Source organism: Globicephala melas, chromosome 4, assembly GCF_963455315.2.
Source record: "Globicephala melas chromosome 4, mGloMel1.2, whole genome shotgun sequence".
In the NCBI taxonomy this organism is placed as follows: domain Eukaryota; kingdom Metazoa; phylum Chordata; class Mammalia; order Artiodactyla; family Delphinidae; genus Globicephala; species Globicephala melas.
Genome location: NC_083317.1, coordinates 93,228,866 through 93,512,160, shown reverse-complemented (window position 1 = coordinate 93,512,160; position 283,295 = coordinate 93,228,866). Strand labels below are relative to the sequence as shown.

General features: G+C 38.5%; 1 protein-coding gene across 1 annotated transcript; it reads right to left on the bottom strand.

Moving 5' to 3' along the window:
• Window positions 1-54,623: 54,623 nt before the first annotated feature.
• On the bottom strand, window positions 54,624-282,741 carry SPATA16 (spermatogenesis associated 16). The gene is made up of 10 exons (XM_030863342.2): window positions 282,127-282,741; window positions 224,020-224,165; window positions 181,383-181,472; window positions 142,581-142,665; window positions 121,376-121,523; window positions 102,351-102,497; window positions 101,211-101,323; window positions 89,192-89,356; window positions 86,473-86,556; window positions 54,624-54,815 (listed from the first exon to the last, which is right to left on the bottom strand). The coding sequence occupies exons 1-10, from the start codon at window positions 282,739-282,741 to the stop codon at window positions 54,624-54,626; spliced, it is 1,785 nt and encodes a 594-aa protein (XP_030719202.1).
• Window positions 282,742-283,295: the final 554 nt, after the last annotated feature.

Here is a 283,295-nt window from a genome sequence, read left to right as displayed (position 1 = left end):
CAGAGTGTCTGGTGTATTGTTAGAAGAGCACCACACGTTTTATTCAGGATGCTCGAACGGCTGAACAAAAACCAGTTCCACTGCCAGCAGGACTAGTTCCTTGATTTCTGGTGAGCATAATACAAACACTTCGCTGCGGAGGACAGCTACTGCTGGAACGGGGCTGGGGCAAATTACTTCCTGTGGGCTGTGGTTAAGAAGTTATGCTTGGCGTAGAGTGTGATGTTCTCCATAACTTCTTCACGGTAACGGTAGCAGTATGACACATATGGGAGCTTTAGTAAATACGACAAATGGAATTCAATAGGGTACAATTATAAGCAACTTTATTCTCCCGCTCCCACACTACCATCATTTAATACCTGTTGATTTCCCCCACTCTGTGTGAAATTTAGGACATGTCCCTCAGGTTTTCTTAGCATTCTCAAAAGATGAAATGTTTCCGCTCACTTCTGGTCACCAGAATAGTCTCCATTTCGTTTTTATTATGTTCAGGCCATGAAAATAATGAAAACTCTGAATTTCATTTGAAGTTGAACTTTTCTTCTCCTTCCAGGCTGGGCTGGAAGTCTGTGGTGATAAAGGAGGGCAAGGTCTTACTTCTTACTTCCTTCTAGGTTTTGAAATGTTCTCTCTCTCTTTCCTTACTACGCCCTCTCTTCCTACCACTGTGACTAATTTGTCCCGGATTCCTCTGCTTTGGGGAAGAGTGGGGAAGTCGGCATCGGGAAGCATCTTATCAATACTTAGCAGGTTGTGCTGTACCCTCACTAGGAGGACAAGAGTACCCAGAGCCCCCTGCCGCCTGGGCTTTTTCCAGGCTCTTCTCCCCCAGGTGGTGGATCCTTTAGGGGGTGCCAGACACCAGTCTCCTGTGCCCTCCACATTCCAGAAAACACATATCAAGTTCTTGAAATGTTCTCCTTAAAGCCCCTTTCTCCAAGCTGAGGTAAAGCTGAAGGAAATATCCTTCTTCCTCCCAAGGGAGGGGCGAGTGAAAAATGTCACAGCACTGCAAGTTTTCTTTCCCTCCTCTTCTACAAAACCTTCTTATACCCATGACATATGGGGTTCAACTAAAGGTTGAAACACTGCTTTCTGACACCTCCTTTGTCATCTATTGTTTGGCTCTCAGCTTCTTGGTGGCCTCTGCTGAAACTGATTCAAAACAGAGTCCCATTTTAATATCTTGCTACATTTTTAGTAAAGCTTGGAAGGAAAAATGGATGGGAAATATTGTTAAAGTGCTTTTCTGCTTAGAGGACCAAAACAGTGTGTTTCAGATGTGAGGTGCTCTGCTAGTCCAGGTAGATGACATTTTATTCTATTATCTACTTTCCCCATTTAAAATTGGTAGATATTTATTTTCAATAGATTAGAAGCATTGATAAACAAAAATTGTTAAAATTACTCTGTCCCATCTTTCAGGGATAGTTACTATTAACCTTGGTTACTATCCTTTTATAGTTTTCTTATAATGGATAATCCTTGCCATCTGAATCTCACTATACAAATCATTGTTTAAATGACTTGTAACATTTTTTCCCAAAATTCACCATCTGAAAGGAAGACTTGTTATAACAAATCCACATTATTACAGCAGCAAAACTGTTTGATTTGTGCACAAATTCAGGAGAGAAAATAGAATGTTGCAGTAGATTCTCAGCTCTTCTTTTGGCAATACTGAATCTTGTCTTACACAGTTTAAACATGTTGTGCCTTATCTCATCAGACTCCCCACATTATTACATGAAAATATTTTCTAAGAATGCTGGAAAGCCTATGAAGAAAGTAAATGAGCCCACGAATTGGAGGAAACTATTGACAAAGGTGATTGAACTGCAAAGCAAATTTTTAATGTTGATGAAATTGGGCTATTTTGAAAACAAATGCTATCTTGTACGTTCATTTCAGAAAAAGGAGACAAAAGTCCTAGAACATAAACCATCCCCAAAAGGCTAACACTGCTTTAAAGTGAATTTATTTCTAAGCTAAAACCTCCGTTGGCGTATCACATAAAAAACCCCAGTACCTTTTAGGCACTATTGAGTAAATTGTCTGTTATGTGATGATCAACTCGTAAAGCTTGGGTGACCAAGGCAGTATTCAGTCATTACATGAGGATCTAACTGTCTCTATTCATCAAAGGGTGCACAAAGATGGAAAACTTGCAAACAATGCTTTTTTGATAATAGACAATGCTCCCAGATGTCCTTCTAGTGTGGACAGTTACAGAGATAATATCACAGTGGTCTTTATGCTTCCCAGCATTATGTCTCATTGTAGCCTCTGAGAGTCCTGCAGCCTTCAAGGCATATTGTTTACAGATGGTGATGCACTATGTGGCACTTATGTGCTGATATATAGTCTGGTGATGCAGGCAACACTGCTTCGATTAAGGATTTATGGAAGAGTTTTGACATTCAGAAGGTCTTCAAATTTATCAACTGGGTTTGGCATGTATCGTAACAAACGATGAATGGAGTATGGAAAAAAACTGGTCCCGCAATTGTTGCTGACTTCCAAGGTTTCAAGGAAGTGATTAACACAAAGCAAAAATCCTAAATCTTGTGCGGGAGGCTAGATTTAGTGAAGTGGATGGTACAAAGAACTTACAACCAAGAAACTTGTTCAACCTGATGTTCATTCTAGGTCAAAGGAAGAGAAAGAAGGGGAGCCATAAATACCTGTTGCTGGATCTTTAGAAAACTTGGAATTATGCAGATAAAATATTTGTTTTTGCAAGTTTTTGTTTGCTAGTTTTGGTTCTTGGCTATCTGCTATTTCAGATAATGGTTTATAGCCACCCACTTCTAGAGACTCAAGTGCCAAAAAGAGATGGCTGTCCACAAGATCCTTGGATTTGAACATAGGTGCACCTCAGGTGTGTGCTGTTTCACCTGCTCTCTGCTAGCTCACTCCCTCACCACACCCACCCCTGAGTAGCATCACTGTCTACCTAACTGAGGCTCCGTCTTCCTCTCCATAAATCCCTCCTTATTTGGTAAGTAATCATTTTTAAAATGTTTCATGTTTGCTTATTTAAGTTCTATCTATATTCATTTCATAACTTTAAATATATAGTAGTTTTTAGTTTACATTATAGTATATGCTTGTTGTACAGAAGAAAAGCTAATTTCTACTGTATTGTTGCCTATTACATGAAAATATATCCACTAAAAAGCCCATTAAATAATTATGTGTTTGACATTTTACCTAATAGATTTATGCAGAAATCCTTGGGGTTATTATTATATAGGTGTTTATATCATGAGTGTGCCCCTCCTACCGTCGCGTTGGATTTCTTCTTTATGTCTTTGGATGTAGAATATCTTTTTTGGTAGGTGCCAGTCTTTTCTTGTCAATGGTTGTTCAGCAGTTAGTTGTGATTTTGGTGTTCTCACAAAAGGAATTGAACTCAAGGTCTTTCTACTCCACCATCTTGTCTCCCTATATAGGTGTTTAAGAATATCTAGTTAAATTTTGGAAAATTGGTTGGGGTTTTGGGATGGTCTTGAAACAGATATAAGGCCCATTCACCACTCCGTCCAAATTTGATATCCAACGTATCAAACCAAGAAAAGGATTAGATTCAAATCACAAGCAATGCCTGTATATAAATTTGTTATGAAAAATGGGTTACTCTCTTACTGATTTAAACCTGCTTTTTCACAATATATTGTGACCATATCTCTAGGTAATTTAATGGTATATGTTGAAATTTATAAAAATAGATGACTTTCCCTGTTGATGTAATGGATAAGCCAAGCCCCAGAATGTCTGCCACACCCATACCTCCCTTCTGAAGGTTTTCTATATCCATGGCCCCTGCTGAGGGAGCAGAACCATATCGTTTCTTACAAACAGGGAGCTGTTTCTTGTCACCTGACTCCACCTCTCTGGTCACAAATGATTGGAGCAGAGGAGGGTACTTCCTCAAGGATTGCAAACTCAAAAGCCAACAGAGGCCAGGCAAGTGAGCAGGCAGATGCGTGAGACAATAGGGAGAGTTCACTGGAGACAGCAAAGAACTGGGGACGGCATGTCCTATCTTCAGGGAGAGGATGATACTCAGCTCTTGCCAACCGTTGTCATCCAGGAATAAAGACTAAGGATAGTCCAGATCTTTAGATTTACAAGAAAAGCTAAAAATTCCTATTTTAGATAAAATTCCCTGAAGCGAAAAATGATTTTAATTTGTGTTTCTTTAATTTCTGGTTAGGCTAAACTTCTTTTGGTATGTATGTTTTTCTTTTTTTAGTAAATAAACTGAGCTCTTGATAATTATCGAAGGGCAAAGAGATTGAGATTTTAATCTTCTAACAGGTACTTAGAGCCATTCTGTGTTTCTAGTGAAATGTGGAGACCTGTGCTTTCATAGTCCCTGAGAAGGGTCACTGCCGATGGTTGTGGAGATTATGTTCCAGTTGGCCATGAGAGGCGAGTCAAGACTGAAGAACAGCCTTATACTTATCAAGGCACATGCCCTGGCATGGAGCTCCATCAGGCTGGAGGAAGGGGAACTTGCTTGTAACTTTTTAGGCTGTATTTCTAATAATTTGCTTAAAAGCGTGTTTTGTTCTAATGACTTAATTTATTTAGGGATGGGAATACTGTTCTCCCTACCTCTCCCACCTCCCATAGCTGAGTCATCTGAGAAAGGGGACTTTTCCAGATTTCTGCAGGGGCCTCACCCCAGACAGGGTGTGAATTGGTGGAGCAGAGAACGAAACCACTATTACTGATGACAGTGTATTGCATCCCATAGGGATGTTGGGACAAAATACAAGATGAAAACTAATGCCATAGTGTATGGCAGTAATAATCTCAGCCTTGAACATTGTTCTTTTGTCAGATATTTTATAAATACCCATAAAACCTCCTTCCCTAGACATACCAGGTCATAGAGCAATCATGGAGCATCCTTTAGAGAGCCCCTATGTGTTGCGAACTCCCCAGGGATGCCTCTTCCAGAGAGGGATGCCATTTATCCATCTTCTACTTATAACAGTTGAGTTTGTTCCCGTTTTGTGCAGAAGCCCAGTATTTCCAAAATAACGAATACAGATACATTGTCCATTTTGTGAATTACATAATTTAAAATATTGGAATAATTCATATTAATATGAAACATATCATTGATGGCAAACATTCCATGTATTGGAATGAACATGTTTTTAAAAATCAAAAGACCAGAATTCAAATCTCAGCTCTACCACCTACTGCCTATGTTATCCTGAGTAAGTTTCTTTTGTAATTTTATCTGTATTCCCATTTAATTTGAAAAATGAGGATAATAATGTTTTCTTATTTTGGCTGTTGTCAGGAATAATTAAAATTATGCATGCAAAGACAATAGCCCCCAAACGTTAATTAATTCCATTCCCTCATATGTGTAATAAACATATCAATACCTTCAAATGGTGACCAACTTATGAAAGCTTCATTGGTTAAGATCATAACCATGATCCACCAGAAATAAATATTGGGAGTCACAAGGGAGTAACAGGTACTTGTATAATATATTTTCATTTTTATTAATATTCTCACTCAGATCATCGTGTGTCACAAAGTCCTCGTTTCTCTTAAAGTCATGAGGCATTCGTCCTGTAATAATTTGCCTGACTAGACATATGTAATTTTGTTTTTCCTAAGGGGTAAGGAACTTTTCAGATCTTTCATCCTCACCAAGTACCTAGGGCACAAGGCATGGGTTAGGCCAGAGGCCTCATTTTACAGATGAGGAGATTCAGTGATTTATTCCTAACTGAGACCCATCTCATAAATCCTCATAATGTGGGCAAGGGAATAGGACTTTCAGCAGCTTGACCAGAAGAGAATCTGATAGGCTTGTGTATTATGTGAAAAATGTGACTAACATTTTTGCTACAGTGCTCTAAAGCCTTTATCACATTAAACTATGAATTAACACTAATGATGCTCATTAGGCAGTGTTCACCTCTTCTTCTCAGTATACATTTAAGGGATTAAAACAAATAAAATTTACATGATTACTCCACAAATTTCCTAGGACAGCTTTTTTTTTTTTTTTTTTAACTTCACAGATTTGAATTACTAAATTTTTTGTTCTCTCTGAACCTCAATAGTCTCTCCTGGGAGTAAAAGAGCTAATATAACCCATGTTTCCCCACTTTGCTTTCTCTAACGGAATAGGTGAATGATTAAAGAGATAATGAATGTGAGAAGAGCTTCCTGGAGGAAAGACATTTCATAAGCATGAAGTGAAGACTTGGCTGACTCATGAATTCTATCAGCTCAGAGATATGGATAAATCTTTTGGTATGAACCCTCGCTACTTAGTCTACCCACCTCACAAACACCTTAAAAGTGGATTCTGGAAAGTTTCCAAAATGTCAAACTGATCCTACTTACAGCAAAATTCATCATACAGTTTGTAATTAACACCAAGTATTTATGAAATTCAATGATTCATCTCTCAATGTTTTTGCTAATTGGGAAGCAGATTAGTACTCAGGTCTAGCATGGAGTTGGAAGGCCTATGTAAGGTAGCCAAACCTGCTTACTTGGCTTTTTATGGTCTTTTAGAATAAAAAGTGCTGTCGCAGAACCACTCCCTTTAAAACAAATTGATGTTTTTATTTTCTGAAGCTTTTCTAGGAGAATGGAAGTGAATTGGTAAAATTTTTAAAAGCCAAAAGCAAAAGATAAAAACTCACAGCTGGAAGAATTGAATGACTACTATATCCAGCTGTTTTCCAAGGACCTAGAGTATGCTGGGGATGTCAAGATGTTATTGTAGATGTGGCTGGAAGCTCCTCATTATGCTTCTGGCTCTGTGGGGTGAAATGGAAAACAATTTGAGAAGAACAAATAAAGAAATGATTTTCCAACCCAACTTTTGTGTTAAATGAGAGCCATAGCATTTTGTTAGATTAGAAAATCAGTCAAGAGACACAGTACAGTTACGTACATTTAAGATTGTTACGTATTCTTGATGAACTGACTTTTAAAAAATCATTATAAAATGTCCTTCCCCCGTATGAACTTCCTTAGCTTGGCTTCCTCTGTCAGTGCTCTTCTATCTGCTTTTTGTAACAAATAATTTTTTGAAATATCTTGTCTGTTGCTGGTTTTCATAACCTCTTCATTGTTGCAGATTTAGAAATTATCAGATGGCATCTCCAATCATTGGGATAAAGCTGGACTTTTTAATGGTGCTGGACAACTGGGTAATCATTTGGAAGAAGTTAAAATTAGATCCACGTCTCACATTATACCCAAGAAGAAGCTCCAAAGGAGTGAGGGATCTAAATGTAAAAAATACAAACATACAAGTATGTGAAGAAAACATGGATAAATTCCTCTTTAACATTATTAAAGACACAGGGGCTGTAACTGTGACTCAAAATCCAGGGTCAATAAAAGCAAAGATTAAGAAATCTGACTACATAAAAGTTTAATAAAAAAAGATTTGTGACCAAAAAAAAAAAAAAACCAACCACATATCATAAACAAAACCAAAGGAAAAACTAGGAGAAAATACCTGTAACATATACCACAGACAAAGATTATATATATATATAAAAATACATATATATATATAATCTTTGTCTGTGGTACATGTATATATGAGAGAGGAAGAGAGAACTTGTAGAAATTGAGAAACAAAGGACCAAAACCTATTAGAAAAATGGGAAAAAATCATGAGTAGACACAAAAATATATAAGGAGCATTCGAACATATGGAAAGATGTTCAGATTCACTTATAATTAGAGAAATGTACATTCAAACAATACTGAAGTATAATTTCTCACTATCAAACTGGCAAAAATAAAAAACTATGTCAACATGTTTTGTTGGTGACGCTGTGAGGACACAGACACTCCCTAGTAAGTACCTGGTGAGAATGTGCACCAGTACAGCTCTTCTAGAGGGAAAGTTGGTAATACTTAAAAGAACTACGTATGCACTTGGTCTTTGACCCAGAAAATCCCACTTCTAGGGCTCTACCCTGAAGATGTACTTCCAATATGTACAAAATACATATGCCAAGGTTATTTAAGACAGCATTGTTTGTAATTAGAAAATACTGACAAGAAGTAAATTCCAACACATTGGGGAGTGATTGGATAAATTATAGTACACCTAGACAATGGAGTACTCTGCTACTGTAAAAAAAGAATGAGAAAGATCTCTGTGAACTGACATGCAGTGATTTACAGGACATATTTACTAGTAAGTGAAAAGGAAAAGTACAAAAGAATATATATAGCATGATACCCTTTATGTGAGAAGGAAGGGAAATAAAAAAATACACATGTATCTGCACATGTATACAAAAGAGATACAGGAAATATAAATGAGAAACTAAAGAGATTGGTTACCTACAGAGATTGGTAGGAAAGGTGCAGGAAGAAGGAATGGATGGGGACAGGTTAGTAGGGATGAAAAGGAAGAGATACTTTTCTGAGTATTTTTTTTTATAGGTTTGACTTTTAGAACCATAGTGATGTTTCACATACATACCTTCTCCCCATTTAATAATTAAAATCAACCAGGAACTGGGAGAAAATCCAAAATGGAATGTAATCAGTAACAAATGAACCTAACTGTATTACAAATGGATGAAATTATTGCACTGAGGTTGAACGGACAAAAAAGCACAAACCTAAATAGCTTTGGAAAATAATATTTTGGCTGGATGCTGTGAGGCTAAAGATAAAAAGAACTGTATGCAAATACTGTTATCTAGTTAGTACATCTGTTTCTCATAGGGGTATAGATGAGCAATTGTGTAACTACTTTATGTGTATACTAGTATTGAACAAACAAATGAATATATTGTAGAAAATGAGAGCTGGATCTGTCACTGTTGGGGAAAGAAGTTAGAGATAAATCAAGGGAAAAAGGTGGAATGAGCCTCATGGTGTTGGATTGGAATCATAAGTATGATTCATGAATATGAATTTACAGATTTTATATATGTATAGACACAGATCGATATATGTAGAAATAAATGTAGATGTGTGTATGTGTGGGTTAGTATTCATATGTATATTTCCCATCTTTGTCCATTGAGAGAGCCCAGGAGTAATGATACTCTAGTAGCCATGAGTACTCCTAGTGGCAAAATCTCGGTTTATAAATTCGCTTGTCCTATGAAAGAAACCAGAACTCTTTGGAAAAGCTGGGGGGGAAAAAAATAAAAGATGCGACTGGAACATCTTGTGATGTCAGAATAAAGACGTATTCAAGAAAAGGATGACAGTGTGTCATAAGGACACAGGAGCTAAGGTGGAACTCCCAATGGCCAAGAATGGAATGATTCAAACAATAAAAATATATAACAGTAACATTGGATTATGACCAGTAGAGTAAAATAAGTATCCTTGAGTCAATACGGATATAAATACATAATGAAATAAATAAATTTCATTTATTTATGAAAGGAAAACTCTTTATATAAGGAGAAGGGACAACTCTTCCCTATAGAAAAATTTCAATTAAAAAATGTTGAAGGAATGAAGGAAATATAAAATCATTACTGGGCAAACCCAATAGAAAGAGCCACTAAGTAAGATAGATGCTAAAATCATTGGGCAAAAGTTTGAGGAGAAACAGGGTTTTAGCACAGTCTCAAACCATCTCCATTAATTACAAAGGGAATAATAGTAACTTCAGAGAGGAAAAACTTCACAGATACCACCTTGATCAAGGTTAATATGACCAGTAATAAGGCATGACCCTCTGATATGCGCTGAGAAGGACAAAACTTTACTTCATGTAGTATTCTTGCCCAAAAGGCTTAAGGTCAATCTAATTATGAGAAAACAACCAAATTGAACACCTGTGAAATGTATCATGTATTCAAAGAGTACATTATATATATACACAGACACACATATGAAGCACAGATTAAAGAATAATAAAACAAATATTCACTTCTTACCATTAAGCTTAAATAGTACCAACACCTCAGAAGTTCCTATGATCCCTTCCTCAATTTTATCCTCCATATTCTACTACCAAAGGTAACCGCTTCTCTCAATAGTGTGTTAATAATTTCCCTCTTCTTTTTTTATGGTTTTACCACATGTATATATATATTTCCTAAATAATGCACTGTTTAGTAAAAAATGAATTCATATGGTATATGGTATATTAGCTGGATCCAGCTCTGCAAAGTTACAATCAAGGTGTTTGGAGCTGAGCCGTCTCAAGGCTCAACTTGGGGAGGATCTGCTAACAAGCTCAGTCACATGGCTGTTGGCAGGACTCTGGTACTCCTTGGTTGGTGACATCAGTTCTTTATCATGTGAGCTTCTCTGTAGGCCAGCACATAACATGGTGGCTGGCTTCCCTCTGAGTGAATAAGGAAGAGAGGAAGAGAGAGGAAGCAAGAAGGAAGTCACTATCTTTTTTTGCCACCTAATCTTGGAAGTACTTTTTGCCATATTCCATTTGTTAGAAGCAAGTCACTAGCCCACACTCAAGGCAAGGGGATGACACTAGGGCCTGAACAGGAAGTGGAAGTCATTGGGGCCCATGGTTGGGGCTGCCTCTCCCACAAACAACGAATAGCAACATGGAGGGCAAGAAGAAGAGCAGGATTGGAAGCTGGAAGGATAAGCAGTTCCATTTTGGACACATTGAGTATAAAGTGCTGGTGAATATTTAGGTGAAGAGGTCCATCTGGAAATGAGATGTTGTGCCTGAGGCTCATGTATAGAATCAGAACAAGAGGTAAAGATTTAGGTATCTTCAGCCTGCCAGTGGCAATTAAAACCAGAGGCTAGAAGCAAGTAACACTCAGGGAAAACGTGCAGGCTGAAGTGGGGAGCACCAATATTTAAGACACATGCAGATAAAGAGAAGCTCACAAAAGAGATAGAAACAGGATGATCAGAGAGGCAGAAGGAGAATCAAGATCTAGGCACCACAGAAGCCAAGGATGAGAGCTTTTGAAGAAGAGGGGAGAAGTCATCAGTGGCAACAGCCACAGGGCCGTCTGTTAAGATGAGTACCAGGAAGTATTCACTGAATTGGAAATTAAGAGGTCACTGGAGGCCTTGGTAAGGCTAGTTTTGATGGAATGGTGGTAATGGAAGACAGATTCTTTGGTTGAGAACTGAATATGAGCTGAGGAAGTAGGGAAACTGAATGAGTTTAGACTACTCTCTTTAAAAGGCTAGAAGGAAGTTATATACTACCTGTTACTGAACCAAACTTGGGTCCCCTTGCCCACTGTGCAGCAAAGCCAATCTACTGACACTGGGCTGTGGTGAAGGAAAGTATAGCATTTATTGCAGGGTGCCAAGCAAGGAGATTGGGCAGCTGGTGCTCAAAACACCTGAACTCCCTGATGGCTTTCTGGAAAGAGTTTTTAAAAGGCAAGATTTGGGGTGAGGGTTGCAGCTCGTGGACTTTCTTCTGATTGGTTGGTGGTGACGTAACAGAGTGATGTTTTAGAAATCTTGATCATCAACATTCTGGTTCCAACCAATCTGGGGTCTACCTGCTTGTGGTCAGCAAGTAGTCACCTGGGTATGGGTGGGGGGCGGGTCTCAGTTTCTGCAGAATAACTCAAAGTTATGCATCAAATTGTTGTGTATATCCCTTGAGGATGAACTAGGACTCTGTTTTATACCTGAGCTCTTATTTAAGCTATCATTACTTTTCTTGCTTGACTGCTTTACCTTTGTTTCTGTGTTCCCTCACTTCCCTAATTAGTAACCTCTTCAGTCCACTCTTTGGAAATCGGGGAAGGCCTAGGAGACTAAAGCCTTTTTCTACCAAAAAAAAAAAAAAAAGACTAAAGCCTTTTTCTAGTGTCATCCCCTTGCCTTGAGTGTGGGTGGGAGACATAGAGGGGTTTTTATAGCTGGGAGGTCCCTGCAGCATCCTGCTCGGTATTGATCCCCCTTTTCTTTGATCCTCTTCAGTCCTGAGGGGGACAGGAGTGGGACAAGAAAGGGAATAAAATTTTGGATAAAGAGGCTTCCATAAACTCAGCAGGGGAACTCAGTTTTAGAGGGCCTTGGTTTTGGGGGGGGACTCAGTTTCACTCTTGTGTGAGTGTGTTATTTGAGATAGATGAGAAATTCTCATTCTGCCAATTACCATCCAATAAAAAGGCTAGATTTTAAAACATTTTCTGTTAACTCCTTATATGTAAAAGATGACTCTGGGGTTTCCCTGGTGGCGCAGTGGTTTAGAGTCCGCCTGCCGATGCGGGGGACACGGGTTCGTGCCCTGGTCCGGGAAAATCCCACATGCCACGGAGCGGCTGGGCCCGTGAGCCATGGCTGCTGAGTCTGCGCGTCCGGAGCCTGTGCTCCACAATGGGAGAGGCCACAACAGTGAGAGGCCCGCGTACAGCAAAAAAAAAAAAAAAAAAAAAAGATGACTCTATATTTCTTGAACAGGTACTTGTTCCTATACTCTATAAATGGTAGAATATTTCCACAATTGCTGACTATATGAAATGCATTTCCCATCATCAATCTCATAAATATTCAGCTATTGTACTTTTCCCCAAACAGCCAGAGTTTTATTCATTATATTGAATTGTAATCTCACCCTTCCTTTCTGCTCCTTTGTAAAGAGAAAGATAATATTTCGGCAGTTTTTGCAACGCCTCAGCATTGAGTGAATATAAATATAAGCATGATTGATTTTCTGAACTTGCTTTTTTTCCATGTTCCAGTGTTTTATGCATTATAGGTGGGATGACTGACAAATCAGGTCTGATTGCTAATTGGAAAGCAAAACATATTAAAAGCATAGCACATATATCCAGTTTGCTCTCAGTGCAAACCCTGAAAATGTGATGCTTCTAGTGTTCTAGTGCATGCTATCTAATTACCTGCTCTTTCGCTTTGATTCAGCCATTCAGGAATTACACTAGCAGTGTCTGGCAGGTCAGGGGTGATTGCTAATTAAATGGTGGAATTCACTTTGCCTCACCTTGACTCGTCTTTCTTCCCCCTCCCCACTCTGCAGTGACACTCTTCCTCAAAAAGCATTAGTCTCGGGCTTCCCTGGTGGCGCAGTGGTTGAGAGTCCGCCTCCCGATACAGGCGGACGCGGGTTCCTGCCCCGGTCCGGGAGGATCCTGCGTGCTGCGGAGCGGCTGGGCCCGTGAGCCATGGCCGCTGAGCCTGCGCGTCCGGAGCCTGTGCTCCGCAATGGGAGAGGCCACAGCAGTGAGAGGCCCGCGTACCGCAAAAAAAAAAAAAAAAAAAGCATTACGTCTCTTCACGTGTAGGCCAGAAAATGAAGGGTGGTGCTCTTATCCCTGTTTGAAGCCCAAATTCTCAAGGTAATTTTACTTCAAGGATTGGTGAAATAGGAATTCTGTTCTCTCCTCTAAGTCCTGGTATAAAGATGTCTTTTTGTGTCAGTGCCCTTAATGGCAAGGCAAGACCCCTGTGGTTTCTATTCTTCCAGCATCACCTCAGCAATCAACTAGTGGCCCTGAAAGGAGAGGCCATCTTTGCCTTTGTGTTTGAAATGAGAGTTCACGATTCACACCAGGAAATCAGTGGGCACGTGCAGGCTGAAAAGGAAGAATTGATTTCCTTTTATCCTCCCACTAATCTGAATGTCACCTCAGAAATGCCCAGGATTTAATTGATCTGTGACAACTTCATCGCAACCACAGCCCCTTATTGAATGATGAAGCATATTAAGGAGTTTGGAGGCACTAGCAACACTGAGAGGTAAGGATCTGCTTCTCCTCCTGGGACCTCATCACTAAGCATTTGAATAGAATTTGATTCTTATAAGTGCTTTAAAATAGTTTCTCTCTGTTTATCTGAAGGTGGCTTAGAAGCATCATGGGAGACTGAACCATATAAAATTGCCAAAACCTGTGTGTTTTTCCACTTTGAAGACGGCATTTTCATATGGTTCAGCTTAATATTAGCTTCTGTCGGAGAAATGCAAGATTGAAGCCCGGATAGATGAAATGAATTCTGAGTTCCCATCCAGAACTTTTGCCCTTATACCTAATGGATTAGTAAAGTCACTGGTCTATTCATGAACAAAACATCTGTGGCCTATCTTTTCTTGTCTTGAGCATTGAGACAAGGATGCCAAGGGTTGGGTACGTACTAGCTCTGCTTAATTACACAGTAGGCAAATTAGTCACGCCTGTAAGGCCCTGCAAAACAGGATGTTATATAGTTTGTAATTTAGTTTAAAAATATTCAACATAGAAAGTGTAATACATATGTGTGTGTTTAGTTAGTTTAACCTACCTCTACGGGCAGATTGCTGATGTTTGAAGTACCTTAATCCAAAATACACACTCCAAGGGAGGTTAGTTAAGCATCTGAAAGACTCTACTCAGGTAGCTACTGTAAATGTTTGACTCTCTGCCATTTCAACTAGCACTAGAGGGTTTATTAGGTAGCCTGAGGGATGCTAGCAATAATTTTAAAGGAGTGAAATAAGTACTATTCAAGATAAATATATTGGCTAGGAATGTGGCACAGGCACCGCTGCCCTTGCGTGAAGGAAGCAAAGGAATCTAGGGTGCTCTTGACCTAGGGCTCTGATTCCTATTAGAGAAGGTTGGCTGAATCCTGTTACGGGGTATGGTTGCATTTGCCTTGAGTGAATCTTTCATGAAAGGTGCCTGTTGCAGTGCTTTTAAGGACAGAGAAAAGGGAAATTCGTGGACTTTTGATACTGGATATATAACTGTACGTGATTGGGTTTGTTTTCAGAAAAAAAACATTCTGACAGCAGTGTAGAGGCCGCATTGGGGTGATCTGGGACTGGAGAGAGAGCGAGAGAGGGAGGCCATGGTAGTTGTAGAAGGATGAAGGCCTCAACTAAGGTTACGGCCGTGTAAGTGGAATAGAGAAGATAGACTTGAACGATTTATAAGAGAAAAATAAATGGATTTAATGAATAATTCGGTATGGGGGGAGGGCACGTAGGTGAAGAGGTGGTCATAAAGACAACCTCCAGTGTGTCTGATTGGCATGGTGCCATTTACTAAAACAGAGAATCAAAGGTAAGGAGGAGGCTGGGGGCCAGTAGAGAATAGCTATTTTTGAAAAAGATAAATGTGAGATGCTTGTAAGACATTCAGGTGGAGCAGTCCAATAGGTAGGTATATAATATGTATGCCCACATATACATATATACATATTTATTGTCTGGGGCTCAGGAGGAAGACCTGGGCTGGAGATGGGTATTTAATGCATTCAACAAACACCTATTAATTTTTTTCTTTTGCGGTACGCGGGCCTCTCACTGTTGTGGCCTCTCCCGTTGCGGAGCACAGGCTCCAGACGCGCAGGCTCAGCGGCCATGGCTACGGGCCCAGCCGCTCTGCGGCATGTGGGATCTTCCCGGACCGGGGCACGAACACGTGTCCCCTGCCTCGGCAGGCAGACTCTCAACCACTGCGCCACCAGGGAAGCCCAAACATCTATTAATTATTTTCTGTACTTCAGGCCAAGATTAGTGGGATCCTTGCTTTCATTATGAGTATTTGGTAGACACAGTATAATGGACCTATTTGAAGTCTTGGGTATGAGGTTACCTGGGAAGAGTGTGGTTAAAAGTGAAGAACAGAATCCCAGGAATGATTAATATTTAAGATGCAGGAGAAAGAAGGATGAATGATATGAAAGATTTTATATGAATAAAAATGAGGAGGATTGGCCAAACAGGAGGAAAATGAGAAGAGAAGAAAATTATATCAAGGAAGTCAAGGGATATAAAAGTTTCAAGGAGGGAATGGTGAACAGAGTCCCATACTGCAGAAATCTAACAAATAAGGAATGGAAATATCCATGCTACGTGACTCTTTGGAGGTGCAAGTGTGAGATCATTTTCCTGTAGTAAGGGGAATAGTGGATTGAAGGCTGAGTACTGAAGAAAGAATGAGAAGTGATAGAGCAGAAAAGAATCTTTAAAAAGCTTGGCCAGAGAGGGGTACTAGAAATTTTGGAGCAGGGGGTTTTGGAGAGAGAAAGTGTCCAGAGCTCTGCTTCCTGCTCTGTCTGATATAGGACAGAAGTCTATAAAAATGACTTACACAAATGGCAATTCCCTGGTGGTCCAGTGGTTAAGTTTCTGCACTTTCACTGCTGAGGGCCTGGGTTCGACCCCTGGTGGGGGAACTAAGATCCCACAAGTGGCATGGTAAAACAAAACGAAACAAAACAAAACAGAAACTTGCACATCAATGAAGTAGGGCAAAATAACCCCAAAAATGAAATGCTAAAAATAGTAAAGGAGACAAAATAAATTATTAAAAATGAGCAAACTTTGTTCATTTTGAAGAAAACAAATGCCCTGGTAGCTACATAGTTTAGGATACAACCTGAGGAGTGCTGGGTTCTCTAACACAAACCTGTCACGTGAGCATCAAGCAGACAGAAGGTGTCCCATGAACACTCTGGCTGGAGTGAAGGGGAAGAGGTGCCATGATCACAGAGGCCTCTTGCGTCTGCTAGAGCTCTGAGAGGCCACTTTATATGGGACATGGTTCCAGGAATGATGTTCCATTACAAGTGAGTCAGCATTTCTGGGACTGTCCCAGTTTTACTGGAAGTAAGTACCACCTTATCTTTCTGAGCAATTACTTTCAAGAAATATGATGGGAAAAAATTTCAAAGCTCTGACCTCTTCAAAGTTCCTCTTCATTTTTTCAAATTCTCTGTAGAGTTGTTCAGAGTTGAGAATTGTTTTCATTAGAAAGTGCATGTAGAGTCTACTGGCAATTAAAAGCAGCCAAATCTAGCCCCGGGACCAAAGATGAGATGCTACCTACTAGTCTGGAGCCAAAAACAGGGCTTTGAGGTCAGATAGACTTGGGCATAAGTTCCAACTCTAAAATTCATTAGCTGTGTGACCTAGGGCAAGTCACTTAGCCTCTCTGAGTCTCAGTTTCCTCAGCTGTGTAATCAGGGATAATAAAAGCAAGTTTTACAGGAATGTTGTAAAATAATATGTGTTAAGTGTTTTGGAAGAAGTAGTTTGCTCAGTAGCCTATATGTGTGTGTGTGTGTGTGTGTGTGTGTGTGTGCATGTATAAATCCACTTGACCTGATTGGTTAAATTTGAACAACATTTGTTCAGCATCTATGATAAGCAAAGTACTCTGTCCACATACACTGCAAAAAGGTAAGGCAGGGCCAGTATAAAAGATGGTAAATGACTCTTTGTTTCTATTTACACCAATAGGTCAAGAAAGAATGGAGTGAAATTGATGCAGGAGGGATTTAGATTAAAGTGCAGCAGAATACAATTTCAAACCACAGTGAAATGCCATTATAAAGAGAGTCAATAAGAAACCTTTAGTGAAGATTTGAAAGGAAAGAGTAGTTACTTTGAGATGATTTAAGGGCTAGAAAACAATGATGTCATTTTGGTTTCATGCTATCTTTATTATTTTATACTCTGAGACGCCTGAGCTACTTCCACACTTTGAGGTAGCCAGTATGTTTACAAATGGAGAAATGTTAAAATAGGGCTAAAAACCATAGAGTATTAAAAATATGTGTATACCTATTTATCTATGATCAATTAATTCTGTTAAGACAAAAATACAGTGCAATATAAATAGGGTTTTCACAAGATAGTCACAAGATTTATAAAAACTTGTTTCAAAGTCCATTACAGGTACTATGAAGAACATCTTTCAATCTTGCCAGTGTATCCTTGGGAAGATACCACAGCCCACATTTGTCTGGACTACATTGGCCTTAGTGCATATGAGTTTTGGGCCATAAACTCTTAGTAATGGACTCTGTCCAGCACCTCTGAAAGCTTAATCCCTGACATAACATAGATGCTCAAGAAAAGTCTGTTGAACTAATCAGTGAATTCTTTTGCACTGATTACCACCAAGGAAGCTTGCTGAAGATCTTTAAAACTGGTTGCTGCTAGATGGGTTAAAAGCTTGAGATATCATTCATTGTGCAAAGGGAAAGAACACATTACCTGTGCTGGGCTTCTGCATTCTTTTTTTTTTTTTTTTTTTGCGGTACGCGGGCCTCTTACTGTTCTGGCCTCTTACTGTTCTGGCCTCTCCCGTTGCGGAGCACAAGCTCCGGACGCGCAGGCTCAGTGGCCATGGCTCACGGGCCCAGCCGCTCCACGGCATGTGGGATCTTCCGGGACCGAGGCACGAACCTGTGTCCCCTGCATCGGCAGGCGGACTCTCAACCACTGCGCCACCAGGGAAGCCCTCTGCATTCTTTTTATAGGTGACTGCCTTTTAATCAGAGAGTGCTCGGTGCAGAGCAGAAGAGGGGAAGTGGAAGATGGTGATGTGGACAAAGGAGCTCCTTCAGCTCCAGTTTACTTAGGCTGTCACTGATCAGAGCACTTAAGGATTTTGGATTTTTATAAAGCACAAATGACACAGCATCAACCTGCAGTACGCGAATAGAAGTCAATTCTATCAGCAGCGGCATCTGGGCACTCCTAACTTTCCTAGAAATTAAGAGAAACCCACCTGTTTTTAAATGAAAGGCTTCTTTCTAATCCCTGTTCCTAATAACTCAAAGGTGCACTGACTGCAGAGACCCAGTTGCCATCTTCACATTTCAAGTATCTAGGATAGACTATGCCAACAGACCTCAAGCCAGGGCTTGCTGTCATTGCTAGGCTTCCTTCTCATGGCAATGTTATTTATTCATTTCTGACAGAGAGAAAGCTGGGTAGAGCATTTAAATCTTCCTTAAGTTGATGCAGCTTAGCAGACTCAGCTTTGGAGCCCTCTGAATCCTGAGGCCCTGGTTTTCCCGTTCTAGATTGGATAATGCTTCTGTTAATTCCCCCCAGGTAGGTAATTAATTCTTGCTGGTGTGCTAGAGAGAAGGTGAAGGCTGATGCTTTAGTTTTGAGTCTTTAAAAGACTCCAGTCTCCTTTACCCATGGGAATGTTTAAATACTCCTGGGCACAAGAGATAGGAAGAGCAGCAGTAGTAACAGTAACAGTAGTAACAGTAATGCTGCTGCACTTCCCACTACTGAACCCGTTATAATTTTGAATTTAGCAGTTACCTATCTACAAAAATCTGTGGATTTTAAAAATTATGGCTAGCCTACCCGTCACCCTCCCTAAAATGAAAGAAAAAAGCAGACTCACTGCACTGAGGAAATTTAATTTAGTGAAGCTTTATTGTGTTTGATCCCATATTAGGCATTTGGCTGGAAGAGTATATAGAGGATTCTAGATTACGATCTTTGCTCTTAAGCTCAAAATCTAGAGTGGAGGCAAACTTGCACCCAAGTAACAGAGCCTGGCAGGTCTTAGTGCCAAAGTTCTGCTGCCCCCTTCTCCCTCCCTTTTCTCCTTCCCTCCATCCCTGCCTTCAGCCACCATTTGTTGAGCACCTATTTGTGTCAGGCCCAAGGCCAGGTGCTGGGGTGTTGCTTTGCGACCTTGGGAACTTCGCCGGGTGAAGTCTGAAACTGGCCCCAGTACAAGGAGGGCAAGGAAAGACTGAAGAAGGAAGCAGCCGCCCACTGCAGACTGGTAGGTGGCAGGTTTAATAAGCAGGCTTGGGCTGCCTCTGGACGAGCAGATCTCCACACCCACTCGCCAGAATCTTAAAAGTTTACACAGTGGCTTTACCTGGGTTCAGTCACGTACACTGTCCAGGTGGTTTCAACACTACATTGCTCTCTCCAGGCTGCATCCCTGAAAATGGCTCTGGTTGTGAAAAAGGGGGACAGAACATACATCCCAAGGACAGGGGAGGGCGTGAGGAGCCTTTGATCGCCTGGGTTCAGCTTACAGGTCAACTGGTGGTCAGGTCCTCTCGATGCCCTCTTTCAACACTCCTCCTCTTGTGCCCAGCTCTTACAATCTCACATGCTGTCCTCTTCTGTGAGGCGCCCTGAGCGATCAGCAAGGGGTTTCACTAGCATGGAGGTGGCTCATTTGGCGGCCGTTTGGCTGCACTGGAGGCAGACACCACAGTGACAATACAGGCACATGCAAGAGAAAACACAGATTAAGATAATAATTCCCCAGTAACAGTCCTTTCCACCTAGAGCCCCATGACGGGAACCACTGATTGACTGAGTCCCTTAGGCTGGGGGTCAGATCACTCTGGGCCTTCACTTGTGTCCTCATATTTAATAAAGATGATACCTGAGCAGACTCATCGGGTATGAACACGCAACATTCTGCTTGGACAACGGCACAGGTGCCTCCTTGCAACGAAGTAATAATGTTCAAGGCCCTTCTGTTTTGGAGGACAGCCTTTCTCATTAGAGACATTTCAGTGTTCAGTAAGGACCAGCTTTGCTGTCTATTAATGAAGTGTTACTGGGTGAATTAATAAGGGCTTCTATGTGTGCTATAATGTCCTCCAGGCCAATGGAAGGAAAAAAGGTGGTGGGCAAATGATTGTACCAGTGGAAAACAGAACATGCCCATCTGGCCCTGAGGAGAGGTAGGTGGGCGGTTTCTGTTACCATGGGGTGGAGTCTCCCCTGTGCCCAGGGAAAACCCAGGGTGCAACGGTCCAACCAGCCAGGTGGAAGCCATGGCCAAAGATTTGTGCCACACACCCATTGGGCCCCATCTGGGGCTACCTAATAAATACCTGGGTAGCATGACCAGTCAGTGCCAAACCAGTCATCAGGTGCCCATTCCATTACCCAACACCACAGGAGAAGCAGAAGTCTAAGGTCAAAAAGACAGATAGTTAGGGACTTCCCTGTGGTTAACAATCCGCCTGCCAATGCAGGGGACACGGGTTCGAGCCCTGGTCCGGGAAGATCCCACATGCTGTGGAGCAATTAAGCCCGTACGCCACAACTACTGAGCCTGTGCTCTAGAGCCCATGAGCCACAATTACTGAAGCCTGTGTGCCACAACTACTGAAGCCCCTGTGCCTAGAGCCCATGCTCTGCAACAAGAGAAGCCACTGCAATAAGCCTGTGCACTGCAACGAAGAGTAGCCCCCACTCGCCGCAACTAGAGAAAGCCTGCACGGGGCAATGAAGGCTGAATGCAGCCAAAAATAAACAAAAAAATAAATAATGTGATTAATTAATTATAAATAAAAACTCTTCCCTGAAAACCAAAAAAAAAGATAGTTAGTAGGAACTTGGATGGGAGCCTCTTTCCTTTCTATACACTATGGCCTGATCCTTGGATGTAAATGTGGCTGCAGCTTTAGGAGTTTGACCTGGTTGTGCACACCATACATAACGGCCAGGGGAAGCAACACTGTCAGGCTTGAGGAGAATGATGGGGATGCGATATGCCAGACCAGGACCCCCAATAGTATGTGTTCAATTCTAGATGTAGTGCATTTCGACAGGTCTGGCCTGCACCAGGACAACGGGATCCCAGCAGTCTGAGTAGGTCTCTCACCCAGTGGTGCCTGAGAAGTCACCCCATCCCATTGCAAATCCCAGTAGACAGCGCCTTTCCCAGTCATGATGGGACTTGGTATTCTCAGCAGCATAGCACATCCAAGGTGAGAATCAGGGCAATGGCTGTTTCCAGCAACTTCCATACCTTTACAGTGTTGAGTGCCTCGGCAGGGGTCCCCAGTCTGGTGTATGAGGCAGCAGGTCCTCCTGGTTGATCATTCAAATGTATTAAAGCGTGAGATAGTGCTTTAGTCCAGCTGGCCAAAGTGGTTTCACCTGTAATTTAATCTGCTGCTTTAATATTCTGTTCTTCCTCTCTACTAACCCTGCTGCTTGTAGGTTACAGAGGGGATGAAAGCTCCCTCTAATGTTATGTTCTTTGCCCTTTGCCCTTTGCATATCATGGCCTTTGAAACGTGACCCCCAATTGTTGTTGATTCGCTAATGGTATCCATACATGGTACTCAGTTTCTCTAAACCCCTTATAGTGGCAGCCTGGTTTGTGCAGCGGCAGGGGAAAACTTGGGTCAGGCTAGACACAGTGTCCACACAGATCCAGGCATATTTAGAACCCTCACCCAGAGGGAGGGAGCCAATATAATCAACTGGCCAATCCCTCACCAGTTGGGAACTCCAGTGGACGGCCCTAGACTCCTTTGGCAGTGGCCTTGGGCCTTGTTTAGAACACATAGGACATGCCATTACTGCATTAATCAAGCCAGTGTATTTCAAAGGCAACACAGCATCCTTGGCAGTATGCCATCCCACCCAATCTGCTGTATCTACCGAAGGGTCAGTTGCTAGGGCTTGTACCCAAGCTAGGACATCAGCTTCCTGATTGCCAGTGGGTGTCAGTACTTTATGAACGGGGACGTGGAAGACAGTGAGGACAGTTTAGGCCCTTGGAGGCGAACCCAAATGTCTTCCCACATATCCCAACCCCCAAGGGCTTCTTCATGGTTATCCACCCCTCATTTTCCCATTGTGCAAACCATAGGGTTAATCTCTTTAGAACAGCCCAGCCAGCAGTGAAAAGAGTTAACAGTCAGGGCTCACAAGTGATCACCAGTTTATTCCTGTTTCAGCCAGATGGCGTCAGTGTTGGGCTGAATAGCGACTGCAGTCCATCTGCAGAAGCTGTTTGCCCTACTAGACCCATCTGTATACCAGGCATCAGTGGGAATTTCCCCCAGTCCCTCCCTAACAGGCCGCAGGGGCTGCCACCGGAATAGGGGTGGAGGCATTTGGAGGATCTACATACTCTACAGGGCCAAGTAGCCCCCGTATGTCTAGAGACAGTGGGCTGGCAGACAGGATGTTCCTCTGTTGCAAATAGGCATGCCTCTTAGACTGGGAGTTTGAGCCATGGCAGAGGTGGGTCATTGGAAGATATTCTCAACTTTCCCCTTGCTAGGAAGGGACATCCTTACACATGATACGCTGTTCCTCTGGGAGAGGCTCTACTTGAAAGAGCACTGTGTACCCTGTCAGGAGCTGTGCCCTATGGTGGTTTATCAGGTTCCTGCCCCCTTCCAGAGCTGGGACCCTCTCTTTTGTGGTCTCTGCCATAGTGCCCACCCCATACCTTCCAGATTCACAGACACATCTACCTCAAATGGTGGCCCTGCCTGGGAGATGATGCCCAGGTCTGTTTCACAAGTCTTTCTCTCTTCTCAATGGCAGCTTGCTGCCCTGATCCTCAGTCTCTCCCATGCCCTTTCTTTACTAGGCAGTAGAAGGGATAGAGGCACTGTGCCCGGTGGGAAATAAAAGTCCTCCCAAACCCCTAAACTCCTACAAAAGCTTGTACTTCCTGTGTTCTTAGGGGCCATTTAGGCTTGCACCTAATCAATCACAGCTTCTGGGACAAGACACATCTTATCTGACACAAATGACTCCCAAAAACTTTGCAGTGGTGTCTGTGCCTTGAATATTCTGTGGGTTCACTGCCTATCCTCTCCCTCACAGATGTGCCAGTGAAGTCTGCAGAGTGTTCTGCAGTACAGGCAAATCTTCATGTTAACAGTTTAGCATCAATGTAATGGGCTCATTTTACTGATGTGGGGAAAGAGAACAGGGACAGATCTCAAGCTACCGTCCCATGCCATTTGGTGGGGCTGTGTTGGTAATCTTGGGGAAGTTCCTTAAAGTCCCTTGCTGCCCCTCCCGTGTGAAGGCAAATTGATCTGGTGACTCAGCGGCCAGGGGCACACCGAGAAAAGCATTTGCTAAGTCTAGTGCAGCATGGTCCACTCCTAAGGTGGCGGCCAGGTATCTAAGATGGTGCAGTGCTGGGTACAGCCACATGGATGACTTCTTCAATTCTTGGGGGGCTTGCTGAATTTGGTAGTCCATGGTCATCCTCCATGAGCCATCTGGCTTTTTTACTGGCCATACTGGGCTGTTGAAAGCACTAGGGGCAGGGCGCACATTACCCACTCAGTGCAGTTCTTGGATAGTTTCTCCTATTTCCTTATGCTGTGTCCTCGGCACTTTATATCGTTTGACAATTATTACTCTTCAAGGGGGCAGTAGACTAACTGGTTCTCAGCTGGCATTTCCCCTCAACACTGGTTTGATTACTTTAACCTGGATGTGGAATTCACTGATAGAGGTTTGCAAAATTCGACCTTGTAGGATATCAATGCCCAATACGTTCTCTAGTACTGAAGAGAAAAAACCCTCGTATTCTAGTGCAAGAGAACACCTGATTTCCAGTGCCAAAGGGACCTTTCTGACCATAACCATTTGCCCTCCATAACCATCAATGGCTGCTTCTGAGGGTTATCATGATATTAGAGTACATTTGGTTCCAATGTCAACCAGAGCCATCACCTTTTGCTTATTTCTGGGGAACGGTGAATGTGAGCTCAACGTGAGGCCTCCAAGGGCCCTCACCTGGAGGCAATCTTGGCTTGTATCATGTATCCAGAGCGTGAATCCCCGAAGCCTCTGCGGGAGCAGGCAGGGCGTCAGGGATAGCAGGGGCAGGTGAGGCAGGTCTGAATTGTTGTTCACGTTTTAAAGCTTTCCATAGGCTGACCAAACAATGTTGTGTTGCCTCTATCTTTTCAGGTGGGGCCCCTGCAGCAGTGAGGTCAAACCACTTTTGCTTCTGGGTTACTTTTACCCAACCCTTTACAGGTGACTGGGATAGCCTTTTGGCTTTTTGAGTTCCCTGCATCTTGGGTCTTGCCCACAGCCCGGACCTGTTCCGGGGATTTGTCAGTCCCCCCCCCCCCCCCACCCAGACCAGCGATGAATTGCCCAACACCATAAATGTCTTCTCCCACGACTGGGCTCGGCATGGATGTCGGCATCCCAAGCAGGTACTGGGGTTGGATTGGAGTATCTTGACTTAAATTCCTGTAGTGAATGTGGCCAATTCAGGACCTTCAAAGACAGGGGTGCAGATAGCCTGTCTCATTCCCAAATCCCTAAGAATTTGTTGTACCTCCTCTATAGATTTCCAGGGTTGCACAGGCCCAGGGAGGTTCCCCCCACCCCCTCAATCATCGGGCCAAGCCTCCCTGTAGGCTAGAATAATCCAATCTATGAGCGAGTGAGTTCCTAGAACACTCTCCTCCCCCAACCTTAACACCAGGCAGGCACTGCTGGAAGACAGGGTGTGCGGTGATGTTGGTCATTTCTTCTGCCTGCTGCCCAATGACATTAGAGAAATGTCACTGTCCCCTATATAGCACAGCCCCACGAACCATGTCTGGATAGTTTCCCTGGCCTTTGGCTGGAACTTGGTAGCTAGATCAATAAGCTCAGTGGGAGAACATTCTCTCATCATGAACGTTTCCTGAACTGGGGGATGCTGGCTGGCGTTGTTGTTGCTGTGCTTTTGGTTTCCTTTGTTTTAGGGGTTATACCGCTCGAGGCGTTTTGTGCGTTTCACTGTCAATCACCGCAACATCCTTGTTTTGCTCTCCTCACTTTTCCAGGGATTCTACCTCTTACCGTCCCAATCCGCTTTGTTACAAACACTCTGACCTTAATTCCCGGCAGCTTGCGCCCTCCTCACTTTACAGAACCCTCACCGCTAAGGCCTCCAAATTACTACCTGGCTCTCCCACCTCGCCTGCCTGCACTGAAGCTAGCAGAGCCGTGGACACTGCACGTCCTTCTCTATCCTCAGCTCTTCTTCCAATTTTCTAACCTGAGCCTCAGCCTCCAGTTGGGCGTCGGGGTCCAGCCCGTCTGCCCACAGTTAGAGGCCTGCCCACTGGGGCAGCCGTTTCTTTCCCTTCTCTGCGGCGGTTCGCCCTGCGCAGTTCCTCAAACAAACACATTACAGCAGCCAGCGTTTTGGGGTTTCTCCCCTGACTCACTCGATGGCCCACAAGCATCTAACATACGGGCCACCCTTCCCCACATAGAAGTCAATGGCCAAGTCGGCTTCCCTGCCCCTAGGATGTCTCCTTCCCAAGGCCCATTTCTTCGGTCCCCTGGCTGCCTCAACAATTGTTGGTTCACAACCTTGAAATTTCCCCGGTGAAATCTGAAACTGGCCCCGTACACGGAGGGCAAGGAGAGACTAAAGAAAGAGGAGACCACTCCAGTTGGTAGGTAGCAGGTTTAACGAGCAAGGAAACTTGCGTAGGAGACTTGTCTCCCGCAGCTGCGGGTAGATCACCCCACCTGCCTGCCAGATTTTTTTTTGCGTTACGCGGGCCTCTCACTGTTGCGGCCTCTCCCGTTGCGGAGCACAGGCTCCGGACGCGCAGGCTCACCGGCCACGGCTCACGTGCCCAGCCGCTCAGCGGCATGTGGAATCTTCGCGGACCAAGGCTCAAATCCGTGTCCGCTGCATTGGCAGGTGGACTCTCAACCACTGCGCCACCAGGGAAGCCCGCCTGCCAGATTTTAAAAGTTTCTGTAGAGGCCTTAACTGGGTTCAGTCACTTACACCGTCAAGATGGTCTCAACACCACAGCGTTCTCTCAAGCCTGTGCCTCTGAAACCGGCTCCAGCTGTGGGAACCTTGGGCAGAACGTACAATCCAAGGACAGGGAGGGGCTGCGGAGCCTCCGGGCGCTCAGGTTCAGCTCCAGGTCAACCGGCAGTCGCATTCTTCCCGTGACCTCCGCCCACAGCAGGGCACAGGCCTGAATAAGGAGCTGGGCGTGTTCTGCAGAGATTCGCAGCCTCTGAGGGGAGCAAGAGGCAGAGGTGCAAATGCTGGTGAAGGAGACGTGAGGTGTGTACGTGTCTGTGCTCTGGAACCTCACAAACTTCGGCTTCCACACTCTTCCTCTGATTCCTCTTCCCGAATACCTTCTAAAGGTTCTTGGTAAGTCACCTCCATGTTTTAGCTTCTCTTTCTTTCGCTCAATAACTGTTACGGACTGTATATGGAGTACTGTCATAGACCACACTGCATATAGGAGTACGAGCAGAATTGAGAAGAGCAGATGTTTCTGCTTAATCTTTCTGAGGAAATTCTGAGATTGAAAGCTAAGGCAGTTAAAGGCTGGACATGGTTTAGTTTTCCAGAGATCAGGAAGAGTTCTGGGATCTTGGACGACCTGGTTGCTGGAGGAATTGCAAAAGTGTTAATGCCAGGAATTAGGCACCTTAAAAGTCAGCACAGCTGGGCTTCCCTGGTGGCAGGGGACACGGGTTCGTGCCCCGGTCCGGGAAGATCCCACATGCCGCGGCGCGGTGGGCCCGTGACCCATGGCCGCTGACCCTGCGCGTCTGGAGCCTGTGCTCCGCAACGGGAGAGGCCCGTGTAGCGCAAAAAAAAAAAAAAAAAAAAAAAAAAGTCAGCACAGCTGATAAAAGTTTATTTAGAGATTTGGAGAATGAAAGGGTCTGAGTAAATTAATTGTGGATGAGGTGAAAGATGCTTATCAGTGTGGTAGTGATTCACCACTTACTACTAACAATAAATCAAGTTCAAGTTCTTTTGGGGGGGCAGTTTTTACATAAAAATTTTTTCCAGCTTTATTGAGGTATAATTGCCAGTTTAAAAATGTGTATATTTAAGGTGTACAACTTGATGATGTGATATACATATACATTGTGAAAGAATCACCACAATCAATTTAATTAACATAGCCATCATCTTGAATAGTTACTAGTTTCTTTTTCTGGTGAGAGCATTTAAGATCTACCCTCTTAACAAATTTCAAGTATTCAATACAGAATTATTAACTATAGTCACATTGTTGTACATGAGATCTCCAGAAGAAATTCATCGCGCAAAACTGAAACTTTGTATCCTCTGACCAACCTTTCCCCATCTCCCTCTCTCCTCAGCCCCTAGTAACCACCATTTACACTCTCTGCTTCTGTGAGTTTGATGAGTATTTTATATTCCACATATAAGCAAGATCATACTGTATTTGTCTTTCTGTGTCTGGCTTATTTCACTTAACATTGTGTCCCCCAGGTTCATCCATGTTGCTGCAAGTGGCAGGATTTCCTTCTTTTATCTGGCTGAATAATATTCCATTGTATGGAATGTAGGCCACATTTTTTTATCCACTCATCTGTTCATGGACACTTAGGTTGTTTCCACATTTTGGCTATTATGAATAATGTTGTAATGAACATGAAAGTGCAGGTATTTTTTCAAGATACTGATTTCATTTATTTGGGTATATACCCAGTAGTGGGCTTGCTGCATCCTGTGATAGTTCTATTTTTAATTTTTTGAGTAACCTCCATACCGTTTTCTATAATGGATGTATCAATTTATATTCCCACCAACAGTGCAAGTGTTTTTTTTCCATATGCTCACCAACTCCTGTTATATTTTATCTTTCTGATAATAACCATTCTAACAGGTTTGAGGTGGTATCTCATTGTGGTTTTGATTTGCATTTCTCTGGTTATTAGTGAAGTTGAGCACCTTTTCATGTATCTTTTGGTCATATGTATGTCTTCTTTTGAGAAATGTCTATTCTGATCCTTCATTTTTTAAAAAATTGAAGTATAGTTGCTGTACAATATTATATAAGTTACAGGTATACAGTATAGTGATTCACAATTTTTAAAGGTTATACTCCATGTATACTTATTATAAAATATTGACAATATCCCCCATGTTGTACAATATATCCTTGTAGCTTATTTTATATCTAATAGTTTGTTCATCTTTTAAATTGGGTTGTTTGGGGTTCTTTTTGCTACTGAGTTTTATGAGTTCCTAATATATTATGGATATTAACCCCTTATCAGATATATGGTTTATAAATATTTCCTTCTGTTCTGTAAGTTTGCTTTTCATTCTGTTGATGGTTTCCTTTGCTGTGCGAAGCTTTTTAGCTTGATGAAATTCCATTTATCTATTTTTGTTTTTGTTGTTTGTGTTTTTGGTGTCATATCCAAAAAATTGTTGCCCTGACCAATGTCAAACTTTTTTTCCCTGTTTTCTTCTATGAGTTTTATGGTTTCATGTCTTACCTTTAAGTCTTTAATCCATTTTAAGTTGATTTGTTTATGTTGTGTAAGATAAAGGTCTAATTTCATTCTTTTGCATGTAGCTATCCAGTTTTTCCAGCACTGTGTATTGAAGAGACTATCCTTTCCCCATTGTGTGTTCTTGCCACGCTTGTCAACAATCAGTTGACTATAGGTTTATTTCTGAGCTCTCTATTCTATTGCTCTTCACGTGTGTTTTTCTGCCAGAACCATAATCTTTCAGTTACTGTAGCTTTGCAATATATTTTGAAATGGCTCCAACTTTGTTTTCTTGCTCAAGATGCTTTGGCTATTTGGGGTCTTTTATGGTTCCATGTGAATTTTAGGATTGTTATTTTCAATTTCTGTAGAGAATGAGATTGGTGTTTTGATAGGGATTGCATTGACTCTGTGGATCGCTTTGGGTAATGGACAATTTTAACAATATTACTTTTTCCAATCCAGTAACAGAGGATGTCTTTCCACTTATCTGTGTCTCTTTTAATTCCCTTCATCAATGTTGTATCAAGTTCAAATTCTTTAACCTAGATTTTAAGATCCTCTGTGGTTTGGTCTTTGATGCCTCTCTAACTTGATTTCCTACTATTTTCTAATTGGCTGTCCATGCTTTGGCTGAACTGAACTGCCCCCTGAATACATTTTCTCAATTCAATGCTTTTTCTTATGCTAGAGGAACGCCTCTATGAGGAAGCCTTTCTCTACCCTCTTCCACGTCTTACTGTTTATCTAAGTCCACACCTTCCTATCTATCCTTCATGCTCCATCCCTCTGCCTCCATGAAATGCTAATTTATCATCAGCAAGAAGCCATCTCCCTTTTTTTTGAAAATTTATTGCACCTAATTTGAATCTCTTTCAAGCTTGAGTGACAATTTCCTTTTTATGTCCTCATCCATAATGGACCATAGGCACATAAAGACAGGGACCATATCCTAACCATTTTTGTATCCCTTATAGTCCGTGTCTTGCATAAAAACTCAAGAAATATTTGGTCAATGAATACATACTCTAAGGATTTTAAATTGGGGAGTTTGGATATTTTTGGCCATTATCTTAAACTCTCAATTGTTCATTTCATTTCCTAAAACTCCTAAAACCGATTCTCATCTTCTGGTGTCTTTTTCCCATCAGTTCCTTCCCACCTAGGCTCCTTGGAGCTAACTCTGACCATTTCTTTCCTTTTTTTTTTTTTTTTAATTTTTTTTTTTGCGGTATGCGGGCCTCTCACTGTTGTGGCCTCTCCCATTGCGGAGCACAGACTCCAGACGGGCAGGCTCAGCGGCCATGGCTCATGGGCCCAGCCGCTCCGCGGCATGTGGGATCTTCCCGGACCGGGGCACGAAGCCGTGTCCCCTGCATCGGCAGGCGGACTCTCAACCACTTCGCCACCAGGGAAGCCCATGACCATTTCTTCTTATCACCTCCATATCTAGTCAGTTTCTATATCTTGTTAATTTTTCATTTATTGGGATCTGTCTTTGTCTGATGTTTTCCAACGGGCTGCTTAATGAACCTCTTGACTGTAGTCTTTCACTTTCTAGTCTCCCTTCCTACCACCCCACAAAGCCATTCTTACTCCTCTAATGAGTAATGGTAATAATAGCTAATATTTATTGAGCACTTGAGAAGCACTAGGCGTGGCATTTACATACTGTGTCTCATTCTATTTTCCTATGAGAGAGTGTTATGGATTGAATGTTTATGTCCTCTCAAAATTCATATGTCCTATCCCCAATGTGACTTTATTTGGAGATAGAGCCTTTAAAGAGGTAATTAAGGTTAAATGAAGTCTTAAGGGTGGGACTTTGATCTGGTAGCATTAGTGTCTGTATAAGAAGAGGCATTAGAGAGCTTGCTTGCTGTCCCTCCATGCCCACACACCGAGGAAAGGTGATGTGGAGATGCAGTGAGAACATGGCCATCTGCAAGCCAGATAAAGAGCCCTCCCCGGAAACTGACTATACTAGCAACTTGATCTTGGACTTCTAACCTCCAGAACTGTCAGAAAACTGTTGTTTAAGCCACCTAGTCTACGTTTATAATGGCAACCTGAGCAGATGAACATACGTAGATTACAGTATTAATCCATTTTCCTCATTTATGAATGAGGATAATGAGGCTTAGAGTAGCTAAATGACTTACAGCTTGTAGATTGTACAGTTAGGATTTTAATCCATCTCTCCCCAATTCCAAATCCCTGTTCTTAACCACTACGCTGTGTTTTTCATGCTTTCATATTTTTCAATGGTGTGCTACAAAATGGGCTTTCGGGGTGGGGGGAAAGAAAGGCTGATTTATAGTGCTTGGCAATTTCTGAGGTGCAAATACTCCCATATTTCAACTACCAATGGTTTAGCAACTAGTTCTGAATATTTTATTAATTGGCTCTTGCAAGCCAACACACACTGCCTCTGGCACACCATTGGTTGCTCCCTTGCTCAAAAACCTCTTGAGGGGAAAAAAAACCCTATAAAAAGTAAAACTCCCTGAAGACAGGAACAATGCTTCTCTTTTTAATGAGTGCAGTACGTTTCCCATAAGCATTTGTTGAATATTAGCTACTTAAAAGATTTCATGTTTATTATTTCAACCAGCAAATGGTCCGTGGGGTAGGTATTATTATTATTATCATTTTAAAGATTAGACAAATGAGGTTTAGTAGAGTAAGTACCTCGACATCTTTCCATTCTTATCCTGCGGCAAGGATTTTGTCTACCCTGTGGTTTCAACAAAAGCAGAGTTTTAGGTAAGAGCACTTAAATACTAGATGGTTGATGGCTTGCATCATCCTGAGAATTCTGGCTCCCAAGTCTGTGAAATGACAGCCATTCCTGTTAAAATGGTTAAATCTGTTTTACCTTGATGATCTAAATGTGTGTGTGTGTGTGCACACGTACTCATACCGAGAGCAAAATAATAGTGGTTTTCTTAAATCCACCTGGAAATATTAAATCTAGAAACAGAGCAAGAGATGTTTTTCTTGGCTCTACTCGAAGGGTTAAAAACATACTCTTCAGTATCCCAAAGGAGCCAGATCCAGGGGGCCATCTCCTTTTAAGGAGAAAATAAAAGATACTGTTAATTGGAACAACACTTAAGGCTACTCCAGGGATTTGCCCGCATTCTCTCACCCAACCTGAGAAAGATTTCTGTGCCAGACATGGGGAATCTGGAGTGAAGACATTCACACCTGATTAATTTATAGACCTGCATTAAAGTATGTATCTTAGGGACCCAGAACCAGGTCTAGAAGAGGAAGTGCTGGGCCTCAAAAATGAACTCCAAGAGGAACAGCTCAGCTCAAAGGGCTGTATGCAGTGAGTGGGAAGTCTGATGCAGGAGGTAACTACTACATGTGTATTATATTTGAAAATACCATTGAACTCTCTTGAATCTACCTAATAAATGGAATTTTACTAAAAGGCTCAAGGATAAAGCTGGGAAAGACATAGTAGTGATGTCTCAAATCCAGTCATAATGTCTTCTTTTTTTTTTTAACATGGATTTTTTTTTCTTTAGTTAATTAATTTTTGGCTGTGTTGGGTCTTTGTTGCTGTGCGTGGGCTTTCTCTAACTGTGGCGAGCAGGGGCTACTCTTCGTTGCGGTGCGTGGGCTTCTCATTGCAGTGGCTTCTCTTGTTGCGGAGCTTGGGCTCTAGGCGCACAGGCTTGAGTAGTTGTGGCACGTGGCTCAGTAGTTGTGGCTCGCAGGCTCTAGAGCGCAGGCTCAGTAGCTGTGACACACCGGCTTGGTTGCTCCGCGGCATGTGGGATCTTCCCGGACTAGGGCTCGAACCCGTGTCCCCTCCCTGCATTGGCAGGCGGATTCTTAACCACTGTGCCTACCAGGGAAGTCCCCATAATGTCTTCTTAATATCTTTGTGTGAAGTAGAAAAAGGTACCCTTTCCCCAAGACAGTTTACTGACATTTTGTCTGGAAATTTTCACAGTGCATGGACATATGTATGATAAACAGGATATGAATGTCACCCCCTAGAGTAGTACGGTGCATAATCTATACACCCACACATTGTGGTAATAAAGGGATTATCCAAAGTGTATAAAAATATGATGGTGTGGAGGACAAGGAATCGATCAGTGAGGGATACAAATTTAGTCAAATGAAGAAAGGATTCTTATCTAGACTCTATAGTAAGATGTAATATTTATATAATCTCCTTCATATTCTGAGTGGCATGAAAAAGTTAAAATCTAATTAACCTTTAATGTACTGATCTGAAGGTTATTCTATCAATTGTAAATGGATCAGGGTGAAGCAGGGAGGGCAAGTGCCTGGCCCAGGCTGTTGAGTGGGTGGCACAGGTACAATTTAAATGGAACTTTCTCCAGTTCTCTGTTGGAAGGATGAGTTTTTTTCTTTTTTCCCTAGCCATCTAGGTTAAAATTTAAATTTTAAAGCAAAGCTTTAATACAAGTGGAAAGTGGCAAAGACTAAACATACAAATAGATTTGAAGAAGATTTAGATAAATACATAGATGACAGACCCATAATGGTAACCAAGGGAGATAAGGATGCCTGAGGAGCATCCCTAACTATTGCACAGGGTATCACCAAGAATGGCTCCTAAGGGGGCCACTGTCAGAGTTGGTAAACTGGGTCGGGGTGGGGCGGATACCTGTTTCCTATCCCATGGGTCACCCTAAATTTCTTATTAATGTTTGCCCGCTGCCTTCCTTCTTTCCTTCCTTCCTTCTTTTCATTATCCATTTTAAAATCTCCTACAGACAGAGGCTATTACAGCAAAAGAACAGAACTGGGGCTGTATTTCCAACTGCCTCAGAACTACAGAATGTTCAATGGAAAAGCTCTTTCCCTATCTGTTTCTTGGAACTTCTATGATAATCCTTGCTCCTGCAGTTGGGGTCTCCTTATTGGATGGTAAAAGTAGAAAGGGAAGGCCTACTGAAATCCCAGTTTCAATTTCAGCTTCCGGAATTTTCTTCCTTCATTAATTGATTACTTTATTGAGTCATTCTTTCACCAGAAGTAGCAAATAGTTTTGTGTGCAAAATATTTGACTAGGGTCCATAAAGACGAACAAATCATGGTTCCCAGTCTAAAAGTGTTAATACTGATAATAATGATGATGATGACAGGCTAATAAAAATAACAACCACAGCATGTCAGACACTAAACTAATTTCATTACATATGGATGTTAATCCTACTCACAATGATTATGTGAAATGGTTGTTATTATCTCCTTTTTGTAGATCCAGAAACTGGAGCATAGAGAGGGGATGTGACTTTTCTCATTACAAAGCTAGTGAGGAAAGGGATACAACATAAAAACCTATGAAAGAAGGAAGAAAGTAAGGAGGACTGAAAGAGAGGAGCACATTCTGAACTGGAAGCTCACAACGAAAGAGATGGGCTCTGGCTTCAAAATGATATCTCAGCTGGGTCTTGAAGAATGGGCAGAGAATGGTAGGTAGAAAATGAATATTCCAGGTGGAGATAATGTGTCATAGGTATTTGTTGCTTTTGGTTGCCGGGCCTCTATTATTTGTTCTTCTGGCACTAACGCTCTGACTTACTTTTTTTTTTTTTTTTGCGGTACGTGGGCCTCTCACTGTTGTGGCCTCTCCCGTTGCGGAGCATGGGCTCCGGACGCACAGGCTCAGTAGCCATGGCTCACGGGCCCAGCTGCTCCGTGGCATGTGGGATCTTCTCAGACCGGGGCACGAACCCGTGTCCCCTGCATCGGCAGGTGGACACTCAACCACTGCGCCACCAGGGAAGCCCATGCTCTGACTTACTTTTGAAGAATTCTCTTCTCCCATTGAATAGTGTTTGTAAAATGATCTATCAAGGTGCTCTGATTGCCTCCAGCCAAAGCCAGTTCCATTCGATGCTCTCTGGAGTTGGAATGTGAGTAGAGCGGCAAAAAACAAAACAAAACAAAAAACTCAAAAATCTGGGGCTCACTTATTCACTTTGTCTGTGCCTCGAAGAGATTGTCCAACAGCTCCCACTACTGAGCAACCCCCTGAACAACTCTGGTTCCTGTCCTTTCTGTGCTTTGCTCTTCAGAGTCTGTGAACTTCCACACATCCTTCCAGCCCATCCCCTTGCTCCCAAGGTAGCCAAAGTCAGTTTCTGTGGCTTGCAACAAAGAACTCAAAGTGGCAAGAATAAAGGCATGTGTGGGGTACCTTGCAGGGTGCCGGACCATCCAGATTGTCAGCAGTGCAGAATGCATGAAAGAGCGTAGTGAGAGCTACACCTGGAAAGGGAATTCGGAGCCTGGTTGTATGAGGTTGAATGCCAGGTTGAGAAGACCGAACTTCACCTGGTGAAAAATGGAGAACTATTGGAGCATCTAAGCTGGGGCAATACGATTGTATCTCTCCTTCAAGAGTAATGTGATGACAGTGTGCTTATTCAAATTGTCGAATGCGGATAATGGAGGCAGGGTGATTAGGTAGGAAACTCTTGCAGTGGTCCAGGTGGGGGGTCATGAAGGCCTGGAGTCATGATGTAGAGGTGGCAATGCAAAGGTGTGCATGTAAGAAAGAGCTTCTTGTTCTTCTAGACAAGAACCAAGATGAGAGAATGCGGATTTGTAACCGAGTCAGTGGGGAGCGCATCCTATAGGCATATAGAACTGATGAATGCTGTTGCATTGTACCTTAAGCATCCCAGAGAAGGAGGTTGGGCTCATAAAGAGGGATGCAGAAACTCAGTCTGGAGAGTAAGTCAGTTGGATTTGGACCAAATGAATATCTTGAGTTGTTATGTTGAAGCTTCAGTCCCTTGACAAATAATTTTTGATTGAGGCAGCAGACAAGAAAAGTTCCCATTTGGAAGATTTGGTATTTCTGTGGTTTCTTCTGTAAAAAAATTGAAATACAATCCCCATTTTTTTTTTAGTGTTTCATAAAAAGTTGCAAAAGTGAAAGCATTATTGAGCAATAAAAGGTACGTTTGTGTGTATTCATAAGACGTGGGCTAGAGGCCAAGTCCCGTAAATGTGTTCGACTTGAACCTCAGTACTGAACAATTACAAGAACACTGGAGGTTCCTGTTTCACTCAGAGGATATAATAGAGGCAGCCTTTGCAGCCCTTCCAGGCTAAGCAACTTTTGAAGACCGAATTGGGGAGCCTGCCCCTTTAAGTGTTGAAAGTAAGCAAAATTGTGATATTAGCAAATATCGCCTTGGAGCCCAATTCTATTTTCCTCCCTGGCTTAGAAAATACCTGTGTCTCCATGCATCCCCTTGTGTTTCCAGCCAGTACCATTGGCTCTGAGCCTATCTCAGTTGGCAACATCCGGTGCTTATCAGGTTTGGAGACACCACTTTCAAGTGACATTTTGTTGTGCAGGCACTACAGCAAGTGGTTTTCCATTGTGAAAACTAGACCCTTGATATCCGTAGATATAAGATTTCCTTATAGAAAGCAAGGAATGGTACCCTGTTCAACTGGCTGCGATACTACTTTCCCTGTTCTCAGGGCCCAGTGAGGAAGGAGGAGGGACATTTTTGGGGAAGTAGGTTGGGAAACCTTATCCTTCCCCATGAAATAACACTACAGAGGCAACTGTTCATTTCATATGAGAGCAGGGCTAGCTCTGCCTTCCACAGTAGGTATTACCTGAAACATGCAAGGGCCTTGGAGGCCAAAGATTTTGCCGTATAGTCACTTGACTCCTTCTTAGTCCCTATCACTTAGAAACTTTATGGCCAAACAGGACTGAAGGCCCTCTTCAAGGCAGAAACTCTCAGGAAGAAAATGCCTCAATATTAAACCTTCCTCCCTTTTGTATAAGTCAAGGGTAGTTGAATCTGTTTTTTTATGGCTTCTGCAACAATTTTTCATAAATTTGGTGGCTTAAAAACAACACAAACTTATGATTGTTCAGAACTAAGCGAAAAGCAAGGAGTCAGCAGGGCTGCATGTCTTTCTGGAGGCCCTGGAGAATTTTTCTTGCCTTTTCTAGCCTCTACAGGCATCCCACATTGCTTGGTTTGTGTCTCCTTCCGTCTCCTAAGCCAGCAATGGCTAGCAGAGTCTTTCTCACATAGCATCACTCTGACACTAAGTCTTCTGCTTCCTGCTTCCACTTTCAAGGACCTTTGTGATTATGTTGGGTCCACATAGATAATCCAGGAAAAATCTCCCTCTTTTAAGGTCAGCTGATTAGCAACCTTAATTCCATCGGCAACTTTAATTCCCCCTTGCCATGTAGCATAACACATTCACTTGGTTATCTTTGGGAGTAATATCATTCTGCCTATCCCAGTAAGGAAGTATTTTAAAATCTTCCCCCTTCTCTTCTGTGTTCTGGTTACTCTTAAAAGTTTTTAAAGTTCTTAAAATGCATTCGAACTAGTTCACAGGCTTCAGAAGTAGCACAGCAAAAAATTTTTTTCAAATGACTTCAGGGTGGAACGCCCTGTGCTAGGAGCTATTGGAGGTCCAAAGGAGAGTATGTGGGATTAGACTGCCTTTAAGGAATTTTTACACTCTCCTTGAGTGGATGAGGTAGACACACACAGAGAACAGCAGAACAGGATTTGAGAACTGCCAATGACTGGTTTAGCCAATTGGCTGAACCGTGGGGCCACCGGAGTCCAGAAGAGGGAGCGTCACTCTGAATCCCATTGGCCGAATGTTTCCCCTCCTGACCTACAGTCGCTCCTTCCAATGGAAAATTTCAATAAGACTTCACGGGAGCAAGTTTTCTCTACTGTTTTTTATTACAGCAAGTATCCTCCATTACAGGGGGCAGAGATGGGGAGAAGAAGGAAAGAACAAATGCTAAGTATCTGCACAAGCTGACCCCAGACAGCTATAACTTACATGATCCTCTCCTTATACTACATAATGCTGGAGAGATTTCTTCCCTTTCCTCCTAAAGCAGCCAGTTCCTTCAGACTGATAACAAGAGTTGGCAGAAATCTGAAAGAGTGCAGCTCACTTGCACAGCTGCTGCGGTAAATGAGGAGAGAGAGAATCATTTCATGAAGAAACAGGAGGGAAAGTTGGAGGATTTACTAGAAACCTGTAAATGTGACCACTAGAAAGTAAACAGCTGTAAATAATTTCCACCAGAAATATTTGGGGTCTTTTCAGCTGCCCTCATCTTTGAGTCTTGATATAGTTGGTGAGGAGATCATTGAAGAGGGGATGGTAAGTGTCTTTGGGGATAGCCCGTGTAACCACTTTAAAATTGGGGGTTTTTAGGACTTGCTCCTGTCCCTCCTTTATTTGTAGAACAGTATACCTGGTAATGCAGGAAATGTGCTGAGATGACAGCTGAGCTTGACTGATGTGGTGATGGGAGCACCTTGCCCCCGGACCTGCCTTCCTTGGCCAGTTTCCTGCAGCAACACCTTCTCCAGAATAACAGGATGCAGGAGTGCCTTTTCTCCTCCTGACGCAGCAGCTCCTTCCTTAATCTACCCAAAGGTACATCCTCTATAACTGAAAATATGGAAGCATGCAGACATTTCAACCCTCCTAAGGAACACCAAATGAATGTACACACGTGGCTTTACTTCAACATTAAAAACATTTCGTGGTGTGGCATTGTAATATGTGAAAATGAAATGATTTCTGAAAAGGAATTCTTCTTCATCCAGAGTGCTTCTGTTTGAGAATTTTTCATTCCAAGTAAATAACCCTGCTAAAGGATGAAAAAGCAGCTTTGGAGACTTGACCTCCAATGATGTTGAGGAGAGTCAATAGAATAAAGCAAGCAGAAGAGGTAATCTCGTAGGTGGCTCCCTTTCCTTTCCACTGTGACCACATAGCCTCATAAAGAACATTAAAGACTGAAGGGCTGCCCCCTGATTAATACCTGTGGTCCAGAGGGAGAGCCTCATTTTAAGTCTCTTTAAGTCCTTGGCTTCCTTTGAATCTTTCCTGACTTCTTCTTATGATAGCTTCCTGGTGATGCTTGAAGCCAAAAACATATTTCCTTCATTATTCAGCGTGTAAACTGTATTTAGGAAGTCGGGTGCATTACCTAAACCATGGCTGTATATGTGATGATTTCCTCTTCTATAACTAGTATTACTGAGCTAAGGTTTGGCTGTTCGCTGCTTGAAAGCCAATACTCAAGAGACAAGTGTTAGCTGGAAAGGAAAGGTTACTTAATTCAGGAGGCTGGCAACCTGGGGAGAAGGCAGACTTGTGTCCAGGAACCAACTCCAAAGATTCTGCTTGCCCATGAAAGTTTTTAAAGGCGGATCGTTTGGGGAGGGGGTCAGAGTCTTCATTATCTTCCACTGTGTGCAGACTTTCTTCTGATTGATTGGTGGTGAGGTAACAGGGTGGTGTTCCAGGAATCTTGTGCTCAGCCTGAAGTTGCCATCCTCTACTTGGGTGGGACACTGAAAGGATTTGAACCCGGGGTGGGGAGGGTGGAGGGTACAGGTCTGTTCCATTTCACTAGCAATACTGCCCATTATAGAACTGTCAGTCAAAGACAAATTAAAGTATGATGCGCTTTTGTCATAGAAAAGTAGGCCTATAATCACAGACCTGCCCAGAGGGGAGGACATTTAAAGGTAACCATTCTCTCTTTTAAAGACCGTATTCCTTCCACATCCTGGACAGACCCAGCCTCTACTTGAGTATTTCCTGCAATGGAAATCTCACAACCTCATGTCTAGACTAGGGGCCACCAGATAGTAAATATTTTAGGCTTTGCAGGCCCTAGGGTTTTTTCTTTTTTTCTTTTTTTTTGGCTGCCCCACGAGGCTTGTGGGATCTTGACCAGGGATGGAACCTGTGCCCTTGGAAGTGAAAGCATGGAGTCCTAAGCACCGGACCACCAGGGAATTCCTCGTCCTTGGGTTTTGTTGCAACTGTTCAACTCTGCCTTTGCCTGTGAAAGCAGCTATGGACAATATGTAAACAAATGGGTGTGGATGTGTTACAATAAAACTTTATTTATAAAAACAGATGGTGGCCTGAATTTGGCCCAAAGACATAATTTGCCTACCCCCAGAGGGAGCATTCTTTTGTGGGACAACCCTAGGTGTTAGAAAGTTCTACCTTGAGGCAAAATCTGTCTCCCTTTAAATTAGTCACAACTCTTTATCTCCTTTACCATGCATTACTCTGTTTAAAAAAAATTTGATTGATTTGCCATAACTCTGCCTTCTGTGTTTAAGTTATTTATAACATATAACTTTTCCAACCTGAATCCTTTTGTTCTAAAGACAGTATGGTTTATTGATTTTTTTCATTCGTCTATTTATCAATCACTTATTGAATAGGGGTGGGGGATATAGAAGTTAAACAAACAAACAAAAAACTTTGTCCACTAGGAGTTAACAGTCTTGTGGCAGAAGATAACAAGCAAATGGCCAAAAAAACAATGGTAGAGATATTCACTGGGGTCTATGGGAGCACATCAGAGTAGCACCCACCCAGATAGAGAGTCGGGACGATGGGGAGGCTTCCTCAAGGAAGTTGTGCTTTGAGCTGAGTTTTAAGCAGTCAGGTAGAAATTAGTGCATTCTGGGAGTCATATGTGCAAAGGTCTGCAATTGAGAGTGACTGCAGCTCTGTGTTTCAGAAACCATAGGTCATTTCCTATGACTGGAGTGCAGTGGATTGAGTGAGTGTCAGGTTGGGGATGAAGGTGGCAATATAGGCAAGCGAGGGACCTTGTCTGTTGTCTTAAAGGGACTCAACCCAGGGAAATGTAATCCTGCTACTGTTGCTGAAAGTATTTTAGCAAAGAGTTCTCTGAATTGGTAAAACAAACTTTTTTATAAGCAGGACATCCTGACCTTAAGTGCCTAGCCTATGCTCTGAAAATATTGTAAATTTGAATAACTGTGACAGAACCTTACATTCATATATAGCATATATATTTATAGCATAATTTGTTGGATTTTTAGTTTGGTTCTGGAATGTTGAAAACAGACATCTACTGGCCCTGTCTAAAAACAAGTTGCAGGGAGTTACCTGGAACTTATCAGAAGACTCCAAACTAGGTGTTGGATGCTTGCAGGTTCTCTGGTTCCATGCCGTGCCAAACTATGTTGGGGTGTATGCAACACAGACACACAAGCTTTCCTGACACATTCTCTGACATCCCTGGAACCTCCTTATTACAGATTATACTTTTGACTTCTGTGGAATGGTGCCTTAGGTCTTTGCACCTGTTCCCTTTCTCTTCCAAGGAATCTTTTTCCTTTCACTTTACAACTGTGCAGTAAACTTGCACTAGTCTTGCAGTGCTCTGAATGGTTCCTCAGCTCTCCTGTCTTCCTTGTTCATTCCCTGACTTGCCGCTGGGTTCCCAAGGCTCCCTGTGCACACACTGGAAAAGAATTCAAGGCACTGCACCATTATTGTTTTACTTGTTTCTTCTCAACTAGACTCTCAAAAGCAGAGACCTCTTATTTCATTTTGTGTTTCCACAAGAAGCACTTAACTTGGCACACAATAACAGTTGCTGAACCAATGTTTATTAAGTGAATAAATGAATGAATGAATAAAAGAACCAAGGATAGTTACTATATGTCCTCAGCCAGAGTCTTGATTAACCCTAGCTAATGCTTTGGTTATTTGGGTATTACTATCAATACAGAGTGTGCAGGGAAGGGAGGACCACAGACAGCTAGCTCCTTTGGTGTAGAGCTGTGCTGTCCAGCACCATAGCTGCTAAGACACTCATGGCTATTGGGCACTTGCAGTGTGGCTAGTCTGAAGTGAGATGGGCTGTCAGTGGAAAATACATACTGGATGTCAAAGACTTAGTATGAACAAAAAAAGTAAAATATCCTAATACTTTAAAAATACTGTTAACATTTTAGAATTATAATATTTTGGACAGATTAGGTTAAATAAAATATATTATTAAAATGATTTTTACCTTTTTTTAGTTTTTTTAATGCAACTATAAGAAAGTTGAAAATTACATGTGGTTCATGTTGTGACTTATATTGTTATTGGACAGAAATGGTATAAAGAGCAACTCCTCAGAGAAATGGTTGCTGCACCCTTCCGTCTTGGCAGTTTTTCAAGATGGTCTTGCCTTCAGATACTAGGTGCTGTTACCAGACCATATCTTTTCATTTTATCTTCAGAATATATATACAGCCCCGCTGCAGCCCTGAGAAGGCAGGAACCATGTGCTTAGCTAGTCCCTGCAGTACAGCTGCATAGCTGAGGACACTGTGGTTTGAAATCTTGACTGACCCCCTTGAAAACTTCTCATGCCCTGGTGCAAACATTTATTCCCAATTCCAAGTAGGCCTTAGTCAGCCGGCGATTCTCAGTAAGCCTGGTCTGATTATTTCCTAAGACCCATGAAATCAAGGGAGACAGTGATGTGAAAGAGCACGGGACCCAATTTAGTTGCTGTCTTTGTGATTGTTAGTAACAAAATCTTATCTTTGTTCATGACAATGGAGAAGAACAGAAGCAGAGTCCCAAATTATTTGTATTGGAATTTGCCTGTGTCATGTGATTTGGGGAAGGGGCAGCAAAGGAAAGTGGATTGCCCCTACTTAATTAATTTTAACTTAATTAATTTTAATTTTACTTAATTTTGCTGAGGCCAGAACTAACGCTGCATTCTATTTATTTATTTATTTTTGGCTGCGTTGGGTCTGTTGCTGTGCGTGGGCTTTTCTCTAGTTGCGGCGAGCGGAGGCTACTGTTAGTTGCGTTGCGTGGGCTTCTCATTGTGGTGTCTTCTCTTGTGCAGAGCATAGGCTCTAGGCGCATGGGCTTCAGTGGTTGTGGCATGTGGGCTCAGTAGTTGTGACTCATGGGCTCTAGAGTGCAGGCTCAGTAGTTGTGGCTCACGGGCCTAGCTGCTCTGTGGCATGTGGGATCCTCCCGGACCAGGGTTGGAACCCATGTCCCCTGCATTGGCAGGCGAATTCTTAACCACTGCGCCACCAGGGATGTCCCCCCTGAATTCTCTTGGCACACATTTTTTCTATGCCTCTGTTCTTTCCTCTATCAAGTATGTCCTTTGTGCTGTCTCCATTTGGAAATGTCCTACTTATTCCTCAAAATCCAACTTATCTCTGTTAAACCTGACTGCTTGGGTCTCCTGATACAGAATTTTATTTGTACCCAAATTCCACCACTTAACAAACAATGCTTGTAATTTATCTACTTCTCTCCCCACTAGACATATGCTCTTTGTGGGGAGGGACTATCTCTTTATCATTTTTGTATATCCCATACCTGTTGCCCTCTCACACTGTCTAGTGCATAGTAGAGTAAATGTTTGTGGAATAAATGAATGGATGAATGAATGAGTGAACTTATTAACTACAGAAGAGTAGTGATTGGTAAAAGAAGTGGGTGCCAAGACTTTTTTTCAAATACTGCTTGCCAAATTTACATGCAAATGAAGAGCAGAGTGTACATTTCATTTACATTTATATAATGACCACAATTAGAATAACAAACAAGAGGCTGTTTATATATCCAACTGGAATTCCTAAGGCTTCATATCCATCATAAAGCACTGTGTAGAAATGCTTTCATGAGCTCCTAGAAAAGCCACATGTGACATAATATACCCCAAGCTTTGCAGCCTCCCAGGGGAAAATCCCCACAGATCCCAACTGTCACCTGTGTACAAAGCCACCTAGGTGAAGTTGGAGTATGATATATGTAATAGGGATAGGGGTGCAATTCCATAAGTTTAGGTCAGCTGGGGCATGCTACCAATTTCTAATGCTCCATAGATTTTCTATGCTATAAAAGGCTAGGCAATCTAGCTGGATCAAGAGTGAAAAAAGTAATCAACACAGAGAAGAAAAATGAATGTTTCCTTTTTAATTTAGAAATTACTGCATTTTTATGTCCTGCATTTACCCAACTGGGGGATTTGAGTAACATCTGAAAAATTGTAATCCATGTCTTTCTTTTTTTCATTTTTTTTGCATTGGCGCAGCTATAGTTTTCCAGATGGTCACACATATAACACGATAATACAGGTAGGTGTGCACTGTGATGGCCCTACTATAGGCCATAATACTTAATAGCCAGGCTAGAGCCCAGACGCACTGATTTTAAAACTTTTGCATTTGTTTCTTTGCATATGAGCTTCAGCATCTTCACACTGTATTTCATGAATTTCTAGAAAAATAGAGAATTTGGTTTCTATAGAGGTTCTTATCAATTTTACAGAAGTGTCTATAATACAAAGGAAAACAGACTGAGCTGAAAAAAAGTCCCTCCTGAGGAGTAAAGGCCATTCTGTTGTAGGAGAGTTTTATAGGGAAGGGAGGGTAGACATTTCCGCCAGGCTTACTGACATATAAACTACATAGGGCCAGAAAGCATTAAAAGAAGAATGTCATTTTAAAACAATTCGGGGGCTTCCCTGGTGGCGCAGTCGTTGAGAGTCCGCCTGCCGATGCAGGGGACAGGGGTTCGTGCCCCGGTCTGAGAAGATCCCACATGCCGCGGAGCGGCTGGGCCCGTGAGCCATGGCCGCTGAGCCTGCGCGTCCGGAGCCTGTGCTCCGCAACGGGAGAGGCCACAGCAGTGAGAGGCCTGAGTACCGCAAAAAAACAAAAACAAAAAACCAAAAAAACCCAAACAATTCGGGAAGAGCCTTGCTTTGTGCCATTTCTTATGAAACAGTCTGGGACCCTGGAACAAGATATCAGAATTTAATATCCCAGCTAGTTTATGAAAAGCACTGAGTAGCAGGCTTTTTGCTTTAACCTTTAAGAATTTCCAGAAGCTCATTGTCCAGACCATCTCACCCTCCTAGGTTAATGAGGTAGCTAACAGGCCACAGTAGAAAACAGCTGCCCAATCAAGTTATGACAAACAAGCAAAAAGAAAAAAAGAGGCCTGAAGTTACACAGGCTTTTATTGTCTTTCAAAGAATGTAAGAATGTACAGTGGCATCATCATTCTGTTTCTCCTTGTGATGGATTGCAAAATGAATCAGAAAAGGCACAACACGAATCTGCTCTCAGGACAATGCTTGTAATCAAAATAGGAAATGGTACAAATGTAAGCCATTCTCCTTGCAGTTTAAAGATTATAAATCCCTATTCACCTGTTATGATCCGGAGCCTACTTGTGATTTTTATAGTTCTTTATACGCACAGAATTTTGAAACCGCAATGTAAAGGGGCTACAGCTGTTCTTTTTCCGATTTGGATGTTTAATCTGCGCTTGGCGCGTGGCACCCTGGTCTCCGCTGCCTCTGCCCATCTGCAGCCTGAGCCTGCTGCTGACGCCTCGCACAGTTTAGCCCACCAGTCTCTTCCCCTCCCAGGGATTAAAACACAGCACTGACTCCTCCAAGGGGCTCTGAAAAAATTTAGGAGCACTTGTCAAAGGTTTTGTTCTTTCTCAGAGAACTGAACCATCCTCATGTTCGTTATTTAGTTTAAAATGGAAGTGGGAGGTACAGTAGGTTTGGACCCAGAAGACTTGGATTTTTATCTTCAGTGTGCCTCTTTTTAGGAGTTTGACCTTCTTTCTCTGAGACTTTGTTTTCTCATCCAGCAAGTAACTGCACTACCTATTGCATGGGGCTGTGTTGAAGATCAAAGGAGCTAACCAGCTTTTATTTGAAAATTTAATATTTGTTAAAGTGGTGTTCTGAGACCCGTTTCGACATGTATGGAGGGGAGAGTTCCCCACAGCAACAAACAGTGCTCCAGACGCCAGCTGGGTGTCCTCCAATTTAACTGAATTCTGACACTATGTACCTGGAGATGGAATCAGACTCCACAGGTGAAGCGTTCGGTCCTATGAGACTGCCCCCTACCCACCATATCTTCAGATGCCAGTCACAAGCCCGAGACTGATACCTTTACTTCTGACCAACTGGTTATGAATCAGAGTTTCTCAAGATTCCCTCCTTGGGTTTGATTAATTTGCTAGGGTGGCTTACAGAATTTACTAGGTTATGGGTTTATTATCAAAGGCTGTAACTCAGGAGGAGCCAGAAGGAAGAGATGCTTAGGGCAAGGTACGGGGAAAGGGTGTGGAGCTTCCATGCTCTCTCCAGGCTCACCACTCTCCCTGACCTTCACGTGTACATCAACCCCATAGCTCTTCTAATAACATCCATGTTGGGTTTTTCTGGAAGTTTCATTTCATAGGCATGATTGATATAATCATTGGCCATTGAGTCAGCCTCCAGTCCCTTCCCCCTCCCAGAAAGTCAGGGGATGGTGCTAAAAGTTCCAACCCTCTAATCACATAGTCGGTTCCATTGGCAACCAGCCCCCATCCTTTGGTGCTTTCCCTAAGTCACCTCATTAATATACCAAGAGACACTTCTATCACTCTCCACACTTAGGAAATTCCAAGCGTTTTGGGAGCTGTTAGACAGGAAATGTGGATGCAGACCAAATATATATTTCTTATGAATCACAATATCACAAATGTAAAATGTTGTTAGTATTGATATTGGCAGTGCTGCGGTGGAAAAGCCACATGGGAGATAATAGTCATAGTGATTTGTGACCGTGTAGATTTCTTAAATACACTGAATACTTTGAGCTAGATGTTTCTTGTTTATAAAAGACTCTTAGCAGTGAATGAAGTCCCTTGGGAGACCCAGTTCTTCTAGTGCACTTGGGTGCCCTTGGGTGTAAGAAAAGATATTTCCTTAGCTGTGTCCTAGGGGACAACAGAGGTGATACACTCTCCAAGGTGCTCAGCTTATATCCTGGAAGAATCTTTGTTGGATATTTTGTTGTCACATACATTTTTCATTGTTTTTTCAAATTGAAGTTCTCCAGGGATGACCAAGATAAATATTCACATCCCCCAAATATTTACAGATACAGTGTATGAAGTGTTATGCTTATCATCTCAACACTTCTCCATTTGAAGTGCTTTCTATTCATCACTGTAGTCGTATCTTGAAAAAGACATCGAGGCTTTCCTATTAATACAAATTTATCAAAAGGATTCTTTTCCTATGCTTTGAGGAGCCCATTTCCCTCTGAAGTGACTGTCCTCTCAAAGTTATTGTATTTTTTGTCTACTGTGACTCTTTGTCAAGGCAGATACCTTGTTGGCAAGTAATTCAAGTTTTTGACTGTGCTGTGATGTCACAATTCCTGTTTTCTAGTCACTTTGTCTCTCCCTTGCAGTTGTGCCTTCTGCATAACCCATGGGGTCTTTCCACTCCAGCAGAACTTCTCATTCCCATGGTTACTGCTGACCAACAGTCCAATACTCTTAACTGTGGGCATCTTTGAGTTGGATATCCTGACACTTCCACATTTGGGGCAGTGAAAGGCCCACGTACCTCAAAAAAAAAAAAATCCCATTTTTATGTAATATCATTTTAACAGAAATGTTCATTTTATGGAGGGAAAATGATAAAAATTTGAATGATTTTTAGGAGCCCCTTATACCCTTTTTATTGCATTTTGATGTGGCTTAATTCATTAACAAAGGGGGATGAGTTGGAACTGTGGCATGTTTTTATCTCCTATCATTATTCAACAAAAGGGAATATTTTTTCAATAAAAATTTGAGAGCAAATTTCCAATTTTCCTTTTCTGAAAAATACATTTTTAAAAACGGAGTAACCTTGGACTCAGTTCAAAATTGGAATTTTACAGGCACTCTTTCAACTTATTTGTTCCTGGAGCAGTACCAGGGAGGTAAGATCTACTATTAGTATTTCTGTTTCTATTTCACAGATTAGGTGAGTGATAGAGAAACAATGTGAGTTGTCTTTGGTCACAGCATAGCTGCTTCATCTGTAGGAACTAGGCTAAAAACCAGTTGTGTTGAATTCTAAACTCAGTTGCTAAACATCCCCCTTCTCTTTCATCACCCCTATTTTTCTTCTCTATATAAGATTTTTGGAGAATTCACTCTCCTAGACAATTTTTTTTTTTTTTTTTTTTTTTGCGGTACGTAGGCCTCTCACTGCTGTGGCCTCTCCCGTTGCGGAGCACAGGCTCCGGACGCGCAGGCTCAGCGGCCATGGCTCACGGGCCCAGCCGCTCCTCGGCATGTGGGATCTTCCCGGACCGGGGCACGAACCCGTGTCCCCTGCATCGGCAGGCGGACTCTCAACCACTGCGCCACCAGGAAGCCCCGAGAAAGTTTGAAATATGTCAGGAATTAGTGAAATGTGACACAGAGACGTGAAGTGAGCAAATGCTTTAGAAAAATGGCGCTGATAGACTTGCTTGACACAAGGTTGCCACAAGCCTTCAAGTACAAAGTCAAGTCCCAACTCTGGAGTAAAGCTGCCTGGGTTTGAATTGGAGCTTTGATACTTTCTAGCTCTAAGGAAGTACTTCGCCTCCTGCTCCTCAGGTTACTTATCTGTAAAAGGAGATAATATTTCCTGTCTTAGCACTGTAGTGAGGACTAGAGGGCAATGCCTAGCTTATTGTGAGTTGTCAATAAAGGCATTATTGCTTCAGTGTTTAAAAATCATTTCATATTTCATTATCTTATTTGCTCCTTACTGAGACCTCATTAGGTAGGGAAAAAAATTATTATCCCTCATTACAACACAGCTAGGACTGAAACCCAGGTCATCAAAATCAAAGCGCGTTTTGCTTTCCATGTCATGATTACCACCATCGTCAGCTAACTTGAACTGAGCAGTACCTCTGAGAGGTACTCTTCTTAGGGCTTTACATTTAATAGCTGTACTACACCAACTTCCCCTTCTGGTTTTAGGGAATTGCCTGACATAGCTATTCATATCTGTAAACCTACTGAACAAGGCTTAGAGAAAGACTGGTTTGTTATCAATATCAGGGATTTAGTCTTCCCATTTCTCAATGAATATTTACCTTTGTACTTCCCCAAACACTTATTTAAAAAGAAAGTTAAAGTCTTGACTATTAATGCATACTAGTTCTGCACATTGCCTTTGATCAATAAAGGATCACAACAAAAGAGCATATCCAGTATTTAATTTTCAAGTTCCCATACCATTTATTAAATAATGTACATAGAGAGTAATTTTAATCTCTATTTCATGGAGCCTGAGTGTTTCTGGCTTCTTTTTATTGAGGCACAAGCAGGATATGCTTACATTTATAACTTTTGTTATGCTCTTTGGGTCTGTTTTCTGATTTTCCCTCCCTTTGATGACTTGTCAAAGATAGGTGCCTGCCCCAGGTGTGTCATTACATTCTATTACATCTTGACAATCTGCTGCTTGTCAAGGCTGCACGGTAGTCCTTTGTATCCATGTCCCGAGAGCCCAGGGAACTGCTGAGTGGATCAGGCAACTTGTGAAATATCTGATTGAACTTGGACTCCATCACCCCATCTCAGTGAATCAAGCCACTATAAATCAAAGCTTTGCTCTGCCAGTGGTCTCTGAACTTTCAATACATTTTGTTTTAAAGGACTTTGGTCTGTGATCGTCTCATATTTTATAGGGTGATATCCTGTGAGTACAGGGAAAGAATGAAACAAAACAATCAGGAAAAAGTTATGAGGAACACAAGCAAGGGAGATAGGGACAACTCACATGTGGTATCAGTTATTAATTAATTAATTAATTTTTGGTTGTGTTGGGTCTTCGTTGCTGCGCACAGGCTTTCTTTAGTTGCGGCGAGCGGGGGCTACTCTTCGTTGCCGCGCCAGACTTCTCATTGCGGTGGCTTCTCTTGTTGCGGAGCACGGGTTCTAGGCGCGTGGGCTTCAGTAGTTGCAGCACGTGGGCTCAGTAGTTGTGGCTTGCAGGCTCTAGAGCGCAGGCTCGGTAGTTGTGGCGCCCGGGCTTGGTTGTTCCGCTGCATGTGGGATCTTCCCAGACCAGGGATCAAATCCGTGTCCCCTGCATTGGCAGGTGGATTCTTAACCACTGTGCCACCAGGGAAGTTCCAGTTTTGTTACTTTTATGGTTATGGTTATGGTTAACACCATAATTGGTGCTCTGTGTTATAGTTACTTCAGTGACCTTCTGGACTGTGTATCCCATGGATGTTTGGTGGAGGTAGTCATAAAAATTTTTATGCCACCTAGAGTTCTGCAAATAAAATGTTTCCACTGGCTTCTGTCTATGCAACAGCAATTATCTGAGATGCAAGTTTTCAGAATATATAATTTTTTTCCTGTAAACAGGCAAAGAAAAGCTGATATGAATTGGTCTTTCTCTGCAGAGTGATACTAAATAATAATATTTTAAAGTTTTTTCTTATTATCAAGGAACATATACTTATTGTATATTAAGGAAAAGATAATAAAATCACCCAGAACTGTCTCCACTAAAGATAACCATTTTTAATATCTTATTGTATGTCTTTCCAGTCTTTTATATGCACATATTTTATAACCTAGTTATAATTGTGCTTATATAGTTTTATATCTTACTTTTTTCTTTTAACATGATAAATTTTTTACATTGTGATTAGGTTAAGCATTGGATAGACTATCATTAATCATTTAGTCTATTACCTATGTTGGAAAATTTTGGTTGAGTTCATTTTATTTTTCTATTTAAAATAACCCTGTGATGAATATAAACTTTTATAACATGTATTTGATTATTCCTCTAGTATAGTCTCCTAAAAGAAATTTTGGGACAAAGGCTATAAACATCTTTAGCGCTCACGATACACACTGACAAATTGCTTTCTAGAGAGGTTTTAAAATTTATCCAATTTTCTGTTCCATCAGAAGCAAATAGAAACAAACATACTATCAATAGTGTGTAGATACCAAGGTAAACCTGGTTCTCTTCAGAGAAGTCACTTGGAAAGCTCTTCTTATTTCAGTGCAGTTGCCTTTGTGCCTGCCATTACTTCAGAGAGGCACACAGTCTTGGACACAGAGTAACATTACTCAGTTGACCATCTACTGTAGTCACTGATCTGGGTTCTGAGTAAAATTTTGCTGTTTTCAAAAATTGCAACATCTGTGCTCAAAAAGATTGGCCATTCTTGAAGATACAAAAAAGTATGAATTACCAGTTCTGAGGTGGTACCTTGCTAGCAAGTAACAAACAGCATTTGTTACTTACTTTTCCTTCTTCAAGAACCCTGCCCCTGCTGAATGCTGTTGTGATCATTAAAGCAATGCTCCAGAAAGGCCGGCAGGGAGGAGGAAGACAGAGACAGTGTGGTGCGTGCTGTCCATAGCCACTTGCCCCAGCAGTTTATAAGTAGCTGTGCTCACTTGTCTGATTTGATGCAGAGAACAAATGTAGACCTGCAAATGGGGGATTAACATAGTGTATTCATGATAAGGTAATTCTACTAAAAGAAACAATTTGGTTTTTTATGGAATGTGTTTTACTTGATGACAGAGAGAGAGAGAGAGGGAGAGAGAAGGGGAGAAGGTGAGAGAGAGACAAGGAGCAGAGAGAACGCAAATGCACGTGAGACAGAATGTTAATAATTGGGGAAATCCACGCCAGGGGTATATCAGTTATATTGTACTATTCTTGCCACTTTTCCAGAGGTTTGAAAAATTTGAAACTGAAAAGCTGAGAAAAACATCTGTAGGGGAGGAAAAATAATTTTCCTTTTACTCTTCTAGGTTATTGGTTCAGATCCACCGGTAATAAAAAGACAGATTAGCAGGAGAAAAACGTATTTAATTTACGTATGTATGTGCAGGAGCCTCACCAAGATATGAGACTCAAAGAAGTGACCAAAGCAGGAAGCTTTTGTACCTTTTAGACAAAGAAACAATAAATTTGTTTATAATTACCAAGACAGAGGTGTTTGGGCTGGGGTTAGTAAACAGTGAAGAAATAACGAGGTTTGTTTAATATAGCCTTTTATGGCCCCGATTTCCCTGTCTCTGGCAGTAAGGATGTCTTTTACCTCCTTTTACAGAGAAGCATACCTTTCATATGGGAGATTTATTTCCTGCTTTCGGGGGACAAAGGAAGTTCAGAATGTTCTTCTTGCATTGGCAGTTTCTCAAATACCTTTAATTCAAAATAATAAGTATGCCAATGTAGCATATTTTAGGATGACATATTCTGAACCCCTACACATACAAACAATACCAAAGTGCCTTGAAGAATGATGAAGGAATGACTGAGAATGATCAAGTACCTGACATTAAGGAAGACATGGATCAGAACACACAGGATTTTCATGTGATCATAGGTGGCCTCCTTTGGGATTCCTCCTCTGGGGGTGGGACTCCTGAACTTGAACTATTTCTTACAGAATAATACCCAGTGGCAGTCTCCTCAAATACATTTTATGGACAGAATTAATCACCCTGATGTAGACAAGTTGGAAAGAATCTGTTTAGATAGTTTGAAAGATAAGTTGCCCCTAGCTCTAGAGATCAGCAGAGCTCTGCTTCCCATCTGACATATTTACTGATATGTCAGTAAATGATGGAGGGACATAGGAGAAATGATAGGGGAAGACAGAGGAAACGATTGAAGCATTTAGGTCATGGACTAGCTATACAATTAATAATATTTAAATTGGTCTGATCATCAAGCGTATACCACTTCTTTTTGGCCCATATGTCTTTCTTTTGTTTTGCTTCATGTTTTTGAACTGTTACAGAATAAAATCCTATCTATCTTAGAATAAAATGGCAGAGGAAAAACACATTTTCTGTAATTACTGAGCTTTTAATTTTTCGTTCTTTTCGTGCATAAACCTTTGCAGAAATGATCATATTAGGAAATATTTTTGGACCAAAACCTAAGAGTAGCATATCATCAGGCCCTGTGTCATGTTAACTTTAAACAGACAGGAAAATATTTTCCAATATGATAAAAGAGCAATTCTCAAACTTTAATGGGCATATATAAATTACCTAGGGAGCTTGTTAAAAGTACAGACTTTGAGGTAGTAGGTTTGGGGAGGAGTTTAAGATTCTGCATTCCTCATGAATTCCCTGGTGATGCTGGTGCTCCTGCTTCATGGATCACATTTCAAACAGCAAGTATGGGACACAACAAGCCTTTAGAGTCAAGCAAGGCATTAACCTCTTTGGGTGTTGGTTTCTTCAATTGTAAAGGGAGAAAATGCATACATGAAGAAATTCTTATGAAGTGGATATAAAATAAGCATTCTGAAAGTACTTTGTAAACTTTGCTTCCTCTGGTATTATTTTTTTTAAATTAATATATTGCTTTACAAATCCTTCATCTGCATTATTGCTATTCAAGGCTCTTGACACTAATGTTGAAACAATGAGCGGAATTCATTCCTATGGACATTGCTATTATACCTATTAAGAATTCTAATTATTTGATACCTTGTTGAAGAACTATGAGTGTTGATTAATTTTTTTCTGAAAAAAAGTTTCTTTTGAATTTCCATTTTATATCATCCTTCCTAAGACCAACTGGAACTGCCTTCCTTTCCCTACCCAAGCCCCAGCCAAAAACAACCAATGGATATTTAGTATTGGATTTGGGGGAAGTGGTCAAACAGTGAAACCATAATCTAATAATTGTAACTATATTATTTTCAAATATAATCTTTTAGCACTGTGGAATGAGAGAACACTAATATTTGAAGAACAAAGATAAAGCAATTGAACAGCTACTGAATATCAACAGGGCTTTCAGAAAACAGGCAGTGCTAAGATTCCATCCCAATTAAACAATTAATTAAAGTATTACAGAACATAGAAATTCTTTTGGAAATAAAATTTTAACACTGAAGTTAAATTCAAAGCTCAACAAGTTCTGTTTCCTAGAGATGTTATAAGGATATATATATATATATAAAATGTTATAAGGATATAAATATATATATATATATTTATTAATAGGAAGTTCCTGGACAGTGGTCAAAAGGGATAACAGCAGAGCTGGCTGGATGGGAGGCTGAGCCATTTTTCTTAGACTCCCACATTTGGTTACAGACTCAAGTGTCCATAGAAAGAAATTATTTTCCAGTACTTATGAGAACAGAACTGAGATGCCTTGCTGGTGTGAGTCTAGAAACAAAAAGGAGTTTCTTAAACGCCCCTGTCTTTAACTGACTACCATTATATTAATAACTAACCTGAGGGAACATGATGGCAATGATGATGATCTCTGGGTGGAGTGGGGTAAAAGAGGAAACTATTTGATAAAGGTGAGAATTAAGCAAATGGTCCACAGGGAAATCAAGGTCGTAATTTATTTAAAAGTTTCAAAATATTTATAACTTGCATAATTACGACTACACAGATCTAACATACGTAAGGCTAAATTATTGATTCCTTTACAATCTCACCGTATAATGAAAAATTCAGCACTAAATATTTTATTCCCTTTTTTCCTTTTCATGTTATTAATGTACTCTGAGATCTTATTTTTTCCATTATTTTTAAAATGTACATTTTCTTGTTTATTTTACTCTGTATATGGGTCCCATCTTCTTACTCTGTCTTCAAACCTCCTTGTTGTTAACTGAGGTCTTGAGTAATGGCTCTTGACTCATTATCTTGTCAAATATATGCATTTGTGTTGAGTCATTTAAGGGGAGGGGATATGAAAGATCCAGAGGAAAGAATACAGATGTTAGTGAAATAACTGATGATATCAGCCATACTACATAGGGCTAACTCTATAAGGATTGAGAAAGTATATTATCCATTTTATAATTTAAAAAATCTGCATTTATATTATCCATATCTGTATATGGTATGTGACTAATCCTTAATGAATACACATGAATATGCACATATACTGTAAGTGGACTTGGGTAGACCTGGTGTACTTCAGTCAATGTTGAAAGAGCAAGACAGGTGAAAGAGGCAGCAATGGTTGTTTTATAAGCTGTTTAACTAAGAAAGACGAATTTGAGCAACAGTCAGGCCAAACTTGCTGAGAACATTTATTGCTGCCAGTTGAGATTAATGAAGTGTAGACCCTCTTTGCCAAGAGGGGCACCACCTCATTCTTTTGGCGTAGGCCTTTGTTGCTGGGCTGTCACAGTCAGGCTGGCGGGATGCCATTGGCCCTTTTTCTGGAACGTCTCGGTGGTGTTGCCTGCTCTCCAGTGACTAGCTTTTGCTGCACAGTTTGAAGCCGCTTCATTTTTGTTTTTTGCCTTCGAGCAGTTCTCTGTTTTTTAGTTTTTAAGAAACTATCCTCTAATTGGTATAGAAAGTCTTCAATTCGTCCAACCTAGAAGAAATAAACAGATACAACAAGATTCGTTGTTGTTTCCCCAGGTTTTGTGTACTTAGGAAAATGGTGAGGAATTTAAAAGTAAACGGCACATACAGGTCCATGTTGGAACAGAACTGGCGGAGACAGACACAATTAAATGTAAAAGCCCCCTTTTTGTTTTAATTTCAGGGTCCTTTGTTTTACGAACGTGAAGCAGACATGCAGGAATTTGCTTTACCACTCAGTCCTATATATTGGGGATGGGACTGGGGCTTATCATCACCTGCTGTCTTTACTGATCAGTAAAACCAGGGATTTCGAAAAGGAATAAATGGTGAAAAATTATTCAATTTTCTAAAAGAATAATGAAACAAAATCTACTCCCCTCAAAACCAGAGATTCTAGCACTGGTATACCCCAGGCCAACTTGGGAAAAAATGAATATTCCACATTGTCTTAGCAAGAGCCATTTCTCTTTTAAATCAAAAGTTGAAATAAAATAAGATAAAGTAACGATATACAAAACAGTAGTTCTTAGAAATAAATTATTTGTCTTTCTCCAAAGAAAACTTATCATTATTCAGTGACAGTTGGTTGAATGTATTATACTATTTATCAGAGTAAAACAGTTTACATATCTGCTGAGTTGGGCTTTCATGATGAATAACAATTCATACTTAACCCTGATTCCCAAGACCTGCATATTGTATTAGTCTAAAATCACTGTTGTCGTAAAGTTAGCTCAAAGCTAGAGCACTTACTCTTCAAGGTATATTAACATATTGTCTACTTAAGATAAAAGCACTTACAAGTTCAATTTTCCAATTTTGAGCTCTACTTTTAAATCACTTGATTTATCATTCAGAGTAATATCCAAAAGATAATTCAGATTGTCAAAAAGAGAGTAATAAATGGTAACTATAACATTTATATGTTATAGTTAGGTCTTGTATCACACAAGGTGATGAAAACTGTCCATTGGTTTCCTTAAGAAAATAAGATAATTTATTTATGTGAAAACAATTCTTTTTGAAAACCTAAAATTACTTCAGGTAAATTTTTCCAAAAGTACATATTTATAATATATGCTTATTGCAGCAATCATCAAAATGATTTGACAGAATATTTTTGGATCCTTTCATGAAGTCAGTGCATTATTCTGTGTATTCCATCCATTTTTACTATCCAACCTACACCAAAACCATAAGTGAAAAATTAACACAGAGCACAATCAAAATAAACACGATGGATAGCACTTTACTGTTACTTCGATAGAGTTGATTACTCACTCATGTTATTTGCGCTGACAATGTGTGGTTTAAGTCAAAGCTCTTTACAGTGATAATGTTTGCAGTCAGTCCAAGTACAGTTACAATTACAACCCTAATGCAACAAGAAAAACTTCCTTCAATGATGCAGAAAAATAATTGTTTTAAAATATCCATTAGGTGGCTGCTATCTTTTTTAAAGATTGTGTTTATTAAGAGCAGTGTTGACTAACTGGTTTGCCTTTCATTAAAAAAGACAAAGAAGAAACACAAGCTATGTCATTGGAATAGAGAGTACTGCTGAATTAAACTGGGAGGTCTAGAGTACAGACTATGTACATGTCTCACCTGGCCTAGGTGTTCACCTCCTGCCTGGTCTGTCTACATGCTATCCTTTTAACCCATTCTCCTAATAATACTCATTCTCCTAATAAATAATACCCATTCTCCTAATAAAAAGAATGATCTTTTAAAAATGTATATCTGATCACATTTCCCCCTGCTTAAAATGCCTAAGGGATTCCCAAGCCCTTAACATGATCTACACAGCTCTGGGTGATCTGGTTACACTTCTGTCTCTAATTCTGTCTCCTGTCACTACATTTGCCTTAGCCCTGTGGTACATCTCTCAGTTTTCTAAACACAACCGTGCAGCATTCTCTGCACCCTTGATCTTCCTAATTCTATGCCCTCTGATGGAATACTCCCATTGGAACCCTTACATATCCTCTGGATTTCAGGTTCAACATCAGTGCCTCAGGGACATACTTCTTGATAACCCAGACCAGGTTGGGGCTCTCAGTAACATATTCCCACAGCAGCCGATTCATCTCTTTGCATATTGTAAGTTTTTACTTAATTGTTTATAATGATTTATATAATATCTATCTTCCCGTCTGGGCTTGCTCCATAAGGCAGACAGCTAGGTCCATGGTGTTCACTATTCCCAATAACTAGGATATGGTAGACCCTCAACAATCCTACTCTCTGATAATAGAGCTGAAGACATCAGTGTGTTCAGAAACCCATGTGTTTTTCCGTACTCAAAGTGATGACTGGTATGAAGCATATCAGAAGGCTTTCTTTTCTCTTAAAGATTAATCACTTTCATATCCCATCATTCTATTACCATTGTTTAGCTTTGAGTCTAGGCAAGGTGATAACAAGGTGTGGTCTCCGTACTTGAAACAACCAAAAGTAGAAAGGGCACTGGGAAAGGAGTCAGGAGTGTTGAGTTCTGTTCTTGGCCTGGCTTATAATCTTGATCTGTGACACCAGAAAAGTCACTGGCCTTTCTGAGCTTCAGTTTTCACCAGCCTTTAGTAAAGAAAGGGCTAGCCTGGATAATTTCCAAGGACACACCAAGCCAAAAAATTCCATGACTTGTACTCACATCAGATTTAAGTTTGTCCAGTCTTAAGATGTGCCCTTACAATTTTCAAACCAGAGGTTATTCTCTTAGATTATACCATTAGATGAATGACAGAACATGCAGTAAAGTAAGTCAGTTTTAGCTTCTGTACTTACTGAAGTGTAGGAGAGCTGCAACATGTTTTCAGTAAAGCTGGTTCTTTATTTTCTTTTTTTAAGTCAAGGAAAGAAAAATGATGGTTGAAGAGAAAATAGATTCATATAACTAAGAAGAACAGATTGCAAATGATAGAAATTTCTATAAAGCCCTTAGGGAAATAAAACACAAAGAAATATGTAAGGAAGGAAATGAGCCAGTTTTTGGAGCAGAGGCCTTATTAGACCTTCTTTTTACTATAGGGTCTACTTGCTTTACTATATCAGATAGTCTCCTTGGTCATTCTGGGTCTAATTTTCCCATTTGCAAAATGGGCAGATAACATTTTCTTGTCTATCTGTGCGCCAGTGCTGACTTGGCATTACTGAGATGTGAATATCAGACCAAATGAGTTTGTAGAGAATTTGGGGATTCCGGATGATTGAGGGGAACTGAAGTTCTTAGTAAAAGGGCAGATTCTCACCTATCATGTGGTTGTCAATCATAATCCTCATCAAAGAGTTAGGAAATTGTTATCGACTAGTTTCTGAGGATTTTTAAATTCTTATGCACAAAAGTCTGTCAGTCATGACTTACTGTGGAGTCAAAAGTTCAGAACAAAGATGACTTTGAAACCATAAAAGAGAAGACAGCCTGAGAAGTACAGGAGATTTCAAAGTTGAAATTCTAACAGTACAAAAACAAATAATACCAATTAGGAAGAAATGTGGAGGTAACTAAACAGACCAATATATATTACAGGAAAATTTCTAGTCAGCTCAGATCTCAAAGGAAGTACTTTCATTCTTTCATGAAAATATTTATTAAACATCTACTGTGTACAGTATTTGGCACTGTACTAAGGTGATAAGCAAAAATATCGAGATGGTTGTTTATGAGGAACTCATTCATGTAGGAGAGGCCGTTAATGAAAACATGATTGCAACAAAGCATGAATGTTTATATAAGAATTATGTACAAAAAGTTGTGTTAGCAAAAACGTCAGAACAGTGAATTCTGTCTGAAGGAATGTGGAGGCGTATTGGAGGTGATAGGAGCTGAGTCTTTGCCAGGACAAGAAACTAATTCCAGACAGAGGAAATGGCATCCAAAAAAGCAAGGTTGTGAAAGAACATGGGCTGTTTGATAGGGGTGGGTCACATAGCATAGATGTGGGCATGGGGGAACAGAGAGTAGAGATATACACAGCAGGAAATATAGATTGGGGTCAGCTTATTAAAAGTTGAAAAATACTTAGCTATGTGGTTAGGAAGATAAATCTGGTGCATTGTGTGGGGTGGAATGCAGCCAGGGAGACTAGAAGCAGGTGGATCAATTAGGGCCCAGTGCAATATGATGTGAAAAATACTATTGGGGCCTGCATCAAGGATTTAAGAGATGTTTGGGAAGTAAGAGCTATAGTCTTGATGAAAAATTCTGTGTTGGGGTTAGAAGGCAAGCAGAATTAGTAATGACTCTGAAGTTTCTCATTTGAGACATTTGATGGTATCTTAATGAGGTAAGGAATAAAATTCAATGAACAGTTTTAGGGAAAAAAGATGAGATTGATTAGTGAGAAATGTAAGAGGTAGAAAAAGGTCCCATAATCAGGAATGTGTTAAAAAAAATGGACCTATAATAATAGCCTAGTACTAGGCTAAAAGTCAGAATGATGAAAACTCCTAATAGAAAAGAAAAAACAACCCACTGTTTTGTAGTTTACCATGTGAAAAGCATTTTGGCAGTTAAACAGTCCTAAGACAAACAAAAAATGACGCTTTCATTATTCAGAACAAAAAGGTGGTCATGGCAGAGGGACAGCCTGCTGGGTCAAAGTCAGATATATCTGGGTTGGAATCCCAGCTCCAGCATGTTCTTGGTGACTTTTGGGCAAACTTATTTAATTTCTTGGAACGAAAGTTTCTTCATCGTCAATTGCTTCACAGGGTCCTAATGAGATTAAATTAAACAATTTACGTGAAGTATTTGCATAGGTTTGAATTGCTATTATTTAGTGGTAGTACTAATACTTGAATCTGGAAGTGTATGCCCAGTAAATAGAAAAAAATACAAATAAATAAAACATACCTATAAAAGTGAAATAAAATTAAAAGCTAAACAACTTTATCTAATAGTTCTTGTGTTTTTGACCTCTACTCTGGAGGTTGCTGCCTCAGTAACTGTGCTAAGTGTAGGTGTTTGACATACTTTAAAGTCTTGTGATTAGATCTCAAAATTCCACTATATAACAGACAAAATTAAGAGGGGGCAGAGAAAGGAATGGGAAGATATGAGTTTCTGATAGTACATATTAGCTACAAATTCAATGTAAATCAACAGTATTCCCTGGTTACCCAAAACTGATCTGATTATAGACTACAATATTTAAAATGTGTCTCAAAGGGGGCAATAGTTTTTTCCCTTTTCTGGTCAGGTCCTGTTTCATATGGGCTATCATGCTCGGTTCTGGGTATGTCCAGGGTCTTAACTCCAAATTGTATGATGAAACGTTGGAGGATCTGGAGGTGTTTACTGGGGAGAAGAGAATACATAACAGGAATCTGTGATATCTTTAGGTATATCAGCATCGTTATGTGAAGGGGTGATGAATTTGTGTTAGTTTATACATTTGAAAGAGTACTATCTAGAATTACGAGTTTGATTCTCAGTTCTTTCACTGGTGATGTGACTTAAATTCTGAACTTTAATTTTCTCATCTCTAGTGGAAATAACAAATTAATAACCAGAGTCTATTTACAGGGTTTTTGTGAGGATTAAATGGCTTGATGTTTGTGGAAAGCTCTTCATAAATGTCTAAGTCTTCTACAAGGATTATAATAGCACATTGTGTAGTGCCTGGTGGTTTCATAATAGGTTCTCAATAAATATTTGTTGAAGTGATAAACAGCTGAATGAGTAGTTAAATGAATAAAAAAGTAGATATTATATTTTCACAACTGTATAAAAAATGGAAGGGGTTTTAGGGTAAGGTATAGTGACCCTCATCACCAGAGATTGGAAATCAAACATTAGATGACTTTTTGGGCAGGTATGAATTATTTGGGTCATGTGTGAGCTGGGGGTTGGATTAAAGAAGCTTTTAACATCCATTCCAACTTTAAGGTACTACTTTAATGATGTTTAGTTTGGCCTGGATTCACTCTACAGAAATGTGCTCAGTGGAAGAAGGACACGTTGCAGTTTGCCTTGTACCACATTGGAGAAGCACTATGGAAATGAGAGGGATCCAACCACTTCTGTTGTTGTAGTTTTGTATATAAAGAAAGGTATCAAACTGGTTGATATAAACACCCATGGATACTAGGGTTCTCAGTACTTCGTTATATTTTACTTATAAAATGATCATATCTATAAGACCTATATCTTTTTCTCCAGATGTATCAATATTTTATCTTGCATCCAAAGGACCCCTATTATGGATTAGCTTAACACTAGAACGTAGTTTATAGCACACTTTCTTTCTTACCCTATTAACTGCTTCAGATTATTCAATCATCAGATTATTCGTTTTCTCAGTTAATGATTTTTTTAGCATATTGAAACTTAAGATTTTTCTACTAGATTCCAGGATAAAATGCAACGTTTTTACAGATTAAAATGTTTTCCCACATAAAACCACTTCATAGTCACTTTCAGTATAGGCGTGATAAAATGTACTTGAATATTTTCTCCAATAATCTTTTACTATAAAATTGGTTTGTATCCTTTGTGTAGGTGGGAAGTATGGGGATGCCCTGAGGTCAGGAGACCCTCTGTTCACTTGAGAGCTTTCTTGTGAAGGAGGATTGCTACTGACTCACTCTCATTTTGTGGGGCTGACTGTGGCTTCATTTGCACATTGATCCAACCTATTTTCATTTGGTAATTGAAGGCTTGTGAGCCAGAGGTGAAAGCAATAGTACCAGTTTCCATTTCTTATGCAAAGGCTGGCCATGAGACCAAGGGCCTTGCTGGGGGAGAAACTGAGTTTTAGAACGTAGAGAGTTAGAAATGGGGACAAACTAAGGAAAAAAATGACAAGAAGCTCAACACAAGCAAAGCTAATAAGAAATAACAGAAAGGGACACACAGCCATGGCCTAATAGAGCTTTGGAAGGGGAGTCATTCAGATGTGGTGAGAGGGAGGAGAGTCACTGTGAATATCTGGGTGGCCCTTTCCCTCCCAGAGTCATTTAAAATGAAACACTACTGGGATGAGTTGAATTTCGTTCCCTCGAAATTCCTGTGTTGAGGTCTTAACCCCCAGTACTTCAGGATGTACCCTTATTTGGAGATAGGGTTTTTATAGAGGCCAGCAAGTTAAAATGAGGTCTTTAGGGTGGGCCTTAACCCCAAATGACTGGACAACGGGATGTTTGGACCCAGTCACTCACACAGGGAGACTAACTTATGAAGATGAAGGCAGTGGTTGAGGTGATGCTCCTACAGCCAAGGTACGATAAAGATTGCCAGCAAACCACCAGAAACGAGGGGAGAGGCATGGAACTGATTCTTCCTCACAGCCCTCAGAAGGTACCAACCCTGCTGACACTTTGAATTTGGACTCTCAACCTCCAGAACTGTGATGATAAACTTCTGTTGTTCAAGCCACGCAGTTTGTGGTACTTTGTTACAGCAGTCTTAGCAAATTAATACAGCTATAGGCAGTCCCTGACTTATGATGGTTCGACTCAGAATTTTTCGACTTTATGATGATGCAAAAACAATATGCATTTAGTAGAGACCGGATTTTGAATTTTGGTCTTTTCCTGGGCTAGCAGTATGGGGTCTGATACTCCTGTGATACTGGACAGCTGCAGTGAGCTGCAGCTCCCTGTCAGCCCCGTGACCCGAGGGTAAACAACCCATACACTTAAAACCATCCTGTCCCCATACGACCATCCTAGTTTTCACTTTCAGTACAGTATTCAGTACCGTAAATTACATGAGCTACTCAATACTTATTATAAAATAGGCTTTGTGTTAGATGATCTTGCCCAACTGTAGGCTAATTTAAGTGTTCTGAGCACATTTAAGGTAGGCTAGGCTAAGCTATGATGTTCAGAAGGTTAGATGTATTAAGTAATTTCCAACTCACAGTATTTTTAATTTATGATGGGTTTATTGAAATGTAACCCCAGTGTAAGTTGAGGAGATCTGTGCTAAGCCATATAGCTCAATTAAGTTCTCATTTCCCCCTCATACATAACTTTGATGATTTCTACCTTTCACTTTTCCTGTCGGTTGATGCTCCCTACTTTGTTGGTGCCCCCTGCACAGGCTTAGTATATACCTTGGGAAACAGTGTAGTTTCTTTCCAATAATGGCAATTAGAGGAGGTTGATCTCAAACATAAACGCATGGGTAAATTACACAGAGAAGGAAAGACACTGGGCTTGAAATGGGACTTCCTATTGGATTTCATGTCGTCTGGATTTAGGAGAGAAGATTAGGTATGTTTGTACATGTTCATGTATCAGGAATTGGGTGCACAAAGGATTTTTTTTTAAAATAAAGCTTTTAAAGATGTCTTCTAAGAAGACAAAAGATAGATGAAATAAGAATTGGATCCTCAGGAATAAATATCATGTTTCTATGACTGTAGTGGTGGTTACAGAACGAGGATGTTTTTCCAGCGGTTAGCAGTGTGGACCACAGTGGATTTGATAACATTAGTTTCCTTGCTCTGTTCCAGTTTAGTTTCCAGACCAAATGCTTTTAAATATTTATCATCCAAAATGGTTTGAATTTTAATTCTTATTAGAATGACAATTGTTTTCAAACAGGCTTGAAATTAATTTCTAAAATAAACTTAGTTTCTGAAACAGAGTTGTTTCTGCTATTCATAGTATAGCAGTTTCCTTTAGCTTTTGGCTAGCATTCAAACAGGCAAACAAGCCTCATATTTCTCCATTTAAATTTAGTGAATTTTGTATGTTAGTTGGTATTTTAGTCATAAAAAAGTACAATGTGGAAATCTAGGTCATCTACCTGTGATATGTTACAAAATGTGCAAAAAACTTCCAGCTAAACTGTATTACCAAGTCCTAATTGAAAATTCCCATAATGATAGCACTTTAAAGAAATTATGTTTAGCATACAGTTAAAGCGCAATTATGAAACCTTGCTATCACTTCGTTCACGAAACAATGTATCATGGCTTTTTAAAATTTTAGTTTTGGGGATTTCCCTGATGTTCCAGTGGTAAAGAATCTGCCTTCCAATGCAGGGGATGCAGGTTCGATCCCTGGTGGGGGAACTAAGATCCCACATGCCGTGGGGCAACTAAGCCTGCACGCCACAACTACTGAGCTCTTGAGCCTCAACTAGAGAGCCCGTGTGCCACAAAGTACAGAGACCACGTGCCCTGGAGCCCGCGCCACAACTAGAGAAGAGAAAACCCGCATGCCATAACTAGAGAAAAGCCCGCGCACTGCAGTGAAGAGCCTGTGTCCCCCAACGAGCGCCGCAACGAAAAATCCCATGTGCTGCAAGGAAGATCTTGTGTGCTGCAACGAAGAACCAACACAGCCAAATAAATAAATATTCTAAAAAATAAAATAAAATTTTATTTTTCCACATTGAATGGCATAATTTATTTGGAGGTTTGAGTATATATTTTTTAAACTTTTTATTTTGAGATAATTGCAGATTCACATGCATCAGTAAGAAGTAATGCAGAAAGAATCTGTGTATTCTTTATCAGTTTGCCCTAATGGTAACATCTTGCAAAACTTTGGTAGAATATTACAGCCAGGATATTAACACTGATACAGTCAAGATATAGAACAGTTCCATCACCACAAGATCTCTTGTGTTGCCCTTTTATAACCACACCCACTTTCCTCCTGGCTCCACCTCCTTAACCCCTGGCAACCACTAATCTGTTGTCCATTTCTGTAATTTTTTCATTTTAAGAAGGTTATATAAATGGAATCATATAGTATATAACTCCATTATTCTCTGGGGATTTATTCAGTTTGTTGTGTGTATCAACAGTTTGTTCCTTTTTATTGCTGAGTAGTATTCCATGGTACGGCTGCACCACAGTTTAATGATTCACTCTTTGAAGGATATCTAGATTACTTCCAATTTTGGGCTATTATAAATTAAGTTGCTATGAACATTTGTATACAGGTTTTTGTGTGAACATTAGACTTCATTTCCCTGAGATAAATAAATGCTCAGGAGTATAATTGCATAATTAGTTTTTTTTTTTTAACATCTTTATTGTGGTATAATTGCTTTACAATGGTGTGTTAGTTTCTGCTTTATAACAAAGTGAATCAGTCATACATAAACATATGTTCCCATATGTCTTCCCTCTTGCGTCTCCCTCCCTCCCACCCTCCCTATCCCACCCCTCCAGGCTGTCACAAAGCACCAAGCCAATATCCCTGTGCCATGCGGCTGCTTCCCATTAGCTATCTACCTTACTACGTTTGTTAGTGTGTATATGTCCATGACTCTGTCTCGCCCTGTCACAGCTCACCCTTCCCCCTCCCCATAACCTCAAGTCCGTTCTCTAGGAGGTCTGCGTCTTTATTCCTGCCTTACCCCTAGGTTCTTCATGACATTTTTTTTTCCTTAAATTCCATATATATGTGTTAGCATACGGTATTTGTCTTTTTCTTTCTGGCATAATTAGTTTTTTAAAGAAACTGTTATATTGTTTCCCTCAGTGGCTGTATTGTTTTACATTCCCACTGGCAATGTGTGAGTGACCCAATTTCTCTGCATTCACACCAGCATTTAGTGCTGCTACTAATTTTTATTTTAGCCATTTTGATAGGTGTGGAGTGATTTATCGCTCTGAGGTTTTAATTTGCATTTCCCTAATAGCTAATGATATTGAATATGTTTTAATGTGCTTATTTGACATTCTCTTTTTTGAAATGTCTGTTCATGTCTTTTCCCCACTTTGAAATTGAATTAACTTTTTAAATTTTTACTGTTGAATTTTGAGAGTTCTTTATAAATTGAAATACTTGTCTTTTTTTGGGCATGTGGTTTGCAAATATTTTCTGTCATTCTGTAACTTGTCTTTTCATCCTTTTAAACAGAATCTTTCACAGAGCAAAAGTTCTCAATTTTGATGAAGTCTAATTTATCAGTTAGATTTTTAGGGATCATACTTTTGGTGTCACGTCCAAGAATGCTTTGCATAGACTAAGATTCCAAAGATTTTCTCCTATGTTTTTTTCTAAAAGTTTTATATTTTGAGTCAAATTTTGTATCAAGTGTCAGACTTAGGTCAAGTGTTTTGTTTGTTTTTTGGTTTGTTTTCACCTATGGATGTACAAATACTCTTGCACCATTTATTGAAAAGCCTATCTTTGCTTTATTGAATTGCTTTTGTGCCTTTATAGTAAAATCAATTGAGCATATTTATGTGAATTTACTTACGGTTTTCAATTTTGTTTCATTGATCTTTGTGTCTACATTCCACTAATACCACAAAGTCTTGATTACTGTAGCTATATAAAAAGTTTTGAAATCTAGTAGACTGATTCCTTTCAGTTCACTCTTTTTCTAAAGTGTCTTAGCTATTCTGTTTACTGTGGCTTTCCATAAATTTTAAAATAGTCTTGTCTTTATGAAAATTCTTACAGAGATTTTAATAGGAATTGCATTAAACCATCAATTTTGAGAGATTGATGTCTATACTATGTTGAGTCTTCCAATCCATGAATACAGCATGGCTCTCCATTTATTTAGATCTTTGCTTTCTTTCGTTACAGTTTCGTAGTTTTCAGTGTACAAGTCCTGTGTATGTTTTCTTAGAATTACACCAAAACATTTCACTTTTTCTGAAATTTGTAAATGGTACTATATTTAACATTTTACTGTCCCTGATTATTGCTAGTATATTGAAATACAATTGAGTTTTGTATGTTTACCTTGTAACCTTAATGAACTCACTTATTTTAAGTTTTTTTTTTTTTGGTTTACTTTTTTTTGTTTTTCTGTGTTGACAATAATACTTATATTATTGACGAAGTTTTATTTTTTCCTTCCTGATATATATGCCTTTTCTTCCTTTCTCTTGCCTTTCTGCAATAGGTGGAATTTCTAACACAGTGTTGAATAAGAGTGTTGAGAGCAGACATCCTTGTCTTGTTCCTGATTTTAGGGAGAAAGCATTCAGTCTTTCACAATTAAGTATGTTCTAGGATTTTTGTAGATGCTATTTAACAATTTGAGGAGATCCTCTTCTATTTGTAGTTGAGAGTTTTTCTCATGAATGGATGTTAAGTTTTGTCAATTTTTTAATGCCTCAATTTATATGATTATGTGACTTTTTCTGTATTTTGTTGATATGGTAGATTACATTGAATTTTAAATATTCAGATAGCCTTGTTTGCATCTCTGGAATGAACCTCACTTGGTTATGGCATATAATTCTAATATATTGCTGAATTCTATTTGCTAACATTTAAAAAATTTTTAAAAAGATTTTTACAGGTATATTCATAAGAGATATTAGTTTGCAGGGTTTAGGGGTATTTTTTTTTCTTTGGGTTTGGTTTTTTTTTTTTGGTACTGTTTTTGTCTGTTTGGTATCAGGTAATACTAACTTTATAGCATGAATTGGAGAGTGCTTCCTTCTCCTATACTTTTTGAAAGAGATTGTGTGGAACTGGTGTCAAACCAGCTGGGCTTAAAGATTTCTCTTGGGGGAGTTTAAAAATTATGAATTAAATGTCATTAATAGTTACAGAGTGATTCAACTTATTTCATATTGGGTGAGTTATGGTACTTTGTGTTTCTTGAGAAATCGGTACATTTCATCTACATTGTTAAATTTTTATGCGTAGAGTTAGTTGTAGTAGTCCCTTATTATAATTTTGATTTCTGCAGGGTCTATAGTGATATCCTATTTCATTCCTGATATGGATGATTTTGTCTTCTCTATTTCATTCCTGATATGGATGATTTTGTCTTCTCTCTTTCTTTCTTCATTAGTTTTACAAGAGGTTTGTAAATTTTATTGATATGTTTAAAGAACCAGCTCTTTGTTTCATTGATTTTCTCTATTTTTCTGTTTTCCATTTCATTGGTTTCTAGCCTTACCTTTATTATTTCCCTTTATATTTCTGTTTTGAGTTTATTTTGCTCTTCCTTTACTAGGTTTTTGAGTCAGGGCTTCAATTATTTTATTTTTATTTTTATTTTTTGTGGTACGTGGGCCTCTCACTGTTGTGGCCTCTCCCATTGTGGAGCACAGGCCCCAGACGCGCAGGCTCAGCGGCCATGGCTCACGGGCCTAGCCGCTCCACAGCATGTGGGATCTTCCCGGACCGGGGCACGAACCCGTGTCCCCTGCATCGGCAGGCAGACTCTCAACCACTGCGCCACCAGGGAAGCCCTATATGTTATATTTTAATTTTCATTCAATTCAGTGTATTTTTTCACTTTCCTTGATACTTCTTTTTTTGTTCCATGGACTATTCAAGTATTTAGAACATTTACTGTTATCTTTTTATTATTGATCTCTAGTTTGATTCTGCTGTAGTTGAAGAAAACCTTCCTTAATATTTCAGTTTTTAAAAATCTGTCAAAGTTTATTTATGGCCCAGGATATGGTCTATTTTGGTATATGTTCTATGGACACTTGAAAAGATGTGTATTCTGCTGTTAGTGGATGGATTATTTTATAAATGTTGGTTAGATCCCATTGGTTGATGGTGTTACTGAGTTCTGATTTTTCTGTTTACTTGTTCTATCAACTGTTGAGAGAGAGGGTTTGAAATCTCCAACTATAATTGTGGACATGTTTATTTTTCCTTTTAGTCCCTTGAGTTTTTGTTTCATATATTTTGCAGCCCTATTGTTTGGTGCATACACATTTAGGATTGCTATGTCTTCTTGGTGGACTGATCCTTTTATTATTACATAATGTTTCTCTCTATAATGTCCTCTCTGTCCACTTTCTTTTCCCTGAAGTCTACTTTGTCTGATATTGATACAGTCGCTACTGTTTTCCTTATATTAATATTTGTATAGTATATCTTTTTACCTTTGATTTTTAGCCTGCCTATGTCATTATATTTGAAGTGAATTTGTAGACAGTATATAGTTGGATTATAATTTTAAATCAATTTTGCCAGTTTGTGTTTTAATTCTTGTATTTAGACCATTTACATTTAATATAATTGTTGGTATGTTAGGACTTAGTTTGTCATTTTATTTTTTGCTTTCTTTTTGTTCTCTTTGGTTTTTGCTTCTTTTTTTTCTTACCTTCCTATGGATACTTGAACATTTTTTATAATTTCATTTTAATATGTTTAGAGTGTTTTACATATTATATATGTACATATATATGTATTATATAAATACACATGCCTAAAACATATACATAAGCATATGTAATTGAATATATTGTTGCTATTATTATTACACATCTTTTCTTGCATGCTGTCTACTTTATCCATTAGAGTCCTCAGTGTATTAATCATTGTTGTGTTAAATTTCTAGTCTGATAATTACAACATCTCTGCCATATCTGCTTCTGATGATTGCTTTGTCTCTTCAAATTGTGTTTTTGGCCTTTTGGTATGTATGCATTGTAATTTTTTTTTGTTAGCTGGACATGATGTACTGGGTAAAAGGAACTGCTATAAATAGACCTTTAGTAATGTGGTCCTCAGCTGTGAGGGGATATTCTATAGTCCTATGATTATGTTTTAGTCTTTTTTCTTTTTGTGGTACGCGGGCCTCTCACTGTTGTGGCCTCTCCCGTTGCGGAGCACAGGCTCCGGACACGCAGGCTCAGCGGCCATGGTTCACGGGCCCAGCTGCTCCGCGGCATGTGGGATCTTCCCAGACCGGGGCACAAACCCGCGTCCCCTGCATCGGCAGGCGGACTCTCAACCACTGCGCCGCCAGGGAAGCCCCCCCCCCCGCCAGAGATTTTAATACTCAGAGTTGTTGGCACAGCAATTGTCAGTTATAATTCCGGCTTTCCAACCGCAACACTGGTTCCATGGCAGGTTCTGCTCATGAGTCTCTGCTCCAGAAAGCCACACCTCCCTACATTCACCTCTTAGTCTCTCCCTTCTTGGGAGCAGTGATTTGTCCTGTGTTGTCCAGTCTCTTGTTTGCCCAAGAAGAGTTATTGATTTTTTCAGTCTGTTCAGCTTTTTACTTGTTTTTAGGTTGGAGTGGTGAATTCCAAGCTCCTTATATGTGGAAGTGAAAAACAGAACTCCATGTATATTTAGAATCACATTACACAGTGTTATTATTTTTGCTTGCACCGTTAAACATAATGAAGAGGACAGTCTATTGTTTTTACTCATACTTCTGCTTGCTGTGTTCTTTCAGTTTTCTTGATATTTTACAATTCTTTCTTTTATTGTTTCCTTTCTATTTAGAGAACTTCCTTCAGGCATTTTTTAGGGTAAGTTATCTGATGACAAATTCTCTTAGTTTTCCTTCATCTAAGAATGTCTTGATTTTCTCTTCATTCCTGAAAGATACTTTTGTTCAGTATAGCATTCTGTGTTGACAGTTCTTTTCTTTCAGTATTTGAAAAATGTGCCACTTATTTTTGGCCCCCATATATTTTAACTGAAAAATCCACTGTCATTCAAATTGTTTTTCCCCTATAGTTAGTGAATCGTTTCTTTTTTTGCTTCTTTCAAGATCTTTCTTTGTCTTTCAGGTTTAGAAGTTAGACTATGCTGCCTCCTGGTGTGAATTTGAGTTTATCCTGTTTGGGATTCACTCACATTCTTTTTTTTAAAAAAAATTAATTCATTCATTCATTTTTGGCTGTGTTGAGTCTTCCTTGCTGTTCATGGGCTTTCTCTAGTTGTGGTGAGCAGGGGCTTCTCTTTGTTGCAGTGTGTGGGCTTCTTATTGTGGTGGCTTCTCTTGTTGCAGAGCATGGGCTCTAGGCACGCGGGCTTCAGTAGTTGTGGCTCGTGGGCTCTAGAGCGCAGGCTCAGTAGTTGTGGTGCACGGGCTTAGTTGCTCTGTGGCATGTGGGATCTTCCCGGACCATGGCTCGAACCCGTGTCCCCTGCATTGGCAGGCGGATTCTTAACCACTGTGCCACCAGGGAAGCCCCTCAAATTCTTGAATCTATAGTTTTCTGTCTTTTGCCAAATTATGGAGGTTTTCAGCTATTATTTCTTTGGGTACTTTTTCATTCCTGTCCATTTTCTCCTGTCCTTCTGGGATTCTGTTAACATGAATATTAGATTTTTTGTTTTAGACTCACAGCTCCTTGAGGATCTTTTCTTTTTTTTTTTTTCAGTCGATTTTCTCTGTTGTTCCAATTGGATAATTTATACTGTCTTATCGTCAATTCATTGATTCTTTCCTCTTTCCCCTTCATTCTGATGTTGAGCCCCTCCATTGAGTTTCTTATTTTGGTTATTGTATTTTGCAGTTCTAAAATTTCTATTTGGTTCTTCTTAAGTCTTCTGTTTCTTTGCTGAGATTCTCTATTTTTTTTATTGAGGTATAGTTGATTTACAATATTCTATTAGTCTCAGGTATACAATATAGTGATTTGAAATTATGGATTATACTTCATTTATACTATAAACTATTAGCTATATTCCCTGTGCTGTACAATATATCATTGTAGCTTATTTTATACATAGTAGTTTGTACCTCTTAATCCCCTACCTCTATCTGCCCCTCCCCCCTTCCCTCTAGTATGTTTTCTATGAGTTTCTTTTTTGTTATATTCATTTGTTTTGTGTTTTAGATTCCACATATAAATGATATCAGACTATTTGTCTTTCTATGACATTTCACTAAGCATAATACTCTCTAGGTCCATCCACGTTATTGTAAATGGCAAAATTTCATTCTTTTTGATGGCTGAGTGGTATTCCATTGTTTGTGTATATATTTATACACACACGCGCGCGCGCGCGCACACACACACACACACACCATATCTTTCTTATCCATTCATCTGTTGATGGGCACTTAGGTTGCTTCCATATCTTGGCTATTGTAAATAATGCTGCTATGAACATTGGGATGCATGTATCTTTTCAAATTAGTGTTTTTGTTTTTTGGGATCTATACGCAGAAGAATGGAATTGCTGTATCATATAGCAGTTCTACTTTTAGTTTTTTGAGGAACTTCCATACTGTTTTCCATAGTGGTTGCACCAGTTTACATTCCCACCAACTGTGTACAAGGGTCCCCTTTTCTCCACACCTCATCAACACTGAACACATATTTGTGTTCAAAAAGAACACAAATAACATTCTGACAGGTGTGAAGTGATATCTCATTGTGGTTTTGATTTGCATTTCCCTGATGATTAGTGATGTTGAGCATCTTTCCATGTGCTTGTTGGCCATCTGTATGTCTTCTTTGGAAAATGTCTATTCATGTCTTCTGCCCACTTCTTAATCAGGTATTTTTTTATATTACGTTGTATGATCTGTTTATATATTTTGGATATTAACCTGTTATCAGTTATATTATTTGCAAATATGTTTCACTTATTCAGTAGGTTGCCTTTTTGTTTTGTTGATGGTTTCCTTTGCTGTGCAAAAGCTTTTAAGTTTAACTAGGTCCCATTTGTTTAGTTTTGCTTTTGCTTCCTTTGGCTTAGGAGACAGATCCAAAAAAATATTGCTACAATTTATGTCAGAGAATATTCTGCCTATGTTTTCTTCTAGAAGATTTGTGCTTTCCAGTCTTATATTTAGGTCTTTAATCTGTTTTGAGTTTATTTTTGTATATTGTGTGAGAAAATGTTCTAATTACATTGTTTCACATGTAGCTGTTCCAGTTTTCCCAGAACCACTTTTTAAAAATTATTTTTTAAATTTTTATTGAAATATAGTTGATTTACAATGTTGTGTTAGTTTCAGATGTAAAGCAAAGTGATTCAGTTGTACATATATATGTATAACTTTCAGATTCTTTTCCATTATAGCTTATTACAAGATACTGAGTATAGTTCTTTGTGCTATACAGTAGGTTGTTATTGGTTATCTATTTTATATATAGTAGTGTGTATATTTTATTTTATTTTTTTTATGGTATGTGGGCCTCTCACTGTTGTGGCCTCTCCTGTTGCGGAGCACAGGCTCTGGACGCGCAGGCTCAGCGGCCATGGCTCACGGGCCTAGCCGCTCCATGGCATGTGGGATCTTCCCAGACTGGGGCATGAACCTGTGTCCCCTGCATTGGCAGGCGGACTCTCAACCACTGCACCCCCAGGGAAGCCCAGTAGTGTGTACATTTTAATCCCAAACTCCTAATTTATCCCTCCCCTCTCCTTTCTATTTAGTAAACATACATTTGTTTTCTGTCTATTTAGTAAACATACATTTGTTTTCTGTTTTTTGTCTTGTAAATAAGTTCATTGGTATCATTGTTTTAGAGTCCATATGTAAGTGATATCATATGATATTTGACTTTCTCCATCTGACTTACTTCACTTATTATGATAATTGCTAGGTCCATCCATGCTGCTGAAAGTGGCACTATTTCTTTTTTATGGCTGAGTAATATTCCATTGTGGATATATATATATATATATATATGTCCGCCACATCTTTATCCATTCATCTATTGATGGACGCTTAGGTCACTACCATGTCTTGGCTATTGATAATAGTACTGCAGTGAACATTGGGGCGCATGCGTCTCTTTGAAGTATGCTTTTCTCCAGATATATGCTCAGGAGTAGGATTGCTGGATCATATGTTAATTCTGTTTTTAGTTTCTTAAGGAACCTCCATACTGTTCTCCCTAGTGGCTGCACCAATTTACATTCCCACCAGCAGTGTAGGAGGGTTCCCACTTCTCCACACCCTCTCCAGCATTTATTATTTCTAGACTGTTTGATGATGGCCATTCTGACCGGTGTGACGTGGTACATCATTGCAGTTTTCATTTGCATTTTCTAATAATTAGTGATGTTGAGCATCATTTCATGTGCCTATTGGCCATCTGCATGTCTTCTTTGGAGAAATGTCTATTTAGATTTTCTGCCCAATTTTGGATTGGGTTGTTTGTTTTTTTGATATTGAGCTGTATGAGCTGTCTGTATATTTTGGAAATTAACCACTTGTTGGTTCCATTGTTTGCAAATATTTTCTCCCATTCTGTAGGTTCTTTCTTTGTTTGTGGATGATTTCCTTTGCTTGTTATTTATTAAGTCCCGATTTTTTCTGGCTGTGTTCTTGTTTCTTTCTGACTCTTTAGAAGAGTGCTCTGCAAGTTCCTTCTCTTATTAGCCTCTTGCTCTCAAAGGAAGATTAATAAAAGGAAGTCATCTTTAGAACAGTGGCTGGCTCTCTGTGCCAAACACATTGAGGAACATGTGAGTCAAGGGTGAGGGTAGTCTTGACTCCAAATCCAGATAGTAGTTCCTTAGACATCGTACCAGGGATGTGGAATGGGTGTCTCCTTGGGTGTCAACCTCAGTCTCTCAGGGGTGGCTGATAGGCCGGAGGACTTGGGAGCTTAAAGCTCAAATCAAATCAGCTGGGTCCAAGCCCAGATCCCATTTCTAGGGCAAGTGGTGGTGGTTATTTAGGAGACTGGAGAGATGCAGGAAGCAGAGGACAGCTGAGATGGGGGAGCTGACAAGCCTGAATGGCAGTGTGCATATCCTTCACTTGCTGAAGCCTCTGTGGACTGCGACCCATGGAGATGTTGCCGCCATGAGGTCCCAGAGGTGGGGATGTGGGGAGGGGTTCACCGCTGCCTCAAGGCCTGGGCCCAGCTGGTGGGTGGCCGTGGTGAGGGCTCTGGGACTCCATGGGACACAGCCCTCAGCCTGTCCCCAGACACCCAGCTCACCTGCTGGCCCCAAGGCCAGGGGGCCTGGAGGGCCTGGGGTGAAGGCCACGGTTGACCTCTCACCCTGCTCTCTGCCACGGGCACCCCCAGCACCACTTACTGAAGAGACTTTCTATTCCCCATTGTATATTCTTGCCTCCTTTGTCATAGATTAATTGATCATAAGTGTGTGGGTTTATTTATGGGCTCTCTTTTCTGTTCCATTGATCTATGTGTCTATTTTTGTTCCAGTACCATACCATTTTGATTACTATAGCTTTGTAGTATAGTCTGATGTCATATTTTAAAATTTGTTTTAAGATGTCTCTAATTGCTCATTAGAACATTTTTATGGTGGCTGCTTTAAAATCTTTGTCAGATAATTATAATAGCTCTAACATCTTTGTGTTAGCATCGATTGATTGTCTTTTATTATTCAGTTTGAGATCTTCCTGTTTCTTGGTATGATGCGTGACCTTTGATTGAAATCTGGACATTTGGGGTATTAATGTTATGAGAGTCTGGATCTTATTTAAGCCTTCTGCTTTAGCTGGATTTTCTGACACTGCTATGGCAAGAGGTGGGAGGGACGTTGCCTCATTACTGCCAGGTGGGGATAGAAGTTCAGGTTCAACACTCAGCCTCCATTGACACTTGAGGGAGGGGTTCCTCATTACTTCTGGCTTGGCATGAGCATTCAAGCTCCTCACTAGGTTTCCACTGATACCTCTCCAGCAGTACCTCATCACTGCTCCCCCTGTGACCTCCCCTGACATCACATCGAGGAGGCAGGCTCATGATTGTTGGTGGGTGGTGAAAATCCTGACCGTCTACTAGGCCTCCCCTGACACCACACCCAGTGGGGACGAATATCTGGGCTCCCTATTTAGTTTCTTTGACACCACCCTTTTCAGGTGGGAAGGTTGAGACACATTATAGCCCAGTGAGGGAAGAAGTCTAACTCCTCACTTGGGCTTTGCTGACATGGCTGGGGTTGGATCACCATCTTTTTTCTGTGGTGTTTGGCTGGAGTAGGATGATTATTGCCTAAGAGCTTTCTATCTTGCTAGGCTGGCTTTTTCCTTGTCCTTTGGCTGGAGGGAGCTGGATTTTGTTGGTTTTGTGTGTGTGTGTGTCTGCACACGTTAGTGTTTCTGGGTTGCCGGGTTTCGTCATCAAGAAGTGTGGAATGTATGAGGCAAAATAAATAAATAAATAAATAAAAATCCAACGAACTCATCACCATGTTATTGCTCAGGTCCCCATGTCTCTCGGTCATTTCCCTTTTCATTCCACCTTTCCGAGTCTTATATTTGTATATAATGTCCAAGGTTTCACTTAATGTGAGGAATAGGGAAAAGCATGTCTCCTCCACATTCCTGAAAGTGGAAGCCCTCTGTCACGGCTTTCAAAAAATGATTTCTGACCTCTGTTCCTCAGGGAGATGTACTTTTATTTCTTGTATCTGTTTTCCCAGTTGCTTCTGAAAATCATCATCAGTATGATGAAGTGAATCAATGAAGCTGAAGGGGGTCTCCTCTCCATAAGAGGTATTGGGAAGTTTAAAGCTTCTCGAATTCCTTTCAATTCAGTAAGAAAGAAGCCTAACTTTATCCTATCTCTGGGTTAGGATCTCTAACATTGGTCCATATGCATCTTTTCACCAGCCACCTCATGTTCTTCTCCAGAATCTCTTCTCCAGCAGAAAGCCATATTAGCAGAGTACACATATGTTTTACACATCCAGGTTTTTTTTTTTTTTTTTTTTTTTGTGGTACGCGGGCCTCTCACTGTTGTGGCCTCTCCCGTTGCGGAGCACAGGCTCCGGACGCGCAAGCTCAGTGGCCATGGCTCACGGGCCCAGCCGCTCCGCGGCATGTGGGATCTTCCCGGACCGGGGCACGAACCCGTGTGCCCTGCATCGGCAGGGGGACTCTCAACCACTGCGCCACCAGGGAAGCCCTACACATCCAGTTTTAATGATGCTAAGAGATATGGGCGTGTTGGTGCTTATGGCATTTGTATGTGTTTTTGATTACAGTCTTGTTCCCTTCTCCCCATGCACCATTTTAAGAAAGTCATAATCGGAATAATAAATGACCCCATACCTTCCTTTAGGGTTGCATGTAAAGGTACTTTTATTTTTACCCTTCTCCAAAAGATGAAAGATATAATGAGTACACTATAAATGACTGAAAGAGTGACAAGCCAATTGCTCTGAACTCTGTATTAATCTCACTTTCAATACAGAATGAGAAGATATCCTATTGTTCATTTAGCTACCAAGTGGTATAAGCTGATATTTTGTTATTCTCTAGAATTATAAAGGATTGCAAAACTTAATGTGTAAAATACATGCAGTAAGTGCTGGGCTGCCAAGCAAAAGAGATATTAGGTAATTTAGAGAAAGTCACTTTTAGAATGAACAGCAAACTCTTCAGTTCAAAATGAAATTGAGATATATGCTCCCCTCCCTTGCCCCAGAATATTTCACTGAACTTCTGAAAGATTCATTTTGAAAAGCCTTTACAGAGAGACAAACACTGATAGGTTTGGAGTCATCTGAGCATTTCCAATTTCTGTTTTAGTCACCTCCCTATATTATTAGCTCCCTAGTAGGACAGGCAGGGAGGGGTTCCTGGAAGTGGAGGAGTAAACAGTGTGCTGTCCAGTCCTGGCCACAAGGCCTCTGTGCTGTGAGGTAAGGTGTGGAGGGGTTACAGCTTCTGAAATTATGTTTTCATTGAGATCCTGGTGCATTTCAAAATACTTATTCAGATAGCTCACCAGAAAGTGACCCTTGGAGCAACAGTAAATATATTACAGGAAAAACGAGACTTGCAAGCTGTTTTCTTGGGGTGCTGATGTTGCAGGAAGAAGGAAAATGGTGACCTATCAAAGCACCCTAAACAGATACGTCTATAAAGGGAGAGGTGGTGAAGGAGGACAGTAAGAGTAGCATGATCCAGGGGATAGCGGGTGCCAGGGTTCAGATTTGGTCAGGCAGCTGCTGTAAAACAGTCTGGGTAAGTCGCCAGCTGGGTCTGTGAGCTGTGATCTAGAGAAGAACAGATGCCTGCAATGCTCCTATCCCACTCACTGCTGAAAAGCTGACTCAAAGATCCTCTCTTTGGTTGTCTTACAGAAACTGAGCTTGGGTCAGGCAATGTTCTTTGTGCCATTGACTTTTAGTAGCTGCATTTGCTTTACTGTAAGTGTTCTAGCTAATGACTAGGAACAGAGACTTTGACCCAAACAAACCTGATTCAAAACCAAATACTGTCCCTAACAAATGTAGGCTTGTTTCCTTGTTAATTCTATGAAGCTCTTTTCCTCATCTTTCAAAGGAGAGATAATGACATATCTCTCATAGGATTGTTGCAGTCATTAAATGTGATAATTAAAAAAAATTTTTTTGAAATTAATTTTTGGCTGCATTGGGTACTCATTGCTGCGCACGGGCTCCCTCTAGTTGTGGCGAGCAGGGGCTATTCGGTGTGGTGCACAGACTTCTCATTGCAGGGGGGCCCCTCCTGTTGCAGAGCACGGGGCTCTAGGTGCGTGGGCTTCAGTAGTTGTGGCACACGGGCTCAGTAGTTGTGACTCGTGGACTCTAGAGCACAGGCTCAGCAGCTGTGGCGCACAGGCTCAGTTGCTCTGCGGCATGTGGGATCCTCCCGGACCAGGGCTCGAACCCGTGTCCCCTGCATTGGCAGGTGGACTCTCAGCCACTGCGCCACCAGGGAAGTCTCTGTGATAACTTCTTGAAGTGCTTGGCATACACTAAGAGATCAGTAGTCATCACTGATGATATTTGTCATCACATTATTAATTGTTTATCACATTAACTTAATTATTTACCTGAAATAAATTTTTCTATAGCATGTTTCCATTGTGATAGTTATTCAAAAGCAAACTTCAGACTAACAGAGTTTGATAATTTGTTGGATATCACAGTATTTTATTAAGTATATGAGCACCTAATAAATGGCTGATTAGTTTTGTCTGCCCCTTGATAGCTCCTGGTAAAAAGACACAGCTCCTGGATTCATGCTCCCTAGTTGAGGGCCATGCTAGATCCGACTCCTGCACAGAAATGCTTCTGCTGCAGAAATTTCCTGCCAAATCATCAAAGTTTTAGAATAATTTCAGCCAACAAAGTATATAAAAGAGGTACTCCCAGTTTTGGAGGAGAGGCCCAGTACAGGTGGAAAGTGAGTAATTAGCAAACGCAGCTGTTGAAAATGGTTAACAAATTAACCACATATTTTTTTCCTTTAAGTCAGAGGAGAAAGATATTGTTTGGTTTAAATGGTGATTGAAATTCAGCATCTGTTTGGAGTGTTGCACAGTGGCCATGGCCAAAACCAAGGCTCTTGGCTTTCTCCGCTCGCCAGGCTAGACGTGGCTTTGCTGTCCATGTGAGGATGAGGTCCTCCCTCCGGGTCTGACAGCCCCAGGGCTCAGCCTCTGACCTCAGTCAGGAGGATCTGCCAGGGCTTTGGCCGGTGGCTCCTCCACTACGATTGCCGACTTAGAAGCCTACTGGCACAGACTCATTCGTCCCTGGAACCTCAGTGGTTTATCCCGGCACCTGTCCTCTTAGCCCCTTGGGCCTTGCTTCCCTGCCCCTTCCCCTCAGCCTGGTCAGCAACAAGAGCACTTTGGTTTCTGTGCACGATGATCTGCACTATGCCACGGACGGAACTGCTTAGCAGTGCTCGGAGCACACGCTCTAAAGGAATTTGGGGATATGCTAACGAGGAAACCCATAACCAGAAGCTGAGAAGATTCACAATCAAATTGCAATAAATCTGTGGAGACTCCTTAAAGAACAAGACACACAGGAAAAGCCTGATTGCTGGACAAACTGCTTTGCAGATGAGTGGTGCGGTTGCTGAATCTTTGAAAAGACAGCAGCACTGTCAGAGACACAACTGCAGTCCCCAACCGCATATTAGTCAGCCCAGATGACTGGCTGATGAATGATAGTGCCACATGGGCAATCTCTCTCAGCGGAGCTCCTGGAAGGACTCAGGTTTGAATGCTGATGTGGAAAGTAAATAAAATGTTCCAATTTGTTCTTTCGTCTTCAACCAACTGCCCCAGCCCATCTCTGAATTTGCACTCTCCGCTTCTTGCTCTGCCTATGTCAACAGCCTTGCACAGAACAGAGTTGTTAAGTGACATACAATTCTATCCCATTTTTATCTTAAAAGACCAAATTACTATATCAATGAATGTCATTCCTGTATGACAGTGAAGATGAGTATGATTTATAAGTTAAGATTTCAAGAGATAAAGGAACCCCCAAAGCTAAATCATTTTGAATAAGTTCATATGGATGGTTTAAAGATCTCTACCTTAACTCCATTCACTGGACTCATTAAGGATTATGATGTACTGTGTTATATTTTAATATTTGAAGAAATTGTAAGGTAGCGTTTCTTCTCATGAAAATTCATAGGATAATGATTAGATGCTGAAGTATTTCTCTCACTACTTGTAAAGTAACAAAGTTTTATTTCTCTTTATTTAGTCTCAAATCAGAGATCTAGAGGCGGATCAGAATAAGACAATATTTTATGTCATCCCAGATTAAATTCTGATCTTTGCAGTGTGAAATTTAGACTTTGTAAATTAAGAGCCAGCAGCTTTGTCTTCTGAGTTGTAGACAGTGTTGCTTAAATGTTTCTCTAAACTGAGTCTCTGGTGAGAAGAAATAAGAATGTTCCAACTTAACAGTTGGCACGTTTTTTTAAAAGACTCCTTTTTCTAAAGATTCCTTTTTCTATTTCTCTTCAGGCTTAGTTCATAATGGGCCTTAGGATTCAATGCTAAGTAACACAGAATCATAGGCTCTGTAGGTGGTAAGGGTACGAACACACTGTATTTCTCAGTAGGCTGTGACTTGCCCAAGGTCCCACAAGTGGGAGCTGAATTCATGGTCAAGATTTTGTAGATGGAGGCTCTGCATTCTTTCTGGTTAGAGATGGAAAACTAAGGTACAGAGGAGGAGGATCCTATATGGGCAGATCATAGACTAAATCGAAAATTCCTTAGTGACTTCTTTGGCTCAGATTGAAAGAACTTTATTTTGGGAATTGAAGACAGACACACTGGGCTAGTTTATGGCCAGATTCCACTTTGATTGGAGGCCATCATAATTCCCCATCTGGCTTCACTCCTGAACGCTCAGCCATATATAAAAATGGTGGTCAGTTGGGCTTTTTCAGGTTGCACAAAGCTTGGGCTTCTATCAAGAAAGAGATTAGGCTCTAAGGCCAGATCAAGTCCTGGTTCTACCACTTACTGGCTGTGTGACTTTAGGAAAACTGGTAAACTTCTCTGTTTAATAAATTATACCTTTTACCTTATGTGAGGGTTAGTGAGTTGCTGTATGTAAAGTGAATAGGAGAGTGTTGACCCATATTAAGAGCTCAGTAAACATGAACTCTTCTTGCATTTTGATGATCTGGCTTTCAAAAGACCCATTTATTCAGAGCTGGGAGGGGATTTTGAATCTTCTAGCTCAATATCTTTATTTTTACAGATGAAAAAACTGAGGCCTAGAGAAAGGATGTGGCTTCTGAGCTAATTTGTGACAGACCCAGTCTTTGAATAGCTAGTTCAGAGTGCTTTTCACTGTACTAGCCTCCCTGTAAATAAGTCTTTGTTCTTCTTATGGATAGAAGACAGAATCAGACCACTTCTCATATCCACTGCCACTATCTAGGTTCAAGGTTCAAGCCACGCAACCTTGGGTTCCAGCCATCGTTATTACTCTCTGGTATCATTGCAGTAACCTCCTAACTGGTTTTCCTGATTCCACCATTGCCCCCTTCCATGTCTTCTCACCTCAGCAGCTTAGAGTGTTTTTTGTTTTTCTGTTTGACAAAACATTACCTCCTCTGCTCTCTCACTTCATCTCGTATTACTCGTGTCATTCTACTCCAGTCACCTTGCCCTCCTTGCAGATCCTTGTATGTACCAGGCACCCTCCAGTCTCAAGGTTTTGAGTTTGCTGTTTCCTTTACTTGGAGTGCTTCTCACCAGATATTTGCATGGTTTGCATTTCTTTCAGATATTTGTTCAGTTATCACCTTGGTGAATCCTGCCCTGAGTATTCTATTGCAGTTGCAGTCATCTTGTACTTTCCATTTTCCTTTCCAGCTTTCTCCAGCCATGGCATTTATTACTTATATTCCATATTTCTTGAGGTAGTTTATTGCCTACTTTTCTCTAGCAGAATGCACACATCATGAGGGCACTGCTTTTTCATTGCTGTATCTCCAGCATCTAGGACAGTGTCTGCCCCAATCACTGAATGCAGGAATGAGCAGTGTGCCTACAGGACCTGTGGGATATTCAGAGGGGTGTGTTTTCTCAGGTATTTTTGTTACAGACTAAAACTAAGCAAAGTGTGATTTATTTAAAGAGTCCTGTCATGGCATGGGACTTTCCAACACAAGAAAATTTACCCTTTTTTTTGGACACCATCTGCTTATTTTTGTATTTGCACAGCTAAACCAACATACATATATCTTTCTGGAATTAATTACTGGAAAGCCAATACTCTGTAAAGCCATACAAAAACAAGAGCCACTTTCCTAAAACTCTATAAAGAATACACAGTATTTTAGTTCTGGTGAATCAGGAAAAAAGCCCAGAATTTTCTCATTCTTTCTCTTTCCGGGTTCTTAGAGAAACCTCAAAGATAACAAAATATAGACAGGAGGTCAGCCCTCACGAATCAGGCTTCATCTTGACAGTCTTTTTATAGACCTGTAACGAAGTGGAGCCCTGAAAATTGTGTTAGGTAATGGGGATTCTGACAGACCCTTTAACTCCGTGGAACTAGGAGGTGCTGCTGTAATTCTGCTTCAGATGAAAATTTCAAGTGTTTTCATTAGGTAAACAGCTGTTTCTATTACAGATAACAGATCTCAGAGGTGGTGATGCTGATATCAACTTCTAGTGGGCTCAGAACACAGTGTAGCTTGTACAATTAGCTTTTTTAAAAATTATTATTTTTTTTTCCTGCACACGCAGATGAACTCCTCTGTAGTAAAAGGAAATTACTTACTTGCTACCGGAATCGTCTGAAAGTGATAGGATCATGCTCTGTAGAGTCACACGGACCAAATTAAAAGCGCTGGGGAAAAATTTGGCACCGCGTTCCTTCCCATTCACATCTTCCTAAAGACCTCTCAGGAGCTTCCATTTAGAAAGCTAAGGGCTTTTAATTTGGAAAGATTGGCTGCTCACCAGTAAGTCTTTCTAGATACCCAGTGGTTGGGTTGAGTGGCTCTGATGTGTTCCAGTCTCAGAGGCCTTGACTTGACTATTCTCCTGACTCCTGCTTGCTTGCAGGTATGTTTTCCAGCCCGGGGCCCTGACCCATGGCTCTACTGCTAAAGCTTATCTCCAAGATGGATGCTATCATTTCATTCTTTCCACAAATGCACATATCACTCCTCCTTGCAGAATTGGAATCTGTTTCTCCAATCCCCTGATTCTGGGCTGGCCTGTGACTGCTTTGACGGATAGAATAGGGTGGCAGTTGCTATGCCAGTTCTGGGCCTAGCCTTTTAGAGACTGGTGGTTTTTAAATACTTCCCTTTCTCTCGAGATACTTCCTCTTGGAACCCAGCTATTGTGCTGTTTAAAGCCTAATTCACGTGGAGAAGCCACATTTAGGCACTCCACTCAGTGTATCAGGTGACTAGTATCAGCTGTCACCACATGTGTGAGCCATCTTGGAGTCCAGTCCATTTTAGCCTTCAGGTGACTCCTCCAGTCCCAGGCACAGAAGCCACGAGATTGAACTGCATGAGAGACACTGAGCAAGAACCACCTGGCTAAGTCTAGTCAACACATAGAACTGTGAGAGAGAACGTTGTCGTTCTAAACCACTATATTTGGAATGATTTTTAACACAGCCATAGATAACTGCAGTAAGGGCAAAGCGGGAAGCTGTGGGCTAAATGCTCCTATGAATGTGGGCATCAGAACACTAGTGTAGGGTGAGGTGAAACTGGTGGTTGTCTACAAGATGCAGACAGGTATAGACGCATGTCAATCACTTTTCCACCTGTTTGGCTAGTCCTTGGAATTTCATAATTGGACTATTCTGTTCTCTCTTGGATTTGCAACTATAAATATTTACTGTACAAATGCAAATATTTCTGGGAGGGATAATGCTTTAAAGCAGGGTATAAGGGTACAGCAGACTTTTTGTGTAGGGTCAGATAGTAGATATTTTAGGCTTCGTGAGTTATATGGTCTTTGTGGCAACTACTCAACTTGGACAAGGTGACATAGATGATACTTAAGTGAATGGCATGGCTGTGTGCAGTAAACTCTATTTACAAAAATAAGTGGTTGGTTGGTTTTGACCTGTGAACTGTAGTTTGCTACCCCCTGTGCTAAACAATTATTTCTATAGTCAGCAGAAATATTTAATTATATCACTTGACTCTCATGAGCATTGGATTTCGTTTAGCTCTAGCTCCAGTTCGTCTTCCCATTCCTTCTTAGTCTCCTCCTAAATTTGAAATGTGCTCCCCAAACCTCTCTTCTTCTTATACGCTCTTTCTCTGCCATGTCATCCACTCAAATGATTTCAGTTACCACCAATTTGCCAATGACTTAGAAAACTCTATCTCTATTCAATTTTCTATTCAGATCTCCAGACTCCTGTACTTCACCTTGGATATCTTGCCGGCACCCTAAGTTCAGTGCACTTTTGGCCTAGTTATTAGCCTATTGTCTCTTAACTCCAAACCCACCCTTCTGTAATTAGCTCCTTGATGCTGGGACTGGAACTCTGGAAACCCCATTTCTGTTTTGCCAGCTCTTTGTCTCCATCAGTAGGGGTCGATAGAGGGACACTGTAAAACCCAAGGAGAAAGGAGGGACTTGCTGCTTCCTGGTTATTTGCTGCAGACTTACTGTCTGCTTGGAGTTCCCATGAGCATCTATTCAGCAAAGTTTCTTTGCTCCAGAAACATACATTCTTTTCTGTAGTAGCAGTGGAATTTGGTTTTTCCAAAAGTTGCCAGATTACCCCCATTAAAACTGCCTTCTTTCACTCCCCATCAGCACTAGTGAGTTAGTGCCCATTCCTCAGAAGTCTTAAGTCTCAGCCCTTCACGACCCCTCCTCCAAGTTCAGGGACACTAGCACCAGCTAAATAGCACCTCCTAGTAGGAGATCTGAGTTTTGGCCCAGCCAGGTCCCTGCTCCAAGTTTCTAAGTTTTAGTAATTGCAACCTCTTCTCTTTGATTCTCCAGCCCTAGGGGGTGGTAGCTGTTTCCTTTTATTGCTTCCTTGGTAATGAATTATTGTTTTCCTTTTCAGTTACCTATTTCATACACAGTTAACCATTCTGTATATGAAGTTCCCTTTCAAATACCTGGTGTGGTTTCTGTGGACTCTGAAAGAGTTTATGTTCTCGGCCCAAAGCTGCTTCATTGAAGTATTTCCTTCCTTTGCACCAGCGAACCTCTTCCTATTCCCTGCCTAGTGGCTCAAGCCCAATGTCTGGGCATCATTCTAACCTTTTCTTTTTTCTAAACTCCCATATGCAATCAGTGAATAAGGCCTGTATATTTGCTTCCTGAATATTTCTTACATCTGTCTGCTTCTCTCCATCTCTGTGCCCACCACTGTACATCAAGTCGCCTCCTTATAACTGACCTCCCCAAATTTCTATAGCCCCGATCTGTTTTCCCACAACAGCCCTAGCGATGTCTCAAAAATATTTATCAGATAAATATTAATACTTCCCCAAACATAGTTTTTAGGACCAAATCCTTAAAAAACCCTTAACGTAATTTTTAAGACCTTCTGTGATTTGACTTCTTCTGCCTCTGCACTTCATTTTGAAATAGGTTCCTCGTTCCTTTGTCAGTTTTTGAATTTGCCATGCTTTCTTAGCATTCTTGGTACAAACTTATTCCTCTGTGTAGAAATCTCCCTTTTCATCTGGATAACTACTACTGTCCTTTAAATGTTTTATAAGTATCACTTTCTCAGAGATGGATTCTCTGATCTCTCACACCAGATTATATTCCTGTCTTTGTTCCCACAGATCATTGAACATCCACTTTTTAAATATAATAGTTAGTAAACTTATAAGTAGCTGTTTAATAACTGTCTTCTTTCCTAGATGGGTAGGTCCATATAGGCAGGGGCTGTGTTTGTCTTGTCTAGCACAATATCCTTAACATACAGTGTTCTTTCAGGCACAGTAGATATCCAACCAATATTTGCTGAGCTCAGTTGATTTCTGTTCTATGCATTTATCATAGGGCCTCTGAATTGATTACAGAAGACACACATTTCTGCAGATGCATTGGAATCCCTCATGGCTGACTTCACCTCTTAAACTGAAGGCTTCTTTGGTTTGCTCTTCTCACATCTCCTGGCACCAGTTCTCCCTTTGTGGGTTCTTACCGTGATTGGAGGAGACTGAGTGGGGAGTAGATTGACCAGAATTTATCACCTTTAGCTGGACTGGAGACCCAACACTACTTACTCCTTCCTGCATTGCCAGAGGGGCCCGTGGTATCACACAAGTCTCCCGAGTAGCTGGGGCCAGGTGCATCTCAGTGCTTGTTTTGTATAACTCAGGTAACCAATGAAGGGATGTTCTACTTCTAACAACCCGTCTGTTACTCCTTCACCCCAAACATCAATGTGCTAGTTCATTTGTAGTTCCCTGAAAGGTAGCCATTATTCCTCAAGTGGCCATTATGGGAGAAAGGGTTGGGGAGCAAACTAAAACATTGATGAAAGGGCTTTAAAAATATCTATAATAACCAGTAATGAAGGAGCAGATAACGAAAATACAATATGAAAATGAGCGTGATAAGAGACCCATAAAAGCATATGACCACAGTCAGAAAAGCAGCAGACCTTAGGAAACAGATTAAATAAATCCATTTTTGATTTTGGCTACACTTCCAGGGAGAGAGCTGCATTTATTTTAAAAAGAAAACAACCAATAAAGCAACCCCAGGAGTTTCCTTTTCTTTTTATCTTTTAAACAGATTTGACCCAAGATGGACATTTTCTTTGAGAATAATATGTCTTTTTCCTTCAGCTGAAAGTTTTACCTTTTGAATTGTATTCCACACACGTTCTTTATCGTTTCTTCTTCCTTCAAGGGTGTCCATAGCATCTGCCATTAGTGACTGCAGCTGTGGCACCAAGATAAAAATTATCAGGGTGGAATTCACACAGAAATAACTTCTCTAAATACACAGATTAAAACCTAATTAAAAAATCATTTGTACGCTGATGATTTTATTACTCAACTTTCCGACAATGAACACTGCCACCTCATCTCTGCTTCAGTCATTACCAAGTATTATTGCAGATATAAAATACTGAAACAATGGAAAGATTCTTGAAAATTTGTAGAAAACATATAGATTTTAATGTAGTAAGTGTTGATGTTTTGTAAAAACGGATTTGGGTTGTAAAGAATGAAGGCGGTAGTTAATTCTCTCAGGGAATGGCATGTAGTACATGAACACATTTTAATATTTTCTCCTGAGGCTAATGTATCATAATTCTAGGCGTCATGCAAAAGCTCACCAGAGGACCATACTAAAATTGTGTTGTTTTATTGCCTCTTAAAGGATCTATCTCATTTATGTTCTTTTACTATGCTTTTCTTTTCTAAAATTTCAAAATAACCAGGATTACTTTTTAAGGTTCCATTTCAAAGGCAAGTTTAAAACATTCTCTCCTTTGCCCCGAACTGCCATATTCCATTTTAAAATAATCCTATACACACACTTTATATGTGGCTGCAAAGTAATGAGGCCACATGAAGCCATGTGATATTCAAAGCTAAAAAAGAAAGTTCTCTGAAAATGAACATATACCAGCTCAGTTCACCATGGCGTCAAACATTATGAACCCTTAGATAATCTTTCTGTTCTTTAGATATTGCAGAGCTTAAGCAGGAGGGTAGAGAGTTGAGTCACTCAGAACTCTTCTACTGAGTAGTCACTGTTTATATAGCATCATAAAAGGTGTTTCGAGGATTTGTATCTAGGTTAACCTATGCTTGGAAGCTGGAAAGTAAAATCTGTTACTTAAGGGGATGAACCCTTGCAAGAGACATGATTTTTAAATATTTGGCTTGCACATATACATCCTATACATTTACTTTTTTTCTAGTAGGTATATAAATTATGAAAATATCCCATGAAATCCTGTTTTCCAAGGTTTCGGGTAGTGGAATGTTGCACTAACACATTAGTTAGTGGTGTTAATAATGCTAGTTTTGTGCTCTTTGTGTATATTTAGAAATATAAGTATTTCCAGGAAAAAGAAGACTGCAGATGTGTGGTTAAGAAGACCTAAGTGCAGAAAACTCCCTTGTATTTTTCATTTAAATCTTGAATGTGCTTTTCAGGAAGACAGGATCAACATTGTGCCAGCTTCTTAAATTAACATTTTCTTCGCTTTCTTTTATCTCAGAGGAGCATTAATCATCTAAAATTGGCTATAATATGCACTTTGAAAGCTCCACACTTACTGCACTCCTGAATGCCTTACGAATGGTAGGATAAACACTTAGCCTTTTAGAAGGTGTTCTGTGCACATAACCATACAGGTTTAGAAAGTATTATTGCCAGTTTTGACTTAGTAAATTCTTGACTAATAGACTTTTTTTCTCATAGTTTTAATGTTTAGTATGTGGAGTTTTATTATTTTATTATATAAAATATTTTATTATTTATTATATAAAATATTTATTAGATAAAACTACTCGGTTTTATATGCTTACTTTGAATATCAGTATTTATTTAATATACTTTTAACAGGTTCAGATGAACATTATAAATGTTGTCGGTTCATTTCTTGATTAATTTGTAACAATTTTAAAAGCTCAAAGAGGGAGGGTTCCTTTAGTTATCTGAAAATTACAGGTGATAAGTTTGGGTTGTTCTCATCCTTGCTATGTGAATTCAATTCAGGTCTATAATTAGTTTTCGCTACATTCAATTAGAGCCTCAAAGAGCCCTTCCCAGCAACACATTAGGAGCTTTATATGGAGTGAATATTACCTTTCCTTGAATGGCCATCGTACTGATTAATAATTGTTTTTCAAACGAGGTGCTATTGTTTCTAATATAAATTATGGTTATAATATACACACCTGTTTGGAGATTTGTTCTATAAGATATTTCTTGAACTAGTTTTTGACAGGCTCTGTGTTTTCTGAGTTAACTGGTCAATTCAGTTAAAAAAAGAAAAAACACCCCACCATTTGACTACATTTTCTCCTCAAGACACCTCTCTTAACTAAATGGACATATGTGTGTGAGTGTTGGCACTGCCAGCATATATGTGACGTTAGAAGTAAATAAGAAAATTCTATGGATGATTTTGTAGGGTCAGTTTTCTATCCAGCAATTACTGTTTTTTCCTCTTCCTTTTCCATTGAAGAGAATCCTGTATTAACATATCTTGGAGTTAAGAAACAATGTATTAAAATTTCACTTTACTTGAAACAAAAAAGCCTGACTCAAAATATGAATAATCAGCCCTCTTCCATATTTTCATACATTACAAAGGTCTTGCTATTAAAAAAAAAAAGCTAGTTAGGGTGGGCAAATAAAACACACACACACACACACACACACACACACACACACACTTTTCTACATTTTCCAGTTTCTTCATTAGAATGCTTCATGAGGGTTGGGGAGTTTGCCCTCGGACTGCATTTATTGTCACATTCTTTTTCAGACCATATCACTCTTTTATTGGCTCAGGGCTTGTGAAAGCCTTAAACAAAGAAAAACAAATGCGTACCAATTCCGCCTCCTGTTGACTGATGTCCTGTAGGTAGGGAATGGTTGCTAGCTCGGCCATTGCTTGATTGATCACCTGGGACTGCTCCTTTACTCTCTGCAGCCGGCTGAGGAGGCTGGCATATTGCAACTTCTCCATCACACCTGAGCACGCACGAAGACTCCCCTAGTCTCCCAGTAGAAGGAAATGTTTTAGAACAAAACCACAGAAATAACCTCTCCCCGGGGACTGAAGTCAGGTCAGCTAAATAATAACATATTTAGCTCCCCTGAAGTAATGGTATCTAGTGCAAATAAATGTTTTCTTCTATTATTTTAGAGAATTGTCTGTACCCTTCCTTCAAACAGATGAATGTGTTGATATATAAAAGGGAACGCTTGGCAGGACTGTTGAGAAGGATTTGCGGGTGGCCCTGCCTAAGGAATCTGGGATGAGGGGAAAAGAAGGACTGAAGTTGAACCTGAGCTCCACTCTCCCAGTGGGGATCCCACAGAGCTGTGTCCATTGAGCGGGGGTGATTTTATCTATGTCACCAAGGCATCATAAGACTTAAGAGTTGCCCACTGTCTTGTTTATACAAAGGAAGACTTCTTATGCAAGTTGAATCCTGAAAAATGTTATGCAAGTGGATTTCTGTCTAGCCCAGTGGCTTACATTAAACCTCCAGCTGTGCTTTTATCTTTAGCTCTCATTGGATGGCCATGGACTCTGGCTCCTCTCCTTGTGGCATTTTAGTGATTTATTCTGGGTCCTAGGACCATTCCAGCAACTGACATGATCCATCTTGAAATAGACTGTTGTGCACTTGTAAGGAACACCAACCTCCATGAATCTACTGGTATTTTGGGCTTTCTTAAAATGGGGCACACTTATAATTAAGGTGGCCTACCTCTGTGTTTGCTACTGCCAGCCATAGAGAGGACATGTTACCTTCTCTAAAAAGTTTAATACAAATTGTACTGCTTGATAGGTGACACAAAGTTCATCATAAAATTCTCACGTTTCTGTTTCGGAAAAAGTACGTCTGACATAAGGGGGCATCTAAGGGTTCCTGTCATGTTTGGAGGGTGATGAGAAATGGGAAGTCACAGGAGGATTTAGCTTGGTGATGACATTCTGAATCTTGGTGCTTAGAAATGGAAACCTGGATGGGCGGCAGGGGAGTGGAGGTTTCCTCTTTGACCACCTGCACCTGAATTACTAGGCTTGTTGGTTAACTAGGAAGAGTCCTGGACCTTACTCAGTGAATCACAATCTCTTGATATGTGGCCCTAGAAATATGAATTTTAGCTATACAAAAATTCAGATATTCAAATATCTCAAACAGAAGTTGGAGAATAAACTACTACCTTAAAGCTTAGTATCTGAACAAGGACTATTTGAGTTTGTGCATACTTATAAAACAGATTTTCTCCCAGAAACTAGAGAAGGCAGACGTGACTTTTCCTTCTTAAAATATTCTCTTCTAAGGAGAAAAATTATTAGAAACTAGCATTACTAAAGAGCATCGAAATTTTAACTTGAATTTAGAAGGCAGTCCTTTCTGAAATGTCATACACATACCTTGACTGACACCAACCTCTAGAATTTGGCGCTTTCCTGGAATCTTGGTAATAAAGAAAGGTTGAGCACTGTTGCATTGTATTTGCTGTATTTCTTCCTAACATCTCTTTCTGCCATTTGACTAATGTCTCTTTATCCCTGCTAATTTGTTCTTTCCAATTAATCATTTATCTGAAAACCTATAAACCTATAGGAGCAATGACTGCAAATTGTGGATTTGAGATCCCTTCTCTGAATTGAAGAAATAGCCAACCTACCCACAGAGTTTAAACATGTAGCTAAACAATGGATACTGTCAAATAGAGGAAAGCAAGTTGCAGGAGAAACAGTTTTCTTTCCCAAGAAAAATTACTTTCTTTGTCCTTCTTTAAAATAAACAGTGGGGCTGGTTGTAGGAAAGTGGTATAGTGACTCAACTCCAAAGTGCAGAAACAACTGCGGCCTGCTTGGAAACATAATCTATCAGTGTAATTTTCCAAAACATCAGGACAATAAAAATAGTGGAAGGCAGTGGTGCTTTGTTAGCTGGATTGTTGGATGCATAGCAAAACAGGAAGTGCTCCTTATGGATAGGACACTAGGGAAAGGATACAGTTGACTGCTAATGGTCCTCCCCCTACCCCCCCCCCCCCCACAAGCCAAATGCAGTTTTGGTCATCAGGAAACTCCAGATTAATATTTTACCTATGCAAGGTTGGGGCTTCTGAGAGATAAAGTGAAAAAGAAATAAAAATTAATAAATGCCAGCAGGAATGCTTTAATGCTGTTGCTTTAAGAAAATCAAGGAAATAATGAAAAATGAAGGAATTAACTCACATTTAATGCTAACAAGGGCTAAATCTAAAAGGAAGTAGCCCTCTCAATGAGACTTCAGAAGTGACCAGAGAGCTCCTTAGCTGCTGGAGAGAGTGTAATGAAGTGGCCACACAGGTACAGTGAAGGTTAGGTAAATAGCAAGTTCAGATGAAAGCTTCAGCCAGACAATTGTCTAGATTTAATAGCAGGTGTGGATGAATGTTTGGAACGTAAGTGGCACAGCATAATATTGCTGAAAAGCAGAGCCCAAGTATTGGGAATGTACTTCCATTTGCCATAACATATAGAAACATTAAATGCAAAGAAAAGGGGTAGGAAACACATATTATTGTTCATTTCCAATGTGCACATATAAACAATTTTTGTGCTTCACTTGGAGGAAATTACAAGTAAAATTAACAAGGTATTCAAAACCTGGTTAGTTAGGTCATTTTTTGGCAAGTCAGCCTGTGAAGGAAGCTTCATGCCTGGCAAGAGATTTTATTATTTTAACTCTTCAACATCCCAGGAAGCACAGTACATAAGGTGCAAACTGACAGCAGCCTGTAAAGTTAATACATGGAAAAGCACAGCAGCATTCAGTGGCACGTGAAATAATTAGTACAAAGAACCATAGAAGAAAAAATACCATTAGAGCAGAGCTACTGGTTGAATGGGGTTGATGTTCAGTGAGATTAAAAGACACCAGATAGGAAGGTGGGAGAATATTTTAGACAATAACTCTGAAAATGCCAGAATCATTCTTGTCACACAGCCATGGGCTGTGTGCCTAACAAAGGAATCTATAAAGGTGAGGAAACTGGTGTCAGAGTGTAAGGAGAATTATTTTCTGAGAGAAGCATTATACCAGGAATGTCTTTGTCTCCTTCACCAACTCTTTCTACCACCTCATAGCAAGAGGTGAAAATTCATGTTCCCTGACAAGCCCTACTGTGGGCAGTAGATCTACTCCATGGCTAGAGATGACACCTCTAATCCTGCCTTTGTGAGGAGATCTGAGTGCATCAGTGATCTAAGGAAAAGAATTCAAGATCCACAGGACACTTGCACAGTCTTCATTTTAGAAGAGTATGTAATTTCAAAGTATACAGCATTTATAAAGAAAAAGAAGGGTCTATAAAACAGTCCTTTTGTCATAGCAAATGAAAACCAATACAATTAGTTAAAACTCTAAAAATTCTTAATACTTTACAAAGTGCTTCAATGTGGATTATATACTTTTGGTCTCACAACTCTGGGAGGTGAGCATGGCAGATAACAGCTTATTTTATAAATGAGAAAAAAACAGCTCAGAGGTTAAGTGATATCCTAGGGTTACACAGCCAGAGCACAGCCTTGGACGAAAGTCTTCATCCACAGGTGTCACAAGCTAGGGTCACAGCTAATAAGGACAATGCAATGCTTACTCAAGTGGATGGCATTTGACATCTGACAAAAAAAAAAAAAAAAAAAAACCACCTCAGGGGATCCTAAAAACACTGTTGAGGGATTCTTGGGTTACAATTAATTGTACCATGTAGGAATAATTTCTGCTCACCAACTCATTTCTTGCTTCATTAGCTAGGTTACCTTTGCAGCCAATTTTATTCAGTCCTGCTTTATGAAGCTGTGGTTGGACATATAATGAGAAACCTACAGGCCAATATTTGGATATTCTTGTGGTCTCTGGGTACCTGTGGGCTCACTTGCTTCAATTTCATTCAAGCTCTTTGAGACAGTCTTCCAAAAACTATTTCCCATAGATGCAAACATAAGAAAGTTGATGAAATCCCTCACACTTAACAAAGTGGTGCTGACTCATTCTAAAGAAGACTGAGTCATTCATTAGATGCTAAGAATCTTATTCATTATGGTTTTCAAGTCTGCTTTATGGACACATAGAGATTCATGCATATACACATTTCTAAGTGGCCACAATGCCCTTTGAAACGTGAGAAGAAAATGTGTTAGAAGCATTTAAAAAGTGCATGATGCCTAGATTGGCCTAACCTGCATTCACAGCACACTGGGAGATCTGAGCTGGCAACAGATGATGATGTGGCGGGTATCTGACAAGTAGCAAGGCACGGCGGGCATCGCCCCAAAGAGCCGGGGCACAGACAGATTACCTCCCCAACATCCAGCACGCTGGCACTGCAAGGCTAACCATGTGCAGATGAGGTGAAGTAATACTATATGGTGATGGTTCTTGCTAGCAAGGCTTCCACTGCTTGCAAGAGCCTGATGATGACAGGGATGAGGGGGGTGTGTGTGTATGTGTCTCTAATTAGGATGGGGTGGTTGGTGAGGGTGTGTGTGTGTGTCTGGAAGAGGTTGTGAATTGGAGAACAGGACCCAAAATTTGCAGTAGATCCAATGAGATCACTATAAACTGAGTGTTTGTGTCCACCCAAAATTCCTATGTTGAAGCCCTAGTGACCAATGTGATGTATTTGGAGATGGGGCCTTTGGGAGGTAATTATGGTTAGATGAGGTCATGAGAGTAGGGCCTCATTTTGGGATTAGTGCTCTTACAAGAATTGACAACAGAGAGCTTGCTCTCTGCCATGTTAGGACACAGAAAGTAGCCAACTGCAAGCAAGGAAGAGGGTCTTTAGCCGACTGCAAACCAGGAAGAGGGTGTTTGGCAGAACCTGACCATGTTGGCACCCTGATCTCAGACTTCTAGCCTCTAGAATGCTATTTTGTTATGACAGCGCAAGATGACTAAGATAGATATGGATTTCTTAGTAGTAGTAGTACTATAGGGGAGATAGTTGAGTGGAACACAGTTGTGAGGAAGGGGAAGGAAGCTATGTGGTAGGAAAATCAGTAAAAATGTGCTTTTGGATTTGTAATGCATAGAATTACAAATCATGCAAATAAATTAGGGGTTTTATAGCTTTTGTAAAATGCTGAATAATGTTACTGAGCAGGTAAACTGCTGAACAGATGTTAAGTAGCTGTTTGTGATAACCCCCTTGGTTCCCCTTGTAAGGTAAGAACATCAAATCAACGATGTAATACTAAAACCACAAAAAAAGAATTCTTAAAAATTTCCAGCTTAAAGGCCTTTTGAAAAATATTTTAAAAGGGGAAATCTGCAACCTTTAGAGCCCATTAACGAGGAGTTCCCTTTATGTACTTTCTTTTTTTTTTTTTTTTTGCGGTACGCGGGCCTCTCACTGTTGCGGCCTGTCCTGTTGCAGAGCACAGGCTCCGGACGCGCAGGCTCAGTGGCCATGGCTCACGGGCCCAGCTGCTCCGTGGCATGTGGGATCTTCCTGGACTGGGGCACGAACCCGTGTCCGCTGCGTTGGCAGGCGGACTCTCAACCACTGTGCCGCCAGGGAAGCCCTCTTTATGTACTTTCAATACAATAACTTAAATTTTGTAAAATAGCACAGCATAACTCAGGTCTTATTTTGGGCTTTTTTTAAGACTGAAAGTAGAAAGGGCATATTTTCCCTGGGTCACAGAAAGCGATTAGATAATTTACCTTAGGGGTATATAAAGATCAATTGTCAGGTGGAGGGTGGAGTCAAGATGGCAGACTAGGATTCGTGTCTACATACAATTAGGGCACCTACCAGGCACTGGTGGGGGACCACAGACAGCTAAGGGGATGGGATGAACCTCCAGCGACTGGCTTGCAGGATCTTGGTTCCCAAGCTGGAGGTCAGGGCTGAGCTCCTGTGGTGGGAGCTCTGAGTCCAAATTGCTGGACTAACAGAGAACCTCAGACCCCAGGGAATACCAATTAGAGTGAGGCCTCCCAGAGGTCCTCATCTCAGCACCAAGACCCGGCTCTATCCAACTGCCTGCAAACTCCAGTGCTGGACCCCTCAGGCCAAACAACCAGTAAGACAGGAATACAGCCCCACCCATCAAAAGAAACGACAAAAAATATGTCACAGATGAAGGAGCAAGGTAAAAACCTACAAGACCAATAAATGAAGATGCAATAGGCAACCTACCTGAAAAAGAATTCAGAGTAATGATAGTAAAGATGATCCAAAATCTCGGAAACACAATGGAGAAAATACAAGAAACATTTAACAAGGATCTAGAAGAACGAAAGAGCAAACCAACAGTGATGAACAACACAAAAACTGAAATTAAAGATACTCTAGAAGGAATCAATAGCAGAATAACTAAGGCAGAAGAACGGATAAGTGACGTGGAAGATAAAATGGTGGAAATAACTGTCAGGGAGCAGAATAAAGAAAAAAGAATGAAAAGAATTGAGGACAGTCTCAGAGACCTCTGGGACAACACTGAACACACCAACATTTGAATTATAGGGGTCTCAGAAGAAGAAGAGAAAGAGAAAGCGTCTGAGAAAATATTTGAAGAGATTATAGTCAAAGACTTCCCTAACATGAGAAAGGAAATAGTCAAGTCCCGGAAGCACAGAGAGTCCCATACAGGATAAACCCAAAGAGAAACATGCTGAGACACATATTAATCAAACTCTCAAAAATTAAATACAAAAAAGAGATACTAAAAGCAGCAAGGGAAAAGCAATAAATAACATACAAGGAAATCCCCATAAGGTTAACAGAAACTCTGCAAGCCAGAAGGGAGTGGCAGGACATATTTAAAGTGATGAAAGGGAAAACCCTACAACCAAGATTACTCTACCCAGCAAGGATCTCATTCAGATTCAATGGAGAAATTAAAACCTTTACAGACAAGCAAAAGCTAAGAGAATTCATCCCCACCAAACCAGCTTTACAACAAATGCTAAAGGAACTTCTTTAGGCAGGAAACACAAGAGAAGAAAACGACCTACAAAAATAAACCCCAAACAATTAAGAAAATGGTAATAGGAACATACATATCAATAGTTACCTTAAATGTAAATGGATTAAATGCTCCAACCAAAAGGCTTAGACTGGCTGAATGGATACAGAAAGAAGACCCGTACATATGCTGTCTACAAGAGACCCACTTCAGACCTAGGGACACATACAGAATGAAAGTAAGGGGATGGAAAAAGATATTCCATGCACATGGAAATCAAAAGAAAGCTGGAATAGCAATTCTCATATCAGGCAAAATAGACTTTAAAATAAAGACTATTACAAGAGACAAGAAGGACACTACATAATGATCAAGGGATCAATCCAAGAAGAAGATATAACAATTGTAAATATTTATGCACCCAACATAGGAGCGCCTCAATACATAAGGCAAATACTAACAGCCATAAAAGGGGAAATCAACAGTAACACATTCATAGTAGGGGACTTTAACACCCCACTTTCACCAATGGACAGATCATCCAAAATGAAAATAAATAAGGAGACACAAGCTTTAAATGATACACTAAACAAGATGGACTTAATTGATATTTATAGGACATTCCATCCAAAAACAACAGAATACACTTTCAACTGCTCATGGAACATTCTCCAGGATAGACCATATCTTGGGTCACAAATCAAGCCTTGGTAAATTCAAGAAAATTGAAATCATATCAAGTATTTTCTCCAACCACAACACTATGAGACTAGATATCAATTACAGGAAAAACTGTAAAAAAATACAAACATATGGAGGCTAAACAATGCGCTACTAAATAACCAGGAGATCACTGAAGAAATCAATGAGGAAATCAGAAATACCTAGAAACAAATGACAATGAAAACATGATGACCCCAAACCTATGGGATGTAGCAAAAGCAGTTCTAAGAGGGAACTTTATAGCAGTACAGTTCTACCTCAAGGAACAAGAAACATCTCAAATAAACAACCTAACCTTACACCTAAAGCAATTGGAGAAAGAAGAACAAAAAAACCCCAAAGTTAGCAGAAGGAAAGAAATCATAAAGATCAGATCAGAAATAAATGAAAAAGTAATGAAGAAGGCAATAGCAAAGATCAATAAAACTAAAAGCTGATTCTTTGAGAAGATAAACAAAATTGATAAACCATTAGCCAGACTCATCAAGAAAAAAAGGGAGAAGACTCAATAGAATTAGAAATGAAAAAGGAGAAGTAACAACTAACACTGCAGAAATACAAAGGATCATGACAGAATACTACAAGCAACTATATGCCAATAAAATGGACAACCTGGAAGAAATGGACAAATTCTTAGAAAAGCACAACCTTCTGAGACTGAACCAGGAAGAAATATAAACAGACCAAGCACAAGCACTGAATTTGAGACTGTGATTAAAAACCTTCCAACAAACAAAAGCCCGGGACCAGGTGGCTTCACAGGACAATTCTATCAAAGATTCAGAGAAGAGCTAACACCTGTCCTTCTCAAACTCTTCCAAAATATAGCAGAGGAAGGAACGCTCCCAAACTCATTCTACAAGGCCACCATCACCCTGATACCAAAACCAGAAAAAGATCTCACAAAAAAAGAAAACTACAGGCCAATATCACTGATGAACATAGATGCAAAAATCCTCAACAAAATACTAGCAAATGGGGCTTCCCTGCTGGTGCAGTGGTTGAGAGTCCGCCTGCCGAAGCAGGGGACACGGGTTCGTGCCCTGGTCCGGGAAGATCCCACATGCCGCGGAGCGGTTGGGCCCGTGAGCATGGCTGCTGAGCCTGTGCGTCCGGAGCCTGTGCTCCGCAACGGGAGAGGCCACAACAGTGAGAGGCCCGCGTACCGCAAAAAAAAAAAAAATTACTAGCAAACGGAATCCAACAGCACATTAAAAGGCTCATACACCACGATCAAGTGGAGTTTATCCCAGGAATGCAAGGATTCTTCAATATATGCAAATCGATCAATGTGATAAACCGTATTAATGAACTGAAGGAGAAAAAACATATGATCATCTCAATAGATGCAGAAAAAGCATTTGACAAAATTCAACACACATTTAATGATAAAAACTCTTCAGAAAGTAGGCATAGAGGGAACCTACCTCAACATAATAAAAGCCATATATGACAAACCCACAGCCAACATTTTTGACAATGGTGAAAAACTGAAACCATTACCTCTAAGATCAGGAATAAGACAAGGTTGTCCACTCTCACCACTGTTATTCAACATAGTTTTGGAAGTTTCAGGCACAGCAATCAGAGAAGAAAAAGAAATAAAAGGAATACAAATTGGAAAAGCAGAAGTAAAACTGTCACTATTTGCAGATGACATGATACTGTACATAGAGGATCCTAAAGATGCTACCAGGAAACTACTAGAGCTAATCAGTGAATTTGGTAGAGTAGCAGGATACAAAATTAATGCAGAGAAATGTCTTGCATTCCTATACACTAATGATGAAAAATCTGAAAGAGAAATTATGGAAACACTCCCATTTACCATTGCAACAAAAAGAATAAAATACCTAGGAATAAACCTACCTAAGGAGACAGAAGACCTGTATGCAGAATACTATAAGACACTGATGAAAGAAATTAAAGATGATACAAACAGATGGAGAGATATACCATGTTCTTGGATTGGAAGAATCAACATTGTGAAAATGACCGTACTACCCAAAGCTATCTACAGATTCAGTGCAATCCCTATCAAACTACCAATGGCATTTTTCATAGAACTAGAACCAAAAATTTCACAATTTGTATGGAAACACAAAATACCCCGAATAGCCAAAGCAATCTTGAGAAAGAAAAACAGAGCTGGAGGAATCAGGCTCCCTGACTTCAGACTATACTACAAAGCTACAGTAATCAAGACAGTATGGTACTGGCACAAAAATAGAAATATAGATCATTGGAATAGGATAGAAAGCCCAGAGATAAACCCTTGCACATATGGTCACCTTATGTTTGATAAAGGAGACAAGAGTATACAATGGAGAAAAGACAGCCTCTTCAGTAAGTGGTGCTGGGAAAACTGGACAGCTACCTGGAAAAGAATGAAATTAGAACACTTCCTAACACCATACACAGAAATAAACTCAAAATGGATTAAAGACCTAAATGTAAGGCCAGGCACTATCAACCTCTTAGAGGAAAGTATAGGCCGAACAGTCTATGACATAAATCACAGCAAGATCCTTTTTGACCCACCTCCTAGAGAAATGGAAATAAAAACAAAAATAAAAAAATGGGACCTAATTAAACTTAAAAGCTTTTGTACAGCAAAGGAAACCATAAACAAGACAAAAGACAACTCTCAGAATGGGATAAAGTATTGGCAAATGAAGCAACTGACAAAGGATTAATCTCCAAAATATACAAGCAGCTCATGCAGCTCAATAGGAAGAAAACAAACAACCCAATCCAAAAATGGGCAGAAGACCTAAACAGATATTACTCCAAAGAAGGTATACAGATGGCCAACAAACACATGAAAGAATGCTCAACATCACTAATTATTAGAGAAATGCAAAACAAAAGTACAGTGAGGTATCACCTCACACCAGTCAGAATGGCCATCATGAAAACTCTACAAACACTAAATGCTGGAGAGGGTGTGGAGAAAAGGGAACCCTCTTGCACTGTTGTTGGGAATGTAAATTGATACAGCCACCTTGGAGAACAGTATGGAACTTCCTTAAAAAAGTAAAAATAGAAGTACCATATTACCCAGCCATCACACTACTGGGCATATACCCTGAGAAAATGATAATTCAAAGAGTCATGTACCACAATGTTCATTGCAGCACTGTTTACAATAGCCAGGACATGGAAGCAACCTAAGTGTCCATCAGCAGATCAGTGGTTAAAGAAGATGTGGCACATACATACAATGGAATATTACTCAGCCATAAAAAGAAATGAAATTTAGTTATTTGTAGTGAGGATGGACCTAGAGTCTGTCATACAGAGGGAAGTATGTCAGAAAGAGAAAAACAAATACCCTATGCTAACACATATATATGGAATCTAAAAAAAAAATAGGTTTTGATGAACCTAGGGGCAGGACAGGAATAAAGATGCAGACGTAGAGAATGGACTTGAGGACACGGGGAGGGGGAAGGGTAAGCTGGGATGAAGTGAGAGAGTGGCATTGACATATACACACTACCAAATGTAAAATAGATAGCTAGTGGGGAGCAGCTGCATAGCAACAGGGAGATCAGCTTGGTGCTTTGTGATCAACTAAAGGGGTGGGATAGGGAGGGTGGGAGGGAGACGCAAGAGGGAGGGGATATGGGGATATATGTATGCATATAGCTGGTTCACTTTTTTGTACAACAGAAACTAACACAACATTATAAAGCAGTTATACTGCAGTAAAGATGTTAACAACAACAAAAAAGATGAATTGCCAATGTTTAGAGTAGCATCCAGTGTATCAGTTAATGTGGAGGAGCTAGCTTTCAGTGTTCTGAATTCTTATGTAGGCAACAAAATGGTTATATGCAGTAGCCAAATGTATGAAATAGGGAAAGCACTGTGTTCACTAAAATTTTGTTACTGATTTGAAGCAAGAGATTCAATTCAGCCTTCAATTAGATATCAGGAAGCCACAAAGAAAAGGCTCTAGCCTGAGAAATGCTGGAAATTGCGAAGTGTAGCTTTATGATTAATATATTTTAAAATATAAAAGGAATAAAATCATTAGCTAAACTTTGCTTGGTTTTGCAAATAAGGTTGACTGTGAAAGTTTCTAAAATCCTCCGACACTTGCAATATTTACACCATAAACTTTCCATACTTCTAGAATTGTCTGATATTTATATGTTGAAAAAATATAAAAGACTTATATACCTACATTCGATTGGGTGCTTCTAATAAAATCCAGTATTGGCAAGATTTGCTTCCCCATTCTCTGCATGTGTCTCACTGTGTCTTCTCTTGTCAGCAGACCGAAGGGAGTTTTATGTTCTAAAAATTGTAACAATAAACTTTTATACTTTTTCCCCCCAGACTTCCATTTCAAAATGCTTTCCTTAGCAAGCTATAAACAGATACCTCAATATTAATAGATATGAGATCTTTAGTATAGAAACGAGTCCCATCTCAAAGACCAGAAGTATAACAGTGAAAGATCTATGAGGAGACATTGCCCTTTAGAGACTATCATTTATTCCTTTTGTTGTGTTTCTTGATTGAGAGATCCACGGGACAGCCTATGACAATTCACCTCTCTCTGCAGAATATGCTTTTCCTGAGTTGTGAAAAAAATGTCATCATAAATGTGTCTGATTCTTGTCTTGTTCCTCCCAGGTATTATTCAAGTGTGCAGATTGCACTGACTTTGAATGTAGCTCGAAGCTGAGATAAGCCTCAGAGGACAGAGTGCCAGACAAAACACAAATCCTTAATTATGTGGGTAGAGCTGAAGGGATAAATTCAACCTGGTCATGAATTCAGCCCATAAGTATGAGACTTCACCTGAATGCTTACTTGATTTTTGAAAGTTTCAACTAGAATTGCTGAGCACCATTTAACTATAATACTCTTCAGGAGATCTGAGATCTTGGTTAATTACATAAGAAAAGAGTAGAACAGATATTAATACAATGGCAGATAATCCAAGTGATTTAAGGTGGTCATTGGCTATATGTTTGATTTCATACAGTAGTTTTGCTGCACGATTTTCTTCTGTGTTTGCTGATGGGTGATGACAAAAGCTTGTAATCTTTGAGTGCCCCACGATCAGGCATGGGTGGTGATGTGGTTGCGGTGAGATGGTTAGAGTGAGGGAGGTGGGCACTCCTGGGGGAACCAGAATTCCAGGTATTGTTAACTAACCCACAAAGAAGATCGGAAGGAGTTAAGTATGACCCAACAAACATTTTGGTGCCCAGGCCTTACTATATGCTAGGCTTGTGATGAATAAAGCTTAATGAACAATGCACAATTCCTAATTTAAAACAGTATTGAAAGATAACAAGTCCAGGTGACTTACCTGTAAATGTTGGTAACTTCCTACATGATACTTTTTCCAAAAACTTCCCGTCTTCTTTGTTTTTGAACCCAAGAGTCAAGAGATACTGTTGAGGAGGAAAAGATGACCAGTCAGCTGTCTGAGGCAACACGTGGAGTCCTTGAAGGTCTGAAATATGACAGAAAAAGAACTAAAGAATTTATCGTTTTATTGTTTTCAGGGTGTTTTCCCCCCAGATTTCAAGAATTATACTTGGAAAAAATTAAAGATACAAAGTAAGAGTATGTGCATCAAAAGGTCAAATAGATGGTATATCAAAATCATACTTTATCCTTCATATTTTTATTAAAATATAAACATACACAAAGTATAGCAATAGAATATGGCTAGGTTATGTGTTCCTCTTTCCCCATATTCAAAATAATACAAAATTCAGGACCAGGTTGCAGGCTTAATATTTTTCTGTGTGACACCTTTCAAGAGAATTTGATTTTTCTGTCCACAGTTTGTTTAAGAAAATAATGTTATATGAAAGGAAAGAGAAAAATTACCAAGTAAGAATTAAAACATAAGGCTAATTAATTTAGTTGCTCTCCCTCCTATAGTTGAAGGAAATTTAAAATGATAAATGTACTAACTTTTGTAATTAGACTTGGAAATAACTCATGCGTCAAGAAAATGGTTCTAAAAGAAACTGTTCTTAATGACTAGAAGAGCTAATATTTACTTAGTACTTATTTTCTACCTTCCCTTGTTCTAAACATTTTGTGTGCATTCTGTTAAAATTTTTTTTATTGACATATAGTTGATTTACAATATTGTGTTTCAGGTGTACAAAAAGTGGTTCAATTATATATATATATATATTTTTTTTTTTTCAGATTATTTTCCATCATAGGTTATCACAAGATACTGAAAATAGTTTCCTGTGCTATACAGTAAATCTTTGTTGCTTATCTATTTTATGTATAATAGTTTATATCTGTTAATCCCATGCTCCTAATTTATCCCTCCCTCCCTTCCTTCCCTTTCCCCTTTGGTAATCATGTTTGTTTTGTGTGCATTCTCTTTAAATCCTCACGATACATTCACATAATTGGTGCTTTGTCCTCATTTTACAAATAACCAGGAGGTTGAGGTACACAGATGGGCAGTGACTTGTCTGGAAACACGCATATAAGTGGACAAGGCAGGATTCACACCTGGGCAGTCTGACTCCAGAGACCGTGGGCGTAACCACTGCACTCTGCTTTAGGCTTGCTTGACTTTGGATTACTTTTGGGACAGGGACACATGTCAGCCTTGGGGTCTTGGAGGCCAGATTTACTTCATTCATTTTCATTCTGGGTAATAATGCTTTGGTTTATTACAATAGACTTCTCAAATGAAGGATGATGAGCAGAGGGTTTAATGAGCCCTCCCTATTTAACACTGCCAGAAAGGGAAAAAGATGAAATTCCAAATATTCTTGAATCATGATTTAAATGCCAATTTTTAATCTAGAGTCAGAACTCAAATGGCAGTGTTTCAAATACAGTCTTTGCTATCTGTATTATTTCTTTAGGAAATAATAGACACAGTAAACCATGAGTGTTTTTATCCACCCTCTCTGACTTCCCCCCTCTGATTTTTAGCTGCAGAACCCTTTGTTCAAACTACAATTTACTGAGAAGCCCAATATTCAAAATTGGTAAAGGTAGAGCTGTTCCATTTGAAGCCTGGATCACTGACCACTCAACTCTCATCACTGTACCCCATTCTATATACCCCCCACACAGTAGCCACCTTGAACCCCTCCACAGAATCCCAGTTTTTCAAAGCGCAGTTTGGAAAACACTGCAGTAAGCTATTTGGCACATTTTGGTTAAGTAAATAGCATACGGCTGTCAAACAGAGAGTTAACATGTATGCTGATAATTAAAAGAAAATATTACAAAATATCTTTTAAACACAAGCACCGAACAAAAATATATTAAACATGATTTAGTCTTTGGTGACAGGATCTGGTAACCACTAAATATTATTGAGGGTTAACATGTATGTGACACTTCTTCTGTGCCATACACATTATCAGGATTATCTTTCTCATTCAACAACAGTGTAGAGCAGGACACATTATTATGACCACCTTACGGATGACCAAACTGGAGCTTCAAGAAATTACAGACTTGCCCGACACAGCAAATGGAGGGACCAGAATTGAGAGTCAGGCTGCTGAACGTTGAAGCACAGGGCTTAACTCTCAAAACGATCCTACGACAGTGATGATCACTCTGACAGTTAGTGGGAAGCATGTTACAGAAGCAGGGCAATGTCAATACATAGATGGTTTTAACAGACACAATTCTAGATAGAACACTTCCTTACTCTATCTAGAAAAGTACAGCAAAGGCTCAAGGGTTCTTAGAATTAATAGTGTAACTTTTAGGCACTTTAAAAGCAGATTGTAGTATTAGATGCTTCTTTAGTTGGTGTTTGCCTCTTTTTAAACGGATGGCTCATTTCTATAAACAAGGTAAAATGTGATTTCTGCATCTCCATCTCAAGAGTGCAGAAAGTTTCTTTGCTTTTGAAATCTACAGATACAGACACACCCAACCCAGAGTTTACCAGTTTTACTGAAGTGGCCAATAACTGGATCATGTGAAAAGGCAATTAAGTAAAAGTAAAATGGACACTAGCTCATTCTCCTGATAAATGGTCATAACATTTTTTTTTTTGATTGCGGTTATTCTTTAGCACTCTCTAAGATGCTGACATGTCTGAATTGTCAGTATTTTCAGGAATTAGCATACTCTGGAGTTGGAGGGCAGGAGAAGGTATGTGTTTCCTGGCTATGGTTTGCTCTTTAATCTGGTTTTGCTCCCTGACCTAGAAGGCCTCAGCACTCCTGGCCATGCTGGTGGTGAAGTCTGGGGCCATCCTCTGGGGAGAGCCTTGGCTTTCTGGGTAACTCTGGATGCCCAGAGGCCCCCTGAATGGATGTGGGTAGGCTTTATGGACGCTCTGACTTCCCCACAGACCCAGAGTATATGTAGCTTGTTGACATAGAAGCCGCTGGATCCCAGGTACCCTGAAGCCTCCTGCCAGCACCTGCTTCCAGCTCAGAGAGGGTTCCCTGCAGGACACCTCTAGGACTTTAAGGTGTACATTAAAGTGCTCTTGGAGGCCCCGGAGTCCTGAGGTTCAGAATAGTTTACGGTGTGCTGTGCATGGGCTGGTGTTTGTGGTGAGTTGCAGGAGGCATCTTGAGATCTGGCATTTTCTGACGCCCCTCTATTGCCAGAAGCAGCCGATGTTTGAGGGCTCTGTTATATAAATAGCACAAAGACTTTGAGAGGTTGACCTCTTCCTGCTCTTAAATATTTGATGGATAAAGAGGAGACCTGTATTAATAGTGACAGTGGTTAGATGAACTAGAAAAACTAATATTAGCACTATAGCTAATTTGTTATAAAATATACTTGCAAAAATGTGTTTTCTGTTCCTTTTGATGCTGTACGTTTCATCCTGTTGAATCCATTGTTCAATTCTAGTCAAAGTTTTGAAATGAGAGAGGTCCCTACATACATACTGTTAAGTTAAAAAATATTTTTAAAGTATCATTTTTATTCCATTTGTATGCAGAGTAAATTGCAGTTGTATGAACATTTAGCCTAGCAAGTGGTCTGTGACCCAAAATGACGACACACTTACCAGATGTTGAATCTCATGTAACATTAATTTGAGTGCTAATTGTTCTCAATTTTATGCTCATAAACCTTTACCTACATCCGAAAAGCCCTGTGCCTCTGATGGATATGAAAGTTAACCAGAATATATTGTCCTTTGGTAGGAAGGTTGAGTTGATTAAAAATGTCTTCTTTGCTCCTGTCACGTGAGAAGAGAACTTGAGAGAAATAAATCCCTTAATGCATTCCTTTACAATTTATCACAATTGCAGATGAAATTTAGATGACTAGGACCAAATTTATTATTAAAAAATCAATTTGCAGGTATGATGCAGTTCCAAATTTGTACCATTAGGGAAGCAGGTGTTTTAAAAAAGAATATCAAAGATAGATTATGCAGATTAAGTTTCTTGTAGAAACATGATCTTTCAATTCTTTATCTTCCAAATGAAAGATGTCCAACTCTCAACAAAAGAGGGTAATGTTTGCCCTTTATCAAGAACCTTTTATTGTACCTCAGGAGGCTGGAGCTGACCAGCTTTCAGGTACTCAAGACATTCATGCTCTTTGACCTTCCTCCCTCCCTGAAGTCACCTCCCTGGAGTTCAGTGACAGTCTCTTCTCTTTCTCTCTCTGTTTCCCTCTCTTTGTCTTTCTCTCTGCCTCTTTCTCTGTCTGCGTCTCCCCATCTCTCCTACACATAAACATGCTGCTTCTTCTTCCTCCCTTTTTCTCCTGCATTTCATTCAGTGCACCTCCTAGCTGTCTGTGGCTCACTGACATGTTCTTCATATTAACACTCGCGGTGGAATTTTCCTATTCTTTCTTTTGTTAATTAATTCATTAATTATTTTGGGCTGAGTTGGGTCTTTGTTGCTGCACGAGGGCTTTCTCTAGTTGCGGCGAGCGGGGGCTACACTTCGTTGCGGTGCGCGGGTTTCTCATTGTGGTGGCTTCTCTTGTTGAGGAGCATGGGCTCTAGGTGCGCGGGCTTCAGTAGTTGTGGCTCACGGGCTCTGGAGCACAGGCTCAGTAGTTGTGGCGCGCGGGCTTAGTTGCTTCGCAGCATGTGGGATCTTCCCGGACCAGAGCCCCCTGTGCCACCAGGGAAGTCCAATTTCTCTATTCTTGTGGCATTCGCTATTACTTCTAATCCAGCAGTCCCATCCTTTTTGGCACCAGGGACCGGTTTCAGGGAAGACAATTTTTCCATGGATGGAGCGGAGGATGGTTCAGGCAGTAATGAGACCGATGGGGAGTGGCAGATGAAGCTTCGCTCACTCTCCCTGCCGCTCACCTCCTACTGTGCGGCCCGGTTCTTAATAGGCCGTGGACCGGTACCAGTTGGGGATTGGAGACCCTTGTTCTAAATCAAAAGACTAGGGGTCCAAAGCCATAGTCTCATCTGCAAAATTTCACCAATTTCAAACAGCATTTCCAAATGCCTACTGGGACATTGCTATTTGCTCACCATTAAAAACGTTACCTCAAATACAGCAAATATATTCCTTGAAAGTGATTTTTTAAATGTCCACAACATCTCTCGTCCCTACTTTTCACCAGCATATTGAAGGGATGGCCATTATTCACCCAATTACTCTGGCTTAAAATTTGGAAGTCATTGTTAACTTTTCTTTCCTCATATTCCCTGACATTTAGTGAATCTCAAAAACTCATTAAATCTGCCCACTGTAACACAACTCATATTAACGCCACTCTTTGCATTATCATTGCTACCACCCTGGTCAAATTTCTGATCACATAGCATCTGGATTACAGAAAACTTTTCCCAACAAGCCTCGCTGCCACCAGTATGATTTCACACCAATATATCTCCACACCACCACCCAGTGAATATTTCTGAAATATCACCTTTGTTATGGTTACATCACTCCTCAGGAATTTCAGTGCTTCTTTCCTGGTATTCAGGGCTCTCAATTGTGTGGATGTGTTTCACAGTCTATTCTTCATTCCTGTGTTTTCTCCAGTATAAACCTTTCTCATCAGGTCTGCTGATTTCACTAATTTGTACTAGCCTGTGCTCATCCTGCCTCTGAATTTTTCTTTGTGCTTTTCCACCCAGAAACATCTACCTAATCTCTCAATATTTCTTTTACTCAGTCGATTACTGTACTTCCAGATGTGCCTAATTTAAGTCCCACCTAGTCCATAAAGGGCTACCTGAGTATTTCAGTACCCCCCCCCCACCCAAACTCTTAAAGAACACCCAAACTAAAAATAGAACTACCATATGACCCAGCAATCCCGCTACTGGGCATATACCCTGAGAAAACAATAACTCAAAAAGAGTCATGTGGGGCTTCCCTGCTGGCACAGTGGTTAAGAATCCACCTACCAATGCAGGGGACACAGGTTCGAGCCCTGGTCCAGGAAGATCCCATATGCCACGGAGCAACTAAGCTAGTGTGCCACAACTACTGAGCCTGTGCTCTAGAGCCCGCGCTCTAGAGCCCGCGAGCCACTACTGAAGCCTGTGCGCCTGGAGCCCATGCTCCGCAACAAGAGAAGCCACTTCAGTGAGAAGCCCGTGCACAGCAACAAAGAGTAGCCCCCGCTCACCACAACTAGACAAACCCTGCACACAGCAATGAAGACCCAACGCAGCCAAAAATGAAAAACAAAAAAACCCCCAAAAGAGACATGTACCACAATGTTCACTGCAGCACTATTTACAGTAGCCAGGACATGGAAGCAACCTAAGTGTCCATCGACAGATGAATGGATAAAGAAGATGTGGCACATATATACAGTGGAATATTATTCAGCCATAAAAAGAAACGAAACTGAGTTATTTGTAGTGAGGTGGACCTTCCTCCCTCCCTGAAGTCACCTCCCTGGAGTTCAGTGACAGTCTGGAGTTCAGAGAGTCTGTCATACAGGGTGAAGTAAGTCAGAAAGAGAAAAACAAATACCGTATGCTAACACAGATATATGGAATCTAAAAAAAAAAAAAGAAGTTTCTGAAGAACCTAGGGGCAGGACAGGAATAAAGAGGCAGACATAGATAATGGACTTGAGGCTATGGGGAGGGAGAAGGGTAAGCTGGGACAAAGTGAGAGAGTGGCATGGACATATACACACTACCAAATGTAAAATAGATAGCTAGTGGGAAGCAGCTGCATAGCACAGGGAGATCAGCTCAGTGCTTTGTGACCACCTAGAGGAATGGGATAGGGAGAGTGGGAGGGAGACGCAAGAGGGAGGGGATATGGGAATATATATATATATATAGCCGATTCACTTTGTTATACAGCAGCAACTAACACGACATTGTAAAGCAATTATACTCCAATAAAGATGTTAAAAAAAAAAAAGAACACCCATACCACTCACTCTAGAGTGAATCTCCTAATGTTTCATGGGGGTATGTCTCATCTCTCCAATAAGTTTTAATCCTCTTCAAGATCACATCTTCACGTTATCTTCATGCCCCAAGCACCTAGTAGGTGCTCAATCAATACTTGAGTTGAATATAAAAACAAAGTTTTCTCAATCCTGAATTTTTAATCGTCCAAATAAGAATAGAACTTAAAAAAATTCAAAGCTAATGAAATGTTCAGAGCTTCTGAGGTAGGATTTATTTCTCTGTCACTAAACTTAGAAAAGAATATCACACAATCTTTGTTTATTTATTTTACCTAAACTTTAAGTGGTTTCTGTTTAATTTACGAAGGGGGAGTGAGGTAAAATACTATGTATTAGGTAACTCAGTGGAGTTGATGCTCAAATGAACAGAGCAGCTCTGCCTAGATTGAAAACTTAGTTTCACGCTCAGGTTGGGCCCTTGCTGCAGCTTGTTCTCTGGGAAATATGGACCCTTAGTCACAAAGAAGATTGGAGTAACAGAGAAGCTGGCTTAATGAAACTGTCAGCAGCACCAGAAAAGCATCTGCAAAAATGTGAACTGTTGATCGTAGGTCAGCAGACTCATCTCTATATATGAGGGACTGCTTATTTTTTATGAAGTTAAATATCTGTAAAATAAAATATGAGCTCTCTGGACATAAAGTAGAAAACATAGATACCGCCATCATCAGTATTTTCTGTTGGACACCTCATTGTAACCACAGTCAACAGATTGTGGATAAACTTCTCAAAGCAATTTTGAAAAAAGAAAAATCATAGAGGTTTTAAAAGTCTTTTAGAAATATGCAGATTTGTTAGGGTTCTGTCATCTCCTTTCTCTGTTTCATTTCCTTCTCTATTTTCCAGTGTCTATGTCATTTCTCTGCCCTTTGTCCATAACAAAATGTTCTGACATTTTAGGCTAGAGCAAAATCTCATTTCTAAAGGTCCCAGTTGTTCAGTGTGAGATGGGACCATGTCAGTTTTATATGACTTCATCTTAGTGATCAGTTTCAGAGTTTAGCTTCTCCAGTCCCTTCATAATGCCAGCACTTTGTCATTACTGCTTTCCCACCCAGTCATTTTCTGAGTTTTATCTTGTTCACTTTTTAATGCCAGTACTTCTATATCGGAAGTTATCCACAAATACACATCAGCAAGAAAATAGCAAAAGGCAGCAACTTTGCGGCTAACATCATTATTGCTCCCATAAATAATAAAACAGTTTCCACTTTAAAAACATAGATAGTGTATTTTGGTTTTTGCAGTTGATGTGTGAGAAAGCTATTTGTATAATGAATCTTTGTGTAATAAATTGTATTTTCCCTTTGACCTTCATTATAATTTCAGAGTTATAGATGCAAGTGGAAAACATTGGTTTTCATTCCTAAGATTCCTAATTTTCCCTTCAGATTTCTGCTCTACTTCTCCAAAACTGATCTTTGTATATGTAAGTTGCCCCTCATAACCCATTTATAAGCTTTGAAAAACAAATAATTACACAAGATTTTTATACATAGTTCATTTTTATTTCACCTGGAATTCTTATTGATTCCAAAGTTTTATGTTTAATCAGCTGTATTGTATTTATTCTGGGGAAGTTCCTTAATTCCATCCCCAACAAAGTAGGTTTGAGACAAACAAACATGAAAGATACTGCTTTTCCCTTCAATATTTATTAAATTCACAGTTAGTGAAATAATATATTGTTGCTCTAATGCCCTTAAGTGGCTGTATTTCTGCAGCCATTGGAATGGACATTGGTTGGTTGGATACCTAACATGCATTCCCACCTTCCCTCTTTTGTTACCCTTGGAGAATTCTCTCCTTCCCTACCTACTCTAAAAGTGAGACCTATTTGACTTTAGACGAATCAATCCATGGCATTACCTTGACCTGTTTTGGTTCAAGTATAAGCATATAATGTAATTTGGGCCAATGAGGAAGAGTGAGTCCCAGGAATTGGGTGCAAGAGATATTCACTGCTTCTTGGGACAGTGTGATTTGAAGTTTGTAATGACATTTGGGAATTTTGCTGTGACTCAAGATACTAGCGCTTGAGGTACCTTGAGATGCAGATACCCCCTTGAGGTACAGGTGATGGAATACCAGGTAGAACTTGAGAAGAAAGCTGACTGTAGAAAATAGAGCAGTGAGTGAACTATTGGATCAAGCTGTGCTTAAAGGTAGTCCCCCTGTAGTTGTATTATAAATCAATGTATTTCATGCCTCCTCCTACCCCTTTAAAACTTAAATATACTGAAAGCAGTTTAAGCTGTGATTCCTATTATTTAAAACAAAAGATTTCTGATAGAGGGATTTAGCTAGTAGTTCAGTATATCTACAAATACTATGGAATCCTTAAAATATCGTAGCTGAGATGTAAGACATATTATAAATTCTTCAAGTTGACTATCTGAGAAGAATAATTGCCTTATTTAAGAAACATAGTAGTTTGAGGATTAAGAATAATTAATTTTTACATGACTTAGTGATGCTATTATTATAACATTATTGTAATACTATTACTAATAACTAGACTTAAGTATATGAGATAATAAAAAATAAATGTTTACATTTGTATGGAAATATATTAATATAAATGTTTCAGACATTACATGAAATTTCTAAAAATCTTATGTTCTTGTATAATGTTATGTCATAATTCTAGTTATTACTTTAAAATGTATATCTCAGAAATAACTAAAAAAAATGTTTAGCATCATTTTTCTTGATCTACATCATAATTATGATTTTTTTCACTTTCGATTAGATTCTACATTTTGCAAAAAGTGACCCTTGGGTAGTTAACTAATACTGCATAATAAAAGTCTTACATAATCTGAAAGCCTTAGTTTTCCTTACTATCTGGACTGGTAATCTACTTATTTGTTTATATCTCACTCTGGAAGTGTAATGACTTTCCTTAAATAAATACATACAGCATAAAAAAATGTGTAAAAGAGTTCTTGAAGAAAACAGATCAGAAGGAAAAGTAAGAGATCGGTGATGAAGCCATAGGTGAGATTAATACACAGAATGTATTTTATAAGCTCCTGTATACTTTCTAGAAGTAAAGAAGATCAACTGTCTCATTCACAGTGTTCCTAAGATAAAACAACAACAACAAACTACCATCCCAGAGAAGCACAGCAATTTCTTTTCCTGAGACCAGAAATTTTCTTTTGTTTTCTGTTGAAATTGGTTTTGGAGTTCTACAGCTTTTTATTTAATAAGTGCAATTGTTGAAGACAATTAAAAAACAAAGAATTATCATGATTATCATGTACAAGAACTATTATTACTCATGAATTATCATGGCTCATAAGCAAATGATCTTATGGTAATGACTCAGTGGTTTCCTGTACTTAATATATAAAATTTGAAAGTCAGCAAGGCTTTGGTTTTGTATTTGATAAGTTATTGCTTCCATATGGAAATCTAAAAGAGGAGGTTATCTTGATTATTAGGTATTACTCTTTACTATTCACTATTAGTAGTCAGTTTAGTTGTGGTGAAACTCCTTTTAGTCTGTTTTATTCCTGTTAAACTCAGAAACAAAATGACTGCCTTTGACTACTATTATTCTCTATAGCTTTGGAATTTCAGGCCAAAGGAATAAGACCTGAAATAAAAATGAGAGATATAAAATTTGGAAGTGAAGGGGCCAAATGGTCATAACTTAAGAATAGATGGTTATTTATATAGAAAATCCAAGAGGATAAACTGAAAATCTATTAGTATAGACAAGAGTTCAGTAAGGGATCAAAAAAGGAAATATACAGACCCCCAAATAAACAGATATAAGATTTAAAAAGGTCAATCAAAATATATAGGTATAATAAAATATACAGTATAATGAAAATAATGGTTTACTCCATAATAGCAACAAAATGATGAAATATTAGAAATAATCTTAATAAGGTATATAGCTTAGATGAAGAATTGATTACCTGATTTACCTAAAAAATATTTATAGGCTTCCCTTACCAGAGTCTATATGAATGTCAGGCATTATGATAAAATGGTAAGATAATGAATGCCATGGTGTTGCTTACCATTTGTTGCATGCAGTAGACAAATACACAGTCAATTATAATATAACATGGTGCATTCTTAAACAAAGGTGAGACTGGGGTACCAGTGAATGATGGAGATAAAAAAAAAAATCCAACCATTGATGAAGTTAACAAAATAAACTTGTCTGATTTATCTGGGGTCTGGAGTAGGATTCTTTTTCCCCTCTGGGAATTTTAAGTCTAGGCATAAGGTTTGAATTTATACTACCTAGATGGCCCAGGAAATCTCAGCTCTAGAAATAGAGGCTCTCTGGTTGGTAGTACTCCATGTGGTTTGGAAAAATCAAAAGAAAATCTCTGGAAGGATACAAAATCAACCCAGACTGTACTGGATTCTCACAGATAAAGCCATGCTGAATAGTGGTGTGCACCCAAGAGTAAAAAACACAAGGATATTATCTCCGATGTGTGAGAGATGGTGTGGTATCATAGAAAAATAGTTGGTCTTTCTTCCCAGTTCCTGGCACAGAGCTTCTATAACACTTGGAATTTCCTAAGTGATAGAGGATGGTAGGAGTGTCTTTTGTTCTAATGAGGTGACTCTTGGCAGGCCCCTAGATAGCTTCTGTCAGGATGGGGGCTGGTCTCAAGAAAAACCAAGGCTTAATTAGAAACCTGGAACTTTCAACCCCATTCCCCAAGCTCTGGGGAGGAGAGGCAGGCTGGAGATTGAGTTAATCACCAGTGGCCAGTGATTTAGTCAATCATAATGAAACTGCCATAAACCCCCCGAGATGATGGGGTTTGGAGAGTTTCTGGGTTAGTGAAGTACAGTGAGGTGCTGGGAGAGTCATGCAACCAGTGAGAGCACACACCCACACCCCACCTTATTTTGCCCTATGTATCTCTTCCATTTGGCTGTACTTGAGTTGTATCCTTTATAATAAACCACTAATAGTAAGTAAAGCACTTCCTGAGTTCTATGAGTCATCCTAGAAAATTATAGAACCTAAATTGGGGGTCATTAGAAACCCCCAACTTATGGCTGGTTGGTCAGAAGTACAGGAGGCCTGGGACCTGTGACTGACATCTGAAGTGGTGGTGGGGCAGTCTGGTAGGATCGAGCCCTTAATCTGTGACGTCTGTGCTAACTCTGGATAGTGAGTACCAAAGGTGAACTGAATTGTTAAAACAGCAGTTGATGGCTGAGAGCTGGAGAAGTGGTGTGGAAAACCCACAAATTTGGTGTCAGCAGTGTTGTGAGGAAAAGAAAATCCCAGAATCAGAGTCAGAAGTGAGATTTGCTAGAATGGTCCTGGCTCATGGAAACATGTGGTTTGGGAAGAGAAAGGATAACAGGGTGGAGGGTGAGGAATCTTTGATTCCTGGGTGGCCACCCATGGTGTGGAGCTGCAGCTGTACTGTGATGAGTTACTAAAGGTACAAGTTACCGATCGTAGAGATGAATCCAACTCCTGGGAAGTTGGTTCACTGGATGCATTAAGAAGTACAGACTAACAAGAAGAAAGTAAAATAGTACAGTCCCTTGGTTATTGTTACCTGTTATAGCTAAAATGAAATTAAAGGAGAGTTATGCAATTAAAAGGAAGAATGCAATCATAGATGGTAAGAGACAGTAGATGAGGGAGACCAGAGGCAAATGGTGTTATAACCTGCTACTGCAAAGGACAAGTGAGCTGCTCACTGAGACGTCTTACTTTGATTAGATAGAACAGTGCCAGAACACCACAGTTCCCATTGGGAAGACCAACGTTTTAATATTTTAAGAACAGAGAATTTAGCCCCATATATGAGGAATTTCTTTTCTTTGGGAATGATTCTCTGTTTCTAAAAAGAATTCTGTGGTACAAACATGAGATGATTTGTCATCTTTATAACCAACCTGGCCGTAACACTTTCATAATGATATTGGGGATGTAGGCTCTTTAATTCTATAAACTTTTCCATTTGATAAAGTGAGTTAGAAAGAGGAAAATAGTCTAATCTTGGAAACTCTTGATCATGGTAAAATTATAACATTTTAAAGAAGAAAGAATAAAATGAGAAATTTTAACTTTATATTTTAGAGAGCATAGAATGTATTATCCTTACTGGTAAATGATGACTGAACAAGAACAAGGTTATAAATTTCAGTGAAAAGCAATTTTTTTTTTTTTGCGGTACGCGGGCCTCTCACTGTTGTGGCCTCTCCCATTGCGGAGCGCAGGCTCAGCGGCCATGGCTCACGGGCCCAGCCGCTCCGCGGCATGTGGGATCCTCCCGGGCCGGGGCACGAACCCGTGTCCCCTGCATCGGCAGGCGGACTCTCAACCACTGTGCCACCAGGGAAGCCCGTGAAAAGCAATTTTTAAAGGTCTGTTTTAAAACAGTATATTATTATTCTGAACATACATATTTACTCTTGGGAGTTAAATTGCACTGGAGAGACAAAATATGACTCTATCTACCTAAGTGTTAAAGTAATTGATATCTGATCCAGAGAACTTTTCTATTAAACATTACTAAGCACAGATCCATTACTGAATATTTATTTTATTTAGCAAATAAATCTTGATATTTTCGTCAAGTGGAGACAGGATATGCTTATTGTATTACTTTATTATTAAAATACAATCATGCAAGAATAAGAACTGTACAAGAATTGTGTTATTTCATTGGAATATATGAATTAAAATCTCAGGCAAAATCTTTATAAATGAAAACATAATAATTCTGGGGCTGGTGAATTATTATTTGTTTTATATACCCTGACTACTCTGCATGAATCAAACTGGATTTTTCCTTAAATAAGAAAAATGGATAGCTACACTGCTACAACTTCAGTAATTTTTTCCTCTGTGAAACATAATACAGTATAGCTCTATTATAATATGGCTTTAAGATTTTGGTGGGTCTTACCACATCCCCAAAATAGCAAAGAATGCACAGTGAGTTCCTGAGGCCTGCTTGTCCTACAAGGTAGATTTGAATTTTAACCCTCCCTCATCAGTCTTGTAGAAGTTATAAAGGCAGTATAGTCCTAGTGCCTGCCACTGAGGGTGAAGTGGGTTTTTCTCATAATAAATCACTAATTTAGTTGGTCCATTCAGTAAAAATATTAAAAATACTTAGATCTCTATACATTTCAAAATGAATTCATTTTTATAGTTTTTTCCCTTTACATCTATTTTTCATGTGGAAATCCATGATAAGGATGACTCTGAATTAGGGGCTAGCTAGAAAGAATACACTGCCTGGGGGATCTCTATCATGAATATTCTTCCTGCTCATCACCACCACCTCTGCCAGCTATTACTGGGCTCATGGCACTGTCACATGACCAAGGAGTAATGAACTCAATACTATCTAGGCTTGATGAAGGTGACCTGGAGTTGGGCAGAGTTTCTGTGTTGGAGGGTTGTCTGCCAGCCTCTGCTGGGAGAACTAAATGTATTAGTCTCCAGGTTTTAATGATAATACCTACTTATCCAGCAGAACTTTGATAGGTAGGCTTTTCATCCAAGATCTTCAAGGTACAGATTTTCTGACCTTCATCTGTTGATTGTTTATTTAGATGATTTCTGTAATTCTTATTTATGGCCTCAATTTCTCTAGCTGCAATGAAAACTACGTAATTGTGTTCTGTCTCCCATGGGGAATCTGTGTCTCTCCTCAAATGTTCCTTTTCTGTGAGTGGGTACAAACACATATGTATGAGAACATTTACCTGTAGTTGTCCAAGGAAGGATGAGTGAACGGGAGGTAGAAGGGAACGTACACAAACTCCGAGTGTTTCTGAGGATGAATTTGACTGCACATGGAGGAATGTTTATCCATCCTCCCCTGAGTTCACATGAATTTTATTGTGTACACTGCAGATGGAGTAGGAAGCCGCCTACTTCACTGATGTAAGGCAGTATATTAGTTAGAGTAAAGCTACCTGATTTAACAAAGAGCCTCCAAATCTGAGGGATCTAAAGCAAGAGAATTTTGGTTTTCGTTTGTGTGGGTATTCAGTGGGTTGCCTTCCACATGGTCATTCAGGGATCCAAGCTTCTTTTGCCTCGTAGCTTCTTTAGTTCCACAGTCCTAGTTACTGAGTCAGTGGCTAGTGAAAGCGAGTTCTGCATGGCAGAGGTTTATGGGCCAGGCCTGGGAGTGTCATACTCCCAGTTTATTTCTGTCCACATTACATTGGCTGTTACTGAGTCACAAGCCCACTGAACTGTAAAGGAGGCTGGAAATGTATTCTAGTTACATGCATGGGTGGTGGTGGGGAAAGAGAATAGTTTGGTAAACAACTAGCCAGTCTTTGCCACTTTCGGTGGCAAGGACTTCTATTCCCAAACTGCTCCTTCATCTGTTTTCTCCTCTATCATTCTTTTAATTAGACTCAGCCTTCCACTCCACAATTAGAGCTTAGGTTTTAAGTGAAGTATTCTCTAGAAGAGAGGAAAAATATAGTCCAATTTTCACCCTGAAGTATAAATTACTAGAGTCATATTCTTTCTTAGAAGCAGGTGTATTCTAGCACTACCTAGTATAGTGCCTGCTCAATAAATGTTTGATGACTAAATGAATAACTGAATATACCACCCATCTCCATTGTAGATCCTCTTCTTGTCCTGAGGATATTGGGATTCTGAAGCATGGAGAAAGGGAGAAGAGAAATGGCAGAATAACATAGCAAGTTGGAGAGAGGACTAAAATGACTTCCAGTCTCCAGTGGAGTAGAAGGGATTTCTAGAGTAAGATCTAGAACTCCACATTCTGGCAGGGAGAGGGAATCTTAGAATCTAGTCTGGTCCAACTTGTGAGGTAGGGGTGGTTAGTGTACATGTAAAGAAGCATTTACACCAGGAGGTAGCATGGGAAACTCATATAGTGCCCTTGGGTGACCTAATGTGTCACATAAATGAGCCCGTCAAGTCCTGCTCAAGCCAACAGAGCTGTCTCAAGTTGCACTAGCCATATAATCAGCAGCTGTGCCAGCCTGCACAAGACTTCCAAGAGGACTCTTTCCTCACATGCCCATGGGCTTCTTTGGACCCTTGGGTAGGCTCGAGCTCTGAGAAAGTTGAAACCAGACTAGTAGGAGAAGAAAGTCCCGTGGAAAGGGGAAAAAAGCTGGTGAATTTGATTAGATAGTTACTGAAGACAGACTAAATTTTAGAAATGATTGGGTGGGATTGAGTCCTTTGGGGTGGGATAGAATATACTTTTGGCTCTGGACAGACCAAAGATGAATATGTGTAGGTTAAAAAAAAAGCCTCGTGTTTGCACACGTTTGCTGTGTGATTGTCCAGTCACGCCTGCTGCATGACTCTTTGTTGAAATAAATAACTGAATACATTTTTGGCAACACAGAAGCTTCTTAAATAGAAGGCAGATAAAAGGAGTATCCTGGTATTTGGGACGTGCCAACAAAACAAGGGCACTACCCTCCTAGGCCCTATCTCTCTTTGTGTAACTCACTTTCTAGCTGCTGCCTTTGGCTACTGATGCCTGCCCAAATCACCACTCTGCACCTCCTGTGAGAAATATCCAGAAGCTAAAGATCACACTTGACCCGCCCCCTTCCTCACCTTGGAATTACCTGGGGGGAAAAGAAGAGATGCCTCTAAGACTTGCACATATAGTTCGTAATAGTGGTTTCACTGTCGTTCCAGCAATGGCTTTGGAGTGACCCTTTAATCATTTGCAACAGAGGCAAATAATGTCATCAGTGTAATAGCCTGTTAGTTCAAAGTACCCATTCTGTAGAGCGAAGGACCTCACCACTCCTAATGAAATTTAAAATTCGAGATTGCCTTCACTACCTCCCCTTCTCCTCCAGAAACTGTCTTCTCTCTGTTCTCATATAGCACTGTCACACTCCAGCAATTAGTAATTATATAATGATAGAAACAATCATCAGTAACTTATAATTATCTTCTCTTCCAAAGTATAAGATCCTTTAGCATGAATCATCTTGCCAACAGATCATAATTCGTCTTGATAACAGGTTTGATGGAGTTACATGAGATGTGAATCTGGCTCATTAATGTTATTGTTGTTTTTAAACCCTCAGTGGCAACAGTGCTTCCTAAGTCTTAATTAATCTTCATGACTTCTCTGGGAAGTAGGTTAAATATAACTAAATTTATTCTACCAGTAGAGAAATTGGCAAACTGGTAGTCTCTTCAATGAATCTCTCTTTATTACCAGTGGATCTGAGAGTAGATATGGAAATAGCTGAATTGGATTAATTTTCCATGATACTAGATTGACATAACTTTTGTGTGGTATTGATTCCCCTCTCTGCCCCCCCCCCGCAAAACCCTTGAAGATATCCATAACAAAATGATTTATAACAATTAGTAAAAATTGTGAGTTCTGAAACATTTTTATCTACTTCCTTATAAAATGCTGGAACTAAGTAAATCAGCATCAGTGTTCATTATAGCACGCATGTGATTTCTTTTCTTCCCTTTCTCTGCCTTTAAATTTTCATTGTTCCTTAGGGATTCACTATTTAATCATCCCTAGTTATATTTTTAAAATATATTTCTTCTGAAGAGCTTGAAGCATTGTGGAAGAAATAAGGATTCCATAGGACCTAAATTTAATGCTTCCGTCACACCTCGGCTTCTATCAGATGGAAATAGTGTGGTTCAATGCGAGGATATGGGTTCAGATCCAAGGCCTGCAGCCACTGATTTTCTGATTTGCTGTGTATCTTTGGAAAAACTGTTTTCTCTGGTAGCTGTTTTCTCATTTCTAAATGAGAATCATCTTACTCACTTCTTAAGTTATGGGAGTAACAAGAGATAATGAATGTAGAGTGCCTGGTACCTTAAACGTGATCACTAGTGGAGTATATTATTAATCATATAAATCAGTGACTTGGCCCCAAAAGCCTGACAAAAGGAATGCAGGGGCCTTAACAGGAGGATGTGATACTAGATGTGTGTATTTAGAGGTTTTGCTTAATATGGTAGTCATTGCTGATTGTTAATTTATTTATTTTGAAAATAACAAAATACTCTTTGTTTTTTTTGTTTTTTTTTTTTTTGCGGTACGCGGGTCTCTCACTGCTGTGGCCTCTCCCGTTGCAGAGCACAGGCTCCGGACGTGCAGGTTCAGTGGCCACGGCTCACGGGCCCAGCCGCTCCACGGCATGTGGGATCCTCCCAGACCGGGGCAGAAACCCATGTCCCCTGCATCGGCAGGCGGACTCCCAACCACTGCGCCACCAGGGAAGCCCCAAAATACTCTTTAATATTGTTTTGACTCAGTGATTTAAAGACAGTAAAACAGAAACAACAAAAGCTTTTGACAACTCTTAGTATCTTAGATAACTGGAAATCTCCATCTCCATTAGAGATTGGCTCAATTTAGTACAAGAAAATTCTTGTCTTAATTCAGAATAACACTTGGAACATGGTAGATAGTAAAAAGTATTTGGAATGAATGAATGAAAGCAAGTGGCTTCCAAAGACAAAAAGAGGAAAAAAGGACACCAATAGTGTTGTGTTCTCTGTGTACACTTGGCTGGCTATCCAGATCTCACTTGGATACCAGTGGCCCGAGAACATAAAAAAAGAGGGACGTTTGAGGTGTGAGATAGTTGGAGGAAGGAAAGTAAAAATAGCAGGGATTGGAGAAAAAATCCACATTCAGGAAAATACTATAATCACCTAGTTTACTGATGAAGTATATGGGGAAAGGGGACATTTTACTACAGGTTGTTCTTTCATTTTTTATTATCTTAGAGTTTCTCGGTTTTACCTCTCGTCTTAAAAAAAGAAACATGATGGCACAAGGAATATTATGCTAGACCTATAGGGCTAGCTCTACTTAAAACCTTAAAATAACTTTCCATTTCAGCTCATCAGATTAAAAAAAATCGCTAAAACTGAAATAATCAACAAAAAAGCAGAAACATGCCTGTATTTGTTTTTTAAGGAAATAAGTTGTTAGCTGATACTTTGAAGATATTGAATCTTACCTGTGTAGATATATTCCACATATGCAGGATGAGTTTTTATGAAAACCTCTTTTACTTCTTCTATTTTATCAGCTCTGATTTTTGTTGCAAATGGTGTGTACATAACTGAGAAAGAGTCCGCCCTGGTGATGGCTTCTTCAATCATGGCCTGAGAGGAAGCAAACAACCCATTTGGTCTCAATAACAATACATGACTTTAAGAATATAAAAAAATATGATTACCTTTATGGATGATTTAAAAATCTATATACTGTACTGCAAAGATAACATATTTTGGTCTTGAATATTCATTAGAATGAACTTTTTAATTAGTTCTGGGAATCCTATTTCATATTAAGAAAACCAATTAAGTGAAGAAAGTTTGTAAACAGACACCTCTAAACTGAGCTTGCTTTAAGATGAAAATAAAAATCCTGTTTTCTGAGCTGTCATTTTAAACTTGATCTTAAAAATCAAATTCTTAAGTCTAATGTAGTTATCTTATGAACAGACACTGATGAGCAATTTTACTTTAAAAAATTAATTAAAATATCTAGATTTAAGTATTGTCTATAAATAACATGACAAACTAGACAAACTGTATATTTTTCTTCTTCCAATAAATGGCAAAGCCTTTTGGAATTGAAAAAAAAAAAAAAGAAAACTTTCTCAACTTCCTCCTAGCAAAGCTTTCCTTCCCTCCAGATCACAAGAGCCATTTGAGATGGATTCAGCTATTTAAGAATTTCTTTAAATTTTCTTTGTTCATGCAAGATACCATTCTTCATAAAGCCTGCCATCACCCTGAACTTCCTGCTTTAACTAGGTCTATTACTATTTGAAACAGACCAAAAGGAAAGTTATGTGAAGTTTTAAAAGGAATTTATTCCTTTCCTACAACTTTTCCTTCTAACAAGGCTTGAACATTGAATAAAAAGTAGAAGTGTCTATAGTTATATCATTTTTCTGAAAATAGCATAAAAGAATATTATAAAAATCCAAATTTAGTTATAGGAATGATTTTTTCCCTGACAACTAAAAGTTGTCAACAACCAATAAGGAAAAATAATAGATTTGAAGTTTCCAACAAAGAAAAATCATTTAACAAACAGCAATTTATATTATTACTGGTAGAGTATATTGTAAACAAGTTTTAGACGAATATTAACAGCAATAAGGAGTTGATTTGAAACCGAGAAACTGAATTTCAATTGTTGATTGCTTGCTTCATTCCTCAGTGACTTCAAATGGCCCCTATGATCAATTTTTTAATTTACAATTTTAAAAAAAATTTTTCTTCTAGAAACATTTTAATAAAAATTGGCCATTTCCAAGAAATGCCCACTGCATGCCCACCAATGAAAGGGAGCCATAACAAAACAGAAAATTTACCATATGGCTATGATTTAAAGAAAGATAACTAGTGCACACTCAAGTACACCAGCAAAGTCCAATATTAAAGTCACATTCTTTCTTATGGGCTATGATTAGGATTCTGAATAGACAGTGGAGTAAAACAATACAAATGCTGAACTATTCAGGTCAAAGGACCTCTAAAGAAGCATCTGTCCTCAAAGGCATTCCAGTTTTAATTTACAATTTAAATTTGGTGTGGGACAAATTTCTGAATGGCTGAGGGAAAGAACTTATATTGTCCACAACGCTGTCCTTCCCAGGTCTGAGGAACTAGAAGGGAAAGAATATGATTGTGATGCCAAACCCGGAGCCAGCACTTAGATGGAAGTAGCCATGGATTATGTAGCAGTGGATTCTGAGGGTGCAGCAGGTCTGGGTGCTGAGGCCTGGATGCTACTGTGAAAGGCCAACAGTGGCAATGCAGGCAGCAGGTCTGGAATTCAGAGACGTGGATTAAGAACTCAAGCTGTTTAGGTACCAGGTTCTGGTCCTCCAAAAGAAAGTAAAGATCCTTTATATTGAGTAGAAGAATGTTTTCTCCAGCTTGGTCCTTGCTTCATTGTTCATTGCTGGAACGTGGAATATGCTAGAATACGTTTATTGCTGGAACCAATCCTGGGATGGCCTGTCCAGACCAAAAAAGTAAGTAGCTGTACCTGGATTTGTGTGGAGTGAGGTGCCGAAGAAGGGAGCTGTTCTAGACCTCAGATCTAAGGTCTTGATCTGACTTTACTGCCTTTTGTAAGCTGTTAGTTCCTGTATGAGTTTGCTAGGGCTGTCCTAACAAAGTTTCACAGACTGGGTGGCTTAAATAACAGAAATTTATTTTCTCCTAGTTCCAGAGCCTAGAAGTCTGAGATCCAGGTGTCTGCAGGGTTGAGTTCTTCTTAGGCCTCTCTCCTTGGCTTGTAGATGGCCAGGTACCTTCTTCTGTGTCTTCACATGGGTTTCCCTCTGGGTGTGTCTGTATTCTAATCTCCTCTTCTTATAAGAACACCAGTCATATTGGATTAAATCCCACTTAAAGACCTAATTTAACTTAATTACCTCTTTAAAGACCCTATGTGCAAATACAGTCACAATCTACAGCCTGGGGTTAGGACTTGAGCATGTGAATTTTGCGGGGGGACGTGATTCAGCCCATAACACTTCCTAACATCCAAATAGCTTTCCTTGTGGTGTCTCTGAATATCTTGTTGAAGATATATTGCTTTAAATTCTGGATCAAAAAATTTAGTGAAGGTATTTAATCCTCTAGTTTGCTTCCAGAAAGGTATTAACAGTATGCCAGTAAGGCCAGGACAGAAGAAAACTCTCTCTCCATCCCATTTCTTTTTCAACTGCTGGCAGCTTAAGTAACTGCTGGCAGGGTAGCTTTGCTAAGCCATCACACAGCAGGACAGGAAAACTCGTGCCCAAGAGCCTACACTAGTCTTTGTTTTTTAGCAAGTGGCTGAAGTGTGTGGCAGCTTGATCTGCTTGTTTAAGGCATTGTGCTCTTGGCTTGATGTTCAGGGCATGGCATTCAGGCTTTCACAGGGCTCTCTACTCAGGAGGGTGTGTGCTAGAGCATGGCCTCCCTCTAGAGCTCCCCACTCAGAGCCAGTAGAAATGGGGTTCTTTTGTGGCTTCTGCCCTCCATCTTGAAGATGAGTAAGGAAGTGGGTGAGTGAGCAGAGTGTGTATGCAAGGATAAGAATTGAACTTTCAACGGAGATACTTTCTCAGAGGAAATTATTAGAGCCCCAAGAAGAAATGTTGTGATATAATTTTAAATATACATATTTAAACTTTTAAATTATATTTTAAATATAAATATACAGATATATAACATTTCTGGTACATTATTGAATGACTCATTTGTGAAGCAATCTAGAAAAAATTTAGCTTTAAAATATTATAACTAATTATAAATATTATAATTATTATTATTTAAAATAGTGGGAATTTTTGACTGTTTTTGGTTGGACACCAAAATATCAGGTTTTCATTTTGTGATGGTAATAATTTGATAATTTAGAATTGGACTTGTCTTTCATGAGCAATCTATGTCCATTTTTTAAAAAATGTATTTTATTGAAGTATAGTTGATTTACAATGTTGTGTTAATTTCTGCTGTACAGCAAAGTGATTCAGTTATACATATATATATATATATGTATATATATACACACATTTTTTTCATACTCTTTTCCGCTGTGGTTTATCACAGGATATTGAATATAGTTCCCTGTGCTGTACAGTAGGACCTTGCTGTTTATCCATTCTATATATAATAGTTTGTGCCTATCGCTTCTCGGCCTTTTGGCTAAGATCAAGTGTAATAGTTTGTGCCTGCTAATTCCAAACTCCCAGTCCATCTCTCCCCACAACCCCCTCGTCCTGGCAACCACTAGTGTGTTCTCTATGTCTGTGAGTTTGTTTCTGTTTTGTAGATAAGTTCATTTGTGTCATATTTTAGATTTCACATATAAGTGATATCATATGGTATTTGTCTTTCTCTTTCTGACTTACTTCACTTAGTATGATAATCTCTAGGACCCTCCATGTTGCTGCAAATGGCATTATTTCATTCTTTTTTATGGCTGAGTAGTATTCCATTGTATGTATGTACCACATCTTCTTTATCCATTCATCTGTTGGTGGACATTTAGGTTGTTTCCATGTCTTGGCTATTGTGAATAGTGCTGCTGTGAACATAGGGGTGCATGTGTCTTTTTGAATTATAGTTTTGTGTGGATGTATGCCCAGGAGTGGGATTGCTGGATCATATGGCAACTTTATTTTTCGTTTTTTGAGGAACCTCCATACTGTTTTCCACCAATTTATGTTTCCACCAACAGTGTAGGAGGATTCCCTTTCCTCCACACCCCCTCCAGTATTTGTTGTTTGTAGATTTTAAATGATGCATGAACAGTCTAATATGTGCAAATTGAAGATTTTAAATTTAAAGATTTTTAAAAACTGAGATATTTTGTAAGAATGATAGATATTAAAATATAAGTTTTAATTTACTTTTTACTATCAGTCAAAGATTTTCTTTTGGAAATCTTTGAAAATAAAGAGAACAGATGAGAAATTGCAGCTTGTAAAAAAGTAAGCTTCACTGAAAATGAAGGCAGATTTCAAATGATAGTTTTTAACTTGACAAAAATTTTCTGCAACTGAGTCATTCTTTCCCAATGTGTGAGTTTCTCCGGTGTCAATAAATGTTGCACATGTGCAGAGAATGGGGAAAACAATCAGTCCAGGTGTCCTGTTGTTAAGTGTACATTGCTATTAATTATGCTTTCTTTGCTGCTACACAAAAAAGAGCTTTGAAATTAGGTGTTTACATTTGCAAGTCCTACTAACTCTCTGTTATCCTCCTGTTAGCAAGTTTTAAAGCTTATAGTTACATAAACCAAGAGTGTCTGTGGGCAGCTCATTTCCTCTACAAACAGTAACATAATAATTTCTCCTTATACTTCAGCTAAGCAAAAAAGAGCCCTTTGCTACCTCAGAAATCAACTTGCCTAGGATAATTGTAAACCAGGAAAGACTGGGAGAGACAGGCCATTAAGAGTAAAGGAAAAGCAAAGTAGAGGGAAAAGATGACTAGCAAAAGAGAAAAGAAACAAAATTTGTCTCCTTCTAAACCAAGGGGCTTGATTCTTCCTGGTGAATTTTTAAGAGCACCCAAAGTTCTCAGGATAAATCTTGCAGTAACCATAAACCTCAAACATTTCCAGGATGACAGGATCATGATATTTTTTCCCCTATCTTTTTGCTGGAGGATTTGGATAAATTGTAACTTTTAACAATGTGTCCAATGATGGTGAATCAGTAAGTAGAATTCCTGTTATTACTAATTAGAAAATGTGATAAAATTATTATATATTATTATCAAATTATTCCTTTAATGCTCCCAGTATCTGGGTTGACCATAATTGCAGTAAATTGCTTTACTTACAAGATTAGATCTGGAAGCAACCTTGGGAATTTTCCAGCTCGATTCACTGAATTGCAGATGACTTAAGTGACTTGGAGAGGCATAAGTGACTTTTCTGAGGATTAACAGCTTTTTAATTTTATGGAATTTAGAATTAGGGTCTCGAATATTATATTTCACTTTCTCTTTGGAAAATTATCTTTTTACCTCCTGGGCTTTACCCTCCTGTTTAAAAACAGTCATAATAAATACAATTTTAAATTCTGAAGTATTTAATTTAGTTTTGCAGTATATGCGAGTACTACAGAATTTTAGAACAATTTTATAATATATATATGTGTGTGTGTGTGTGTATATGTATATATACACACACACACACACACACTCTCACACATATATATCCTGTACACGTGGTTAGGCAGTTTCCCTTGCAGTTAGGTGTGGCCATGTGGCTGAGTGAAGGCCAATTTGTAGGCAGGAATGTTACTCTTTCCAGGCTTAGTCCATAAAACCCTGCTTAGAATAGAAACCTCTTCTATTTTCTTTCCTTATCAACTGCCTAGAGAGGAAGACTCCCAGGATGTGGAGGAAGATTGAGCTGCAGGATGGAAGGAGTATGGGTTCTCCTGTTGCTGACTGGAGGAGAACCAACCAGGAACACCCACACTGGACTATACTGTGAGTGAGAAATCAACGTTTATTGTTTTAAATTACTGAAATTTTGGAGTTGTTTGTTGTAGTAATTAGTCTACTCTAATATACAATAATAAAGGAAAATTGGAATCTCTCATAATCCATTGTTTTTTCTACTAAGCCTTATGTGTTATAAAAAAAAATAAAGAAAGAAAAGCTACTTTGAGATAAAATAACTTTTCATTTAGCAGTGTGATAAATTTTTTTATATCTCCTACCCTTTAATCCTCCTGAAGTCCATCTAAGTAAGTATTCCTAGTGGACGAATATGACTGTGTTGTTTTATCTTCAGAATTGACATTATTAGATTCAAAGGAAGCAGTGCTATACTTGAAAGCTATAAATGATTGAATGGGAACCTTTAGCCCTTAGTGTTTAATATGGCTCTTTGTTATTATATTAATAATGATGAAAATTTGAATGATACCTAGAATTTTCTAGAAAATGGAAAAATAAAATTTTTGAGCAATATTTTTCAAACCTAATCCCTTTGAATATATGTGGATTTAATTAGAAAGATTTCGATTTTCTTGAAATTTAGATTTAACCTAAAGAGCAGATTTTCCTAAGGAACGGAGTATCTTACTTTGAGACTTACCTGTAAACATCTTCATAGTATCATTTATGAAATAGCCTGGATTGACACTGTTATGATAATTTTATTAATATAGTGATATTTTGGAATAAAATACGTAATAATTGTTTGTCCCTGCCGTGATAATCAACATTTTAATGCTGAAATATTTCCTTGGGTTTATGAGCGCTCTTTTATTAAACAACCTTGACTGTAAGTTCCATATTTTTCTAATATAAAGGAATATTTGGCAGCTTTTCCATTGCATTTATTAGCCCAGTGATATGAAAGTTATAAATATTGTCATGCAGTGTAAATCAAGGTATTTAAAATTTTATTTGCTTTTTATGAAAATTACCAAATATTCTATGGACAGGTTACTTGTACGAAGGTAAGCAAATTTTTATATAGCTGTTTTGAATTCTCTACTTTGCAACCTGTCCTGTTTAAAAGTCACAATATATACCATTTTAATTTCTAAAGTATTTAATTTATCTTAGTTTTGCAGTGTATAGAGTATTATAGAATTTTAGAACATATATATATACCACATATTGTGTGTGTGTGTGTGTGTGTGTGTGTGTGTGTGTGTGTGTACGTACTCCACTGTTCACTCGCCAGTCGGGTTAGGGCTAATAAGGTTTTGATTATATATGATGCTTCCATTAGCTGAATAACTTCAGCATTTAATGCCCAAAATTTACCCTGTATTAATTTTTAATAATTTAGATTTTGTAGCAGGATTTTATTTCCATGCCCCTTCAGCATGGAACTAAAGAGATAGAAGGGACCTAAGGTATTATTTTAAAATCACTCAACTTTATAATCAAGGAAACTGAGGCTTGTTAGTTCTGGTGACTCACTTGAGGTCACAAAATTAGAGATGGAAGCAAGACAAGAACACAAGTCTCTTGAACCAATGCTTTCTCTTACACTGAGAGAATTTTCATGTCTTTGTAATTAGATTGTTTCCTAGAAGTATAAGATCAAGTATTAGTTTCCATTTTCTTTTTTCATGACTGTCTAATTCCTGTCTTCAGAGACAAGGAGAATTTGACTCTAATGCTAACAAAGAAACAAATGGACCACATCAAACTAAACCAGGTCAAGATCCTCTTCACAACAACAGTCCTAACACAAAAGAGAATATTGATCCTTCACTCCTACTGGCCATAATGAGACTGTTTTGTCCACCAGCCACTCGTAAGATTTAGGATATGCTATCAATTAGCATGCCTCTCTCAAAGAGAAACATTTACAGAAATTAAATGAAAGGCTTCTTGATGTGGGAAGTTAATAATGTGCTTGGGTTGGTCTAACTTATTTAATGGCAAAGCACATATAATTTGGAAATAGAATATAAAATATGTTCTTGTTCTAAAGACCCTGAATAATTTTCTGCTTGCACATTGGAGAAACACTAGCTGATAGAAACTCAGAGCTACAAGTATGGGTTTCAGCAGCCTCCAGACTCTTTAGGATGCCACAGAGCTTTTATTCTTGATGACTTAAAATGAATCACCAAAAGGTATCAGGAATACATAGCTGTATAACCAGTAATTATTTCATAAGCACAACTGGGTATTACTAACAAGCTTTAGCCCGTGTTCAGTGGTAAATGCCAACACAGTTTAGGACCCTTTTTGTTGTGGTTGTTGCGTGTTTCATCTCTATACTTTGTTTAGTTATCTGAAAGTAGGTATTCCTTTTGCTAACTGTATGTATGTTGTTTTCTGATTGTATTTCTTTTTCCTTTATATTTTACTTATTTATTTTTTATTTTTATTTTTTGGCTGCATCGGGTCTTAACTGCTGCATGCAGGATCTTCGTTGAGGCATGCGGGATCTTTCCTTGTGGCGCACGGGGTTCTCTCTAGTTGTGGCGTGCGGGTTGTCTCTTCTCTAGTTGTGGCGTGCAGGCTCCAGGGTGCATGGGCTCTGTAGTTTTCAGCATGCGGGCTCTCTCATTGAGGCGCACGAGGTCAGTAGTTGTGGCGTGCAGGCTTAGCTGCCCTGTGGCATGTGGGAACCTAGTTCCCTGACCAGGGATGGAACCCATGTCACCTGCATTGGAAGGTGGATTCTTTACCACTGGACCACCAGGGAAGTCCTTGATTGTATTTCTTGACTGCTGGTCTTAGGGTATGGATGGCTGGCACCCACAGCATGGTAAGATTGGGACAAGAACTGGGTTCCCAGGCTTGTACTGCTTTTTCTACCAAGAATTTGTTTTATCTCTCGGGCTGCTATGCAAGACAACTTTGAGTGGAAAAGTCAAGGTTGCCCTTGAAAAAAATGTATATTGTAGAAGAAGTTGAAAGAATCCTAGGATGTTTAATATGAAGACAAGACATAGGTTGTATGAACTGACTCTCACCAGAGAGCAACCTGCTCTTGCACTCTACCTATGTAGATTTTGTTTAATTCATTGATAAATCTGGAAAACTCATTTATTAATAGTGTGTTCACTGGACATTGGCTAAGTGCTGTAAATAAATTCTGTTTATTTGTTAAGGCAACACTGGAAAACAAGCATTATTATCTCACGTTACAGATGAGAAAACCTCAGTGAGAATCACCTCACACTGGTCAGAATGGCCATTATCAAAAAATCTAGAAACAATAAATGCTGGAAAGGGTGTGGTGAAAAAGGAACCCTCCTGCACTGTTGGTAGGAATGTAAATTGATACAGCCACTATGGAGAACAGTATGGAGGTTCCTTAAAAAACTAAAAATAGAACTACCATATGACCCAGCGATCCCACTACTGGGCATATACCCTGAGAAAACCATAATTCAAAAAGAGACATGTACCCCAATATTCATTGCAGCACTATTTACAATAGCCAGGATGTGGACGCAACCTAAATGTCCATCAACAGATGAATGGATAAAGAAGATGTGGCACATATATACAATGGAATATTACTCAGCCATACAAAGAAACGAAACTGAGTTATTTGTAGTGAGGTGGATGGACCTAGAGTCTGTCATACAGAGTGAAGTAAGTCAGAAAGAGAAAAATAAATACCATATGCTCACACATATATATGGAATCTAAAAAAAAAAAAAAAAGGTACTGATGAACCTAGTGGCAGGGCAGGAATAAAGACATAGACATAGAGAATGGACTTGAGGACACGGTGGGGAAGGGGGAAGCTGGGGTGAAGTGAGAGTAGCATTGACATATATACACTACCAAATGTAAAATAGATAGCTAGTGGGAAGCAGCTGCGTAGCACAGGGAGATCAGCTTGGTGCTCTGTGACCACCTAGAGGGGTGGGATAGGGAGGGTGGGAGGGAGGCTCAAGAGGGATGGGATATAGGGATATATGTATACATATAACTGATTCACTTTGTTGTACCACAGAAACTAACACAGTATTGTGAAGCAATTATACTCCAATAAAGATCTATTAGAAAAAAAATCAGTGAGGAAAATACAATCATATGACTTCAAGAAAAGAGGAGAATTTACTTTTAATTGGTGTGCAGTACCATCAAAAAGATGGCTGAATATAAATAAAAACGTTAAAAGCTTTGAGCTTCACAGATTATCTTATACCTGGGTGAACACAGCTTAAAAAATTTAATAATTTCATGGAATAGTTATTCCACATCTCCAACTGCTAAAAAAATGTGACCTCAATTTATCAGCAAGCTTGTAAGTCAATAAGCCATAAGTATCTGTGGGAAATATGAAAGATAACCACAAACCCCTCTAAATTTGGTTTTGCTCATAACAATTTTTGATTTTCGGATGCAAACAAAAACAAAGAAGGAGTCAACATGTTCACAAATTTGAACTGGAAGGCACAGCCTCTATGTATCAATAAATAAAATAACCTCATGGCAACTGAGCAGAATAGCCACAGGGCTTCGGGGAATCAAATAGTTATACCTAAATTTGTTCAGGTAAAAGAAGGCCCAAATTGCCTTAGATTTCTGAAACCCACATCATTCTCAAATGAAGGAAAATGAAAAGAAATTTAGAGGTTACTTTTTTTTTTCTCCAATAAGAACTTTCGGAAACCCAAAAAACTTTTTAGGAGGGAAAAAAAAGGAAAAGCTGACTCTGTTTAATCACCTATGGATATTACTGTAAAAGCAAACCAGCACCATGAAAAAGACACACACACACACACACACACACACACACACACACACACACACATTTCTGAAGAAGAGTACTAAGTAAATATTTCTTCGGGAGTGGCTGAGGATTAATTTTCTTGCTTGGTATGATGTCACTCTTTTCGAAGGAGCTTGAATTACCAACTTGCAGATAGATAGGGCTGATGTACAGGTGAAGTGTGCTGCCCCCTGCAGGGCACATTCCGAGGCTCTGTCTCCACTCCACATTCGCGGGCCTCTCACTGTTGTGACCTCTCCCGTTGTGGAGCACAGACTCCGGACGCGCAGGCTCAGCGTCCATGTCCCACGGGCCCAGCCGCTCCGCGGCATGTGGGATCTTCCCGGACCGGGGCACGAACCCCTGTCCCCTGCATCGGCAGGCGGACTCTCAACCACTGCGCCACCAGGGAAGCCCCTGTCTCCACATTCTTGTATGATCAGGATGCCTGACTTGTTTTAGCAGGACACAAAGCCTTTTTTTTCTCAGTGAGAATTAGGGTTTTAAAGGCAGACCACCTCCGAAAAGGTGGCACTTTGACTAGAATTCACACTGAGGTAAAGTATTTGAGTGTTTGACTCATTTTTCAAAGAAGGCTTTGCCTCTTCACATGTACATGTGGGACTGAGGAGGAGGGACAGTGTGGGGAGAAGGGGGGGATGGAGCAGGTATAAAGCAACCTTACCTACTTGACAGTCTGGTCAAATCAATGCCATCAAATATATAGTACTGATATGTAGGCATGAGTTTAATATGTGTATGGTTGAGGCTCCTTCCTCCATCCCTCCCTCCCTGTCTTCCTCCTTCCTTTCTTTCCTTACTTCCTTTCTTCCTTCCTAGTCCCTGGGACACTCACAGAACATCAACAGAAAAACTATGCAAAACTATACAAACAGAAAATAATGTCACGGTCACTATCTCCTTCACGGGAACACGCAACCTTGGATCAAATACATGCCTCAATTACATCTTTCATTTAAAAGTGAACCTCTTTTACTGGCATACTACCTCAAATAGCATCAAAGCAAAATGAAACACAGGCAGCATTTAACAACGCTGGTAACCATAGAAACATATCATTAAAGAATATATAAACAGGAATGAATAATTAGATGAGAAATTCATTTCTACATTTATCTAAGACCTAGGAAAAGAAGCTCTCTTTTACCTCTCATCTCAATTTGGACACTTCCTCTTTAGCCTGTCTTCTAACTAAAAAGTAGGAGAATTCATAAAATGAGAACTTTAATATTGCCTAGCTTAATGGACAAATCTCTTTGTAGGCAAGTGACTAAAAAATATTGCAGTACCCATTGTTGTCCAGATGTAACATTGAATGTGGGAAAGGATCCTGATGCAGCCAAGGAGTCTGCTTTCAGGATGGGACGTGGGCAAGAAAACCTGACTGACATCATGGTGAGAGGGAGAGAGCAGTTGTTGATCTTTAGAAATGGGAAGCACAGTTTGCCTCATTTACTGGAGGCATCTATATATAGTAGAAAGACTGAGGGAGGGAAGAATCGGGGGCTTATGGATTATATCAGTTACATTGTCGGGTAGGCAGCATCACCTGTGCAGGTCATCTGCCATTCTACCTTTGCACCTAGGGAAGCCCTACATAAACTCTATGGTAGGCTAAGCTGGTTATTAATTTTAAAATAATTATAAATGGTCTTAGAGACCATCTAGCACATGACTATGCAGTGGAGTCACCTAGTAGGGGGTCAGTAGGCAAATATGATTTTCAGGACCGTACCCAACTCTAAGGATCTAATACTTCAAATGTTTTCCCAAGTGCCTCTGATGCAGCTGGACCAGTGTTTGAGAACCATTTACCTAAGCCAGCTTCCTCCTCATATAGCAGCAGAAACTAAAGTCTAGAGCAGTTGTGGTAGATTGCATTGCTGGTCTCAATTTCCCCCCTCCCTATAGCAATATCATATCAATAGCTTTGTCATGGCTTTGCAGTAAGCGGAAGAATTTATGTCCTTGGGCTTGACCACATGCTTTTCTTTGGCTAATGGAATGTTTCAGGCATGGTATGAGCAGAGGCTTGAAATGTGCTTCTGTGGTTTTTCTTTCTCTCTTAGAATCCTGCATTTTGCCATAAGAAGAACAGACATCAGGTAGCCATTGGTCTAAGGAGGATGAGAGACATGTGGATCACACTTGGGCCTCTTTGCAGCTTAGAGCTAAGCCTAACCACGCCCAGCCAAGACCAACCTAGATCAGTCAAACCCAAGTTAACCTGATGATTATTATAAGTCACTGAGTTTTAGAGTGATTTGTTATACAGCATTATTGTATCAGTAGCTGACTAATACAGAAATGAAGTGATTTACCCACAATTGAATCCTAGCATTGGAACTAGAAGTTATATCTTGTGGATCTGAGGTTTGACTTCATTCTACTGCTCTATATTGCCTGTTTCCTTTTGCTTCCTTTCCTTCATAGAGTGAAGCACAGATATCCATTGCTTCCATAAGATCCCTCTGCTCAGTCTACATTCCCTATATTCCAGAACGTTGTCACCTTTCCTCATCAGAGCTTACCTTTCCTTCCGCATTTTTTCCTTCAGGATTCTGTTTTCATGTTTCCAAAGAAATGAGGAAAGTCTCAAACTAATTCCCACAACTGTGTCTAGGGGTCACCCATTAATGAGTTAAGCACTTCTAGATAAAATTTCTTTTTCATATTACTTGGGGATGACTAGACACTTAATGCCAAATGGTGGGAATTTAAGCATAATATATGGCAATTGATAGGGAAAATATTTTTAGGTTAGTAGCTTTGGTGTTTCTCAAATTATATCTACTCCAAATACTGTAAGCCCTAGGGACTTCCCTGGTGGTCCAATGGTTAAGACTTTGCCTTCCAGTGCTGGGGGTGCTGGTTTGATCCCTGGTCGGGGAGCTAAGATCCCACATGCCTTGCAGCCCAAAATACCAAAACATAAAACAGAAGCAATATTGTAACAAATTCAATAAAGGCTTTATTGAATATATTTATCTATCTATCTATATATAAATATATATATATAAAACAACAAAAATCAAATACTATAAGCCCTAGATTGTACTCAGGCACGCCTTGTCCAAATATTTTATAAACTCTGTGTCTGACAGGCTAAATAAATAAATAAACTGTAAGTACAGGCCATTTAAGAGAAATGCTCATATGGTATTTCTATTTTGTTCCTTCTGTGGAAAAAATTTTCACAAGAAGAAAATCTTTAGAGAGAACACATTTTTTCTTCTCCAGAATATGTAGGTGTTTTGTTAAAGGTAATAAACATTTTGTGGTTCCTGGACCTTACTTTGCCTGTAATTTCATATTAAAGATTTTATTTTTATTCTAAGGTTGAGATATCATAACTTTTTACCAGGTAAATGACTAATATTGGGATGATTTTGCAATATCAAGAAGAAAAACAAAGAACTGGATAGTAAAGTTAAGTCTAAGAGGTCAACTTCTGTTCAGTGTTAAGGTAGCCTACATCATTCTCTGGTTAGTGCAGAGAAAGCCTTTAGCTTGCTGCTACCTTGATCACCACTTCTGAAAGAAGAAGCTAATAGCTAAGACCTTAGAATTTGCATGAAGACACCTGTGAGCACAGAGACCAGTGAGACAAAAGACTCTTGGAAAACTGTAACCTTCTCCAAATATTCCTATGAATCCCCAACTCAACTAAAGCACAAAGGTTGTCTGCATTTCTGAACTTAAAACACACACACACACACACACACACAAATACTTGTTGAATTAACATAAGCACTGAATTTTTAAATTGCAAACAAAACAACTATACCAAAATATTCTCAATTTTATTGGTTTGAGTTTCATGTCAAACCATGATGGTTTTTGGTACTTTGACGGTATTGTGGAAGAAAAACAGATTAAGAAGTGATGTCTCCTTTAAGTCCCAGTTGTTTTTCTTGGTAAGTATTTTGCACTAGAATATGTGCTTTTGAAGACAGGGTGATGTCTCTTTCTTTCACTGCTGTATATCCAACACATAGCACCGTGCTTAACACGTGGTCACTAATAAGTACTTGATAAATATGTGCTGAATGAGTATGAATGACAAATACAATCTGAAAGTCAAGAAGAAGGCTATCCACTAACTTAAGAGGAGTCTGGAGACACTGGATTGGAAAGGTTTCAAGCTTGAATGTCTACAGTGCAGTCTGAGGAGGCACTATATGACACTAACATTCTGGGTGCTATTTTTTGCTTTGAGTGCTGGAAGCAGTAAATGTCTCCTGTTAGGCCCAATACCAAAGTGAAAAAGGGCTGTTGGAAAGAGAAGGAGTAGTGCAAGTGTCTTATCCTATGGTCTGTGAACCCCCGAAAGCCATGGAAGTGCTTTAGGGGACCACAAACTGTGCACCATCTTCCTCAAGCATGTGCCTGGGGAAAATCTTTTGTCTCTCAGGGCAGCCAACTCCTGATTTTGTCCCTTGAAAGTAGACTGATTACACCAAAAAATATTTCTTTTTGGTGAGCCCACCTTGGAAACCATTTAGGCCATTGATATCTTTAAGATGGTGCACAATTTCAATGCCAAGTACAACTTGAATTGGATGGGAAGTCTTGGTATTCTCTGCACAGATGGAGGACCCGAGAAGTTGGCACTTCCTCAGCCTCTGCTGCTTCACTAAGGAAAGATGCTCCACATGTCAGGCTTTTTACATGGGCCCGTGTTAGAGTCAACAGCCCTTCCAACAATCCCCGAAGAGGTCCTTCTACTGCTGTGAAAGTCTTCAACTTCCTCAGAGCCAAGAACTCAAATCATTGCCTTTTCAGTAAATCTTTGTCAAGATATAAGAGCACACCATGAGGTTCTTTCCTGCTAGAGAAGTGTGTTGGCAATCCAGGGAAGAGATTTAGGAGATATTTGGTTTGGTTACTCCTTTTAACTTTTTTTTTTAAGAGAAAAGAAACCCCTTCTTAGAACAAATTGGATGTGAGAAGTTCATTCCAGGACTAGCTTTATAACGGCTCATATCTTAGTTACATAAATGAGGGAAATCTTTTGATCAAAATGCTGAATTTACTATTAGAGATACTGCTGAAGAATGATGAGTTTTTTTGGTCGAGCTGCTATTCTGAATGAGGTTGCTGGAGTCAGACAGAAATCTGGATTTTCTAATATTGGAGGTGAGACTGATAAAGTCTGGAGAGTTTCTAGAGACAAAAATCTACAGACACTCTGCAAATGGCTTATGTCGTATGAAGGTCATTTTTTGTCCAGATGACTTTAGAATGGAAACAAATTGCTGACATAGATAGCCTTGATAATATGAAGTTAACAAAGATAAGCTCATTGACTTGAGGACAAAGGAAATGATGTAATATGAATTTTGGTATTTCTTGACACATGGCCCATGTGAGATATTGTGAGCTACAGGAGCTCTGACTCCATTTGCTATCAGACTTTGTGAATCAGAATTTTACCTCTTATTGCTATTAAATGAAACATTGACATTGATGCAATGTCAAATATGTTATTTCAGTTTCTTATTCCTGAAAAAGTGTACAACCTTCTCACAAGTGTGAGAAAGCCATAATTCCTTGTCAATGCTGTTTTGTTAACTATGTTTAGATCAATTTCCAATGCAATGAGATAAATAATAGCACATTTTTTTCTGTGTATGTGTTTATGAGTATTGTTTTTAAGTGGATGCTTATCAGTTGAATCAGATTCTCAGAGGGGTTTATGACTCGAAAGAAAGAAAGAGAGAGAGAGGAAGGAAGGAAAGGAAGGAAGGAAGAAAGAAAGGAAGGAAGGAAGAAAGAAAGAAAGAAAGAAAGAAAATTTAAAATGAACAGTCAAGATGGGGAATGAACTGATCAGGCAGCTTGCCCCTGTTTAGTGGGGTTCCTCTGTACTCGTTTCATGGGAGTACTGAAACAAAAGTAGCTGTTATCACCTTTTCTCACTCCGCTTTGCTGAGTGATGCAGACCAGAGTTGGCTCTGTTCCTCACTTTGCAGGAGATAAAGCTGCACAGCAGATAACTCACGTGTCTGAGAGCGTGGCTGAAAACGAAGGCAAGAAAACAGGAGTGGAAGAGGAAGGCTTGTTTGTTTTTACATTTCCTGATGCTATTAAATCTAGCTCAGTTCCCGATGCTATTAAATCTATCCTTGGATCTAAGGGTCAGGGGGCTTGGGAGGTAGACTAGAGTTTACTCTGAAGTTCTTCTTGGAATAATTTTATTACTTTAGGAACAATATATAAATACACAAGAGTCGCTGCTTCAAAATGGCTAATTCCCAGCCTGACTAGGGACTTCCCATTTTGCTAATTAGTTCAGAATTGTGATGAGGTCTGGGGGTGTTTGAGAAGAGAAGGCTGGCTGATAACAGAGGATGAGTATCAGGTTGTAGAAGTATGAATGCAGGTACGGTGTGACAAGGTATTTCCAACTCTCTCTAGCTCTGAAGAGGTGATACTATTATAGAATAACGGGTGCAAACACTTTTAATGAAAGTGATACATCCCAGTATGAGCTGTCATATAGTGTAGAGCTTTATGCCTTTTTTCCTTGCTGAGTTGCTGACATGAAAAGTATTCCTAATGCAATTAAAAGGTGTTCTTGAGCTCACCAAGGCAAAGGTCTGTTCTTCTGCATCTAACAGATTGTAAGTCAACGATCTGTGAAAGTAGGTGTAGACTTGTTCTTAAATTTTTACATTCTGAAAATTTCCATTTCCTGTTTAACATCTCTAAGAGAATAACTGACCAGGGTGGTAGGGATTTTATGTGGTTGAAAGGCAGATATATAGTAACTTCTCCACTTACAAAAGTAGGGAAAATAGCCCCTATCTCTTCAGCCTTAATGGATGTCTACAAATGTACATGCAGACATAATTCCTAATCTGTGATGTGTGGGGCGTTCTTACATTCAACAGTGTAATTGCCATGGTGGTTTGGGTAGTGGAACAGCCCTGTCTTTAAAGTTGGCATGGACTGCATACTCTCTGGCACTGTTCCAAAAACCCCTTTTGACTTAGAGCAAGGTTTGGGGGAAGATGTATGCATTTGAATTAAGATCAGGGAGAGGGTGGCTAGCAGAAGGAAGTATATAACTATTGAGATACTGGTGTGGTGTGCCGATGTTGAGGCAGGCAGGTTAGAAGGGTTTTGTTTACGGAACTTATCTGCAGGATGTGTTTTGTAATTATGTTACTTTTTTCCATAACATAATTACATTTGTAATTATGTTACAAATTTCCTTAAATTTGTGACATCATATTTGTTTTTTTATTGAAGTATAGTTGATGTACAATATTATATAAATTACAGTTGCATGATATAGTGATTCAAAAATTTTAAAGCTTGTACTCCATTTATAGTTATTATAAAGTATTGGCTATATTCCCTGTGTCATACAATATATCCTTGTAGCTTATTTTATACATAATAGTTTGTATCTTTTAATCTCCTACCCCTATATTTCTCCTCCCCTCTTCCCTCTCCCCACTGATAATCACTGAGTCTGCTTCTTTTTTGTTATCTTCACCAGTTTATTGTATTTTTAAGATTCCACATATAAGTGACATCATACAATATTTGTCTTTCTCTGTCTGGCTTATTTCACTTAGCATAATGCCTTCCAAGTCCATCCATGTCGCAAATGGCAAAATTTCATTCTTATTTATGGCTGAGTAGTATTCCATTTTGTGTGTGTGTGTGTGTGTGTGTGTATACATCACATATGTATTTATACATATATATGTATACATGTATGTATGTGTGTATATATATATATATGTATATATACACCACATCTTCTTTATCCATTCATCTGTTGATGGACACTTAGGTTGCTTCCATATCTTGGCAATTGTGAGTAATGCTTCTGTGAACATTGGGGTGCATGTATCTTTTCAAATTAGTGTTTTTATTTTTTTCAGATATATACTCAGGAGTGGGATTCCTGGGTCATATGGTAATTCTATTTTTGGTTTTTTGAGAAACCCCCATACTGCTTTCCATAGTGGCTGCACCAATTTACATTCCCACCAACAGTGTCAGAGAGTTCCCTTTTCTCCACATCCTCGCCAACATTTGCTATTTGTGGTCTTTTTGATGATGGCTGTTCTGACAGGTTCGAGGTGATATCTCATTGTGGTTTTGATTTGCATTTCCCTGATAGTTAGCAATGTTGAGCATCTTTTCAGGTGCCTGTTTGCCATCTGCAGGTCCTCTTTGGAAAAATGTCTATTCAGGTCTTCTGCCCATTTTTTAATCAGTTTGTTTGATTTTTGATGTTGAGTTGTATGAGTTGTTTATGTGTTTTGGATATTAACCCCTCATAAGTCATATCATTTGCAAATATTTTCTCCCATTCAGTAGGTGTATGACATCATATTTGGATATACCTGAAAACATGAGGTTTTAGAGCTAAGATGGGCTTTAAACATAGACCTTCTCAAATGTCTTATGCCAGTTACCTCTTATTTTCTACTTGAAGCGCCTCTAGAGACTAGCCTGTTTTAGGTTAGATGTTGGTGTTAGAACTTGGACTGAGTCAGATCTGACTTCCAGATGAGGACCGTTTTTCAATATACCACGTTGCTTCAAATTAAAGGAGAAAACGAGAATACAAGGACAAATAGGTTTTTGTTACTTTTATTAATGCAGAATAGTAAAATAATAGTATTCTTTTTATTCCTTTTTTGTGTAGCAAACATGCACGTATTGGTAAGTGGAGATATTTTTTAGTAAAAAATTTTTATTTTAGGTAAATAAAATAGGGATATTAATGCTCTTTGAAAGCTAAAGAAAACAGACAAAAATTTATTTACAAAAATTTCAAGCTCTTAACCTATCTTAGGTTGCACCAACATTGAATCTATTTTTTCCTACTTCAATGTAGATAAAACAGTAGGTACTCAATATATGTTTGTTTAATGAATGAATAAATTGAAACAAACATTCGTTTGCGAACTAGTAAATGCCAGGCCTGCTGAATATCATCTAACCCTCAAGATTCAACTCCTTTCCCACCTTTCTTCAAAAGCCTCTGAAATACTTTAATAAAAAGCCCTTTTCTTTTTACTGTATCTATGCAATAGACATTATTTGCTTATTTTTCATATCTAGCAATTTTTTTACAACTATTTACTTACATACATAAGCAACTGCTACTATTTTGCATGTTCCAGACTCCCCTAGGAAAGTCTTGCACTTATTAGCAAATTAATAATTTTTTGAAATAATAATTTTATCTACTTTAAGGTCAATTTACAGGTGTCAAGTATATTAGGACTAATTTAAATCTTTATTTTTAGGTAAATTGAGCTCCAAATATTTAGACAGAACCATACAAATTAATGAGAATTTTATATGATAAACCTAATACTTTATTGTTTACTGAAGACAGCATGTGATATAGAAACAGAAAACTAGGGGCCAAGACACAATAGTGAAAATGTGGGAAAAATCAGGAAGTATCAGACGACTGTTGACAATTATTTCTCACTTTCATATTAGTGTTTTAGCAGATCTTATTCTAGTTGGTTGAAAAGGTTCATGTTCAATAACATTAAACCATCTTTAAATACAAAGAAAAAAAAGGCCACACACAGTTTGGAGACGAGAAGATTTGGAGGAGGGAGTTAGCGTCTGTACTGGATTTTCAAATATTTGAAAATATTTTGTTTGGAAGTGGGTTTCCATTGGGTCCATGTGGCCTCACTGGGAACTACTTGATGGAAGTTTTAAGGGAGTAGAAATCTATTTTAATGAGGAAAACAGTTTAATAATTAGCAAATTAGATGTTGTTTTTTGGGGGATAAGTGAGCTCTTCACTTTGAATATATTTCGTCAGAAAGTCATTGACAATTTGTGGGGAGAGGATAGGTTAAGAACAGATTTGTATGTTGCGAAGGAGACTGAACTAGTAAATTCTAAATTTTAAAAATTCTAAGAAATTCTGACTCTCCTCTTGACATCTAATTGACCTTTGGTATGACTTCTTGCTGCCATTTTGAATAACAAATAAAAAAGATGATATGCAGTTTAGTACTGGTTAAGTGTTTCAAATACTACGTTACCCCACAAATACAATGGATCTTTGTATTTTCCTTTGTTATGTAATTGGTAGTACTTCTAGCATCTGCTTTTACAAGTCATAGATTAAGAAGAATCTATGAAAATACAGTGTTCATTTTTTAAAGGATCATGTCATTATAGTAGCATGCCTGGGAAAGTAGTTCCTGGGATGTCTAAAATTTATATTGGGTTGTAAAACTGAAGTATGGGCCAAGGGTTAACAACCTTGAATTTTGCCCTTAAAATTAGTCTCAGAAAATCTACTTCATTATAAATACATTACTACTGAGTAGTGTCCTTCTGATTGATATGCCCAGAGCTACTTTTTCAGCAGTCTTTTAAGCACCAATCCTTCATTTTGGTTCTAAAAATGAAATGGGCTCCTCCTCCCTAGTTGGGACATCAATTTTTACCTGCCAGTATAGTTTGATGAGCTTGCTTATAGACTGTTCACTTCCTCCACAGAGCCAGAACATGTAGTCAGCAATCATGGCACTCCTAAGAACAAGGACAGATTTTTTAAAAAACAAATTTATAGGACAGAAGGAAAACTATAACAGGCAGTATATATAAATACTGAAGAAGAAGATTTTGTAATGTATAAATGTGACTAGACTAATATTAAGCAAAGCATAAGGCACAGTTTAGAATGTAGAAAGTAGGTCTTTTTTTTTGGTACCAAAACTAAAACTGTAAAAGAAGCAACACACCATTTGTCTTCTACATTGCTTTTCTGTTTGTACAGTATAAGAATATTTAAAGACTATGAGAGAATGCTTTGTTTTGGTTACCTCTTATTAAGCTTCAAAGCATTTATAGAGTAACATATATTTTATAGACTCTAGAACACCTTCAAACCTCGCGTAGCATATATAGCTAACTATTATACTGGTACTAAAGCATATCTCAGACTTTACCTAAATTGAAGATTATTCACCTCTGATTAAAGTAGTCTCCTTAAAATTGAAAATAAAAAATTTTCCAATTCAACTAACACCCCCCTCCCCCGGCCTTTGTGTTTAATTGAATTAGTTTTGGAATCTAGTGTGTACGACCACTGCATTAGTCTTACTAAGCTGAGGGCATATTAAAAACTATTGTGCAATGGATATTAATTCATTGCTTAGCACCCTTTGGAAAAACAGTTTACTTTTATGGCTGTTTCTCTGCTAGGCCTTTCTTTTCTCCAGAGGTTCCAAATCCAATTAAATGTGACTGGAAGTAATTCCAAATTGTCACGTTGGCCAATTAGACATATAATAATCCTGTGTACCTAATCACTAGTACCAAAAGTTTATTTATTTAAGCAGACCTAGCACTGTGTACCCTGAATGTTTTTCTTATCTTTGCCTGCAAGATACGTGTTGTTTCCTGACATAATTGTAAATTGAATTAGAAATTTTCCTTCCGTAAATATATATGTTGTCTAAGGCAGAGCAGCTATAAACTTACTATGGTACTCTGCTGAAGAATTAGAATGTTTAGATTCTCGCTCAGGACAGACAAAAATGAGGACTCTAAAGGTTAACAATGGGAAAAAATACCGCCATTTGAAGGATTACGCAGCTCAGCATTTCTCTTTTTACACATGTGGTATTGGAAAGAAGCTATCCATTGACATTTCAAAATAACTGGCAATAATTTAAGAATAACTTGTCTTTCAGAAATCCTTTTATATTTTTCAAAGCCCTAGTTTAATGATAAGATAAAGCGAGCTAGGAGGTTTTCATATTGCATGAACATGTACAGGGTAGAAAACAAGTTATAAAAATCAGACTAGAGAGGGGCAAAGTAAATTTCAAATATTTGCATTTTGATTGAAACACTTGTAAAAATTTTCTTCCCCTGACAACCTAAAAAGGAAGTCTACTTGACATGTAGATGCCCGTCACCTAATAGAAATCTATTTTATAAATTGGATTTATAAGAAATCAAGGAAGAATGTAAAGTCTCACTGCCAAGGACAGCGCACACTGTATTCATACAAGTTGGCTCCTCTGACGTGATGACTTGATTCTGCACTCTGATTCCTCCTTCCCTCAGCATTTGGATATGTAAATATGGCTCAAGCAAACATTGCTTAATGAGGACACCAGCTATTAGTTAAACCAGGGGTGAGCAACCTCTTTCTGTAAAGGGCCAGACAGTAAATATTTCAGGCTTTGTGGGCCATGACTACTCACCTTTGCCTTTCAGAAGCAGCTGTAGACAATAAGTTAAAAAATAAGGGCGATTGTGTTCTATTAAAACTTTATTTACTAAACATATGTGCTGGGTCAGATTTGGCATGGTTTGCCGAACTCTAAGATAAACAAAGTATTAGGTTGAGCAACAGGTGGCAAGCATTGATGTAATTGTCAATCAATAGTCAGAGGCCAGCTTCTATACGTTCTGGTCACAGGCCTCCTTAAATATTTCAGGGACAACATACATATTGTACTAAAATTACTGAGCAGAGTTCAGGAAAGAAACTTTACAATTTTGAAACATGCAAAAACTGTTAAAGATAATCCTGGATCATAGACACAGTATCTTGAGTTAAGCAAAATCTGAATCGATTGTTTCTATTATATTAGTTATTGCCATCCTTGGAGTGGAACAATTGTGAGAGATGAGGAGGTAGGTCACGACAGTGGGCTTCTAGGGCTTTCCTGCATTTGTAAAGCTTTTGGTGAGTTGGTTTTGAGTTCACCATTGTAAAATTAGGAGTTTTATTAATGTTTTCCAAAAGTTGCTTTTTCTATTATAATGTGTTGTCAAATTGCTACTTTCTTTTTCTTTAAATTTTATTTATTTGCATGATTTAAAAAAAATTTATTTATTTATTGGCTGCGTTGGGTCTTCGTTGCAGCTTTCTCTAGTTGCGGGGAGCGAGGGCTACTCTTCTCGTTGCGGTGCGCGGGCTTCTCATTGCGGTGGCTTCTCTTGTTGCGGAGCACGGGCTCTAGGGGTGTGGGCTTCAGTAGCTGTAGCTTGCAGGCTCTAGAGCGCAGGCTCAGTAGTTGGGGTGCACAGGCTTAGTTGCTCCGCGGCATGTGGGATCTTCCTGGACCAGGGATTGAACTTGTGTCCCCTGCATTGGCAGATGGGTTCTTAATCACTGCGCCATCAGGGAAGTCCACCAAACTGCTACTTTCTGAAGTATGATTTTATGCCACCTGGGGGCTCAAGTCTTTTTCCCAAGGAACACATCTCCAAATTTATATTGAAATAAGTGAGGAATTAAGATTCATTGAAATTTGCTACCTGCCCTCAGTGAAGCACAATTATTATAATCATAAAAAGATACCTGTGTTTAATAACAAAATATGGTTTCATAGAGCTGCATGTCTGCTGGGATCTTTTTCATAAGTATAGTGTATTTCTTCCAGTACCTGGCACAGAGCTGTGTTCATATTAGGAACACAATTTAGGTTGTAGTTGCTCCAACCCCATTTTATTCCCAGTGGAAATGGCAGTTATACTTTTACCACCCACCTTCCTTTGTCTGGTTCCCTACCATGGTTCTGTCCTACAGCTTAGCATTTATGTATCAGTGTTAAAATTAGTGGAAGAACAGGAAAAGGGCATGGAAATAACATTACATATACCATGCAATATCTGTGAGGCAAGAGTAGCGGTTTTTCATCATGCTGAGTTTTGAAAGGGCAAAGATAATTAATCAACCCGGAGTATCTACAAGGAGTCAAGTACCTGTGGGATCCTGGTTTTGGCTAACTCACCTCATGAGTCAAAAGGAAACAGTAACTCATCACTCTTCTTACTTTTCTTCAGGTATCTTTGTTTACCTTTAGACCAACATCCTAGATGCTAGTCAGTGTGATTCACTGTTGCTTCTGAATGTCCTCCTGTCATCATCTTTATTCTATTCAACTTATTTTCATTAATCTACTGAATGTTGTAGCTGCACTGGAATGGTAAGATCACATTAGGCAACGCTTTTTTTTTTTTTAACATCTTTATTGGAGAAAAATTGCTTTACAATGCTGTGTTAGTTTCTGCTGTACAACAAAGTGAATCAGCTATACATTTACATTTATCCCCATATCCCCTCCCTCTTGAGCCTCCCTCCCACCCTCCCTATCCCACCCCTCTAGGTGGTCACAGAGCACGGAGCTGATCTCCCTGTGCTATGCGGCTGCTTCCCACTAGCTATCTATTTTACATTTGATAGTGTATATATGTCCATGCCACTCTCTCACTTTGTCCCAGCTTACCCTTCCCCCTCCCCGTGTCCTCAAGTCCATTCCCTGTGTCTGCATCTTTATTCCTGTCCTGCCCCTAGGTTCTTCAGAACCAATTTTTTTTCTTTAGATTCCATATATATGTGTGAGCATATGGTATTTGTTTTTCTCTTTCTGACTTACTTCACTCTGTATGACAGACGCTAGTAGTTTAATATCTGTGGGTTTTGAGATTTACTAAGTGCTGAGTGAGTGCCATGATAAGCCCTTTACATGCAGAATGTGAATCCAGCCCACCCACAGTTCTGCACCAGATCGCATCCTGTCTTGCCCACCCATGGAAACTGCTCCAGCAATTCTCTTTCTCTTTCTCTCTTTCCCTCTTGCTCTGTCTTCAAATTTCTCCTTTTTTCCTGGGGCTTTTCTACTAACACACAAAAATGCTGTTCTTTCTACCACCTTAAAACAAAACAAGATAGCCCTCAAACCTCTCTTGATTCACTTCCCTTCCAGTTAACTTAATTCTTTCTCTTAAAGAAAACCCAATCAAACAAAAGAACAAAAACTCCTCTCAAAAAAACTCACTCCAACAAGGCTCTTATGCCTCCCACTTACTGAAACTGCTCTTGTCAATGCTACTGATGGTCTCCACACTCCTAAACACAGTGGCTCAATTCTCAGTCTTCATTTTACACATACTCTCAGGTGTAACTGATGCGATTGTTCTCTCTTCCAGTACCTACTTCCCACTGGGCTTCCACAACTCTGCTCTTTATGATTTCCCTCCAGTCTTACTGGTTGCTCTTTTCAGTCTCCTTTGCTGTTGTCTCCTTTTCTCTCTGGACTCCTAAACTTGGAGCTCCCCAGGGCCCAATGCTTGGGCCCATTCTCTTTCTTTCTGTACTTAATCACTTGGTGATCTCACCAGTTTCATGGTTTTAGACACCACCCATTGGTTGACAACTCACACATTTATACCCTGAGTTTAATCCTCTTCTTGGATCTGCAGACTCTTACAAAAGCTGCTTTTCAACATCTCTACTTGGATACGTAATAGGTATTTCCATACCTGAGACCCTGATCTTCCTTTTTTCCTCTTCCCCAAGCTCTAGTAGTCTTCTCCATCTATCCAGTTTCTCAGGCAAAAAATTTGGAGTCATCATTGATTCCCTTCTTTCTCTCACATTTCCCATCCAATCCAAGACAAAATTCTGGTCAGGTTATCTTTGACCTATTTCAGAATCCTGCCTCTTCTCACCACCTCCAGCATTACCATCTGGTCCATCATGTCTTACCGGGATTATTGCAACAGACTCCAAACTGGACTCCCTGCTTCTCCCTCCGTCTATTCTCAACACAGCAGACAGAACAATCCCATTAAAATTAGTGCACCAGAGTAGGTCACTGCTGTGCTTAAAACTGCAAAGGCTTCTCTCTCACTCAGAGTGAAAACCAGTCTTTAAAACGGCAGTTGAGCCTCATGCCATCTGGTCACATATTACTTCTCTGATCTTATTTCCTACTTGCTCCAAACTGTCCACCTGCTTTCCTCAAAAAGAATAGGTACTCTATTGCCTCTGGGATCTTGCACCTAACAGTCCCTGTCTAGAATGTTCTTTCCCTAGACACCCCCTGACTCTCTTGCTCACCTCCTTCAGGTCTTTATCAGGTGTTATTTTCTCAGTAAGGATTACCCTGACACACTCCAATACCATCCATACCATTGTTTGTTTTTGCTTTTTCCACAGTATTTATCGCCATTCCACATCGTGTTTATTTTATTATTTTTCATCTTGGTGGTGTTTATTGTTGTCTTCCTCTACTATGGGGGTCAGCAAGCCATGGCCTGTGGGCCAGACCTAGTCTGCCACTTGGGTTTGCTAATTAAGTTTTAATGCAACATAGCAATGCTCATGCACTTGTGCGTTGCTTACATTTTGCCTGTGGCCGCTTTGGTGCTACAGTAGTAGAGTTGAATAATTGTGACAGAGACCTTATGGCCCACAAAGCCTAAAATATTTACTATCTGGCTCTTTACTGGAATGGAAGCTCCCAGAGGGCAGAGGTTTTTGTCTGTTTGATTCACTGCTCTCTCTGCAGTGCCTAGGATAGTGCCTGGCACTATTAGTGTGGCACTATATAGTGTAGTCGTCACTCAGTAAATATTTGTTGATTAAGTGATGAAGCCTTATTTAATTTATTTACATTTAATTCTCATTACAAAAATCCTGAGGCCTACAGAGAGTTACAGAGTTTACTAGGATTGTAACACAAGCAGTCTGACCCTAGGTCTACCTCACTGTCTGTATTTAACAGAAAGCTTTTGTACTAGAGGTGACATGGGAATGGAGGGACAGACTGGGCTTTGTCAATTTAATTTGTCCAATGTAGAATCCAATGCAACACTCAGCTCAGGGATCAAACCCGTGTCCCCTGTATTGGCAGGCGGATTCTTAACCACTGCGCCACCGGGGAAGCCCTAAAATTATTTTTAACATGATGTCTATAGAAATGTGTCAACAATTATTGTTTTTCTGCAAGCAAATCTACCATTCTTTTGATACTGTATTTGAATTCATTAAAAAAATTTTTTTCTGAAGTCTCATTTACTTAATACATCTGTTAAATATAAAAGGGTCAGAATCTGGCTTTCAAATATATATGCCTCTAAAATAAAAGATTTTTATGTCATGAACTCAGCTTATTGTGAATCAAATACAATTTCTATCAAATAGCAAATACACAATAAAAGAATTTGACATGTTATTATTTATACGATAAGTATCAGTGTTGTTTTCCAAATTAATACTGAAAAAGGGTCACTATGTACAATATAAAGATATTCATGCCAGGTGACTTTACACATTGAATATTTCTAAACAGACTGTGCAATTCTAAAAGTATGAGAATTATTGACATTTCTCAAGGCCTATGTTCAGATTCAAAATTTATAGCATTTCTACTCAGTGTGGCCACATGGTGGTGTAAAACAGTAAGATATGGATAAACAAAAGAAAATCATAGCACACCCTCAGCTGCGTGGTCTCATTGGGCTGACTGGCTAGGACCTTGAAAAGTCATTCGGTTCAGCACCTTGCCTTTGGGCAGGATCACACTTAAATCTTTCAAATGAGACTGATGAAGAGAATCTATTCTGTTTTAAAGACCTTCATGGAAGGGTATTACTCTGCTTTCCTCACTGATTCCAGAGTTTCACAGCCATAAACAGCGTCTTCTGCAGTTTTAGTCTGCAGGCTTCAGCTTTCTATCCAGTGATACTTGCAACCCCAAGTAGACGTTATCCTCTGAATAGCAGTTCTACATATCCTCACAATAATTTATTAATCTTCTCTTCCCTAGGTTAATTAACTCCAATTGCTTTAATCTTTCTCTGTGGGTCCTCTTTCCTTGACATTAGTCAGTTTCATGGTTGTCTTTTCAACTTGTTTCAAATTCCTCCTCCTTTTCTTTCTTCTACAACCAGAAATTGACCTCTCTCAAGAGTCCAAGGACAATCTTATGGAGTTTGTATGCAGCTATTTCATTTATGTAACTGGTATGGGTACTTCTTAGAAATGTATCTATTGGATAGTTTTGGTTTTTTTTTGTTTTTGCGGTACGCGGGCCTCTCACTGCTGTGGCCTCTCCTGTTGCGGAGCACAGGCTCCGGACGCGCAGGCTCAGCGGCCATGGCTCACGGGCCCAGCCGCTCCGCGGCATGTGGGATCTTCCCGGACCGGGGCACGAACCCGTGTTCCCTGCATGGGCAGGCGGACTCTCAACCACTGCGCCACCAGGGAAGCCCTACTGGATAGTTTTAACTACAGAATTCTTCTTTATTTTCAACATATTTAACACGTTGTTTCCTTCTTTTTGTACTTCAAAAAGCTCGAGTGTATGTATATACATGCCATTACTTTCACATAAATTAACATTGATGCAAAGTGCATATTCATTTTGAATACAAATACACACTAGTATTAAAAAGATTATATTCTGTTTTGGGAGGAGAGCCAAACTAGCAGATTCACTCAAGCAACCACACACACACACACAGACACACACACACACACACAGACACACACACACACACACACACACACACACACACACGATGCATCTTTTTGCAGGCTCATATATTTTCCACGCAGCAGTCAGCCACAATGATCTTTAAAAAATGTAACTGTAAATTACCTCAATAAAACCCAAGCTCCTTTGGTGGCCTCCCACTCTTGTAATAGGCTGTTCTTGTTTTCCTCTTCAACACATTTTCCATCATCGTCCAGTCAAGTGTGGCTTACTCAGTTGCTCAAAGCAAATACACAGTTTCCTACCTTGGGATGTTTATGCGTGTGGTTCCTCCTGCCTGGACTCTGTTTTCTCAGTTATTCATCTGGCTGCTTCTTCTCAAGAGTTAGGACTTTAGGCTTTAGCTTAAACATCGATAACCTCTTCAGGGGGGCCTACTCTGACCATTTTATCTAAACAAGTTCTGCCCTACCTCAGCCAGAACCTTATCCTTTTCCTGCATAAGTCTCACATTGTGTAACTTACTTGTTTATTACCCTCTTTCCCTAGACCTGTATTACCTGATATGGTAGCCACTAAGCCATATGTGGCTATTTATATCTAAATGAGTTAAAATTAAAATTTAAAATTCAGTGTCTCAGGTACACAGGCACATTTCAAGTGCTCAATAACCACATGTGGCTAGTGGCTGCTATGTTGAATGACACAGAACATCTCCATCAGCACTGGAAGCAGCTCTAGACTAAACCACAGGGAACTACCATTCTAGTGCCTCTTACAGTACCTGGTAAATAGTAGGTGCTTGTGGGGTTAATTTTAAGTATCAACTTGACTGGGCTACGGTGTGCCCAGATATTTGATTAAATATTATTCTAGGCGCTTCTGTGAGGGTGTTTGGGGGTGAGATTAATATTTAAATCTGTAGACTGAGTAAAGCAGATTGCTCTCCCCAGAGTGGTGGTGGTTCATCCGACTTGTGGAAGGCCTGAATAGAACAAAAAGGGCTGAGTAAAGGAGAATTCACTTTCTGATTGTCTTCAAGCTGAGACAGGTCTTCTCCTGCCTTTGGACTCACACTTGGATTGGAATGTACATCATCGGCTCTCTGGGTTCTTAGGCCTTTAAACTCAGACTACAACTGTAGCCCTGGCTCTCCTGAGTCTTCAGCTTGCCAGCTACAGTTCATAGGACTCCTCAGCCCCCATAAATGCATAAGCCAATTCTCTGTATATTTATCTCCTATTGGTTCTGTGTCGCTGGAGAACCTGACGAATACAGTGCTCAGTAATTTATATCTGCTTTTGTTTGTGCTTTGCCCTGGTCATCCTCTCGCCCACTCCACTACCCCTAAGTCATCCGTGGTTCAGCAGGAGGCCCAGCTCCTATAATGCTGTGGGTTTGTGCATTTCAGTAGTTGGTGGACATTGAAGAAGTTATAGTTTCATCTCTGGACCTTTGTAACAAGTCTGCCTCTGTAACTAATTGCTTAATTCTTTTTTTTAACATCTTTATTGGGGTATAATTGCTTTACAATGGTGTGTTAGTTTCTGCTTTATGACAAAGTGAATCAGTTATACATATACATATGTTCCCATATGTCTTCCCTCTTGCGTCTCCCTCCCTCCCACCCTCCCTATCCCACCCCTCCAGGCTGTCACAAAGCACCGAGCCAATATCCCTGTGCCATGCGGCTGCTTCCCACTAGCTATCTACCTTACTACGTTTGTTAGTGTGTATATGTCCATGACTCTGTCTCGCCCTGTCACAGCTCACCCTTCCCCCTCCCCATAACCTCAAGTCCGTTCTCTAGGAGGTCTGCGTCTTTGTTCCTGCCTTACCCCTAGGTTCTTCATGACATTTTTTTTTCTTAAATTCCATATATATGTGTTAGCATACGGTATTTGTCTTTTTCTTTCTGACTTACTTCACTCCGTATGACAGACTCTAGGTCTATCCACCTCATTACAAGTAGCTCAATTTCGTTTCTTTTTATGGCTGAGTAATATTCCATTGTATATATGTGCCACATCTTCTTTATCCATTCATCCGATGATGGGCACTTAGGTTGTTTCCATCTCCGGGCTATTGTAAATAGAGCTGCAATGAACATTTTGGTACATGACTCTTTTTGAATTTTGGTTTTCTCAGGGTATATGCCCAGTAGTGGGATTGCTGGGTCATATGGTAGTTCTATTTGTAGTTTTTTAAGGAACCTCCATACTGTTCTCCATAGTGGCTGAACCAATTCACATTCCCACCAGCCGTGCAAGAGGGTTCCCTTTTCTCCACACCCTCTCCAGCATTTATTGTTTGTAGCTTTTTTGATGATGGCCATTCTGACTGGTGTGAGATGATATCTCATTGTAGTTTTGATTTGCATTTCTCTAATGATTAATGATGTTGAGCATTCTTTCATGTGTTTGTTGGCAGTCTGTGTATCTTCTTTGGAGAAATGTCTATTTAGGTCTTCTGCCCATTTTTGGATTGGGTTGTTGTTTTTTTTGTTATTGAGCTGCATGAGCTGCTTGCTTAATTCTTTGAAAGTTGTCCCCGAGACCAAGTCTCTACCTTTTGCAGACCAAATCTAATTAATATGTTCCTACCTTGATTATCATTCCAGATGTGGTTATTATGGAGTTCTAGCCACGCTTGCTCCTGCAAGATTGTCCAGTAATGGATGAGAGTTTTTCCTGAAGTTCACTGTCTGCCTACTAGCCTGGAATTTCAAATATTGCCTGTCTCTAGATTCTCAGTTGATAACCATTACACGCAACAACAGTAATAGTATCGTTATTTGTAACAGCAACCAATATTTCTTGAGTGCTTACCATGTACATAGTAATTGCTTTTACATCTCATTGAATTCTTAGAACCAAGCTATGAAATGAGGAAACTGAGGTTCCTCAAATTGAGGAGGCTAGTTTTCCAAAAAAGCAGTGAAAGGGTCAGAATTGAAACAGATACATTTGTCATCAAAATTTGGCCTCTTAACTCTGGTAATGTACTATTTCCATAATGCCATTCTTTTCTTGTGCATCTTCTACAAGACTTTATTAACTTTTGTTGGAGTTCCTTGATGCTAATTTCTTGCCAAACTGTTGACTTCCCTGGTGGCACAGTGGTTAAGAATACGCCTGCCAATGCAGGGGACACGGGTTTGAGCCCTGGTCTGGGAAGATCCCACATGCCGTGGAGCAACTAAGCCCTTGTGCCACTACTACTGAGCCTGTGCTCTAGAGCCCGTGAGCCACAACTACTGAAGCCCCTGTGCCTAGAGCCCATGCTCCACAACAAGAGAAGCCACTGAGACGAGAAGCCCGCGCACCGCAACAAAGAGTAGCCCCCGCTCGCAGCAACTGGAGAAAGCCCGCGCAGCAACGAAGACCCAACACAGCCAAAAATAAATAAATAAATACATTTTTTTTTTGAAAAAAGGTTGATGGAACAGGTTTTCAATTTTTTAAGGTTGTCTTTTACTTCATAACATTTCTTAGTCGAGACTACATTATCAAGAGCATTTTTCCTTACCGATCTTGAGCAGGGTAATTTTTTGGCTCCAAAATGAAACAAAAAAGACAAGCCAGAGGAAATCTGCCCAGTGGTGGAAGAGCGTGTTCGTCTTAGAAAATGTTCCCTCAGGTGTAATAGCCTAAGCACCAAATAGTGAGGGAGAAAAGGAAAGGGGGAATGTTGCGTGTGTGGTCCTATGTGAAGGCTGAACCCAGGTCATGGGGTCATGCCTCTTACTCTTTTAGAACATACTTGACCTTGGACAAGTCACTTAATCCAAGTCTTCCTCCTAACATTCTGTGGTCCATTTCTAGAATGAAGATGATTTTTAATAATACCTACATTCTGGAAGGGTGTGTGTGTGTGCGTGTAGAAGTAATAATATTTGTAAAACGGTTTGAAATCTATGAAATGAAACCTACACATTTTAGGTTGATACCATTGTTATTAACATTAGTGTTGTCAACCAGAGGGTGAATGTGGTGATGGTGAGGGTCGCCGGTTGAATCCGATGCTCCCAACTCAGGCAAGCTTGGTTTCTGTACTGAAAGGATAGGAATGGTGTGAAAGGTCAGAATGAGTTGAATGTAGAGCTCGGAGAGGGGTAGCTTATACCTGGGGAACATCTTTATATGGTCGAAATTGTTACACAGGACACTTGTGACCCGAGGAGAATGGATCTTTAAAAACAATTTTATGGGTAGCATTCTCAATTTAATCCAAATAGAAGAACCGCCTTAACAAAACACCATTACTAAAAACAAAACCTATTTGTGAAAATCTCATCAAGATACAATAAAGAATCTGTTTTCCAAGTGTTAACAGCTCACTGGTGGAAGACTGGCGCATTCTTCCAAGACAGCAGAAGGTTATACAAGTAACATAAAAGCATTTGCTGATTTTTATGCATGATATGTATTCAGTGAGGACATTAGGCAAAATTATGATGTGTTCAGACTTGCTTTCTGCACTTTTCTAGAGCCCTTTAAATAGTTCATGCCTCTGTTCTGGCATCTCTTTTCTTTCCTTCCACTGTATTCTGTTTGTAGTTTGGCCACCAAAGATCCCCCACGATGAAACCCACCTCCCCCTGGCCTCGGGTCAGTACTATAGGATTCAGTTTCTCCCTTTCTCAATACCTTCCTTCATTCAAGCATATAATTTTTTCAAGGTAGCGGTACATCTCAAAATAAGTAGATAATTTGTGAGGCATCAAAAAATCTCCTGTGCCCAAAATGTTTCCCTCAATGACTTAAAGTACCAAAAAATGACACATTAGTCACTTCTTTTGGTTGCAGTATTGAATAGTCTTGTACATTTGTGTCTTTTCTGAAGATGAAGACATTATCTTCATTGATAACTTTGAAGAAATTATTTTCATCAGATTAAGGGAGAGGCAATCCAGTGCAGGGATTGAGAACTCAGGATGTGGGAGCTGGACTGCCTTTGTTTGAATCTCAGCTCTGCCGTTTGTTCTCTGTATAACTTTGGACAAGTGACTTAATCTCTTTGTGCCTCAGTTTCCTCATATTACCGTGCAGATAATAACAGTTGCCAACTTCATAGGATTGTCAGGAGGATTAAATGCGCCATTATATGTAATGCACATTGAGCAGTGCCTGATACTTGGGAAGCACTCAATTTGCAAATTCTTATTCTGCCCAGGCACTAACACTGGTATTTAGGAAAATGAAATACACATTGCTTCACTGAGGAGCTTGTATCCAAACAGGCTTATTGAGACTGCTTCAAAAGTGTATTGATTTTCTCATTATCAGTAAAGTCATTTCTTGCACTTGAAAAACATACAGAACCTTATAACTAATATAGGTAGTATAGTTTTGTGAGAGTGCAATGAGGGTGCCACTTTCTTCGTGCAGCCTACTTTAACCGTTACTGCATTTAAATATTCTTTATTCTTGTCTTCCACCCTGTCATAACACTTTGCTTTTCTTAGAGCCCTTCAACTATCCCTTGTGAATTAGCTATTGGTATTTTTTTTTTTTTTTTTTTTTTTTTTTTTTTTGCGGTACGCGGGTCTCTCACTGTTGTGGCCTCTCCCGTTGTGGAGCACAGGCTCCGGACGTGCAGGCCCAGTGGCCATGGCTCACTGGTCCAGCCGCTCCGCGGCATGCGGGATCCTCCCGGACCGGGGCATGAACCCGTGTCCCCTGCATCGGCAGGCGGACTCTCAACCACTGCGCCACCAGGGAAGCCCGCTATTGGTATTCTTTAAAGGCATCTCTGATATAGTACAATTTTGAGGAGGGCAGGGATCACATCTCATTCGTCATTATGAATTCACCAGAGACTTGCTACACAATTATCAAATGAATGAGTTGAAATATCCATAAGGACAGAGACTTTTGAAAGTTTGCTCACTACCATATCCCCAAGCATCTAGAACAGTGACTGGCACATAGTAGGTGGTCAGTAACTATTTGCTAATGATTTTGTTAAATGAAGGGAGGCACATATGTGCTGTTGAAGTTAAAATGGGATTCTACGTGTGAAACCAAATTTTCTGTTGAATTACGTTAAATATTTTGAGATCTATTCCTTCAGGAAAAAAATGTGCATTTGGGAAGCAAACTATGGCACACATTGCTAGGATATTTGCTTGCTCCTTTGGATATTTCTGTGCAGGTAGAGGAGGGTAGGAAAGCTCTTATTCTCCTGTCTCTAGGCATAGCTATCACCTCATTTATCTACTCATTCATTCAAACAAAAGCTGTTGACCACTCGGTTTGTGAAAGGCACTGTGGCTGATGATGGGTGGCAGGGGGCAGGAAGGACACACCAAGATGTTGATCATAGAGTTTATGTCTGAGTAGCTGGAAAAGTGCGGTGCTCTCACCCATTGTAAATAAAGTGTGATGGTATCATCCAGTCCACTTCTAAGAGAAAATGAGTTGGACGTGCCTCCTGGTGAAAGGGCAGGTCTTGGTGATTCTGATCCCCTTTGGTCCTCTTTCTGTATGGACCAGGCTGGGCAGTCAACTTTTACAGACAGTTGAGGTGTGACCCAGGCCAAAAAGTGCATGACTAGCAATGAGAGATATATAAGAACTAGGATCTTTAAAAGAGAAACAGTCAGTAGAAGGAAGAGAATAGATTTTTAAGGAACCTCCATACTGTTCTCCATAGTGGTTATATCAATTTACATTCTCACCAACTGTGTAGGAGGGTTCCCTTTTCTCCATACCCTCTCCAGCATTTACTGTTTGTAGATTTTTTGATGATGGCCATTCTGACCAGTGTGAGGTGATACCTCATTGTAGTTTTGATTTGCATTTCTCTAATAATTAGTGATGTTGAGCATCTTTTCATGTGTGTGTTGGCCATGTATGTCTTCTTTGGAGAAATGTCTATTTAGGTCTTCCTCCCATTTTTTTGATTGGGTTGCTTGTTTGTTTGATATTGAGCTGCATGACAGCAATCCGACTCCTAGGCATATACCCTGAGAAAACCAGAATTCAAAAAGATACATGCACCCTAATGGTCATTGCAGCACAATTTACAATAGCCAGGACATGGAAGCAACCTAAATGTCCATCGACAGAGGAATAGGTAAAGAATATGTGGTACATATATACAATGGAATATTACTTAGCCATAAAAAGGAATGAAATTGTGTCATTTGCAGAGATGTGGATGGACCTAGAGACTGTCATACAGAGTGAAGTAAGTCAGAAAGAGAAAAACAAATATCGTATATTAACGCCTATATATGGACTCTAGAAAAATGGTACAGATGAACCTATTTGCACAGCAGAAATAGAGTCACAGATGTAGAGAACAAATGTATGGACACCAAGGGGGAAGAGGGAGGTGGGATGAATTGGGAAATTGGGACTGACATATATACACTACTATGTATAAAATAGACAACTAATGAGAACCTACTGTATAGCACAGGGAACTCTACTCAGTGCTCTGTGGTGACCTAAACAGGAAGGAAATCAATAAAAGAGGGGATATATGTATACATATAGCTGATTGACTTCGCTGTACAGCAGAAACACAACGTTGTAAAGCAACTATACCCCAATAAAAAAAAAAGAAGGAAGAGAATAGAAAAGAAAAACAAAGTGATCTCCACCGCTTCTAGGTCCCTTGTTCTTCATCTTCCTCTACACTTTAGACTACCTTGATGGATAAACATCTTGAGAGCAGTATGTTTGCTCGGGGGGAATCCTCAGGATAGAGTGGTCAGCACTGTGATGCCTATGTTTTTGACTCCATGCTTAAGGTGAACATACACCTGGGTTTTCCCAAGACAGTCCTAGTCTATGCCTGTTGTCCTAGGGTAATTAATAGGGCCTCTTTCACTCTCAAAATTTTCCTAATTTAGATGATAAATGATGTGATCTCCTATCATCTAAGGGGAACTGTTTTACAGCATGAATGCATTGTGGCATGCCACCCTCCATGGTTCAATGAACCTGTTTAATACTCTGTAGAGAGAATTGTTTACCTTTTCTCCAGTAGAATTGTAAGCTATTCAAGGACAAGAATCTCATTTTCTGCTTGTTCTATTCCTTCTTCCAGGCACAGCTGATTATATAGTAGTCTGCAATAGATTCTTTTTTTTTTTTAAAGACTTTATTTTTTAGAGCAGTTTTAGGTTCACAGTGAAGTTGAGAGGAAGATACAGAGATCTCCCATATACCCTCTGCCCCATTATTAACATTTCCCACTAGACTGGTACATTTGTCTCAATTGACAAATTTACACTGATACATTATAATCACCCCAAACCCATAGTTTACCTTAGGGTTCACTCTTATTGTACATTTTATGGGTTTGGACAGATGTATAATGACACGTTTCCACCATTACAGCATCATACAGAGTATTTTCCCTGCCCTAAAAATCCTTTGTGCTCTACCTATTCATCCCTTCCCTCACCCCCACCACTGGCAACCACTGAACTTTTACTGTCTCCATAGCTTTGCTTTCTCCAGAATGTCATATACTTGGAATCTTACAGTATGTAGCCTTTTCAGATTGGCTTCTTTCACTTAGTAATGTTCTGCAATAGATTCTTATAATTTGATTTAACTTTTTCCCTGACTCAGGAGTCTATGGAAAAAATGCATATACATGTGCATTTTTTCTATTGGATATATATTTTCTTAGAGATACCTGTATTTATCCTCAGACAGCTTGCTGTATGACTTTCTTATAGAATTTTTCAGGAGATGTAATCCATAGAAGCCTTTGATTTGTGCTGAAATGGTGCTTTCCGAATGCTCATTTTGTAACTTTTAATTTATAGATTGGAATCAGAAAGACTGGCTAATAAACGTTGATGTATTTTCACTACTTCGTAGATTATTCAACACACACAAACAACTACATTAACATAAGTAAAATTTCTATTGACTGTTCCTTAGATAAAAAGGGAACGCAGCAAGGTTGAAGGAAAAAAAAAAAAAAAAAAAGAGAGATTCCAGATATGGCGATCAGCATAAGGAAAGCAAAAGAGTTGGGAATTAAAGTGGTCTGCATGTTAAAAACAAACAACTGTTTGTTTATTGAGAACTTATTATGTGTCATTTAAAGTAGTATTTACATTATTGAGCTTTTGGGATAGAATGCATGGAAGACCTTAGAAGGGAGATGTTAGCTTCTAGCATGGCAGATGTTAAGTTTACAAGATGATCACCCTTTCATTTTCAGGAGAAGCTTTTGCACCCCTGAACTTGTTCATGGTATTGATTTGAGGAAGCATTTACATTTCTTTGGGGGCACAGTACATTGTCCATCTGTTTATTTAGATGTTTGCTTGAAGGGGGTTTAATATAGGCAGAGACAATGCTCTCTTTTTTTATTCCAAACCACAGTTTGCCTTATTTTTTAAATTGTGTTTTTGGTTTTGCAAATGTGCCCATAGGCGTTAAGTAATGGTAGCATATTTATAAATTTAAAAATAAATAATTTCAGAAGGCAATAACAGCTGGCAAGTATTTTTTATGTGAGTTGTTTTTTTAAGGAAAGAAGGAAACAGTTCTGTGGGCATGGAGAAACAAATCATACCAGTTCACAGAAGAGTAGACTGCAGCAAGAACATCTTAAAATTCTAAATTTCATGAAAACCTTAAGAGAATAAGTGTATCCCTTGAAGGAAGGTATGGGGCTCTAGGTGTGTTGGCAGGGAGGAGTGAAGGCCAGGGTGGTTCAATGTGAATTATAAGCGTCTAATATTCACAGTGAGTGTAGTGGAGACCCTGCTTCATATTGCTCTCATGTAATCCACTTGATTCTGGGTAGAAGAGATTTAATAATAAGCCTGTTAATGAACTTCTGAGCTGCTACTACTGACCTGGGGATGATCAAAAGGTGAGACACAAGAGGTCTCAAGGCCCTGTACAGATGGGATCCATTTCAGCTCTTCCTGTTTCAGGAAAGAACTCTTCCCATCAAAGGGTTAGAGCTTACCTAGAGGAGTGGGATAGGGAGGGTGGGAGGGAGGGAGACGCAAGAGGGAAGAGATATGGGAACATATGTATATGTATAACTGATTCACTTTGTTATAAAGCAGAAACTAACACACCATTGTAAAGCAATTATACTCCAATAAAGATGTAAAAAAAATAAATAAAACTCTTAGAGGAAAACCCTCTCTGACATTAAAAAAAAAAAAGGGTTAGAGCTTGCATCCCTGATTGAATGCATGCAATCATTCATGCAGGAGAGGCAGGGATTTAGGAACCTAGTGCCATGGCCAGGATTTAACAGAATTTATTTGAGGAAAGCAAAATCTTTCACAGAAATAAATTGTTAGAGACCCATGACTCAAAGATATTCTTTTGAGCAGTTACACTTAGAACACAAAAAACCTAGGAAAAGAATGTTACGGGATCCCTAAGGAAGTATCCACATTATGCTAGCAGATAGAGAGTTCCTTTAGCCCCCGGGGTTGGAACTTGTTCCCAGTTCCTTGGTGAGGAACCCAGAGACTCAAGACTGATGTGAAACCCCAGTAATAGCAAGGTCACATTATGCATGCATTTAACCTAGTTGGATTCCAAAATATTGATCAAAAGATAAAAGGAAAGATGAAGATTTAAATAAAGCCCAGTTTGAGCTCACCATTTTATTCAATAAGCTTAAGCCCACAGGCAGGGAATGGAGTCAGTCAAATCAGCAATAATCATTGCAAGTTTGAAACCTATTTTTAAAATGTGAGAAAGATGTAACGGTTTCCCTGATCAATGGCAAAGAGATCAAACATCTGCCTGGCAAGTGGGCAGTCCTCCAAGCCTTACAGGAAAACCTTAGATAAATGAGGGCTAAGGAAGAGTTATATGGACTGATAAAGTCATCTATGGAAGATGGAATGATGAGGATGAAAAAGAAGTGCCAACAAAGAGAATCTTCATTAATTTGCTGAAGTACTCCAAGCAGAGATATCCTCGAGTTTCTGAATATATTATCTCTTTGGAATTATATAGTGAACATTACAATAAACATTACCTATTTTGTGAGCATATTCGTATATATGTTGTATATGCAAAACCACGTACATGATGATAGTGGACAATAGACTTTGAAGGATATTTGACTTTACCTCTTTTTTTGGGGGGTGGCGGTCTTAGATAACGACATTAAATGCTAACCTCTTCATGTATGTTATTCAACTGTATCCTTTTTCTGAAGTGCATGTGAGTCAGTTTGCAAGAATGCCAAGAAAGTTGGGGGAGAAGTAAAGTCTTATATTATGCAGGTGGGGATATAAGCCAGTATATTGAGTCGCTGCCATTATTATGGTTTGATTTGTGTTCATGAGTTGATAAGGCTTGGGGAAACTCAAGTCATGTAAGATGTAGATAAAAACCATAAAATTTTCATTACAGGGTCTAGGTCAAATTATTCCCAGTAAATTCTTTTGTTGGCTTTTATAAAGTTTTGGAAGATGGTGCCTCTCTTTTATTCTGTATTTTTATATATAGACATCTGGTCTAAGGGGATCTTACCTACTTTACTATTAGATTCTAGATTTTGTTAATCTAGATAAGAAGCCCCCTCTGGAAGAATTTGTTCTTTGTAATGCTGATTAAAATGTCAGTTGTTACAGCATGAATTTAAATAGCAATAATACCATTTTTCATTTCAGAGCACTCTATTTGTGATATGTGCTTTCATATGCATTCTAATTTTAGTTCCACGAATATATATACTGTGACTAATGTGATTGAGTTGTGAAGATGGGTAGTGAAGGTATGAAAGGTGAATTGGTCAGTTCTCCATCTTAAAGAAACCCATGGTCTTTTAAGATAAATTGACATTTAAGGAAATAGTTATGACATAAAATATGCACTAGTAGCTGTAAAAAGAAGGTACAAAAATAGTACAGAAAAAAGAATAATTGATCCTATTTGGAGGAAATGGAGACAAAGAAACCTTCCCAGGGGAGTGGGCCCCAAGAAAGGCCCACTTTTCCTTGGCCAGTCAATCGCCTGACCAAAGAGGTGACCAAAGAGGGAAAAGCTGTTCTGAGATAGAATATGAAAATGCGCACAAGCATGAAACAGCATGCTGTGCTTGGGTAGTATGTCAGTATTGAAAAGTGTGTGTGCGTGTGTGTGTTTGTATGTATGTGTGTAAAGGGGTCTAGAGAGATAAACAGGGTCTTAATTATGAGACCGTTAATTTTTTTTTTTTTTTTTTTTTTTGCGGTACGCGGGCCTCTCACTGTTGTGGCCTCTCACTGTTGTGGCCTCTCCCGTTGCGGAGCACAGACAGGCTCCGGACGCGCAGGCTCAGCGGCCATGGCTCACGGGCCCAGCCGCTCCGCGGCATGTGGGATCTTCCCGGACCGGGGCACGAACCCGTGTACCCTGCATCAGCAGGCGGACCCCCAACCAGTGCACCACCAGGGAAGCCTGAGACCTTTAATTTTTTGCCAGGATTTATTTTGTAGATTATGGAGAGCCATTTGAAGTAATTAGTCTGGAGAGAGATGTGTCCAAATTTGTTCTTTAAATAAAGCATACTATACATATTGTTCTTTAACCTGCTTTTAAAAATGAATGATATGTTGAGAATATCTTCCACATTAGTAAATATTATCTGTCCATTAATTAACATGGTTGCATTGTACTCTGTGGGTATTTTCACTATTTAATTAATCAGTCCCTTATGTTCAACAATAAAGATACTGGAGAGTTAAGTTTTTGAGAGCAATAAAGAGTTCAGTTTAGAGCATTTTCTTTTGTTTTTGTGGTACGCAGGCCTCTCACTGCTGTGGCCTCTCCCGTTGCGGAGCACAGGCTCCGGACGCGCAGGCTCAGCGGCCATGGCTCACGGGCCCAGCCGCTCCGTGGCATGTGGGATCTTCCCAGACTGGGGCACGAACCCGTGTCCCCTGCATCGGCAGGCGGACTCTCAACCACTGCGCCACCAGAGAAGCCTAGAGCATGTTTTGATTGAGATGCTTATAATACAGCCAAATGGGGATAACCAGAAGGTGCTTGAATATATAAATGTGGAGGCTGGGAGCAAGATCTGAGAATGTAGGCATGAATTTTGGAGTCATTAGTATATTGATTAGTTGAAGCCAGGAGAGGCAATTGACTGGCCAAGGAAAAGAAAATGCACAATTTTAAAAAAGAGTCAAGGGGATAGAACCTTAGAAAATACTGATTTTTAAGCAGTGGGTTTAGGAATAAGAGATTGGGAAGGAAAAGTTAGAGAAGTGGGAAAAAATTTAGAGACTGTGATGTCAGGGAACCTGGGGGAAAAGAGAAAATTGGTTCTCATAATAGCTTTTAGAGACTTGAGTCCAGATACTAGCATTATTATACTCATTCATAGGGACTAAGGGTCTTGCTGAAGCCAACACAATTGTAAGTGATAATACTGGATTGCTGATCCCGACTGTCTAACCCCAATTCTCATGAAGTTATTAGCACCTGATTTTGTGATTCAGGTAGTTAAAGAAAAGTATAAAAGAATAGCAGAATAAGCTTCAGAAGCTAAAATTAAGATGGATTCTGTAGGAGATATAAAATGTAGAAAAAGAACATGTTCTTAAATTATAGCAGGCAAAGGATATCCCAAAATAGGCTGGGAGAGAAAGATGATAAATATGTCTTTAAAATGTTAAGTCTTGGCTTTCAAATTTGGGACTATGGTGGAAAAGATGATCAGAGAAACCCTATTCAGAACAGCTGATACTCTTAAACAACACAGACTGAAAACAAACATAACAAACAGGTGTTCTTAAATTTTTTTTGAAAGATTTAAAATTTACAGAAAGATTGCAAAAATAGAACAGAGAGTTAACATATATTCTTCCACCCAGTTTCCCCTAGCTTCCTCTAATTTTAACAACTTACATAACCATAGTACAATGAATAAAACCAGGAAATTAATACTGGCACATTGTTATTAACTGAACTACAGACTTTTCCAAATTTCACCAGTTTTTTTCCTTCATGCTCTTTTTCTGTTCCAGGATCCAGTCAAGGAGGCCACAATACGTTTTAAGTTGTGTTTCCTTAGTGTCCTCCAGTCTTTGATATTTTCTCATTCTTTCCTTTTCTTTCATGGCCTTGATACTTTTAATGAGTAAATGACTGGTTACTATATAGAATGTGTCCCAAATTGAACTTGACGTTTTCTCATGATTAGAGTGAAATTATGTATTTTAGGCAAGAATACTATAGAAGTAACGTGTTGTCTTTCTCATTGCATACAACCAGGGGGTACACTGTTGATGTTTTATTACTGGTGATATTAACCTTGCTAATATGATTAAGGTGGTATTTGCCGTTTTTCTTCACCAGCAAGTTACTAGGTTTCCCTTTTCAATTGAGAAATATTTGGGGAGATATTTTGAGTCTATGCTAATATCATGTTTCTCCTCAAATGTTTGCCTACTAACTTTAGCATTCATTAGAGGATCTTTAAAAAATTATGAAAATTAAAAAAATTCTTTAATTAATAAACTTTATTTTTTAAAATCAGCTTTAGGTTCACAACAAAACTGAGTAGAAGGTAGGGAGATTTTTCATATACTCCCTGTACCTACACACTCACACTTTCCCCCGCTATCAACATCCCACACCTCATTATCCACTTGTTACAATCAGTGAACCTACACTGGCATATTGTTATCATTCAAAGTCCATAGTTTATGTTATGGTTCACACTTGGTGTTGTATATCCTATGGGTTTTGACGAATGTTTAATGACATTTAACTACCATTGTAGTAACATAGTTTCTATGTTACCTTGTGGGAGTTTTATAGTTTTGTGTTTTACATTTAGGTCTATGATCCATTTTGAGTTAATTTTTTTGTGTATGATGTAAGATCTGTGTCTAGATTTGTGTGTGTGTGAGTGTGCGTGTGTATGTCCAGTCGTTTCAGCACCATTTGTTGAAAAGACTATCTTTATTATATTGCCTTTGCTCCTTTGTCAGAGATCAGTTGACTCTTTTTATGTGGGTATATTTCTGGGTTCTCTGTTCTATTCCATTGATCTATGTATCTGTTTTTTCTCCCAATACCACACTGTCTTGATTACTGTAGCTTTATAGTAAATCTTGAAGTTGGGTAGTGTTAGTCCTCCAACTTTGCTCTTCTCCTTTAAGATCGAGCTGGCTATTCTGGATCTTTTGTCTCTCTCTATAAACTCTAGGATTAGTTTGTTGATATCCATAAAATAACTTGCTGGGATTTTGGTTGGGAATGAATCTATAGATCAAGGAGGGAAGAACTGACATCTTGAAAATATTGTGACTTTCTATCCATGAACATAGACTATCTCTCCATTTATTTAGTTCTTTGATACATTTCATCAGAGTTTTATAGTTTTCTTCATGTAGATCTCAAATATATTTTGTTAGTTTTATGCCCAAGTATTTCATTTCTTTGGATGCTAGTGTACATGGTAATGTGTTTTAAATTTCAAATTCCACCCGTTTATTGCTGGTATATAGGAAGCAATTGACCTTTGTATGTTCAACTTGTATCTTGCAACCTTGCTATAACTGCTTATTAGTTGCAGGTGTTTTTTGTCAATTCTTTCAGATTTTTTACACATGTGATCATGTCATCTGAGAATAAAGACAGATTTGTTTCTTCCTTCCCAAACTGTATACTTTTTTTCTTGTCTTATTGCCTTAGCTAGAACTTCCATTACAGTGTTGAAAAGGAGTTGTGAATGGGGACATCCTTACCTTATACCTGATCTTAGTGGGAAAGCTTCAAGTTTCTCATCAAGCATGATGTTACCTGTAGGTTTTTATTGTAGGTAGTCTTTATCAAGGTGAGGAAGTTCCCCTTTATTTCTAGTTTTCTGAGTGCTTTTTATCATGAGTGGATGTTGGACTTTGTCATGTGATTTTCCTGCATCTATTGATATAATCATGTAATTTTTCTTTTTTAGCCTATTGATGTGATGGGTTGCATTAATTGATTTTCAGATGCTGAACAATCATTGCATACTTAAGGTAAATCCCATCTGGTCATGGTATATAATCTCTTAATATATTGCTAGATTCAATTTGCTAATATTTTGTTTAGGATTTTGCATCTGTGTTCATGAGAGATATTGGTTCATGAGAGATATATATATATTTTTTTGTTTGTTTGTAATGTCTTTGTCTTATTTTGGGATTAGGGTAATGCTGGCTTCATGGCATGGGTTAGAAAGTATTTTCTCTGGTCATATCTTCTGGAAGAGATTGTTGATAATTGGTATAATTTTTCCTTAAGTGTTTGGCGGAATCCACCAGTGAATCTACTACCTGGGCCTGGTTGTTTTTGTTCTGGAAGGTTATCAAATATTGATTCAATGTCTTTAATAGGTATAGGCCATTTTAGATTGTCTACTTGTTCTTTGGGGATTTTGGCAAATTGTGTCATTAAAGGAATTGGTCCATTTAATCTAAGTTATCAAATTTGTGGGCATAGAGTTGTTCATAGTGTTCCTTTAATATCCTTTTAATGTCTAAGGAATCTGTAGTGATGTTCCCTTTTTCATTTTGGACATAGTAATTTGTGCCCTTCTATTTTTCTTAGCTTAGCTAGTGGCTGGTTAATTTTATTGATCTTTTCAGTGAACCAGTTTTTGTTCTGTTGATTTTTTTCCTAATAATGTTCTGTTTTTAATTTCATTGATTTTGGCTCTAATTTTTATTATACCTTTTCCTCTGCTTACTTTGGATTTAATTTGCTCTACTTTTTCTACCTTCCTAAAGTGAAACCTTAGATTATTGATTTCAGATCTTTCTTTTCTAATATATGCGTTCAAGACTAGAAATTTCACTCTAAATACTGCTTTTGCTGCACATACACATTTTGCTAAGTTGTATTTTCATTTTCTTTTAGTTGGAAATATTTAAAAATTTCTCTTAAGATTTCTTATTTGACTCATGTGTTATTCAGAAGTGTGTTTAACCTCCTAGTATTTGGAGGATTTTCCAGCTATGTTTCTGTTATTCTTTTCTAGTTTAATTCCACTGTGGTCTGAGAGCAAACATTGTATGATTTCTGTTCTTTCAAATTTGTTAAGGTGTATTTAATGGCCTAGAAGTGGTCTATTTTGGTGAATATTTCCTGTGAGAATGAGGAAACTGTATAATATGCTGCTGTTGGATGAGGTAGTTTATAGATGTCAATTTTGTCCGGTTGATTGATGGTGTTGTTGAGTTCAACTGTGTCTTTACTGATTTTCTGCCTGTTGGATCTCTTCATTTCTGATGAAGGGGTCTTAAAATCTCCAACTATAATGGTCGGTTCATCTATTTCTCTTTGCATTTCTCTAGTTTTTGTCCCATATATTTTGATCCTATGTTGTTAGGTACATACACATTAAGGATTATCATATATTCTTGAAGTATTGATCCATTTACCATTATGTAATGTTCCTCTTTATCCCTGAAAACTTTCCTTGGTCTGAAGTCTGGTCTGTTTAAAATTCATACAGGTACTCCCACTTTCTTCTTTTCTTTTTTCTTTTTTTTTTGTGGTACGTGGGCCTCTCACTGTTGTGGCCTCTCCCGTTGTGGAGTACAGGCTCCGGACGCGCAGACTCAGCGGCCGTGGCTCACGGGCCCAGCCGCTCCGTGGCATGTGGGATCTTCCTGGACTGCGGGCACGAACCCGCGTCCCCTGCATCGGCAGGCGGACTCTCAACCACTGCACCACCAGGGAAGCCCCCCACTTTCTTTTGATTGGTGTTAGCATGGTATATCTCTATCCCTTTACTTTTAATCTGTATATGTCTTTATATTTAAATTGAGTTTCTTGTAGACAGGATATAGTTAGGTATTATTTTTTTATCTACTCTGACAGTCTCTGTCTTTTATTGGTATATTTAGAGCATTAACATTTAAAATGATTATTGATGAGTTGGATTAATATCTACCATATTTGTTACTTTTTATATTGCCATTTTTCTTATTCTTGTCTTCCACAATTTTTCTGCCTTTTCTCTTCTTGGTTGAGCATATTATATGATTCAGTTTTTTCCTCCATTTTTAGCATATCAATTATACTTTTTTTTTTTTTTTACTTTTATCAGTGGTTGCCCTAGAATTTCCAATATACATTTACAACTAATCCAAGTACACTTTCAAATATGCTAGTACACTATACCATTCCACAGATAGTGCAAGTACCTTAAAATAACAAAATATTCCTAATTCATCCCTCCCATCCCTTGTATCATTGTTGTCATTCATTTCACTAATCTCTAAGCATGCATAGGTGCCTATATACATAGACACAAGCATTCATAATTGAATATATTGTTGCTATTATTATTTTCAATAAACTTATCAGTTAGCTCATTTGAGAGTAAAAAAAATTCAATGTTTTTAGTTTGCCTTCACTTATTCATTCTCTCATGCTGTCCCTTTATTTATGTATTATAGACCTGAGTTTCTGCCCTATATCATATCATTTTCCTTCTCTTTGAAGAACTTTTTTTAACATTTCTTGCAAGGCAGATCTACTGGCAACAGATTTTCTCAATTTTTGTTTGTCTGAGAAAGTTTTATTTCTCCTTCACTTTTGAAGGATACTTTTGCAAGATACATAATTCTAGGTTGGTGGGGTTTTTTCTCTCAACACTTTAAATATTTCATCCACTTCCTTCTTGCTCGCATGGTTTCTGAGGAGTGGTCAGATGTAATTCTTATCTTTGCTTCTTTATTTGTAAGATTTTTTTTTCTTGTGGCTTCTTTTCAGAATTTTTTCTTTATCTTTGAATTTCTGTGATTTCAAAATGATATGCCAAGGTGTAGGTTTTTGGCATTTGTCCTGCTTGGTGTTCTCTAAGCTCCTTGATCTGTGTTTTGGTGTCTAACAATAATATTTGGAAATTCTCAGTCATTGCTCTAAATGTTGCTTCTGTTCCTTTCTTCTCCTTCTTGTATTTCCATTACATATATGTTATACTTTTTATAGTTTTCCCGCAGTTCTTAGATATTGTTTTTTTTTCATTCCCTTTCCTTTTTGCTTTTCAGTGTACTATTTTGGAAATTCTTATTGTCATGTCCTCAAAGCTCAGAGATTCTTTATTCAGCCATATGCACTCTACTAATGAGCCCATCGAAGACGTTCTTCATTTCTGTTGCATTGTTTTTGATCTCTAGTATTTCTGTTTCTTTCTCAGAATTTTCATTTCTCTGCTTACATTATCCATCTGTTCTTGCATGTTTTGTTTTTTTTAAAGCCCTTAGTATATTAATTATGTATTTTTAAATGTTCCCATTGTGATAATTCCAACATTCCTGCTACATATCATTCTGGTTCTGATGCTTGTTCAGTTTCTTCACACTCTGTCTTCTAGCTTTTTAGTATGCATTACAACTTTCTGTTACAAGGGGGACATGAAGTATGGGTAGTTCCTTAGGTAGAAGGAACTGCAGTAAATAGGCTTTTGGTATGTAGTGGTGAGGTTTTGGGGGAGGGGAAGCATTCTGAAGTTCTATGATTAGGTCTCAGTCTATGATTTACATTAGGTGAACCTGGGCTCCTGGACTGTGAACTTCACCAGTGCTTCCCAGTTTGTAACCCCATTTAGGTGTGATGCAATGGCAAAAAAGGACTGGAGTTGGGTATTCCTCTTTCCTCATTTGGAAGGCTAGAATGAGCTGGAGCTGGGTATTTCTCTTCCTTCAGGTATGTCAGGCTCTGGTAAAGTAGGTTCACTTGAAGGCAGGACTTCCTAAAGAGAACAGAATGCTCTGGCATATTTCAAAATGGTTTCTTTTCCCTTCCTTCTGCTGGAAGCATGGTGGAATTTTCCTCCCATATTCACTGTGAGGACTTGGTAGAGCACCTGGAGATAAAACTCACAAAAGTGTAGGGGTCTCCCTATGACTGGAGCCCCCCACACACCCTGACATTTTTAACCTCTCAAAGTTTTCAACATTGAGCCTCCAGAAATTTGTCAGTTACAGTTTAGGTTTTCCTATCCTAGCACTGGTTTCCATGGAGGTTTCTGCTCAGAGATTTCTCCTCCAGTAACTTGGGATTCTCTTTTTCTGTCTCTCCTATTTTGGGACAGCTGGTTTGCTTGTGGTTAATATTTACTCTTCTAGTAGCTGACTTTTAAGAAGACATGTGCATAGGGGAAAGGAGACATAGCCTGAGGTCCAAATATAGTGAAGATTGAATAGAAGACCACCTGCATAATGGTTTCTTTAAGAGATAACATTTTCCATGAAAGAGCTAGGAGAAACTCTTACAGAGCAAAATAGTGGAACTGCATGCCAGCCTTGACCTTGAATCCTGGTGGAGCACAAGAAAAAGTAAGAAAGTCTTCCTTGGGAATTCCTAACCAGAAGTTACCCTATCCTGGTTTGGAATTCAGATTCACTCTTTCTACCATTTTGGTGGAAGAGTAAAAGGCCAATAATAGGTAAAACATTCTTGAAAAAGAATCAGTTGGGGAGGTTTGCTTTACTAGCTATCAAGATATCTTATTAAACCATTCTATGTAGGATAGTGTAGTCTTGGCAGTGCAACAGACAAATAGATGAATCAGTAGAATGCAGACCAGAAATCAGCATATTCATATGTGTAAAACTGATCTAGACAGAATCAACGTTGAAGATCAATGGCGAAAGGATTTAGTAAGATAATGTCAAGACAATTGAATGTCCGTTGAGGGAAAAACATAATAGATTCCTACCTCACACCATACATAAAAATCAATTAGCATTGGGTCAAAACTTTAAAGGCAAAGAGAACAGTTTAAAATTTTTGAAGACAATACAGGAGGCTATCTTGATGAGCTTGGAATAGAGGAATATTTCTTAAAACTCAAACGGTGCAAATCATAAAGGAATTTGATACATTTGACTACATTAAAACTAAATCTTTAGGCTTTTTTTTTTATCAAAAATATCATGAAGAGTATGATTATACAAGCCATAAGTTGGAAAAAATTACTTGCAACACATATTACCAAAAGTTATTAGTATACAGAATATATAAAGCTTCCTAAATTTAATGATAAAAAGACAATTCAATAAGAAATGAGCAAAAGGTAAATACACAAATTAACATATCACTGAAGAGGAAACATGATTAACCAATAAATATTAAAAATGCACAGGCTAGGGCTTCCCTGGTGGCGCAGTGGTTGAGGGTCCGCCTGCCGATGCAGGGGACGTGGGTTCGTGCCCCAGTCTGGGGGGATCCCACATGCCGCGGAGCGGCTGGGCCCCGTGAGCCATGGCTGCTGAGCCTGCGCGTCCGGAGCCTGTGCTCCACAACGGGAGAGGCCACGGCAGTGAGAGGCCCGCGTACCAAAAAAAAAAAAAAATGCACAGGCTTATTAGTAATAATAATAAAAAAGAAAATGTATATCACAATAAGGCAATGCCATTTCAAACTTACCCAAATGGCAAATATGAAAAAGTCTGACAATGCCAAGTGTGTTTTTTTGTGTGTGTGCAGGAATAGGCATTTGATGATAAGATTAAGCTCGATTTCAGATTTGCTACTTATCAATGGTGTGATCTCTGACAAGTCATTCAAACTGTAGCTTAAGTTTTCTCACCTAAAAAATGCAGAATATAATTTCTTTGCAGAGTTGTGAGGAACAAAGATGATGCAAGACAAGCATCTGACATAAAGTTTGGCAAAGAGCAGGAGGTCATAGATGATAGCTGCTAAAATGGAGATAAATTGGGGTAGTAGTTGAGTAGTATAATGTTTATACCAAAGTTTCACTCAATAGAATTAATTCAGAGTGAATGTATTAGGATTTTAAACCTCATTCTTCAAAGCTTGTAACAACAATAGCAACAGCAATAATTAATTGAGGACTTATTATGTGCCAGGCACTGAGTTTAGTGTTTTATATTCATTATTTTATTTAATCCTTATGTTTACTTTGTAAGGTAGTATTATTATCTTCATTTTATGGTTGAGGAAATTGAAACTCAAAGAGCTTACTTAATTAACTTGCCCGAGGTCACACATAGCCAGTCATTTGTAGCCCTGGGAGTAGAACACAGTTCTTTCTGCCTTGACTGTAATTCTCTAGTGTAGGTGATTCCTCCTTAGCAGACAGATACAAAATCAGAACTTTTGACTTATAAGCAGTTTTCACAATTAGTGGCATCAAAATTAATTTATGTGCAAAATAGTGTGATGGACCAATGTGGCTATTAAAAAGAAGGGTGAAGAATTTCAGTTTCTGGCAGTGTTAGTATTTCCAGCCTAAATCTTTTGTCAAGGTATTGCTATTTTTGACAGAACTGAGGAAAGGAAAAAAGGGAGAATTGGCATAAAAACCAGGTGACTGAACACTTCTCTTTCTCTGTGTGATTTAAAGTTCCACCTGCCAACCCCAGAGACCTCCACATTGTGACTCCCTTAAAGAATAACTGGAACATCACTCAGACTGAAACAGGATGCTAACATTCATAATATATTCATACACAAAATTTTTTTAAAGTCACAGTTTTGCCTCTTTTAACTCCTTAAAGCAGCGGGAATCTTGTCCTTCAACCCCTATGTTAACAGTGGTCTTTCCAGAAACACAGATGTGCTGACTCAGAGTGAGATGGGATCAAATAGTCTTGGGGTGCAAGCTCGTCTCTCGTAGTGCAGTACTTCAGCTACAGGACTGCTCAACAAATTCTGGTTTCAGTGTTGAGAAACTCATTGTCTCTTGAGGTAGCTTCAGCTATCTTCAAAGAGCTCTAATTGTTAACAACAGAAACAATGATAATAGCTCATTCTTTATTGAGAGTTTATGATGTGCCAAGTACTGTGCTAAGTGCACAATATAAATTGTCTCATTTATCCTCATAATAACCTCTGTGACACAGATGCTATTATTATCTCCACGTTACAGATTAAAAACATGGAGCTTTTGATCCATTTATCATAATTTTAACATTTACAGACTATACTCTGATTCACTTGGCAACACTTAGATATTAGAAGACAGCACAGAACTCTGAGTTAAACTGTAGCTCCTTTGGATTAAACTTTTGAATGTTTAATTGATTTTCTACATTCTGTTATTGTAGAAAATATGGAATCAGATGGATGTCTGATTGAAGGGAAGAAGGGAGGGAAGAGATCTTTATTTCTTCATATTTTAAACGTGACACTCTAGGGCTTTTCTGCATTCTCTCTTACATTATCTTCATTGCTCCACCCACTTTTTAAAAGAGGCAAGGTTGGATCTATAGCAAAAAAGAGAAATCTTTCTCTGTACTCTGCTACATGTTTTCTAGACCAATATTTGCAGACAGTGCGCACAGTCCAAGAATTGTGCATTTCTAAATTATTTTAGAAATGTTTAAAGGTAATGCAAATGCATAGCATACCATTCAAAAGAGAAAAGGGACAAAAATACCATGATAAACATCAGCAAGATGGAGAATTCACAAATTCAGTCAATGTTCATTTTTCTCTGATGGATTTTCAGATGTTGTTGTTAACAGCCTGATGTAAAATCTTTTTCTGTATTTATGTAAGATTATGTGTCCTTGCAGTAATTTACTTATAATTTGGATCATGTCCAAAGCTTTTCTTAAGGCAACAGAATTACTTTTTAATCCACCTGATGTCATTATAGCCTTACATTTAGCATTTTTATTGTAGAATTAGACATTTATAAATCTGCAATGTTAAATCCTTAATACCTAATAGATGGCTAGAAACTTGAAGCTGTAGTATATTTTAGTGTTCACTTTTTTCCTTGAAATCACAAACACTACACCTTACACATATAAAAATTGGGTGTGCTGTAGTCTTATATTTAACCTAAGTCATGTGAAATGACTAAATATCTCTTTATTAATGTCAGCTTTAGAAATACATAAGGAAGCGACATTTTCACAGTGCTTAGGGTTCATGCAGCTTTGTCATGTGTAGGGAAAAGGAAAGTCGATTTAGTGGTGGAATGATCATGGCCTAACTGTATGTTACATATGACTGACTAATGTCAGACCACACTAAAGCTGTTCTCGCAGTGGTGAACTGCCTCCAGTAAAAAGAAAGAAAGCCCTTCAGGCAGATGGCCAATTTAAGAATAAAAATTAGCCTATAGTCTTCATTTATTTGTGGGCATAAATGAGAACTTACTTTAACCAAAAACCCTGTGATATATTTTTAGCCTCTTGCATGGTGAATGAATGGATTTTACACTTCCAATTGAATCAGAACTGTTAAAATAAGCTCCCAACACTACTATCATCTCTTCAGAATCACTTGTCTTGAGTCTGCCTGTCAGTATATTCTCCTCTCTTGCAAGATACCTAATAATCTCATTTAAAATCATAGAGTTCCATGACACCAAAAAAGCTGACACAGTTTCTTCCTTGTTGCTACTGTACTACTTACCCCTGAGTGACTGCTTATCTACAGCAACACCACTGCTTTATGTTACCAGATTTCTGAACAAACACTTCAGTTTATTTTGGGGTCACCCTTTTCTTTTGACAGATTGTGATTTATATATGCATTGTTTTTAATTTCCAGTAGGACCAACTTACCTAAGAAAACAACAACAAAATCAAATCCCCAAATCCCCTGCTGGGTCTCAGGAAGCTTACCTACTCCCACCTCTACTAACCTCTACTGTTGGGCTTGTCAGTGAGGGTAGCTATGAATTCATGCATCTTGAAATACCATGTTTTGATTTGGCTTGACAGTAACATACTACCTGGCAAAGAAACATCCCTAGAACATCCTGATACCCATGCAGAGCCCAGACCTTAAGTGTTTAAACTAATTCTCATTCAAACATTGATACTCTAATGTGTCACACCTTAGCCATAGCTGACAATTCATTTCTAAAAGAATCTGTGTTTTAAGGAATTTATTGTTTGAGATTTTCATTGTACATTCATCTATAGAGCAGATTTCTTGAAAATTCAGATACTCTAATTTGTCTAATTTATCAAAAATAAGATAAAGCAGAAACAAATGTAACTACTAATTAGTTAAAACAATGGCAATTACCAAGGAAAGTCAAAGTCTTAATGAATGAGATGCTTGGACAATGGCTTATTAATGACCAGAAGCAAGGGGATACTCACAAAGAAGGGACTTTTATTTTTTTCAGAAAAGGTAAGCATCATGAAACAAGAAAAAAGGCAAGTGCAGAGAAGGAGGATGGGAATAGCAGGTAGCCAAAATGATAAAATAGGAGTGAACTGAAAGGCACTGTCAGAGGTCAAGAGTGAGAGAGGCAAAGCTGAGAAATAGCTATGAGGGAGAAAATTCTTAGTGTATTAACAAGCAGACAGATGCAACTTGGTGGCATCTCACCAATTTGTTTTTTGTTTGTTTGTTTGTTTTGGGGTTTTTTTGCGGTACGCGGGCCTCTCACTGTTGTGGCCTCTCCCGTTGCGGAGCGCAGGCTCAGCGGCCATGGCTCATGGGCCCAGCCGCTCCGCAGCATGTGGGATCCTCCCAGACCGGGACACGAACCCGCGTTCCCTGCATCGGCAGGCGGACTGTCAACCACTGCGCCACCAGGGAAGCCCACCAATTTGTTTTTTTAATCCTGAAAAGCACATGTAATATACAAGAGCTCCGAAATCCAGTGTGTCATTCAGTGCAGTACTTTAAGCAGGGCAAAGATTAAAAAAATTTTATACTACATATTGTATTATTTACTCTATTTCTCACAATATTACATACATTACACGGCACTAAATAATATTATTTCAAAATATAGAGCAGACCAGTTTTGTTGTAGATAGTAAACTAAAGCTGTTGAACTCTGTAAGGTAACACCTTTTTCTAACAGTGGACTGCTGTTTTTAGACTAAAATCTTCCCCCAACTGCCCTTGCGCAAACTATGATGCGGGAAGGAATCCTCATGCTGGTAGGAGGAAGCTCAGCTTTTACTGTTGAGGAATTAAACTCCGGTATCCCTTTAGAGCTGGAGAGAGGACTTGACTTCCCGGCTTCAAATCTGATGATGTGGCCCACAGCCTTCTGTGGGCTCGCGATCAATTCATCAGATGATGAGTTTGTCAAATGACCAATTTGTTAAATTTATAAATATGCTTATCTACTAAGACAGCTTATTTTAACTCTTTAAAAAATTTGTATTAATCCTACTGATGGATTCGAAGGAGCCAGGAGGGCTCCAGGGTTCTGCAGCCTATGGTTTCTCTCTGTTCTTCAGTCTCCCCTCTGTGGGATCCACGCCCAGATTGTGCTGTGTTGCTCACTGTTCATTTTCCCTATCTTGGCTTTTTCTAGCTTCAGGAGATAAAGTAGAATGCTATTAAAATCTCCTCATTAGGGCTTCCCTGGTGGCGCAGTGGTTGAGAGTCCGCCTGCTGAGGCAGGGGACATGGGTTCGTGCCCCGGTCCGGGAGGATCCCATGTGCCGCGGAGCGGCTGGGCCCGTGAGCCATGGCCGCTGGGCCTGCGCTTCCGGAGCCTGTGCTCCGCAGCGGGGGCGGCCGCAGCAGTGAGAGGCCCGCGTACCGCAAAAAAAAAAAATCTCCTCATTAAATACAAGTTGTTGTAAATTCTATAAACAGTTAAAAATACATTTGATCACACAGGCAAATTTGCTCACTCTCCAAAAATTGGGGAATGGATCTTAAAAATGATGAAATGTTAAAAACAAAAAAAGTGGCTTTTAAAATATGAGAAAGAAATTAGTATAAATTGTTAAACTTCCAAATTAAAATTTTGGTTATGTTAATAAGAAGAAAATAGTCATAGAATATTCAAGAACAGTATAGTAATAATCATACACACAAGAAGAACATATTTATGAGAATAAATCATTCTATAACCATAGCTTTTAAAAACTGAAAATTTTCAAAAATTAACAAGATTTGCTGAATATATTCATGAGGAATATGTACATAAGAAAATGTATTCATATTAATTTGTCAGTAAGATTATTTCTTAAAATAAGGTTCTAGTAAACTTGAAATTTGGTGAATTCTGCAAATTGGTCACCTGGCCAATTGATTCTTCAGAGGATTACATTTTCCTGAATGGGACTACTTCAGCTTTCTTATGACGACACCGTGTTTGAAAAACTTGAAGTAATTGCCAACATTTAAAAGTCAAGAAATTTCTTGGAAAGCTCTGAATTATTATACTATTTCTTGAAAAATCTGCAACACTGAACCTGTATTTCTATACAGTAGCATTAGCTGGACTTGAATAAGGCTACTCCCTTCAGAAGGGCCAGTGATAGGGTGACCATATGGCCAGTGTGCTAATGATAGTCCTGGTTTATGCCTGTTTTCCTAGTATAATTCTTAAATGCACCCACTTTCACTCTCAACAGTGTTCAGTCTGAGAGAGCAATTGTACAGTCACTGTAGTTAGTGAGCTCCAGTCTTCTGTAGTTCATACAACACCCTTTTATCTTATAATTCACATACCATATGCGTGGACTTTGTAAGCATTTGAATGTGTTATTCCTGCTCTAGTGTCTCCAGGTCTAGTTCACGTATGTAGAAACACAGAGCTAATTCTTCCTTAGTGATGGATGAAGAGGCTTTGTTGTGTTTTCTCACTTAGTGTTACCTTCTGTTTGCTTCCTCTTACACAGGGTGGTCTTAAATAAAGATTCGGTGCAGTGTCATCTGTTTTGTGCCTCGTGAATCTTCACTGTAGGAGGCATGACCCTATCACATGACTTTACTACTACGTGCACACTCTTATATTTATTTTTCAACCAGGGTTGTACCAAGAAATTCATGTAATATCTCCTTACTGATGCAGCTAAATGGTTAGTAATCACAAACTCAGAGGCTAGCTAGCTTAATTTGTAAACCCCAAACTTGGTTTGTGCCAAGGCCTGTGCTAGTCAGTGAGCATGCAGAGATGAAAGACATGGTGCTGTTCGTATTATCAAGTTATTAGTTCCTTCATAAGGTAGTCTTGGCTTTTGTTTGTATGCCTTTTTACATCTCTGCATATTGTTTCTTGGTTTATCATCTTTCTTATGAAAGTAGGCCAGATGTGTGTGTGTGTGTGTGTGTGTGTGTGTGTGTTGGAGGAGGGACAGATTTGAGCAAGAACATTTTATTTCAACACGTACACTTTTATAGGCACGGAAACAGAGCAATGTTAAAGAGCTAGGCTACTGGCTACTTCAGGGAAGGCCTATTTCAGGTAAGGCCTCACAGGCCTCACAGGGGGTTACAGTAATCTCAATTGAGATTTATGGTATGAAAATGTGATTTCATCAATTTAACTGTGCTAAGTGTCTTCTCAAGGGTGACCAGCATCCCTGCAGAGCCTATATCAAAATAAAATATCCTTATTTTTATTTAGCTTCCTACCATTTATATATTCGGGCTCTTTCTTCTGGTATGATGTTTCTGAAAAGATATTGACCAATAAAATAAAAGGACCCGCCCATTGTCATGATACCTGTCGTAATCAGTCAATATGCCCATTGATTTATACCCTCTATTCAATCCCATTTCCTATAACCTCTCTGGCTGAGAATCTGGGATTTTGTGAAGCTGTCCTGGAAATGTTTTCTGGACTGTTCTCTACGAATTCCTTCCTGGGTAGAGCTGGTTAGGATGAGAAAATTTTAGATAACCCAGCTTCCAGGGACTGGTTGTAAATGCACTGTCTTGGACCAGATGGAAGATGATCTACTTCACTGGGAATCATGGTTTTAAGACTTCCTAAGTTACATGGTAATGGCATTCTTTGGTGGGTGCTTCTCAATCTCAGAAACACGACTGATTGGCTTCTCAGAGGCAATAACCTTGATATGTGGGCTTTTTCAATTAGTTTTAATATAATGTGCTTATAAGAGACCTGAACCAAACTATCTAAGTATCCAAGCAGTTGACTGATAAATATGAATGCTTAATACATTGATTTGTGTTTAGTGTTTTACACTAGAAATCAAATAGCTAAGAGAAACTAAGATATTCGTGTTCATGGTTCATAGTATTCTTTCCCTTGAGGGGAAAAGAGGATGACTGATACTCTGTATTAAGGATTATAATTGCCAAGGAAACCAAGATGGAAAACACTTGTATCTGCTTCTCTGTTGGAAAGTCCACACCAGTATAGCCAACAATTATCAGGAATTTTCTCAAGGATCATTGTCAAGTTAGTCATCAAATGATATTACACAGATACACATTGCACTTCAGGGATATACATGTCAAGGTAAATGGATATTTAGTGCCAATATTACATGGTAAGTACTGACAAATTCCTACTTTTCAAGTTCTCATTGTTTATTCATTTGTTTTAGGAACTATAAAGAATTTTTATCACCACTTTAACTCAAGCAGTTAGCCTGATACAATTAAGTTATAGTCAGTGATCTACTGGTATCTGGCTCTCCCCCAAACTCCAAAATCCTGGGTTTGTAGTATTTGCCAATTTTCATAGTGTAAATTTTCCCAGCAATGCTAATTTCTCCTACAGTTAACAACTGGCTCTCCCAATATTCCTGAATATTTAACAGTGGGCTCTCTAGAGTCTGTACAAGCCAACCCAGCACACTACTAGCAGTTTTAACTAGTTACAGTCTAGTTCTGAAGTTGCATCTAGCTTTCTCCTGTTACCTCTTGATTAGAGTCAGAAGACACATTAGTGAACCACCTCTTAAAGAAAACTATTTTACAGATAACTGTATCTGTTTATGCTGAGCTTATTAGCTTCATTTGTAGCTAGTGACCTTTACAAAGCGTGGGACAGAAGGAAGCTTACTATCATCGCTTAAATTCCCTCTCATTTGCATAGTGTATGTGGGAAGAGAATAAGCCACAGGGACAACTCAGTAGACAAAATGAAAAGTAGGACTAAAAAAAAAAAAAAAGTAGGAAGAAGTCGTATGTGGGTAATGTAAGATAAAACATTCAGGAAAAGAGTATAAGGAAAAATAGAATGTAAAAACGAGATTGATAGAGCCCTATTTTAATTTTTAAAAGTGGACACTGACATACAGGTAAATAGATATTGTGGCATATTGGTTGTTTGACTGCAAAGTGAGAGTAGTTGAGATTAATTCTGCCTTCCGTATCCATCGTTTAATTGAGTTCAAGCAATTCCTAAGACCAACTTATAAAATGGAATTCATGTCAAACTCACGGTATCAATTTTATGGAATCATTCTGTTATCTATTTAAATTTCTTAAACTTCATTTTCCAAGCAAATGTTATTTGCAAATGTTCTAGAGATAGTAGCCACCAGCAACCTAGGCTCCCCATTCCTATTACTGTGGCTTTCTCCCTAGGAGTTATGGTTGGAATATGTATAGAAATCACTCACACTTTCTTGATAAATTCCTGGGGTGGTAAAGTGGATGGGTAAGAAACAATAGGTACCTATACATTGAGAGATGAAGAAAATTCTTTGAGAGAATTTATCAAAGAGAAGGGGAGTCTGATATGATGATCTTGACTCAGGAATAAAAAGCGTTGGTTGTCACAGGTGCAAAGGAATTCTGAGTGTAGCATTGAGGCTGTTGCACAAATCTTGCAATTCTTTGCCGTAAGTCTAGGTTCTGGGGAGGAGAATATCAGGAGCTTCTTCACCAGGTTTTTATGAAACATATTGTGGGTCCAAGAGACAACAGTTTAGGACACCTCTAACAACCTTTGGTGTTATAACTGATGCCGTCTTCTCTAGAAATGGGCAGCTGGTATCCTTTTCATGTGGGTTGGATTTTATTTCCAGAACTCAAGAAAGAGATAGCCACAAAATTGTGTCCTTACAACCAGGATCAGGAATGTACTTGAGAGCAAGAGGTCAAGTTCATTTCTAATCTTCCCTGGAAGTTTTCCCATCATTATCAGTGACCTCATGGCTGCAAAGTTTGAATTTTACTAAGAGCTATGAACACAGAGTGGCTTTAATTAAAGAAAAAGATAGTCAATAAATGTTGGTTTGACGTTTATAAGACAATAATTCTGGTAAAATCATATTCCATGTGAGAACTGGAAAGTTCTATTACGCTATTACCAGAAGCTGAGAATAAAATTAGTTTAACTCGAAATAAGTCTTCACAAAAGTTGTAACAAACATACCGGGCAGCTTCTGAATATCTCTCCAGACATCTAAACACTGTTGCCTGACGAAGATGATTTCGGAAATAGGCTGGGTTTAAAACAATGCTCCTGAAAAGATAAAAGAAATGCAAATGTTATTAAGCTTTTAAAAGTCAATTACCAGAAGTGTATAGGAATGAAATAACATTCGTTCAATTTTACATACTATATATGTTAAAAGATAAACTAGTAAATGGATCATTTTTCTTCCTGTAATTGTCAGTTAAGACAAATAAACAAGCATTATTGAAAAATTAAGTTTGCATGATAAAAGCAATTATATTTATAACACAGGCTAACTTTTATAGATATAACAATGGCAACAAATTTGAATCCACTTATATTACATATAAGACATGGTGTTATTTTGTTTGTTATATATTAATAAATCAGGCAAAGATCACAGGTAGACATATTTATGGTATGTCTACCTATAATGAAGGGGAAATTGTTAGCTGCTGAATTTCAGTTAAAAGAAAGGAACTGGAATTTGGATGACATGTTTGCTTGCACTCCACATTGGGTTCTGTGTCTTCCCCCAGCTGGACAATGTAGTGGAATGGAAGGAGCCCTGTACCATTGGCTAAGGAATCTGGTCCTGAACTTGCCACTTTTGGTAAGACCCTTGTTCACTTTGGGTTTCCATTTCCTTGTATTGAAATTACAAGGCTTGACTTTTGGATAAGATTATCTATCCTTGCTTGCTGATTTTTTCATTATCTCAGCGTTCTGCAGTCTCAGTTCCAGCTCAGATGAGATGATGATCACTCCATAGCTGCCCTCTTCCTCCAGAGATAAACTGGCAGCCATTCCTCTTCCTTGCTTCACTGAGAACCCGGCACTGTTCAAGGCATTTGATATAATGAGGTGAACTAGACAGATATAGACCATGATTCATCCCCGAATGAGGAGACAGCCATTTGTTAAATTTTAAGGTGTAGCTTATATCATAATAGAGTGTTGTGTTATTGATGTAAGATACAAATGTTACAGAACCAACACAGGATTATTAAGCAATCTTTTTGTGAGCCTGTTTTTACAAGTTGCTGAGAATCACTTGGAATTAGTTCATTATTGAAGTAAGTGGTTCTTAATCTTTTCTGGGATGGTTCACAGAGCTTTTTGAGAATTGGATGAAAGCTATGGATCTCTGTCCAGAAAAATGCACATAAACATGGTTGCCCAAATTTAGGTAATTCATGTGACCCCTTAAGGCTATTCATGAACTCCAGACTAAAAAAAATCCAGACAAGAATAATTCCATTCCCAGAAACATTGCTTATAGAAAGAATAAAGTAAAAAAAGAAGCATCTATCTGACGTACATAGAATCATAGAATTATATGACGATGAGATGGATTGACTGAATAATTCAGCTCACTTTAAACACAAGTGAACAGAATCCAGAGAGGCTAAGGGACCTCTCTAAAATCATAAAGTAGTTAGTTGCAATGCTGCTTCAAGTTTATTATTATGTTTCCCATCTCTAGCTACAGCACTTCATATTTCACCTTACTCCTTCTTTATGATTTCTGAATTAGCGGGGCCGGAGTTAGTAAAGTTTCACTGCATTCTATGCTTAGTAGTTTGTACAAATGAATACATTAATCTCCCAAGAACACAGACCATTTGCTTTGTTGATTAAAATATTGGAAATTTAAAGCCTATTACATAAGTTTATTCCACATCCATACTGAACTATTAATATCTACTACTAATACTTTATATTAATTCAGGAAAAAGGACATTTATAAAGCATGTTTGTGTATTTTATCTGTGTAAAAGTAATCTTGTAAAATTAGATCAGAGTGAAAAGAACAGTGCTCTGTCTAGGGGCCTGGGTCTTCCGACTCTGACCAGAACTTTTTCTTCCACATTGTAGCTAATTCTTTCCTTTTACTTTGTAATCTTCATTCATTTATGCATTTTTAGCAAATGTCTGCAAATGTGATGAGACAAAATCCTTACTGAATGACCATTTCTTGTCTTTGACATCTCTTTGCCCATGATGTGGTATTTTGGTTTTGCTATGCTATTCTGCAAAGAATCTCGCTTTGCCGGATGTGTTCTTTTGATAAAAATGGATTAGGCTGAAGAAAAGGATGGGGTGTGGTGGGTAGGAGGAGTGTGAGAGAAGGGTTTAATACAATAGAGGGAGGAGGGAGAGGAGGAATGATCAGAGTGGCCTTGGTGGAGGAGGAGATTTTTGTGGGTAGTGAGGGTTGATGAGATAAACACTGCTTCAGTGTAATTTTTAAAAAGAATAGATTTTTAAAAAATTGCATGTAATTACAAGTCCTTTCTTTGGTGCTGAAGAAATACCTTAGAGGACATGAGTTTAGAAATCACTATTGCTAAACTAGACTAGGCTCTCTTAAACCATAACACCACCCTATACTAAGCCACATAAATCACAGCTTCAGAAGAGGGACTAAAAAGACCAGGACCCAGTCTACCCTGAAAGGTGGAGGTCTACCTGTAAAAGGAAGTTTAGAAATTTGAGATGAGATATTATATTTGGCAGTTTATTACTTTTGGTTGCCTTATAATTATTGCAGCATTCACTGTGTGCTTATAATATGCCCAGTTAGATATTTGGCATGAAAATGCTAGTGCTGATTGTAAAGCCTAGTTTTTATCCTTTTATTGTTTTATTCAATGCTTTCTAAAATGACATACCCTTTTTTTTTTTTTTTTGCGGTACGCGGGCCTCTCACTGTTGTGGCCTCTCGCGTTGCGGAGCACAGGCTCCGGACGCGCAGGCTCAGCGGCCATGGCTCACGGGCCCAGTCGCTCCGCGGCATGTGGGATCTTCCCGGACCGGGGCACGAACCCGTGTCCCCTGCATTGGCAGGCGGACTCTCAACCACTGTGCCACCAGGGAAGCCCCATACCCTTTTTTAAAAAAAAATTAATTTTATTTATTTTTTATACAGGAGGTTCTTATTAGTTATCTGTTTTATACATGTTACTGTATATATGTCAATCCCAATCTCCCAGTTCATCCCACCGCCCCCCCCCCCCCAACCACTTTCCCCCCTTGGTGTCCATACGTTTGTTCTCTACATCTGTGTCTCAATTTCTGCCTTGCAAACTGGTTCATCTGTACCATTTTCCTAGATTCCACATATTTGTGTTAATATACGATATTTGTTTTTCTCTTTCTGACTTACTTCACTCTGTATGACAGTCTCTAGGTCCATCCACGTCTCTACAAATGACCCAATTTCGTTCCTTTTTATGGCTGAGTAATATTCCACTGTATATATGTACCACACCTTCTTTTTCCATTCATCTGTCGATGGGCATTTAGGTTGCTTCCATGTCCTGGCTATTGTACATAGAGCTGAAATGGACATGGTGGTACATGACTCTTTTTGAATTACGGTTTTCTCCGGATATATGCCCAGTAGTGGGATTGCTGGATCATATGGTAATTCTATTTTTAGTTTTTTAAGGAACCTCCATACTGTGCTCCATAGTGGCTGTATCCATTTACATTCTCACCAACAGTGCAAGAGGGTTCACTTTTTTCCATAGCCTCTCCAGCATTTATTGTTTGTAGATCTTTTGATGATGGCTATTCTGACCAGTGTGAGGTGATACCACATTGTAGTTTTGATTTGCATTTCTCTAATAACTAGTGATGTTGAGCAGGTTTTCATGTGCCTCTTGGCCATCTGTATGTCTTCTTTGGTGAAATGTCTATTTAGGTCTTCTGCCCATTTTTTAATTGAATTGTTTGTTTTTTTGATATTGAGCTCCATGAGCTGTTTGTATATTTTGGAGATTAATCCTTTGTCTGTTGTCTCATTTGCAAATATTTTCTCGCATTTTGAGGGTTGTCTTTTGGTCTTGTTTATGGTTTCCTTTGCTGTGCAAAAGCTTTTAAGTTTCATTAGGTTCCATTTGTTTATTTTTGTTTTTATTTCATTACTCTGAGAGGTGGGTCAAAAAAAATCCTGCTGTGATTTATGTCAAAGAGTGTTCTTCCTATGTTTTCCTCTAAGAGTTTTATAGTGTCCGGTCTTACATTTAGGTCTCAAATCCATTTTGAGTTTATTTTTGTGTATGGTGTTAAGGAGTGTTCTAATTTCATTCTTTTACATGTAGCAGTCCAGTTTTCCCAGCACCACTTATTGAAGAGACTGTCTTTTCTCCAGCCTACATCCTTGCCTGCTTTGTCATAGATTAGTTGACCATAGGTGTATGGATTTACCTCTGGGCTTTCTATCCTGTTCCATTGATCTATATTTCTGTTTTTGTGCCAGTACCATTTTGTCTTGATTACTGTAGCTTTGTAGTATAGTCTGAAGCCAGGGAGTCTGATTCCTCCAGCTCCGTTTTTTTCCCTCAACATTGCTTTGGCTATTGGTCTTTTGTGTCTCCATACAAATTTTAAGATGATTTGTTCTAGTTCTGTAAAATATGACATTGGTAGTTTGATAGGGATTGCATTGAATCTGTAGATTGCTTTGGGTAGTATAATCATTTTCACAATATTGATTCTTCTAATCCCAGAACATGGTATATCTCTCCATCTGTTTGTGTCATCGTTGATTTCTTTCATCAGTGTCTTACAGTGTTCTGAGTACAGGTCTTTTACCTCCTTAGGTAGGTTTATTCCTAGGTATTTTATTCTTTTTGTTGCAATGGTGAATGGGATTGTTTCCTTAATTTCTATTTCTGATCTTTCATTGTTAGTGTACAGGAATGCAAGAGATTTCTGTGCATTAATTTTGTATCCTGCAACTTTACCAAATTCATTGATTAGCTCTAGTAGTTTTCTGATGGCATCTTTAGGATTTTCTATGTATAGTATCATGTCCTCAGCAAACAGTGACAGTTTTACTTCTTTTCCGATTTGTATTCCTTTTATTTCTTTTTATTCTCTGATGGCCATGGCTAGGAATTCCAAAACTATGTTGAATAACAGTGGCAAGAGTGGACATCCTTGTCTTGTTCCTTATCTTAGAGGAAATGCTTTCAGTTTTTCACCATTGAGAACGATGTTTGCTGTGGGTTTGTCATACATGGCCTTTATTTTGTTGAGGTAGTTTCCCTCTATACTCACTTTCTGGAGAGTTTTTATCATAAATGGGTGTTGAATTTTGTCAAAAGCTTTTTCTGCATCTATTGAGATGATCATATGTTTTTTCTTCTTCAGTTTGTTAATACGGTGTAGTACATTGATTGATTTGTGTGTATTGAAGAATCCATGCATCCCTGGGATAAATCCCACTTGACCATGGTGTATGATCCTATTAATGTATTGTTGGATTCTGTTTGCTAGTATTTTCTTGAGGATTTTTGCATCTATATTCATCAGTGATATTGGTCTGTACTTTTCATTTTTTGTAGTATGTTTGTCTGGTTTTGTTATCAGGGTGATGGTGGCCTTGTAGAATGAGTTTGGGAGTGTTCCTTCCTTTGTAATTTTTTGGAAGAGTTTGAGAAGGTTGGGTGTTAGCATTTCTCTAAATGTTTGATAGAATTCACCTGTGAAGCCATCTGGACCAGGACTTTTGTTTGTTGGGAGATTTTTAATCACAGTTTCAATTTCATTGCTTGTGATTGGTCTATTCATATTTTCCATTTCTTCCTGGTTCAGTCTTAGAAGGTTATACCTTTCTATGAATTTGTCCATTTCTTCCAGATTGTCCATTTTATTGGCATAGAATTGCTTGTAGTAGTTTCTTAGGATGCTTTGTATTTCTGTGGTGTCCATTGTAACTTCTCCTTTTTAATTTCTAATTTTACTGGTTTGAGTCCTCTCCCTCTTTTTCTTGATGAGTCTGGCTAAAAGGGTTGATCAATTTTGTTTATCTTCTCAAAGAACCAGGTTTTAGTTGTATTCATCTTTACTGTTTTCTTTGTTTCTATTTCATTTATTTATGCTCTGACCTTTATGATTTCTTTCCTTCTACTAACTTTGGGTTTTGTTTGTTCTTCCTTTTCTAGTTCCTTCAGGTGTAAGGTTAGATTGTTTATTTGAGATTTTTCTTGTTTCTTGAGGTAGGATTGTGTTGCTATAAACTTCCCTCTTAGAACTGCTTTTGCTGCATCCCATGGGTTTTGGATCGTCGTGTTTTCACTGTCATTTGTCTCTGGCATTTTTTGATATCCTCTTTGATTCCTTCAGTGATCTCTTGGGTATTTAGTAAGGTATTGTTTAGCCTCCATGTGTATTTGTTTTTTACATTTTTTTCCCCTATAATTGATTTCTAATCTCATAGCGTTATGGTTGGAAAAGATGCTTGATATGGTTTCAATTTTCTTATATTTACCGAGACTTGATTTGAGACCCAAGATCTGATCTATTCTGGAGAGTGTTTTTTGTGCACTTGAGAACAAAGTGTAATCTGTTGTTTTGGGGTAGAATGTCCTATAAATATCAATTAAATCTATCTGGTCTGTTGTGTCATTTAAAGCTATTGTTTCCTGTATGACACTCTGCATTATTAATTTTCTGTCTGTACGATCTGTCCATTGGTGTAAGTGAGGTGTTAAAGTCCCCCACTATTATTATTATTTTTCACAGTATGTGGGCCTCTCACTGTTGTGGCCTCTCCTGTTGCGGAGCACAGGCTCCGGACGCGCAGGCTCAGTGGCCATGGCTCACGGGCCCAGCCGCTCCGCGGCATGTGGGATCTTCCCGTACTGGGACATGAACCTGTGTCCCCTGCATCGGCAGGCGGACTCTCAACCACTGCGCCACCAGGGAAGCCCCACCCCCCGCCGCCACTATTATTGTGTTACTGTCGATTCCCTCTTTATAGGTGTTAGCATTTGCCTTATGTATTGAGGTGCTCCTATGTTAGGTGCATATATATTTGTAATTGTTATATCTTCTTCTTGGATTGATCCCTTGATAATTATGTAGTGTCCTTCTTTGTCTCTTGTAATTGTCTTTATTTTAAAGTTTCTTTTATCTGATATGAGTATGGCTACTCCAGCTTTCTTTTGATTTCCATTTGCATGGAATATCTTTTTCCATACCCTCACTTTCAGTCTGTTATGTGTCCCTAGGTCTGAAATCAGTCTCTGGTAGACAGCATATATATCAGTCTTGTTTTTGTATCCATTCAGCGAGCCTGCGTCTTTTTGTTGGAGCATTTAATCCATTTACATTTAAGGTAATTATCAATATCTGTGTTCCTATTACCATTTTCATAATTGTTTTGGTTTTTTTTTTTTGTAAGTCCTTTTCTTCTCTTGTGTTTCCCACTTAGAGAAGTTCCTTTAGCATTTGTTGTAGAGCTGGTTTGTTGGTGCTGAATTCTCTTACCTTTTGCTTGTCTGTAAAGTTTTGATTTCTCCAAAGGCTCTGAATGAGATCCTTGCCAGTAGAGTAATCTTGGTTGTAGGTTCTTCGCTTTCATCACTTTAAATATATCATGCCACTCTCTTCTGGCTTGTAGAGTTTCTGCTGAGAAATCAGCTGTTAACCTTATAGGAGTTCCCTTGTATGTTATTTGTCGTTTTTCCCTTGCTGCTTTCAATATTTTTTCTTTGTCTGTAATTTTTGTCAATTTGATTACTATGTGTCTCAATGTGTTTCTCCTTGGGTTTATCCCGCCTGGGACTCTCTGGGCTTCCTGGACTTGGGTGGTTATTTCCTTTTCTATGTTAGGGAAGTTTCCGACTGTAATCTCTTGAAATATTTTCTCGGGTCCTTTCTCTCTCTCTTCTCCTTCTGGGACCTCTATAATGGGAATGTTGGTGTGTTTAATGTTGTCCCAGAGGTCTCTTAGACTGTCTTCATTTCTTTTCATTCTTTTTTCTTTATTCTGTTCCATGGCAGTGAATTCCCCCATTCTGTCTTTCAGCACACTTATCCGTTCTTCTGCCTCAGTTATTCTGCTATTGATTCCTGCTAGTGTATTTTTCATTTCATTTATTGTATTGGTCATCTCTGTTTGTTTGTTATTTAATTCTTCTTGGTGTTTGTTCTTTAATTCTTCTTGGTCTTTGTTAAACCTTTCTTGCATCTCCTTGATCTTTGCCTCCATTATGTTTCCAAGGTCCTGGATCATCTTCACTATCATTATTCTGCATTCTTCTGGAAGGTTGCCTAGCTCCATTTCATTTACTTATTTTTCTGGGGTTTTATCTTGTTCCTTCATGTGGTACATAGCTCTCTGCCTTTTCATTTTGTCTTTCTGTGAATGTGGTTTTCATTCCACAGGCTGCAAGATTGTAGTTCTTCTTGCTTCTGCTGTTTAATTCTTGTCAATTTTCTCTGGAAGGGAAAGAACTGCCTAATGATCTCTTTGTGAAAAAATTGATCTAATATGGCATATTTATTCTTTGATGAACTTTATAATCTTCATTTTTAAAAGTTGCAACCCCCCCCCACATTTAGTGGTTTTCATTGGTGTTAAAGGCATTAAGCAATTTTAGGAAGAACACACATTTTTATACTATTGTCTTCCAATCCAGGAACCTGACATTCTCTTTATTCAAATATTCTTTTATGTCTTCCAGTAATATTTTAACCTTCCTTTACCTTTTTTAAAATAGAGGTTTTATGTAAAATAGATAGCTAGTGGGAAGTAGCCGCATAGCACAGGGAGATCAGCTTGGTGGTTTGTGACCACCTAGAGGGGTGGGATAGGGAGGGTGGGAGGGAGGGAGATGCAAGAGGGAAGAGATATGGGAACATACGTATATGTATAACGGATTCACTTTGTTATAAAGCAGAAACCAACATGCCATTGTAAAGCAGTTATACTCCAATAAAGATCTTAAAAAAGAGAGGTTTTATAAATTTCTTATTAATTCTAAAGTTTAAAAATTATCGATGGGAATTATACCGATAATATTCGTGTGTGTGTGTGAGTGTGCACTCACGCACCTGGGAGCTCACTAGAACTCTAAAGTCTTGACCCCTAAACCGACTGAATCTGCATTTTAACAAGACCCTCAGGCGATTTGATTGCACAGTAAAGTTTGAGAAGCACCATATGTATGTCTGATAAGAATGGGATTTTTTCTATTATACTTCCTAACTTCTTATTGCTAGCATTTAGATATGTATTTTAAAATTACTTAGTTTTGTATCTCTGTTTTTTAATATTGCAGTAATTTAGTTTTATTCACATCATCTGCAAATAATGAAGTTTGGTACTGCTTTTCAATATTTACATTTTTTTTCCTTCTCTTACTGCATAGGCTAAAATTTTTTTAAAAGGAATTTAAATAAGTGAGGTGATCTAGGGATGCTTTAGTACTTCACTGATAATTATGATTATGAATTAATTTGAGAAAAAGTATTATTTTCCAATTATCAGAAATAAATGCTTAATTTTTTTTCAAATATCCTCTGGATCTATCAACATGATTGTGTCCTTTGTCCTTTTCTTTTGTAGGGATGACTTGGATTAATTACTTATTCAAAAAAAGCATTCAATTGATAAACAGAATGTTAAAGTCAAGGTTTAAGATAGATACCTTTACTTCACTCAAATTCCTTGGGAGATCTTTCTAGACCTAAGTTTTAATGGTGCTTATTACCATTTCAAAATTCAGTTTGTTTTTAAAGGCAATATTGATTTCATGTTCTTTTTTTACATCTTTACATTTATTCTCTAATTTTTAGAAAATTAACTTCTTATTTTAATGTACTTTTATTTAAGTCAATTTTATTGAGGTATAATCTACATATAGTAGTATTCACCTTTTTAAAGTGTACAGTTTGATGCATTTTGACAAGGTTATAACCATCACCACAATAAAGTTATAGACTTTTCCCCACCACATCCAAAAGTGGCAATGGAGGCAGGAGAATTTCATACCTGTTGCCCCAGAGACAGATGTGTTTTGCTTCTACATCTCAATCAGACGCCTGAAATCTGTGAGTGAGAACATTAGTTATCACTACTTCAGGGGCTTAAGGCTTTAGTCTTTTTATGAGATTAGGGATCAGGGAAGCAATTTCTTATTTAGGCCAAGATTCCTAAATTCAGTTTCCTTTACCTTGCTTAGCCATTAGCAAAGTAAACTAGCAGCGACTCATTCTCCTGAATGACATTCTTCTTAATATATTAGTGAAATGCTGACATATTCTTTTAGAAATAGTTGGTAGACCTAGAGAATGCCAGGGATATGAAACATTTTTACTTCGCCAAAGCATGATATCCTTGTGGATAAGATGGTGATATTTATGCTGGATAATGGCATAATTCAATAGATGATAACTTGTTGAACAACTGATCAGTACTGTTGAAGTATAGTCTAGATTATTATGCAAGTTTAATGGCTTGTCCTTAGCCCTTTTTGTGGATAATATTTCCATTAGTGACTAAGATTAAGAGATTGAAAGGCTGCCTATAAATGTTTTAGATGGCATAAATTTTACCTAACAAAGAATAATATCATTAATAACAGAAGCAAAATTCAAAATAATACGGGCAGGTTAAAAATCTTATGTTATGGATTCTAAAAATCAGTTTTACAAATATAATCATGGCTTGAGTGTGACCATGTGGAAAAAGTCTGAATATTTTAACTAATCACAAGCTAAACATGATAGGACAATATGACAGAGCTACAAAAACTGTACATAAAATTTATGTTAAATGAATCAAAGGCATTCTGTTCAAATGATATTTCCACTGAATTCTGCTTTAGCTATATAGACACATCTGTGGGAATCACAACCGTTTTGGGTTGTGTCTAGAGTGTCCAGTGGATCTAGAGAACATAGTGTGTGAAGAATATAGAATGAAATTGATATGTTTAGAGAGTAAAGTAAGATTAGTGGAGACTAAGTAAGTACTTTCGGATACAAAGGCCCGCCGTGTGGAAAATAGAATAATTATTCTATGTAAAAACAGATGAGATCTGGCAAAACCCAGTATTATAGAGATACAGGTAGTTCAATTCAAGAAAAGGAGGGACTTAACAACCAGTGATGCAGTAGGCTTTGAGAAGAGTTTCTTTTACTGGAATCACTGAAGTGACATTTAGAATGCCATCTGTCAGGATGTGTAGAAGAAATTCTTGACTGAGTGGGAGATTAGGCTAAATGACTTTCAAGGATATTCACAAAAAATCTCTTAGAATACATCGTTGATCACTGTGAGGGGTCTGAGTTTCCCCCCACTTTCAGGCTCACAAGTTAACATGACATAGTGTCATGGGTACTTGTAGAAGACCTGAACCTCCAAGGCTAGAGACAAAGGACAGTTTCTTACTCATAGCAACAGCAGTAGCCAATGTATCAGTCTTTTGTTGTACTGGTTCCTTGAGCTGAAATTCCCAGATAGCAATGCAAAGAAATCCAGGTGCAGCCTTCATATTTCAGTAGGTTGCATTATAGGAGAGGAATCCTGAGCTTAGAGAATACAGATGTTTTATAATGGATTGTAAGCATGCCTGTTTATAGGTCTAGAGGGAGACACTATCTTCATCTTTCAAGCCTATAAGCAGACTTGCCTTTTCTTCCAAGGTTGTTTATCACACAGTCATCTTTGAAACGATAGTTCAGAGCAAAGGCCAGTCAATGCCTTGTTTACAACCCAAGGAGAATTGTCTCCCCACATAGATAATTTTTGTTCAGATAGGCAAGCAGTGTTTGTTACATTCATACCATTAACAAATAAAAAAAGAGTTCATAACAAGGTCCAAAAAATTAAAATATTGTAGAAAAATCTCAGAATACCTAATATTGAAGAACAAGTGATTATTTTATTATTTATTTATGTTCTGTTTTAGGTAGATTTTAAGGCAGCTTATAGAATATTTATGAAGTTAAGTCAAAATAAATGTGCATTTAAAGAATGGATAAGATGGTAAATTTTACATTACATGTGTTTCATCACAATTAAAAATAAAAAAATATCTGAATGAGGAAAGCAAGATTAAATGTAGGGAAGTTAAGCTGACACCTAGATGACGTTAGTACATAAAAGACGTGTCACAAGATTCTAAGAGTTTGGTTGACATGGGCTACATGTTTTCTTCTAGGTTTGCTGGTAGCTAATGGAAAGAAGGGCATAGAGTTTGTTTTAAATAAGCCAGTTGCTCAATTCAAATATTTTTTGTAGCACAACAGGAAAGATCACCTTATCCAAAGATGTCCTATAATGTAACAATCTGTGTCCTAAGTAACAGATTTACAGAAAGATCAGCAATTGTTCCATGTGGTTGCTTCTTAGAACTTCTTTCCCCATGGACTGTTGGTATAATACCAAATCTCAATCTAGTAACCAGAATTCCTGGGTGGGTGAAAGGAATAGGAATGTAAAGGAAACTTAAGCAATAGTGCTGTCACTACACAAGGATTCAATGAAATCTTAGTGGTTGTATTTTATTTGGTCACTTGCTTCACTACGAAAGATTGATAATTAGAATTAAAAGCCAAAATAAAGTATAACAGTCCTTAACGTATTGAGAAGAATCAAGAAGTCCATGTACTCTCTTTAAATATCTTACATTGACAAGCAAGACAGAACAATGAAATGACCCAATTTAATTTACATGGGATAAATGGAACTATTTTATGAAGTATTAGAGAATAAAATTAGAATTAAAGGCATTGGCTTTTGAAATAAGAAATTTACAGTAGATTGTTGTCAAATAATGCATATAGCTCTGCCAAATTAGTGGCAAAGCATGTTTTTGCAAAAGTATGAAAGCAAACTTAACTCTTTAGGGAAACAACAACAAGAAATCATTCTCAACTATTTCTAGAGATCCCAGCATGTACATAGCACAGCAGAAGAAAACAAATTTAAAGAAGAAGCCAAATAGGGGAGTAACTTGAATATCATCCCTGATGTTTTCATCCCCCAAATTACAATTAATTATATGTGGAAAATATTGAATTATGGAATTACTCAAGTGAGCAACAAATACCTAATTTCTCGACATGACCAAGAGTCAATAGGATAAATATCTTAAAAAATTGCTATATTGTCACAGTTCTGAAAAATACATAGTTAGAAGGGAGATGTTATATTGTATGTCCTCGTTATAAAGCTAATAGTGAATACACATTAAATAATGACTAGGATCAATGTTTAAGTATATTTTACTTTAGAATTTGAGAATGAGATTTCCTTGTTTAGAAAACTAGAGTGAAGATTAAGGGAATCAGATAACAGATTTAATGGGTCATCAATACCAAGAAATAGGAACCTTTAGAAGGAGCTTTTAGGGCTTCCATATTCTTCCATATTCATTTTAGTCTTCCATATTCTTCATCAACATGAATATCATCAGTTAACGTATATCAAATAATCATCAAAAATATGGCACCTTGCTGGATCTTTAGAAGTGTGCAATGATATGCCTTTTTTGACCAACGCAGACCATTTCTTTTTCTCTCTATTTCTTTTCGTTTTTTCACTCTATTATTTACTCTGTATTGGAGACCTCTAGCAATTTCGTGACACATAATGGGCATTCAATGAATGTTTGTGGAATAAAGCAACGTTACTGAGTGACTGAACACAGTCTTCCTCAGGAGCCACCAGAGAACCCAATCTTGTCTAAGATTCGCTGGGAGACCTACATGTGTTTTGACCTGAATATACTCAGGTCTTCTCTCCACTGACTTTTGCACCTATATGCCATTTGAATGTCAGCTTTACACAATTTCATAATCCCTACCTGTGTGCAGATGTGATGAGGAATGAAAGGCAGTTTATGTAATAAAAGGATGTAGAGATATAGATAAGTAGACCCTTTGAAAAAAATTCCCACTACAAAATTAGTTTTCATAATTTGAAAACCTGAAAAAAACCCCACATTTTTGTAGACTGTAATTGTGTCTTCCCATTTTTTTCTCCATCTGTCAGATGCCTAGATACAGTAAACATGAAATGGATTCCCATTTATTTTTCACCTACATTGTAAGCCAAAGACTGTCCAGTAAAAGCTGTTAGTAAATCACTTGGTCAGGTCTCGCAACAAATCAGTCTTTAAGTAATACAGTATATCAGCCTATCTTTTGACATTTTCAGTTTTTGTTCTTGACGTTTTCTCTTAAAAAAGAATACAGTGTTGGCCCTATTATCTTTTCTGTAGGGTTCATGAGCCAAATACCAGCTATCAACTCTCTTGTAGAAAAGCTATCAAGTTTCAGAAACCAAAGTTGTAGATGTAAAGCCCTGTTCATCTGTCTGTGTAATATTGAGTTGGAGTAGTGGTGACGGTGGCTCAAGAACAGCATGACAAATAGCACATGTTTTTTTCTATTCTCTGTGTTACTTGGGTGGGCTGCATTTTAGAATGATTGCTTTGAAAAGTACAATTACTAAATTCCCCTCTGTTCTAACCTACCAGAAATTACTTATGATTCATTCAGCAACAATTATTGAGAGTAAACCATGTGCCAGACACTGTACAGGTTCTAAAGAAAAGAACCAGAAGGGTAAATACGTACTTAAACTAATATTTTGAGTAGCCCCATTGTATGGAAATAAATGTCTGCCTGCATTCTATTATTTTTCATGCTGTCTTCAACCAGCAATTATGCAAGAATCTTTAAAATGAACTGAAATAAATTATAGTGAATTCTATTATATCGCTTTACTGGATAATGAAATGGGATACTTATTTCTTTTAAAATATGAGAATTAGAGGGATTTTTGATAGCACAGTCAAAACTATTCATATATTAAGTTTTAAAATTGTTCATATTGACATCATGATATTTTGATCTGGAGACTAATAAATGTCTTCCAGGAACAGTACTTTACCTACGATAAAGCCCCCTTTTGCTCCTATACCAAAGGATAAATATTAATGTGACTCATGCTTGATGAAACATTTGGACTTCTGACAATTGCCTGTGATCTTCCTTTGTTGAATTAACAAAATTGGTGGAAATGTACCACAACGAGCATTGCATTTATATATAGGGTGACCATTCTAGCCAAACCCTTAGTTTATATACTGTATTATAGTTTACAGATTGAAAGCCAAATTTGAATTGGATATGGACTTTGATTATGGGAAAGGCTCTCGATTTTGGATACAATGTTTATTTATAGACCAAATAAGGGGAGTCACCACTCAAAGTGACTCCAATTAGGGAAGTCTACTAATTACTAATACTGTAAATGAGAATGTTAATGGCTTCTCTTTGAAATTCAAAGGGGTTTTCTAATATGTTTATTAACTCTTTTGTTGACAAAGGTGACTAAATCTCCTGTCTTGATATCCAGTTCTCTTTGGCTGGAAGTACTGTGTCTCAACCTGTTGTGACCTGTGCCAAAAAAGGTGTCATCTCACATTACTCTGGAAAGAATACATTTTCCAGATATCTTTAAAAGTGCTGCCATTTCTGTGAATATAATACAACAGCATATATTTGTTTGTTTGTTTGTTTAAAAAGCTATGTTAGGTTCTAAGCAACTAGCCTCCAAAAGAAGTCTTAATCCAGTTGTAAAAATTACAGAAATACACACATAACCAACAGTAAATAAAGTGAAACTTGAAACAGTTGTGGGCACATGCAAGCAATGGAAAAAACCAAAAGGTTTGTGTAGAGGATCTAAAATGACCGGAAACTGCAAACTTTGGAAAGACGTCTGGACGAAGTGAGTCTTGAGCTGCACTTTGAAGTGATTACATTTAGGGAAGAGAGGTAGAAAATCCAAATTGGAAGAGTGGCCCCCAAATATCTTGGTGATAGAGTATGGTAAACTGTAATAAAAAGTGCCATGTAAATTTGCTTAGCTAAAGTAATAAATTCACTATAGGGGAAGGCAGAATCCTATTAAGGATTTGTTCATTCGTTAAAAGATTTTTATTTTATGGAAGAAATTATTAAGACTTTAGGGATTACATAGCAAGCACATGATAGAAACATTTTTTTAAACATATTTATTGGTGTATAATTGCTTTACAATGGTGTGTTAGTTTCTGCTGTATAACAAAGTGAATCAGCTATACATATACCTATATCCCCATATCTTCTCCCTCTTGCGTCTCCCCTCCCACTGTGATTATCCCACCTCTCTAGGTGGTCGCAAAGCACCGAGCTGATCTCCCCGTGCTATGTGGCTGCTTCCCACTAGCTATCTATTTTACATTTGGTAGTGTATGTATTTCCATGCCACTCTCTCACTTCGTCCCACTTTACCCTTCCCCCTCTCCGTGTCCTCAAGTCCATTCTCCACGTCTGTGTCTTTATTCCTGTCCTGCCCCTAGGTACGTCAGAACCATTTTTTTTTTGATTTCATATATATATGTGTTAGCATACGGTATTTGTTTTTCTCTTTCTGACTTGCTTCACTCTGTATGACAGACTCTAGGTCCATCCAACTCACTACAAGTAACTCAATTTTGTTTCTTTATATGGCTGAGTAATATTCCATTGTATATATGTGCCACATCTTCTTTATACATTCATCTGTCGATGGACACTTAGGTTGCTTCCATGTCCTGACTATTGTAACTAGTACTGCAGTGAACATTGTGGTACATGACTCTTTTTGAATTATGGTTTTCTCAGGGTATGTGCCCAGTAGTGGGATTGCTGGGTCACGTGATAGTTCAATTTTTAGTTTTTTAAGGAACCTCCATACTGTTCTCCATAGAGGCTGTATCAATTTACATTCCCACCAACAGTGCAAGAGGGTCCCCTTTTCTCCACACCCTCTCCAGCATTTATTGTTTGTAGATTTTTTGATGATGGCCATTCTGACTGGTGTGAAGTAATACCTCATTTAGAAACACTTTTTAAGAAGACAGTCATTGCAACTATTCTGAAGAAAGATGAGAGATACAAAGGCTGGGAGGATCCTAAGTATGTATGCTATAAACTGGTATAGTGGTTCTCAAAGTGCGGTCTTCAGATTGCCAAGGGGGGTGTTACAATATTATTATTATTTTTATAATAATGTTAAGATATCGTTTTCCTTTTTCACTGTGTTGATATTCGCACTGATGTTGCAAAAGCCATGGTGGGTAAAACTGCTGGCTCTTTTGCAGGAATCAAATCAGTGATAGCAAATGGTTGTAGAAAAATTGAGTGTATTCTTCACCATTGTATGCACTTGCCACCCCCAAAATTACATATCTCAACCCTTGAGTATGTGTCTTTTTAATATTTGGTGTGATGAGAAGGGACATATGCAGAAAACCCTTCTGTCCAGCATAACAAGCTATGATGGCTGCCTTGAGGAAAAGCACTTGTACACTCATGCCATTGTTTGCATCTGTGAGCTGACCTAGATGCTGTTTCCATGGAACATCATGTTTTACTTGGAAGAACAACTAGCAAACTATGATGATCAGACTTGGAATTTGGCATACATTTCTTGAAAATGAAATGAGTGTGCCTGTCACTTAAAGGAACACAACTGACAGTATTTATTGCCAGTGCTAAAAGTTTGAGCTTTCAAGCAAAAATTAGAATTTTGGAAAACTTATATCTGTCACTGTGAGCTTGACAGCCACCCAATGCTTAAAGACTTTTCTGATGATACTGGTGATATTAACATGTGGGATTTTTGAAATTTACTATTGCATAATAGAAATCTGCAAGTGATGCATTATTTCCCACATAACCAATGTATAATGTTACTAACTCATGCATGGGTAAACAACCCATTCAAAGTGTAAGGAAGACCAATGGCTTTTAATGAAGCAGAGTACAAGTTGATCGATATGGTTTCAGAATCCACATTGCAATTAATTTTTAAGAAACTACTGCTTGTCAAGTCTTGGTATAGTGTCAAAGAAGAATATTCAGGATTATCTGAAAAGTCTATTAACATTCTCTTTCCTTTTCTAACAATACATCTTGTGTCAGACTGGATTTCTTCATATAGTTCAAACATACTGCAACAGATTGAATGCAGAATCAGATATGAGAACCCAGTTTTCTTTTATGATGCCATATATTAAAGAGATTTGCAAAAATGTAGAACAACGCTACTCCTGTGAGCATTTAAAAATATACTTATTTTTAATAAAGTATGCATTTTATGTTAGCGTATAATGGGTTTATTGTTATTAAATTAGTAACTATATTTTTAAGTTTATAATTAAAATTTTATTTTTTAATATGATAAACCTTTCTAAATATAACCTACATAAAGCAAAAAAATCTCTGGGATCCTCAGTAGTGTGTAAAAATATAATGGGGTCAGAAGGCCAGTTTGAGGACCACTGTACAAGTAAACTTTGCATGAAGGCTTTAACTACAAGAAAGAAGATGAAGAGGCACATGGGACGTACTTGTTTAATAATTTGCATTATATCACACTATCCTTTTGCCCTCAGTCTTAAAACCAAATACCTTTCCCCCTTCTTTTTGGGGGTCTGTATATGTGATTTATCAATGTTATTCTCATTATTTTCTTTCAGCAAAAACCAAAAACTGCTTTCTCAGAACCTGTATATATTGAACAGGTTCTATAAGGAAAGTTTATGGGAAATAAAAGTCTAAAAAATCAGAAAGAATGAGGTTAAATACATAGTAAAGTTATATTATTAGATTTCTTTCTTCTCCTAATCTCTTATTGTGAAACACTTAAAAAAAACCAAATACTGCTGTGAAATTAACTGTCTTCTGTGGGAAAATCATCTTTCCTATTAAAAGCTTAATAATTGTTAATATCATAAGACCATGTATATCTAATTACCAAATTATTTTGCCCCAGGTGACCTAGGAAAGACACATGGTCTGCATTTCCTCCAGTGAATAAGATTCTTAAGAAATATATATGTCACTGCTCTGACCTGTGAGCAGAGCATAGGCAATGCCACTAAGGAATCATCTCTTCTTTAACGGTTGTAACTTAACATATGTCTGCTCTTCAGACTTCTATGAAAAATCAGGAAAGGTCACAGGATGAACATGAGGAATTCTTGCTATAGCAACAAAAGGGGAAATGAGAAAGGGTTTGGGTAAATACAGCAGTAACAGTACAATCTCAGAATCTGAAAAATGCTTGTTGAGGCTAGTACTCTGTTGTCAGTGATATAAAATATTAATGGAATATCCATGAAAATTCCATATCCATGAAATACACATTCGTCAGTTGTGAAAAAGTAAGATGGATAGGAGAGTTGTACTTTTATTTGTAAGGTAGTCAGCTCTTTTAAGGTAAACTGTGAGAGTGAGAGCAAGTCAGGCTCACCCAACACGAGATTTCTATCTGGAATCTAAAGAAGTAAAGAGAAAATTTTAAATATCAAACACAGGCTGGCAAGAGCTGTGAAATGAATAGGGGTAGGCATCTAGGCTATGTTTTTCACCTTCTCCAAACTGACCTGTTCCAGGTTTCTCTCTTGCTACTTGTAGCCCTATATGTAATGGCCTATGTTGTGACTTCCCCAAGGATCCCCAGAAAAACCTGTAGGACTGAGAATGTGAGAAAACATTGAAGGAAGTTGCTTTGAGAATAAGACCGAAATGTCAATTTTACATTTTAGTCTATGGGAAGCAGAATCAGTAGGAATAAACTTTAATCCCTTAAAATGTGTTGGTTGAATTTGGAAATGTGGATAGTCCTCCATTTTCCCTCAAAGTTAATTATTTCTAACATTTTTTGGACATCTAATATTCACCAGGAGCTTGTATTTCCCTAGACTTCCTCACTTTTAGGTCTTAAACTAGTCCATTTTTTAACGACGTGTGTGGAAATCTTTTTGCACGTAAAGGCAACAAATTAGGAGGCTAAAAACAACCACGTGAGGACTATCAAAATAGTTTTCACTTTGTTGATAAACACTGTTAACTTGAGCAAATGTGCTCATGAAAAGAAGTTTGTGAATTCTAGAATCTTGTAAAATTTTAGGTTAGTCACATGATGTGTTTGAAAATAAAACACGATGGTGACTTTAAGGTTAAGACTTGCACAAACGGGAGGAGCTTCAAGATGGTGGAAGAGTAAGACGGGGAGATCACCTTCCTCCCCACAAATACATCAGAAATACATCTACTCGTGGAACAACTCCTACAGAACACTTACTGAACGCTGGCAGAAGACCTCAGACCTCCCAAAAGGCAAGAAACTCCCCACGTACCTGGATGGGGCAAAAGAAAAAGAAAAAGAAAAAACAGAGACAAAAGAAAAAGGACGGGACCCGCATCAGTGGGAGGTAGCTGTGAAGGAGGAAAGGTTTCCACACACTAGGAAACCCCTTCGCGGGCAGAGACTGCGGGTGGCAGAGGGGGAAAGCTTCGGAGCCGCGGAGGAGAGCGCAGCAACAGGGGTGCGGGGGGCAAAGCGGAGAGATTCCCGCACAGAGGATCGGTGCCGACCGGCACTCACCAGCCGGAGAGGCTTGTCTGCTCACCCGCCGGGACGGGCGGGGGCTGGGAGTTGAGGCTCGGGCTTCGGTCGGATTCCAGGGAGAGGACTGGGGTTGGCTGCGTGAACAGCCTGAAGGGGGCTAGTGCGCCACGGCTAGCCAGGAGGGAATCCGGGAAAAGGTCTGAACTGCCGAAGAGGCAAGAGACTTTTTCTTGCCTCTTTGTTTCCTGGTGCGCGAGGAGAGGGGATTAAGAGCAAGCTTAAAGGAGCTCCAGAGACCGGCGCGAGCCGTGGCTAAAAGCACGGACCCCAGAGATAGTCATGTGAAATACCTAAATAGACCAAGAATCACCCCAAATTGAGGAGGTGGACTTTGGGAGCAAAGATATATATGTATATATTTCCCCCTTTTTCTCTTTCTGTGAATGTATATGAGTATGCTTCTGTGTGTGATTTTGTCTGTATAGCTTTGCTTTTACCATTGGTCCTAGGGTTCTGTCTGTCCGTTTGTTTTTTAGTATAGTTTTCAGTGCTTGTTATCATTCATGGATTTGTTCTTTGGTTTGGTTCTCTTCTTTCTTTTTTTTTTAATTACTTAAAACTTTTTCCTTAATTATTTTTTTTTATTTTAATAACGTTTATTTTATTTTATCTCTCACTTCGTTCCTTTGTTCCTTCGTTCCTTCGTTCCTTCCTTCCTCCTTTTTCTTCTGAGCCGTGTGGATGACAGCCTCTTGGTGCTCCAGCCAGGTGTCAGGGCTGTGCCTCTGATGTGAGAGAGCGAAGTTCAGGACGTTGGTCCACCAGGGACCTCCCAGTTCCATGTAATATCAAATGGCGAAAATCTCCCAGAGATCTCCATCTCAACACCAGCACCCAGCTTCACTCAAAAACCAGCAAGCTACAGTGCTGGACACCCTATGCCAAACAACTAGCAAGACAGAAACACAACCCCACCCATTAGCAGAGAGGCTGCCTAAAATCATAATAAGGTCACAGACACCCCAAAAAACACCATCAGACGTGGACCTGCCCACCAGAAAGACAAGATCCAGCCTCAGCCACCAGAACACAGGCACCAGTCCCCTCCACCAGGGAGCCTACACAACCCACTTGAACCAACCTTAGCCACTGGGGGCACACACCAAAAACAACGGGAACTATGAACCTGCAGCCTGTGAAAAGGAGACCCCCAAACACAGTAAGTTAAGCAAAATGAGAAGTCAAAGAAACATACAGCAGATGAAGGAGCAAGGTAAAAACCCACCAGACCTAACAAATGAAGAGGAAGTAGGCAGTCTACCTGAAAAAGATTTCAGAATAATGATAGTAAAGATGATCCAAAATCTTGGGAATAGAATGGAGAAAATACAAGAAACGTTTAACAAGGATGTAGAAGAACAAAAGAGTGAACAAACAATCATGAACAACACAATAAATGAAATTAAACATTTTCTTGAAGGGATCAATAGCAGAATAACTGAGGCAGAAGAATGGATAAGTGACCTGGAAGATAAAATAGTGGAAATAACTACTGCAGAGAAGAATAAAGAAAAAAGAATGGAAAGAATTGAGGAGATTCTCAGAGACCTCTGGGACAATATTAAATGCATGAACATTCGAATTATAGGGGTCCCAGAAGAAGAGGAAAAAGAAAGGGACTGAGAAAATATTTGAAGAGATTGTAGTTGAAAACTTCCCTAATATGGGTAAGGAAATAGTTAATCAAGTCCAGGAAGCACAGAGAGTCCCATACAGGATAAATCCAAGGAGAAACACACCAAGACACAGATTAATCAAACTATCAAAAATTAAATACAAAGAACAAATATGAAAAGCAGAAAGGGAAGAACAACAAATAACACATAAGGGAATCCCCATAAGGTTAACAGCTGAACTTTCAGCAGAAACTCTGCAAGCCAGAAGGGACTGGCAGGACATATTTAAGGTGATGAAGGAGAAAAACCGACAACCAAGATTACTCTACCCAGCAAGGACCTCATTCAGATTTGACGGAGAAATTAAAACCTTTACAGACAAGCAAAAGCTAAGAGAATTGAGCACCACCAAACTAACACTACAACAAATGCTAAAGGAACTTCTCTAGGCAGGAAATACAAGAGAAGGAAAAGACGTACAATAATAAACCCAAAACAATTAAGAAATGGTAATAGGAACATACATATCAATAATTACCTTAAATGTAAATGGATTAAATGCTCCAACCAAAAACATAGACTGGCTGGATGGATACAAAAACAAGACCCGTATATATGCTGTCTACAGGAGACCCACTTCAGACCTAGGGACACATACAGACTGAAAGTGAGGGGATGGAAAAAGATATTCCATGCAAATGGAAATCAAAAGAAAGCTGGAATAGCAATTCTCGTATCAGACAAAATAGACTTTAAAACAAAACTATTACAAGAGACAAAGAAGGGCACTACATAATGATCAAGGGATCAATCCAAGAGAAGATATAACATTTGTAAATATTTATGCACCCAACATAGGAGCACCTCAACACATAAGGCAAATGCTAACAGCCATAAAAGGGGAAATTGACAGTAACACAATCATAGTAGGGAACTTTAACACCACACTTTCACCAATGGACAGACCATCCAAAATGAAAATAAATAAGGAAACACAAACTTTAAATGATACATTAAACAAGATGGACTTAATATTTACAGGGCATTCCATCCAAAAACAACAAAATACACTTTCTTCTCAAGTGCTCATGGAACATTCTCCAGGATAGATCATATCTCGGGTCACAAGTGAAGCCTTGGTAAATTTAAGAAAATTGAAATCGTATCAAGTATCTTTTCTGACCACAACGCTATAAGACTAGATGTCAATTACAGGAAAAATTCTGTAAAAAATACAAACACATGGAGGCTAAACAATACTCTACTTAATAACCAAGAGATCACTGAAGAAATCAAAGAGGAATCAAAAAATACCTAGAAACAAATGACAATGAAAACATGACGACCCAAAACCTATGGGATGCAGCAAAAGCAGTTCTAAGAGGGAGGTTTATAGCAATACAATCCTACCTTAAAAAACAAGAAGCATGTCAAATAAACAACCTGACCTTACGCCTAAAACAGTTAGAGAAAGAAGAACAAATAAACCCCAAATTTAGCAGAAGGAAAGAAATCATAAAAATCAGATCAAAAATAAATGAAAAAGAAACGAAGGAAACAATAGCAAAGATCAATAAAACTAAAAGCTGGTTCTGTGAGAAGATAACCAAAATTGATAAATCATTAGCCAGACTTATCAGGAAAAAAAAGGGAGAGGACTCAAATAGATAGAATTAGAAATGAAAAAGGAGAAGTAACAACTGACACTGCAGAAATACAAAGGATCATGAGAGATTACTACAAGCAACTCTATGCCAATCAAATGGACAACTTAAAAGAAATGGACAAATTCTTAGAAATGCACAACCTTCCAAGATGGAACCAGGAAGAAATAGAAAATATGAACAGACCAGTCATAAACATTGAAATTGAAACTGTGATTAAAAATCTTCCAACGGACAAAAGCCCAGGACCAGATGGCTTCACAGGCGAATTCTATCAAACATTTAGAGAAGAGCTAACACCTCTCCTTTGCAAACTCTTCCAAAATATAGCAGAGGGAGGAGCACTCCCAAAATCATTCTACAAGGCCACCATCACAATGATACCAATACCAGACAAAGATGTCACAGAGAAAGAAAACTACAGACCAATATCACTGATGAACATAGATGCAAAAATCCTCAACAAAATACTAGCAAACAGAATCCAACAGCACATTAACTGGATCATACACCATGATCAAGTGGGGTTTATTCCAGGAATGCAAGGATTCTTCAATACACGCAAATCAATCAACGTGATACACCGTATTAACAAATTGAGGGAGAAAAACCATATGATCATCTCAATAGATGCAGAGAAAGCTTTGGACAAAATTCAACACCATTTATGATAAAAACCCTCCAGAAAGTAGGCATAGAGGGAACTGACCTCAACATAATAAAGGCCATATATGACAAACCCACAGCCAACATCGTCCTCAGTGGTGAAACACTGAAACCATTTCTACTAAGATCAAGAACAAAACAAGGTTGCCCCCTCTCACCACTATTTCTCAACGTAGTCTTGGAAGTTTTAGCTGCAGCAATCAGAAGAAAAAGAAATAAAAGGAATCCAAATCAGAAAAGAAGAAGTAAAGCTGTCACTGTTTGCAGATGACATGATACTACACATAGAGAATCCTAAAGATGCTACCAGAAAACTACTAGAGCTAATCAATGAATTTGGTAGAGTAGCAGGATACAAAATTAATTCACAGAAATCCCTTGCATTCCTATGCACTAATGGTAAAAAATCAGAAAGAGAAATTAAGGAAACACTCCCATTTACCATTGCAACAAAAAGAATAGAATACCTAGGAATAAACCTACCTAAGGAGACAAAAGACCTGTATGCGGAAAATTATAAGACACTGATGAAAGAAATTAAAGGTGATACAAACAGATGGAGAGGTATACCATGTTCTTGCATTGGAAGAATCAACATTGTGAAAATGACTCTACTACCCAAAGCAGTCTACAGGTTCAATGCAATCCCTATCAAACTACCACTGTCATTTTTCACAGAAGTAGAACAGAACATTTCACAATTTGTATGGAAACACAAAAGACCCCGAATAGCCAAAGCAATCTTGAGCAAGAAAAACGGAGCTGGAGGGATCAGGCTCCCTGACTTCAGACTATACTACAAAGCTACAGTAATCAAGACAGTATGGTACTGGCACAAAAATAGAAATATCGATCAATGGAACAGGATAGAAAGCCAAGAGATAAACCCACGCACATATGGTCACTTTATCTTTGGTAAAGGAGGCAAGAATATACAGTGGAGGAAAGACAGCCTCTTCAGTAAGTGGTGCTGAAAACTGGACAGCTACATGTAAAAGAGTGAAATTAGAACACTCCCCAACACCATACACAAAAATAAACTCAAGATGGATGAAAGAGCTAAATGTAAGGCCAGACACTATCAATCTCTTAGAGGAAAACATAGGCAGAACACTCTATGACATAAATCACAGCAAGATCCTTTTTGACCCACCTACTAGAGAAATGGAAATAAAAACAAAAATAAACTAATGGGACCTAATGAAACTTCAAAGGTTTTGCACAGCAAAGGAAACCGTAAACAAGATGAAAAGACAACCCTCAGAATGGAGAAAATATTTGCTTATGTAGCAACTGACAAAGGATCAATCTCCAAAATTTACAAGCAGCTCATGCAGCTCAATATGAAAAAAAGAAGCAACCCAATCCAAAAATGGGCAGAAGATGTAAATAGACATTTCTCCGAAGAAGATATACAGATTGACAACAAACACATGAAAAAATGCTCAACATCGTTAACCATTAGAGAAATTCAAATCAAAACTACAATGCGATATCATCTCACACTGGTCAGAATGGCCATCTTCAAAAAATCGACAAACAATAAATGCTGGAGAGGGTGTGGAGAAAAGGGAACTCTCATACACTGTTGGTGGGAATGTAAATGGATACAGCCACTATGGAGAACAGTATGGAGGTTCCTTAAAAAACTAAAAATAGAACTACCATATGACCCAGTAATCCCACTACTGGGCATATACCCTGAGAAAACCATTATTCAGAAAGAGTCCTGTACCACAATGTTCATTGCAGCTCTATTTACAATAGCCAGGACATGGAAGCAACTTAGGTGTCCATCGACAGATGAATGGATAAAGAAGGTGTGGCACATATATACAATGGAATATTACTCAGCCATAAAAAGAAATGATATTGAGTTATTTGTAGTGAGGTGGATGGACCTAGAGTCTGACATGCAGAGTGAAGTAAGTCAGAAAGAGGAAAACAAATACGGTATGCTAACACATTATATGGAATGTAAAAAAAAAAAAAAGGTCATGAAGAACCTAGGGACAAGACGAGAATAAAGACGCAGACCTACTAGAGAATGGACTTGAGGACACGGGGAGGGGAAAGCGTAAGCTTGAAAAAAGTGCTTTTTGACCAGCTAGAAGGGTGGGATAGGGAGGGTGGGAGGGAGGCAGATGCAAGAGGGAAGAGATATGGGGATATATGTATATGTATAACTGATCCACTTTGTTATAAACAGAATCTATCACACCATTGTAAAGCAATTATACTCCAATAAAAATGTTAAAATAAAAACGTTAAAATAAAAAAATTAAGTTACTTTTTCGACTATAGGACTTTTCACAGGCTTAATGTGCTAGTGTGCTTGATAAACCTGTAAGAAAGGATTAGGGTTTCCTGTTTCATGAACTTCTAGACTGGAGTCCTTTTCTTTTTCGTGGAACATCTTGCAGGACAGATGGAATACTTTTAGAAACTCTGATTTAGTAAATAAAAGAAAAAAAAAGATTTGCACAAACATTTTCCATTTTCAAAACACTTTCTTTTTTAAATTAATTTTTATTGGAGTATAGTTGCTTTACAATGTTTTGTTAATTTCTGCTGTACAGCAAAGTGAATCAGCTATACATATACATATATCACCTCTTTTTTTGGATTTCCTTCCAATTTAGGTTACCACAGAGCATTGGGTAGAGTTCCTTGTGCTATACAGTATGTTATCATTAGGTATCTATTTTATACATAGTATTGATAGTGTATATATGTCAATCCCAATCTCCCAATTCATCCCACCCTGTGCTCCCCCCCAGCCCCGCAAAACACTTTCATATCTATAATATCCTTTCACCCCCTTTACAAGTGTATAGGAAGGTATTGTTATTATCCCTTGTTCAGAGATACAGAAACTGAGTCAAAGATAAGTTAAATGACTTGTGAAAGTCAAGGTTACTCAATGATGTGCAGAGATTCAACTCCAGGACTTTGGTTTCTGAAGCTTGTTTCACTGCATTACAAGCAAACTTGCAGCTCCTCTATTCTTCTTTACTTTGTAGTTACAGAATTAGCCGTTTAAAATCTAGAACATTTTAAAAAATTAATTGACCTTTCAGGAAGTAGAAACAAACATTTCATCTTTCTCATTATGTGTACTTAGCCCAGGCCACACCAATTACAAATTTTAGAACATTTCAAAATTCTAAGTACATCATTACTTTTAATATCCCAGTGAGAATTTACAGAGGAAGAAATTGCAGAAAGGCTAAGTGACTTGTTCATCCCATCAGAATGGATTTTAAAGCTGGTGTACAAAGCACCAAGCTGATCTCCTTGTGCTGTGTAACTGCTTCCCAGTAGGTTGTGACCACCTAGAGGGGTGGGATAAGGAGGGGATATGGGGATATATGTATACATATAGCTGATTTTCTGTGTTATACAGCAGAAACTAACACAACACTGTAAGCAATTATACTCCAATAAAGATGTTAAAAAAAAAAAGCTGGTGTATTAGAAAGTGAGAAACAAATATAAAAGAATCCTCTTAAATAATGTAAGAACAGAGCCACCCACAAGGAGTGTCTGTGCAGCCTTCTTGCCAGCTTCGAGGACCGAAATGAACGTTTCCTGAAGGCAGTACTCAGCATGGGAACTGGGCATTAGCGCTGTCTGTTCTGTTTTCCAAGAACCATATGGAAATCAAAAACAAGGGAATAAACCAACAATAACTGGTAGATTTAAGTTTTATAGAGGTCCTGATTGACAGATGCATTGTTGCATCAGATACCACACCCATACACTAATATACTGCTTCTTAATTTATGAACCATTTTTATCTCAATGAGTAAGTGGAAAGGAAAGATGAAAGCTGAATAGATAACTGACCTCAGAGTTAAGACTAGCCTAAATTGTTAGAAGAAAAAGAGTGGAAGCTAGGATAAGAAATAAAACACCAAGCAAGATGATTGTAAAGTAAAATGCTGTCAACTTGAATGTAAGGGTAGGAGGTGATGTGTTCCGGTGAGGAGCCATGGGAGGAATGGCAAAGGGTCATGGAGGCAGTAGAGGAATGCTGTAGGTGGGGTTATTTTAATTAATCTGTTGCAGGCTTTGTTATAATGAAAAGTGGTACAGATATAACCATGAAAGGTTGTAAATACATTTACATATTTACATTATTATATTTGTTTATATTACTCTGTAATATAAACAGAGTATGATCCTTTTATCACATCTTTTGCAACTTGGACAGGCAACTCAAGGAATCTGACCCAGCTTCAGAACCTTCCTATAATTGAAAACTTAAGAAGGGGTCAATAAGTTTTGTGGGTTTTTTCTGTTTGTTTGTTTTTTTGCCTTTACTACGTGTTCAAATTTTCCTCTCATATCAGACATGGTCATTGTTATCTCTTCCTTTTCCTCCTCCCATTCCTCTCTTCCTCTCTTCCCTTCCCCTCCTTCTCCTCCTTTCCTCCTTCTGCAGAAAATAAATTTCTAATAAGGTATCTGAGCCATCAGTGTCCTATTTCTTGGGTTCTTACTAAGATAAGCACATAGTGACTCTGGGACACTTAGCCATTTATATTCCTTGGGTAATATATGGCCATGTTTAATTGTTTTCTGGAATTTATTAGCTTTAATCTTCATTATCTTTTTTCTTATTATTTATTTCTTTCAGAAATAAGGCCATGTATTTACCTTACAAGGCTGTTTTTATTGATTCATGTGATGATCACAAAGAAGAGGCAGGCTTCAGGTAAAGGAAGGGTGAAAAATGGTAATTATATTAGAATCTTGTGATGTAAAGGCTATGTTGCATCAATATTGTACAGTTAACTTGCCAAGCTAAGCAGCATTATCCACAGATCATACACGAGGAAATCAAGGCTTTTGCAAAACCACCAGTGAAATGGTAGTTGCACCTAGATTTTCTAATTACAGGGAAAATGCCCACCACATCCCACTGCCACCACCGTCAGTATGGGAACCCCTTCAAATTTTAAAGATGCTATGATTTTCATAATTTAGGATGAAATGTGATGACAGCCAGAATATCTAGGAGAAAGAAAAATTACTGTGATATCATAGATTTGCTGGGATGTAGTTCCTTCATCTGTAAATGGTAGTAAGGAAACTTTCTCAGGAAGTTATTTGGAAGGATTAACTGAAATGGCATATGAAATGCCTAATTCACACCTGCTACCTGGCAGGTGTTCAATAAATGCTTGTTCTTGTTCCTGCTTGAGAACAATTGCTTAACATGGTCAGCTTTGCACTGCAGAGAGGTATTGTACCTGTTCTTTGCAGTATGATAACAGTGAACACAATCTTTGCCCTGTTTTATATTCCTTTTTAGGGTTGAAATTGGCATGTTTTATATTCCTTTTTAGGGTTGAAAGGAAAACTTGGAGTGTTTAATACAATCTTCGGTGAAAGCATCTTTTTATTGCATAGGTAAATATATTTTTATGGGGGTAAAATAGAAAGAGACATAAATGTTCTAATGATTCATACAGTATTTTAATATGCCTAACTTCTCAAAGAGGCAAAGTGCCTACTTGCTAAAAGTCCAACCTGATATCCTTAAAATGGCATGCCATGATTTCCCCTTGTTTTCTCCACACTTGCAAGCTCATGCAAACATACAAGCATACACGGGCACACAAACACATACAGACTATGCTTATTTCATTCAACTGAAAGTAACACCCTGTAATTTAGGGAACACAGAGGATAGGAATAGGAAGAGCAGGCATATTTAAACTGAAGCCCTTTCCTTAAGAAAAGCCTTTTCCTTAGAAAAACAGCATGGATAATGTAATGTCTTTTTATGAATGGCAATGTCCACAAAATAGTCACCCATATGTTTTCTCAAAGCAAAGCACTGTGAGGTACCCAGGGTTATGTATATTTCAGGTAAGATCACATCTTTTTCTTTTGTGTTTCCTATTATTATCTCCCTATAAGTAGTATCAACACTGATACTTAGTAGCCTAAACATTTTTTCATATCAAGAAACTGGCTCCAGCAATGTCCTCTTTTGTTTTACTATTAGTATTGTGGTTTTAAGTTCACCTAAGATTGTGAGAATTGTTTTGTTTCATCGAATGCTATTGACTTGTTGAATTTAATGGCCACTTTTTTTTCTTTTAGCTTAACTATTTTAATTTTAATTTTCCCCCAAGTTTTATTGAGGCATACTTGCCAAAAACTGTATGTATTCAAGGTGGAAAATGTAATAGTTTGATACACGTATACATTGTGAAATGACTACTACAATCACTTAACACACCTATCACCTCACATCTCACATAGTTTTTTTTTTCCCCAGTGTGGTGAGAACACTCAGCATCTTTTTACCGAATTTCAAGTATACAATACAGTTTTAACTATAGTCACCATGCTGAAAGTTTATGCCCTTTGACGAATATCTCCACATTTTCCCCACCTTCAGGCCCTAGCAACAAATATTTTACTCTCTGGTTCTCTGAGTTAGACTTTTTAGATTCCACATATAAGTGAGATCATACAGTGTTTGTCTTTCTGTGTCTGGCTTATTTTACTTAGTTTAATGTCCTCTGGGTTCATTCATATTGTCACAAATTGCAGGATTCCCTGCTTTTTTATGGCTGAATAATATTGTGTGTGTGTATGTATCTATTTCACATTTTCTTTATCCATTCATCTGTCAACAGACACTTAGATTGTTTTACATCTTGGGTATTGTGAATAATGTTGTAGTGAAAATGGGAATGCAGATGTTTTTTCAAGATACTGACTTTGTTTCTTTGGCTATATGTCCAGCAGTGGGCTTGCTGGATCATATTGTAGTTCCTTTAACATTTTTTGAGGAACCTCCATATTGTTTTCCATTTTGGCTATAGCAGTTTACATTCCCATCAACAGTGCACAAGGGTTCCCTTTTTCCGCATCGTTGCTAATACTCGTTATCTCGCCTTTTTGATAATAGCCATTCTAACGGGTCTGAGGTGGTAGTTCATTGTTTTGATATGCATTTCCCTGATGATTAGTGATGCTCATATATCTGTTGGCCATTTTAATGTCTTCTTTGGAAAAATGTCTGTTCCAATCTTTTGCCCATTTTTAAAATCAGCATTTTTTTTTTTTTGCTATTGAGTTGTAAGAGTTCCATATATATATATATATATATATAAATTTTTTAATATCTTTATTGGAGTATAATTGCTTTACAGCAGTGTGTTAGTTTCTGCTTTATAACAAAGTGAATCAGCTATACATATACATATATCCCCATATCTCTTCCCTCTGTATTTTGGATGTCTAACTCCTTGCCATGGTTTGCAACCCCTAATATATGGTTTGCAAATATTTTCTTTTATTTCATAGGTTGCCTTTTCATTTTGTTATTTCCTTTGCTGTGCATAAGTTTTTAGTTTGACATAGCCCCACTTATTTATTTTTGCTTTTGTTGCCTGTGCTTTTGGTGTCATATTCAAAACATCACTGCCAAGAGCAATGTCAAAGAGATTTCCCCCTATGATTTCTTCTAGGAGTTTTACAGTTTCAGGTCTTAATTTAAGTCTTTAATCCATTTTGAGTTGGTTTTTGTATATGATATAATATAAGGGTCTAATTTCATTCTTTTGCATGTGGATATCCAGTTTTTTCAATGTCATTTATTAAATAGACTATCCTTTTCCCATTTTGTATTCTTGACATCCTTGTCTTAGACTCATTGACCGTATACAGATTTACTTCTGGGCTCTTTATTCTTTTCCATTGGTCTGTGTGCCTGTTTATATGCCAGTACCATTATGGTTTGATAGCTTTGTAATATAGTTTGAAGTCAGGAAGTTGATGCCTTCAGCTCTGTTCTTCTTTCTCAAGATTGCTTTGGCTATTCAGTTTTTTTGTGGTTCCACATGAATTTTGACTGATTCTTTTCTACTTCTTTGAAAAATGCCATTGAACTTTTTTATATTTAGTGTATAAATCTACACTAAATCTATAGATTTCTTTGGGTAGTATGGAATTTTAACAATATTTATTCTTCCAATCCATGAATACAGGATACCTTTCTATTTATTTGTGTCTTCTTCCATCTTTCATCAAAGTCTTACAGTTTTCAGTGTACTGGTATTTCATCTCTTTAGTTAAATTTATTCCTAAGTATTATTTATTATTTTTGATGCTACTGTAAATAAGATTGTTTTCTTAATTTCTTCTTTGGTTAGTCACTGTTGTGTATAGAAATTCAAATAATTTTTGTATATTAATTTTGTATCCTGCAACTTTGCTGAGTTCATTATTGGTTCTAACAATTTCTTTGCGGAGGCTTTAAGGCTTTCTATTTATAAGATCATATCATCCGCAAATAGAGACAGTTTTGCTTCTTCCTTTCTTATTTGCATGGCTTTTATTTCTTTTTCTTGCCTAATTGCTCTGTATAGGACTTCCAGTACTATGTTGAATTAAAAATGGCAAGAGTCAGAATCCTTATCTTGTTCCTGATCTTAGAGGAAGAACTTTCAGCTTTTTACTTTTGAGTATGATGGTCATATATTGTCTTTATTATGTTGAGGTACATTCCTTTTATACCTAATTTGTTGAGAGTTTTTATCATGAAAGAATGTTAAATTTTGTCAAATGCTTTTTTCCTGCATCTATTCAGATGATCATATAATTTTTATCTTTTATTTTCTTAAGGTGATCTATCATGTTTGTTAATTTGTGTATGTCCTGGGAACCTTGCATCCCAAGAATAGATCTCACTTGATTATGATGTGTGATCCTTTCAATGTGCTGTTGAATTTGCTTTGCTAGTATTTTCTTCAGGAATTTTGCATCTATGTTCATTAAGGATATTGACCTGTAATTTTCCTTTCTTGTAGTGTCCTTATTTGTCTTTGGTATTAGAGTAATGCTGGCCTTGTAAAATTAGTTTGGAAGTATTTCCTCCTCTTCTATTTTTGAAAGAGTTTGAGAAGGACTGATGTTAATTATTTAAATGTTTGGTATAATTCACTAGTGAAGCCATCTGGTCCTAGTCTTTTCTTTGTTGGGGGGCTTTTGATTGCTGCTTCAAAATGCATATTTATTATTAGTCTGTTCAGATTTTCTATTTCTTCCTGATGTTTTTCATGGCAGATTGTATGTTTCTAGGAATTTGTCCATGTCTTCTAGGCTATCCCATTTGTTGGTGTATAATATTTCATAGTAGTCTCTTATGATCCTTTGTATTTCTGTGATATAAGCTGTAATGTCTTCTCGTTCATTTATAATTTTGAGTCCTCTCTCTTTTTTTGGTTAGTCTCGCTAAAATTTTGTCAATTTTATTTATCTTTTCAAAACATCTTCTAGTTTTGTTGATTTTTTACATTGTTTTTCTAGTCTCTTTTTCATTCGTTTTGCTCTAATCTTTATTATTTCCTTCGTTTTGCTAAATTTGGGCTTAGTTTGTTCTTGTTTTTCAAGTTCCTTGAGGTGTAAAGTTAGCTTGTTTATTTGACATCTTCCTTTTTTCTTAATGTAGTTGTTTACTGCTATAAATTTCCCTCTTAGAACTGCTTTTGCTGCATTACATAAGTTTTTGGTATGTTGTGTTTTCATTTTTGTTTGTCTCAAGATATTTTCTGATTTCTTTTTTATTGGATTTTCCAGAGTATGTTGTTTAATTTACATGTATTTCTGAATTTATCAGTATTCCTCCCATTATTATTCCTAGTTTTATATCATTGTGGTTGGCAAGGAATACTTTATATGATATCAATCTTCATTAATTTGTTAAGACTTGCTTTGTGGGCCAACATATGATCTATCCTGGAGAATGTTCTGTGTGTGCTTGGAAAAAAGGTGTATTCTTGTGCTGTTCGATGGAATGTTCTGTATATGTTAATTATATCAATTTAGTCTATAGTGTTATTCAAGTCTGTTTTTTCCTTATTGATTTTCTGTCTGGATAATCTATCCATTATTGAGAGTGGGGTATTGAAGTTCCCTACTATTATTGTATTGCTGTCTATTTAGTCCTTCAGTCGTTAATGTTTGCCTTAAATATTTAGGTGCTCCAATGTTGGCTTCTATTGGTTTCCCAGGCTGATGAGATTACCTGCAGAATTACAGCTGAGATGGATTAGAGCTAGGTTACTTGGCTGTTGCTGTGTTCACAATGGGCTCTGTGTTTGGTGAGCCTTTCACCAGGGATTTGGGCTGGGGTGGATCCTATTTCGTCCCTGGATGGACAGAACTGCCTCTAGAACCTTGATTAGTAGGGCTGGTGCTGGGACAAGGTTCCACTTCAGGGTCTGCAGTTGGGTCTTCAGACAGTGGTCCTGTTATCAGGTATGTGGAATGATATGCCTCTCTTTGAGTCCTTGGGAGGGCTTCTACTGGGCCACTGGGTGGGTCCCTGGACAGACTGGCTGGCTCTGGACTATGGTTGATAGGAGCTGGAACTGAGGCCCAAGATTGCTTCAGGGTACACAACTGGAAATGAGATCTGAAGTCATAGCTCTGAAGGCATGGATGGTCATGTCTCCCACCAGATCCCTAGGTGGGTAGAACTGTTCCCTGACTGCAGTGGGGAAGGGCTAGAGCTGTGTCAGAGGGACATTTCAGGATCTCTGGGGATGCAAATAAGTATGTCTCCAGCCATGTCCCTGGGCCGGTAGGACTGCTTATGGATGGTGGCTGAAAGGAGATGGAGTCAGATCATGAGTTACTTCAGTGTCCATAGCTGTGGGTTTATTACTGAGGCACAGGCAGGCATGACTTCTCCGAGGTTCCTTGGCATCTTGTGCTGGTGGCAGGACCAAGGTCAAAGGGGGCTATAGACAAATCCACAGGGGTCAGAACTGTTTCTGAGTCTTGCTAGGGACACTATAGGGGTGCCATCCCCCTTGGTTTGGGCCTGCTTTATTAAAACAGACTTCCTTGGTTGTGGGCCCCCCTGAGGTTTCACAGTGTCCTGCCTGGATTCCAAAGCTCCCACAAAGACACTTTTTGTCTGTGAATGGCGGCCAAGTTATTGTTGCCAGGGGATGATACAAGCTGGGAACATCCTGTTCTGCCATATTTCTCATGTCACTCCTGGCCAAACTTTGAACATTCAGTTATGGTAAAGAGGAGCATGTTGTATTTTAAATATCTCATTTCGTGAGATCTGCAAGAAATTTTCAAAATTTCTGTTATTTCTATTATGAACCAGTTTATTCTAAAACTCATGAATGTCTGTAATGGTTTAAGCTTATATCACCTCTGAGCATTTTAATTATCCTCAAAGTTATAAATAATGATGCCCCCCAAACTTGTATTTTCATAGAATATTCCAAATTGTCTACTTTATTCAGTATATCTTGGGTTCAAAAAGGGTATTTTATTTTATCTTATTTTTTAATTGAAGTATAGTTGATTTACAATGTTGTGTTAATTTCTGCTGTATAGTAAAGTGACTCAGTTATACACATATATACACTCTTCTTTTATATTCTTTTCCATTATGGTTTATCCCAGGCTATTGTATATAGTTCCCTGTGCTATACAGTAAGACCTTGTTGTTTATCCATTCTATATGTAATAGTTTGTATCTACTAACCCCAAACTCCCAGTTGATCCTTCCCCCACCCTGTCTTCCCCTTGGCAACCACAAGTCTGTTCTCTATGTCTGTGAGCCTGTTTCTGTTTTGTAGATAAGTTCATTTGTGTCATATTTTAGCTTCCACATATAAGTGATATCATATGGTATTTGTCTTTCTCTTTCTGACTTACTTCACTTAGTATGATAATCTCTAGTTGCATCCATGTTGCTGCAAATGGCATTATTTTCTGTTTTTTATGGCTGAGTAGGATTCCATTGCATATATGTACCACATCTTCTTTATTCATTTGTCTGTTGATGGACATTTAATTTAGGTTGTTTCCATGTCTTGGCTATTGTAAATAATGCTGCTATGAACATAGGGGTGCATGTATCTTTTTGAATTATAGTTTTGTCCAGATATATGCCTAGGAGTGGGATTGTTGCATCATATGGTGATTCTATTTTTAGTTTTCTGAGGAACCTCCATATTCTTTTCCATAGTGACTGCAGCACATTCCCATTACCACTAATGGGAATGTAGCGAGGGATCCCTTTTCTTCGCACCTTCTCCAGCATTTGTTGTTTGTAGACTGTTTAATGTTGGCCATTGTGACTGGTGTAAGTGGTATCTCACTGTAGTTTTGACTTGCATTTCTCCAATAAGTAAGGATGTTGAACATCTTTTCACATCTAAAGGGTATTTTAAAAATAATAGTGTCCTCTATGCATATATAGAGTTTATTGCTGTTATTACCATTGAAAATAATCTGCATTCGTTATTGGTGGTGGGATTGAAACAAAATACAAATCTGATATATTTTAAGATTTAGGAGTGATTTTAACCAGTTTACTTAAAGATGAGAAAACTGAGGCAAAGTGAAGTTAAGTTACTTGTGAAAGTCAAAGATAGTAAGTGATGAAGCAGAAATTCAAATCCATGCCTTTGTTATTTTATTTTCTTATATTTTGACTGATGGGTTATTTAGATGTGTATTGCTTAATTTCCAAGTACTTGGAGGGGTTTTTCTAGATATCTTAATGATTTCTAATTTAATTGCATTATAGTCAGAGAAAAAGCTCTGTCAGATTTCAAATTTTCAGAATTTTGTTGAGCCTTATTTTTATCCTTGGTAATAACTCTTTTCCCTGAGACCTACTTTGTCTGATAGTAACATAGCCAAGTCTGACAGAAAAACAGATTTTTATGTTTACTGTATGGTATGTCATTTTTCTTCCTTTTACTTTCAAACTATGTCTTTTTGTAGATAGAACATATTTGAATCTTGTGATTTAATCCAGACTGATGATATCTGCCTTATAATTGGATTGTTTAGTCAATTAGTGAGTATGTTTAATGTAATTATTAATGATTTTGTTCAAACCTATTGTCCTGCTATTATCTTCCAGTGTCCCGTCCATTATTTGTTCTTCTCTTCCTCCTTTCTTGACTTCAGTTAATTAAATATTCTTTAGTATATAATTTTAAGTCCATAATTGGCTTTCTAGCTGTACTCGTAATATTTTTAATGATTACTCTAGGGATTATAACATGCATTTTTAATTTAACACAGGCTACTTAGAGTTAATATTGTGCTACCTCATGTAAAAACTTTAGTAGTAAAATTCCATTTGTGCCTCCTCCCACAGGTTTTTGTGATATTGTAGTCAAATATTGCACATCAAAATATGTAATGTTATTATTTATTATTTTTACCTTAGATAATATGATAGAACACTATTTTTTCCTTAGTCATTCATCCTTAAATAAATTTTGAGAAGATATATAGTGTTTTATGTTTACTCACTTATTTACCATTTCTGATGCTCTTCATTCCTTTTTGTAGATCCAAATTTTACTCTACTGTCATTTACTTCAGCTTGAAATATCTTATTTATCATTTCTCAAAGTACAGATCTGCTCAACATTAATTTTTAACTTTACTTATTTAAAAATGTATTTATATCTCACTCTCCTTTTGAAGAATTTTGTTGTTGTTGTTGAATTCTTGTTTGACATCATTTTTCTTTCAGCACTTTAAACTTCCTGTTCCATTGTATTTTGGTCTCCATTATTTCTGATTAAAAGTCACCTGTTATTTGTATCATTGTCCCTGTGTGTAACATATTGTTTTCTTTTATCTGCCTTTAATATTTTCTCTCTGTCTTGAGTTTTCAAAAGTTTGCTTATGCTGTTTCTAGATGTGGTTCTCTTTGTATTTATTTTAGTTGGGGCTAACTAGATTTTACTTTTTTTAAAAACAAATTTGGAAAACTTCTACTGATTACTTTTATGCCCTTTTCTTTCTTTCTTTTCCCTTTGGGACAGTTACATGTATGCTAGATTGCTTGTTACTGTCTCTGAGGATAGATAGGTCACTGAAGCATTGGTTAATTTTTTAAAATATCTTTTTTTCCTCTGTGTTCATATGGGATAATTTCTACTGATTTGTCTTCATGTTCACTAATCCTTTCTTTAGTACTAAGTCTTCAATCTGATGTCAAGGTCAATCAGTACATTTTTATTTTAGATATTTCATTAATCCATGCTAAAATCTCCATTTGGTTTTTTTCTATAGTTTCTGTTTTTCTGTTGAGATTCTCATCTCTTCACTTATTATGATCATCTTTGCCTGAAGATCCTTGGATCTATTTTTTGTAACTTCTTTAAAATCTTTTTCTACCAATTCTAACATCTGGGTCATCTTGGGGTCTGATTGTATGGACTATTTATTTTCTTAAATATGAGTCTCATCTCCCTATTTCTTTGAATGTACAGAAATTTTTATTTTATGCTAGACATTTTGGATGAAACTTTGTAAGGAATTGAGATTATGACATCATCCCTGCAAAGTTGTTGAATATTTTTCCTATCAGGCAATTAAATGCAAAATACTCTTGTTCTTGTCATGCATGGTTTTAGTCTCTATTAAGGCAGGTCTGTTTTGCCTTTGAGTTTAATCCTAAGGAGTGATCCATTCTGGAGGTCATGGTACTAACTCTTAAAGCATGGATCTTTCTGGGGTTTGAGCTGAATGCCTTAGGTACTCAGTGAGGTCTCTTCACACTGGTATTTCAGTATCTCCCATCACTGCAGGTCCTCTGGTATTTTCACTTAGCACTTAGTCCCATAGCAGGCAGTCTCTGCTACCTGACGTCTCACTTCTTATATTGGCCAAGAACCTGCAGCAAATCCTCATGCAGTCTTCTAACTCCAACCTACTCACAAAGCTATTTCTCCTTTGGTCACCTGCCCTGTAAATTACAGCTTTTTTGGCAGTCTTGTATTCTAATCTCTGCCTCCTCAGCCCATTGAGATTTCAGTTTAACGTTTAATGTGATCTCCAACTCCCTGAGTAAGGGCAGGAAAACAACCCCAGCAAAAAGCTAAGAAAATTGTGGGGCTCACCATGTATACTGTCCTTCTCTCAAGGATCAAAGTCCTGCTATGACCATTTTCCAGTGCCTAAACAGAGTTGTCTCATATATTTTGTCCAGTTTTATACTTACTTATAGCAGGAAGGCAGGCCCAGTACCAGTAACTCTATCATGGGTGGAGTAAAGAATCTACGGGTTTATGTTTAATTTTCACAAAACCTTGTGATATAGTATTTGTGAAATAGGTAGTATTATTATAACACAATTTTATAGAGAATTAAACTCAGGCTAACTGGTGAGTGGGGGAGTCAGAATGAAAACCTGAGCAGTCAGATTCAGACTCCATGCTCTGATTTAACATACAATGCTGCCTCTGCAACTTGAAATTATGTTATTACCTTCGTTGCATTTATCACACACTCTTTTTTCTCATATTTATTAGTATTTGTTTTTTAAACTTTGCTACCTCTTCTAATATGCATAAACACCACATATTTCCTGTTTACAACTACCACCCCCACTGCCTAGCACAAGCTCTTGGTGAGCATTCAATAAATATTTGTTGAATGAATGAGTGAATGTAGATGACACCATTACAATTTTGAAAAGAGGCTCATTTCCACATATTTGCTATTTTAGACTTCATCTTGCCTGCCACCTTGTGGCATCAAAATTCTGCAGCAAAAACAAGCAAACAACAGCAATATAAAGGTGGGAAATATGCAAAAAAGTTGATATGCATCATTAGAATCTTTACAATTATATAAATAAACATATAATTGTATGATAGGAAAAGAGTTATAGTAGGATTTCTATTCTTGATAAGATAGCAGTAATTAGAAATCAGTCTTAGGAATGTTCAAGACACCTCTGATAAACAATGATACTAGTTTGATGAAGTGAGCACAGAGTTGATATGTTTGACTGATGAGTCTAGGCATCACTTTTGATTGAAGTAAAAAAAAAAAAAGTGATATCCATATTTGCCACTTCGGATATATTATTTAAAAAAAGAAAAACTTGTTAGCAGTTGTTTCTAAAGCCTTTGTATTACTTAGTATCATATTTTAAATGTCAACACTTGCCTAATTAATTTCAAAATGTATCTTTGTTGAACCTAAAACCATAAAGTTATGGTTCTTGTAGGCTTCTACATGACAGAACAACAGGCAGTTACTTTTTATCAGAAGCAAAACTATGTGATGGTTTTCAAACTAATTTTTGTGTTAACAAATCTCCTAAAGATATGCAGTAGACCTCACATTTACATAAAATTAAAGAAAGGATGCTTCAGCAAATGCAAATAAATGCAAAAAGGGAATATTTTAATTTTGATCCATGATTAGTATCAACCATCACAATGTGGTAATAATACAAAAGCAAGATTCTGCATTCAGTGTATAACTGAATGTATAATGTATAATGGTTGTAGGCTATTTATAGACTGAGTATCCTGATTAATTTATTTATTTTGAGAAATATATTTATGTTTCAGGCTCTACTTTAAAATCTGAGATCTTTAAAAACATTTAAATATTAGAATCATATGCACTGTCTTCTGCAGTTCTGCAATATGACATTTTGCTGGGTAGCAAAATGATTTATTTCAGTTGGTGCATTATTAATTGTATGAATTGACTGTTTAACCTCTATTGATTTCCATTTCTTAATGTTCAACTTAGAAAAAGAAGCAAAAGTTATTTTACAATAGAATAAAAAGGATACAAAAGTTAATCCTAGCATAATGGGGAAGATTAGTTTACTATTCATCATTATATATCCTCCCTTCAGTAATTTTCAAGGTCTCGAAAGAGCATGCTTAGTTTTAAAATAAAAGTTTCTAAGCCTAAATAGTGAATCTATTGAAACTAATCCTTGCATCCTTGTTTCTTCTAGTACAATTTTGATTAATGTTTGTTACTTATTTTTATAACACTGAATTAAATATTGACATGACCATACCATTTTGAATCCTTTTATTATTGAAAATGATTTGAAAATCCATCAAACCATTCTAATATCCAGGAGATATTAATTAGCTGTGGCTCGCGCCCGCAGTAGATATTAATGAGGCCTTAATATGCAGGCCATTTTGGTGGCACTTCTTATGTGTAGTGAAAACCGTGGAGAAGGTGATAAATAATTACTTTCAAGTGCATCTCAATTCAGTGTTGTTTATGTATGCCTATAGATTTTCTGGGCTATTCCCAATTTTAAATAATTTTTTCCATTGAGCTCACAAGTCACCCAAGTGGCTTTTTCTTTTCAAAGGGAAATGGAATGAAATTCTTTGACATAACCATATGTCCTGATATTGGGTTTGAAAATGATGGTTGCATAAGGTGTTTCCAGAAACTAGAGTCTAATTTTCTTTGGTGTCAAAGAGAATCTGTGTTTAGGTTCTGCAGTTTACTTAAAGCAAGAAAATTTCTTTCAAGCAGGTTATCTTATGAATTAAAAGTGGTTTTGTTGTCCTTGATGTCAAGCTTAAGCCTACAAGCTTGAGGTCTCCTTAGAGCCATGAAGGATCTTTGGCGGAACTCTTACATCATTGTGGATGTAGAGTTGTAAATGATTTTTAGCATATTGGCAGATCTCCTGCTGACATAATGAGTATTAATATAATTGATAATTGTGTTTCCTCGTGGTTATTAACAGGGCAGGCATTATGTTTTCATGTTGATATTAGTTTTATTATTTGTATCCAAAAGAAGTCCAGGATGTGTGAGATCAGAAAATGAACAAGACTAAATATTTAGGTCAATCACTCTAAGCCAGGCAGAGAGGGGTAGAGGCTTCATAATTCTAAGAAAAGAGTTATTTGAAAGACATAACATAATCACTTTATCTTTGCCATAGATTAAACTGAATATTACCCATGATAAGAGCAAGACTTTTAGGAAACAGGACATTTTTATAGAAAACAAAGATAGGGCTGAGGATTCTAGGAAGCCACAAGCTAAAACAGAGTTCTGAAGAGGGATAGAAACATATAAAAGAAATCTTTAAGGACATAGATTAAAAAGTGTTTTACACCTTTGGACAGCTGTCACATTCACCCCTGCATAGCATCCTTCGACTCAGCTATGGTATCTCCAAATAAGCGATAAGCTTTCGAGTCTTTGCTCATGTTTCACAGTTGGAATTTCCTTCTACCATTCTCTGTATTTTGGGCAGTTTTGGAAATCCTTCTGATCTTTCTCGTTCCTTACTTAACCTTATTCGTACCCTCCTTTCTTCCTGCTGTAATTTGCTACTACAGTTACCTGCCTTTTTATTTTGTCTGGCTTTATGGATAATTATTTATGGCTCTCTTTCTTCCATTAGGTTTTGAGATGCCCTTTGTGATCTCTATGATTGCCTCGTTTAACATAAATCGAGTAGTAAAGAAATGTTTTTTGTTTTGTCTTTAAATTTAAATGGAATCTAAGTTAATCATACAGGCTCACATAATACCCTCTGCTTGCATGGATAGTACTTACTTGTAGTTATTAATACTTCATTTTACCTGTGCGCATGATTCAGGGCAAGGTCAGGTTTCCTCATCCGTAGATAGCATGTAACAAGCTTTGTCTCAATGAAACTTGCCACACTTGCTACATCTTCAGCAGATGCTTCAAATGGTTTTCCCAGAGCTGCCCCTTTGCTGCAAAGCTTTAAAAAAAATACAGTGCTTTAAATTTTCTAATAATCTTGACATATAATTGATCTTTTAAACAAGCAAAACATATATATTTACATGTACTTTTTCCAAACTACAAGTCAAATATTAACATTTTGATTGTAAATTAAATAAATTGTTCCTGTTCACTATTAAGTGACTGTAATATAAGTAACATATTTTACTGTAAAATGCTTCCTGTAAAATATTTTTAAAGTATGATATATTTTAAAGGGGTGCCATTAGCTAAGAATGTCTGTTTTAAAAATAAAGCACACAATAAGCAAAGATATTAGCAGAAAACCAGATATAAATCATATTAAATACCAATGCTTTTATGAAAACCCAGCTGAGCAATGATCTAGCACACTATCAAGTTGATTTAATATAATAAGGGGTATCGGAAGTAAACTCCTAGGAGCCATTAACATGATCGGTGATTAATTTGAGTCTGAATCATATTCTCTAGGATGTTATTGAAAGAAAAGAAGTGAAAATTTATTAGAATTTATTGGCGGAGGCCACAGTATCTGAAAAACATGGCAGGAATGTGGAATTCTTAATAAAAATTCCAGGAAGTCAGTGGTTTCTGGGCACCACAGATAAACTGTAGAAGAAGAAAATAATTAATTTTGGGAGGAGAAGCCCAAACATTAAGAAGTGTCAATAATATGACAAGGATAGATCGGCACTTTTTTTTTTTCCCTCAGAGTTTTCTACTGTGTCTTAGAATCAAGGCTGATGGGGGAGGAGAAACTCCACCTCTGTTTAGTGACCTTATTCCGATTATCTGCTTCTTTGCTCTTTTCTATATCCTCTATGCTTTTCTTACCAGGGATAGTAATATTTGGAGTTAATATCTATTTATATATACCTTAGTGTAAAATTTCTTGTATTCTAAATCCTTTTCATTTAAATGATATTATTTAAACTAATTTTTCTGTTTTTAAATTTTTTTGGCTGCGTTGGGTCTTTGTTGCTGCGCACGGGCTTTCTCTGGTTGTGGCGCTTGGGCTTCTCATTGTGGTGGCTTCTCTTGTTGCAGAGCACGGGCTCTAGGCGCGCGGGCTTCGGTAGTTGCAGTACGCGAGCTCAGTCAGCTGTTGTGGCTCGCGGGCTCTAGAGCGCAGGCTCAGTAGCTGTTGGGCATGGGCTTGGTAGCTCCGCGGCATGTGGGATCTTACCTGACCAGGGCTCGAACCTGTGACCCCTGTATTGGCAGGTGGATTCTTAACCACTATGCCACCAGGGAAGTCCCCTAATCTTTCTTTTATAGAGTAAGTTGAGGTTGCCTTGCAACCTCATTTACATTAACATTGTTGTCAGTTATTTTTTAAAGTGCAAATGGGTTGAGAATGACTATATTCTGTTCGAAAATGTATTTCTCTTCTTAATTTTATCCAACAACTATGAGCTGAAGGTGAATCTAGATGTTAAACACCCCTAGTTTGAATTGGTAGTTACCTGGTGCTGCTATCTTTTGCCTGGATATCCTGTCAAGTCTGAGAATTCATATCATTTTTAAAAGTCTTTTCCAATTTGATGGCAGAAATTTGTTACTATAATACATACATTCAGTCAATATATAGTTATTGAGTAATTACTAGTAATTGTCAGACAAAAATTACTGCCCTTACATTTTAATTTGCATTAGATAGGTCTTTTAAATAAATTTTGGCTATTTTTAATTCCATGTAAATTCCTGTTTTCTATTCCTTGCCTATTTCCATAATCTTTTTCTTACTAATTATAAGAGCTCTTTAGATATGTAATCTATTATTCCTTTTCCTGAACAACTATCTGCACACAATCAAATGTAAAAGTTTTTCCCCTCAAATTATCCTTTAGAAAAGAGTCAAATTCTATTTATGTTCTTATAAGGGTCCTCAGAGTACAGTTCTCAATTATTTGGAGGGAAAAAAAGCAAAGACTCTTGTGGAAGATACAAAGTAAATGACCTCAGTCAATGTTGTCTGGTTGCTTTATAAAGATTACCTAATAAAATTGATAATAAAAGAGACAAAGCATTTAACACTGATTTGGTAACTATTCCTGAGAGTCTGACCTCACGAATGTCAATATACTTGGAATAAAATATCATTTAAGAGAAAGTGTTATAGTTTGAACGTGACAGCTTGAGACCGCACCTCTCCTCTGATCTTGTAGGGCCAACCTGATCCTGTAGGACCCAGAGATACCTAAAGCAACAGTTTTTCAGGGGGAAAATAAAAAGGTTTTTGGATGACATAGCTCTTTATAAAGCCCAAATCAGTAGAAAACAAAATGAGTAGAAATTATGTAGTTTTATTTGCCAGCATATCATCATATTAAAATTCTAGAACCTCTTGATTAATTTTATCCTCTAAATTAAATCAGCATTTTTTTTCAAGTCTTAAATGCTCACATCTCATGGATTTTCCACATAACATCTTAAAGAAACAAAAGAGAAACAAACAAGCCCCACAGTGTATGTGTCCTTTGCCCCTTCCTCCGCTGTGTCCCTCTCTGTTGTGGTGGAGCAGGCATGTTTCCTTTCTCAGGCACACTTTTTGTGGGATGAATATGTGGGCCATTCAGGGAGTAGCATCTACAAGGACACTCAGATCCTACATGGTAAGAGGAAGCTGACCTTCAGATTTAATAATATTAAAGACTTCGCCTATGAACATTGAGATAAAGTGAAGAATAAATGCCTGATCTAATGTCTTCAATATTCTCTACTTCTGTGAGATTCAAGGCCAGAAAAGGAATAAAATGATCAATCTTAACACACTAAAGAGTATACTTTATGAAGCCAAACTATAAGACAGCAAGGAGAGATAGGGATAATTTTTCAGTTCACATTAAAATGGGAGAACAGGCAGCCTGCTGGGTAGGTTTATGTATATTTGTGGTGATCTTGGTTTATCAGTCAAGTACTCTAAGATAGAGTACTTTCTGATTTTATCAAAGGTTGCTTTATTTATTTGCCAAAGTGGGGCATCTTTGAAATAAGCTTTGCAAATTGTTGTAAATATGTTGAAGTTAAAGGTAGAATTATAGTAAATATAGACAAAGTACTGGTGTCAGGATTATAAAGAACATTACAGATATTTTGCTGAATTTTCAAATTTTCATGCAGACATTTGTAGAGACTGAGAAGTTAATTCTCTAGAAGATGAAGAACTTTAATGTGAGATGTATTTGTTTGAATGTAGGAAGGGTGACTTAGTTCAAATTATATTTGTCTAAAGCTACACACTTTACCTTTTTGGTGAAATAACTCATGGAGATAAGGCCATAAACTTTTAAACTAACTGGTATAGTATATCAGTGAGAAGACTGAATTAGGAAACAAAAATTATGTGTTAGTTTTTGTTTTGAAAAGAAGCCTAAAATATTTTTGAATGAAGCATGGACAAGTTAAAAGCATAATATTTAAGGGAAAATGCAGTGAAGACTCTTATGTGTATTGTTGTTGTTTTCATGAGAAGGTAGATTAAAATGAAATTTCAGTAGTAAATTAGAATCACAGCTCAAATTTTAATAAAAAAATACGTACTTTACAGAATATATTTGATAGTTTTCTGAAAACAGGATGGCAATACTTCAGAGTGATAAAACCTTTTTCTAAGGTATCTCAAACCTATTTTCAGAAATTGTGGCAAAAAGGAATTTCAAGTTTTGTTTAAAAACACAGATAAAAATAATATAAAGCCCAATAATAGCAGAAATAACCAAGATTAAATATTATATTATGGTCCCATTCTTAAAAATACAGCCACACATTTTTCTTTAATTAGTATCATCATTAATAAGATTGATATTGCTAATAGATTCTCCCTTATTAGAATACTGTATGGTGAGTGTTTGCCCACCATATTCCTGGGACATAATTTTGAGTGATCCCTGAAGGTCTAGGAGAGAACAATAAATCTTGAAAAATGTGGCATTATTTGAGTTATCAGTTAACTACAAATAAGAGTATATATCATTCATCCAATCAGAAATTTTTAAGGTTTTTATATTGCTTTGGAAATTACAAAGAAATCTAAAGATGGAGAGTAAGTTACCCATAACCCTATCACCATGTATAATTGCCATTAATTTTTTACATATTCCTAACATCCTTTTCATGTTTTTATAATAAATTATGTATCATATATAATCTTTGCATTTCTTTTTCATATGCTGTGCTTCTTTTTATGTTTTCAATTAAAATCTAAAATGTATTAAAATATACTCATGTTATAATTATAGTTGGATATTTCAATATCCCACTCTCAGCAAATGATAGAAATACTAGAAAGAAAATCAGCAAATATCATAAAGATCTGAGCAACACAGTCAACCAATGGTAATTGACATATATGTAAAACACTCCACCTAACAGCAGCAGAATACATATTTTTCTCAAGCACCCATGGCAAAGTCACCGATATAGAGCATATCACGGGCAATAAAGTAAATGTCAACAAATTGAAAAATACTGAAATCATTCAGAGTATATTCGCTACCATAATGGAATCAAAACTCAACAGTTAAGAAAAAAAAAAGGACTCCAATTTGAAAGTGGGCAAAGACATGAACAGATTTTTCACTGAAGAGGACATGCAGATGGCAAGTCAGCTCATAAAAAGATCTTCAACATGTTTATTGTTTGACATCATTAGTCATCAGAGAAATGTAAATTAAAACTTCAGTGAGGTATCACCACATACCTATTAGAATGGTTAAAATACAAAATAGTGACAACACCAAAATCTGAGAATGGTGAGGAGTTGGATCACTCACACATTACTGACAGGAATGTAAAATGGTACAGCCAGTGGAGAAAACAATATGGCGGGTACTTAAAAAACTAAACATGCAACTACTGTACAACTCAACGTTAGGCACTTATCCCAGAGAAATGAAGACTTATGTTCACACAGAAATCCATATGTGAATGTTTATAGCAAGTTAATTCATAATAGCCCCAAATTGGAAGCAATCTAGATGTCCTTCAATGGTGAATGATTAAAAAAGTGGTGGTACAGCTATACTGTAAAGTACTGTTCATCTATAAGAAGGAATGAGTGAGTGATAATGCAACAACTTAAGTGGATCTCTAGGGAATTATGCTGAGTGAAAAAAACCCCATCCCTAAAGGTTATATACTGTATGATTACATGACAAAATTATAGGAATAGAGAACAGATTAGTGATTGTGTGGGGTTAGGGATGGAATGGGTGTTGTGGTTATAAAAGGACAACAGGAAGGAATCCTTGTAGTGTTAGAACTGTAAACTGTAAGGTATTTTGACTTTGGTGGGTAGATACACAGAAGTAAAGACATACACACACACACACACACACACACACACACACACACACACACAAGTACAAGTAAAGTTGGAGAAATTTTAAGATTGGTGGAATGCCTGAATCTTAATATTTTGGTGATGGTACTAGTCTTGCAAGAGCTTACCAGTGGGAGAAAACTGCATAAAGAGTAAATGGGATCTCTCTGCATTATTTTCTACAACCTCATAAGAATCTACAGTTATCTCAAAGTAAAGTTTAATTAAAAAATAATCATGTTAAGGTTTAAGTGTCTTTCATTTTTATCCCCCTCCTTTTGTTTTAGCCAATTATTATCATGTTTAACTGAGATTTGGGATGAGAAGATTAATCATATCTGAGGGAAATAATTTTCTTGGGTTTTTTCTTGTCAAATTATAGACTGATTTTTATAATGAAGGGTAATAATTCATAATGAAGTTTGCTCTGAAGTTTTATTTGGCAACCATTGTGAAAGAATGCATCAGTTTCTCCACATTCTCATTATTGTGGTCTCTTATTTAAGGACATTTGCCATGAGGTGAGGGTTATACTTAGTGATATTCACAGGGAGAAGGTGGCAGGTCCTTTTGTATTATGACTTCATTATTTATTTTTTCTTAAACATCTTTCAGTTTGCAAGCCCCACTTCCAAGTAATTTTTCAAAGAGGGGTTATGTGGATGGTAACTTCTCTGAGCTCACGCATAACTGAGAATGTATTTTTGCTGACTTTATACATGTAAAGGAATGTGGCTGAGTGTATGTTTCTTGAGACATAACCGTTTCTCTGTAAACACATAGTTCTCCATTTATGTTCTCATATTTAGCATGCAGAGGAGGAAAAAAATAATACTTTTTTGGATTAAACTAGACATAATTTAAAAGAACTTCCTGTGTTGAAATTTCTTTGTTTTCCCCACGCATGTGATATATTTTTCTATCTTCTTGTAATTCAAAATTATTGCTACCATGAATCCAGATGTGTTCTATTTTCATCTGTTTTGCCTGGAAAGAGGTAAGGTCTTTGTGTTTCCATACCCAGGTTTCTTGTTTTTTGTTTTAACTTAGAATTTTCTTCACTTACATCTTTGACTATTGTTCCCATCCCAACTGCCATGTTTTCTTTCTTAAGAAAGTAGTTAAGTTGCATTTCCATCTCTGTTCTTCATGTCTGTTAGGCTCTCTGATTTATTTCACCACTGCATTCTGGGAGAGTGTCTCAAGATTGTCTACTAAATTATTGTCTTTATTTCCCAATATTAACTCTACTATTAACTCTATTTCTTTTTATAATGATGACAATTGCAAACATTTAAATAGTGCTTATTATGTTACAAGCAGTGTTCTAAGAGCGCTCCATCTATTACCTCATTTGATAATCACTGTTTTCATGCCCATTGTCCTAGTCAGTTCAGGTTGCTATAACAAAGTACCATAGACTGGGTGGCTTAAAAAACAAACATTTACTTCTCACAGTTCTGGAGACATGGAAGTCCAAGATCAGGGTGCAGTGTGGTCCACTTCTGGTGAGGGCGCTCTTTCAGGTTGCAGATTGTCAACTTCTCATGGTAACCTCCCATGGCAGAGAGAGGACCAGAGAGCTCAGTTGGGTCTCTTTTATAAGGGAACAAATTCTCTTCAGGAGGGCTCCACCTTCAAGACCTAATCACCTCCCAAAGGCCCCACCTCCAAATAACATCACATATATGATTAAGTTTCAACATATGAATTTGGGGGGGACAAGCATTCAGTGCATAGCACTCATTACTCATTTTACAGATGAGGAAACTGAAGTTTAGAGAGTTATGTAATCATCTCAGGCCACACAGTAATTTGGATTCATACCTAGATGTCTGGCCCTAGAGTCTGTGTGTTTAATCACTATACCAGTGCTACAGTGTCAGTTCATGAGCTACTGATCCATGATGAGATAAGCACAGAAACAGAGTAAGCATTTAGAAACTTTCATAGTAGTTTGATAGAGAAATATTATATTTCTTGAATTATAATAAAAATTAGCTTTTTTTTTTGGTACGTGGGCCTCTCACTGTTGTGGCCTCTCCCGTTGCAGAGCACAGGCTCCAGACGCCCAGGCTCAGCAGCCATGGCTCATGGGCCCAGCCGCTCCATGGCATGTGGGATCTTCCCGGACCGGGGCACGAACCCGTGTCCCCTGCATTCGCAGGTGGACTCTCAACCACTGCGCCACCAGGGAAGCCCTAGCTTTTGTATTTTTATGTCATATTTTTTTCTAGTAATTTATTTTTACTCTGTTTAATAAAGTATCATTCCACAACAGATTGGGACAAAACCAACACCAAAGAGAATTGGTTCTTTAACACAGATAATGAAAAGAACTGTACTAAACTGTTAGAAATTTAGATAATTAAGAAAATATAAAGAGAAAAAATTCACAATTCTATTATTAAAAAATGACCACTGTTAGATGTTACATGTTGGTGTGGATATATCTATCTTAGCTAGTTCTCTGTCTGTCTATCATCTCTCTGTCATCTATGTCTTTCTCCTTCCATTTATGAAAATGATATTATTCATGATCTATACCATTATGTTTCTTTCTTTGACTGTATCTTGGACATTAATAAATATAGATTTATACCATTTTTTAAATGGCTGCATAATTTTATCAGATCCCCATTTAATGTTTTTCCTAGTGAGAAATTTCTCCAGAGACACTGAAAGTTCTTAATGTCATAAATAAGGTACATTGAACAGCCTTGTATATACATCTTTGCCCACACATTTGATCCATTTCTAAATTTTCATATTCTATATATTATAATATACTCTTACATATCGGAATTGCTGAGTCATGCATATATATTAGAACCCAAAAAACATATTTTAGAAAGTATACATCATGAAAGTGGTCTCCAGAAAAGTTTTACACGTTTACCAACAAGGTATTTAAGTTCTTGTTTTTCTATATCCTCACGCACACTAGGTATTAGCAATGTTTTAATCTATTTATTCTTTGCTAATCAGATGAGTAACAAAGGCACCTCACCTTAATTTGATTACTAAATCAGCCGCACATGTTTATTGGCCATGTGTATGTGTATGCTGTTCATGAATTTTATTCATTTTAAAATTGGGCTGTTCTAATTCATATTGATTTATTTTCACTTAGTAAATATATAATTAGATTTTTTCCCAAATATATAATTTATTTTGAGTTATGTTCATCACGTTTTGGTGTCAGGCTTATGCTAGCTATATAAAACAAATTGGAAAGATCCCCGTCTTTTCAACACTCTGGAACACTTGGAAATAAATAGTTAAAAAAATTTCAGCCTAGCTCATTTCACCTCTTTTTTTTTCTTATTTTCTTATTGTACTGTGTAGGTTTTCAGTGTTGTGTATCAATTTTGTTAATTTATATTTTCCTAGAAAATTACCAATTTCATTCAGACTCTAAAATCCGTCATTACAGTGAAGAACATTATATTCTTAGAACATTTTAAATGCCTGTTGTACCAGTGGTGTCATTCCCCTTTTCACTCTTGGTGCTGTATAGTTTTGTTTTCTCTGTTTGTTTATTAATTAGAATAGTAGGGGTTTGATTATTTTGTTTTTTAAAAAGCAACACACTCTTAGATTAATTTATTAATTCTGCTATTCTGCTTCCTAATTCATTGATTTTGGTTTTTATGTTGGCTTTGTTATTCCCCCCCCTTCTTTCCTAAGGGTTTTAGGGTTTTTGCTTTGTTTCTCTGTAATTTTTTTTTAACTAGTATCTTTACTTAATACTTAATTCATTTATTTATTTTTTCTTTTTCTTTTAACATCTTTATTGGAGTATAATTGCTTTACAATGTTGTGTTACTTTCTGCTGTATAACAAAGTGAATCACCTATATGTATACATATATCCCCATATCCCCACCCTCCCTATCCCACCCCTATAGGTGTTCACAAAGCACCGAGCGGATCTCCCTGTGCTATGTCGCTTCCCACTACCTATTTCACATTTTGTAGTGTATATATGTCCATGCCACTCTGTCACTTCATCCCAGCTTACACTTCCCCCTCCCTGTGTCCTCAAGTCCATTCTCTATGTCTGTGTCTTTATTCCTGTCCTGCCCCTAGGTTCTTCAGAAACTTTTTTTTTTTTTACATTCCATATATATGTGTTAGCATACAGTATTTGATTTTCTCTTTCTGACTTCCTTCACTCTGTATGACTGACTCTAGATCCATCCACCTCACTACAAGTAATTCAATTTCATTTCTTTTTGTGCCTGAGTAATATTTCATTGTATATATGTGCCATATCTTCTTTATCCCTTCATCTCTGGATGGACACTTAGGTTGCTTCCATGTCCTGGTTGTTGTAAATAGGGCTGCAGTGAACACTGTGGTACATGACTCTTTTTTTTTTTTTTTTTAACATCTTTATTGGAGTATAATTGCTTTACAATGGTGTGTTAGTTTCTGCTTTATAACAAAGTGAATCAGTTATACATATACATATGTTCCCATATCTCTTCCCTCTTGCATCTCCCTCCCTCCAACCCTCCCTATCCCACCCCTCTAGTTAGTCAAACCAACGAGCTGATCTCCCTGTGCTATGCGGCTGCTTCCCACTAGCTATCTATTTTACGTTTGGTAGTGTATATATGTCCATGCCACTCTCTCATTTCGTCCCAGCTTACCCTTCCCCCTCCCCATATCCTCAAGTCCATTCTTTAGTAGGTCTGTGTCTTTATTACTGTCTTGCTCCTAGGTTCTTCATGACCTTTTTTTTTTTTTCCCCCTTAGAGTCCACATATATGTGTTAGCATACAGTATTTCTTTTTCTCTTTCTGATTTACTTCACTCTGTATGACACACTCTAGGTCCATCGACCTCACTACAAATAACTCAATTTTGTTTCTTTTATGGCTGAGTAATATTCCATTGTATATATGTGCCACATCTTCTTTACCCATTCATCTGATGATGGACACTTAGGTTTTTTCCATCTCCGGCCTATTGTAAATAGAGCTGCAATGAACATTTTGGTACATGACTCTTTCTGAATTATGGTTTTCTTAGGGTATATGCCCAGTAGTGGGATTGTTGGGTCCTATGGTAGTTCTATATTTAGTTTTTTAAGAAACCTCCATACTGTTCTCCATAGTGGCTGTATCAATTTACATTCCCACCAACAGTGCAAGAGGGTTCCCTTTTCTCCACACCCTCTCCAGCATATTTTGTTTCTAGATATTTTGATGATGCCCATTCTGACCAGTGTGAGATGATATCTAATTGTAGTGGTGATTTGCATTTCTCTAATGATTAATGATGTTGCAGATTCTTTCATATATTTGTTGGCAATCTGTATATCTTCTTTGGAGAAATGTCTATTTAGGTCTATTTAGGTCTATTTATTGGATTGGGTTGTTTGTTTTTCTGACATTGAACTGCTTGTAAATTTTGTATCCATTCAGCCAATCTGTGTCTTTTGGTGGGAGCATTTAGTCCATTTACATTTAAGGTAATTATCGATATGTGTGTTCCCATTCCCATTTTCTTAATTGTTTTGGGTTTGTTATTGTAGGTCTTTTCCTTCTTTTGTGTTTCTTGCCTAGAGAAGTTCCTTTAGCAGTTGTTGTAGAGCTGGTTTGGTGGTGCTGAACTCTCTCAGCTTTTGCTTGTCTCTAAAGGTTTTAATTTCTCCATCAAATCTGAATGAGATCCTTGCTGGGTAGAGTAATCTTGGTTGCAGGTTTTTCTCCTTCAACACTTTCAATATGTCCTGCCACTCCCTTCTGGCTTGCAGAGTTTCTGCTGAAAGATCAGCTGTTAACCTTATGGGGATTCCCTTGTGTGTTATTTGTTGTTTTTCCCTTGCTGCTTTTAATATGTTTTCTTTGTATTTAATTTTTGACAGTTTGATTAATATGTGTCTTGGCGTATTTCTCCTTGGATTTATCCTGTATGGGACTCTCTGTGCTTCCTGGACTTGATTAACTATTTCCTTTCCCATATTAGGGAAGTTTTCAACTATAATCTCTTCAAATATTTTCTCAGTCCCTTTCTTTTTCTCTTCTTCTTCTGGAACCCCTATAATTCGAATGTTGGTACGTTTAATGTTGTCCCAGAGGTCTCTGAGACTGTCCTCAGTTCTTTTCATTCTTTTTTCTTTATTCTGCTCTGCAGTAGTTATTTCCACTATTTTATCTTCCAGGTCACTTATCCGTTCTTCTGCCTCAGTTATTCTGCTATTGATCCCATCTAGAGTACTTTTAATTTCATTTATTGTGTTGTTCATCGTTGCTTGTTTCATCTTTAGTTCTTCTAGGTCCTTGTTAACTGATTCTTGCATTTTGTCCATTCTATTGTCCATTCTATCTCCAAGATTTCGGATCAACCTTACTATCATTATTCTGAATTCTTTTTCAGGTAGACTGCCTATTTCCTCTTCATTTGTTAGGTCTGATGGGTTTTTATCTTGCTCCTTCATCTGCGGTGTGTTTTTCTGTCTTTTCATTTTGCTTATCTTACTGTGTTTGGGGTCTCCTTTTTTGCAGGCTGAAGGTTCGTAGTTCCTGTTGTTTTTTGTGTCTGTCCCCAGTGGCTAAGGTTGGTTCAGTGGGTTGTGTAGGCTTCCTGGTGGAGGGTACTAGTGCCTGTGTTCTGGTGGATGAGGCTAGATCTTGTCTTTCTGGTGTGCAGGTCCACGTCTGGTGGTGTGTTTTGGGGTGTCTGTAGACTTATTATGATTTTGGGCCGCCTCTCTGCTAATGGGTGGGGTTGTGTTCCTGTCTTGCTAGTTGTTTGGCATAGGATGTCCAGCACTGTAGCTTGCTGGTCGTTGAGTGAAGCTGGGTGCTGGCGTTGAGATGGAGATGTCTCGGAAATTTTTGCTGTTTGATATTATGTGCAGCTGGGAGGTCTCTTGTGGATCAGTGTCCCGAAGTTGGCTCTCCCACCTCAGAGGCACAGCACTGACTCCTGGCTGCAGCCCCAAGAGCCTTTCATCCACAGGGCTCCTTAATTTGGGATGATTGGTTGTCTATTCAGGTATTCCACAGATGCAGGGTATATCAAGTTGATTGTGGAGCTTTAATCCGCTGCTTCTGAGGCTGCTGGGAGAGATTTCCCTTTCTCTTCTTTGTTCTCACAGCTCCCAGGGGCTCAGCTTTGGATTTAGCCCCGCCTGTGCGTGTAGGTCGCCGGAGGGCGTCTGTTCTTTGCTCAGACAGGACGGGGTTAAAGGAGCCGCTGATTCGGAGGCTCTGGCTCACTCAGGCCCTGGGGTAGGGAGGGGCACGGAGTGTGGGGCGGGCCTGCGGCTGCAGAGGCCGGCGAGACGTTGCAGCCTGAGGCGCGCCGGTGCCTTCTCCCGGGGGAGTTGTCCCTGGATCCCGGGACCCCGGCAGTGGCGGGCTGCACAGGCTCCCCGGAAGGGCGCGTGGCCAGTGACCTGTGTTCGCACACAGGCCTCCCGGTGGCGGCAGCAGCGGCCCTAGCCGCTCTGGGCGGCCCTAGCCACGTCCGTCTCTGGACTCCGCACCCCTAGCCGCGGCTCGCGCCCGTCCCTGGAGCTCTCTCAAGCAGCGTTCTCAATCCTCTCTCCTCGCGCACCAGGAAACAAAGAGCGACGTAAAAGTCTCTTGCCTCTTCGGCAGTTCCAGACTTCTCCCCGGACTCTCTCCCGGCCAGCCGCGGTGCACTAACGCCCTGCAGGCTGTGTTCACGCTGCCAACCTCAGTCCTCTCCCGGCGCTCCGACAAAAGCCGGAGCCTCAGCTCCCAGTCCCGCCCGCCCCGGCGGGCGAGCAGACAAGCCTCTCGGCTGGCAAGTTCCGGTCGGCCCGATCCTCTGCGCTGGAATCTGTCCGCTTTGCCCTCCGCACCCCTGTTTCTGTGCTCTCCTCCGCGGCTCCCAAGCTCCCCCACTCCGCCTCCCGAAGTCTCCACCCGCGAAGGGGCTTCCTAGTGTGTGGACACTTTTCCTCCTTCACAGCTCTCTCCCGCTGGTGCAGGACCCGTCCCTATCCTTTTGTCTCTGTTTAGTTTTTTCTTTTGCCCTACCCAGGTACGTGGGGGGTTTCTTGCCTTTTGGAAGGTCTGAGGTCTTCTCCCAGCGTTCAGTAGATGCTCTGTAGGAGTTGTTCCACGCGTAGATGTATTTCTGGTGTATCTGTGGGGAGGAACGTGATCTCCGCGTCTTACTCTTCCGCCATCTTCCCGGAAGTCCTATTTCATCTTCTTAATTAAGCATATAAAAGAATGCTGCTATCACAGTTTCTAATTATTAGCATCTTAGAAGATATTTGCATCTTACAAAGCACACTTAACAAAGCAACATTGTTTGATTTATGCCAACCCCTTTCAGTCTTTCTTGCAAAGCTCCATGACTCTTTTTGAATTATGGTTTTCTCAGGGTATAGGCCCAGTAGTGAGATTGCTGGGTCAAATGGTAGTTCTATTTTTAGTTTTTTAAGGAACCTACATACTGTTCTCCATAGTGGCTGTATCCATTTACATTCCCACCAACAGTGCAAGAGGGTTCCCTTTTCTCCACACCCTCTCCAGCATTTAGTGTTTGTAGAGTTTTTCATGATGGCCATTCTGACTGGTGTGAGGTGATACCTCAATGTAGTTTTGATTTGCTTTTCTCTAATGATTAGTGATATTGATCATCCTTTCATGTGTTTGTTGGCAACCTGTGTATTTCTTTGAAGAAATGTCTATTTAGATCTTCTGCCCATTTTTGGATTGGGTTGTTTGTTTTTTCAATATTGAGCTGTATGAGCTGCTTGTAAATTATGGACATTAATTCATTGTCAGTTGCTTGGTTTGCAAATATTTTCTTCCATTTTGAGGGTTGTCTTTTCATCTTGTTTATGGTTTCCTTTACTGTGCCAAAGCTTTTAAGTTTCATTAGGTCCCATTTGTTTACTTTTGTTTTTATTTCCATTTCTCTAGGAGCTGGGTCAAAAAGGATCTTGCTGTGATTTATGTCATAGAGTGTTCTGCCTATGTTTTCTCTAAGAGTTTTATAGTGTCTGGCCTTACATTTAGGTCTTTAATCCATTTTGAGTTTATCTTTGTGTATGGTGTTACAGAGTGTTCTAATTTCATTCTTTTATTTTTAGTTGTCCAGTTTTCCAAGCACCACTTATTGAAGAGGCTGTCTTTTCTCCATTGTATATTCTTGCCTCCTTTATCAAAGATAAGGTGACCATATGTGTGTGGGTTTATTTCTGTGCTTTCTATCGTGTTCCACTGATCTATATTTCTGTTTTTCTGCCAGTACCATACTGTCTTGATTACTGTAGCTTTGTAGTATAGTCTGAAGTCCGGGAGCCTGATTCCTCCAGCTCCATTTTTCATTCCCAAGATTGCTTTGGCTCTTTGGGGTCTTTTGTGTTTCCATACAAACTGTGAAAATTTTTGTGCTAGTTCTGTGAAAAGTGCCAGTGGTAGTTTGATAGGGATTGTATTGAATCTGTAGATTGCTTTGGGTAGTATAGTAATTTTCACAGTGTTGATTCTTCCAATCCAAGGACATGGTATATCTCTCCATCTGTTTGTATCATCTTTAATTTCTTTCATCAGTGTCTTATAGTTTTCTGCATACAGGTCTTTTGTCTCCTTAGGTAGGTTTATTCCTAGATATTTTATTCTTTTTGTGGCAAAAAGTGCAACAAAAAGAATAAAATATCTTTTTGGGAGTGTTTCCTTAATTTCTCTTTCAGATTTTTCATCATTAGTATATAGGAATGCAAGATATTTCTGTGCATTAATTTTGTATCCTGCTACTTTACCAAATTCATTGATAAGCTCTCATAGTCTTCTGGTAGCATCTTTAGGATTCTCTATGTAGAGTATCATGTCATCTGCAAACAGTGACAGTTTTACTTCTACTTTTCCGATTTGGATTCCTTTTATTTCTTTTTCTTCTCTGGTTGCTGTGGCTAAAACTTCCAATACTATGTTGAATAATAGTGGTAAGAGTGGACAACCTTGTCTTGTTCCTGATCTTAGAAGAAATGGTTTCAGTGTTTCACCATTGAGAACGATGTTGGCTGTGGCTTTGTTATATATGGCCTTTATTATGTTGAGATAAGTTCCCTCTATGCCTACTTTCTGGAGGGTTTTTATCATAAATGGGTGTTGAATTTTGTTGAAAGCTTTTTCTGCATCTATTGAGATGATCATACGGTTTTTCTTCTTCAGTTTGTTAATATGGTGTATCATATTGATTGATTTGCATATATTGAAGAATCCTTGCATTCCTCGGATAAACCCCACTTGATCATAGTGTATGTTCCTTTTCATGTGCTGTTGGATTCTGTTTGCTAGTATGTTGTTGAGGGTTTTTGCATCTATGTTCATCAGTGATACTGGCCTGTAGTTTTCTTTTTTTGTGACATCTTTGTGTGGTATTGATTGCTATCAGTGTGATGGTGGCCTCATAGAATGAGTTTGAGAGTGTTCCTCCCTCTGCTATATTTTAGAAGAGTTTGCGAAGGAGAGGTGTTAGCTCTTCTCTAAATGTTTGATAGAATTCACCTGTGAAGCCACCTGGTCCTGGGCTTTTATTTTAGTTTTTCTTATATAGAAGTCTGTTGTGTGCTTGTGTGCTTTACTCAGGAAGAGAATTCGCTTTTACTTCCATCTTTCTTGCCAGTAACTTTTTAAGAAAGTGTTGGCTTCTTATTATTCTTTAAAATGTTACCACCTGCTTTTCTTAGTTGCTTGTAAGACTAGACCTTTTTTTGCATATTTGTTAGTCATTTATATTTCATTATTTATGGATTATCTGTCAGATCTTTTACCATTTGTCTTTTATGCTCTTACTCTTTTTCTTGTTAATTTCTGTGAGATCAGTCTTGGATGCCTGGTGTTTTGGCATGTTCTGCATTTCTTTCCCTGTTCTAGCACTGAATTCTGAAGATGTTCCCTTGAATCTAAATAGAAAAGATAATTTGTAAAGGCAGTATACATTTGTTATTTTGAAACAGTGAGATTAGGAAATTGAAGAAAATAAATTATAAAGAAATCAAAAATTAAATTGCAGCATAATTTTAAACTGGAAGCAACAAGAATCAATAAGTGATAGTGTCAAATCAGAAATACAGAGGACAATCTCTAAAACAGGAAAGATATTAAAGACTCCTTTACTCGTGAATTTTTAAAATTTCTAAGAGATTTTCATGTATATAATTACATCTAACTTTTTAGTATCTCCACAAAGTAGATAAAACAAATTTTCCCATTTGACAGGTATTAAAACCTATGGGTGAAGAAAGTCAACTGCATGGTGATGGATGGTAAATAGACTTGTGCTGGTGACCACTTTGTAGTATACAGATGTTGAATTATAATGATAACCTCCTGAAACTTATATAATTTTTTTAAAAAAGAAAAAAGAATCTTATGCTAAGAGAAGTCTAGTGATTTTCCCAGTTAACAGGGGCTAAAACTGATTTTTTTTTTTTTAATGGAAAGTCCTCTTTCCTCCACATCAGGCTCATTGTCCTAAATTATTCTGTTCCTGAATTTTCTTTTTTTTTTTTTTAAATCTTAGTACCTAACACCTCTGTTGGACATTCAGTAGAACTGCTGATGAAAACTTCCAGTGGTTTTCTCTTGGAAAACATGACTTCAGTATTCCACCTGAGTTTAATGCTTCCTTTTTTTTTTTTTTTTCACCATGTAGAATCTTTCTTAAGGTCTGACTGCACAGGAGCCTGGTCCACGCCAAATGTTTACTAGAGACTGGGTTGGTAGCTTCTTCTTGGTTCTCCTTGCAGCTCACCTTGGTACTGTTAGAACTTACCTATAGAACTTTCTTTGCTGGGAGAATTGTAAGGAGAAAAAAACAAAAACCAAAGAAATTTCAACCTCCAGAGTTCACTGCTCTTTCTTTCACCACCTCTTCTTCTCATTAACTTCATATCTCAAGGTGAAATAAACCATTTCTTGTCCATTTCCACTTCTTAAATGTTGAAGGGATTAACATTTATGCATAGATACAAAAAGAGAGTACTAATACTGGAATTAGGGGATGAAATAGTACTTAGAGGCCCAGAAATGAGTCCTTGAACATGAGTCTCTGAGTTGGGCATGCAGTAGATATAGGCGATAATCTACTTTTCATCATCTGCTCTTCCTTGAGGGTTTGTTTTTTGGAAATTCTGCCTGGTTGTCTGGCAGGCCTTTGCGATGATCCTACTTTTTAGAAACTTCTTCCTGTGGGTTACTGCAAATAGAGGGATGGGCTTTAGGCACAATGGCTAGCCACCATCCTATCCTGCAAATTTTTCAATGGGATCTTTACAATCCCTTTTTATATACCAAACTAAATGTTCGGGCTGCAATGGTCCCAAAACTAATACTTTTCAATTTTAATAAATATCTTTTTATATTCCCTTAACAGAGTGGAAAGAATATCTACACCGTAGAATAACACCCATTGGTTTTAAATTTTATCTCATCTTGTTACATGAAAGAGGAAAGAATCAGAGAGCTCGTCCCTTGTAACTTTCCACATGGTGCCACATAGATCTACTAAAGTGTCTCCCTGGGAGAGACAGGGTATGTGGAGCTAAGAGACACAGAGAATTATGTTCACACATCAGCAGACTTAAAAGTACCATCAGGGTTTCAGGAGCAATGCTTTTCAGCCAAGTAGGCCATGATGTGACCACTGTTAAATTTATAGAGGAATTGGAGAAATGAGGTTGCTCCCTGGGTGACACACTGTTGAATGACAGTAAAAAGTAATTAATCACTCCTACTCCTATTTGTTAAAATAGCTATGCTTCAATCTTTTTTTTTTTTTTTCTTACAGATAGCCTTAAAATAGAGGCGTGGCTATAGTGAGTGCATTCCACTGTGTTTCACCTTGATCTGACCAGCCAGTAATTTGCTTATGCTCTGAAGCATGTAAATGATACACATTAATCTTCAGTTTTTTTTTTTTCAGGGATACCCCTAAACTCTAGCTATCTGATGTGTAAAGCAGATTAGAAACATGGTGGGAGTGAGATGAATTAATGTAATAAATCTTCCTTCTTTCTTGTCTCTGCATTTCAGCTCATAAAGGTAGTGATTTTAAAATGAAGATAATGTTAATAGTGTGCTTGTTTCAAGGTGTTTATATTATAAAGTAAATATACTATGACTTACAAACTCAGCTCTTGTACAATAATTATAATAGTTAGCATTTATTGAGTGCTGGCTGTGTGTTTAGCATTTTGCTAAGCTCTTCATATATAGTATTCCATTAGATATTATCTTTTATAGATGGTATCCTATTAAATATTATTACTCCCAATTTTCAGGTGAGCAAATTGGGTTGAAGAGAGGGTACTAACTTAGCAGACAGTAAGTTCTAAAGCTATGATTCAAATCCAGATCTGCTGTCTCACCTAGATCCTGTTTTTCTTAGATAGTGTGTTCCTCAGCTGGCCATGTGAGTCAGAGTCAAATCCTAGAAGGACAGATGTGAATCCCAACAGTTATCGTTAACGCTGGTTTCTTATTTATGACTACTTCTTTCATATTCATACATACAGTGAGACAGATTATATAGTAGTCTAGTGAGATATAGATATCTGTGTATGTATGTATGTATGTATCTATCTGTAGCTGGCTGGACTACCATTATGGAATTGGTAGGATAGGTAGGATAGTCAGGAAAATAGAGAGATAAATCAATATTTGTTGAGCAACCAGGGAAGGCACTTTTATATCCAAGAATCACTTAATTCCTACAATCACCCATTTTATAGAAAGAGGGATGACTAGAAGCAGAGGAATCTAGAACGTGTAGAAATGGAGAGGAGAAGGATGAGAGATGATGCACAAAAATGAGAAAAAGAAGAGAGAATGGAGGTGCTCTGGGGAGAAAAAGAGCACAGTTCTTGTCAAGAACACAGGGTCTTTGCCTGGGGTCCAGGGATGAAGGCCTCGCGGGTAGCAGTGAGGTGCCTGCTGGGCCAAAGTTTGTCATGTCAGAATGACTAGTTCCTTAGGCAGGAGAGTTTTTGATGTACTTCTTCATCCCCTTTGCTGAATAGCAGTAAAACTAAAATTAGTATTTTGAGGACATTCGATAATAATTGGGGTTTCTGTGGAATCCTTGGTTTTAATATATTAAACTGCAGATGTATTTCTTTTAAAATTTATATTCATGTCAATTAAATGTTTTTCATTACTTCGTTTTGTTTAAGTGGGGAAAGCTGAGCTGTCTGGGAGGGTATATTTTCTTTAAAACTGTTGGGATAACCGTACTAAGAGAAGTAAGATATCAAAAAATTTTATGCTTTTGACAGGACATCATTTTCAAGAATTTAAGAATAAAGGGAATTAATAAAACAATGATCCACAAATTCAGTGCCCTATGATACATCACTTGATTTCATTACCGTGTTCTCTTTTAGCTGTTAAGGACATTTATAGCAGTATTAATTATTTAGGAGCAAACTCCTGTGGAGCAGTATATAATTCGGCAATTGCCATGAAAACACCGTAGAACAAACTAGCCCCTAAACTCACTGGCATACAACAATATGCAATTATTTATTGTCCACACACCTTTAGGTTGGCTAAGGTTGGCCAATCTAGGCTATGTTCAGCTAGGCTTGGTTCTAAGATGGTAGTTAACTCTAGGTTAACTAGGGCTTATAACAGCAGCTATCTGAGACATGATCTTCTCATGGAAAAGGCAGGAGTAGAAGAGAGTAAGACAACTGGACAAGCACGTTTAAAGCCTCAATCATTTCAGGTCCACTCCCATCCCATTGGCCAAAGCAAGTCACATGGCCAAGCCCCATGTCAAGGACTGAGACTGGTGGGATGTGGATGAATAATGCTATGACTGGGTGGGGGTGGGAGAGAAGAATTGGAACCAATAGTTTAATCTACTACAAGGAGAGAAATAGATTTCTTTCTCTAAATTCTAAATTATTTTTTCAAATTCCTCATCCATTCACCCTCATGTGAAGGTGTGCCACGTGGGTTATGATACAAGATAAAAGTCTGGGTCTCTACTACCACTGGTTTTTTCCTTTTCTTTCAGTACCACAGGTTCCTTCAGAACAGAAACAGTTCTGAAATTGTATGTTCCACAGAAAGTTAAGGAGTTATTAGATCAAAAACGTTTCTCAGATCAAATAAGCAGGTGATATGTTAAGTAGTTTTAGTAGTTTAGAGCTATTAAAACTACTTAACATGCTAATGTATACTAAGACATGCAAATATCTAAGAGGAAGATACGGCATACAATATTTTACAAACTTATTTGTCCATAGAATTCCCTTCCTGCAACAAACTCATTTTTTTAAAAAGAACATCTTGAGGGCCTAGAATTTTGTGAAATTCATTTTGGGAAATGCTATCCTAAGGCAACTTCCATCTTCCTTCCTTCTTAGTTCAAGTGGGGCTGGCATCTGGTTAATACCTCAATTTTGAGATAAATGTTTCTAAAAAGAATTTGAGGAGAGGAAGAAGCAGGGTTAGCACATCTGATCAGAAGGCAATGTAGTTATATTATTGGTGTGAGCTGATATACTCTATTTCAATGTATATGTTACTCATGTTACTATTAAGTTAGTCAAATCCAGGTATGTCTCACTGTCTCTTAAAATTCTCTTTTTAAACATTCAGAGATGTTTATTTGCATATTTAAAGCATACTAGAAATTAATGCTTGTGGATGTCAAGAGATTTTTTTTTTTCTAGGCCCAGAAAGAATGGAGCTCTGGGATCATTTAATCCATACTGTTATGTCAGGTGTAAAATTCTGGTTAGTATAAAGTTTGTTTTTTTTCTTACATTAGCAATACCAGTGGATATTTTCCTTCTCAGAATACATGTTTAAACTAACACCTTGATGTTAGGCCATGGAGAATAAAGCTTTTAAAGAAACACACATGAGGCTAGGCCAGTTTTAGCTCAGTAGAAAATATTTTTTTGTACCTAAAATTTTTATAGAATGTTATAAATCTGAAAAAAAATCATTTAAAACAGCTGAGATTTTATAGCCAGTCAGGGATAGTAAAAAGTTTGAAGAATATATTATATTATGTAGATGAGGGGATTATATTAATCAGTATTGTGACTTTTTTAAGAGTTTGCTCTTAAAAATAGGATAAAGGAAAATTATTCACTTATCTTTCAGGTAAAATGTCAGCATGTTTTTGCATAATCCCTCTCTTATCAATATATTCGAATGTCAAAAGAAAGATTATGTGGTGTATGATGTTCTGGCAGTAGTGAACGTGGCAGGGCAGTGCATGATCCCCGGTTATGAGGGCAGCAACTCTTCAGAACCTTTCAAGGGGGTTTCTGGAGAGCAGCTGAACAGTTAATCCTGTACTACTAAAAATATTTGCATGGGGATTTCGAATTTATATAACCCTTGTATACATTATCTCTTCACCAAAGCTCTAAGAAGCAGGTCAGGCAGCCACTGAGTCCCATTTTGTGGGTTATAAAACTGAGATTCAGAGAAATCTGGTAACCTGCCCAAGGTCACAGGGTTCATAAATAGCCGTGGAAGAAACTAAAAATAATTCTCCTCATTTCAAATTCAGTATGTTTCCCCTATCTTTGTATGTTTCTTTCTGAAATGTTTTGTTCACAAGGTTTGCTTGCTGATTCCAAATGTATATAGTTCATGTTACAAATTAGAGTTCATCTCTCTCTCATGACGTTAGTTGAAAAAAAGTAGAAAGGGTGAGAGTTTAGTAAAAATAGTATCGTTTCCAAGTTTAAATATTTTAGGGGAAAAAGAGGCATAAAAGCAATGATAAGAGGATCTGAATTCCTGAAAGGGATTTAAAGCAATATTTATGGATTTATGCAGAGAAAAGTTTTTATAGTACACACAAGTCATTCCTCCATACAAGGATAAAACTTTCTTTAAAGCACAACCACTGAAGTTTCAGCGTAAAAGTGGGCATACTGTTTCCCAGAGCAGGTGGTGAGACATTACAGAAAGGACTACTTTTGCTAGAGAACTTATCAGGATTTCAAGGGATGTGAGAACAGGGGATACCTTACTTTGATGGCTCTCAGTCCAAGTGCACAAGAAGGGAACGATTACTTTCTCTCTCACTAATAATACCCTGGCATCAGAGTCTCCTAAAGGCTCTGTGAAAATGTTTTCCATTTCTGAAAGAAAGGGAAAGATTCACCCAGACAAATAGGAAGTGAGTTTCTGTATTAAACTTGTTTGGGAAATACAGGTTTAACACAAAGACAACACTTCCCATCTCCTGTCTGTGTCTATATGCTAACTAATAGCAGGAACCCCTAGGAGAGAAATGTATGAAGGAGAAAATATATTTCTACCTCAATATTTTAGCTAGTCATATGTGAGGGGAGAAAATTCATGAGGAAATGTGATAATTATAACACTTCTGTAGTGACTTATACTATAATGTAACTTAAATTTGTTAATAATATTCTTATAGTAATAAATGAAACTTATTTCATATGCCATGAATTCTGCTAAGCCCTTTACTTGTATTACCTTATAAGATAGATACAATATTATTTTCACCTTATTATTTTCACTTGATAGATGAATTCAGGTGTAGGCAGTTTAAATAACTTCCTCAAGGTCACAAAGCCATGGTAAACAACTAATCTTGGATTCAAATGCACATAACTGAGAGCCCAGAGGGTGTTCTCTTAACTACTGCATTTTATTTATTTATTTATTTAAATTATTATTGGAGTCTAGTTGATTTACAATGTTGTGTTAGTTTCAGGTATACAGCAAAGTGAGTTAGTTATACATAAACATATATCTACTCTTTTTTTAGATTCTATTCACATATAGGTCATTACAGAGTATTGAATAGAATTCCCTGTGCTATACAGTAGGTTCTTATTAGTTATTTATTTTATATATAGGTAAATTACTGCATTTAAAAATAATCTAGTACTATTTAAATGCTGGCTACTACAGTGCTGGTACTATAGTGCTGGGTCTCAGACAGGAAGTGTGTATATCTTTCTATAGGAATCTGCCCCTTATCAGTCAGGGCAAAGTTAAAAGGACAAATGTATTGAGGGAAAAAAGAAAAACAGTTAAAAGCAACATATCCTTAGGATGGGGAATTCTTTGTATAAAAAACACACCAACTGGTTAAATATATTTGAAGGCTGAACCAACTAGAAACATGCATTGATTCTGATTTTCGTTGTTGCCACGTCATATTTACTGTGGACCGTACCTGAGTGATTCTGACCGTGTAAAATCATTTCAACACTGAAGATAATATTCAAAATAGCACAGACGCCAGATGACCAGAAGGGAGAGATGATATCAAGTACTATTTTAACTCATCGACTTCCCAATTGTCAGATTTGCACATTAGCTTAGCCTCTTTTTACTGCCAAGAAATGATATCAGAAAAAGCCAAATGAATGAGAACTGCTTTTCCCCGAATTAGTATTGCAGATCTTCCTTCAGGGTCCTGGTGAGCCCTGATGCCACATCACTTTCCAAAAATACCCATTGAGCAGCTGCAGACTCTCCAATGCCCAACCTTTAGGCTATCTTTCACACTAGCCTTTGGTGATGATGAATAGAAGGAAACAGGTCTGCAGATGAGAAGAAGGAAATCTTGCCATTACTTTCCATCTATTATGGTTACACTAATTACAAGAACTTAGAAAAGTTTGCGGCACAAACCCATTTTACATTTCTGGCCTACATGTGATACCTAAAAATGTCTAGCGTTAATGTCAGCCTGAAAATGTTTTAGTTTGTTGAAGAATTTCTCTAGGTGCCCAAATTTATAAAGTTACTGTCTGAAATATAATACTGTCAAAAGATCGACAGTGAGTTGATATAGATAGGGCAGAAGTTCAGGTGCAATTCTCTGTATTTCTGGTGAGCTTGACAAGTCACAAATATCTTGTATGCAGTCCTCATTAGGACTTGAAATCACTTCTAGGTTCAAGGAGTGCATTGTCGTTAATATTATGGTGAACATAAAAAAGAAAAAAAAACATAACCATGATGAACTTCTCATTTAAAATAAGCCAAAAAATTTAAAATTAATAAAATAATCTCTAACCTCCATCCCTAAAATGAAACCCCATCATTGATAAAATAACATTTTTTTTTACCTTTGTAGAGGGTTACAAAAATTGTGTTTCTCACATTTTTTAAAATGCATTAGGGAAGAAAAAGCAATGATATTATTATATGTTTTCCACATGAATTTATTTCTCCTTTGTATGATATTTGTCTGGCAACTTTATCGTTTATTTACTTTTAAATAAAAGTCTTCTTTCATCACTTAGCATTCAGAATCAACAGAAATAATTGGTGTATACAGAGATCAAGTAGTTAGTACATGTTGAAGCTATAACTCCCAATCGGTAACATAAAAGTGTCAACTAAAATCTCTCTCCTTTTCTTCATTAACATACTACTGACCAATAAAGGAAACAATTTTTCCACCCAGTGCATGAGTAGCAAATGTTATCAATGTCCTGGGAAAAATTACTCCTGAAACACTGTTTTAGTGAAAATGTGAAATTATTGGTCAGGATATATGTGAAGGAAAACAAGCCTGTTGGGATTAGAGCTGTAATAGGGTTTCCAGATTTAGCGAATAAATATACATGACACCTAGTTAAAACTGAATTTTATATACACAATGAATAATTGTTTAGTATAATTATGTCTCATGTATTACATATTCTATACCATACCACACCACACCATACCATGCCACACCATACCCTAAAATATCAACAATGTTTATCATTGTTGAGTTACGGAATTATTTGTGATTTTAATGTTCTTTTCATTATGCATTAGGTGTGTGGGGTTGTATGCAACTTGATTTTCTAGAACAGAAGTCTGGGAGGGGACAGAACACAAGCCTTATAGTTTGACAGTGCCCTAAGGTAAGAGATTCCCTTAGGCTCAGGCCAGGGCTCCTTTTACCAGAATCCACTGAAATACCCAGAAGAAGGGAGGGGTCAGAAAAGAAATTCCTCAGAGGATCAAGTAGTTAGTTAAAGCCTAGGCAGAGGCTGGAGAGTCAGAAAGTAGGCAAGTGCACTGCAGAGGTGAATGGAGCCCTCTCCTTCAAGGAGGAGAAACCAAGAATGGGCTTTTCATGTTGAGACTCCAAAATGCTAGGTGAAGCCACTTCAGTGCCCGCCACTTGTCGTTTGATGGTTCTTACTGAGACCCGGGGCTGTAGGGGTTAATGGGGATGGAGAAGAAAGGAGGATGAGGATGGTGGGAAGTGAGGCCCAGTGGAGACATTCGGGGACGCCACCATGGAGAATTTTGTTATTTTATGGAAACAGTATCTTGGAGATCACTTTTGTTGTCCAAACTATACTTGATGAATAATGGGAGAATCAGTTTTAGGCAATTTCTGATCGTGCCAAGACTTTGAATGTAAGCAAACAGGGCATCGCTAGACGAATCCTGAGTGGATTCCCTGATTTACGAACTGATAAAATGGTCCTGCAGGGATGATCAAAAGCACATATCTTCAAGTCCTGTCTTCTCGTTAAAGTAGAAGAGTTTTGCATAAACATGCTTGATGTCCAGAAAATTATCATGGATCCTAAATTGTAGGGGAGAAGAGAATTGTATCTCTTACAAGCTCGGAGTGAGATAATTTCTCTGAAAATACACTTTGAGAATAGGCAGCATCCCAGTTCTCACGTGTTCTATTGTAAAATTTGAGAAGAAGCCAGAAAGGAACACCAAAACTGCTGCTTTGTGAAGATATCTTGTCTTTCCTTTAGTCACTGTTTCAGAACAGTCCTGTATCAAGTATCAAAAATCAAAATCTTATCTGGGAATTTATAGTTAGAAATACAAGAGAAAGAGACATCGGGAAAGAGAAAGACAGAGAGAATGAATCTGTAAACGCAGTAGCTAACAGATGCCTGGCAGTGACCAGGCAAACAACTTTAGACTTGTATTCTTACTCAAATTAAACATGCCACGTGACCTGTTTCTATTCAGTTAACCGCTTGCTCCTCGTAGCCCCGCAGGCCAGAACTTCCACCACCACACTTTTCCTGTGCCAAGTTCCTGGCTGTGTGTTAAGACTGGAGGGTAGAGGGAATGCCATTGCCTCCAGCTGATACGGGTTAATAAGTGAGACACAGGAACCATTTGGGAGAATAATGAGTCGCTTCCTGGTGTAAACACCAGCTCCAGGCAATGGCTGACCAAACAAATACAAAACCATAAGGAAGAAAATGTAGGCTTCCACCGAATCTTGAAAGAGGAAAATTTGAAATAAATAAAAGTATATTTTAACAAGCAGGTAGTACTTTTATGGAACTCGTGCCTTCAAGAGGGTGTATAGACTAGCAACAACGACAAACCAGAAAAAGGTAAAGGACTTTAAGGAAGTGGTGGAGTAAATGACACGGCACAGTTCTTCTCACTTAAAACTGTTCATTAAACCATTGGAAAAGGGAAAAGAAATTAACATCTGCCAAAATGAATGGGCTAGAGATTTAACGTCCATGTGAAAGAATTGAGTGATAGTTGAAATTCTTATCTTTGGTTAAATTTAAAGGGAACACCGTTGGTACTTAACATGTATATGTGATGTCAGTGTTTAATTTCATATAGATAAAGCATTTATTGTGCTACCTATGTTGTTATTCTAGGGTTTTAAGTGTTAATTTGAACATGACTGTCTCTTGCATTCCATCGAATACAGTTTTGGCATTTATTAAGATGAGCATGTGACTTTTCCACCTTTAGCCTATAAATGTAGTGGTTACGTAAGTGGAATATCATGTGTCTGAGCCTAGGCTCCTGAACCATGGTTTACTCTGAGAGGCCTTCTATGACACCCCCATCGAAGGTTAGATCCTCCTGTTAGGCGTCCCCGTGGTACCTTGTACCAAGCCTGCCCCAACATTTGTTAAGGACTGGGGCAAGAATACAAATGAAGGCTTACGTCCCATATATCTAAATGTTTTAAAACTATCAATCATGCTAACAAAACATTAAATGAAATATGTTCCATCCTCCTACCTTGACAAATATATCCTCAAAGCCACCTGGAAAACAAGGTTCAAATTAGAATTTTCAGAATCTTCAGAGCTCTGTGCTGGAACATGACTTTGGGGGGAAGTGGCCTAGCCCCTTGTCCTCACTCTGTGGCCACTCCTCTTTCCCTTCCCATTCCTGCCTCCGACCAGAGCTGCCAGGGGCTTCTTCTGCCTGTGTGTGGGCAACGCAGACCACACATTCAGTCCCTGTTCACAACCTTCCCCAAGCACTGTGTTTTACGTGTTCACTGGTAGACACATAAGCACAGGCTCCACATTCAGCAGGTGGCTCTAGAGAAGTCTGTTCTGGCCCTAGGAGTGGGTTTGGACCTTTTGAGCAGGGAATTCTGGCACCCCTGCTATTCCCAGGAGGTTTAATGGTTGTTGTGGGCTCCAGATGGGCATATCCAGGATGCCCCACAGATGCCTGCTGTCTCTTTGCCTGGTGAGAAAGGGGCATGGCTGGGGAAGGGCCAGAGTGGGCTTCTCTGAAACCTGGGACTGAGGCCAAGGACCCTTTTTGCCTGGGTCTAAGGGTAGTAACACCTTGAACCGTCCTATCATAACACTTACCACAGTTTATTCTCACTTCTTTGTTTCTTGCTAGACCTTAAACTCCATAAGGGCAGGGGTCTGTCTTGTTCATTCTTGCATCACAGGTTCCTAGCCTGGTGTCTGGCATCAATTAGGTATTTATAAATATTCTTAGAATGAAAAAAATGCTAATCATTTTTAAAAGGGGCCATGTCTTTTAAAGTATATCTGTGAAATTTATAAACATTATGTTTTAGGGCTTAATGAATAATTTTAATTAAAAGTCAAAATTTTACAGGCTTTAGCTTTTAACTACATTGATATAAAACTGGAAATAAATAGTATACATATAACCAAAACTCATACGCATAGAAACTGAAAAATCCTTTCAAATGATAATAGAAGTGAATATTTTTAAATTTGACAAGATATTTAGGAAGAAAATCTATATGTATGTAATATTCCTAACAGCATTTTCTGTAAGAAAACTGGAAACATTTTAAATCAGGACTAATTGGGAAATGGTTATAGTATATCAAATCGATGAAGTACTATAAGCTGATGAAATTAAAATAAAGATTAATGATAATATGAAAAATATGTGCAATATAATTTTAAGTGAAAAAAGTACAATGCAAATGTATACCATATATTTACAATAACAAGTTATTTTTATATATGAACAAGATGGGGGAAACAAGAATGATAACAGCTGCAGCAGGGTGGTAGAATTGTGGTTCAGATTTCTCTTTTAAAAATAGTTTAATGATATTATAACAAAGCCTCTGTATAAAACAAAAAATTTCAGGGAGATCAGCTCGGTGCTTTGTGACTGCCTGGAGGGGTGGGATAGGGACGGTGGGAGGGAGGGGGACGCAAAAGGGAAGAGATATGGGAACATATGTATATGTATAACTGATTCACTTTGTTATAAAGCAGAAACTAACACACCCTTGTAAAGCAATTATACCCCAATAAAGATGTTAAAAAAAAAGTTAATAATACTAAATAAAACCACTTAGCTGTGAGTAGATTTTGAGTGCCAAGGTATATTTTTTCTCAGTTAAGAGAGTGCTTTTAATTAGTTTTTGTTTACTCGTGCTCTATACGTTGACATAAGTTTATTTAGAAAAGTAGATTAACTGAATTTTATACTCACACACATGATTATATAGTCATATACATAAAATGTATATTTAAATGTAATTTATCTCTTTACTATAATTTATCTTTTTATGTAATTTATATTTTTAATTTTTATATAGTTTAGTGAGATAAATTTCGACACACTGGAGAAAGCCCAGAGGAAAGGAAATATAACTTGAACTTGAAACTTTTCCTTTTGAAAACTAAGGACTTCTAGCGTGGAGAAGACCAAGATTATATTTCATAAATGTCTTAGATACAAATTGCAGTCCTGTAGAAAGGGCCACAAACATTCATTCATTCAACAAACGTTTCTTAAGAGCCTGCTATGCTTTGGGAGCCTATGTTAGATGATGGAGAAGCAGTGATGAATAGTACTAGACAGGCGAGTGACCATGGAAGATACTGTGATGTCCTGATCGGAAGAAGTATAGCCAGAGGATGTAACACTCAGGAAGTCAGATTTCAGTGAACTCAGTTAAACACTTCTCCTGGTCAGAGCTGTTCAAGGATGGACAGATCGCCTACGATGAAGCAAATTCCTTTCAGCCTGCACAACCCACTGGCGGTGATGGTATTTTTTTTTTTTTTTGCGGTACGCGGGCCTCTCACTGTTGTGGCCTCTCCCATTGCGGAACACAGGCTCCGGACGCGCAGGCTCAGCGGCCATGGCTCACGGGCCCAGCCGCTCTGCGCCATGTGGGATCTTCCCGGACCGGGGCACGAACCCGTGTCTCCTGCATCGGCAGGCGGACTCTCAACCACTGCGCCACCCGGGAAGCCCCGGTGATGGTATTTTTAAAAGTAGATATGTAATTGGACCAGAAGACTTTTGAACTTTGAGATTCCCTCTATCTCATGCCCAAATCATAGACAAGTGCTCCAGAGGAGACCAAAGAGGAGAAATAAGACTCAAACTACCTTGGTAGAGAATTGGTTTGGACATAAGGGACGAACTTGCTTTCAAAGTAATAATTCACTTCAGGCTGTGACTAAAAGTTAGAGGAAACACTGACAGAGGCTGTGAAAACACCCATCTTGTGCGGAGCATTCTCTTCTCCTTTAGAGGCGGGAGGCAGCATCTGATGGCCGCTGCAAATTTATCTTGGCTTAGCTATTGAAATGTTCTTATCTGTGGATGGCTGAGGAAATCAGTACCTGAAAGGAAGCTTCAGGAAAGAACTGGGAGGGAGAGGAGGACGTGTAGTTAACAGCTGAGGAGACGGAGAGCATGATTGCCTGTATCAGTGACAGCTGTAGGGGAGACAAGGATAGGGCCCATTAGTTTCTGCAGGAAATGAGGTCTCTGTGAAAGTCTCTGTGACTTGAGGGGACCTTTAGAAATGATGGTGGCAGTTTTGTGTCAGGACCTGAAAGGTGAGAATGAGGAACTGTCACTGTCAGGGGTATAGCGTGGTGAGCTGTGTTGCAGTCGGCAGTGAGAAAGGCGCCGATGGGTCACTGATGAGCGCCAGGGAAGGGGTTGGGACTCCAGGCAGGAGGGAATGGGAAGATGCCGGTAAATTGCTCCTCCTGTACTCAGCGCATGCAGCCCTTTCCGCACAGCAGGCCCTAAGGCGTGGGTGGGATTGTGAGACCTGCTTGGAGATTTCTGACTTGAACAGGTCTTAAATTGTGGATTATAATCACTGATTTAAACGTACTATTTACTAAAAAGGTACTATTTTTAGTACATTCTTCAAATGTACTATTTACTAAAAATTTTTCAAATGTACTATTTGAAAATGTACTGATTTTTCAAATGTACTATTTACTAAATGATGTTTAGTAAATAGTACTATTTACTAAATATACTATTTTTCAAATGTACTATTTACTGATTTTTCAAATGATTAAAAAATGTTCAAATGTACTATTTTTCAAATGTACTATTTACTAATGTACTATTATTTTTTCAATGTACTATTTTTCAAATGAACTATTTACTAAATAGTTTCAAATGTACTATTTACTGATTTTTCAAATGTACTATTTACTAAAAATCCTGTTGTTAACAGGTGCTGCTGAACTCCCTCAATGAAAATTCCAAAACAAAAATAAAACAAAGAATGAAATCCAAATTGGAAAAAAAAAAAAAGTCTTACCCTTATGAGCTAAGGTGCTCCCACAGACGCCACATCATGTCACCCTGAGATCAGAGACAGGGCGTCACACTTTCATCCTTTCTTTGCAGATGAGGAAACTGAGGCTTAGAGCTCACAGAGGTCTGATGGGGAGGAGCCAGATTTCAAGTGCAGGTTTTCTGATTGTGGTTCCTAAATGCCTTCCACTGAATTTCTGCAGTGTTTTACCTGTCAAGGAAAGCCGCTGCCGTTTGTCGTGCTCCTTGGCAATTTGTAAGAGCTTCTTTTGTCAGCATAGTACACAAATTGATAACTTTAACCTGAGAGCAATGATCTAGTGAAGCACAAGGATATGGTAAAAGTAAGGATGGTGATTTATTTCAGTTTTTCAGAACCATTAATAGGATAAACTATGAGTGGCAAGATTGTAATCACTACATATGTAGAGTATAAATATAATCTAGTTGGCTTCTGAGCAACTCTCTTTTAGGAATAAAGGCCGCCATCTTTCCCTTGGTCTGATATCACAGTGTTGGTCTCAGGACAACTAGACAGGAGGACATTGACAACTTGCCTTATGTATTACCACTTCGAAGAAAAAGTTGCTCAAAGAGTATGTCTTATTGATATGCATCTACCATCATTTCTGCACATAGAGGCTAAAATGTATTTCATTTCCTTTTTCTTCTGATCCAACTCATTTTTATCATTAGATACTTTAAGATGTTCCTTGTAACCTTCTTTGCCCTTAAAACTAGAAACCTATCTAATCAGTAGTTTTAACTTAAAAGAATGTCAGAAAAAGAGGGAATAGACACATTAGCAAATTCATAAATGTTGATACTTCTAATATCAAGTATAATCATTTGCTTATTTAACTGGGTCTCTAACTTTGCAGGCATCTTTTGCTCTCAGAATGGGTTTGGATTTAATACGTAGAAATGAACGAATCTGTTTGTCTTCCACTTCTTAGTAAAGGCCCCCTCTCAAGTCACTCTTTTCATAGAATGACATTTCACATTAAGGTCATATTGGCACCTGGTTTTCTTCATAATTACCTGTTTGTATCAGGGCCCTCATTAGTAAATTTGCTAATATTTATTTCCTCATTATGAACTGAGGTCAAGCTGTCTTTTTGCATTAGTCATTTGTTTATTAAACTAGCCAAAAAGTCAACATGTTTTCAAGCTGAATTATCTGACGATAAGGCAAGGAAAACAAGGAACATATTAGGCACTAGAAAAATATTTCAATGCAATGTATAAATAGAGGTTGACTTGAACAAGTAAAAAGTTGAAAAAATTATATTTGAAAAGAGAAAAGCTTTTAACTTAAAATGTATTGATTTTAAAATGTTTTTCAAAGAACTAGTCCCTGCATTTCAGAAGCTGCAGACCAGGTTATTAAAAGCAGATGCAGTGTAGGGATATTTGTGGACAATTTTCCAAGGTTCTCTAGTTTTTTCATACATCTTGCAAACGACGCAGTAACCACTCTTTGTTCTGGATCATCTTGGTAAGGATATTTGTATATTGAACAGCCTTGGAAAAAAGAGGTAGTGTCTCCCTCTGAGAAAAAGGGAAGGCATGCTTACTGCACATTATAAATGATCCGGCTTCCCTAAACTTGAGGTTCTTCTCCTATAACACAGTCCATAGTGGGTGTAGGTATCCATCAGGCCTCATCTGTATCACTCCTGTGGGACTTGGAGATAAGGGGAGCTGAGGGAAATGTGATGATGCGCATGCTGCTTGCTCTGCCACGAATAGTAAAGTCCTTTGTCTGTGACCCAGGAGTCTCATGCCTTCTACTGCCATCCACAAACTCTGGCAGGCCATCCTATTAGCTTGCAGACAAAGTAATATCTCATACTCTTCACAATTCTTCACAAGCCAGTAGTTGAGAAGGAAGCAATTTAGCATATACTGTGTTCTCCATGAGTCAGAGGGTGTGGTAGGCAGAACACAGGCTTCCCAAAGATGTTTACATCCTACCCCTTGGAACCTGTGAATATGTCATGCAACAAGGAGAGGAGGAACTAAGGTTGCAGATGGAATGGAGGTTGCTAATAGGCTGCCTTCAAGATAAAGAGGTCATCCTGGATTATTTGGGTGGGCTCAGTGTAATCGCAAGGGTTCTCTGAATGTGGAAGAGAGGCAGAAGAGAGTCAATGCCAGAGTTGGGAGGAATTTGAAGATACTACACTGTAGATATGGAGGAAGGGGCCACGAGCCAAGGACTGCAGGCGACCTCCTCTAGAAGTGGGAAAAGGCAAAGGAAGTCGAGCCTCCAGAAGGATGCAGTCCTCCTGCCAGGGCCTTAATTTTAGTCAGTGAGTCTCATTTCATCAGTGAGACTAAGGTAATAAATTGTGTTTAACTGGTGGTACTGTTTTAGGGCAACCGCAAAACACAAATAAGGAAGGGAGAGTGTTAAACCTTCCTGACAGGGAATGCTTTGGTTTTTTTCCTCCTTGCCTATCTGGCTTACGCTCATCCTCTGGAGTGGGACTGCTGGGTCGTATGGTAGTTCTATTTTTAGTTTTTTAAGGAACCTCCATACTGTTCTCCATAGTGGCTGTATCCATTTACATTCCCACCAACAGTGCAAGAGGGTTCCCTTTTCTCCACACCTGCTCCAGCATTTAGTGTTTGTAGATTTTTTTCATGATGGCCATTCTGACTGGTGTGAGGTGATACCTCATTGTAGTTTTGATATGCATTTCTCTAATGATTAGTGATATTGAGCATCCTTACATGTGTTTGTTGGCAATCTGTATATCTTCTTTGGAGAAAGGTCTGTTTAGGTCTCCTGCCCATTTTTGGATTGGGTTGTTTGGTTTTTTGATATTGAGCTGCATGAGCTGCTTGTAAATTTTGGAGATTAATCCTTTGTCAGTTGCTTCGTCTGCAAATATTTTCTCCCATTCTGAGGGTTGTCTTTTCGTCTTGTTTATGGTTTCCTTTGCTGTGCAAAAGCTTTTAAGTTTAATTAGGTCCCATTTGTTTACTTTTGTTTTTATTTCCATTTCTCTAGGAGGTGGGTCAAAAAGGATCTTGCTGTGATTTATGTCATAGAGTGTTCTGCCTATGTTTTCCTCTAAGAGTTTTATAGTGTCTGGCTTTACATTTAGGTCTTTAATACATTCTGAGTTTATTTTTGTGTATGGGGAGTGTTCTAATTTTGTTTTTTCACATGTAGCTGTCCAGTTTTCCAAGCACCACTTATTGAAGAGGCTGTCTTTTCTCCATTGTATATTCTTGACCCCCTTATCAAAGATAAGGTGACCACAGGTGTGTGAGTTTATCTCTGGGCTATCCTGTTCCATTGATCTGTATTTCTATTTTTGTGTCAATACCATACTGTCTTGATGACTGTAGCTTTGTACTATAGTCTGAAGTCAGGGAGCCTGATCCCTCCAGCTCCGTTTTTCTTTCCCAAGATTGCTTTGGCTGTTCGGGGTCTTTTGTGTTTCCTTACAAATTGTGAAATTTTTTGTTCTAGTTCTATGAAACATGCCATTGGTAGTTTGATAGGGATTGCACTGAATGTGTAGATTGCTTTGGGTAGTATAGTCATTTTCACAGTGTTGATTCTTCCAATCCAAGAACATCGTATATCTCTCCATCTGTTTGTATCATCTTTAATTTCTTTCATCAGTGTCTTATAGTTTTCTGCATAGAGGTCTTTTGTCTTTTTAGGTAGGTTTATTCCTAGGTAATTTTATTCTTTTTGTTGCAGTGGTAAATGGGAATGTTTGCTTAATTTCTCTTTCACATTTTTAGTTATTAGTGTATAGGAATGGAAGAGATTTCTGTGAATTAATTTTGTATCCTGCTACTTTACCAAATTCATTGATTAGCTCTAGTAGTTTCTGGTAGCATCTTTGGTATTCTCTATGTATACTATCATGTTATGTGCAAACAGTGACAGTTTTACTTCTTCTTTTCCGATTTGTATTCCTTTTATTTCTTTTTCTTCTCTGATTGCTGTGGCTGAAACTTTCAAAACTATGTTGAATAATAGTGGTGAGAGTGGGCAACCTTGTTTTGTTCCTGATCTTAGTGAAAATGGTTTCAGTTTTTCACCATTGAGAATGTTGTTGGCTGTGGGTTTGTCATATATGGCCTTTATTATGTTGAGATAAGTTCCCTCTATGCCTACTTTCTGGAGAGTTTTTATCACAAATGGGTGTTGAATTTTTATTCTTCAGTTTGTAAGTGTGGTTTTTCACATTGATTGATTTGCGTATAGTGAAGAATCCTTGCATTCCTGGGATAAACCTCACTTGACCATGGTGTATCATCCTTTTCCTGTGCTGTTGGATTCTGTTCACTAGAATTTTGTTGAGGAATTTTGCATCTATGTTCTTCAGTGATATTGGTCTGTAGTTTTCTTTCTTTGTGACATCTTTGTCTGGTTTTGGTATCGGTGATGGTGGCCTCATAGAATGAGTTTGGGAATGTTCCTCCCTCTGCTATATTTTGCAAGAGTTTGAGAAGGATAGGTGTTAGCTTTTCTCTAAATGTTTGATAGAATTTGCCTGTGAAGCCATCTGGTCCTGGGCTTTTGTTTGTTGGAAGATTTTTAAATTTTTAATCACCAATTTTAAAATTGGTCTGTTTATATTTTCTATTTCTTCCTGGTTCAGTATCGGGAGGTTTTGCTCTTCTAAGAATTTGTCCATTTCCTCATGGTTGTCCATTTTCTTGGTATATAGTTACTTGTAGTAATCTCTCATGGTCCTTTGTATTTCTGCAGTGTCAGTTGTTACTTCTCCTTTTTCATTTCTAATTCTGTTGATTTGAGTCTTCTCCCTTTTTTTCTTGATGAGTCTGGCTAGTGGTTTATCAATTTTGTTTATCTTCTCAAAGAACCAGCTTTTAGTTTTATTGATCTTAACTACTGTTTCCTTCGTTTCTTTTTCATTTACTTCTGATCTGATCTTTATGATTTCTCTCCTTCTGCTAACTTTGGGTTTCTTTTGTTCTTCTTTCTCTAATTGTTTTAGGTGTAAGGTTAGGTTGTTTATTTGAGATGTTTCTTGTTTCTTGAGGTAGGAGTGTATTGGTATAAACTTCCCTCTTAGAACTGCTTTCGCTGCATCCTATGTGTTTTGGGTCATCGTGTTTCATTGTCATTTGTTTCTAGGTATGTTTTGATTTTCTCTTTGATTTCTTCAGTGATCTGTTGGTTATTTAATAGTGTATTGTTTAGCCTCCATGTGTTTGTATTTTTTACAGATTTATTCCTGTAATTGATATCTAGTCTCATAGTGTTGTGGTCGGAAAAGATACTTGATACGATTTCAATATTCTTAAATTTACCAAGGCTTGATTTGTGACCCAAGATATGATCTATCCTGGAAAATGTTCCATGAGCACTTAAGAAGAAAGTGTAATCTGCTGTTTTTGGATGGAACGTCCTATAAATATCAATTAAGTCCATCTTGTTTAATGTATCATTTAAAGCTTGTGTTTCCTTATTTATTTTCATTTTGGAAGGTCTGTTCTTTGGTGAAAGTGGGGTGTTAAAGTCCCCTACTATGATTGTGTTACTGTCGATTTCCCCTTTTATGGCTGTTAGCATTTGCCTTACATATTAGGTATTCCTTTGTTGGGTGCATAAATATTTACAATTGTTATATCTTCTTCTTGGATTGATCCCGTGATCTTTATGTAGTGTCCTTCTTCGTCTCTTTTAATAGTCTTTATTGTAAAGTCTATTTTCTCTGATATGAGAATTGCTACTCCAGCTTTCTTTTGATTTCCATCTGCATGGAATATCTTTTTCCATCCCCTCACTTTCAGTCTCTATGTGTCCCTAGGTCTGAAGTGGGTCTCTTATAGACAGCATATATATGGGTCTTGTTTTTGTATCCATTCAACCAGTCTGTGTCTTTTTATTGGAGCATTTAATCCATTTACATTTAAGGTAGTTATCGATATGTGTGTTCCTGTTACCATTTTCTTAATTGTTTTGGTTTTGTTATTGTAGGTCTTTTTCTTCTCTTGTGTTTTCTGTCTAGAGAAGTTCCTTTAGCATTTGTTGTAAAGCTGGTTTGGTGGTGCTGAATTCTCTTAGCTTTTGCTTGTCTGTAAAGCTTTTGACTTCTCCATCGAATCAGAGTGAGATCCTTGCTGGGTAGAGTAAACTTGGTTGTAGGTTTTTCTCTTTCATCACTTCAGATATGTCCTGCCACTCTCTTCTGGCTTGCAGAGTTTCTGCTGAAAAATCAACTGTTAACTTTATGGGGATTCCCTTGTATGTTATTTGTTGCTTTTCCTTTGTTGCTCTTAATATTTCTTCTTTGTATTTAATTTTTGATTGTTTGATTAATATCTGTCTTGGTGTGTTTCTCCTTGGATTTTTTCCTGTATGGAACTCTCTGTGCTTCCTGGACTTGAATGACTATTTCCTTTCCCATGTTAGGGACGTTTTCAACTATAATCTCTTCACGTATTTTCTAAGTCCCTTTCTTTTTCTGTTCTTCTTCTGGGACCCCTATAATTTGAATGTTGGTGCATTTAATGTTGTCCCAGAGGTGTCTGAGACTGTCCTCAATTCTTTTCATTCTTTTTTCTTTATTCTCCTCTGCAGTAGTTATTTCCACTATTTTATCTTCCAGATCACTTATCTGTTCTTCTGCCTCAGTTATTCTGCTATTGATTCCTTCTGGAGAATTTTTAATTTCATTTATTGTGTTGTTCATCTTTGTTTGTTTGCTCTTTCGTTCTTCTAGGTCCTTGGTAAACGTTACTTGTATTTTCTCCATTCTGTTTCCAAGATTTTGGGTCATCTGTACTATCATTACTCTGAATTCTTTTTCAGGTAGACTGCCTACTTCCTCTTCATTTGTTTGGTCTGGTGGGTTTTTGCCTTACTCCTTCATCTGCTGTGTATTTCTCTGTCTTCTCATTGTGCTTAACTTACTGTGTTTGTGGTCTCCTTTCTGCAGGCTGCAGGTTCGTAGTTCCTGTTGTTTTTGGTGTGTGCCCCCAGTTGGTAAGGTTGGTTCAGTGGGCTGTGTAAGCTTCCTGGTGGAGGGGACTGGTGCCTGTGTTCTGGTGGATGAGGCTGGATCTTGTCTCTGTGGTGGGCAGGGCCATGTCCGGTGGTGTGTTTTGGAGTGTCTGTGACTTTATTATGATTTTAGGCAGCCTCTCTGCTAATGGGTGGGGTTGTGTTTCTGTCTTGCTAGTTGTTTGGCATAGGATGTGCAGCCCTGTAGCTTGCTGGTCATTGAGTGGAGCTGGGTCTTAGCATTGAGATGGTGATCTCTGTGAGAGCTTTCGCCATGTGATATAACGTGGAGCTGGGAGGTCTCTGGTGAACCAGTGTCCTGAACTTGGTTCTCCCACCTCAGAGGCTCATGCCTGACACCCGGCTGGAGCACCAAGACTGTCAGCCACCTGGATGGTCTTCCTAAAGCCGGGCTGCCTTCAGCAGCCTGACCAATGGAATATTCAAATTGGAAATGTTGCCTTAGCACTGCATGCTAGAGGTGATCTCCATTGCTCCATACCAGAAATAAAAAGGATGGGCAACTCCTCTAAGCTGGGGTTTCTGTGAATGTGACGTGGCTCCTCCACTGTCTCTTTCCTCTTCTGCCAACCGAAGCAGAAGACTCCGAGGCTTTAGAATAGGGCAGTACTCCTCAATATTGTCAAGGGCATGAAAAATGAGGAAAGTATGAGAAACTGTCACAGCCAAGAGGAGCCTATGGAGACATGAAGACTAAATGTAATGCTGTGTCCTTGGCTTCCTGTGGCCGCCTAGGCCCGCATCACTGGCAAGCTGCCCTTCATTCTAAGACTATGTTCTCCCCTGTATTTTTAATTTAGAGTCTCCTTTGAATGAAATGATGTTGTTAGAAGGCTGTACCATTGACGTTTGAACAACAGAGGCTCCAACTCCTGCGCAGTCAAAAATCCGCATAAAACTTTGCAGTCAGCTGTCTATATCCTCAGTTCCACGTCTGCGGATTCAACCACCCATGGACCTCGCAGTACTGAAGTACTCATTTAGTGAAAAACATTCGCATACAAGTGGACCTGCACAGTTCAAGCCCATGTTGTTAAAGGGTCCACCGCAGTGCCTTTTTTTTTTTCTCTTTTAAATGACTTTTCTTGGCTAATAAAATATTGGCAACCTATATTGACCCCCATTTAAAAAACATCATACTCATTCGTGAAATAAAAAATCTGGGAACCACAGCTTTAGATGTTATCAGATGCCATAGCATCTCATTCTTCCTTCACTGGAACACACACATTTTTTTTCATTGCTTTTTTATTTCTGAACAAGAATCCTCGTGAAGGGAGAGAATATGACTGTTTTGGACTGCATTCCCAGAGCCTAATGTACCTAGAACAGGCACATAATAAAAATTTGTTGATTGACATTGCAATACAAAATAAAAATTTCCCAGAGGTTAATACGTATATGATGATACTATAAGTATTAAGATTATATTAAGCGTGCAAATGCCACAAGGTAAAAGCCTTCAAAAGTTATGCATTTTGAGACAAAAAGAGAGCCATTGCTTTTGCTTGTTCCTAAAAGTATACTTATATTTCCAAATCAATGATCTCAAAAGGTATTGATACTCCTCATAAAGATTCCTGCATAACAAATTTCTTTTAGAACTCAGTAGTAATAAAAAGACTATCTCTTCCTATGGGTCAGTATTACTTAAAATTAGTAAATGTGAGCTAGCTAAATGAATTCCTTTTCCCTTTTCACCTTGGCTCCTAGTAAGCACAGAATAGGTTTTCTGATTTACTTTGTTTCCTGTTTCCTGTCCTACTTCCTCTGCCCCTTCCCTATTTGAGTCCCTTTTTGACTTGTGTTCCTTTGCTTTTATTTTAGCTATGTTTCTTTGTATAGTAAGCCAGCACATGTGCTTTCTGAAAAGAAACTAAGGTACTAACTGGCTCAATCACTGATGTATTGAGGCTCCAATACATGAATGTTCATGATTACTAGGCTTGTCTTACACTCTTCCCTGTAATACTTATCTGATTTTCTCACAGTAAGAATAATATCCAGTTTCCCACTGTGCAGTTTACCTGGTAACTGTTTAAATGAATGAATCAAATGTTTAAAAGCCAAATCCCCTCTTGGACATTATACTCTCTACATAACATTTTAAAAAGGAAAGTAATCTTGAGCTAAAGGGGAATTGTAAGTATACAGTTGTGAACATTCAGTAAATGACCATAAAGGAGAGACATATATTTCCTAGCAGGTATATATATTTCCAATCTGAAATATACAAGGACAGGTTTCCCTATGAAATGATACTAGAGATATTAGACTTAGGTCTAGTCAAAAGATTTTTTAAAGGGATTAATCTCTAGTTACAAAGAGTACAAGTAAAGGGAATATAAGCTTTTCTATTGGCTCATGTTTTAATAAATACAGTATGTGGCTTCATGAGAGTTTTTTTTTTTTTTTTTTTCATTATTACCAAACCCCAGTTTCTGTGAGGTGGGAGTTGAAAGGGGAAGTGAGGATGGAATGAGCTTCTTCCTGTGATGGGCAGGCCACAGAGGTGAGTCATAGGCCCTCCATAGCCGCCTCAGAACATTTCCACTTTATTTGTCTGAATTTATTGAGCTCATATTCAGCTGTTCGTTGTAGGCATCTGTTCCTTAGTGTGTGCCCTTTTTATGATTATGCTGTGATTTGGCTATGTTGATTATAAAATATTTTGAATATCACTCATGGTTCTATTTAGGATTTTATTTGAAAAGTGGCTCCACTACTAAGTAGGCAGCATTACATAGTGGTTATAGTTACCATATGTTTGGAATCACATAGGCCTAAGTTCAGACTCTAACTCTACTGCTTACAGGTAGGGTGATCTTAAGCAAGTTATTTGACTTCCAAGAGCTTTAGTTTCCTTATCTGCAAAATGGGACTAATGATAATCCTACTTCCTTGGGTGGTTGTGAGAACTGAAAGAGGTGTAGTCGGTAAATAGCTGGCACACACTGACCACTTAATAAATGCTGACTTAAGCACACAAACAACAGAGCAAATCAGAGTTAAGACTGTACCTGTAAGTATTTGAATGGAAGCAATTTCAGGACAATAGAAAACTACTGGGTTTTTTTCTTTTTTTTTGGCTGGGAAGTGTTTTTTCCTCTCCTTTGATTCTTAGAGATGGAGAATGAATAAAGAGAATTTTAAAATCTACCTATGTATCTGTAATCCATCTATAGATTTCAGGTATTTTTTTTAAGAATAGTAATCCTGGAGGCAGTTGCTACTCAAAGTTCAGCACTGATGTCATGGAATAAAAACAGCCTTTCCATCAAATCACTCCCACCAGTCAGAGGGAATTTCCAAGTTGGGTATCATTATTGACTTAGCCATTATTGACAGTCTTTGTTTCTTGTTCTAGAGTAAATATGTAATAGGAGGAGTCACATTATTTTTCTATCTGAAATCAGTGGTTTACACCAGACAGTAATTAAAATGTAACACTTTCAACAAAATTTAATACGGAAAAATTCATCCAGAATTAATATGACTGCATTACCATATGCTACCTATAAAACACATTATTAGATGAATATTCCAAGTGAAATCTACATTTAGGTAGCTATTAACTTCTACCATGTTTATTTTTCCTCTAAGGATTTTCTAGGAGAGAACAATGCTAGACTTGATGCATTAGAAACGACATCAAAATCTAAAATGTTACAACCTCAAATAATGCACAATTCCTAAAGTGCCAAAGATTTTACAGTCTCTAAATATAAGAGAAATTATGCTTTTATATAAGAACCTTACTACTAATAAAGAGCTTTCTGACTTTTATAGACTAGGAATATTTTTTCTAAATGTTATTGCTTAACTACTATCCCACTTCTTGAAAATATGAGCATGCACTTCATTTTAGAGACATTTACCTCACTCTGTAAGAAATGGCCAATCAGGTCAGCATGGGCACTCCTAAAGGATGGTAACTGAGTTCTAATGCAAGTTTATAACCCAACACAAATGAAAGGGAAGTCGTTTTCTCCTACTCTGCAAAGAATTACCAGAATTGTATAGGGGGAAACTCATTTGCCCAAAAGGTACTTTTCAAACTTGTTTTGAATTGAAAACCATTGCACTCCTAGACAAACACACTGGTTTGGTGAGAATGAAGAAAACTACGTCTTCTCATACACAGCTGATGGAAGTATAACTTGGCAATATTTATTAAAATTTCAAATGTGCAAACTCTTGGATTCTAATTTAAGAAATGTGTCCTGCAGACATGCCTGCATTTGTGCAAAATGACATGCGTACAAGGTTATTAATTGCAGCACTATTTCTAAGAGCAAAACACTGGAAACAATCCAAATGTTCATCAGTGGGGAATAGATATCTTCCATATAATAGAATATTATGCAATGATAAAGAGGAGGAAATATATGCTGATATAAAACAGCCTCTAAGACTTACTTCTAAGTAAAATCAAGTTGCAGAAAGAATATCATGTACTACCATATTGCTTGTATTTATTAACTTAAAAGATAAACAGTGTTAAAGATAAACAGGTTACCCATTTGGAAATTGGGTGGCTGGAGGATAGGGCTAGAAAGGGGACTTTTCACTGCATACTATTTTATACCTCTTGAATTTTGAACTATGCAAATATATTACCTATTCAAAAAATAAGTGAGAAAGTTAAAATATATAATTCAAACACAGTGAGTGGCACACCTCCCACTTGTGATAGTCATGCTGTGTAGGGGGATGAGCTGATGATTGACCTGACATTGCACTGTGCATGTAACTGTCATCAGGATGCACTTAAGTGGAGGTCAGAAACCTATCACAGCCACCTACACCTCTCTCCAGCTTCAGCTAAGCCTTTTGGCGTTCATTTTCATTTTTTCATATTCTTCCTTAGCCTAAATTAACTAGTGGCAGTGGCAGCAACTGTATGATGCCATAAATGGACGTCACCACATGTGAGATGCTGTTCTCTGGACACCTCCTCTGACAAGAATTCTGCCTGAATCCATTACTTAGCAGTAGGGACTGTTTTAGAATGCACCCTCAGTGTTCATGCCAATAAAGTGGAGAGAAATATACAATAACTCAATTTTAAAGTTTTTTTTTTTTTTTTTTTTTTTGTGGTACGCGGGCCTCTCACTGCTGTGGCCTCTCCCGCTGCGGAGCACAGGCTCTGGACGCGCAGGCCCAGCGGCCATGGCTCACGGGCCCAGCCGCTCCGCGGCATGTGGGATCCTCCCGGACTGGGGCACGAACCTGTGTCCCTTGCATCGGCAGGCGGACTCCCAACCACTGCGCCACCAGGGAAGCCCTTTAAAGTATCTTTGAGGACAACTCTGTGGGAGCCAGAAATGCTGAGCAGGCCTCTGGTGCCAGCAATGGCTTCCCATACTCTACGATGACATGTGTCTCTGGTGCTAGAGATCATAATATTTTACTTACTTCTTTTGCTTAAGTGGATACTTGACTGCTGCTCCCATAACCCATACAAATGGTAGGACATCTCCTTCATTCCTAATTTGAGATTTGTATCAGGACTGAGCTGTTTTAAACTACTTCCAGTATTTTTTTTTTGGTCCATTGCTGAGTGAAGTTTTAAAGTTAAAAAATGATTAAAATAAAAACAGAAGAAACAACTGGTGTGAGGTTACCAGCTTTCAACATTCACACCTTAGGAAGGCATCAGAAAGTGTGAATATTGACTGTTTCATTAATTTTCATTTTTCACCATTATGCTTGGTATTTAAAATAATTTATTTGTTGTGTTTAAATCCTACATGCCAGCAAATAATTATCACCCTATCTCAAAGCCAGTGCTCTAGGAAACATCCCAAATAGAGTATACTAAAAGCACAGAGTGCACACACACACACACACACACACACACACAAACACACAGGATGTTAATAAAGCCACTGAGAATTCTTATTTATCAATATTTTAAATTAATTTTTTAAGCATTCAGGTAAATTAAGGTAACTCTTTTATTAAAAAGGTGTGCTTCTCACTATATGTATTGATATGTTTCCTCCTAAAGCAGTCATAAACTATTATTCAGTAATATTCCAAATATCAAAAAACGAGAAAAATCCAATACATATAAATGAACATGCCAAGATATAAAAACAACCTTGCTGATTAACTTCAAAGATGTATTATGAAAGCAATTTATCATTGTAGTAATTCTAATAACCCTAACTGTTTTTTGATTAGTGCTGTACATAGGAAGAAAGGACATGGGAGAGGTATGAGTAACAAAAAGAAGAAAATTATCCTTCTACTTTGCTGGGTATGAAAACCCTCTTTTCTCTTCCTTCAGACTAAGGCTTGCTGAGCTTTCTATGACTGAGCACAAGTGGATACACCTGGGCTAGACCACTGACCAGTCAGAATGGAGGGGAGGGATAATTCATACCTGCTGCTCCAAGCATGTTTCAACCCCTCTGAATGAGACATTCCCAAAGTCTCATTCCAGCTGTGCTCTGTGGCTTCCCTCTGAAATCTGTCCTTCCTTCCTTTCCAATCTACTCTCAGGGTCATGGTCCCTCCCACTGTAAACAAATCACCCCATACCCTTTACCAAGAGGTTCTTTCTATGTTCTTCAATTTAAGCTGGACCCTCCAAGGAGCCCTTGTCCTCTAAAGCCTGTGTCACATGGAGGTTTTTGTCCTTCCTGTCCCTTAGCACAGTATCACAGAACCGTGTCATCTGGCTGTCCTACCCTCTCTGTCACCTAACACACTCATTATTTCCCCACATTTACTAAGAGTTGACACCTGGATTATGGTTCCTCTTTGCTCTTTGTCACAACATCATCCTGAGTGACTTCAGATATCCAGTATCCAGCTGTGGATGACTCATCTTGTATCCTGACCTCTTGCTTTTTTTTTTTTTTTTTTAATTCCTGAACTCTTCTAATTTAGCAGCCCGATCTCATGAAACTTACAACCTCTCAAATCTTATACTCCAGTACTACTCCTTGACCAGATCTTCTAGCCTTTCAGCTCTTTCCCTCTCTTCTCCTCAAATGCCTTTTCTTTAACTGTCAGACCCTGGGCCACTACATACCCTCTGTTCTGTCCTTTCTTACCCAGCCCAGACCTAGAGTCCACCATGGTAAACATTCTCTCATCATTAATCACAGTAGCTCTGCCCTCTCATCCATTTCATCAAAACCTCAAGTCGGAGTCCATGAAAACTTGTGGATGCTCAGAGACACAATGTAGAAAATCACATAACTTTGCAGTTTGTTCTCACTATAGATTCATGGTCCCTCTTCTTAGGGATCCCTGAATCCTCTGCCTTAACCCTATTTAGGCTTTGTCTAATTTTTCTCTGCTATCTGTCCAATCTTTCTCAAATTCCTCAACTGCTTCTGACTCAATTAAAAAATCAAAAAATTCTCTCAACTTACCCTCAAGTCTTAAAAACTCTTCCTTCCTATCACAGGGGAACAGGTTTCCATGTGTTCAAATCTAACATTTCCATCTGTTTCCAGACCCCCATCCTGTCACACTTCCTTGGGGGATCTCACACCTTCAATCATCTTTTCATTACCTTTACTCTCTCTGTCTCTAAGGGCTCTTTCAATATAATCATGACCAGTGTCCATATCCTTAAAAAAAAGTAAAAATCAGCCCTTCACTCTATATTCCCTTCGAAATACTGTTCCATTTCTCATCTTCCATTCGAGGTAAACGTTCTAGACACTGTGCCTACTTCTTCCCTTTCCAAATCTCACCATTGCTTCTGGCAGTTAGCTCTATTGAGAAAGGCTGTGTCTTAGAAGCACATCCTTGATTACAAGCAATGAAATCAGGCATTAGTTTCAGATGATGGTTTATTCTTTTAACAGAGATTACTGAGATTATATCATATGCTCAACCATATAACGAGTACAAAGACTGATCATGTCACTGAAATTTCAGGGTATAAATTTTGCTGGCTTAATTTTAGTCCACGTTCTAAATACGGTACATATGAACAAGGTTAGTCTAACTTTTCAGATCCAAGATACTTCATCTCCGGGCTTGCTAAGCTCATGTCCACTCCTATTCTTGCTTTCTAGTTGAGTTGCAGTGATACCCATTAAAATTGTTCTCTTCATAGACCCTTGACAGCCAAAGATTATTTTTCACTCTAAATGCTACCTTTAGAAACTCTGTAACTAGATATTTTCCTAAAGCCTCCAGTCCATGAGGAGTAACTTCTTAGAGGTCTCTCAATTAATGTTGTCTCATTATTTCTTAATCTGAGAGGTAATTCACATTTTCCAGGATTCTTTCATCATCTCTCTTTCTTGTTACACTTCAGGTGGCATCAAGTATGGATGCTTCCTCCAAATGTCTATCTTTGGTCATAAACTTTCCTCTGTGCTTCCTACCTACCTGTCTCTAGGCAACAAATGTGCTGCACCAGCTGAGCTTGTCACCAGCCTTCACACAAAATACATCCAAAATTGCATTCATCTTCTTCACCTCAGGTTCCTGAGTTGGTGGCGCTTTGATACTTAGAAAATGCTTCTTTGTTTCTCAACTGCCACTAAGGTGTGAACATTTTCCTTTCTCCCTCCCTCCCTCTTTATTTCCTCCCTCCCTCCCTTCCTTTCTTCCCTCCCTCATTTTGGTTTCTCCTCTTTATACTTACTATTGCTTATCTGGTTCTGCCCTTTACTTTTCTCATCAAGATTGTCATGGTATAACCTGCTAATGGCCTCTAGTCTTCTCCCTCTTAAATCTGCCTCTAAACCAGTGGCTTTCAAATATTTTTGACCAAGATCCATGATAAGAAATACATTTTACATCACAACAGGGACACACAAACACACACAGAGCTAGACAGACAGCACAATTAATTGATTTCTCTCTCCTCTTCCTAGGTACATTTCTATTTATGGATAGATATAGATATACCTGGGTATATAACAGGATCAAAATTTTCACAGAGTAAAACTTTCCAGTATTTCATAAACTCTGATATTTTCTATTGTATTTCTATTCTATTGATATAAGTTAAACATAATGCTGGTCACAATCCATTAAACTGATTTCAGAACCCAGTAATAAGATAGAACCCAGAGATTGAGCACTGTTTTTGTTCTCTACATACACTAGAGTGATGTAGCAAAAATAAATAAATATGTAATTGACACCATCATTCCCCACAGTAATGCTTTTGGGAGGCCGCTTGTTATTTACTGAATAATGTCCAAGATCTTGACAAGGTATGCATGGACCCCTGGCAACCTGCTAGCTCTTCTAGGTTTATTTCTCCCTATTCTGCCCTGCACTTTCTTCCATAGGAACATTCTACGCATTCCTATATTACCCTGGAGTTTTCTCTTTCTAGTTCCTTCACACCCTTATCCCCCTGGCTGTTTTCTCCCAAAATCAGCACTTGGATCATAGCAAATAAAATGTCTGCTATAAGAACAGTATAGTTACAATATAGATGTAATTGAAGAAAGGATAAAGAGCTGTAAGATTGAAATCTTATACTTCCTTGTAGCTCCTGTAGTAGTAACCAGCATAGTGTTGATAAAGTAGTAACTATTCAATATTTTTTTCACTGATTCTCAAGCAATCCTTCTTTTTTTTTTTCTCACATCATTACTTCCCTATCCAAGAACCTACTTATTGCCTTAAATACCAATTCCGATTTCCTCTGCCTGGTTTTTAAGACCATCCAGCATATGGCTCCATCTCTCCACCTTTATTTCACAATAACGCCTTCCTCTGGCCTGCCCATCTCTTAGCTGTCCTTATTAGGTTTCATGCATCTTTCCTCAAGTTTTCCATCCTGTTAGCAATGTTTATCTCCAATATCATACTCATTTTCTGTCCCCTCTTCCCACCCGCTTTTCCATTCAGTTATTTATTTATTTATTATTATTATTATTTTGTGGTACGCGGGCCTCTCACTGTTGCGGCCTCTCCCGTTGCGGAGCACAGGCTCCGGACGCGCAGGCTCAGCGGCCATGGCTCACGGGCCCAGCCGCTCCGTGGCACGTGGGATCCTCCCGGACCAGGGCATGAACCCGTGTCCCCTGCACCGGCCGGCGGACTCTCAACCACTGCGCCACCAGGGAAGCCCCCAGTTATTTATTTTTGAGGTTCATTCAAACCTTTAAATTCACCACAAATCCTCTCAACATTTCTGTGAGTATTTTATGCATTTTTATCTTTAATAGAGAATAATAATAGTTCCCAACTCACTGGGTTACTGTGAGAATTCGAGGTGTTAGTATAGATAAAGTGCCTGCCACCGAGTTCATGCTCATGTGTATCACAAACTCCATCAAACATTCCTATCCTGAAGCTCTGCTCTACACGGCCATTGCACATCACTGAACACTTGATAGATTTCTAATTTCCTTACAGTTATAGAACTTTTCTCTAAAGCTTGAATCTAAGTTCCTTGAGAACCAAATCCCTGTCGTATAATGTGATCTTACCCCAACATCACCCAACAAGTTGACAGAAAGTAGTGAGAAAGTTGTCACTTAATAATTTGTGGTTGATTTCTTAGCAAAACGTATCCCACAAAATCAATGATTAATTTCTCATAGATTAGCAGCATAATTTGAATCATCATCATCATATCCCAAAGCAAGTACTCCAGAAGTTATTTCTGGATATAAAATATATTTTGGTGGCGGCCTTCAAGTATATATGAATCCAGTGTTCTCAGTACTCATAACAATTCATTCAAAATAATGAAACCATACTGAGACAGTGTAATGAAAATTTGGTTCCCCTTTTTTATTACACCCTGCCTATCTACATCCTGTTCTCTGATAGAAACAGAATCATCTCTCAGGTGGAAAGAAAGTCTTCTCTATTTTAGTGAATGTCAAATGAGGCAACCGAAGTGTTAAACTAGATGATTAAATAAAAGTTTTCCCCTAACTTTCTTCTAGATCATCTGAATCAAAAGAGTAACCACAACCTTACTCTGTTCTACATTCCTGTGAACAAATTTAAGTGGACCTCATCTGCTCATTACATGCAGAGTCTGTTTGAACATCACCCTGTGTTGTGTATGAAAGCTGGAAAGGGGTAGGGGAAAGAGAGAGAGGATTGCTGTTTTAAACTTTATCTGGCTTTGGAAGCCTTGCAAGAAATTTAGAAAGTTGGATAGTGGAAGAAATGTTGGGCAACATTATCCAACATTTGGATACGAGTCGTCTTTTTTTTTTAATGTGTGTGAACCTCCACATGGAATCATCAAATTGAATTACAGTTTAGGGTTGTGTAAGACTTCAGTGAGTGAGTTGGTTGAGTTCTGATTCACAACAATGTAAACAGAGTTAACAGCATTTAAAAATAGCCTAAGGTTGGGCTTCCCTGGTGGTGCAGTGGTTGAGAGTCCGCTGGCCGGTGCAGGGCACACGGGTTCGTGCCCCGGTCCGGGAAGATCCCACATGCCGCGGAGCGGCTGGGCCCGTGAGCCATGGCCGCTGAGCCTGCGCGTCCGGAGCCTGTGCTCCGCAACGGGAGAGGCCACAACAGTGAGAGGACCGCGTACCGCAAAAAAAAAAAAAAAAAAAATATATATATACCCTAAGGTTAACTGTCATTTGAATCCAACCCCTAACGATGACCCGTAAACTATGAAAATGAACCTGCTCACTGAAAAGATCTTGCTTGGCTTCCTGTAGATTAGTAACTCATTTTTTGTGAGGTCATCACTAATGAAATGAATTTAGAGACACATGCTAACTAACCACTGACTGGTGTTTAGTATCAACCTATTTATTAGTGTTAACAGAAAAGTAGTCATTGAGTTAATTTGCTTTTTAAGTGAGTATGAGAAGATTGTTTTAAATGTAAATTTCCAAAGAGTACGTTTTCACGACAGTGACATTCACATTTTTCTTGATGCTTTGTAATAGCTTTAGAATGTTTAGATATTACTTCTCTTAATTCCCTTCAAAAAAGCACACATGGGTTAACATCTATTGTAGGTAATTTTAAAGGAGAAGGATCTTCTGTGTGAGCAGTTCTCAACTGTTTTAGCTGCTCTGGGAACTTAAAAATACCAGAACCCCAAGCATGGTCATTGCCTGAACCTCAGACAATTGTATAAGACTTTCTGAGGGTGGGTTTGGGCACCCCTGTGTGTGTGTGTGTGTGTGTGTGTGTGTGTGTGTGTGTGTGTGTGTGTGTGTGTATGTATGTTTAATAGCTCCCCTAGGTGACTGTAATTATGTCAAGAATCTAAAGACCTAAATAGACATTTCTCCAAAGAAGATATACAGATTGCCTACAGACACATGAAAGAATGCTCAACATCATTAATCATTAGAGAAATGCAAATCAGAACTACAATGAGATATCATCTCACACCGGTCAGAATGGCCATCATCAAAAAATCTAGAAACAATAAATGCTGGAGAGGGTGTGGAGAAAAGGACCCCTGTTGCACTGTTGGTGGGAATGTAAATTGATACAGCCACTGTGGAGAACAGTATGGAGGTTCCTTAAAAAACTAAAAATAGAATTACCATATGACCCCACAATCCCACTACTGGGCATATACCCTGAGAAAGCCATAATTCAAAAAGAGTCATGTACCAAATGTTCATTGCAGCTCTATTTACAATAGCCAGGACATGGAAGTAACCTAAGTGTCCATCGACAGATGAATGGATAAAGAAGATGTGGCACATATATACAATGGAATATTACTCAGCCACAAAAAGAAACGAAATTGAGTTATTTGTAGTGAGGTGGATGGACCTAGAGTCTGTCATACAGAGAAAGTCAGAAAGAGAAAAACAAATACCGTATGCTAACCCATATACATGGAATCTAAAAAAATAAAAAAAAAAAAGGTCATAAAGAACCTAGGGGCAAGACGGGAATAAAGATGCAGACCTACTAGAGATGGACTTGAGCATACGGGGAGGGGGGAGGGTAAGCTGGGACAAAGTGAGAGAGATAGCTAGTGGGAAGCGGCCGCATAGCACAGGGAGATCAGCTCGGTGCTTTGTGATCACCTGGAGGGGTGGGATTTGGGGGGGGGAGGAGACGCAAGAGGGAGGGGATATGGGGACATATGTATATGTATAACTGATTCACTTTGTTATAAAGCAGAAACTGACACATTATTGTAAAGCAATTATACTCCAATAAAGATGTTAAAACAAAACAAAACAGTGTAACACAATGACAACTTGAACATGGATTTAGAGTTCCTCATGTTTCCCAACAAGCAGTCCTTTGTGAAAGCACCTTGTGGTTGGCCATTAGTTCTTACCATTCCTGCTTAACAGTGTTCTAAGAGGTTCAGAAAGTTGCTCAGAGTCACACAGCAGTTAGGTACCAGAAGCAGTATCCAATACAGATAATCTGACTCCAAATTCAGTGCTTTGTCCATCAGAGCTCTGGATCCTTGTGGCCACCTAGGGTTATGTGAGCTAGATACATCGAAGTGCTTACTGCTAATCTGCCAGATGGGCAATGGCAGGTGTTTACAAACCTACCAGTGGTGTGGCATAAATCTCTGCTATTCAGAGTAGTCCCTGGACCAGCGGCATGGACGTCATTTGGGAGCTTATTTGAAATGAGGCATCTGGATGCTCTACCACAGACCACGTGCATTTTTAACAATATTCCTATACAACTTTTATAAACTTTAAAGTATGAAAAGCAAGAGTGTAAAGAATTCCAGATGTGAAACCAGGGCACCTGAATTTGACCTCAGCCCTTCCACAAACTAGCTGGGGCACTTTAAGTTTTTTTAACTTCTCAGAGCATCAGTTTTTTGTTTTTGTTTTTTTTATCTGTGAAATGGGAATGATAATATCTGTCTTTGAGGGTTGTTTTGATGATTATCTAAATAAATGGGCCTGGACCCCCAGCAGTAGTTTAAGAAATGCATACTGAATCTCTCTGCAAATCCACAGATGTGTAAAAAGACAGCTCAGGCATTCAGCGAATTTGGTGAACTCTTGATTCCCTGATTATGTTGGACTAGGAACTATCAGTGTTAGAATCCATTTAAATTAAGCTTTCTGGGATGTCCATATTTTCATGCCCTAGAGATTTGCTACAGAATTATTCTCAGCAGAGCAATTATAGGTGAGGCTGCCCTATAATGAGATATCTTTGCTACTTCATTAAATAAACCCCCTTGCATGGGCTCCAAAATGGACCTGCCTCATACCAAATTCCATTACACTGGAAGTAATCGCATAAGAAGGCCCTGGAGCGGGTTCAGTGGTCCTGGATACCTAATGTTTACCATAAAGGGAATGTGTTCTAGAACAGTGGTTCCCAAAAGCTGGTTCTCAGACCAATACTTTACTGATCCAAGGGGCAATGAAAAAAAAAAAACAATTTAGTCAACTTTTCATAAAATTGAATTATAATCTATTTTAAAAATATCCTTCATTCTGAGCGTATGCCCTTTTTTGAGAGTATGCCCTTTCTATTTTCTATCTTTTTGGTGTTCAACTGCTCCATATTTTAATTAAATAATGATGATAATTGATGGTAATTTTTGCAATGTTCTTGTACAATACCAATACAAAGTCAATCCTCTCCCCCCTCCAACTTTTAACAAGAGTTTTAAGGTCCTTGAAATCCCCCAATTCTGAACAATCGTTATAGAAAAAATTGCTTAAAAGGAAATTCTTTCCTATGAAATTAGCAAGGGGCAGAGAGCATTTTCCATTGGGGACCAAACTGCACAGTTTTAATTGGAGGGCAAATTTGTCTAGTGTCAGCATCTCACAGAGTGTAATGCTCCTCAAACTCCTGTGTGTACCAGGACCATTTGGGATCTGTTAAAATGCATATTCTGATTCTGCAGGTCTGGCACAGTCCAAAGTTCTGTAATTCCAGCAAACTCTCACTTCGAGTAGCAAAGGCATAGTGGTTAAGGTGGTGAGCTCTGAACCAGATCACCTTGGTTCAACTACTCCTGTTACTACCACTGCTAGCTGTTGATCCTTGAGCAAGTTACTTAACCTACCTATCCCTTAGTTTTCTCATTAGCAACAGAAGAATAATAGTCCCATCTCACATTTTTATTGTGAAAGTGAAATGGAATATTGAACGTAAATATTCCCAGAATGTAAAATACAGTACCTGACACATAGAAAGAGCTCCATAAATGTGAGTTATTACTCTAACTTCACAGATCAGTGACTGGAGCACCAAGATATTAAAAAAGAAAAATATTAGCACCTCAAGGTGGAACCCTCAAGGGGTTCCTACATGATGAAATTGGAAGAATTGAAAGTTCCATTTGGTGAGGGATAAGTTGTGGTCTGACTTCTTTGGCTGGTTCAGTGGGATTGTTTGAAGCTGTGAATCTTAAAGGGTGGGTATAGATCTGTTCTAATTCAAAAGGTGGAAGCCTCTCAATTACTAAGATCCTGTAAGTAAGGTTGAAATTATGGTATGGTTTAGGTTGCGTGCCACAAAATTATTAGAACCTTTGCTAACTTATAAATGACAAGAAAAATACCATTAGTACATTCCCAGACTTTAAGTTTTCCTATAGGTTTTTATTAATAATTATTCTTTTCCCCATGAAAGTACAGCTAGAATGTTTATTAATTAATCTCTTCTTACTTTTTGTTGACAGCCAAGCAATTTATTGGAAATAGTGTGTATTGCCTAATATGCCTCATTGGCCCATGAGGCCAATGTCTTATATTTATTTATTTATTTTTTATAGAATCCCTACTATTTTAATAGGGGGTGAATTTATATAGTTGTTCTTTAAAAATTATAGGTAATAGCATCTAGGATAAAACTGTGGTTTAATATGAATTTATGGTTTTTATCTTCAGTTTGTACCTTTTGCCCATCTGGTATGATTTCCGCTGTGATTTCAAACACAAGAGCAAGTGATGACTGATTTTTTTAAATTAATTTATTTTGGCTGCATTGGGGCTTCATTGCTGCACGCGGGCTTTCTCTAGTTGCAGCGAGCGGGGGTTACTCTTCGTTGTGGTGCGTGGGCTTCTCATTGTGTTGGCTTCTCTTGTTGCGGAGCATGGGCTCTAGGCACGCGGGCTTCAGTAGTTGTGGCACGCGGGCTCAGTAGTTGTGGCTTGTGGGCTCTAGAGCGCAGGCTCAGTAGTTGTGGCACACAGGGTTACTTGCTCCGCGGCATGTGGGATCTTCCTGGACCAGGGCTCGAACCCGTGTCCCCTGCACTGGCAGGTGGATTCTTAACCACTGCGCCACCAGGGAAGTCTGATGACTGATTTTAACAAGGATTGATGAGTTAGTCACAGAGCTAAGGACTAATCTAACCTACTTAACTGGTTCAACTTTACATAGTAAAAAGGAAGCACAGAAAAATTATTTCATCAAGCACATTTAAGTTAATGCCTCCTGTGTTCTAAAATCCTAAATGATTAAAGTTGACTGCTTTTGGGAAGCTAAACTGTTATCTTCTGAATCACTGCATATCATTTTTATCTTTTTCATTTATAAAATATCAGAAATTTACCTGTCTAGTTTGTGACTATGTTATAGAAACAAAAGGAGTTAATACTTTGTCAAGAGCACAAGGAAACTAATGTTTAAGCAGAACATTCTAATGCGTTGATTAGATAAGTTGGAAATTATTGTGTCTATTAATAAATATTCACAAATTTCTAGGGCCTTTCCCCAGTTTTTACTTTGTTTCTTTTTTTGTGGTCTTACCTTTAACCACAACCAGTCTTCTGTATATTTCTACAGCTGACTCTGTACCACTCAGTTGCCAAGCATTTTATATGCCTCACAATGCCTCCCATGTAATACTCACTCCATGGGAGAGTTGCTAGTTATCCTTCCATAGCCATACCCATTCTCCCCTTCTTCTTCAGTAATAGGAATAAGAAAAATACGATTAGCACATTCCCAGACCTTTAAGTTTTCCTATAGGTCTTTATTTTTAATTTTTTTTCCTATAGGTCTTTATTAATAATTATTGCTTTCCCCATGAAAGTACAGCTAGAATGTTAGTGACCATGAATGTTAGGGCCATCGGGAATAAAGACCGTATTTTTCAGCCTCCCTTGTAGCTTTGTGCAGTCACATGACCAAATTCGGGTCAATGAAAAAAAAATGGAAATGGTGTGTGCAACTTCCCATCAAGTGTGCTTGGAAGGACGCAGGGTGACTCTTTCCTTCCTTTTGCCCTCTTATGGCTGGTTAGAAGGTGGGCGTGATGACACCAACAGGAGCTGGCATTTTGGATTAAGAGGTCACAGTCACACGTTAAGGAATAAAATAGAATCTGGTACCTGATGGTCATGTCATACCATACCGGCGCTTGACTACCTAACATTTATACGAAAACAAACAAACAAAAACTTCTCTCTTGCTTTAGACACAGGTATTTTGGGTTTCTGTCACTTGTAGCCAAATCTAATCCTAACTTCACACACTGAAATATTCATTGTTGCATTTATCTTTCAGGTGTGATCCTTATCATTATGCCTTGGTCTCTGTCATCCATCTTATCTTACTCAGTCATGTTAGGACCTAAGGAAAAGCAAGAGATGCATTAAGTAATACCTGAGAACACTTAATACTGAAGAAGTTAAATTCAAGAGAAGTTAAATTCAGGAGAGGAAAGAGTTAAAGAGGTTAAAAATCTTTTCTATTCGCAGTAACTTTGGTTTATTAAGAGACATTCTAGGTAAGATTTCAAAAGTTAACTCCCAAGGTAATTAGACAAAAGCTAGGCCAGCTGTCTAAGCTAACTTTTGGTCTCAAAATAATTACTTTTGTTAATTACCAGTAATTTGTGTCATTATCCAACACTTTCCTGAAAACCCTTGAGGGAGGGGGAGGAGGCAGAGAGAGGGAGAGAGGGAGAGAGGGAGAGAGGGAGGGAGAGAGGGAGAGAGGGAGAGAGAGAGAGAGAGAGGGAGAGAGGGAGGGAGAGAGGGAGAGAGGGAAAGGGAATGGGAGAGGGAATGGGAGAGAGAGAGGATGTGCACAGCAGAGTCAGAACACAAGCATTTTCCAGTACAGTTGCAGTACAGATCTTGGGGTCGTTAAAACCTGATTCAAATTTTACACTTTTGCACACTGGGTTTTATGGGAAAAACGGATATTTTCTTCCAGTTACTGCAAATATCTTTTACTTCTACATAGGCTTAACTTGAATTTTATGTTCTTTCTTATTTTATGCCTTTTTTTCCCATTGCCAAAATGATTCTTTTCCTTTATCTATAAAATTACACCTTTAGGGCTTCCCTGGTGGCGCAGTGGTTGAGAGTCCGCCTGCCGATGCAGGGGATACGGGTTCGTGCCCCGGTCCGGGAAGATCCCACATGCCGCGGAGCGGCTGGGCCCATGAGCCACGGCCACTGAGCCTGCGCGTCTGGAGCCTGTGCTCCGCAACGGGAGAGGCCACAGCAGTGAGAGGCCCGCGTACCGCAAAAAAAAAAAAATCACCTTTAGCCCTGCATACCCGCCCCACCCACCACCACCAAATTTCAGCTGAAAATAGCCCTAGCAGAAGTGCCCACGGTTCTTCCTGGAGTCTTTACTTAGCTTCCTTTTCCCAGTCAGTGGCTTCTGGTCATTAGCTCAAAGAACAGCAGAGGGTTCTCAGTGGTTTGTGGATAACTTAATTTGGGGGCACTTTTTACATAGTTCAGAAGTTTACATAGTGCATCACTCTTTGCCTCTTTGTGTAAATGACCCTTTATAAGGACATATATTTATAGATGCATCTAGTTGTGCACTGTCTCACCACTTCATGTCTCTTTGGGCCTCCTTTTTTGTGCCTAGAATTTCTTTTTAAATAGTTAGTGGCACCATTGTCTAGTATTGTCCATTAATAATTCATTGTAGATGTAGTCATTTTTAACCTGCAAGTGACAGTGTAAATAATACTTTTTAAATATCCATCACAAACATCTCACATCTGACTCCTGCCCATGCCCCAGGTTTCATGGTGGATCAGTCACTCCTTTATGCCATCTCTATTTAACTGTTTACTGCTTTCTCTCCCTCACCAATTGTTAGAGGGAGGCACCTTGTCTTAACTCATTTTGTAAATCTCAGCCACCAGGCATATATAAAATGCTTGAACTATTTTTTGTAGTTAATTAAATATGCAGTCACGAATGTTGCCAAGCCAACGGAGTTCTAGTTACACACTTTGGTCCTTTTATAAGTTCAGTGGGTCATTAGATAGTGCAGTTTTCCCCATGACCTTTTTTGTGTTTTATTGGTGATTCTCACATTTATTTTAGCCCATGGGCTATTTCTTTATGCCAAGATATTGACCAACTTACCTGCTTGCAGAGAGAAAAATAATTATTCGTAAAGCTCAGTAGAATGGGAAGGGAAGGGAAGTTTGATGGTAAGGTAAAATGGTGTTGTTTTGTTTTTAATCAGTATTATACATAAATTATCAGCCCATGCTAAAAAGTAAGATGGTTATGTTTAATCATGAAGACTACATATCAAAAGGGGACAATTTGTATATTCATTAACTGCCTATTTCTAGAGAATCTATACTCTACCCATCACCACTGTACTAAAACTTTATGGTTTTTATAGGTATACATCTAAATTACAAAACCAACTGCATTTTAATATATGTTACCCACTGCAGAATTTGTTAGAGAAAATGCATGAGATGTGCTTTTGGGGTGATTTCTGTATGTCAAGTGCACACAAGCATATTAATTTGCAGGCACATCTTATTTATGTAAACTGAGAACTGCATAGTCTTGATATCATTCAATATTTTCACCCCATGATCGCTGTTCATTACAGTATAATCAGAACTGCTCAATGTAATCACAACTTTCCCTTTCACAGCTTCCCATCACCAATCTATGTTTTTTTTAATCCCATACCTCCAGTGCTGTTCTGAAATGTCCTGCTGCCACGGCGTATTTCTTTTGTCTGTAGCAAGAGCTGGCACCCTTTAAGGTTACCTGAAGCCATTTGTCAATCTGAGGCAGAAAGGTGAAATTAGGTACACGGAAAGGGTCTACTACTATTTCAGCAGCTTGGCATGTTGGCCGATTCCCAGTGGACATGTAGGACTCTACAAACTCATAGCTCACGTCCTCTTCATTAACGTAGACCAACTTCACCTCCACATCCATGATATTCTTTAAGGGGATATGAGGCAGAGGCATGGTGATCAATGGGCTGTCAAGGTCTATTACTTTTGCCTCTTTCTTTCCAGCTGGCTTTTCTTCACCTTCTGCCTTCCGTTTAAAGGCCACTTTCTCTAAATCATTGCTTTGGTTTTTTTTGATGCTCTTTGCCATTTTTATTCTCTCAGCTGTGATTTCTACCTGTTTATCTCCACAGCTTTTCTTAATCTCTTGTGGCATTTCCAGGATGCTGGGTGGGTTTGCTAAGGTGGACATTTTCTTGTTTGTATTTATCTTTGGAACAAGTTCATCAGGATAGAACCTATTTACTGTATTTTCTAAACTCCTACTGCTTCCTGAATCCATTGATTTCCCCCTGAAACACCTGTAGGGGTGAGAAGAAGACACATAATTACAACAAAATTTTGAAATTCCAGTGGCTTTAATTTAGTCAGACTATAGTCAAATTCATTGAAAACACTGTTTAATTCATTATAGGTATTTATCACCTTAAAGTAAAACTGTACGTACATCATCTGCTGACTGTTTTACTAGAGAAATATATGTTTCAGTCTCAGAATTCACCAAGAATTTGTTGAAAACACATTTAGACAGTGTCTTTCAAAAATAACCATCTATAGCTGAACAACGTTGAATGAACATTTTTATGGGGTGCCCAAACTCATTGAATAGGAAAAGCTTATGCATAGCCACTGAGGACAAAAAAGCACCCCCCAAAAAATCTATCTCAATATTAATTTCTTCAGAAAGGCAGGTGGTCTAGAACTCATTATAAAATATACTGGTAACCTGCATAATAGACTTGTGAGTCTAAAGAAACCACAGCTGCTTCCTCTGAAAGGCTTCTAGAAATGTTATGACCACAATGTTTCCTCAATTTGTTTCTTCTATTAGGAATG

Excerpts from the sequence above, each read along its gene's own strand:
- SPATA16 (XM_030863342.2), bottom strand. The coding sequence starts at position 282,741 with ATGGATTCAGGAAGCAGTAGGAGTTTAGAAAATACAGTAAATAGGTTC. Across the intron at positions 181,473-224,019 it reads GCCCTGAATCATGCGCACAG|GAGCATTGTTTTAAACCCAG; the intron begins GTAAAATGAAGT and ends TTATCTTTTCAG. Across the intron at positions 142,666-181,382 it reads AGATATTCAGAAGCTGCCCG|GAGTGCCATGATTGCTGACT; the intron begins GTATGTTTGTTA and ends CCTTGTTCTTAG.